Source organism: Schistocerca gregaria, chromosome 8 (genome assembly GCF_023897955.1).
Source record: "Schistocerca gregaria isolate iqSchGreg1 chromosome 8, iqSchGreg1.2, whole genome shotgun sequence".
NCBI lineage: Eukaryota > Metazoa > Arthropoda > Insecta > Orthoptera > Acrididae > Schistocerca > Schistocerca gregaria.
Window position 1 is genome coordinate 508,657,743 of NC_064927.1, and position 222,223 is coordinate 508,879,965.

At 43.5% G+C, this 222,223-nt stretch overlaps 1 protein-coding gene across 1 annotated transcript; it reads right to left on the reverse strand.

The window, feature by feature from the left end:
* Window positions 1–51,090: 51,090 nt before the first annotated feature.
* LOC126283978 (glucose dehydrogenase [FAD, quinone]-like) lies at window positions 51,091–175,480 on the reverse strand. The gene is made up of 7 exons (XM_049982439.1): window positions 175,400–175,480; window positions 104,221–104,524; window positions 90,907–91,179; window positions 80,367–80,780; window positions 66,137–66,406; window positions 56,478–56,785; window positions 51,091–53,099 (listed from the first exon to the last, which is right to left on the reverse strand). Exons 2-7 carry the CDS (start codon window positions 104,509–104,511, stop codon window positions 52,760–52,762), a joined length of 1,896 nt encoding a protein of 631 aa, XP_049838396.1. The 5' UTR covers window positions 104,512–104,524; window positions 175,400–175,480; the 3' UTR covers window positions 51,091–52,759.
* Between the last annotated feature and the right edge of the window lie 46,743 nt (window positions 175,481–222,223).

The window sequence follows — 222,223 nt, forward strand, 5'->3', positions numbered from 1 at the left end:
AATGACTTCTATGGACACTAGAAATCTACTTTGTAGGAATCAGCATGGGTTTCGGAAAAGACGGCCTTGTGAAACCCAGCTCACGCTATTCGTCCACGAGACTCAGAGGGCCATAAACACGGATTCACAGATAGATGCCGTGTTTCTTGACTTCCGCAAGGCGTTCGATACAGTTCCCCACAGTCGTTTAATGAACAAAGTAAGAGCATACGGACTATCAGACCAATTGTGTGATTGGATTGAGGAGTTCCTAGATAACAGAACGCAGAATGTCATTCTCAATGGAGAGAAGTTTTCCGAAGTAAGAGTGATTTCAGGTGTGCCGCAGGGGAGTGTCGTAGGATCGTTGCTATTCACGATATACATAAATGACCTGGTGGATGGCATCGGAAGTTCACTGAGGCTTTTTGCAGATGATGCTATGGTGTATCGAGAGGTTGTAACGACGGAAAATTGTACTGAAATGTAGGAGGATCTGCAGCGAATTGACGCATGGTGCAGGGAATGGCAATTGAATCTCAATGTAGACAAGTGTAATGTGCTGCGAATACACAGAAAGATAGAGCCCTTATCATTTAGCTACAAAATAGCAGGTCAGCAACTGGAAGCAGTTAATTCCATAAATTATCTGGGACTACGCATTAGGAGTGATTTAAAATGGAATGATCATATAAAGTTGATCGTTGGTAAAGCAGATGTCAGACTGAGATTCATTGGAGAATCCTAAGGAAATGCAATCCGAAAACAAAGGAAGTAGGTTACAGTACGCTTGTTCGCCCACTGCTTGAATACTCCTCACCAGTGTCGGATCCGTACCAGATAGGGCTGATAGAGAAGATCCAACTCAGAGCAGCGCGCTTCGTTACAGGATCATTTAGTAATCGCGAAAGCGTTACGGAGATGATAGATAAACTCCAGTGGAAGACTCTGCAGGAGAGACGCTCAGTAGCTCGGTACGGGCTTTTGTTAAAGTTTCGAGAACATACCTTCACCGAAGAGTCAAGCAGTATATTCCTCCCTCCTACGTATATCTCGCGAAGAGACCATGAGGATAAAATCAGAGAGATTAGAGCCCACACAGAAGCATACGGACAATCCTTCTTTCCACGAACAATACGAGACTGAAATAGAAGGTAGAACCGATAGAGGTACTCAGGGTACCCTCCGCCACACACCGTCAGGTGGCTTGCGGAGTATGGATGTAGATGTAGATGTAGTCATTTTTCGATAACAGCGATATTTTAATGATGACGTATTTGTTTTGTGGAACCGATGCAGGATGATGTTTACATCAACATTGTTGTGGACGACGACGGTGACGGGGAAGATGATAAGGGATGTGGCAGTGCTGGCGGCGGTTTTCGTGGTGGCCATAGTGATTGAATACTAGGTAGTGGCGATGGGGAGTGACAGCGGCGCTGTGGGGGTTGTAAGTCTTGTCACAGTGACGGGTGACTCCTTATGGTGATAACAATAACAATAATAATAATAATAAAACTGTAAAATCTTCGAGTCTGCCTGTATTCTGACTGAACACACTAATCTGCAAAGCTGCAAAACAAATTTTCATATGACTTCCACAGGTAGTTGGCCGTAGCTTTGTGCAACGTATAGGCTCCATTTCACCAATATCAGATCACAGAAAAAATATGGTAATTTAAACGTGTATCCATTATAATGTTATAAAAGCGAAAGTAGCTCTGTCTGTGTTTTCACAACTAATCCGGTGAACCGATTTCGTTGAAATTTGATAGGAGATATCTTGAACATTGAGAAAGAACATAAGCTACTTTAGAAAGTAAAAAATAATCGCCCCGTAAGAGGGTCGAGTAGGGAATGCCACATCTTTTTTTATACCACTGAACATAAAATTAGTTAAAAGTTAAGTCTGTTGTATAATGTACAGATATTTCATTCATACGGTGCGTAGATGAGCACTCCTGCCCAGACCTCTCTGTACGGCTGCCGGCGCCCCTCGCATCCCAGTCTCCGCCGTTCACGGTCATTCCAGACTCCTTCATTAAGGCCTCTCGCCGCCATTGCTTCGTTGACGTCGTCTTTCCAGCATCTCGCAGGTCTACCGCGCTTTTTTCTCCGATGTGCAGTCAATAAGAATAATAATAACAAGAATAACAATGATACTGTCAGCGGCTAACAGTAAGCCAGTGTTACTTCACTAGCGCTGATGGATATTTTGATGATTCCCTATTTGTAAGTAAAGATTCTTAGGTCATCCAGTAAAAAGCAGGAAAAAACAGTACGTAATATATGATACAGGAAATGTAGTGGTGGCCGTAGACTTTAAATATACAACTGTCTATGGAGCAAGCGAATATGTGAGGGAAAGGGGCGGGGGGGGGGGGGGGGGGGAGCCTGAAGTGGGGTATGGTGATCGTAACTCAGTTATATTTCATAGAAAAGGAAGTGCCGTACTGCTCGCAGATTTATCATGTACAGTTTGTTACCAGTGGTCATCAAGGCCATCTCCAAACTCTGCTTTATCTTAAGATCACTAAACAAAAATGTATACTTTTTTGTATTATTGTTTACAATGTGATAATATCTCTCAAACTTTAAACTATTTTAACGCTTTCGCGTCGATCTCAGAGTTGGTGGGACGAGAGAACAGGAGAGAAAAAAATCAGTGACCAAGTATAAGGACATCGTCGTTACCCCAACTCCTTTTTCGTATTCCGCAACATAACGTGTCTATTTTGTAACGAGACATTGGTAGAAGTTGTAGATATGGTCACTCTGCAGGACTTAGTAGTTAAGTGTCGTTATCGTCTCGAAATATGCCACATTCATAAGGGAAAACTAGAGTCTAGTAGCATGAACCCATTCCGCAAAGACATCGCAATCCTAGTAATTAGATGTACGATTCTACCTGGACGGCAGAGGTGAAACTCTTTGGCACCGGAACCTCCTCCCCACTGTACCGCGGCAGCCGCTGGTCTGCCCCGTGGGCCTAATGGACTATGTTGGCGCCAAACGCACGTACGAGTACGTCCGACTACAGAGTGCGTAGGAGCTGCGGTTTCTCAGGCTTGCAGTCTTTGCGTAGGGCCCAACCACTACAGGAGAATTGTTTCCACCGGTGAACGTGCGAGCAGAGGTACGGCAGAGAACGTGATGTTGCAGTCACCGACACGGCTTGCCAGTAGCTCATTGTGTTCCACTACTGACACACCCAGCTAACACACACTTGAGCACAATGGTAGCTCATAATGGTCCCACAATTGCAGACAATTACGTGTTTGACCAGCAACCCGCATCTCAGCGGCTAGTCGCCGATCGAGCAAATTGAAATCCCATCACATTCCGGCATTCACTATCTACTGAGCAGCCTCGCTTCTCATTGCGCCATACAGCAACGTCATAAATAGTGACCAAAGATCAATTTTAGGAAGTGTCAATGCATAGGGGCAATAGGATACATGACGGATTCCACTGCGTTAAAAGTGAAAAGTAGTTACGAAACAGCTTCATTACATCTGTGGGTTTCAGCTCAGGATAGTTAACGTATTTTGGATTTTCCTGTGAGGTGGCAGTCATTAAAAGAAAAAAAAAATAAACCGCCTATTCGCTCGCAGATACCTCTACAAAGTTTTCTCCGGGAGATTGTAAATTTGATTTTTTTGATACGACATGTGTATCAAGAGTGTGAGGAATGTGAACTACTGATGGCTCTAACAACAACCGAATACTCGGCTTGAAATGGACATTCGCGGTGTAATTATTCTACAAGTATAAAAGTATTCTGCAAGTAAAAAATTAAAAAAAAGGTCATATGTTGATAAAATAGGCTAGGAAGTGCGTGAATAAATTATATAATCGGAAAAAGGACAATAACAGAGTGGGATGGCTAAAGTGTGAGTCTGACATGCCGTTGATCGGAACTTGGGTTTTTCAGTGCCGATTCAAAAGAGAACAGGTGGGACTAGCCGAGAAACTGTTTACGAAGAAGTGAGAAACACAAACGAGGACATGAGAGCGAGGATGAGATAGGGTGGAATACAAGTTTGAAGGAAATCATTGAGTAGGTGCGGATACCAAGCCAACGTTGGCCAAAAATGATGTCAGAAGAAGTGAAGGAAAAATCACACGCTCGTCTTCCCAGCACGGTTCCTTCCACAGTCGCAATACAAAAAATGTCTGTGATAAAATTTCAGCCTGAAGATATTTTTTGAAAAACTAGATATTTTTGGTACCGTATTGCTGAAGATGAAGGATTCTATTCGAACGGGAGGCTATTTGTTCTTATTTCTTAATTCTGCCTGCATAGTAGTTTTCATTATACCACGTTTAAGCATTCCGTCTTTTCTCTTACAAAGCAATACACTCCTCCTAACTTTCAGTCCACTGTCAACACTTGTTCATCATTTTTCAATTACAGGTCTTCTTTTAAATTTAAACACCATTTTACACAACAACAACAAAAAATACGGCTACGCCCGAGGTCAAACCGTCCGCCTCGATCATCCTCACGAAGCACACCAACCACTGGACTGGGCGCACAGCAGCGCAGTGCAGTATTGATTGAAGATTGTTGTGACATATAAACACACTGCAGAAGAAATTAGAGGCCTCAGGCGATGCCACGCTAACACCGTTCAACGCCGCATCTGATCTTGATAATGGTTTCAGTTTGGCGAGGAAGGGAGTCCACGAGTTCCTTTAGGCGTGCCATGGCCAGCTGAAGCTACTCATCGATGATTAGATCCTCTACAGCTACCAGTTTGCGAGAACGTTAATTGCTATTGAAACGCTGGTTAAATCCGCAGGACAGAACAGGTAGTTGGAATTATGGAAAGGGGTCCAAAAATGAGCAACTGTCAGTTACACTCGAACACATATAACTTTATTTAGTTGCCCAAACATTACAGCGCAAATTTCCGAGCTTAACAATCGACTGAATATGTAACACAATCTTATGGCTTGAAAGCACAAGCTCTTTAATTTTTAAAATGGCTGAAGGCCCGTGATTTAAAACACAACTGCAATAAATTTTCAAAAGCCAGAAGGCCTAAAGCTTTATCCTTAAATAATTTTAAAAAAAGAGGCTGAAAACCCACGTAATGTAAGAATTAACAATAAGGAATTTTACCTTTAAAACGGCTGAAGGCCCATGATTCGAAACACAACTACAATAAATTTTCACAAGACAGACAGCCGAAGGCTTTATCCTTAAATATATATTTTTTTTAATGAGGCTGAAGGCCCAAGCAATGCAAGACTTGACAAGTAATGAACTTTCAATTTTAAAACGGCTGAAGGTCCATTATTTAAAACACAACTAAAAGCATACAAATTCAAACCATCGGCTATGGTCCATTAAAATACACAATCAAACACCAATAAGAAAAGGTGTACAACCAGAGGCCCTCAGAAGTTTCCGGGGGTCGGTCTGCACCTGAAATATTAACGTTCGCTTAGGGGAGACAGGTAGTGGGCCCAGATATATCCGATCCGCCGGCAACCCAACCGAGAGACAGTCAACGGACCCACCGACAAGACGACTAGTCTACCACCCGACCAGTGCACAGGGAACTCCAAAGACCAAACGTAGAAGGCGTAGCCGCCCACAAACAAGCATACATAAGCTGTCAAAACTAGACACACGTGTTGGACAGCGACAACACGGCGAGGTAAGGACGTCAGCGGCCAGGGCAGGTAACCGGGACGCGAACGGCGACAATGCTGAAAACTCCGCTGGTGCTCTTGGCCGTCAAATAACCAAAATACATTTAAACTCCACCGGATGGCGGCCAAAATTTCGCCAATTCGAACACTCGCTGTTGCTCATTGGAATGCCCCCAACAGCCAACGATGAAAAGCAACGGCACAATGTGAACAGCCTGGCTTCGGTAATCACCACTCAACACTGATGTCCTGGGTGGGCGAGCCACGAACATTCCGAACAGCTGCCGCACACTCCGGCACTGCGTACAGACCGCCAGCGGGCCCGTCCCACTGCGGTGCGCGGACGTCACCTGGCTAACGGACACATCGGCCGGCAGGGCGACCGTCCGACGACCAGCCGAGGTGGTCCACACTCAAGCGGTACGTACCTCAACCGTCGGCTGTCCGGACCTCACTGCAGCCGCGCCCCGACTGAACTTGTTCCGCGTCCTAAGTCAAACACTGCCAGGTGCGAACTGCACTGCTAGCGCCTCCCAACTCACTGGAGATCCGAACTGACTCCGAACACACGACAACCGGGAAGTAATAGCAGTCAGAAAAGATAGTATTCCAGGGCTTATATCGATAAGCGCCGCTGCTGCCGCCCACGGGCAGGCAAGGCGGCAACTCAGTGACACCAGTAGTTGAAATTAACATAACGGGCTGGCAGTACAGTAGAAACAGGACGTCAAACGAGAAATGGCACGCACACGAGCCACGCACGCCTCAGCTATGTTTCACCCTCTACTTAAGGTAGTCACAGACATTTTCTGTTATTAAGAAACGGTGGTTTAACGGACCACTCGAAGTGTGACAGGGTGCCCGAATTTTCGTCAGACCAGAAAAGTTTCTGTGCAGCCCTGTTGACAAGGTATCGCATCTTCGAAGACGTGAAGTCCACAGCATACTCGCCATGAAGAAGTAGCAGAAAAGGCAACACTTGATCACCGAGATAGTTGAAATAACCGTTGTGGCTCATGCTATAGTAATCTGAATCAGTGGGTCCAAAACGTCACATAACCACCTCCAGCCAAAAATGAGCCCTCTGTCAACTGCGTGTTAAACGTCTCAACGGGCCGTCGGTGCACTCGAAGCGCAGCATCATTTGAAAACAATATCGTCACGCTTACGACTACACTAATTGCGGGTCCGGTGCGTGTCTTTCGTCGTCTGGACGCACGTTTGGATATCCCTGAGGTAGGGCCGGAGGGAGAGGTAGTGAGAGACCTTGGAGGCTGCCTTCGAGCCGCAATTCGCGTCCGGCGTCTAGCACGAAATACCAGAGCACGCGCGCTGCCCCCACTCTCTCTTCGGCTGTGGCTGACATTTGATAGGTGTCGCTAACTGCCAGCCGCGCTGGGAGGCGGTAGAGGAGTTTCCGAAGACTGACTGACGCGCGGCCACGTGAACTTTACCGTGAGACGTTTGGCGGACCTTGGAATGCTCTAAGTACAAGGCGCTACTGCTGCAGCAAATCTGCCCCAAGGTTCTCCGTACTCCAGTCGCCGCAAATACGATTTCTTAGCGGCCGAACTGTCGGCGAATGGCAAACGCTTACTGGGAGTAAACCGATGAATGTGCGACCAGAGTAGACACAGTCATTGACTGAAGACGGGGTTGTATTTCTGCAACCTTTGTTGCTGCCTTCCACTCTCCCTCCCTCCTTCTTTCTCTCTCTCTCTGCGCTACAGTCCGGAGCCGAGCGACCGCAACGATCACAGGTTCGAATCCTGCCTCGGGCATGGATATTCCCTCCCTCTCGCCCCCTCCCTCCCTCTCTCCCCCTCTCCCTCCCCCTCCCACTCTCTCCCTCCCTCTCCCCCCTCTCCCCCCTCTCTCTCTCTCTCCCTCCCCTCCCACCTTCCGCTTATTTTAAGACACGTTTGGTACAGGCTTCCACAGTAGCTTCTTCACCCGAGGGAAGCACTTGTACCCAACGCCCTCAATTATTTGGTGGATATATTCCAATCTCTGGGGTGTACATTGTAAGATAAAAGAGAAACACACCACGAAGGAAGTACCCGATTGGGACGGAAATTGGTAGATTACAACTGCAGAAAAGTTGAATGATACAGCTTCACAAATTGAGGAAGGTAGTTGTGCGTTGGTCCACCTCTGACGTTTATGCAAGCAGTTGATTGGCAGAGTTGATGCATGTCCTCCTGAAGGATATCGTCCAAAATGCTGTGCAGTTGGCGGGTTACTGGTCTGAAGGCCATCCCCATAGTGCTTCTCAGTTGGGGCGAAATGCACCGACGTTACGGCCGAGGTCGGGTTCAGCAACCACGAGAACACCAGTATGTGGCCGGGCTTATCTTGCTGAAACGTAAGCTCGGGGTGGCAACAAAACGGGCCGTAGAATATCGTCGACGTACCGCTGCGCTGTTAGTGTGCAATGCGTCACAACCGAAGGAGTCCTACTGTGAAGTGAAGCGCCACCTCAAACCATCACTCGTGCTTGTTGGGCTCTCAGGCAGGCGACAGTCAGTTTGGCATCCCACAGCTGTCCAGGACGTCTCCAGATACGTTTTCACTCGTCATCGGAACTCAGTTGCGGGGCTCATCACTAAAGACAATTCTAGTGCAGTGTCAGAGGCAGTGGAAGTCATTCCTGTAGTTAAGATAGGACAGATCGTCTTTTCCACAAGGTCTCGCCTTCCACGAAAAGTATGTATGTATGTGGCCTCGTTACGCCTAAAGGATAGTAGCTTCTGTATTATTTGCAATTAGTGACAACAGATATGCCCTCCACATCTCATTCTACACATATCAAAGAATAAGCAAAAATTATGTAACTGATATCAACAGTGTGGCAGTAAATAAGTCTTCATCTCCAATTATAATACAAAGTGTGGATTCAGTAAATAAGTATCACGCACAATGTGGTCGCTGTGGTCTAAAAAATTATATTTTCTAATTAGTACGAATGGGCGCTGGTGACCACGCTGTTTAGCGCCCGTAAACCTCAAACACATTAAATGTAAATAACCTGTACATCTACGTCTACATCCATACTCCGCAAGCCACCTGACGGTGTGTGGCGGAGGGTACCTTGAGTACCTCTATCGGTTCTCCCTTCTATTCCAGTCTCGTATTGTACGTGGAAAGAAGGAATGTCGGTATGCTTCTGTGTGGGCTCTAATCTCTCTGATTTTATCCTCATGGTCTCTTCGCGAGATATACGTAGGAGGGAGGAATATACTGCTTGACTCTTCGGTGAAGGTATGTTCTCGAAACTTTAACAAAAGCCCGTACCGAGCTACTGAGCGTCTCTCCTGCAGAGTCTTCCACTGGAGTTTATCTATCATCTCCGTAACGCTTTCGCGATTACTAAATGATCCTGTAACGAAGCGCGCTGCTCTGAGTTGGATTTTCTCTATCTCTTCTATCAACCCTATCTGGTGAGGAGTATTCAAGCAGTGGGCGAACAAGCGTACTGTAACCTACTTCCTTTGTTTTCGGATTGCATTTCCTTAGGATTCTTCCAATGAATCTCAGTCTGGCATCTGCTTTACCGACGGTCAACTTTATATGATCATTCCATTTTAAATCACTCCTAATGCGTACTCCCAGATAATTTATGGAATTAACTGCTTCCAGTTGCTGACCTGCTATTTTGTAGCTAAATGATAAGGGATCTATCTTTCTACGTATTCGCAGCACATTACACTTGTCTACATTGAGATTCAATTGCCATTCCCTGCACCATGCGTCAATTCGCTGCAGATCCTCCTGCATTTCAGTACAATTTTCCATTGTTGCAACCTCTCGATACACCATAGCATCATCTGCAAAAAGCCTCAGTGAACTTCCGATATCATCCACCAGGTCATTTATGTATATTGTGAATAGCAACGGTCCTACGACACTCCCCTGCGGCACACCTGAAATCACTCTTACTTCGGAAGACTTCTCTCCATTGAGAATGACATGCTGCGTTCTGTTATCTAGGAACTCCTCAATCCAATCACACAATTGGTCTGATAGTCCGTATGCTCTTACTTTGTTCATTAAACGACTGTGGGGAACTGTATCGAACGCCTTGCGGAAGTCAAGAAACACGGCATCTACCTGTGAACCCGTGCCTAAGGCCCTCTGAGTCTCGTGGACGAATAGCGCGAGCTGGGTTTCACACGACCGTCTTTTTCGAAACCCATGCTGATTCCTACAGAGTAGATTTCTAGTCTCCAGAAAAGACATTATACTCTAACATAATACGTGTTACAAAATTCTACAACTGATCGACGTTAGTGATATAGGTCTATAGTTCTGCACATCTGTTCGACGTCCCTTCTTGAAAACTGGGATGACCTGTGCCCTTTTCCAATCCTTTGGAACGCTTCGCCCTTCTAGAGACTTATAGTGCCGATAATGTTAGTGTCAATTATGGCAAAAATAAATCCGTGATAAAATTGTTGAGTAAGAAAAATAACAAATTATTTAAAGAAAACTGCACAAATCACATAACCCATAATGGCACTAAATATGCTTCTGATGTCTGAGATGTAGACGTAGAAATGATTGTTGTTAAGATTTATGGACACTTTTCAGTGTCAGCAAAACTCAGAGAAGAATTAAGATTTTTTTTTCTTTTTTTTTTTTTTTGTACCGATTGGTGTGAAATTTTAAGGGACGTGCCTACTAGGTGGTTGTCCCTCAACCAGCTGTTAATCTGTTAATAGGCTAATAAATGAGTGGGAGCCAATAATAAGATATTTTCAAAGCACAAATGAAAAACTTACAGCTTTGAAATTGTATTTTAGTGATGAGGATCCGAGCAAAATGTTAATTCTCGAAGCGTATCTTCAATTTTTTTCTTACATTGGAAATATTATTTTGGAAACTTCAAAATATCTAGGTATCTCAGCCCTGTAGTGTCATTGAAGCTTTGTTGAAGAAAATTTTGCAAAGAAAAGATGACTCATTTTTTGGAAGCAATACACATAAGATTTTAAATAGATTAGATCCTGTCAATCAGAAGAGAATTCAAAATAATTTTGTTGAATTTTATGAAACCTTTCATACTTACATTGTAAAAATAGTAAACATTTCTGACAATGCTACAATTCAGTCCTTGCTCCCACTGTCCCTAAAGAATTCGATTACTTTTAATGATTTTCAGAATATGCTTACTCATATTCAGGTCGACATAAATGAGAATAACCTGTACAATGAATTTTGTTCTTTGAAAAATATGACAAATACAAAAATTTGCGCCGACGGTAGCACAGTTGAAAAGTGGGTATCCATGACGATTGAGGCAGAAGCCAAAGGAATTAGAGCTAAGGACATAAATAAGATTCTTGGCTTTGTTCTCAGTATACCGGCATCTAATGCTCACACAAAGAAGTTTTTATTTGATGCTCTGGTGATAGGAACCGTTGCAATCTAGACTTATTGAAAGCTGAGCTACAAATAAGTGTTAATTTTTGTTACACATGCAATAAATTTGTCCGATTTGTAAAGAACGATCGGAAGCTTCAGACTGCTGCCAAAAGTGTAAAGTAATATAGTTTTAAGTAAAAAATTCTACAGATCTTCAGCTTATACACTATGTGATCAAAAATATCCGGACGCCTGTGTGAAAAAGATTTACAAGTTCGTGGCGCCCTCCACCAGTAATGCTGGACTTCAATATGGTGTTGGCCCACCCGTAGCCTTGATGACTGCCTCCACTGTCGCAGGCATACGTTTAATCAGGTGCTAGAAGGTTTCTTGGGGAATGGCAGCCCATTCTTCACGGAGTGCAGCCCTGAGGACAGAGTTATCGATGTCGGTCGGTGAGGCCTGGTACGAAGTCGGCGTTTCAAAACATCCCAAAGGTATTTTATAGGATTCAGGTCAGGCTCTGTGCAGGCCAGTCCATTCCACGTCCAAAAAGACAACTGTATACATCAGCGCAGTGACTGCGGTGCCATGTTGACCTAGCAACTTTAAACAACAGATGTGTATTCGACCAGTTAGTTGTGACCAGGCTTTGTAAAATAATGGCAGTGCGGCCATAGTTTGGCAATTTTGTTGGAACACAAATCGCAGTGGAGCAACAACTGTAAATCAGTTGTTCGAGACATTCTCCAGAATTTCTTAAAAGACATCATAGTCGACGTACATGTAATCATGTCAGATAGTTTTATATTCTGACAGAATGTAACTTCGCAGTGCTACTTGAAAATGGCCATAAGGCCCAAATTGCAATAGTAACAATAAATATTTTATACATTCAACGGCGACTATGATGTCTTTTAAGAAACTTTATATGACTTTTGTGATGTCCGGAATTTAAAAAAATGGAGGGTGGTAATTTTTTGTTTTTGTTTTGTTGTAATGTTGAAAGGAAAGAAAGAAAAAAGGGTGAATAAAGGTGAAGGGAAGTGGTTCTATTTTTACTGGAATGAACTTATTGATGGACATCACAAAAATTTATTTTACCTATATTTTTTTTTTACTCATCGAAGAAGACAACACAACACATATAAAAGAAATCATCACACTAATATTATCCACAGAATGATCGTTTCACAAGACACTTTCTAGCTCGACTGACTCTTAAGACTGAACAAGACTCGACTGACTCTACTCTCTTTCTGGACCACAGCCTCTTCACGTCCCTCTGGACCAGAGATTACAACTGTGATTAGCACGCCGATTATTTAATTAATCGTACAGCCGCTGGGCGCGCGCTTGGCGCGTCATTTAAATGGGGTTAAACGCACACCGCGAGAGGCGTGGGCTAGCGGTGTCTTACAGGTATCGCCACACTGTGAATCCCAACCATGAGAAGTTAATTCCCCAGAATGTCGTGAAGAAGAGAAAAGTGTGTGCAAGGTTTGCCCCGCGCATCTTGACCCTACAACATAAAAAATTAGGCATGCCTGCCGCGACTTAATTGAATGCAAAACGTGGGCAACAATTCGGACCTACCACGAAGTGCAGAATGGGTCTCTGATGGCTCGTTAAGACCGAAGAAGTTGCGAATGTGACGGGCAAGCTGAACTTCATCTGAAAGAACGACATTTTGACATTTTTCCTATGGTTTACTCAACAGTATGTGGGTTCTCCTCACGGGAGAAGACTATGTAGGACACCTGAACCACTAAAACCACTATCTCAACTTTCCTCTAGTTTTTATTGATGCAGTCTCGAAACTTTTTGGACTTATGGGGTACAACGCAGGCTCAGTCGTAGCTAAAGCAGTCGCCAGACATAGTTTCACTGGTAGGGTAGTGGGAAAACTAGTTCCACAAAGGTGACTGTTCACGTAACACTCGTCTGTCCAATCTAGAATAGTATGTTGGACTCATACCAAATCATACTGACGCTAACACGGATACACAAATAATGGAAGATCTGTCTCATCTACGGGGGCAGAGCGTCAAGGAGATGCTGAGAGAGCTCAAGAAGATTCTGAAAAAGCTGAATTGGCAGACGCCGGATTGCAGACGGTAACTATCGGCGAAAGCCTAGTCACAAAGTTTCACGAAACAGTATGAAGTGGGAAACTAGGAATACACTGGAAACCAACCCCCACGTATCGCCCCCGTAGAAACTCGGATGGAGTCGAATAATTCTTACTGCACTCCATCGTGTGTGAAACGGAAAGAAGCCATAAAGCTTGGAAAGTTGGAAGTACACTCTGTCATGCGCTTCGCTGTGGTTTGCAGAGTATAAATGTAGTGGGTGATTTTGTAATGGTGTTACAACCTTTCAGGGTTGATGGAGAAGTGTAAATATATCAGTCTGACGTAAGGGACACTGGTCCGGAAACGACCGACACAGCAGTTACAAGCGAAAGTCATTTTGACACCTGTGGCAGTAGAACACAAGTACCAATACTGTTGTTCCTAATGCTAATACTGCAGGCAGGCAACTCTTAGAAATGGTGGTATGGACCTAAACAAGAAAAAAAGTCTAATAAACATGGGCTCTAGAATGCATACTTCAAGGGCTGTGAGCATTTGGCCAGTAGAAGATACGTGGTTCACAGAAGAAGACGTGCTCATAGCTCTTACGGCATACATTTTAGAGCCCATGTTTACCAGAAATTTTTTTCTTGTTTTACTCGTTATCTCTGAAAGTAGCTTACTCTAGAATCTTAGCAACTACAGTACCACTACATGTATCCGACAGGGGCCAGCACCGCTCGAAATTCTCAAGAAGGACGCACAACAATGTGCTTTGAAGGGTGACTTCCGTTGTCGGTAAACACACGCATGCGAAACGAATGCTATCATTGCGCCGTTTATCATTAACATTTCGAAAATCTCTGATTCTTTGGCTCGATCCTTCTGATAAGTGCAAATATTTGGCGTGTATAACGTAGGATCTCCATAAAATGGACGAGGAAAGGACTATGTGGAAACACTGGCAATGAAAAGCGACAGGAAGGCAGCACATGTGTTAAGACGTCGCTGAGTAACTTCGATATTACTCCATATCCGAGCTATTGGGAAGGATAAAGTTTAGAATGCACATTAAGGCAAAGGAAATGACGAACCACGAAGGACTTATGCCGAAAGAACGGAAATCGATAGGTGTGGTGTATGTGTACAGACGAACAAATGATCACAGTTTCTGAAAAATTGTACGATTTATTCAAGAGAAAGAGCAAATTGAGCAAGTCAGTAAAGCGTTTATCCTCTTCTGATCCTTATGCGAGCACTTACTCGGCTTGGCATTGATTTATAGGGTTGTTGGCTGACACCCTGAGGGATATCGTGCCAAATTCTCTCCAGCTGGTGTTTCAGATCGTCAAAATCTCGAGCTTGATGGAGGCCCCTTGCCCATGATGCTCAAAACTTTCTCAATTGGAATTCACAATCGAAATGACCTCCACTGCCTCTGACACTGGAACTTTGAAGCTTGTTTACTTTGCCTGTTATCCAGCATGGTGTTATATTTTGGGGCAATTGTGTGCTCTCCCCAGGAATGTTCTGAGACCAGAAACGAGCGGGCGGACTGATCTGCGGTGTCAGCTGACGAACTTCGTGGAGGCCGCTATTCAGGGGCCTCCGACTTCCTCCGTACATACGGGGCGAACTTTAATAAAAGCCGATAACTGCCGGGACTCTTCCGTCAATGGAGATGGCGGTAAGAAGGTCCTGTGAGCGTATGTCCGAACGTGCATCATTGAGAAGGTAGATGGCGCTGACGAATGAAAGTTCTCTGACCACGTGCCGTGTGTTCCTTGGGTGTTGCAGGCTGTGTGACTGACGCGGCGTTCTGTAAGCAGCAGAATGTCGGGAACAAGCCGAGACCGCGTTTCTTGTATGGCCAAGCAGTGTCACGGCTACAACGAAACAAGTACTGTCACAGACACACACCACACACACAGCCTTTCAAGCCCTTTTTGGACGTTTCTCTGATCATCGGTCCTTCAGACCGACGAACATGCAGAGAGGCGGCGGGCTGTGCGTACACCAGACTTGGAGGACAGCTTTCTACAGGATAGTGAGACGAACCCTGATACAAGGACCAGGCAAGTGGTCCGCCAACTTGGTGCAAGCCAAAGTACGATTATGTGTAACCTGTATGACAATAACAACCATCCATATGACCTGCAACGAATGCAAGGATTATCAGCAACGTATTTCCCTCTAAAGGAAGAATTTTCTCGATGGTTTTTGCACCACACCATCACAATTACGGGATTTTTGTCGTCAGTAATACACGACGCGAAGCGTGCACTGCATCCCATGGAGGCCGCTTTGAACATCTGTTGTGACGTGGGCGCGATGCAGCTCTGTCGGCTACTGTGTTCTGGGACGACTTGTTGTCGCTGCACGCAGGCCGTCCGTTGCCGGACACACGTTCGTAGGACCTTCTTTTTCATCCATTCCCAGTCAGGGGTCCGTCCGTGTAGTTTGTCGGTTTTATTAACGGTCATCCTGTTTAGTCCGTCGTAGGATTTGTTGTTGACAATGTTGACTACATCAGAAAGAACTGCAGCATTCATTCTGTGAACACTTGACCGAAAATCGATATAAACTTGGATAATATTTCCACAGTCATAGTATAGAAAATGGTCAGTATTCGGCAGCTTTGATTATCAACAGGCTTCCAGCAAATTGAGAAAATTAACCTAAGTAATCGTAAGTAATGAAAACCAAATTAAAAGATTCCCTTGTGGCTTAGTCCTTCTATTCTGTACAGGCGCTCCTCGCAGCAGTTGACAACTTTTGTCTGTAACGTCTTCTTTATTCTCATACTGACTCCTTTGTTTTCTTCTATTCATTGTTTATAAATTTTCTGAGCAGCATTATGTAAACTGTAGTAACTCGTTCCATACCAAAGTAGCTTTGTCTCGATAAAAAAAAGGTCAGTACTTGATGTTCGTTACGTGTATTTCACAAAGGGCACGATATGAAATCAAACAATACGACTTGCCTTAATAAACCTATATGTAACTAACCACAATTTACTAGGAACCTGTATAGTTACTATGTTGGCTAATTATTAAGCTTTGGAATGACCAGTATTGGCAAACAAAAATTGGTATAATTATGTAGAGTAGTCAATTAGTATTGCCCCCGTGATATTGATTGATACTTTCACTGTAGAAACACAATAACAGACAAATAATATTCGTAACAGTACTATCCTGCTGCATGAAAGTTTAAAAGTCATGGGATAGCGAGCGACATGCACATACACAGACGGCGGTAGTACCGCGCCATAAAACGGCAGTGTTTTCGCGCAGCTGTCATTTGTACTCTAGTGATTCGTGTGAGAACGTTGCAGGCGTGGTTATGGCCGCGCGGCGGGAATTAACAGACTTCGAACGCGGAATGCTAGTAGGAGATAGACGCATGGTACATTTCATTTCGGTAATCGATAGGAAGTTCAATATTCCGATATCCACATTGCCAAGACTGCGCCGAGAGTGCCAGACTTCAAGCATTGTCTGTCTCCCACCACGGCCAACTCTGTGGCCGAAGCCCTTCACTAAACGACCGAGAGCAGTGGCGTTTACGTATAGCTGTCAGTGCTAGCAGACAAGCAACACTGCATCACATGGCCGCATAAAATGTGATACATACTAATAACGTAGCCGTTAGGACAATGTGGAGAAATTTGTCGTTAATTGGCTATGGGACAAATTTGTCGTTAATTGGCTATGGACATCGCCTCTAGCGCCTCTCTTGGGCTCTTGACCATAGAGATTGGACTGTAGATGACTGCAAACCCGTGGCCTGTTTAGATGAGTGCCGAATTCAGTTGGTAATAGCTGATGGTAAGTTTCGAGTGTGGCGCGGGCTACACGAAGCCGTGGACCCAAACTGTCAACAAGGCACTGTGCAAGCTGACGGTGTTTCCATAATGGTGTGGCCTGTGTTTACTTGGAATGGACTGGTCGCCTGGTCCAACTGAACCGATGACTGACTGCAGATGGTTGTGTTCGGCTACTCTGAGCACCATATACAGCCAGTCGTGGACCTCATTTTCCCGAACAACAATGGAGTTCTTATGGATGACAATTACCCATGTGCGCAGCTCGTGGTCGTGCGGTAGCGTTCTCGCTTTCTACGCCCGGGTTCCCGGGTTCGATTCACGGCGGGGTCACGGATTATCTCTGCCTCGTGATGACTGGGTGTTGTGTGCTATCCTTAGCTAGGTTTAAGTAGTTCTAAGTTCTAGGGGACTGATGACCATAGATGTTAAGTCCCATAGTGCTCAGAGCCAGAGCCAATGCCCCATGTAGCTGAGCCACATTTTTTCCCGGAAGGTCTGAAGAAGATCATGGAGAATTCCAGCCACCCAGATCGCAAAGTGGAGAGGTCAATTCGGGCACAAAATCCCATGGCTCAGTACTTCCGCACGGAACTTCCGAAGGCCTCTTGAGTCAACCGCACGTCCAGTTGCCGCACTCCGCCGGTCAGCAGGAGGTCGAGCGCGATGTGAGGAGGTGTGCCGTCACTTTTGTCACCTCAGTGTGATATACGAGGCTCGTTCGGAAAGTGAGGTCCGTTTTGTTAAAAACGATCACTTCTCTTCAAAAAGCTGTTTTCATTTAATTCCTTACATGTTTCTCTGTTTTTCTACATATTTCTTTAAATTTTTGACATAACGTTCTTCACGTTTTTGTATCCTTGAGTCCTAGACATTAGCTGCTTGTGAGGATAGTCAGTCTTTATCTGGGATCCCAGTGTTTGCTCAATTTTCGAAATTGTGACTTTTCAGAGACACTTTTGTGCAAAGTTGTTCTACCCATACTGCTAAAATTGCAATTATGAATCAGCGATCTTTACGAATCTTTTCGTCCACTGCTTTGACCGAATCTTCTGACAGCGCTGATAGTTGGCCTGATGGCGTTTTATCTGGACATCTTGCCGTCCGTCCTGGAAAGCTCTCACCCTCACACGAACTTTTCTGTCACTCGTCGCGTTGGGGCAATCCACTTCACTTACCTGTCGTCGGATTTCCGCTGCTGCAAAGTTCTTCGCTGTCGAAAACGGAATCACTGACCCGTGTTCCACAGTCGGCGGGCTGTTCAGTTGTTTTAAACGTTTCGAACCGACAGTGTTAATGACGCACTGCGACTATGCGAATGCAAAACGGCATCGTTTGACGATGGTGGGAGTCGGTGCGCATGCGCGTTTCAGTATTTGTGCAACGTGCTATTAGCTACGGCAATTCCGGCGTTACGTTCCGAATAAACCCCGCAAAAAAGAATACACTGGTTCTAGTTGCTAGCTGGTTTTGTTGCATTAACATATCGTTGCTTCAACTCAGTTTGATATCACGGAGTTTACAACTGAAACAATTAGCTTGTGTTGCAGATTAAAAAGTACCATCACAGATGTGCGTTTTGTTTGTTAATTAGCACATTATTTACTTTAAGGAACGTTTGCTAACTCCATTGTTCAGGTTTAACAAGATCAGTATAGTTAGCTATGCATTTTTACATATTTTGTGATGGTAAAAGGATTTTCTGTGAAAACGATAGATCATATGGAATCTGCACATGAAAGTCCACATAGAAACTGTCGGCAATTTATTATTGCAGTAAAAGCCGGTACGGTATATGAGCGGGAGGTGGAGGGTTCGGTATTACAGATTTTAAAATGACAGCGAATTTATGGCACACAATAATTGACATCCTTAATCATCACATAGCACATTCGAAATGATAACACACATCACGGGTTTTCTTCAGTAAGGCTTCTAAAATATCAAGCAACCTTGTAGAGCCGGTGTCTTCTCCTAGTGCCTTGGGCACTGTAACACAGGAACGCTGTTGTCCTTCGCGCGTTGGAGGTGTTTCCTGCGATGTTTTATTCATGAACTGACGCTGCTTGGGTTCTACTGTAGCTACGCTACATTCTACATAGTTGGCAAACAGTAAACTTTCTTTCTACAGAGTTCACACGCGTCGCTTTTCGCTACTTCTTCTCGTAAGCATTATTACGGATAAGTCTCTGCTAGTTGATACGGACGTAAAGACCTGTAAATGTGATGTCTCCGTCATACATTTGCAGCTCATTGTTGTAGAAATCTATGTTAACTTTTTTCCTTTTGAAGTATTTTAATGTCGTCAAAATTTTGTGGGAGCTCATACTATTATACGAGTTATAGTTTATTTAATACATTACTCTATTCAGTATTTTATTACTTTTTAAAATACATTTCTACGTTTGTAATCATTTATTCGTAGGGGCGTTTAAAATTAACTTATTATTAAATTACAGTAGAAAAACTCTTGTTACATTTTTGCTTGTAGCACGTACAGTTTGTTTGTATAAAGTTATACGACTCGTAATATGTCTAACCTGTAAGTTGGTCGAGACTGTCGAAACGAGGTTTTCGGCGCAAACGGACGATTCTACAGCCAATACTCGAATCTATTTCTCCATTGATAGACGGAGACCTTATTCCCCTTGGTGGAACGCGGCACCGGATTTTTTTTTTTGTGGAAATTTTGTACTGCCACGTGGCACATCTTGATGTTTGTAATAAAAATCATACTAATGTGGGATCAATGTCTGCTGGTTCGTAGTAGTTTCAGCTGCTCTAGCTCGTAAACATAAACCAACCGGATTTTAACTGAACTGCCTCTTGTTCAAATGTGTGTGAAATCTTATGGGACTTGACTGATAAGGTCATCAGTCCCTAAGCTTACACACTACTTAAGCTAAATTGTGCTAAGAACAAACACACACACCCATGTCCGAGGGATGACTCGAACCTCCGCTGGGACCAGCCGCACAGTCCATGACTGCAGCGCCAAGACCGCTCGGCTAATCTCGCGCGGCTGAATTGTCTCTGGGGGCTTCTTCCTTCTGTTTCCCAATATCTCTCGAGATTTCATCCACACACACACACACACACACACACACACACACACACACACTACACAGTGTGGAGCAAAATTCGCGCACTCGGGCTTCGCAGCGCGACTCCTCACATGTCAGCGATAAAAAAAAAAAAAAAAAGTCTCTCTCGAAATTTCGTCCGGCGAGTACATCCAGCAGAAAAAGGACGTTAAAGAGTAGGAACCTGGCAACACTGCAACCACATGTATGGCAGCTACCTCTGCCTGCTCAAATCATTCGCGCTGTGCAGTTGGTGCAGCGGTGCAGTGGCTGGAGTTTTGGGTTAGCGTGCAGGAGATCGTTGGTTCGATCATGTGTTAAGGCATATTTTTTTTTGTAAATGTAGTCCAGGTGGTACGGTATGTGGCATATTAATGATCAATAGCGATTGCAGCGGGTTCTCTAGGAAACTTCTGCACTTACATACTACAGTCGTTGAAATGGAAGATTGGTCAGCCTTGAAAGAAGCCCTTCCCATGTCGTGGGCTTGAATTTATATGTTTATACTTGTACGTCGTTCAGAGTGCTGAGGGCTTTGTTGTTGGGGACGGCGGGAGGAGAGGAGGGGCGGCGTGATGACGAAGTGGGCAGTCGCTGTTTCGATTCCTCCGTCACGAGTAGGGAGTGTAAATGTTCAGAATGAAAATACGTTTATGTGTCATGCGTGTTAAAATTACATGGGTTTTTGTACAGAAGTTGTGAGTGTGATTACTTGTGTTAAAATTTATTCAGGGACTCCATTTTTTTGTCAGTAACACGTCATTAACGCTGTAAGTGTCAAGTGGAGAAGTACGTGACTCATCGGCGGTAGTCTAACGCTAGATCGTATATTTTAGAGCGACTTGGGAAAGGCATTTGGTCTCGGAAACGTACTTGCCCAAGGTAACTGGTATGGCAGTAAACTATATTATTGCTGTGGAAATTTACGTTCCGGCTTCTGTGCTCCTACCGTTAGCAGTGACTCTGAAACTTTCTCTCTAGTTGCCGGAATCCGTTAGTGAGAAGGAATTCACAAGTGTTGTGCAGACAGCAAGCAGGATACTAGTCGGTTTGATGCAGGAACAGTCAAAGTGAGGCTAAAAATAATTTATGTTTAGAAATGAAGGAGATTGATCGGGTTCCGCAAATAAATAACTATAGTCTCTTAGCGAAATTACATCCACCGCACAGTCGTGGGATCATACACAATCATGTACATAGGTTAACAAAGATTTAGTATCGGCGAAACTTGAGGTACGGCGATGATATGTCCAGCAGAGGAGTGCTTTGAGTATATTGTGAAATAACACAGTGATAAATATGCAAGATATAGCCCGATACTAATCATAGGCCGCATTGGGTCCTACGTAGAATGAGAGTATGGGATGTTATGACCTTGCATGAGAATATAGGACGCAGAACGGCTGTCCGTACCCTGAATGTAGCTGTTCAGCAATGTGTACTGCATACATGCAGACTGAAGCGAGGAATGAAAATTTGTACCGAGGCTGGGATTCGAAACCGGGTCTCGTGCCCACCAGGCAGATGCGGCGACCACTACGCCACCCTGGTACAGCGGCTCTGCACCACCACAGCACGCCTGGCTCCTCAGTTCAGCTTCCCATTCCCCCAAAACATGAGCAACGTTGCACAGGCTCTCCAAGTGTACTGGAATAGTAACTTAGCGAGGAACTAAACAGGGGATTCTGCACGAAACCCAGGCATACGTGCTTTCATCAAATGAAACTGTGTGGTTCCAAAGACCTTTTCAAGTCCAAGACATCTATAACGTATGTATGCAGACTATAGCGACAAATGATAATTTGTACCAAAACTGGGCACGGAGGGGTTTCAAGGGTAGTCCGTGCTGTTGCGCAAAGCCACTATGCCGGGGTGGCGTAGTGGGTAGGAGATCCGGGTTCGAATCCTGGCTTTGGTACAAATTTTCATTTGTCGCTACAGTCTGCATGTACACATCGTAGTTGTTGTAAGCGTACTGTGATGTCGCTGGCTTCGTTGAGGAGTATTCTTGCGAGCGGCTGCATTTTTGCAGAGTCGAGCACGGGAGGCGGAGCTGTTGTGTTGTGTTGTGTTGTGGGAAAGGCATTATTATGGAAGTTCAAGTGTGGCCGTAAGCATTATTGTTGTGAAGTAATGAGATATGGAAGTGGATTCAGTGAAAAGTGCGTAAGAAGTAACTAAGTATGAGCAGTGCCACCAATGACGTATTTGAGAGTCCGCCCGTTCTGTGTCGTACCGTACATCATCAGTCATCTGCGTCGTGTTCGGCCTTCCAGAACGAAACTAATGTCAATGAGTGAAACAGTGTACCACAAAGGAGAGCAGTCAAGTGCCCGTGTCTAGCAGCGAGCGTGAGCGCGTGCGTTCGGTCCTCACGTCTCCGCACCGTCAACAATCAGCCGAATCGCGACGGTTACGCGCACGCTCGCGCAAGTGGGAGCTGAGAACTGAAAATCAACCTCTGTGAGCTGTAGTGCTGTATCCTTACCGGTGTGTGTACGTGACGAGCGTAAGAGCTTTCGTCCAACCATTCCGTTCCCGCACCACCTGCGTCGTGTCGGTTAGGCGTAATCTCGTCAAAGTGACAGTTGTGGGCAGGTAAACATCAGCATCGCTTGTGTATCTGTCGCCGAAGGTACGGCCAGAGTAAGACAGTGAAATACGTGTGACGGCGTGGAGTACAATAGTGACAGACTTTAAAATCGCCAAGAATACTGTACTGTAACAAGGGAATGACAGTTATGACCTCTCATCAGATCAGCAACAATGTTAATTGCCATCAACACTTACGACGTACAGTGTAAACAGTACAACCACCGATTTCCTTATCGTCTCAGAATGTATTTGTTCATACAAGACGAAGAACAGTGTTGTGTTTAGTGCTGAGTGGCTCCCCTAAACCCGCTTTCATATTTGTATACGTAACGTGAGGCAAGCCAGCAGCAGTGTGGACCAGAAATAATGCGACCGCCGCGGGAGTACCAGGTACGTGGCGTAGGCACGGCACAAGGTCGAAGCGAGGACAGTTCGAGGGTCCGCCACCAGCTGTACCCCCGGGCGTGTTACAGTGTTTGAGACTTGAAAAGGTTTTTGAACCATCCAGTATCTGTTGATTAAAGCAGTTTGAGGCATTCCTTTTAGGCACGATATTGTATTTCGTTTGATGCTAAGCTGCTTTTCCAATATGGTTAAAGAGCCTCTGAAATGCTGTTCTATTTTAGGGGGAATACCAAATAGGGTGAGGCGTGAAGGGGATTTGTATTTGGGAAGGAGACGTGCTGGCATAGTCCGTGTAGTTGTCCAGGGCCAATGTGCCACGGTGGCGTAGTGGTAAGTGCGTCTGCCTAGTGAGCAGGAGACGTGGGTTCGAATCCCGGCCTTGCTACAAGTTTTCATTCGTCGCTCCAGTCTGCGTACATACATCACAGATGTTTCAGACTTGCAAGGGTTCTGGAACCATGTCGTTTCATCTGACATTCAGTAAGAGATGCTTTCAAATTGTAAGGCCTCTGACCTTTTTTTCTGTCGGTAGGGGAAGCAGAGAGAAACATACGGTTTGACTTAAAATATGTGTGTACTCTTGTTTGTACGAGTACGCAGATGGCAGCACTGTCAGCACCCTACGGCTCACAGAACGTTAACGTCTGCGGTGACTCTGAGCAGGATTGTGATATCGGAATTAGCGACATGTTTATTACAATCGTTTTCTGCACTCCTGTGCTGTGACACACACTGGAATGAATCACTACTCGAGTGAAACGTGTGGTGTTATCATGATGTGCGTTTGTGGGTGCGACAGCTCAAAAATGGCCGAAAGTCACGTGCAACTGCAACGAACCACAACAGTCTCGGCTCCTCACCAGCCCTCATGACAATATTATCAGGCAAGTGGAGACAGTTGTCTCAACGGATCATCACACAGCATTGCGGTGCTAGGTGCGAGCTGATAACATGTTTCAAAAGAGAAGACGCTGCCAGCATTGCACGGAAAACGGCGGGAAACTGCTGCCGGTGTCCCCTTTCACGAAGCCAATGCATCTGCGAGTCTGTCGAACGCGATGCACGAGTTTCTTCGTGACAACAACTCTGAAGCTTCTCACTCAAGTGACCTAGCTCCTAGCGATTTTTGGCTACTTCCAACAATGAAAGACACATTCCATTGTGACACGTTACCTCGTCCTTCTGATATCGGGTGACTTCTCAGTTGCCACAACAGACTCCTAAAGAAGCGTCCGCAGCGGCAATAAAACTGTCATCCTCCGAGGAGGATGCGGATAGGAGGGGCGTGTGGTCAGCACACCGCTCTCCCGGTCGTTATGATGGTTTTCTTTGACCGGAGCCAGAACAGTTCGGCCGAGTCGCTCCTCATTTGCCATCACGAGGCTGAGTGCACCCCCAAAATGGCAACAGCGCATGGCGGCTGGATGGTCACCCATCCAAGTGCCGGCCACGCCCAACAGCGCTTAACATCGGTGATCTGACGGGAACCGGTGTGTCTACTGTGGCAAGGACGTTGCCTGTAAATTAATAGCGTTTTTATTTATTTAGTGCCGACCGGTTTCAGCCCATCGCAGGGGGCCTACATTTTTGACAAGCAGGAGGAGGAGGAGATTAGTGTTTAACGTCCCGTCGACAACGAGGTCATTAGAGACGGAGCGCAAGCTCGGGTGAGGGAAGGATGGGCAAGGAAATCGGCCGTGCCCTTTCAAAGGAACCATCCCGGCATTTGCCTGAAGCGATTTAGGGAAATCACGGAAAACCTAAATCAGGATGGCCGGAGACGGGATTGAACCGTCGTCGTCCCGAATGCGAGTCCAGTGTGCTAACCACTGCGCCACGTCGCTCGGTTTTTGACAAGCAGTTTTTTGACAGTTTGCAGTTAGCTTCCACAGTCCGTTTTCGGTTGGCCTGAGGAAATTAAACGATATCTGTGTGCTTGTTCGGAAGCTATGGGAATAAATGAGACGATATATGAATTTGCATCTTGTATTCTGTTTGCATTAAAACAATGAGCTTACCTCATATTTCGTCAAATCCTCTTATGCAGACACGGATCAGTGAGAAGAATAGCTGAACTGCTCAGTGAATGTTTCTTATGCAGGGTTGTCTATCATTAACACTTACGTATCACGCATTTTAACACAGACACTGCCAGAAGTAAATTTTATGTTCTTCAGAAGTCAGCCAAATGAAAAAAAGAACCTGGGAGTAAAGAGCTAGTTAAACACCGACATGCAGTACAGAAGTTGACCAGTCGTCATGTGATGCGGGAGATGCGTGGCAGGAAAAAATGTTGTCTATGTTGAAGGGATCAGAAACGGAGCGAGTAAAGAGCTGATGTTGTGAGTTACATACTTTACGAATGAGGGCGCTGCCGCTGCACGAGTTAGTTCCACCGGGCTTCGTTCGCTTCCGCTGTTGTTCCGCGAGACCGGCGAGTCTGGGCATCGGTGCCCGACCGGTTCTCTCTCACTGAAGCATGCAGGAGTTTGAGGGTATTCGTGACTTGGTGTGGAAGATGAGTACACGTTCTCGATACTACAAAGCAGCACTGACAAGGCGAAATGGTCGACCGTCCGAGTCAGATGGCCATTGACGAAGCTGTATTTTGTGAGACTGTGAAGGGTGCACGAGGAAAATTAATTGATTCGAAGTACACAATTGCAAATATGTTCCGTTAGAGGAGGAGTGATACCTGGAATATATTTCACGTTATAGTCCACGACTCAGACGAAATACATAGAAATTTAGTTCAGGGCGAACAAAATGACCGTATTCTTGTTCATTCCACCTACGCAATGAGAAAAACTAAAACTGGGTACAGAGAAACATCACTGTTCTTGCGACAAAAAGCGGGCTATTTCTATATTGGTTTGAACATAGGCTAACAGCGAGTTGTGTAGAGTATCATTTATTTGTGTAATTTATTTTAGTAATTAATCATAATTTAGAGACAGTATTTGTCGTGTTCTGTGATACTGTCGTTAAAGACTCGGTCATGCCTTGAAAGTATGTATTTTCAACGTAATTGTTGGACATTCTCTGAATAGTTACTAAATATTGAAATAAATGTACAGCCGTCTTGAAAGAAGTTTTATCTTTATAAATGTATGTATAAACAGAACAATATTCACTGCTAAGCCATCAGTCGTTATATTGTTATATGTCTTGCTTATGTCATTTAGGCAGGTCGGACATTTTGTGATATTTCAACTTGCACATCAGAATGCCTATAAAGCCGAAATCGTGATTGTGTGGAATAAATGGATAGTAATTCAGAGTTAAACGACGGAAATTTCTTTCAAAACAGTTGCCTGTGTAGCGGGAATAGCGCGAGTCCGCGATTGTACTAGGGAACTCGTGTACTCGCTCTCATGTCTGAGCGAGTCCACTCCACTTGTACCCGAAAGAAGACTTCGGTGACCAGCGGGCACCGGCTGGCGCTCACGAGTCGAGTATGTGGCCACACGGACACGGCGAGCTCGGAGATGGCGTCACAGGGCTCGCTGGCCAGTTGAAAGTGAGTTGCGTAGCTTATTTCCGATGCTTCATTCACTTCTGAATCCATGTCCTTCCAGTTTGAAATGATGCTATCTTTATATACAAATAATTTTTCACCAACTAACACACGTCTCCCTATGCAGTTGACTATGGATAATCGAGCAGGCGTGGACAAAGCAGTTCTCGCGAAAGCCAAAATCACTGATAGAAGAGATTACTGTAACAGATGACCTCGTTTAGGCACATCTGAATGTACAGTTGGCGTGTCTCACAACTTCTTCGACAGCCGACATTTTTCGATTTTCCTCTATTGGGCTACGTCCTGTACTTGCTTACGCTAATGAATCATCGTGGGTCGAAATATCGTAAACTGTTCGCAAAATGGGTAACAGTGTTTCACAAATTGTAAGTAGGCTGTCTAGGTTTTTATATTGGTAACGCCACGTAGCTATCTGTATGAAAAATCACTGGCTGTGCTGTGTGCAGTCTGTGGCTAGTTTGCATTGTTGTCTGCCATTGTAGTGTTAAACAGATGGATGTTAACAGCGCGTAGCGTTGCGCAGTTGGAGGTGAGCCGCCAGCAGTGGTGGATGTGGGGAGAGAGATGGCGGAGTTTTGAAATTTGTAAGATGGGATGCCATGAACAGCTATATACATTCTGACTTTTGAAAACTATTGAGGTAAATACATTGTTTGTTCTCTATCACAATATTTCTTTTGCTAACTGTGCCTATCAGTAGTTAGTGCCTTCAGTAGTTTGAATCTTTTATTTAGCTGGCAGTAGTGGCGCTCGCTGTATAGCAGTAGTTCGAGTAACGAAGATTTTTGTGAGGTAAGTGATTTGTGAAAGGTATAGGGCCATTCTTTTGTAGGGATTATTGAAAGTCAGATTGCGTTGCGCTAAAAAATATTGTGTGTCAGGTTAAGTACAGTGTTGCACAATTTTTCTAAGGGGACGTTTCATATATCGACCCTTAGCTTAGGATACCTCACTTGAATCTTCTGATTTTTTCTTGTACTTTGTGTAATTAGTGTAGATTTTGTTTATTGCTAGCGCGTAATTGCAGAGAGAATCTCCTTTGTAGTTGCACATTGTTGTACAGTAAAATAGGTGTGGTACACATGTAAATTTGCACCAAGTATTTCGCAGCTGCGCTTGCAATTAACTAGATATTATTTTCAGTGCTATGTTAATGTGTTCTCTTATTTTTGCTCTGCAAATTGTGTTTTTCTGTGTTGTCGGGTGAAATATTGTGACAATAATGGCGTGTGAAAACATAATACTAGGCTCCAAAGTAAACTGAGAAATGACAGTGAAGACGAAAGGATTGTGTTAGCGCCACCATGTAATGAATCAACTAATATTCAAACTAGCAATTTGGTAATTGTGCATAGGGAAATGGAGCAGGCTGCAAATAATGGCGTATGCAGTGAAACAATTAGTGAACAGGGAAGCATTATCGATCGATCGGTCGACAACAGCTCGCCTCAGGATTCCGAAATGACAGGACACAATCTTGCAAATACTGTACATTCAGGTTTTGCGTCCTCACCGTTTTCTCAAATAAATCAAGACACATTTTCTGCTTTTCAAAATGCGAATATTGCCGGTTCAAATGCACAGCCGAATAGCACTGAGGAATATGTTTCAGACACCAGTGCGCTGTTATTACAGTTAATGCAACAAATGGGACAAAGGCTACAAAAGTTAGACACAACACTTGAACAAATCAGAAAAAATGGAACAAAATCAGAGACAAACACAGCAAAGGCTTCAAAAGTTAGACACGATGGAACAAAATCAGAGACAAACACAGCAAAAGCTTCAAACGTTAGACACAATGGAACAAAATCTTCGGAAGTTAGACACCATGCTTGAACAAACACGTGAAGATTTAACTACTGAGTTACATAACATTGAATGAAAATGTCAAAAAGTCTGTAATGAAGTAAAAACACAAATTTGTGAGCATTTCCAACTTATTTTGTCGCGGCATGAAAATACATTACAGAATCACGAATTAGCCATAAAGAAGCTGCAAACTATTGTTCATGAAAATCATGAGACCTTGCAAGCTAAAATTGACTCAGTTGCTTCTACCGATTCGGTTACGCAACTTGCAAAAACTCAGGAAAACTTAAAGGACACAGTAGATTCGATTTCAACACAAATGGACACTCTGAAACTTGGTTCAGAAAAACACACTGAGGAAATGTGTTCACTATCGGAAAAAGTAGCCGAAATTTCGGATCAGTTCACTAACTTATCTACAAAGGTAGATGATGATCTGAATGACCCAAGACCTATAGCCTTCACTGACACTGAAGAGTATGAACAAATTAGAAAATGCAAACAAAATCAAAATCAAATCAATACACAGTACAAAAGAGAAATCCGGGAAGTACAAGATCAGTTGGCACAAGTAATACAAAACTTACATATTTCAGAGGACACTCCGTCTCCAACACGGGAAGAGGGACTTAGAAATACGGAAAAGCCACAAAATATTAACACAGGGCATTTCGGAAATTATGAAAGAAATTGGAAAGGTGCACCGAATTTTGAGATGGAACCGCCGACACGCCGTAACAATGACCGATATGCTACACGATGATTTTGACTATAAGCTGTTCATTACTACACGTAAATTCAAAACATTTAAGAATTCTGGCAACGACATTCATCCACAAGCGTGGCTCCATCAATTTTCTCATCGTTTACCTCCCAACTGGTCATTAGAACACATATTAGAATTTATGTGTGGCTACTTAGAGAATGAACCAGCTGGAAGAATGCGATCGGTCATTCACGATTGTCACAGTGAAGAAGAATTTTATCATGCCTTCCTCTCAGCATATTGGTCTCAATTTACACAAGACCGAGTAAAACATAGCATCATAATGATGAAACATTTTGAACAGTCTGAATTTTCCAGTCTTGTGAAATATTTTGAAGACATGTTGCACAAAAATCAGTACCTGTCAAACCTATACAACCCCTCAGAACTCATCCGCATTTGCTTAATCAAACTTCCTGAACATTTACGACATATTATTTTGGCAGGATGTTGCAAAGACAACATTGAAGCTTTTCAGGGACTGTTACAAGAATTGGAAATTGACACTGACAATCGCGGAACGCGAAAACAGGAACACAACAAGTACAGGTCACATCCGTCGCAATTCCGCGATGAAAGAAATAATAACTGGACACGACAAGGCTATTCTCACAACACAAATCGTGACCAAAACAGACACCACCCGTATGATAACGGTTGGCACATTAGTAAGAGTTACAGAGAAAGAGCGCATTTCCGTAGTAATGAATATAACAGATACAATCATAGAAACAGACAATATGGCAACCAGAACTGATATCATCAAGGGAGACAGAATAACTTTAGACGCAACGGTCCAAAGCGCTCTAACGATTCAGGGAGAAATTCACCACCACGTGACCGACAAGAAAGGAACTATGGAATCTACCGACATGACGACAGACGATATGATCGTAACGACAGACCTGAATTGCATCAGAACTGGCGGGATTCAAACAGGGCGGGGCCCTCTCGTCAAGGTGAATTTGTAGAAGTTAGGTCTCCTAATCCCAATAACGACGCGCGCCAACAAAGAGACAGACAATGACTCGCACCGCAGGCAGTCACGTGCACCGGCTGGTGCAGCGAAAAATAACATAGACTCTAACCCTGAGAAAAATTTTAGCATTCTTCACCGAGGTATACCACATGATAATTGCTTTGAGCGCATTTCCGTAGTAATGAATATAACAGATACAATCATAGAAACAGACAATATGGCAACTATATGCATACTAGGAAGAGTAAAGGTTTACACCATATTTCACATGTAAAACCGTTTATTGAAAGATAATCTGCTTTTTAACTTTGTCTTTGCCATATAACTTTTCACTTTACGTTTCTAGTATGCTTTGTCAGACTTAGAATCTGTTAACATGCAACAATGTTTGAAGTTAAATATCCAGTCAAGAACCAAGAGAACTTATTTAAACAGAAATTACGAATCCATTGTTATTGTGAACAGACGGCACAGTGTTAAAGTGTGTGTACATTCTTGCTGGTTAGTTGCACGAATACGTAACGACTATAAGGCTCACATACTTACAACATTTACCAGCACTGCTAATGAGGTTTTAATGCAGCATTTTGGTTTACTTGAAAATACATTCTGGATTTAAAGTACTTTCTGTGAGATACTAGATGACACAGTCGTTAGTTTATGTGACAGCTACACGATTTTATCACGACGCTACTAATGAGTGACAATTTACAATGTTGCTTTTGCGGCTTATCTGTTTTATATCTGCTCAGTTTTTCTGAATTCTTCTGGAAAGTAAAACATGTTTTAGTAGTAACTTTTGTGGTATAGCTACAAGGAGACAGCCTTTTCCGTAGCACAACAATACGTTACAGCACAGTATTTTCTTCATCACGGCAATAAGCTTAATAACTGAGATATCTATACGCAAAGCATTTCACTTTTGTTCCTCATGAGGTAAGTACGTTGACTTCTGCAGAACTTAGCTTTCGGAGGACAATAACTACGACACTTCCACTGAGATTATCTTGCAACAAGACGCACAGTTTAGCGCTACAGTACACGAATTTGAGTGATTAATTTTGTAAAGTTTTTCCGTGATACATTTCATTCAGTGCTGTAATCTGTAACAACTGAGGGTATAATTACATTAATCCTCAGGGGGGTACACGCTCACTGTGTGTATCATGTGTATGGCAAGCAGAAGGAGCCCTAGCTAATATGGTATTTCCTTATACAACTTTACACATCGGTACCATATTTCTCTAACATAGAATTACACAGCTATCCGATCATTTAACTGAGAGAGACAAATATTTATTTTACTACATCAGTGACAGATGTTTACGTAATTACACGGTTGGATAACTTCACACTTATGAATTTGTATTTTGTCTGTACTTTGTGAAATGTTCATATTTTTTTGGAACCGTTGTGATAATATGACAGCTTAGAATGATGTATTTGGTATGAGATCATGATTTTTAAAGTATGTTCGAGGTAGCTGACACTATTGAAATGAACAGAGAATTTTTTTTAGGTTTTGAAATTATTGGAGGAAGGTATGACGATTTTGAGATTTGGCTAAGGTTTTATGATGTTATGATGACGATGTGTATTACGCTGTTGCGGTATGTGTATGATCAATAGGCTGATGCTATATGAGGAATTTGATTATGCTACGTATTTACTATGATGAAGTATTGAAGAAGTGTCTACGAATATGTATATGTGTAATAAAGCAAGGAATAATGAGTAGTGGTTAGGGACTCGGGTTTGTGAAAAAGGTTGTTGGAAACCAAGAATCGTACTTTAAGAGTTATGAAATGTATGTAAATGCGTGAATGTATTGCAATGCCGACGAAAATTTTTTGGACACTGATATATCAACAGGATTTTGTTTCTACAGATTTGTAACGTAAATTCTTGACCTGTGAAATTCTTTATATGAGACTGCCACTGTTGCGGAAACTATTGTCGTAAATATTTCAGTAAGAAAGTTAAGTGACCACCTGCACGTAATGCGTCGTGGGAACCCAGCACCGCGACAGCCACCTGGAAACAAGCCATTAGTGTGTGCCTTTCAGAGTCACACGAGAAAGAAAAGAGGCCATTATCCTCGCTATTGACATTCCTTTGTAGAAAGCATCGCAAATACGACACGCTGAAACTTGAGAACATATGATTATACTGTGGAGCTCTTAATTGATGATATTTACTAAAATGCCTAATGAAATGATGAGAAATATTTTACATCTATTGTCTTTCTAGTTGAGAGAATTTTTTGCCTAGTGAATGACGTTTCATATATATATATATATATATATATATATATATATATATATATATATATATGCTCATTTTGTTTAATATATAGTTTCTTGCTGCACTGCAGCATTGGTTAAAATAAAATTAAATACATGTACTAATATAACTATTTTCTGTCTACAGACCCAGTAAAGAATAATTTTCTGATATACTTTCGTAAAAGAGAAGGAACACAAATAGACATTCCCCCTCACAGGGACTGTATAATTAATTTTTTTAACGACTTGGTAACTTTCTTGTAGAGTAAGTTTTTGTGATACATCACTCTAGTGTTAAGATGTGATATAGGTATTAAACATGGCCATTTTTTCTGTAATATTTTTTCTGCTTGAGCTTTGTCATGTTTAGATATAAGTTGTTGCATTTGCTGCTGCTTGCTTTGACAATTTGTATTTTTTTGTCATTGCTGTTTGTGTTAATTGTTTTGTACCGCTGCATTGCCTCGTCCCTTAGTATATATCTGAGCTCAGTAGATTTACATTACCTTAAGAGGGGGTAGACTATATAAGAAACTAACTATGGAGAATATTGAAAGAATGCATTGAGAAGTTATATGCAAATTATTTGGCCCAAAATGAGTATTGTAGACAGAAAAATAATTATTTTGAAAGAAATATGAATAGAATATAGAAAGCAGGTATAGATAGGACTTTTCGGGAATAATTATGAATGAACGCAGATCTCCAAGAAGTAAAGAATGTTTTGTTTGCAAAATAGTGCTGTAAAACAAACCCTGTCCTTTCTTTTCGTATTTTTCCGCTATGTGTTTGTTTATCCTTGTGTATTTGTGTTCTTACTGTCTTTATGTGTTTATCTGATAAGACTTATGTTGTAGAATTTTTCTAATACTCAGCCACATTCACTATGATGAGGAATACTGTTATCCTCAAATATAATTTGCATTTATAATATGTTATTTACTTTGTAAAGATGTTTAGACATTATTTATCTGTTCTGCTTTGTTGCTCATATGTAAAGGTGATGTTTCAAAAGTTATTCTGATCTTTATGTTTGTACTTATGTCATAATTTTTGTAACACTGATGTGCATGTTTATTTCTATTCTTTTGTAAAGCCTATTTTACTTCAAATATTATATGTATTATTATGTTTTAATGATGTATTTTGTACCTTTGTTATTGTATTCTAATGTTATAAAATTGTTATTGACACCAGTTCATCAAATTAAGTAACTTGTAAGTTGCATTTCACTGCACACGTTTCTGTTGGTCATAGTATATGGGCAATATGTGAGAAGTAGGGACTGTTAGTGTTAACATGTGTGTTGACAATTCAGCAAGGGACTAGTTAACAGCATTGCTGGTTCTAAGGACAATTCCAAAAACTTTGTGCATGCACAAGTGATGGTTGATGGACTTGCTATATTCTCTGCAAGACTCTTCGATGGTGGTTGTGCAGCTGCACAGTCGCAACAGATGGCTACTGGCCATCTCTACAAGGACTGAAGTGGGTCTGCACCTTCGATGGCCCACCAATACCATTATTTCTACAAGGACAGCAGTGGGTCTGCACCTCTGGTGGCCCACCAATACCATACTCTCTACCAGGACTACAGTGGGTTTGCTCTGTGATGACCTACCTACCAATAGTCTTCAACTTCGACTGACTCTGCTGTGGGTTTGCTCTGTTGTAGCCCATTAACTGTCTGCATGTCAAGTGTCAGCAGTGTTTTTCCGTTGGAAGGACAACACTACTTCTTCAAGACTGCTTAGAAATGGCATCCCGTCTTACAAATTTCAATACTCCGCCATCTCTCTCCCCACATCCACCACTGCTGGCGGCTCACCTCCAACTGCGCAATGCTACGTGCTGTTAACATCCATCTGCCCAACACTACAGTGGCAGACAACATTGCAAACTAGTCACAGACTGCACACTGCACAGCCAGTGATTTTTCATACAGAGAGCTACGTGGCTGTACCAATATAAAAACCTAGACAACCTACTTACAAAATGAACAGAAACATCAAGTAGGTTTAATTTCGTCACATTTCATATTTTTCACACAAGAATACTTTTTTGTGTCACAAGTGACAGTAGACACTGCATGAAAGAATCAGGTAGAATCATGAAGTAATGAAGACGTTACATGCTTCCGAATTTCCCAACAACTGACTAAGTAGTACATATTCTTTGCACCACAGACTCCAATTCTGCACTCTTTTCTGCCAATGGGAGACTTTGTCAAATCTGCTACATACTCTGTAATCCTCTGCACCGGTGTGCCATAAAACATAAAACAAGTAAAACTTGATTCCGACATGTGAGTGAAACTGTATTAAGGTTCTAAGACGGTTCTTTGTCACACGTAGCTCTGACAGCTGTCGTAATCATAAACAACGGGCTATTCTTCTTCTCTCTGCGTAACTGTCGCTTTGGTCTGGGAGACCATACGCGTTGTCTACATTCCTCCACTATTCATTTCTGTTCCTGGCTTTTGTGTTCCACTCTCCTTTCTTCGGGACCATCGCCTCCGTATCCCTGTTGACATCATCCCTCCATCTTGTTCATGGCCTTCCTCAGCCCCTTCTATCTTCCGTGAATCCTGAGAATTTTCTTTCCTCTTCCATCCCAATTAGATGTCAAGCCCAAACCAATCTTCTTTTCTTCGTCCTTCTGACATTATCAGTTTGGGAGTATAGGTACGACAGTTCCTGGTTTTTTAATCGTCTTCATTCCTGTGACAGGGTATCCCTCTTGGGGTCAAATATTTTCCTTGATATCTTTCTCTCGAAGACTGTCAGTTCCTGTTCATCTGTTTTCTTAGATGTAATAGGTTCAGGGCGACTTAGAACTATCGGTAGAACTATACTCTGGTGCAGTCTGATTTTAAAATTTCTCGATACTGATGTAGTACACAGCATGTCCTGCAAGCCAAAATATGATCTGTTTGCCGCTGCGATCCTTGCCTTAATCCCAATTTCCACTCTATTCTCCTCGCTAAAAATGCTTCCCGAGTATTTTAGTACTCTTTTAAAACTTAATTCATCAGCTGTCAGTGGGGCTTTAACACTGGCTGCCTTGCTTACGCCGACGCACTCAGTTTTCTCCTCGTTAGTTCGCCACCCTTATTTAGGTGCAATATCTCTGAAAGAACTGTCTTGACCTGCAAGTCCTCTTTGCTACTAGAAAAACATCCTCCGCATATCCAAGCCGATTTATTCTGATATTATCCAGTTTTATTCCAGCTTCGTTTAACTTTTTGGTATTCTCTGCCTAGCTTTTGTAAAATTAAATTAAAAACTATTGAAGATAATGTTTCTCCCCGTCTAAAATCAGTTACTACTTCAAAACGCTTTGACATTCCTGTAGTGACCTTTACTCTTAAATAGGTTTCCTCTAAATACATCTGTAATAGCTTTATTAACCTTTGCGGAAACCGAAACTTTTTCAAGTCATTGATGATTGTGCCCTTATGTAGGCTGCCGTACGCTTGTTTGAAATCTGTGTAAACCATGTAATATCAACGATATGTCCCCAATCTTTTTTGGTTACCTATCTCAGCGCAAAATGGTGGTCTGTAGTTGATCTCTTCTTCCTGAAACCACATCGACAGTCTAATTCCTTTTGGAATTGGGATCATTCTATTCAGTAGACATTGTGACAGTATTTTGTAACCTACATTAAGGACTGCTGTCCCTCTATAATTATCACATACAAGGGGTCGTTCTTTTTTAGTGGAGGGCAGATTATGGCCATTTCCAATAGACAGCCTGCCACTCATATTGCTAAACATTCTTTGACAGTCTGGAGGCTATTCTTGCAGAGAAGATAACAACAAGCAACCACTTTTTATAATACTTTCTATATTAGAAGTAGCGCCGTTACCGGTTTCTTCGTTATCACAAGGCTTGTTCACGTTAAGATTCATTTTTATTGTGGTTTACATTCGGTTTTAGTTTTTATTTTCTCATATGGTGAAAATTACTTGGCATGGTGGTGTCATACAACCAAAACATGGTGTTAGGATGTATCTGTTTAACTGTAACTCATAGAGAGTTTCTCATATTTAGTTTTGATTGAAGAGCACCACCACCCCAAGAATTTTCACCATATGGGGGAATAAAAAGTGACAGCTAATGTAAACGTCAACAAAACCGTATCTTAACGTGAACAAGCCGTAACGACACTACTTATGTATATAAACAAGACCATAAGAAGTGGCTTATTTTCTCTCAAAAAATCAACCTGTAATTTGTACACATCCAAGATCTCAAAGTGTCTGTTTGGACAAACTATCATTTTTAATAGCATTCTTTAATCGGTTTGTAATTATTTCGACCAATACCGGTCTTCTATTTTACTTGTTATCTCTTCTGCAATTTGATCTTCGTCATCGCCGAAGCCTTATTGTTTTAAGTTACTAATTATTTTTCGAATTTCTTCTTCATTGGGCACCTCTGTTGTCTACAGTTGCTGATAGTTCACTTGCAAAAGACTCAATGGGGTCATCACAGTTTAGTGATTCTGCGAAGTACTCTACCAATCGCCTTTCTACTTCATTGTCATTGGTGAGAATTTTCCCCCGTGTCTCTTTAATAAATGTTTCTTTTTTCTTACAGTTCTGTGTTACTTTCTTTACTTTTTGGTGGATCTTTCTTGTCCTATTCTGGATACAGTACTCTTCGGCTCCTTCTATTAGCTCCTTGTATTATTTTCGTTTCCCCTGCCGTAGTATAGTTGCTGTTTCCTTCCTTATTCTGATATTCTTGTCTTTTAACTCCTGAACCCTTGTTTTTTAACTACTTCTTCCTAGCCAACCTTCTCTCTTCAATTTTTTGCTAGAACACTTGACTGAGCCACACTTAAACTGACCTCTTTCATTTGCCTAGAATATCGGATGATACCCAATTTATTGTTCCCTTAATTTAAAACCAATCTTGGTTGATAACATAGGCTCCTACCTATTCCTCACACTTACCTAGGTTTTCAGCTAGTGTTGAGTCATATTTTCTTTTAACTTCTGTCTCTTTTAACCTGTTGATACCATTAAATGTAGCCTTCTTAGCAATTCGACAAACCTTCTTAAATTTAATGTCAGTCTTATGTATCATCAGGAACTTACCAGTAACACAATCTGATCCTCTACAGATCCACGTATCTTTGATGCTGTCTGCATACTGCTTCTGGATACATACGTGGTCTACCTGAATTATGGTTTGCCCTTGTGGTGCTATTCATGCCCCTCTATACATGTTGTTATATTGAAACCACATACTCGTGGTGAAAATATCATCAACAATTGCGAAGTTGATCATATGGATGGCACTGTCGACCACCTATTGGTAGTTGGGGATACACTACACATGGCCTGCACCTAAATAGGAAGGGGAAAGGTAAGTTAGATTCTCTATTAACAGATACAGTAAGGGTACCACAGTCACACAAGGGACAAGGCTGACAAGTTTTTTAGGTTAAAACCCAAGTACAGACAGACAACATTCAAGAAAAATAGAATAGAAGAAGCTTCATGTACAGTAAATAGGGATAAAGGTAGGGGTCATATCAATTGACTTCATCAGAATATCAGGGGATTAAAAAATAAAGTAGATGAGCTGTTAATGTGTTTAGATTATCTCAAAAATAGGAATGAGATTGATATACTTTGTCTGAACACCATGTAACTGTGGGGATTGAAAGTGTCAACATAAATATGTATAATTTAGCATCTTACATTCCACATTTAGAAAGGATAAAGGAGGAGTTCCCATTTACACAAAACAAGAGAGTAAAAACAAAACTGTAGAAGTAAGAAAATTTAGTGTCGATCAGCTCTTTGTAGTTTGTGCATGTGAGCTACAGTTATATAAAGTAGTGTTAATATTAGTAACAGTGTACAGGTCCCCATTAGGATACTAGGAGCTGTTTTTCAAAAGGTTTGACTCCCTATTATGCTCTCTGTCGGACAAAAAGAAGAAGTTATTAATCTGTGGTGATTTCAGTATAAACTTTCGAAGCAATTCTGAAAGGAAAAGCAAACTAGAATTGTTATTAATGACATAACTCAGAACCAGTGATCAACTTCCCTACATGAATAGCTCAAGGCAGTAGCTTTCTAATAGATAATGTATTTGTACAGCAAGATGTTGTAAAACTAACACATGGTTTCCCTGTGATAAATGGAAAATCAAACAAAGATACAAAATTGGTTAACTTATAAACCTAGCAGGGTGTACAGTTGAGGAACCATGAAGTAAAAGTGTAAGGTTGCTCAACTCACTATGTATAGAGCACTTCAGAGAAAGTTTAAGAGATGTTAATATGGGAGATGTGTATAGTGAGCCAAATACTAATGACAAATGAAACATATTCGCTGATAAATTTATATCCCTTTCTGAACATTGTAGCCCAAAAAATGAGTGAATGTACCACCAAACAGTTTTCAGAGTAACCTTGGATTACTACAGTTATTAAAGTGTCTTCAGAAAGAAAATGAAATTTGTATGAGACAGTCAAGAATTAGTAAAGTCTCAAAAGTAATTTAACACTACAAAAATTATTGTAACATATTGAGAAAAGTGGTCAGAAAATCAAGAAATATATATGTTAGAGATAAAATTAACAAATTGTGCAATAAAATCAAATAGGTATGAAATGTTGTTAGAAGGGAGACAAGAAAAGTAACCATTGGGGTAGGTAATATTGCTATTAAAGAGAATAAGGTCGCCTTAACCAACAGTACATAAGCAGCCAATGTATTTAACTATCATTTCTTAAGTGTAGGTGTAAAATTTCATGAGAATAGTTCAAAAGAAAAAGCCAACCAGTACATGGAAGAGTCAGTTTTGAGAAATCTTCTTTTCATCTAACAATGTCTTGTGAAATGAGGAAAATCATTCAATCTTTGAAAAATAAATGTGCTGTTGGAGTAAAGATAAAGGTATTTTCCCAGACATGTTAAAATATTCCATTGTCAAGACTCTACAAAAAGGGGACACCACAGGTGTCAATAATTACTGGCCAGTATCCTTGCTTACAACATTTTCAAAACCCTTTGAGAAAATAATGCACTCAAGAGTGGTTAGCCATCTCAACAATTATGGGCTACTTATTAAATCGCAGTTTGGGTTTGAAAAATGCTATCCCACTGAGACAGCAATACAAAATTTAACTGCCCACATAATAGAGTCTTTAAATACTATTATGTCATCAATAGGAAGTTTCTGTGACTTACCCAAAGAATTTGATTGTGCAAACGATGACATTATGTTACTCTTTTTTATAAATGGAACAGCAGATGAATGGTTTAAGTCATATCTACAGAACAGCAAGAAATCATTCTTTATATAGTTTAAGTGACCACAGTGATTTAACACAATTTGTCACTTCATTTAACACTAGGTGTCCCACAAGGTTCAATCATAGGCGCCCTTCTGTTTGTGATATATGTGAATGACATCCCTTCTTACCTGAAGTAAGAAGCTAAACTGACACTGTTTGCTGATGATACAAGCATAATTATTAATCCAGTAAAGAAACTCCAACAAAAATGATACAAATAATGTCTTTGGAAAAGTTGTTAAATGGTTTTCTGCAAATGGGCTTGGTCTGAACTTCGAAAAAAACACAGTACATCTAATTTTCTGCTGCAAGGAGTACAGTTCCTTCAATAAATGTAACACATGAACAAGAGTCAGTAGCCAGGGTAGAACATTCTAAGATTGGGCGTACCTATAGATGAGAATCTTATTTGGAAAATACATATTTTGGATCTCCTAAAATGACTAGGTTCAGCAAATTTTGCAATCAAAATAATTTCCTATTTTGGGGATATAGAACGTAGTAAGATAACATACATTGCATACTTTCACTCTCTGATTTCATATGGAATAATATTTTGGGATAACTCAACACTTAGACAAAAAGTATTCACTGCGCAAAAGGAAGTGGTTAGAATAGTGTGTATGGCTCATAGTCACACATCTTATAAGCATCTGTTTAAAAGGTTAGGAATTCTTACAACCACCTCACAGTACATTTACTCAGTAATGAAGTTTGTTCTCAACAACATGGGTTTAAAATAACCTTGAAGTTTGTGATTATAATTCCAGAAGAAAGAAAGACTTACACTATCCTTTACTTAACCTATCTTTGCCTCAGAAAGGGGTGAAATATGCTGCTGTAAAGCTTTTCGATAAATTACCAGGTGAAATAAAATGTCTGACAGACAGGAGTAATAATTTCAAAAATAAGTTGAAATCATATGTCCTGGACAACTCCTTCTACACATTAGATGAATTCTTGAATAGGAATAAATAAATATGTCGGTATAATATATACATTTGTGCTATTTAAGGAAATGGGGCTGATGATAAAAGTTTTAAGCTTTTTTTACAGAAAAAACTTGATTCATGTGTGCCCTTGACACATTCCACATCATAACAGTTACTGTGGAATTGATCAGTGGAATACGTAACTAACAAACTTGATGCAGATTTGCATGACCGATCACCAGTTTATGGATTTGTTGATCCAGTGTGGCGCTAAAATCACTCACTACTCTGTTACGATTATGGTGTGACAGCGGAGGAGTTTTACTCTGTGTTGGACTATATTTGTTTAATTCATTGCCAAATCATAAAGTGAGATGCTCTGCCCACCCCAGTGTGGTCCATGTGTGTGAGTCTTTGGCAAACCGAACAATGACCTTGCAGTGAGGTGGCTTTGGAATGACGGCAGTTTTACTAGGACGATGCAGCAAGGCTTGATCAACAATCAGAACACTTTCTATAAAAATTAGTTTCAAAAATTGGTTAGCAGGTAAAAATAAAACCTTTACTTCCCAATAAAACAAAATTCTTGCATTCGTTGGTGTCCTCTTGGAAGAGCAATGTTTTTTTCTTAATTTTATGGTCATAAATTTCAATATTGAGTTCTGAAGGGTGTCCTGTAATGCAAATGCAACAGTGAACCCGCGCTAGTTTCATAAAATTATCAGTTCACACCCCTATGACAAGAATCACTTTCTCACTCCACTACAGTGTTATTAGCAGGTTAACACCATAATAATCTGTATTCATCACGCAGTGTAGCAGATGAATCACTATGACTGAAAATTTTCGTTACTGGAAGTAAGTCTGTATGATTTATTCCTTTATTAATAAAGAGTCATCATGTATATCATTGCCAGCGAATTTTTAAAATCCCCAGTACTTTCCTTAAAAGACACACGTTACTTACAAATATGCTTTTTGCTATAGCAGAAGCTGTTACTTACATCGCCAGGTATGAACTAACATCAAGAATGGCAATCAACAAGCATTCAGTGGCTCCAAATCAAAATGTATTACTGAAATACCAATGCCGTTGATACTCCATTAATGAAGTTAATATTGAAATTACTCTGAGGAATTCACTCGCTGTCCACTGGCCAAGTAGAACTAAACAGGCAAGCGTAAGTAAAGTAACATTGCTACTTATTTTCTAATGTTTTAGGTTAAAATAAAAGCTCTTTTACGTACTTTTAATGTGAAAGGTCTCTGTGTAACGTACGATCATCAGCATGTTTATAAATCATCAAGATACACAGATGTTTCGTGTGAAGCTGAAATAATGCAAACGCGTGATCGTTCACAAAGATTGATTAGAGAACATAATAGTGATTATGTGCAGCGCAACCAATACTAACAGCAGTACGTAGGCCATCTCAGAAGCCTGAATAAGTAAAGTTTATCATCTTGTGACCTCTCTCGCTGTATTTCAGGTATCCATAACACAATCCAGTAGTGCAACGACACATTATGTTTTTTTTTTTTTCATTTTCGCAAGTGGAAAATGCATACACCAAGTGAGATGTGCAGAAAGATAAATGGTAATTGTTGCTTAAGCAGATTTTCCTGAAGAAGTATGAGACTGGCTTGAAACTACATGTTGTCCATATGGTGTTCAATCCGAAGACTGATGTAGTGCACTTTAGTTTATCTTGTGCAAGGCCCTTCATATCTACACAGATAATGCAACCTATGTTCATTTGAACATGGTTATTGTATTCAAACCCTGATATGCCTGTTCAGTCTTTATACCCCCTCCCCCCACCACCACTTCCCTCTATTAAGAAGTAGACGATTTCCTGATTCATGAGTATGTGTCATGCCAATCGATCAGTTACTTTAGTCAAGTTACGCCATAATTTCTTTTTCCCCAGTTACCTCCTCATTAATTACTCTGTCTCCCCATCTAATTTTCAGTTTCTCTGTAGCACCATATTTCAAAAGTTTTTATTCGCTTCTTGTCTGGACTGTTTATCGTCAACGTTTCACTTCTCCACGAAGTTTCCCTCCTGACAAATATCTTCAGAAAATTCCCTAAAAGTTAAATTTATATTTGATGTTAACAAATTTCTCGTTTTCAGAAATTCCTTTTTTCTTCCTACTGCGAGTCTGGATTTTATATCCTATTTACTTTGGCTATCGTCAGTTATTTTGCTGCCAAATAAAAGAACTCATATACTACTTTCACTGTCTCATTTATTAATCTAATTCCGTCAGCATCGTCTGATTTAATTCACCTACATTTCATGAACCTCGTTGTACTTTTGTTATTTTTCATCTTATAACCTCTTTTCAACACCATATCGGTTCCGTTGAACCTGGTGTTGCAAGTCGTTTGACATCTGTGACAAAATTACAATGTCATCGAAAGCTGCAAAGTAATTTTTTTCTCCCTAAAATGTAATTCCTTTTCCAAATTTCACCATGGTTTCCTTCTTAGCTTAATCTCTGACGATAACTTTGGGGAGAGGCTAAACCGCAGGTCTCAAGTATTGCTCCGCCTTCCCGCCCTTCGACGTCTATAAGAGCAGTCTAGTTTCTGTACAAGTTTTAGATCAATTTTTTACTTTCTTTTTTTATCCCTGCTACCTTCAAAATCCCCCCATGAACCATGGACCTTGCCGTTGGTGGGGAGGCTTGCGTGCCTCAACGATACAGATAACCGTAACATACTTGCAACCACAACGGAGGGGTATCTGTGGAGAGGCCAGACAAACGTATGGTTCCTGAAGAGGGGCAGCAGCCTTTTCAGTAGTTGTAGGGGCAACAGTCTGGATGATTGACTGATCTGGCCTTGTAACAATAACCAAAATGGCCTTGCTGTTCTGGTACTGCGAACGGCTGAAAGCAAGGGGAAACTACAGCCGTAATTTTTCCCGAGGGCATGTAGCTTTACTGTACGATTAAATGATGATGGCGTCCTATTGGGTAAAATATTCCGGAGGTAAAATAGTCCCCCATTCGGATCTCTGGGCGGGGACTACTCAGGAGGATCTCGTTATCAGGAGAAAGAAAACTGGCGTTCTGTGGATCGGAGCGTGGAATGTCAGATCCCTTAATCGGGCAGGTAGGTTAGAAAATTTAAAAATGGAAGTGGATAGGTTAAAGTTAGATATAGTGGAAATTAGTGAAGTTCGGTGGCAGGAGTAACAAGACTTTTGGTCGTGTGAATACAAGGTTATAAATACAAAATCAAATAGGGGTAATGCAGGTGTAGGTTTAATAATGAATAAAAAATAGGAGTGCGGGTAAGCTACTACAAACAGCATAGTGAACGCATTATTGTGGCCAAGATAGACACAAAGCCCACGCGTACTACAGTAGTATAAGTTTATATGCCAACTAGCTCTGAAGATGATGAAGAAATCGATGAAATGTATGATGAGATAAAAGAAATTATTCAGGTAGTGAAGGGAGACGAAAATTTAATAGTCATGGGTGACTGGAATTCGTCAGTAGGAAAAGGGAGAGAAGGAAACATAGTAGGTAAATATGGATTGGGGCTAAGAAATGAAAGAGGAAGGCGCCTGGTAGAATTTTGCGCAGAGAATAACTTAATCATAGCTAACACTTGGTTCAAGAATCATGAAAGAAGGTTGTATACATGGAAGAACCCTGGAGATACTAAAAGGTTTCAGATAGATTATATAATGGTAAGAAAGAGATTTAGGAACCAGGTTTTAAATTGTAAGACATTTCCAGGGGCAGATGTGGACTCTGACCACAATCTATTGGTTATGAACTGTAGATTGAAACTGAAGAAACTGCAAAAAGGTGGGAATTTAAGGAGATGGGACTTGGATAAAAACTGAAAGAATCTGAGGTTGTACAGAGTTTCAGGGAGAGCATAAGGGAACAATTGACAGGAATGGGGGAACGAAATACAGTAGAAGAAGAATGGGTAGCATTGAGGGATGAAATAGTGAAGGCAGCAGAGGATCAAGTAGGTAAAAAGACAAGGGCTAGTAGAAATCCTTGGGTAACAGAAGAGATATTGAATTTAATTGATGAAAGGAGACAATATAAAAATGCAGCAAATGAAGCAGGCAAAAAGGAATACAAACATCTCAAAAATGAGATCGACAGGAAGTGCAAAACTGCTTAGCAGGGATGGCTAGAGGACAAATGTAAGGATGTAGAGGCTTATCACACTAGGGTTAAGATAGATACTGCCTACAGGAAAATTAAAGAGACCTTTCGAGAAAGGAGAACCACTTGCATGAATATCAAGAGCTTTGATGGAAACCCAGTTCTAAGCAAAGAAGGGGAAGAAGAAAGGTGGAAGGAGTATGTAGAGGGTCTATAGAAGGGCGACGTACTTGAGGACAATATTATGGAAATGGAAGAGAATGTAGATGAAGATGAAATGGGAGATCCGATACTGCGTGAATAGTTTGACACAGAAAGACCTGAGTCGAAACAAGGCCCCTGAAGTAGACAACATTCCATTGGAACTAATGACATCCTTGGGAGAGCCAATCCTGACAAAACTCTACCATCTGGTGAGCAAGATGTATGAGACAGGCGAAATTCCCTCAGACTTCAAGAAGAATATAATAATTCCAATCCCAACGAAAGCAGGTGTTGACAGATGTGAAAATTACCGAACTATCGGTTTAATGAGTCACAGCTGCAAAATACTAACGCGAATTATTTACAGACGAATGGAAAAACTGATTGAAGCCGACCTCGGGTAAGATCAGTTTGGATTCCGTAGATATGCTGGAACACGTGAGGCAATACTGACCTTACGACTTATCTTAGAAGAAAGATTAAGGAAAGGCAAACCTACGTTTCTAGCACTTGTAGACTTAGAGAAAACTTTCGACAATGTTGATTGGAATCCTCTCTTTCAAATTCTGAAGGTGGTAGGGGTAAAATACAGGGAGCAAAAGGCTATTTACAATTTGTACAGAAACCAGATGGCAGTTATAAGAGTCTAGGGACACGAAAGGGAAGCAGTTGTTGGGAAGGGAGTGAGACAGGGTTGTAGCCTCTCCCCGGTGTTATTCAGTCTGTATATTGAGCAAGCAATAAAGGAAACAAAAGAAAAGTTCGGAGTAGGTATTAAAATCCATGGAGAAGAAATAAAAACTTTGAAGTCCGCAGAAGACATTGTAATTCTGTCAGAGACATCAAAGGACGTGGAAGAGCAGTTGAACGGAATGGATAGTGTCTTGAAAGGAGGATATAAGATGAACGTCAACAAAAGCAAAACGAGGATAATGGAATGTAGTCGAATTAAGTCGGGTGATGCTGAGGGAATTAAATTAGGAAATGAGACACTTAAAATAGTAAAGGAGTTTTGCTATTCGGGGAGCAAAATAACTGACGATGGTCGAAGTAGAGAGGATATAAAATGTAGACTGGCAATGGCAAGGAAAGCGTTTCCGAAGAAGAAAAATTTGTTAACATCGAGTATAGATTTAAGTGTCAGGAAGTCGTTTCTGAAAGTATTTGTATGGAGTGTAGCCATGTATGGAAGTGAAACATGGACGATAAATAGTTTAGACAAGAACAGAATAGAAGCTTTCGAAATGTGGTGCTACAGAAGAATGCTGCAGATTAGATGGGTGGGTCTCATAATTAATGAGGAGGTATTGAATAGAATTGGGGAGAAGAGGAGCTTGTGGCACAACTAGACTAGAAGAAGGGATCGGTTGGTAGGACATGTTCTGAGACATCGAGGGATCACCAATTTGGTATTGGAGGGCAGCGTGGAGGGTAAAAATCGTAGAGGCAGGCCAAGAGATGAATACACTAAGCAGATTCAGAAGGATGTAGGCTGCAGTAGGTACTGGGAGATGAAGAAGCTTGCACAGGATAGAGTAGCATGGAGAGCTGCATCAAACCAGTCTCGGGACTGAAGACCACAACTACAACAACCTTCAAAATTTCAAATAGTGTAGTCCAGTCACCGTTGTCAAAAGCTTTCTCTAAATCTGCAAATGCTATAAAGATGGGTTTGCATTTCTTCGAGCTGTCTTCCAAGGTAAGCAGCAGAGCGAGTATCGCCTCCGGTGTCCTTACACTTCTCTGGAAACCAGAATGATCTTCCCTGATGTCAGCTTCTACCAGTTTTTCCATTCTTCCGTAAATAATTTGTGGCAGTAGTTGGCAACCATGACTTATTAAATATTCAAACTTGTCAGCACCTGTCTTCTTTGGAACCGAATTGTCTTCCTGATGTTTTGGCCATGTACCCAGTCCGACATACACCGTGGAATAATTTAGTTATGGATGGCTCTCGTAACTATCTCAGTAATTCTCTACTCGAAAGGATATGTTTCAGCTTAAGAGCCTTTCAGAATCCTCTCACATTCTTACAGCAGTGTCACGTGCCTCTTTCTTTATATAGACTCTCCATACTTACCTTCCATCGTTCAGCCTTCCCTTCTTTGCTTAGTTTGGACTTGATATCTGTTTACATGATGTTTATACATATGTTTCTCTTTCCTCTAAAAGATGTTCGCATATGTTTTTCTCTTTTCTGTAAAATTCTTATTATTTTCCTATACGATGTCTCTATGTTTCCCATAGTCGTGCATGCTTTTACAGCTTTGCATTTCTCGTCTAGTCATTCCTGCTTTGTCAGTTTACAGTTGCTGTCAATTTTATTTTTTAGGCGCTTGTATTTTCGTATGCCAGCTTAATTTGCTGCGTTTAATTCATCCTCGGCGCTATCCAAGTATTTCTACGGGGCCTTGCCTTTTTGCTAGTGATCCTCAGCTGCCTTCGCTATTTGTCATCTCGAGCCTATCCACTCATCTCGTATAGTGTTCTCATGCTTGTTTCTGTTAATCAGTACCTGTCAACAACGTCTGGATCCCGCAGTTTATTTAGATCCGATGTACCTTTCTGCAGTTTCTTCCGCTTCAATCTGCAGTTCATGAGCAGTAAATTGTGGTCAGAGTACGTCTCCATGTGGAAACGTTTTGCAGCTTAAAATCTAGTTTTCAGATCTCCGTCGTGGCAGAGTGTAATCTCTTTAAAACTTTCTTGTTTCTCCAGGTCTTTTCCATACATAGAACTTATTTCATGATGTAACCAAATATTAGCGATGGGCGAATTGAGCTCAGTGGAGAATCTAGCCGCTAACTAGCCCTTTCATTCCTCTATTTTCTCCAACTACTTTTCTTTCTCATCCTTTTCCTCTTCTCGAACTTCAGTCCTCTATCACAATTAAATTTTCTTATTTCTTAACTATCTGAAAAATTTGCTTTAACTTAACATACATTCTTTCATCCTGTTCATCAACTGCGTAGCTAGTCGGCATACAAACCAATCTATCGGATGTTGGCTTTACCATTAGTTTGTCTGTTATAATGCAGTCACGATGCTATTGGTAATGTATTACCCCATTCCTACCATTATTCAATATTACGCCTACACCTGCATACCATTAATTGATTTGGAATTTATAATGCTGTAATGACCTGACTAGAAGTCCTGTTCTTTCTGCTACTGCACTTCACTAATTTCAACTGTACCTAAAGTCAGACCATCCATTTCCCTTTTTCAACTGTCTTACCTACCTACCAGATTAAATGATTTTAAGCGCATGATAATTAAAACATGAAACTGACTGTTTTGATTTTATTCACATTTACCTCACAGGAAAGGTTCACGTTATGCCGAAATATTTCTCAGTGCTAAAGCAGTTGTGACGTATAAAACTACCACAGATGTATAAGATAAAAGAATATTGTGATTAGTGTTAAATTTTATGTTTTTCATAAAAAATAAACATAATTACAGAGTCCGTATAAACTGCACTACCCACCAAGATGAGACCAGCTGTCGACTACCAGGTGAACTAGGAAACAAATGAGAGTTGACGTGGTCAGTCAGTTAAGAGTCTTCTCCTTGCGACCATTACTTTATTCTATATTCTATACGTTCCTGAGCATTAAATTTACAGATTACATTCTTACTTAGTGATCAACAGATCAAGCAAAACGTAAAAGCAACAGTTGTTAACAAGAATTAAAAACAGAATCGTCACTGAAGTAGAGTGTGTTTGTGTGACATGTAGGAACAATTGCGGTGCCTCCTACTGCGAGGTATATCAACAACCTTCATTAAATTCCATTGCTCTTGTTGTTTATATCAGTACTAGTGCCCGAATCAGCTAAGTTAGGAAGTACAGCTACAGGATCCTCGGATTCTCGCGTTAACGGTTGGGCTGGTAACTCAGACGAAATCTGTGAATGGCTGCTTGTGATCATGCCTGAAGAGAATTGACGCAATTAAATATGCAATCGGCATGGTGTTGCAAAATAATACTGAAACAGCATGGAAAAAATACAACAGTTCCGAAATGTCTCTTTTCGATTAGTATGGGCTTTTGCAGTGCAATTAGAGCATTCAGAAATTCATATGCGTTATTTAATAAAGGAATATTAACTTCATCAAAATACGTGACGCTAAGCAGGTAGAACGTAACTGGAAGGAGTGTGAAACTGCGCGTAATTATTCCAAGGAAACAGGTACGATACAGGAAGTAAATTTTGTAAAACGTTGTCATAAAAGCGATGTGTACGAGAACGTATATGATTTTCCAAGGGCGTTATTGTTTAACTTTTTACACAGCTCATTGTCAAAATATTGTGTGCTGGGTGCTTCACAGCTTGTATGTCTTTGATAAAGGATATCTTACTGTACACCATATGGTGCAATTCAGTGGCATTTACTTCCAAGACTTATACTTGGAGATAGACCCCATCATCAGTGGCATCTGATGCAACAGGTAAACAAACAAAGTGATGCATATCCATGGCGATAACACGACAACACTGTAGCTGCTTTAGCGTATAAGGAGCGTTCTTTTTGATCGACAATGGTGTGGATAAATTGGTTTATCCTCTGAATGATATGCCACTGTGGTGGGCTGTATTGCAGAATACCGGCCTGGCAAAGACATAGAATCGAAGTGCAGCTCGCTGTGTGCAACAACATATTTTTAACCACAACTTACTCTTACACAAGAACAATTTGAATTCTATTTCATCTTCGTCCGCTTCCTGTCAGCGCCAGCAGAATTTAGGTGGGGAGGTTCCTGTGGCAGTTGCATGCTAAACATGGGGATAAATTAAATATACACACAGCGCCATCCTTATACTATCGTGTGGGAAACTGGCAACTGAAATCTCATGAACATCGTCAACAGTTGTGTCTTGGGGTTCTAATACATATCCTCCACAAAGCTCTTCATTTGAGTACTGTTTAGAAATCACCACTGACGCATGTGACTCGAATATCTGAGGATTATCTTGGCAGGATCTAAAAATTTTTCTCCCGGAATGTGGAATATATGCAGATAGGACACAAAACTGTAGCTAAGTTCACGGACAGAGTACTGCGTACTGCATAAATGTACACACAAATGAAATTACCTTCTGAGGAAGCTGGTATCATGAGTAAAATACTGCCATAATTTTTACGTCATAAATTGTGTGTACAAACAGGAAATAAAGAATATTGTATGTTACCACTTTCGCACAGCTCTTTCGTTGCATTCTTTTGATTTTGTGCAAAAGAGCATTTGGTGCGAGGACACGGTTGACCAGAGGTTCACGTTCGTATCATCTCTTCATTGTTTCTGTAGGACTGACACAAAGATAGCAAAATAAGTTAAGAGAACAGATGGTTGTAAAATTCAGGTGGAAGTAACATTTCCTTGTAGTCAGCTCGTTAGTTTCGTGGTGAAACCTTCATCTATTGTTAGCTGTGTCGCTTACCACAGATAAAGATTTCGTTATGGTTCCTGTATTCACTATGATTGTGTCTGTCGTAGGCTAACGGATGTAGTACTGCAAGCTGTGTGAGGGAAGAAACCTGTGGGATGAATTAACCTTGTTATTACGTATTTCGTAATTTCCGAGCCTTTTTTAAGCCTATGTCCGGCGAAAGAATTTCACAAATTGGTAAATGGTTGTACGATTTTATAAGCCTAGGTAAAGTGTAACACACAGCACACAAGGGCAAAGAGAACGTGCCGTATGAGAAAATATTTCATTTCTGTAACAGCACGGGAAGAAAATGAGTGGTTAGTCGTACGATGAAGTGTAGAAAATTTTCAGCGACGACAGAAATTATTTCCTTTTACCTGCGGAAAAGTTAACTGGAAGTCTAAAAATGTATTTCTGTAATTTGGATATATTGACTCAGAAGTTGAAAGCTGATACACATTTTATAGATTCAGCTACTGAGAAACACAGTTACTTCTATTGTAAAGTGAAGAAACCGCGACATTAGTTCCCGTGTAGAAAGAGAAATATGTGTTGCGAGCGTGTAATGCACATACGATACGGTATTGGTGACACTTAAAAGGCAAGTTAGCACAGCATTCGTTCCACCCCGTGGAACGGCTAGGTTCTGGAAGCGCAGTTAGATGACAGAAAATCTGTGGGCACATCAAACATACGTTTGTTCATATTTTTTAAGAATTATTCAGGACAATTATGAGAAACAAAATTATTAAAAATAATTATATTACACAGGTCGGATACAATTTTTATCCACAGCCATGCTGTGGTCGTTTCAAGGGTGTTTGCTGGGTACAGTGATATAAGGAATAGCTCATTACCTAGTTACTGGATTTTGCGAGGGTCTCCGCAAAGACGTCTGAAATACATTCCATGGAAGGATTCTACATTTACTAGAGAGATTTTTTCCGATTTTTGCTTAAATAATTTGCTTTTTATTTCACACGGATTGAAGAAGTTAGGAACTACGGTGATATAAAGTGTGGGCGACAGTGGCTTCGTTTGTTGTTATATTTCACCACCACGAAAGTCGTCACGTGTGACGGCGATGATCTTTCTTCTTTCTTGGTGTCATGGGAAGGTGACAGGGCACGAAACGTCATTTGACACCGAGACGAACGTGATTTCTAGTAATGTCACCGCATTTTCGTAGGATGCTAGGCTCTCCGCGACTCACTGTTCAAAGTGTCGTTAACACAGAAGTTGGAATTCTGGACAGCTAATTTAAAGAATCATTTGCTTATAGGAAAAACAGGTACTGCAGGAAAGGCCAACAAAAGGCTACATGTCTCCATGTAAGTTGTTGCATTACTCACCTTATTAGTTTTTGCATTTCTGATTCTGTATTCCAGTATATAGTATCGCGGTAATGAGCAGTTAGAATGTCGGATAATATGAAAGTTGCCATTTGGAAAGAAATTGCCCAAGCTGCAAAGTACCACGTATAAAAAAGATATGTGCTACTTTCAGGCATATTAAAAAGTACCGTCCATAGCGAGTGGAATGATATGTGCGAAATCATTGACTTTTTTTACAAAAACAGTGCTTCAAAAACCAGGTTAGACAAAAAGACGCCTATGTGAATGTAATGATCGTATCTAGTGTGGCAAAAATTGTAAAGCAGAAGAGTGAAACGTGAATATGGGAGGAAATCAATGTTAATCGAATTTATTCGGTCTGTAGAGCACCACGTGTTCCAAAAACATTTTGGAAGCAGTCCTTCGAGACTTTAAGATGGAGGAGAGAGGATCAACAAACATAGTATTTCAAAAACTTGAACGGGAAGTAGATATATTCATCTGGTGATAATGAAAGATTGAACCACAGAAAATTCTTTCCCTTGGCAGACCGACACTGCATAGACAGAGCGAAGTGGGAAACTACGTACCCAGGTTGATTGTATCAGCAGACAGGAAGGAATAGGTGCTAGACAAACGGAGGCAGATGCATCTTGTTCGGGCGGATAGAAGATTATGGGGTCTGTGGACATTGGATGACGTAAGTAATGCTTACGATAAAGATCCTTGTCAGTGGTTCCAAAGACATCAAATGTCAGGCACAACTACGCCACAATCGTTGGTAACACAACTTTGTAGAGCACTGTTCCTTATATCAGACCCCTCGGCAAACATCCTTGAAAAAACGGCGGAATGTTTATCTGTAGACTTTATATGCGTCCTGTACGAGTGAATATCACAAGGAGTTCGGACGGGATAACGTTCATTCGCTGTGCCAGAGGCAGCCGCCACCTGGAATTATCTCGCCTCGCCTCGCCTCGCCCCTGAGACGAAGGGCGGGGTGTGGGCCTAGGACAGCCAGTCCTGCTTGATCATGTCGGCGGCCTTCTCGGCGATCATGATGACGGGCGCGTTCGTGTTGCCGCGGACGATGGTCGGCATGATGGAGGCGTCGACGACGCGCAGCCGGTGCACGCCGTAGACGCGCAGGCGCGGGTCCACGACGGCGTTGCGGTCCCAATGCGGGCCCATGGCGCACGTGCCCACCGGGTGGAAGATGGTGGCCGTGTAGTGGCGGATCACGCACCGCCAGTACTGGTCGGAGCCGAAGGCGCGGTCCGCGCACGCGGGCATCGGGTTGCCCAGCACGTACGCCCCGATGTGCTGCATCGCCTTCGTCTCGGCCATCCTGCCACACAGAGACACCAGCTGGTTATGCGTCTGCCGAGTCCTACACACACGACAACTAAAAAACCTCTCACTGACAACGGACGTGCAGCATTACACTATGTTATTTTGCAACAGAAGTGCCTTCTAACCCTCTCTCTTACCCCACCTCGAATCACTATTTCTTACGAAGTACACGTAAATGCACCAGGTGAAACATAGTCCCTCCCCCCAGGGGAGAGTACACTAACATGGCGCAACGTCGCCCCTAGCGTGGGTAATGGCTGGCCTCAGTTCTGCGAGGAAGATAGTCCACAAGTTACTTCAGAGGGGATGTCGACTGCAACGTTTCACTCGCTTTTCCAAATACTCCCAGACATTTTCAGTAGGTTTAAGCTCGAGCGAGTTTGCAGGCCGGTCGAGGGTGAGAGGGTGCTTCCCCAGCACCCGCCATGCATCCTCTGCCGTCTTACCAAATTCTCGCCCCTCCCCACCCACATCGAACACCTGAGCACCTCCTATACTATCTGCAATCTAGTTCCCAATAACTACGTTGTCGGCCCTCTAATCACCAACTGTGGTAAGCTGCCGCGTCCTTACAAATACATATCACCGTTCCTGCACCCACACAGACACTCCGTACCCTGTCCCGAAGAAACTTCTACCAACCCCCTCTCCCAGACTATGAGATCCGCGCTCATATTTATCCCTCCTACCAACTTTAACTCTTTGCGTCTGTTCCACTTCTTATCAATACTCATATTTTTCCTCTCCATGCATCCCCATGCCTTTCCTCTTATTACTACTACCTTACCCACACACCAAACTCCTCGTTACCCTCTGTCTTTTCCACCTTCTGTATTCCCACTACCTGCCCCAACCGCTAATTTCATCTCGATACTTACCCTGCCTAACTGATTCCTATCTTTTCTACCCACACTCCTCAGCTCTATGGAACATATTCTTGCCTCCCGAAATATTCCCACCCAGAGAAGATTTTAAGTGAAAGCGCAGTGATTTATTTTTTTTTTCTCAGAAGAACTTTGGCGTTTTGCTACGTGTTTAGTGGAAAAGAGGTAGAGGACTGGATGACTTGTCAAGAATCTCTTCACTCAGCGTGAATGTGTCACAGATATGCTTAGAAAACTGGAATCGCACACGCTACAAGATGGGCGTCGTCCATCGTGGAGAGAATTACAAAATTTCAAGAGTGCACATTCGAAACTAGTCAACATATATACACTCATGAGCCAAAACAATATGAGCACCTGTTTGACAGCTTTCTGTTCGTCTTTGGAACGAAATACATAACTGATTATGTGTATCAGTGAACCGAGAGTTTGTTGGTAGGTTTGTGGAGGATTTGGCATTAGATATCTACGCACACGTCATATGGTTCGCGTAAATAATGGACCGCTGATTTGCATAGGCCGTGATGGCGCCCGATAGCGACTAGTTGCGTTCCATAAGATTTTCATCAGGCGAATTTGGTCGCCGAGACATCTACGTGAGTTTACTATAATGCACCTCAAACCAGTGTAGCACAGTTCTGGTTCCCCGACAAGGACAGTTAAACTCCTGAAACATGGCAGATATCAAGCAGGAGGTGATGCAGGTGGTTCGCAGCTGTCGACGTGTCTTAGAGTGCTACCAGAGGCCCGTGGAATGCCTCCCTTCGCAAGATACTGCTCTCACCAGCCTGCGTCCAAGCGTCGGGCCGCCGTTCACGCCGATGACGCCGTTCATGGAGACGACCATCGACCTACTGAGTCGACGGAAAAGCCGACACGTTTCCACTGATCGACGGTCGAATCCCAATGGTCCCGTGCTCACTGCAGGCATAATTGACAATGTCGGTGGATCAATGTATGGGTGGTCTGCTGCTAAACTCCATGTTCAACAATGTACGATGAACGATGTGCTCCGAAACACTTGTGCGTGCTCCAACATGTGCATTTTCGGCACAGCTGCGGCAGATTGCCATCTGTCCTACGTTACAGAGCAGACAGCCCTGCGAATGCCACGTTGTGTAAGCAGTCGAGGGCTTCCAACCATTCGGTAGTTTCAGTGACCTACCTGTTTCTGTGGATGCCCACGACAGTAGCACGTGAACATTCGAAGAGCTTTGCCGTTTTCGAGATACTCGTTCATAGGCTCTGCGCAATAATAATCTGCGCTTTGTCAAAGTCGCTTTTCTAAATGGATTTCGGCATTTGCAACCGATATCTTCGCTACTTTGATCCCCTGTCCGTGTCCGCTCCGCCTACTCACTTTTGTTACCGCGTCACGTGGCCGCAACGACACCAGGCGGCATCCAACGTAGCTTTTAGCAATGGTCACAGTGTTTTGGTTTACCGGTGTACTGTGTGTGACAAAAAGTATCCGGATACCCTTATATAGTGCGGTATTGGCCATTAAGTGACATGAGAGGAGGACACACCATTATAAGAGGAGTTTGGGAGTGCGTATTGTGTTGTCAGTAGGGAAGCAGCGACAGCAGACAGTTCGTCAGAAGAGCTCAGTGACCTCAAACGAGGACTAGTCATTTCATGTCACCTGAGTAACAGATCCATCAGGGAAGTTGCAACCTTTCTAAAGCTGCGAAAGTCGACTGTCGGCGATGTGATTATAAAGTGGAAACACGAAGTAACAACCGTAATTAAATCAAAACCAAGCAGATCTCATGTCCTGACATACAGGGACCACTGCGCATTGGGAAGGTTGGTTCACTAATAGGTGTCGAGATACTACTGAGTAGATAGTGTTCTGCTTCCTACAACATACGTACATCACTTTCGGTACCCATGACACCGTTTGCAGGTTTATGAAACTCTAGAAGTTTTTAAATTTATGAAAAATGAGCTGTTATATTTTAAACTTCATGTTTTGAAAAAACTCAAATTTCATGGTTAATTAGCCTAGTTTTTACTATAGTTTCTAATAGATTTGGAAAATTCTAGAGTTTCATACACTTGAAAGTATAGTTTTTAAGCTGTGCAAAATTCATCGAAGCACCTCTCTTACTTATGAATGAAAGTGTATCTGTAGCAACAAATGCAGCAAATAGTAACTGAAATGATGATGAAATTTCACATGTAAAAAAAATTATTTTGTTACGTTTTTGTACTTCCACTGCTATGAGCGTGAATCATGAATCCTTCCTGGTCATGCTGACAAAGTTTTATGACTTTATTTGTAAAAGTATAGACGGGGGAAATTAAAATGTCCTGTGGTGCCTTTCATGCTCCAAGTCGCCTCGTTAAGGAATCATCTGTATGTTCGCACTGGGTGACTATGTTTTTCGTCATGTGAGTTTGCTGGAATTACGACAGGAGCCGTACGCGGCGAACGTCTCTCGCAGGAGACGCGGTGCGCGAGGCGCGGCGCGGCGGCGACTCACCGCGACCCCAGCTGCATGCCGGCCACCAGGATGTCGAGGTCGGGCGACTCGCTGAAGTAGCCGGAGTGGATCTCCGGCGCGCCCCACACCGGGTCCGACTGGTTGAGCAGCACGGCGCCCCGGGAGCGCGGCGCCAGCAGGATGGGCCGCACGGTGATGCCGTCGTAGTAGGCGAGCGGCTCCACGTTCGTCTCGACCGCCTCGGCCGGGTCGCGCAGCAGGTCCGCCACGTTAGCCGCGTCGAACGAGTACTGCAGGTCGGCGCGATCGTGTTCCTCCTCGAACTGCGACTGCGCGAACACCCCCACCTGCGGCGCACCGGCCAATAGCGTACTCGCGCCTTTACCTCTCCTACATGCGACGTCATTTCTTCACATGTCCTTTCAAAACTGTCGATTTCCACGTACTAACAGAAAAAACGTAAAATCTTCGATCCCCTGTCGTGGCACAAGTCGCTAACGAAGAGGCATCAGTGGACGAACATAATCTGGGTCATCAGTATTAGGGCCACTGTTATTTTTTCGTCCAAATAAACTACATATTCCTTTTGTCTCCCGCTGTAACGACCATCACCTGTATCTAAGTAGCAGCTCAGAATATATACAGTATATAAATTCTGTTAATGAAAATCTCCATACTATTTATATTGCCTCATCCACTGCTACCATCCACGTGCTTCAGACGAGATGTGCCAGACGCGTTATAATTACCCGACAATCGGCGAAGGTAACGTTAATTGGCAGACCCCTTCATTTCTACACAGGACCACTACACTGAGGTAACACAAGTCTTGCGACACCTCCCGATATCTTCTCGGATCTCCTTTTGGCCGGCGTAGTTCAGTAACTCGGCGTGGCATGGAGTCAGCAAGTCGTTAGAAGTCCGCTGCGGAATTGACGAAGTGTTGTGGGTGCGGGATTTTTTTGCACGAACCGACAGCTCGATTATGTCCCGTATATGTTCAATGGGATATATAACCGGTGATCCGAGTGGCCAGATCATTTGGCTGCACTGTCCAGAATGTTCTTCAAACCAATTGCAAACAACTGTGGTACTGTGAAACGGAGTATAGTCATCCGTAAAGATCCCACCGTTGTTTGCTTGCAAGAAATCCGTGAATGGCTGCAAGTGGTCTGCATGTAGCCGAACATAACTACTTTCAGCTCATGATAGGTTCAGTTTGGCAGGCGGAGCCAGTCCATTCCACGTAAGCACAGCCGACGTCCTTACGGATCCACCACCAGCTTGCGCAGTGCCACAGTGCCACTTGCGTCCGTGGCTCTGTGGAGCCTGCACCACGCTCGAACCCTACCACCAGCTCTCCCCACCGAAATCGACTCTCATCCGACCAGGTCACGGTTTCCAGTAGTCTATGGTCCAACCGTTATGCTCTCAAACTCATTTCTGCTGTTATTTCACAAAGTGTTGCTTGGCTGTTAGCACTGACAACGCTACACAAATGCCGCTATTCTCGGTTGTTAAGCGAAGGACTTCGGCCACTGCGTTGTCCGCAGCGAGAGCTAATGCCTGAAATTTAGTATTCTCGGCATATTCTTGACACTATGGCTCACGAAATGTGTAAGTAGGCTGTTTAAATTTTTTATATTGGTAACGCCACGTAGCGATCTGTATGAAAATCACTGGCTGTGCTGTGTGCAGTCAGTGGCTGGTTGGCATTGTTGTAATACTCGCCATTGGGCAGATGGATGTGAACAGCGCGTAGCGTTGCGCAGTTGGAGGTGAGCTGCCAGCAGTGGTGGATGCGGGGAGAGAGTTGGCGGAGTTTTGAAATTTGTAAGCCTGGATGCCATGAACTGCTATATGTATTATGGCTTTTGATGACTATTAAGATCTAGTAAAAAAAAATATGATCTACTTCCAAGAAAACGAGGGAACATAAATAGACATTTCCCTTCACAGGAACTGCATTAATAATTTTTTTTACAATTTGGTAACTTGTCTGCTAGAGTAAGTTCTCGTGATGCATCACCCTAGTGTTAAGATGTGACATAGGTATTAAACATGGCCATTTTTACTGAATATTTTTTCTGCTTGAGTTTTGTCACTTTTAGATATAAGTTATTGCATTTGCTGCGGCGGTTTGCTAGGCATAGTGCTACTAAATTTCACTTTGTGTTACTCTGTTCAGCTAGTTTTACTACTGATTTATTTTTCTTGTTGCTGCACATTGGCACATATTAGTTGTAATGTTGCATTTTTGTCATTGCTGTTTGTGTTAATTTGTTATGTGCTGCTGCATTGCCTAGTCCCTTAGTTTATGCATCTGAGCTCAGTAGATTTAAGTTAGCTTAAGAGGGGGTAGACTATATAAGAGAATGAGTTGCGATGAATTAGAAGAGATGCATTGAGAAGTTGTACGAAAAAAGTACAGAAAGCAGGTATAGATAGGACTTTTTGGAAATAATGAAGAGCGAAGGGAGATCTCTGAGAAGGAAAGAAAGTTTTGTTTGCAAAATACTGGAGAAAACAAAACCTGTCCTTTCTTTGTGGTATCCCACTATGTGTTTGTGTACCCTTGGGTATTTGTGTTCTTCCTGTCTTTATGTGTTTATCTGATGAGAGTTACATTGTAAAATTTTTCTGATAATATGTTATTTACTTTGTAAAGATGTTTAGTCAGTATTTATTCTGTTTTGTTTTAATGCTCGTGTATGAAGTTGATGTTTCAAAAGTTATTCTGATCTTTTATATATTTACTTATGTCATAATTCCTGTAACACTGATGTATATCTTTATTTCTATTGTTTTGTAAGGCCTGTATTACTACAAATGTTATCTGTATTATTATGTTTTTAATGATGTATTTTGTAACTTTGTTATTGTATTCTTATGTTATAAAATTGTAATTGACACCAGTTCATCAAATTAAGTTACTTGTAAGTTACATTTCACTGCACACGTTTCTGTTGGTCATAATATATGCACAGTCTGTGAGAAGTTGTGACTGTTGGTGCTTGCACGTGTGTTGATAATTCACCAAGGGACTGGATAACAGCATTGCTAGTTCTAAGGACATTTCAAAAAGTTTTGTGATTACACAAGTGGTGGTTTATGGACTTGCTATATTCTCTGCAAGACTCTTCGATGGTGGTTGTGCACCTGCACAGTCGCAACAGATGGCTGCTGGCCGTCTCTACATTGACTACAGTGGGTCTGCACCTTCGATGGCCCACCAATACCATTATTTCTACAAGGACTGCAGTGGGTCTGCACCTCTGGTGGCCCACCAATACCATACTCTCTACCCCAGGACTACAGTGGGTCTGCTCTGTGATGACCTACCTACCAATATTCTTCAAAACTTCGACTGACTCTGCTTTGGGTTTGCTCTGTTGTGGCCCATTACCTGTCTGCATGTCAAGAGTCAGCACTGTCTTTCCGTTGAAAGGACAACACTACTTCTTCAAGACTGCATGGAAATCCACTACTTCTTTTACTGCTCAGACTTTGAGAAAAAAAAAAACACTGTAATTTTACTGTGATGAATGATCAGTACTACCACGTAGCGCTCTGTATGAAAATCACTGGCTGTGCTGTGTGGAGTCAGTGGCTGGTTGGCATTGTTGTAATACTCGCCATTGTAGTGTTGGGCAGCTGGATGTTAACAGCGCGTAGCGTTGCGCAGTTGGAGGTGAGCCGCCAGCAGTGCTGGATGTGGGGAGAGAGATGGCGGAGTTTTGAAATTTGTAAGACTGGATGCCATGAACTGCTATATACATTATGACTTTTGAACACTATTGAGGTAAATACATTGTTTGTCCTTTATTAAAATCTTTCATTTGCTAACTGTGCCTATCAGTAGTTAGTGCCTTCAGTAGTTTGAATCTTTTATTTAGCTGGCAGTAGTGGCGCTCGCTGTATTGCAGTAGTTCGAGTAACGAAGATTTTTGTAAGGTAAGTGATTTGTGAAAAGTATAGGGCTATTCTTTTGTAAGAATTATTGAAAGTCAGATTGCGTTGCGCTAAAAAATATTGCATGTCAGCTTAAGCACAATCTTGCACACTTTTTCTAAGGGGACGTTTCAAAAATAGAATTCCTAACGATTTCCGAAACGGAATGTCTCATGTGTCTAGCTCCAACTACCATTCCGCGTTCAAACTCTGTTAATTGCAGTCGTGTGGCCATTATTAGGTCGGAAACCTTTTCACACGAATCACGTGACTAGAAATGACAGTTCCGCTAATACAGTGCCCTTTTACACCTTTCGTAAACTATACTACCGCCATCTGTATATGTACTTTCGCGACCTCAGTGTAGTTTTGATAACGGCCACCAGTTTCACTTTGGTCTGAGAGATGGGGTTCAGTACTCACCTCTTCGACACCACTGATAAGATCCACGTGGCAGTTTCATTATGCCCGTATACTGCAAACACCAACATTCGGCCACTAGACCGGAAACTATAAACTGCACTCTCATCATTTGAAGCCTTGTATCGTTCTCCGTCTGTGAGTAAAGGAAAGTACTGAAACCTGTGTGTGCCAAAACATTTGTACCAATTCAAACAGAATGGATTCCAGCGACTTAAAGAGATTTATTGCCCTCCTAGAAAACCTCGAAAAGTCCGTTTATTTCAGCAGTATCTCATCCGGCTGTGTATTATCGCCGCATAATCGAGTAAAATCCTAACGTTAAATAATAACCCCAGTCCGGATGCCACAGAATTTTTCTCGGACAAAGTAGCGCTGTGGTTCAGGCACTGGACACGAATTTAGGAGGAACCAGCCAATCACTTATATGTAGATTTGCCGTGGTTTCTTTAAATGAGGTTGGAAAAGGTGGCTTACTCAGTAGTACTTACTCAGGGTACTTCAGGTTCCGTACCGCTAGTAATTGATGCCCCGCCCCCCCCCCCCCCCCTTTATTCGCGAAGGGTGCGTAGGAAGAATCTTCCTTGCTTCTTACCTCCTTAGTGGCTCCTTTCTAAAATTTCAACTGACGGTACAGCTTCACGACCGCGAAAGAGAACATACGAGTCATCATAACTTTTCGCAGTTGAGATATATGGTCTCCTGATGCGTACAGACCAGGGGTTCTGTCTTCATGAGCTGGAAAACCAGCGAAAACCATCTTGAGTTCCTAGCAACTCCCAAAAAGGGTTTATCCTGACAAATTCGGAGCGTTAGGCGCTTTCTCTGCCATTGTCTCTTCCTGTAGTCGCTCAGTGCTGCGGTCACGCGGCTGTTAATGCAGACAGTGGGAAATCTGAGCTTTCACTTCGAGCACAGTCGCTAACAGATGGCGCTAGAGTAACCGCACTAGATATTTCTACTACCTCCATCCCGTACTACAGAGAAGGAAACTGTCTGTTAGTATGTGTCACAAATAATGCTGGTAAATTCATCTTCCTCGTGAATTAGTAATTAGTCGTGAGTACAGTAGAGCCCATGCCTTAGTGCAGAGAAGAGACTAGATGCACGTTACTACTACTACAGACTCCGTCACGTAAACGACACCTGTTTGTTACTCGCAACGCACGCTGTCTTTAATAAGACATGGCAGTCATGACAGCAGGTCGATGATTCAGTGACTTCATGTCCGCGAGATAAAATCCATCCGAGGGGAAACCTACACTAAAAGTTTTACCGGTTTTTGATGAAAAACGAGTTGTGATTCCTAGGTGGAGTGGAGGTTCTGAGGATTGATACTAACTGGTTCTCTGACTGTTGCAATTTAGTAGAGAAAGAAAGAGGATGAGAACTGTCTGGTGGCTGGCACCTTGTTTGCGAGCTGAAAACAGATCGTTACTTTCCCTGTAATGTGATGTATTATGTCCTACACGGAAAGAAAGAAACTGTTGGAAGAATTTGACGAACTTAGAATTCGCCCTGCTTTCTCGAAGTACAACATTACCGAACTATTTTTCTTCCTGGTTCCGACTATCTAATTTAACTCTCTGACTGAAGTCTCTGTCCCCGTAATCCTCAAGGTCGGGGGCTACTTGGTGACGTTTACTAGTTCCACAAAAAGAATGCACAGGGGAAGCAACTTCATTTTTTTTTATATTTCTCCCGTGGAGGTTCATATTTTTATTATGTGGACTTGTCCTCTCGAAACTCTCAGTTCCAGATTTTATTTTGCATATTCATATTTTGCTTGCTCGTAGTTCTTAAGGTAGGCATAGGTAGCCTATGTTTTCTGGGCATTTTTTGCTTCGAAACATCATTTATGTCACATCACTGAATACTGAGCATCCTCCTGCGACACCCTATATAACGTTTAACACATTGAAGAGCAACGTTCAAGTTGTCATCAAAATAAATACAAAATTACTGTAGCAGCATATTAAGAGTTGACATGCTCTTCTTACAAGAGGGTATACAAAACATTGTGTGTTCTCCAGTCTTTCAAGCAAAGCAGTGCGGTGATACATGTCGGCAAACAGCTCGCCATGACGAGACGACTTTCTGACAGGTGGCTTGTAGCGTTGTATCTGTCCCGGCAACCAAAGAATGATGTGGTTGACATTCTTCACTTCAGTCGCATGTTGGAGATACGACCAGACCAGTTCCGTGAATAATGCTACCTGTAACAGAGTTTCAGAGTTCGTGAGTCTTCTGGAGCATCGATGTTTCTCGTGCCAAAAGATAGTAATCAGCAGCGGATTCTGTTTCAAATAACCTTTGCTTTTGGATTTGGAGATCTCTTGTTACTCTGTGTTCCATTTGTCTCTAACTATTAATTTGTCTGTAGCTGGTAATTTACGTCTGCCTTCTCTCTCTCCATCATAATACCGGATAGTGATGTCATATGTCTTAGTAGTTGTAGCGCTGATTTCGAGTCAGAGAAGATAACGAACTTATTGCAGCATACGTATGGTCCGTAGTGTAGCTTTCACAATCGTCAGCTTCTTAGGTAACTTGAATTTCCTTAAAGTATGACAGCTACTATCCCAAGAAGCACAACCTCACCCGTCTTCATTCTTCGAAGCGTTGTGTAGATGAACCTTGAGTTGTTTAATGAGGTGCTCTGTCAAAACGCAGTTACCTGAACGACCACAGCCCAATTGTAGTTGCAATACACAGGTGTCTCTTTCATAAGTTGAGTTGCTCATCGTGCGCACTCTGGCTTTTCAGCTGAACTGTCTCACAAGCTTCTCTGAATATCAACTGTTGCAAAATCTTGATGGGTAAATTTAGAGAGCAGTGTTGCGTAGCTTCATTTACTGAGCCTGATTTCATTACTCTTAGAGCCCCAGTGGTTTCTGCCTGAGACCACCATTTTATTAAATTTATTTAAAGTATTGCAAGAGAGAGTGTAGTGCATTGAAGCAGTCTGTTACAGCGTTCAAAACAACAGTCGTCGGGGAGATTGTGCTTTGTGGTTATAAGTGACTCTGTCATGCGATTAAAAAAAGAAACAAGTGCGATGTTGAGGAGATCGTTGACAGTGGAAGTAAGTTATCGTAACGGAAATTTGATGTTTTAGTACTCCTTTTATGAGTATCACGAAAATGAAACTGCTGGGACAGTATGTAGTTGTGATACAATTTTTTTTTAGTTTTAGACCCCTTTTTGCTTGTAATTTTTTTAGGCGCTTTGAGTTCGTGGAAGTTTTGACATGTGGGAATTGGTTTAGGAAAAATCCGAGTTTGCTTTCAAATTTATGAAATGAAATGAGGGTGGTTGAGAAATGCACGACCCAGTAGTTCCAAATTGAAAAATATCCTTGAAAAAACTGATTGTTTACCTTTTGCCAGTTCCATCTCACACTCGTTGCTTACTGTTATAAAAAGATCAATTTTGTGAAAAAATTTACATTTATATTCCGAGGTGCAACCACCGCCTTAAAACAAATAATAGTTTACTTTTGCCAATTTCTTCTTATATTTATTGCTTATATTGATAATGAAGGCTAATAAAATGAAAAATTAGAAACTGTGTTCTTTTTTTATGTTTATGGAACTCAAATGATTAAGATAAATGCTCGAATGACGCCAACCGACAGCGTACTATGTAGTACGATTAGATTCCGTAGTTGTTTAAGGTGTCTTCTCTCGTAAGTTGTCTATGTTATATGACGCGTGTCCGTGGTCTTGTGCGGTCTAATTGGAAATGGCGTTATCGTCAGAAGTGGCCGATAGTGCTCTGAATAAATTCTGTTTTCAGCAAAAATGCTTTCTTAGAACAAATAATGTCGTGGTTGAAATAATTTCCAATGGCTTTGTAACAAAGCGCGATAAAAAAATTGAGCATTTCTTTTACACTTTCGTACTGGCTGTTTGTGCCTGCTCATCTCGTAGCAGCGCATCTCTGCATCAGTTCAATGTTTACATTTATTCATATTTAAAGAGAGCTTCATTATGCAAGTGTAAATACTAACCGAAATATTTCACGTTTCCATACGATGAAGCATGGACGATTCTTCCCTGAAGACAACAGCTTCTTTAGATAACAGTCGGGCAGTGCTGGTGACAGTCTGTGACAATTTGTTGATGTTGAGAACATGTGCGGTGCTATTACTTTTGCTTGGCACACACTCCATGTTACTTTCGTTCCTGTAGAACGTTTGCCATCCGGTATATCGCACTGGGCACTGCTATTAAAAAACTCATCAGGACCATGTATTTTATGTTAGAGATCCTATATTGTCGCATCTTAGTCATTTATTAGTCGACAATGTGGCATAATGCAAAACTCGTTTCGGTAATTACCGACGTGTTCGCAAGCATCTACTGTCTGGAAGGTACGTGTGTGAATGTTAGGCACTATGAGTTTTCATCCGGTGCATATCTTATTGTACCCCCATACATCAAGTAATACCTTATGCACCTAATTACAAGAATAGATAAAAACAGGAATCTACTTACAAAAGTTAAAACATGGCGAGGAACATAGATGGCCCAACCATAGTTAAAAGCGTAATCTCCGTAGAACTGATAGACTATTAATAAAAAATTTTGGTGAGAGCATGGACATATATGAACAAGAAGGAAACAGTGTTAAGTGGTTCGACCCCTATATATCAAATGCATACCAGGCTCATGAGTACCTAAACATGACAACAGATAAAAACACAAGAGTACTTTCAAATATTAAAAGATAGTGCACAACATGGGTGAGAATACTCGAGACCCGAACTTGGTAGTTGAAAGCACGCTCTCGATAGGGTGCATAGTCAGTGCGGTTGGAGCTTTTATATTCCTCGCCATGTCCTTGGTCATGTTTTACCGCTCACCTGTTCTTATAATTAGATGATTATGGCTCTTATGTTACTTGAGGTGCAGGGGTACAGTTGCTATTATTGTTTACTTCTTACTGTTTACCTACATTCCTAATGCGGAGGCGGTAAGCCAAGAGACTAGAGCACCTTATAAACGATTAGTTCAAAGACAGATGCTTGCGTCGTTTCAGATATCAAATGTACTACGACGGCTGCGGGTCCCCTGACGGCAGAGTCGTTTGTAAAAGCGAGATGTGTTTCACACGGTTTATTTTTCCTAGATCCTTGCGTCCAGCTTTTGGGAAAAGCTTGTTTTCATGCGGGAGCTAGATAGCTTTCGGGCGACTCCCTAGGATCTTGGGGAACTTAAGCGGCAGGGACGACGTGGCGCGCTGAACTGTTCTCTACGGGAGAGGCTCTCGACTAACGTTGGCTGCGTAGCTCCGGCCAGCGCTGCAGCGCGGGCCGGCCGTACCTGGAGGGGCCCCGTGGAGGCGAGCGGGCCGTCGCCGTGCAGCCGGTGCCTGCGGATGTCGGCGACGCGCTGCTTGTTGCCCGACGCCGAGGTGTTGGTGCGGGGCACCACGAGCACCAGCCCGTCCGTCGTCACGTGGTCCTGCAGGTTGCGGCCCACCGGCAGGTCGGACAGCACGGGGATGCCGAGCGCGGACAGCTGCTGCTTGGGGCCCACGCCAGACAGCATCAGGATCTTCGGCGAGTTGATGGCGCCAGCCGACAGGATCACCTGCGGGGAGTGAGCCACTGGTTCGCGGGTGCTCCAGCTACAGCGCTGCCAGTGCCGGGCAGCTGCCCTTTGCCTACAGCTTCTCCCAGCTACAGTGCAGAGTGGGGAGCGCTTTCGTTAGTATTCAGACCTTACCTCCGTATTCTAAGGTATCATCGGTGGCCCTCATAATATGAACAACAGCGAACGGAAGATCCTCCGTCATGCTTTAACTGGCAAACCATCAGGTCATCTGCCACCATTGAGAACAAAACGTGATTATGGAAATCAAAGGCACAGTCTGACAGTCCTCATTTCGATGAAGGATGCCAGGACATGTCTTAAGACACAAGATAACTACTTCCATTGTACTAGAGGACAATGCAGAATGAAAAAATTGTAGGATAACACAGGCGTCGCTCTGTGTCCAACAAATAATTCAGCTGAAGTGATTGGCAGAACACAGGAAATCGTGGCATTTCGTGTAAAACTAGTCAGAAGATCCAGTAGAGGCAGAGAGGAAGAGGGGGCAGATGACAAATTATTCTACCCACCCCAATGGGTTCCTTCGACAGAGACATTAAGTATTAGAAATATGCTATATGTTCAAGACAGACATAAACTCTCTGCAGCCAGGAAGATTGCTATTTAAGAACCACAAGATAAGAGGTTTGGATAATTCACACAGCAGGCAATATACGGAAAATCATGTTTCATAGAAAATATAATTATGGATTTAAAAATTACGGCCTGTAATAGCCTCTAGACTGCAGACTCTTCTACTCTATACACCATAGCAGTACATGATGTAAAATATGGTGGTGTAATAGTTAATGCATTATAAATAAGTACTGAAGTCCCCGGCGAGGGCAGCTACGAGAGTGCTATACAGATTATCGCTTGTCAGGTGGTAACGGACGGTCTTTTATGTTCTGGAAGATGCTCGGAGTAGCTGATAGGCGTTCTGTTCAAACCAACAATGAGACGAAAGGGGTTCAAGGCTTAAGAAACCGAGTAATGCAGAGTATCCTATGTACATTATTAGGAACAAGATTTATGAAGTGTACTCATGCTCATCAAATTTCTTTGTGTATCATTAAAGTTACGTATACCTCAGCACCATTTGTGTATTCCTTGTCTTTCTCTGTTGCTTGTATTCTTTATAGTCAATCAGTATGTGACTGTGACGAAGTCTGCCAGAGACCGAACAGGATCGTAAGTGGACCTTTGTTTTATAGCTAATTGTATTTCAGCTATTTTAACAACTTAAGTTGCATAATATTTTAATACAGCACTGTTAGTAACGATATTGAACGTCAATATCAAAAGAGAGCTCAGAGTAGAAACCACACTCCTTTTCTGAATAGAGAGGAGGGGGAGGGGGGGGGGGAGAGCAATAACGATAGCAGAACCTTTTCAAAACTGATGTAAAGGTTATCACAGCCTCAATAGTTGTCTAATTAGGGAACTAAAAGTGCTGGCTAGCGGTGCACCGAGAAAAAAGGCATAAACGTCTGACTTTACGATTGATAGTCAGAATCGACGCAAGTGCTAATTAGAGGATTTAAAAATAAAAGAAATCAAAGACTTTATAAAACATCAAAAGACTTGTGATAATATGTATAAAAAATCATGCATTACAGAGAAAAGTTCTTAAATTATGCGGGGAAATCTTGTACAGAACGGAAGGAATGTACCACAAGAAAACATTTCAAATTAGATCTGAAGATTTACAGCCTATCACTCTACTTTTTCAGAAAGCCTACTGCAAAGGAAACGAGCTGAATAGTGCACCCCTTTGTGTAGAAAGCTTTTAAGGAAGTATTCTACAAGTGAATATCGCCTCTCCGTGTATTGTTCACTGAATCATGTTGCAGTTTTTTCAGAATGGGTCAGTAGCGTTAAAAACAAATCCCGAGGCACCTGAACAACATCGCATATCTGTCGGACCGTATCTCTGTCGACTGCAAGACGAAAACAGTTTGCATCATCTGTCACGTTTTGTGCTAGATCACTGATACACTTATCAAGAAGAGCAACGGACGAAGAACAGAAACCTGTGGCACGCCCCATTTTACGTGTTCTCGCCAGATTCAACTTCGGTGTCACATCCGCCTAATCACGCAATAGTTCCGAGTTCAGCCTTTACGCAGCAAAATCATTCTGATGGTAATGTGGGATAGTGTTAAAGATGACCACAGGGCCATCATAACAGTTTTATCGTCGATAACCCCAGTTGATACTGAATGGAAGAATGATTATGAACTGTTTCGAGAAATGACGATCCATAAGGAAGCTAAAGAATCCTCTGCAACAGCGAATTAGTACAGAAATGTAGTCGGGTTTGTTCGATACATTGGACCTCCTTCCAGACAGTGTGGCATCAGAAGATGTACATTTCAAAGAGCATACGGCATTTCGCCATGTCATAACAGAAGCTGAAAATTTGATTGTTCCGGACGAAAAGGATTAACACGATAACGAATCGGAAGAAAAAAGAAAGCAGTGGATTCCATCTATGACTCCAGAAGAGGCAAAAGCATCTCCGAAAAAGTTGCACGTCTTTAGAATTGATTTTGATGGTGGTGATTTTTCGGCATAGGTGACAAGAGAAAAATAGCTTGCACAAGTACGTTGAATGTCAATGAAGCGTAAATCGAACGTCTACAGTAGCCGCAATGAAAAATTTGTGCAAGATCAAGAATGGAACCCTGGTTTCGTGCAGACCGCAGAGAGGTGCCTTAACCGCTGCGCTATCTGAACATGCGACCGGTCCGACTGACACTGTCTTTGATATGTTCATTTATGATTTTTCCAGCTGTGCTGCCAGAGGTTCGACCACGGGGTATGTGGTAACAGCCCCACTGGGGAACGTGACTTGCCTTCCACCGACACTGTTACACTCCGTTCCGCTTCATAAAACTGCAAGCAGCCTGTTATTGTAACCTTGTTAACGATACAGACGCAGCTATCAAATACGTTTCTTAAACTAAAACTACGCGGTTTATAATTCCAGAATAGTAGTTCCGCGTGTAGTCTGCTATTTTATATATTCTCCTGAAGTTAGTACATAGTCAGCTATTTATTCATTACTAAGAATCATTTACATATTGGTAAAGCCACTACACTAAACGCCTAACTCCACAAATAAATGATATTCGTCATATGTCCCGATGTAGTCAGAGCGGCAATACACAATTTAATCTAGTATCTCTTATATCGGAGCAGTGCTTTATTTTTGCGAAAAGTTTGAAATTGTTGATAGTGCGTATTCAACCCACTACACACACACACACACACACACACACACACACACACACACACACACACACATCTTTATGTATAGATGTCACCAAATATTGTGAAGTGTCATTACTGAACAAAGGTAATGAAATTCAGTCCAGTGGTTAGCACACTGGACTCGCATTCAATCCCGCATCCGGTCATCCTGATTTAGGTTTTCGGTCATTTCCCTAAATCGCTCCAGGCAAATGCCGGGATGTTTCCTTTGAAAGGGCACGGCCGATTTCCTTCCCCGTCCTTCCCCAATCCAATGAGACCGATGACGTCGCAGTTTGGTCTCTTCCCCCAAACAACCTCCCCCCCCCTCAACCCCCTCCCCCCCCTGAAATTCAGTCCGTTTAACTGACCGTAAGTAACATGATAATTTTACTTAGTTTTTTTGCAGTACTCTGAAGCTTAAACACGTTTTAATTCCTGATGCACTAATGATGACTTCGTTTTTATTCTATTTACGGGAATAAGTATAATATAAAACCTGTTATCTCCCTTTTTTTTTACAGGTGAGTGCCTTCCGTGTCTTCTTTCCAACCAGTCATCTCGCTGAAGTGGCTGACTCGAGGTAGGTTGTTCTCCCTTCCAAATTTCACCACACTTGAATTTCGTGGGTCCGACTATCATCGTACTTGGTGCCTCCCTATCTCACAGGGCTGAAATATTCGGCTTTCCTCTACGAAAGTTAGGACAGTGCAGTGCAGCTCTGGCAATGTTTGTTGATGTGAAAAATCCTGCGGTGCACCGTTGTTCAGAGTCCACGTGAAACTCTAGGTCTCCTGCAACTGGCTGATTTAGTCAGTTCAAAGGCCGGAGGAGGACAACAGCACACTACCTACCGTAGGATTACGTATTAAACAAAAGTGTATCCAGAGTCAGTGAAGTGAAATCTTCAAAACATCGAGCACCTGTGTGTGAAAGAACGTTAGGAATGAAGCTGCAAAATAAAAATTCTTACGTCTCAATATGCTTGAAATATAGTGAAGCGCTTGCAGCCTAAATAAGACTTTTATTGCAGTCGTAAAAGACGGTTTATAACATACATTGCTTGAAAAGAATACTTGAAGCTGGGACGTGGCAGTGTAAACATTGACAGAAGGAAGAGATCATTTTATCAGTGGGAAATAATGACCTTTTCGTGGAAGAGAAACAGTTGTCCCTGTAGGAGGTGTAATGGCGAGAAGGGAGTTATATACGGTGCCAGTGGCGTCAGTCAGTGCGTGAAAAAGTTGGGCGAAACGAAGAGGTGGCCAGCAAATTGTCGTAGCAGCAGTGTTGCAGTAAAAAAACAAAATTTAAGCGGAGGCAAAGATTTTTTAGAAGTTATGAACAGAAGAGAAGAAATAAGACGCATAAAATAGTAGTAAAGAACTGAAGATCTAGCAGAAGATCGACGCAGAGCAACCGATTGTGAAGGCGAAGAATCAAGACATCGAATGTACAAGAAGGGACCAACAGCCGTCACAAAACGCGAATATACGCTGCACTAACAGACACAGTGTACCTAATGTAACATACAAAATAGGAGGTGGCCTGTGAACTACAGCAGTGGTAAGAACTCTCTTATAAAAGTGATAGCTACCGATCACTCATGTGTCAATGTGAACTATTTTTTAAAAGCGTTTACTGTGAGGAGCAAAGGACATGATAAAATAGACAGTAAAATATTGATAAATAGACGTCTCTTTAATATATCGTTACCTGGGCTTCCCTTGTTGTGATTAAAACTATGTTCTGGTATCGGCCTGGACCGTAGCATTCCAGTTTTCGCTTGTGCAGAGTTTTAAGAGGTGTTATCAGCAAGACGGTACGCCAAAGGAAGAGCTGTTGCCATTTAACATTTTACAGACTTTTATTTATTATTATTATTATTATTATTATTATTATTATTATTTTGTACTTTCGAGCCGATTTATCGTCATCTTAGCAGCTTCCTGTGGACTACAGAACATGTGACGCTCTGCAGCTCCAGTGATTGTCAACTGCTGCAGAAAATATACCTTCCATACTTCTACTACACAGGGAGACTGCTGCAGAAAATACACCTTCCATACTTCTACTACACAGGGAGTTTATACACTATGTGATCAAAAGTATCCGGACACATGGCTGAAAATGACTTACAAGTTCGTGGCGCCCTTCACCAGCAATATTGGAACTCAGTATGGTGTTGGCCCACCCTTAGCTTTGATCACAGCTTCCACTCTCGCAGGCATAAGTTTAATCAGGTTTTGGAAGGTTTTTTAGGAAATGGCAACCCATTCTTCAAGGAGTGCTGCACTGAAGAGAGGTATCGATGTCGGTCGGTGAGGCCTGCCACGAATTCGGCGTTCCAAAACATCCAAAAGGTGTTCTGTAGGATTCAGGTCAGGACACCATGCAGGCCAGTTCATTACAGGGATGTTATTGTCATGTAACCACTCCGACATAGGCTGTGCATTATGAACAGGTGCTCGATCTTGTTGAAGGATGCAATTTCCACACCCGAATGGCTCTTCAACAGTGGGAAGCAAGAAGGTGCTTAAAACATGTCCGTGCTGTGATAGTGCTACGCAAAACAACAAGAGGTGTAAGCCCCCTCCATGAAAAACATGACCACACCATAACACCACCGCCTCCGAGTTTTACTGTTGGCAGTACACCCGTTCAGTCGTACAATGTTTACGCGCCTTACACCAAGCGAGGCGTCGCTGGCATTTGCCGGCCTGACGTGTGGCCTATGAGCAGCCGCTCGACCATGAAATCCAAGTTTCCTCAGCTCCCGCCTAACTGTCGTAGTAGTTGCAGTGCATCCTGATGCAATTTGGAATTCCTGTGTGATGGTCTGGATAGATGTCTTACACATTACGACCCTCGGCAGTCTCTGTCAGTCACCACACGAGGTCGGACTGTATGTCCGCAGCGTTCTCGCTTCCCGCACCCGGTTTCCCGGGTCTGATTTCCGGCGGGATCAGAGATTTTCTCTGCCTCGTGATGACTGGGTGTTGTGTGATCTAAGTTCTAGGGGACTGATGACCATAGAAGTTAAGTCCCACAGCGTTCAGAGCCATTTGAACCATCGGACTGTACACTTTTGTGGCGTATGTGTCCCTTCACGTTTCCATTTCACTATCGCACCGGAGTGGACTTACGGATGTTTAGGAGTGTGGAAATCTCGCGTACATACGGATGACACCCAATCACCTGACCACGTTCGAAGTCTGTGAGTTCCACGGAGTGCCCCATTCTGTTCTCTGACGATGTCCATTGAGAACTGAGGTCGCTGACACGGAGTACGTGGCCGTAGGTGGCAGCACAATGCACCTAATGTGAAAAACGTAAATTTTTTGGGAATGTCCGGATACCTTTAATCGCATAGTTTAAATTAGTTACATAAGAGTAACCCTTAATTGTGAAGATGTTAATAGCTTACATAAATGTTTGATACAGCACTGAATGTAGTATATATTTCTGTGTAACCTTAGCTCCCGACGTTTCCGCTAAGTGGGACGCGCGTGTCAGTTGTTTTAACACCCATCATGGAGTCGTATAACGGCGCAGAGCGTGCGCAGAGTCGTTTACAGTTTCATGAATCCGAATTCGCTGGTAGCGTTCAGAGACAATTCAGGGCTAAATATCGCAAGCCACCACCTCAGAGACACCGCAGGACGCTGGGTCAGGGTCGGGCAGCAGTCTGTGACTGTAACTGGCGTATCGTACCTGGACATGCTTGTGGACATAGGCTAATGCCTCAGTTACAATAGGGCATAGGCTGAGATTTTCTCTTCCAGCAAGATAGCGCCACCGTCTTGTCACAATGAAGTTGTCGCCTATCTCGGTAGAAATGCGCCAACTTGGGCGAATGAATATGAAGAACAGACCTATAATATTCGGTTACAGTATTACTAGTGTACTGCTTGGCACTTCAAGTCGTTTAAATATCTGGGTGTAACGTCGCAAAGCGATATGAAGTGGAAGAAGCATTTGGGAACTGTGGCGGGGAAGGCGAATGTTCGACTTCAGTTTATTTGGAGAATTTTAGGAAAGGAGACCGCATACAGGACGCTGGTCCGACCTATTCTTGAGTACTGCTTGAGTGTTTGGGATCCGTACCAGGTCGGATTGAAGGAAGACATCGAATCATTTCAGAGACGGACTGCTAGATTTGTTACTGGTAGTCTGAACAACACTTAAGTGTTACCGAGAGGCTTCAGGAACTCAAACGGGGACTGCTGAAGGGAAGACGACATTCTTTTCGAGAAACACTGTTGAAATTTAGAGAACATACATTTGAATCTGACTGACGATCAATTCTACTGCCGCAAAAATACATTGCACGTAACGGTCAACAAAATAAGATTCGAGAAATTAGGCTCATACAGAGGCATTTAGACAGTTTTTTCCCTTCACTCCATTTTCGAGTGGGACAGGAATGGAAATGATTAGCGGTGATACAGACTACGCTCAGCCACGCACCATGCGGTAGCTTACGGAATATCTCTGTAGATGTAGATATAGATGTAGAATATCCTTACCACCAAGATCACCCGATTTATCCGCAATAAACTTCTATGCATCGTATTACATTAAAGGCAGTGTCTTTGTTCCTCCGCTTCCGGAAAACGTCGACGAACTGCGACGACGGATAACACAAGCCGTTGCCTCCATACATAAAGACTTTCTCCATACGATTCGACAGGAAACTGATTGCAGATGGGATATTTGTCGTGTTCTGAAAGGTAACCACCTTGAACACTTCTAAATAAAACTTGAAGACAACTGCGTACAGTGGTGTATCAGACATTTCTGTAAGTTATTTACGTTTATTATAATTAAAGGTTACTTTTACATAACTAATTTATAATTATGCTGTGTTTCTGTGGTGGCAGCCATTATTTTGGTCGCATCAATGATTACGTCAGAATCAAACATTATGTAGCTGACTGCATGTAAGCATAAATGATAGTGAAGAACCTTGAAAGCAAATCAGTTATTTCAAAACAATAACACGAAATCTAAATATGAGGATTGGAGCTTTAATAGTGGCAATTATTCATTTACAACTTGTGCAATACATGTACATGTTTCAAAAGTTTAGTGTCCTTTAGGATATAAATACGATGGTTGGAACTTAAATAGTGGAAACTACTTATTCACAACCGATACAAAAGAGTTACATGTTTGCACCTGTTGCTGTCCTTCAAAGTAGTCACCAGCGTTGTGTAGAACCAGTTGCCAGCGATGTGAAAGGGGTAGTATACCGTTAGCAGAGCTTGTTCTGTTGATGGTGCGAATGGAGCGGTCTACTGCCTGTCGAATCTCTGGAACAGTTCTGAAGCGAATGCCACGAAGTGGTTCTCCAAACCAAAAACGAACAGTTGTGGCCCGGTGGCAGGAATAGCTGCAAATAGTCTCCAAGTAGGCGACCATAACCATTTGCCGTCAACGATCAGTTCGGTTGGACCAGAGGACCAGTCTGTAGTGTATAAACACAGCCCACACAATTAGGGAGCCACCACCACCTTGGATAGTATTTTGTGAACTTTCCGGACAGTTAGAGAGAATGATTTGGCCACCCAGACCGCTCGACCTGAGTACCATTCAGCATTGACGGGACACAATCCAGAGATCAGTTCGTGCACAAAATCCTGCATCGGCAACACTTTCGCAATTATGGATGGCTACAGAGGCACATGTCGGTATTTCTGCAGGAGACCCCCAACGACTGGTTGAGTCCATGCCACGTCCAGTTTCTGCACTATGCAGGGCAACAAGAGGTCCGACATGATATGGGGCGGTATCTAGTGATTTTTGTTACCTCAGCGTAGAACGCTCCACTCGAACTATCAACGTAATTGGCGCTGTTAAGGGCGTCCTACGACTTCCACATCACTGACAACGGGCTATACACAACGGTGCCGACTATTCTGAAGGACAGCAAAATTTTGAAACATGTATCTACAATGGTTGGAACTTAAATAGTGGCAACTATAACTAATATCATATGTCTCGCAGACTACATGCATAACCCTGGAATCCTACTGCTGACGCACGCCTGATTATCTTGGGATAGCTTTCACGCCAATTAGACACACAAAATGGTATCTCTTCCTCTGCTTCTGCTTCCCCAAAATAATTGAGTTGTAGACAAATAATTTGGCCTAACCTACAGGTGGCTAGCATAATTTCTATTCATGCTTATGACAGGAGACTTAATTCCACAAAGAGATATGGTCAGACTTACATAAAACAGACGTCAGCATAGAACCGCAATTACTTTATATACCTATTTAGATAAAGTTCTTTCTTCGTTTCGACAGATAGTCAGCGCTACTTCTCTACTCTAGAACTAAGATGTATAAATTCTTGTGATTTACTGAAATTTGTTCAGCAATCTGTACGTAAAACGATAATGTGAAAGAAACTTCCGACATGAAACGTCTGTCTAAAGATTGTGGCTGCAGTTCATGGAATCATGTTATTTAAGTTCAGTTTTACTAATTTATGTAGGCGTGAAATGTTACAAAACAAATTTAAATTACGAAGCTACTGAAGACAGACAGCGTATGATACCGTACCTTTTGACTGGGATATACCCGACACATAACGCAGAGAACATCACTCTGAGATGAAGCAGCTGACACTACAGAGGGAATACGTGGCAAACCACATCAAAGCATTCCTCAGGAAAGACTGATTGCACTACTCAGACTATACGATTCGAACTTTAACAGCGTCAACAAACGCCTGCGACGTGGGAACCAAGTTGAGAAGCTGATATCTGGAGGGTGTGGTGGGCGTTACACCACTTCGCAGCCCTCCAGACCGAACAAATCAGTCACATCTTGCACGCGCCCGACCACTGTCCTGCAAGACGGCTGGCATCGCTTTGTAGGACAACGCCCGAGCGCATATATCAAAATATGTGACTGATTTGTTCGGTTGATGGGGCCGGGAAATGCTGTATAACCTACAACACTCTCCGGTCACGAGCCCCTTCAGTCGATTCCTAAATTGAAGGAACCATCTCATGGCGTTCGTACCAGAACTGTGGTGTGAGATTCGTCAGGCCATACACTGAGGCGACAAACGTCATGGGATACCAGAACGCACACACGCAGATTGCGGTAGTATCGCCTACACACGGTATATAAGGGCAGTGCATTGGCGGAGCTGTCATTTGAGCTCAGGTAATTCATGTGGAAAGTTTTCCGACGTGTTAATGACCGCATGATTGGGATTAACAGACTTGGAACGTGTATTGATACTAGGGGGACATTCTATTCAGTAACTGTGAGGGAATTCAACATTCCGAGAACCACAGCGTCAACAGTGTGCCCAGAATACGACGTTTCAGGCATTATCTCCTACCACGGACTACATACTGGCCGACGGCCATGACTTAAAGATCGAGAGCACCGGCGTCTGCGTAGAGTTGTCAGTGCTAAGAGACAAGTAACACTGCGTGAAATACCTGCTGAAATCTATGTGGGACGTACGACGAACGTTTCCATTAGGGCAGTGTGGTGAAATTTGGCATTAATGGGCTATGGCAGCAGATAACATCACCTGTAGCACCTGTCCTAGGCTCGTGAGCATGAATAGAAATTAGGCTAGCCACGTGTAGGTTAGGCCAAACTGTTTGTCCAGAACTGAATTATTTTGGGGAAGCAGTAGCAGAGGAAGAGATACCATTTTGTGCGTCTAATTGGCGTGAAAGCTATCCCAAGATAATCAGGCGTCCGTCAGCAGTGGGATTCCAGTGTTATGCATGTAGTCTGCGAGACATATGAAATTAGTTATAACTCTTTCAACTTCCACTGAGAAGCGCAAGACATAATGCTTCTGGTGTACCATTTCACAGTTGTTTGATTATGGCTATATAATTCCTCATCACAAGAAACTGGTGCAGAAAGGATCAAGTGGGCTAGAGAAGGTGTATTAACAAGAAACGAGCTAAGAAAAGAATCAGACCTTGGACTAATTCAAGAGATATCCACTAGATAGAATCCAGCCTTCTGCATAATCGAAAGAGTTCTGGCTTTGATGTCAGGAATACTCTCTCTCCCTCCCTCCCCTCCTCTCCCTCATATGTGTGTGTGTGTGTCGAGGATGGTTGCTTAGGAAAAGACAAAAAATAGCTGGCGGCTTTCGAGTTGAGACACTTCCTAGTGACTTCATTGTCGACAAGAATTAATTTCAAACCCCGATCCTTATTTAAATCATTTTTCAGTACAGCTCGTTATGGTGAACAGTCATTGGTAACTACTGAGCTAACAGTTCAGAGAAGAGGAGACCAAAAGCTTTTGATATGTGACGCTATTGAAGAATGATGAAGATAAAGTGAGTGGTTCAAATGGCTCTGAGCACTATGGGACTTAAAGTCTGGGGTCATCACTCCCCTAGAACTCAGAACTACCTAAACCTAACTAACCTAAGGACATCACACACATCCATGCCCGAGGCAGGATTCGAATCTGCGACTGTAGCGGTCGCGCAGTGCCGGACTGAAGCGCCTAGAACCTATCGGCCACCACGGCCGGCTGTTAAACAGGGAAAGTTTAATTATAATCATTCAGTACTTAACAATTGAAAGGATCCTGTAGCCACCTTTCATTAGGCCGGTAGCCCACTTTCACTAGCATTTCTCTTTATTTTCCTTGTTTATCTTTTCTCATAACTCTCATAGTGGTGTGATTGAATGAATGTGGTTGTGTGTCACGCTGCTAGACGGTGGTCTCGTAGTTCTAGGCGCGCAGTTCGGCACCGTGCGACTGCTACGGTCGCAGGTTCGAATCCTGCCTCGGGCATGGATGTGTGTGTGTGATGTCCTTAGATTAGTTAGGTTTAAGTAGTTCTAAGTTCTAGGGGACTGATGACCACAGCAGTTGAGTCCCATAGTGCTCAGAGCCATTTGAACCTCTTTATTTATTTATTTATTTATTTATTTATTTATTTATTTTTTGCCTAGACTGTGGCGATGTCTGCTGCAGAAAGTCTGCGATAGTGATACAGATTCAGCAGCAATTGTACAGAATAGCTAACTCTCGTAGTGGCAAGTAGGCAAAGAGGATTGCGCTGCTTGTGAGAAATGCACCTGCGTTAGGTTGGTGGCGGAAATGGCATCTTTGGATTTTCCGGGCCACGCGGAGCGTGGAGGAGGCTGGAGATGAAAAAGGGGGGCAGTCTGCCTCCGGTACGGGAAGCGTCCACAGTTGTGCTCCAGTCGAAGAAGGGTGAGTTAGACTGCCCGCGTGGCGCGTTGTTACTTGGCGAGGGGAGAGTTGTTAGCTTTTGGTCTCTCGCTTTTCAACTCTGAAAGATTGCTTTGCCTTTTCGCAGCAAGGAATGCAAAACTTTGGCAAAATTTGCTTTTAGTAAATTTCTATAGCAGACTTGGATCCACTGGATGAGCGCCACACAAAGGTGTCGATAAGAAGTGAGCACTCGCTTCTGTATGAATGTCTGTCTGCCTTCAGCTGTGCCTGTATAAGCTTTCATTTTTCTATATATTAATAGGTTTGCCTTCTCGTAAATTTTCCTTGCTTTATGTATCTTTCGTCCGTGGGGAGCCGACCATGTGGTTGAACATTAAAGTTTTGTTGGGCTACCGTCATCACTAACTGTCCGGTCTCATGCTTGTTTTAAAGAATGTTAACTGTCCATGATTGTGTGATGTGATATTGTTGCAACTCGGCCACGATACCTAGAAATTGCGTCTCCACAAACCACGTGGGCACGCGGGTGTATTGCGAAACGTGTACCGTTTCACGAGTTATTGCGATCAGTTATCAGGCAACAGCAGTTGTATGGATGATTCACACCAGTGATATTAGGTGTAGATTATAACGGTGTATGTATCGATCCTTTTCTTTAATGCTTTAGGAATTAACGTTATCAGGAACTGTGTACATGCCTCACATCCATATCTTAGGAATAAATGATTTTATACATAATTTTCTCTTGCATTCCGGGGTTACGCTTTGCACCTAATCCACTGACCTCGTAGATTTCCTGTTAGCACATCCCACGCGTTTCTTTTGGCATAGGTCCAGTGATTAGTTTCCCCTTTTATTTTAAAACAAATGGTTTAGATTAAGTCTTATTTTCAGGTGTGTTGCTGGGAGCTGATCTTCGCACAGTGTTCATGCATGTGCTATTTTATTTTAAATGGTTGATTATCGTGGACAGTGCACGGGAAATACTATTAATTACATCGCATCCCCTATGAGCGATATCACGACACACGTATTTTTATGAGTTTTTGGTCTGTGATCAAATTAATTTATTTTCCGACTCGGCCAAACCTTCGATTAGTTGTATGGTTAGATTCGGTGGCGACCCTAATCTTCTTACGTTAATTTCACAATCAATAAGCGTTTCCGTTCCTAATCTTAACGTAATAACCCGTAGTAACAGGTTAGTTACACAATATGAAATAATAATTGCGGAGGGAGGCCAAGGCTTCACTATAATAAACATGTTTGAAGTGGGGCTAGGATGCATTGTTTATACGGAGATAAGGATGCTCGTACTGGATGGACCAGCGTTGAGAGCTGCGTCAAACCAGTCCTGAAACTGAAGACCGAAATAACAACGGCAGCCATCTGAACTATAATGAGCATTCGATTCTTGCTCCTGGAATGGAAGCCCTGAGGGCCACGGGTTTGTCGACAGTGTAATACGTTACGGCTGACCGCCGACTGACCTCCTTGTCGGCGAGTACGGTGGAGAGCGCGTGCGCGCCCTGCAGCAGGAACTGGACGCCGAGCGCCCGCTTGGTGGCGGGGTGGAGCAGCAGGCGGGTGACGTGCGCCTGCGTCACCACGGTGAGGTTGGGGCGGCGCGCGCGCACCGGCCGCACGTAGGCGGCGTTGGCGCTGAGGCGGCGGCCGCGCCGCGCCGTGGCCTGCAGCAGCGCCACGCCCAGCTGGCGCGCGCCGTTCACGTCCGTCACGGCGAAGCCCAGCTGGCGCCACGCCTCCACCAGCGGCGCCACGTTCCCGTCCTGGTGCGGGAACCACTGCACCGTCTGGTAGCCGCCGCGCCCGTGGAAGCCCGGGCTCTTCTGCACGATCTCCGCGTCCTCGTTGTCCTCGGACTTCTTGAAGTACGGCAGCACCTGCCAGTCGAGACAATCACCGATCACTGTCAGCAGCGCCCTTTTTCGTATCTGCAGACAGGTCAGTGGGTTGAGAGCTGTCAAACAACGTGGGAACGTGCAAGCAAGTCATCCTCAAAGGGGTAATATAGGCATGTGACTGAGTTCGGACGAGAGAGGAAGATTGGGTTCGTCATACCGTGGCGTTACAGCTCGTACGCGCATGCTGCCACGAGAGTGATGCGCGTGTGGGATCAACTTATAGAACGGTCGTACTAAGCCACACACGGTTACAGAGCCCCACAATGTGACCACAGCGTGGGATGAACTCACCTGCGCTTTCTTGGGACCAGGAACAACGTGATGCTGAACTCTACAAAGGAGCAGCTCACAGCTCTTCCGCGATTCTATGCGTGGCTTACACGTCGCCCGAGCTATTGCAGCACGTCCCTCCTTCCAGGGCTGCATTTTCTTCCCCACCGCCCTCGCTCCCTGTACTCGCTCCTTCCCTTCTGCCACCTGCTTGCCCTCTCTCGGTGTAACTGCTTACGTCGGCTCGGCTACCCTCCTGGTTTCTGGTATTCCTTCCCATTTTTGTTCCTCTTCCTTTTCTTTCTCACCTTTCCTATGCGACGTTTTCGTCCCCTTTTGGTATTTGAGATCCCCTTTTAAACTTTCTCTCTCTACTGTGAACCAACTTAGCGTTTCTGGCGCCGATCTTACCGCCGCCTCCACCATTTCTTGACGCCATTGTCTTTTGACTCTAGATAGCCAGCATTGTAGCCAGTCCGTGTGGTGACGGCGTTATGTACCCTCTCGGCTGACCCTGGCTCTCCCGCAAACACAGGGATCACACTTTTGGTATCCGGGCTGATACCTCCCTGCATACTCTTAGGAGTGGTTGCTTGTCATTACCGAGCCTCAGAATCCCCACCAACAGCCACTATGCCAGACTGTTCTCGCTGTGGCAGGATGGTGCCCATGAGCAGAACCCCTGATCAAAGTGAGTAGTATCAGGGCGGACGCTTTCCACCTGAAACCCATTAAATTTCGGAATACTGGCTGCCTCTTAAGTTGATAATGGATCTTTTAATGCTGCTTCTATTAACCCGGTGGCCGTTCCTTCCCTGACTACACCGTAGGAGGAGAGCTTGCAGTGAAACCCTTTCCCCGCTGCCTGGTCTGCACTAGGACTGACGTGAATACTTTCATCATCACCAGAAACTATTGAAAGCAAGTTTGATGAAGTGGACTCTCCGAGTAAGATATGCTCAGTACCGCTGTTGATAAGAACTTTTTCTGCCATCCAATCTGCTGCATTTGAAGACTGTGACCGTCTCGGCGACGTCCTGGTGTCCACTACACCCCACAAGTCTTTGAATGGTTCAGGAAGCCATGTTTCATAGAGACTTCTTCCTCAGACTGGTCAGAAACTCCAGGCCATTCATTTTGTTTGGCGTGTACATGAAGTGCGTAAGCAGAATTGCATTGATACAAGCGCCTGTATTCCGGCAATTGACGGGTACATCCTCTCAGAGAAGGTAAGGGTTATTTATTATCTGTGTAAAATGAAGATGTACATCCCAGCACCCACGAAGTGTTTTTGGTGTTTGAGTTTCAGACTGATGTATTCCTGCTGTACAACGCACCCTGTGTGCAGTGAATATGGACACCCACTCCATGTGGGGAGCCCTTGTGTTCTGTCATCCGTGTTTGTCAATTGTCACGACCACCATTCTCCACACTCACCAGAGTGTCCGGTTTATAAAAAGTAAAGGAAGATACAGGAGTATACGTTCCTTGATTGTTTGTCCTACAGTGAGGTTCATCAGAATTATGACCACCTTCACCCTGTGTTTGTGACATCTAGCTTTGCCTCTTTTACGTCCTTTCCCCTTCCTCCTCCCTCCTCCTTGCTCCAGCCCCGCCGCCTCTCCTCTCCCCCTCCCCAGTGAATCCCATCACCTTCCACTCCAGCTGTTCCTCCCCCTATTCCTCTATGTCTGCTGGTGATGGGGCCCCATCCCAGGACCCTCCCCCTGGTACCTCCCTGACCAGAGGCCTCCTGCCACTAGTGGCTGTGGGAACCACAGTCTATGTGACCCACGATTTGAATTGATGAAGTCATCCGTGACACCCGATATAATTATTTGCACCACGGGCATTTGCCGTACCCAGTTTGATGGGCTCCTTTCGCCACTGTTTGGTCTCATGGTGGAGCACAGCCATTGTCAACACCATCTGTGTTCGCAGTCGGCCTTTGCAATGCCTTAAGTGGCACCCGTCCTACACCAGTCTCATTACTTTTAAACCTCTTCATGCCAAGGCCCATTACATAATTAAACAGAGTAAGCAAGTGTTTTAGGAATGCTTGGCCTCCTCTCTAGGTTCTTTTGTCCTTCATTGCAGATATGGGTTACACTCCTTACCCTCCAAGTTTGCCAATGGCAGTCTTCCATCACGAACCTTCGCCTTCCAGGTGGTCTTTATATGGGTCCATTCCTTCTCGCAGAATACCTTGCGACTCATTTTGCGATACCATGGTATCAGCTTCCTATACAGCTCCCTTCCTCCTTAAGAAACAGCAGTCTGACACTTCTCACTTATGTTTTATCACTTGTCAGGCAGAAACTTACAATGAGCCTTTCTCTGAATGGGGACTTCTTCTGGCTGAGCTTCTTCTGGCTGAACTTCTAGTCCTCTCCTCTTCCCACAATTAAGGCCCCATTTCGCCAGTTCCGAGTCCGCCAGTCACTCCGAATTTGGGTTGGCAACATTGCAGCTCTCGGCAGACCCAGTAGAATTGACTCCACAGGGCTTGGTATTAAATGTTGCTATTAATGGACTCATGTGCTCCATCGGACCATCACTCACCTGTGCTCTGTATGTTGATGACTTCTGAACCTCGACTAGTTCCCTCTGTGGAGCAACAGCTCCATGTTTCCATCCATGTGGTTACTCTCACACGATTTTCAGTTCCCTATAAATCAAGTTTGGTGCGTTTCTGTCGTCAAAATATTGTCCATCCTGATCTGGAGCTTTGCCCTGGTCTTACAGTTCCATTTCTTTTTGACAACAGGCTTACTTGGTTGGCCCATATCCGCCTTCTGAAGATTGGCAATCTCCATAAACCCAATGTTCTTAGATTTCTTGCCCACATCTGTTACAAAGATCATTCAACTCTTTTCTGCATTTATTGGACCATAGTTCTATCTCATCTGGACTATGGTTGTCAATAAATTTATGGGTCAGCTGCCCCTTCCACACTGCTCCTCTTGGATCCTGTCTGTCATCATGGTATCTTTGGCTACTGGTTCCTGTAACGCGACTACTGTCAATAGTCTCCTGTTTGACACTGGGACCTCTGTCCCACTTTCAGTTCAGTGGTTCCAGCTCCTGGTTTCCCTGCCATCGCCATCTGCTCTTTATTCTGTTCTTTTTGTGCCTTTGGGACGTCAACCACCTACTGCCCCATTGAGGTGGGTTTACTGGTTGGGCCCAACCTCGCTTCCCTCTGCCATTATTTCATCTTCCCTGTTTGTCCTGTTCTCCTGAACACTCCTCCCATCTTGGTTAGTTGCTTGGCCCCAGATTTAGATGGATCTCTTCTGGGCTCAGAAAGCCTTCATTGCTCCAGTGGTGTTCCATTGGTTGTACTGCCCACTCTTGCAGGAATTTCCGTATGCTATTGTTTTTTATATTAATAGTTCTGAATCTGCCAATCACATGGGATATGCTTTAACATCTTCTGGTGGCACAGAACACCATATCTTGCCTGCCATATGTGGGGTGTTTACTGCGGAATTGATAGCCACCTATTGGGCCCTCTGCCTTACTAAACAGTCCTCCCTCACTGGAGTTTTGTTATGTAAGGATTTCATGAGTGACTTTCATGCTATCGCTCAGTGTTTTTCCCACCACCATTTTGTCTCTGCCATTCACGACCTTCTAACCAGTTTTGACCATCCTGCTTGTCCAAATGATTTCATTTGGTTTCCCAGCCACGTGGGTATCCTGTACAAGGAGCTTGTCGATCATCTGGGCGAGCAAGGAGGGGGAGAGGACAACCACCTACCATGATTCCTCTGGGGCGGATTTCCGTCTTCCTTTTTGCTCAGTTTGTTCACTCATGGACTGTAAGGGGACTCCCACCATTCGATGCTCTTTCCACCACCTCTACTGCGGGAATCTACTACCCTCTGCCATCTTCATGTTGGCCTCACGAGGCTGGCCCATGGTTCTTTACTCCAGAATGACCTCCCCCTCCCCCTTTGTAGTCACAGGGTCCCCTCACTGTGATCCATATTCTGTTGGACTACCCCCACCTTTTGGCACTTCACACTAATTACACTCTCCCATCTTCCTTCCCTGGGTATAAGTGGATGAACCTTGCATGGTTACACCCCTTCTCAGATTCCTTCGAAAAGTGTTTTTTTCCAGATTTAAGTGCCCAGATTTCCTTCTGGAATTGGAGTCTTTCGATTATCGTTAGCGTTGGTTAGGCAGACCTTTGATCTTGCCTCCAAATAGCCAGACTAACCTTCCTTTTCCCTGTGTTTTGTCTGATCTTTGGTCCCATTTCGTTTATCCTTTTGTAGAGTCTGGTTATCATGGTATCATGGTGGGGATCAGATAGGTACGCGTCCCTTGCTCTCACCCTCCTCCCCCCCCCCTCGTATTCTTTACTCTTCCTGCCGCACCGACACTCCTTTTTCCTCTCTGTTTGCCCATTTTCCTTTCTCATCGACTGCACTGTGCTGTTTGCGTTGCTCTTCCCTCAGCTTCTGTCACCTTTGATTGTGGGACCTCGCTCTTTGTCCGCCCCCACCCCCCCGCCCCCGTCAACCAGCCAACCAAGCAACCATTTACCAAGGACCAGGTTTCCATTTCAGAGATGCGTAATTTCGAGCAGACTGCCTGCGTTTTGGTTTTGCTTTCTTTTAACTGATCGTGAAGTTGTTAATTTAATTTTTAGTGGGTTATCGTTAGCATTATACGCTTCTGTAAAATCTAAGCCCAGACATCTGTTGATACACAAGTGGTGAAAAAACTTTTTTGATTTATTAATGTATGTGACAATGGGAAAAATGTGTGGTGTTTACAGTCAGTGTAAATAAAGAAATACGTGCGGCAGCGACAGCTATGTGATTGAAGCGAATGATGATTATTTTTATTTCCACAAAATTCGTCTATTCTGGGTTGCAGCCAAATTAATGGTAGTTAGCCTTTACAAAATTACTTAGTAAGTATTTGAAGTGAACCGAAATATCTAACAGATTTTCGTTATACATCAAGAATGAAAATAAATTATTAAAATGTCCATTCTGTTAATGATGACCTCAGCGTTGTTCATTACTCTCAAGTGTATGGGAAAGTAAGAGGTGGACTTTTGCTGAGGTACATTATCGTGTTTCATTACCAAGAGGTGGGTGGCTTCAAGTGACTCGTAGTTTTCACGATGCACTTGTGACGCTGCACACCTAGGTGGCAGATGTTGCTTACATAAAGGCTGTGGCCGGACTGAGCTGGACCTGACATCTGACAGCGGTGGCTCTGACTGCTTGCGCTCACAACCAAAATCCTGAGCAACTTTCTAGCAGACAGTGCAGTGCACCGCACCAGTTGTAGCAACAGAGTCCTCCGGGCAGGAATATGTCTGCTCTCCAGTGTTCTCTGGCATTCTGAAAAACTCGTCCTGAGTATGCCCTCACGTTTGATGAACCAGCTCAAATTCGTCACCCTGTCAGTCAAATTATATTCAATCAACTTCGGATGCTCGAAGTAACTTTCATTTTCCCACACTAAAGCCACACACACGAGACAACAAATGTTCTGCCAAAAAGCATTTCAGAACAATTCTTAGTCTGCCGTTACCTCTCCCTCAATCTGGAAACTCCGTATCCTATTGCAACATAAATCTTCTGCTCCTTAGTTAGAGTCCAGTCTAGGGATTGCGATGTTAATAGATGCTAGATGCTGATTTTGATTTCTTCTTCTACGTCTGGTCATCGATGGCTGCTAATAATCGACTAAAAATATCGATTTAAATCATGAATTTCTAGAATAGCTTTTAAAGCAACATACAAATACATCTGACATCATTTTTATTAATCTATAAATGCAACAACAATTATTACAAATGCCACAACACTTCATTTAAAGCGGATAAAAGCCATTTTAATGATATACACTTCTGATGACGTCAGCGTGGTGTCGATCTGTAGTATTATAAAAACTGAATAAATTCTCAACTGCCAAGATAGCAAAAATCATTTATTCACATAGATGACCGATTTTGGCAATTCTCTGTTGCCATCTTCGGATCCGCAAAAGATGCAGGAGAAAACAGTAGGATACAGCTACTAACATAGCACCGCATCATGTCAAAAATTTACATAAATGAAATAGCAACTTACCTATGCTTACATCATTACATAATCTCCTCCATCTGCACAGTAAGTGGTGCTATACAATGGATGTCCATGTTGGTATCTCAAGCTACTCTAGAAGCAGGCGTGCCAATTTTAAAATAACAGCTATGTACACACACATTATTGCGTCGATTACAAGTGCTCACATCGGTAGAACAAATCGATACTATCATTTCACATCATATTATGGTATGGATCTACTATTATATATGACAACATTATTATTGTAATGTATAGCCAAGTCAATATTCTATATATTAAAAAAAACTGTTTGTATACCATTGTGCAACATTCATAAAACGTAATTTGTACTTAAACCTTTTTATATCATTTTAGAACATTTGTAAAGGCATTTTATAGACATTTTTCATAATTCCTTGCCAAATTTTCCTTTATACAAAATCATAAGCAATACTCAAAAAAATCAGCTAATCTATAGATAGCGGTAACATACACAGGTTGATTTTAGTACATCCAGCAATAGCTCGATGTAGGCAGACACAGGTATGATATTTCATCAAGAATACATTCAAGTTACGTGTACCAACAATGGAAATATTTCGCATTTGTGCTTTTGTTGTCAATTGCGATGTTTACTTGAGCGCATCCAAGACAACACGTTACTCGGTGTCTTGGTGTAATCTCGTCGTCTAACGCCGAAGTGCAATGTTATCACCCGATACTAGGTGGACCTCTTCCAATGTTTAATATGACCAAGGTACAATTATTACACGATGTGGGGTCGTAGCCGCTCTAAACTGAGCGCATGATCTAGCATTACCAGCTCACTCTTACGTAGGTCTGCGCTAGAACTAATATGTTCGCGTGATATTCATCTTAGATGACTAACGTCAATGTGCCATCATGTAACAGAATGTGACCAGTGTCTGAAGCATCATAATTTTAAAAATACTTCATATCACAAATCTTTAATGATTTTTCATACAGAATTACATTATATCCCAATCTAAATGTAAAACATTTCTTCTGAAGATATTTGTAATAATTTTTATAATAATTATTAATATCAAATTACATAAACTGAATCTACAACTGGTTTAAAAATTCATATATATATCTTATAACGCCATATGTGAGCTAGTTTTATTACGTTAGTAATTACTCGAAATCAAAGATGCAATTAGAACTTATGACACTTTCCATTTGAAAAACATACACTGTACCCATTTACCAGTGGAGCTACAATTAATGTCTTCCATTTTTGTTAGCAAATATGCTGTTTGAACTAGCTTGTATACGACAGTATGCCGTTCGACGTGTAGGTGAGAGCTCGTTACCCGATGTCTACTTATAATTTCGTTATCCAATGTCCAAGTGATATCGCTTTATTGTTTGAGATGATCAGCACACAATTAGAAGTCCCTTTAGATTACGAATACTTGTAAAATAATCGGTGATCTAATGTTGCTAATGATTCATAGATATCTGTATGTCATCATATTCATTAGATGTTCTCCCTGGATGCCAATGTACCATCGTGTATATCTAATAATACAATGTCGATTAATTTTGTTCCATTCTGTACTACTTGGAATCAAAGTCAAAAATTACACAAAGAAGAGAACATGGGGAAATAAATAAATAATAATATATTTGTTAAAAGATATGCCGTTTATACGAGATTATTTACTACCGTACGTTACTCGTCGTCTAGGTGAGATGTCATTTCCCAACGCCTACGTGTAGTCTCATCACCCGATGTCTAGGTGAATTCCCTTCCATTGTTTGACGTGACATGTGCTATTCTGTCACGTGCAGTTGCAATAGTTCTTATTAAACCCATGATCTATCTATTTAACGTTCCACCAAGACCTCGAGTAATGTGTTGTCATGGATGAACTCTAGTAAACAACGCAATTGACAATTAAAGAAAAAATGCGAAATATCTCCATTGTTGATACACATATCTTCAATGTATACTTGATGAAACATCAGTGTGTGTCTGCAGACATAGAGCTATTGCTGGATCTACTAAAATTAACCTGTAGATGGTACCACTATCTGTACATTAGCTGATTTTTTGAGTGGTTATAGACTGTCATATTGATTATGATTTTGTATAAAGGATAATTTGGTAAAGAATTATGAAGAATGTTACGTTTTATGAATGTTGCACACTGGTTTACAGACAGTTTTTTTGAAAATATGGAATACTGCCTTGGCTATATGCTATGATAATAACATTCTGTGTGAGATGATAGTATCGATTTGTTGTACCACTGCGCCATGTGATGTAGTTACACATCACAAAGAACGTTCACGCTGGGATCTGCCAGTTGGGAAGTGGTGACGAATGTGAGCACTTGTAATCGGCGCAATAATGTGTGTGTACATAGCTGTTGTTTTAAAACTGACCTGGCTACTTTCAGAGTAGCTCGCGATGCCAACACGGACATCCATTTCACAGCGGAAGCAGAACTTGGTCCGTCTCTAAGGCAGCGCCATCTCGTAGTGCGGAGACGGACGAGCGCTGCGCAGGCGCTCTTGTGCTTAGCGGAGCGCGCTCTAGTGGGAAAGTTGTGTACGCGCCGACTACGCGGAACTATGTACACACCACCACCCTATTACATTGGCTTTTCACAGCTGCACAGACTGTCCTGGCATGCCTCCCTCCTCAGTCCAAATTCCCATTCACAGATCAGCCCATCCGGTATTCCCCTAAACTTGAACAGCATTGCATATGCTCCCCAGGTGTGTCGGAATAGCACTTCAGAATCGAACGAAACGGGGGACAGAATCGAACGAAACGGGGGATCCTGCCTGAAACCCAGGCATAGGTGCTTTAATCCGATAAAGCTATATGTCTCCAGAGAGATTTGATGCTGAAATGTGTACCAACACAGTAGAAGAGCCTCCGCAATTCTGTTCGTTTTCAGGGAAATATCAAGTGAGTTCAGAGGTGAATGAGAATTTGGACTGAGGAGAGAGAAGTGCTAGCGTAGCCCGAGCATCTGTACAGAGCCGCTCCACTGTCCCAAGGTAGCACAGGGGTCAGTGCGTCTGCCTAGTAAGCACGAGGTTCGGGTTCGAATTCTGGCCACGGTACAAATTTTCATTTGTGGCTTCAGTCGGTGTGTATGTGTTACGAGACTCAAGGCCTAGGTTGAAGGCAAGAGCGTGGTTGTGAGTTGGTGAAGCTGTTTCCGAAAACTATTCGTTTCAATAGCGAAAAAGTTTTTGACAGTGGTGGCCAAAAAATGGTCAAACCTGTGTGAAATCTTATGGGACTTAACTGGTAAGGTCATCAGTCCCTACGTTTACACACTACTTAACCTAAGTTATCCTAAGGACAAACACACACACCCATGCCCTAGGGGGGACTCGAACCTCCGCCAGGATCAGCCGCACAGTCCATGACTGCAGCAAAGTAGTGGCAAGCAGCCTGTAGGTTTTTGGCCAGCATACAAAGAGGTATTCTGCCTTAAACGTCGATGTTAAAGGGTTTCACGGTCGATATTGAAACATCGATGTGCAAAGTCCCAGTATCGATATTTTATAAATATTGAGGATCATCGGTCATCCTTATCCTAAGCTCACCGACTGTGCGTGCAGACGAACAAGTGGGGATCGTTCCTCCAATTGCAATAGCACTTGGAAAGCCGCACCTGCAGCATTCTTTACCAACTGGGTGCTCTCTTTCTAGTGTACGAGCTGCGCAGAGAGTGACGTCACGCGGCAGGGCAGCCGGTACTCACGCTCTGGTAGCCCCAGCCGTCGTTGCCCTTCTGCTCCCACTCGTCGTAGTCCCTGGGGTGACCGCGCGCGTAGATCATGTAGTTGATGGCGGAGGAGCCGCCCATCACCTTGCCGCGCGCCCAGCCGCAGGAGCGCCCGCGGCGAGCTTTGCACGCGCGCCCGTCCGGCTGCGTGCGGTAGCGCCAGTCCAGGTTGCTGTTCTGCAGCAGCGGCGCCATCGCCGGCACCTCCGCCACCTCCGGCTCCTCCACGCCCGCCTCCAGCAGCAGCACCTGCCGCCGGACACACGGCTGTAGCCACCGTACCGCTCTGTTCGTACATTACCGTTTGTGAAAGGCTGTAACGACAACAAGGTGTTAAATTTCCTGGCATGTCTCGTACACCGAGGCTCAATACCCTCCTCTGTTGTGTGTCCGGATAAGTCGCTGTTGCTAAAAACTTCATCGACAGCCGTGTGAAGTCGAAAAGGTGAAGCAAAAGCTGTTATCATCTCGTGAGTAATTTCGAGCAGATTTATCGCTATCGACAGGGGATCTCAAGTTGATTCCGTATTTATAGATTTCCGGAAAGCTTTTGACACCGTTCCTCACAAGCGTCTTATAATCGAGCTGCGGGCCTATGGGGTACCGTCTCAGTTGTGCGACTGCATTCGTGATTTCCTGTCAGGAAGGCTGCAGTTCGTAGTAACAGACTGCAAATCATCGAGTAAAACTGAAGTGATATCAGGTGTTCCCCAGGGAAGCATTCTGGGACCTCTGCTGTTCCTGATCTATATAAATGACCTGGGTGACAATCTGAGCTGTTCTCTTAGGTTGTTCGCAGATCATGCTGTAATTTACCGTCTAGTAAGGTAATCAGAAGACCAGTATCAGTTGCAAAGCGATTTAGAAAAGACTGCTGTATGATGTGGCAGGTGGCAGTTGACGCTAAATAACGAAACGTGTGAGGTGATCCACACGAGTTCCAAAAGAAATCCGCTGGAATTCGATTACTCGATAAATAGTACAATTCTCGAGGCTGTCAATTCAACTAAGTACCTGGGTGTTAAAATTACGAACAACTTCAGTTGGAAAGGCCACATAGATAATATTGTGGGGAAGGCGAACCAAGTTGCCTTTCATTGGCAGGACACTTAGAAGATGCAACAAGTCCACTAAAGAGACAGCTTACACTACACTCGTTCGTCCTCTGTTAGAGTATTGCTGCGCGGTGTGGGATCCTTTCCAGGTGGGATTGACGGAGGACATCGAAAAGGTGCAAAAAAGGGAAGCTCGTTTTGCATTATCATGTAATAGGGGAGAGAATGTGGCAGATATGATACGCGAGTTGGGATGGAAGTCATTACAGCAAAGACGTTTTTCGTCGCGGCGAGACCTTTTTATGAAATTTCAGTCACCAACTTTCTCTTCCGAATGCGAAAATATTTTGTTGAGCCCAACCTACATAGGTAGGAATGATCATCAAAATGAAATAAGAGAAATCAGACCTCGAACAGAAAGGTTTAGGTGTTCGTTTTTCCCGCGCGCTGTTCGGGAGTGGAATAGTAGAGAGATAGTATGATTGTGGTTCGATGAACCCTCTGCGAAGCACTTAAATGCGAATTGCAGAGTAATCATGAAGATGTAGATGTAGATGTAGATGTAGATGTAGATGTAGATGTAGATGTATCATGAAGTAATATCTCGACAGGTAAAGGGCTTGCTATCACGGCAGTAATGAATGTGTGAAACAGGTGCTCGAAATATCGTCTCACAATTCGACGAACATGTACCGTACCTTACGCTGTAACAACGAAACAGGTTGACGGACATATTCGTCGAACTTGACAGCTTGCTCCACGTTGCTGATTCTACGTCGCAGCTCTGCAAGAAGAAGTGGACTTGTCTGCCGCGCCGGTTGAGGCCAACTACTGCGAACAATCCTGTTGGAGGAACATCGACAACTGAGCATTACACCAGAGGGCGAAAATACCGCTTCAGTTGTAAGGTTCTTCTACTAACACACGATCGGTTTCGGGCTCTTAAAAGCCCATCTTTAGGTGTCGAACGCCCCGGTGGACGTGTGCTGAGCGCTACCTGTGGTAGCACATAGCTGATCGATATAGAATCATTAATTCGTAAATTAAAATTCGTAAAAAATAATAAACGTTTATAGAACCACCTGGAAGCATATGTGCAGTAGAATGCACGGCAGCTAACACTTTTGGACAGTGCTGGAGTTCCTAGTAAAAGGACCAATCAAAACTTTGGTGCTTTAATGCGTTTCTGCAGCGTATATGCAACGTAGCGCGACTCCGATGCGGGTATATAAGCACCCGCACCTTGTTGTTGATGTTGTTGTGGTCTTCAGCCCAGAGACTGATTTGATGCAGCTCTCTATGCTACTCTATCCTTTGCAAGCTTCTTCATCTCTGAGTAGCTACTGCAACCACATCCCTCTGAAACAGCTTACTGTATTTATCTCTTGGTCTCCCTCTACGATTTTTATTTTTATCGTCCACGCTTCTCTCCAGTGGCGATCCCTTGATACCTCAGAACGTGTCCTGCCAACCAATCCCTTTCTTCACTCAGGTTCAGCCACAAATTCCTCTTCTCCCCAATTCTGTTTAGTAACCTCCTTATTAGTTACGTGATGTACCCATTCAGTCTTCAGCACTCTTCTGTATCACCACATTTCGAAAGCTTCTATTCGCCTCTCGTCTAAACTATTTGTCGTCCAAGTTCCACATCGATACAAGGCTACACTCCGTACAAATACTTTTATAAAAGACTTCCTGACACTTAAATCTATACTCGATGTTAACAAATTTCACTTCTTCAGAAACACTTTTCTTGCCACTGCCAGTCTACATTTTATATCCTCTCTACTTCGACCATCATCAGTTATTTTGCTCCCCAGATAGCAAACCTGGTCTACTACTTTAAGTGTCTCATTTTCTAATCTAAATCGCTCAGCGTCATCCTAATTAATTCGACTACATTCCGTTATCCTCGTTTTGCTTTAACATCTGGGATAGGCTACAACCCCGTCTCATTCCCTTCCGAACCACTGCTTCCCTTTTGGCTCCCTCGACTCATGTGACTGCAGTCTGGTTCAAATGGCTCTGAGCACTGTGGGACTTAACATCTGAGGTCACCAGCCCCCAAGAACTTAGAACTACTTAAACCTAACTAACCTAAGGACATCACACATACATTCCCGAGGCAGGATTCGAACCTGCGACCGTAGCGGTCGCCTGGTTCGAGACTGAAGCGCCTAGAACCACTCGACCACACCGGCCGGCTACTGCAGTCTGGTTCCTATACAAATTGTGTACAGCCTTTCGCTCACTGTATTTTTCCTCTGCCACCTTCAGAATCTGAAAGAGAGGGTTCCAGTCAACATTGTCAATAGCTTTCTCTAAGTCTACAAATGCTAGAAACGTAGGTTTGCCTTTCCTTGCTTTATCCTCTAAGATACGTCGTGGCGTCAGTATTGCCTCGCGTATAACATTTCTACGGAATCCAAACTGATTTTCCCCGAGGAGAGCTTCTACCAGTTTTTCCTTTCGTCTGTAAAAAGTTTTTCAGTTTTTTGCAGCCGTGGCTTATTAAACTGACAGTTCGGTAATTGTCACATCTGTCGACACCTGCTTTCTTTGAGATTGGAATTATTATATTCTTCTTGAAGTCTGGGTACATCTTGCTGTCTCGTACATCTTGCTGACCAGATGGTAGGGATTTGTCAAGGTAGCTCTTCGAAGGCTATCAGTACTTCTAATGGAATGTTGTCTAATCCCGGGGCCTTTTTTGACTTAGTTATAGGCAAGGGAGTAGTGTGCTGCTTCGTGATAACGCACGTCCCCATAACGCAAATCTTGTAACGCAGAAATCACACCAACTCGACTGGGAGACATTCGAGCGCTCGTTCCACGGTCGTGGTCTCTCTCCGTGAGATTATCACACCTTCGGTCCCGCAAATACCGCCTTGAAAGGTCGACGATTCTTGTCGGACGCAGACGTGCAGCAACCAGTTAACCAGCTTCTTCACGCTACGGCCGTCGAACAGAATTATTTGGTCGCCCCTTGCTCACAGGCTCTGCAGGTCACGCAAGCTGTCGCCACTGGAAGGCCAATTTACGTGGAGTACGGATGTATTAATTATTGCTTTTTACAAAGCAAGCACTGTTCTGTTACAGAACTTTTATAGCTTCTAATGGAATCCAGGCACATTTTGTGAGTGTTCGGAACAGGTTCTGATTAACAGCTGGATTTAGATGTGCGCATTTATAAACAAGTTACATGGCGGTCAGGCTGTAAGGTTTGTCTGTAAATGAGAATTATTTTGAGTGTGACATTATCTGCAACGATGGTAGCTCGCAATCTTTAATCGTTACGCAACTACTTTAAGATAGGTTACTGATTCTGGCACTTAGTTCCACTTTTTTCTTTTGTGTTGCTTAGTTGTCGCACACATTCTGTTATACAAGAACGATCAGAATTCCGACATGGCAGTTACAGTTATTGTTTTTCGCTTTAAAGGTCGATGTGCATAAGGTGTTACCACTTTTGTTACCTTCTGGCTAATTCTTAATCCGTATCCGTTAGTAAATATTGCGCTCACGATTTCGTTTAAGCAGGGTTTTGGCCCTGCCGCTGTGGGAACGCAGTGGCCTGAGTTCAACTTCAACGTCAGTCCTTCAGAATTAAGTGTCAGGCGTGACTGCGTTCACCTGATAAAAGGAATTTTATATTGTAGAGGTCCTTGTAGTCAGGGCAGCGAAAGCCTAGATACCTCATTTGGAAGATAAAACCGATTCAGTTTTAAGTACTTTACGGGCCATTTATCTGAATCATGACCTGTACAAAGTAACAGACAGAAACTCATATAAGGCAAGAAACCGTAACTAAATGAAAGGATGTACAGGACCATCATACTCATGAAATGCGCTCACAGCGTTCATAATCAACTATTGTTCGCTAAGTAGCGAATATCAGTTACAACAACGTAGAACTCTTCCGTGATACCTAGAAAGGACAAAAGCTAAAAATAAGAACTTCCTAATAAAAAAATACCTTGTAGGTAAAGTACTACTAAAATCCACACCCCGTGAGTACCCGTATCAGGTGAGCTAACAGGTCGTCGTATACCGAAAAAGTGGTCAGAAACTGACCGTATCTGATTATTTATGACATTATGTAAGATGAAGCCGTCCCTGTCTCTTATTTATCTAAGAAGGACTGAAAATCATGCTGGTAAGAACTCCAGTTGTTCAGTCTTAAATTGTGGTTCATTTCCCAAAAAATGTAATAAAAATATTTTTTACGCTTAGCACGAATAGTGTTCAGTTTCTAACTACTTTTTCGGTATATGTGGGTCCGTTAGCTCACCAGATACTGTTACTCTTCTGATCAGAGCCTGACTTGATTTTGTACGTTCATCCCGTGTATCTTTTCGTGTAGTTACGGTTTCTTGCCTTGCATGACTTTTTGTCTATTACTTTGTACAGATTGCACCTCATGATGCAGCTAAAATGCTGCGAAAGAGGTCGGGCTTATTAATAAAGCACTTACAGCTGAAGCGGTTTTATCTTTTATGTCTTAAATACGAGAGAGCTGAACGTCTCGCTAGTAAAAACTATCTTCTTTATAATACGGGTAACATCATTTCAATGGGTAACTTCTTCCACTGTGTCTACCTTTTCGTTATGCCCTAAAAAGCGTAGCTGCAGCATGTGTCATCGGGGTCAGAGCAGCGAGGCTACCCCTGGGGCGCAGCAGTTGTGGTAAGTGATAAGCAGTTGATGCATCGCTCTTGCCGAGCCTGCAGTACATGGTAGTTCAGTTGGTACACTACTTTCACTCCCGCGTAATTAGCGAGGCACGTAGGCGTACAAGTTACTCGACCTTGACACTAACAAAAATCAAATCTGTTCCTGTCACGTTTGGTAACATTTAGTAAACATTTCCGATCGAATAACAGTGGTAACGTCGACCTGAGAACCACTACATTTCACTCTGTGATCCGAGTGTCGGGCGTTTAGGAGAACAGTGTTGGCAATCAGTGGAGTGGCAGCAACAGAGGCGCCGTCACTGCAGACTCTTTTGCACGGCTCCTCACCAACAAAAACGGATTCAAGGTGTGTTGTACGATCAGAGTGAATGAATGAGACCTTTCAGTTCCACTTCGCGCTTCAGTCGGGACACTTAATGGTGAAAGCATCAGTTCTAAGTACTGCGGTTCGCGTTTATAAAGGAGCTTAGAGACTCGCCTCCACAAGCGAAAATAGAAATCTTTCAAATGGTTCAAATGGCTCTGAGCACTATGGGACGTAGCATCTATGGTCATCAGTCCCCTAGAACTTAGAACTACTTAAACCTAACTATCCTACGGACAGCACACAACACCCAGCCATCACGAGGCAGAGAAAATCCCTGACCCCGCCGGGAATCGAACCCGGGAACCCGGGCGTGGGAAGCAAGAACGCTACCGCACGACCACGAGATGCGGGCGAAGTCTTTCAGATCCAAAACTGTCGACATCAGCTCTTGACGAATTATCGCACTTTAGTCAACAGACTTTCAAAGAACAACAAACATGCTTTTTTCCTGCCATCATTTGTGATTTTAGTCTAGTGTTATTACATTACCTTCTTGTTGTCGTACCGTAGCTAAGGCGCAACTTAACGAACAATACAAAAAGTTAAACATGAAGATATTCTAATGAACCAAATTAACTTCACGTTGTTCCTTCTCAACACGAAAATTATTTGCGGCATCGGGACGATGCATTTCGTCTTTTTCGTTCGAATTATGTACAGGGAACATTTCGGGCCAATCCACTATTCCAGAAAATGCATTTCCGACTCGGACAAGGAATACTTATACAAATATGCTCGTATGTGTGTGCGCGCTAATTCCTTCAAAAATAGAGATCAAAGTAGCATTAATCCACCGTCACGTAAAAAAGGGAGGCAAACAAAATTGTCAACAGTTACAAGGGAGTGACACTTTCGCAATGCAGTAAAAAATATTATCAAAAATTCTCCGGAATAGGGTTGGAGAAATTTTAGACAAACGACTGGGAGAATATTACAGTCGTTTTCGAAAGGGAAGATCCTACACAGGACAGATTTTTAACTTAATAATTCGGTACAGAATGTTAACCTGCCAAATCAGATTTCGAGGAAGCGTTTGATTCGGTAGAATGAGAAACAACAGATAAAATCAGTAGAGAATTGTATGTTGAGCAAAATTAGAAAGTAATTTGTGAAACTCTTAAGAAGTACGATACCTAAATTTAAATTTATGGGAGAAGTATCTCAGCTATTTTAGATAAGAACTAATGTTAGACAAAGAGACCGCTTATCTCCTTTACTATAATAAAAATAGAATTATGGTAAACTAGACAGATTTTGTAGACGATATCACAATACTTTCAAAAAATCTGACAGAAGTAGTTACACAAATAAATATTCTGGGAAAAACAGCAATTCGAACTGGTCTCAAATTTACAATTGAAAAAATTATGACATAAAAAGATGAACCAAAATACACAGAAATTCAAGTAGGTAAACAGCTAGTAAATTTAAATATCTTGGACAAATTTATATATGTAGCAGGATGGACTAGAAGAATTTGCCATGTACGGAAGTTAATAAAATAGAAAGAGCATATGGTTTGGCAAAATATATTTACAACTACAAATGCATATCTAGAAAAACAAAACTAAAACAGTACACAACAGTGGTAAGACTGTGGTGTCTGTATGCATCTGAATGCTTAACGAAGAACTATAATCTGAGAAAAATAGAGGTATCTGAAAGACGGATGCTTGGTAAATTAAAGATGACCAGACAAAGAGAAGTAATGAGGAGACCTGCAAGAAAGCAGGGAAAACATTAGAAGCAATGTCAAATTGAAGAGTGATGTTATTTGGACATCTCTACCGAAAGAATGAGAACAGGTGAACGAACAAACATTCTGTACTCCTGGCAAAAGAAATCGACTTAACATGAATTACAAAAACAAGAAAAGAATTAGAAAATAGCATCAAGAAATAACAGAAAGAAACCTTTTTGAGAATAGAATACTAAATTTAGAAGGTTTTGGAAGTAGCAAAAAGTCAGGCATCCTGAATTCAATGAAGAAAGGAAGCAAATACGAGTGCAATGTTGAGGGTTGCATACCCTGGAGATGAAGCTGCTGCTTTTATGTGCGCGCTGTATTACTTCCCTCTGACGACTGTTAGTAGCGGCTCCTCATTCACTCCTAACCGAGCAATCACTGTACTGGTAGCCGTCATGCACCGCTGTCGTTAATGCAGTGGCAATGTCGCGAGTCCTCCATTATACTGTGCTTGAGAACTGTTGTAGAATTATTTTCTCGTTTCTACGCTGGTGGAGCTCACTCGTACCTGACAAGAATCAGGCGACGAATTTTTCGGTTGTACTTGTGTAGCGGCGGAGAGTCTCAAGCCCAGTGTGAGAGTGGCCGGAGACGGCGAGTGAGCCACTGGAGAGTTTAAAGCGAGTGTACGTAGCGCGGCGGTGATAGTCGATACCTGGCGCAAGACATGCCGAAGGCGGCAATGCAGTTGATATCAACACGCTTAAAAACATTCGTGCACGAGACGAATAATGCGGAAAATTTACATCTGTATCGATTCTCATGTTATTAAGTTTCTAAAAACATAATGCCGTTATTTAGGAAGTATTCTAACGATTTACGTCATATCAAGAAACTAACTGTATGTATTTTTAGTAAATACCTGTACAGCAACAAAGAGACGAGTGGGAGCAGAGAATCGGAGGTACAGTACATCGGCTGTTTGGTAGACACGCGCTACAATTTTGATGAGCACGCTTTCTCCGCGCTTTTTGGGAGCCAGCCAGCCGTATGAGGTGTTTCCGCTCGAGTTGCCGAGTCGGTCAGCAGAAAGGCGGCCCGTTAGTTCTTAGCGAAAGCGTGCACCAGCGTGGCTTCACCCGACTGACGCGCCTCTGTGTGTGGCAGACCGGTCTCACGATATCTCCTGTCTGTCGCCTGGATCTCGCCGTCAAGCAAAGTGTTTGATGAGCTGCCACGTCAAGTCTAACACCGATCCCCAGGCTCCTCGTGCACACAAAAACTCCTCTTCTGTACTTAAACAATCTCATGACCTGTCCCAAGAATTGGTATCTCAGAGTGAGTTCCTAAAAAACACAGCCAATTATCTCCAACCTCTATTCAGCATACCCAACTGCCCATTCAAGTTGTACTAATACTCTAAAATTTGAAATATTTCCTCGCGAAATTAGAAGGAGAAAGGTGAAAGATATTGGTCAGTTTATTAAATCTAAATTATAAATATATATAAAAAATTTAAATAAGAAATATATCCTAAAATTAAAAAAGAAAACATTACGCAAATGCAGAGTTCGGTTTTATGGGGACGTAAGAAGACTGGATGATTCCAAATGAACGAAACGCTTCTTACAGATCTTTGTCAGAAAACCGAAATCGAGGATACCGTGATGTACCAACATCAAAACAGACCTAGAGGCAGTGGTTATGCAACCGGGAAGACGCGCAAAACTGATAGTGAGATCTCCTCGAAACAGCTGTAGTGATGCTTTGGACGTGTCGAGGTGAGAAACGAGCATCTGGTGCCAAGCTAGGCATAAGCGTTGATGAGAAAGTTGTTGCTTAGACGAGAAAAAGCCCCAAAAAATAACTACCGCATTCTTTGTAAACACATCGTGGTCGTTAGAAGGCACACATACTAAAACAAAAGTATAAGAAAGGGCGTTGTGTTTAGTAGCTGACGAGCGGTAACCTGAGAACGCGTGAGGCTAAAGGGCCGGTCAACTTTCCGATGGGCCGGTTAAAAGGTATGCTCCTTAAAGGGGGGGGGGGGGGGGGGGGGGGGGGACTTTGCGTAAACACACTGAAAACGTCAATTTCCAGTTTATTTTTTGTTTGTTAGTAGAACTCATGGACAACAAGTTTCCAAAGTTTCAATGATGAAATAGCATCCGAAGTGCCTGAAAAATAATTAAATGTGTGACGCGATCCACCCTGCCACCCCACCGCAGTTTTTGAAGCAACACTTCAATACTAGCTCGGGGAACAACGATTCTGTTGATTACTTTGAAACAAACTTGCACGGGATAATGGCTGTCATTTATAGATCATCTGTGACTATGTGCTGTATTTTAGATCTAATAGAAAACCAGATACATATTTTCTTATGCCACAGTTATCAGAATTGCAAAATGTAATGCAGTAATTGTATTTCATGATGGGAATGTAGGGAGGGTGGAGATAGGCTGTAAGATATGCGTACAGCGCCTCTCTGCAGCTGAAAAGTCAGTTGAAGATCTAGTAAAGGAAAGGAGGCACAAAACAAGAAACTAGAAGAAAAGCCTTGAAGGGAAAGAGGACCTGAGTAAAAATTGGTGCCTTCCTAAGAGATAAGACAAAATGTTAGGTTGAACTTTAAATTGCATTTCATGAAAATTATGGTTTTTTTTAATTTATGTACATTTTTCTCAGAATCTGCAAAGGTTATAATTATAAAATTTTGTACACACATTTCTGTATACCCTATAACTGTTGCATCAAAAGTAAATTCTGAAATTCTGCGTGTAAGATGAGATTTGGGGCAAAGTGCTTGGAAATTTGCATCACTTTTATATTATACTAGTAGAGTTTGAATTAAAAATTATTAAATTTCTCGTACTCGATATATTCAAAGAACCTCATAAGAGAAGCATACTATATGGAAAGAGATTAACCAGATAAAATTTGTATTAATCTCTTGATCACTTCCTGAGAAAAAGGTACATATATTATTTCCTGAAAACAAATTTTTTAAATTCCAGTAAAAGGTTTATTATGTACAGGATGAACATTAATAAAACCGACAGACTGAAGGGAACGATTTCTGAGTGGAAATGGAGGAAATAATATGCTATGAAAATGCATAGGGAAATGCATCGTTGCCACGACAGTTCACGTTCCGTGTACTCCTTGTATGTTGCAGGCTGAGTGACTGACGCAGCGTGGTGTACGCAGGAGAATAGTCCGCTTTTCATGCGTGCCAGGAACAAGGTCACATTGTGTTTGTGTTCAGCCAGGCAGATGGAAACGGTCGAGAGGCAGCATGGCTATACAAAAATAAGCGCCCTTACGGACATCCACCACATCACACAAAATTTCAAACCCTTTTTGGCCGTTTATGTGATGATGGGTCCTTTCGGACAGGCAAACGTACAGGAAGGTGGTGGACTGTGCGTACATCAGACTTTGAGGGCTAGGTTCAGTAGGATATTGAGACGAATCCTTGTACATCTCGTCTAAGCAACAAGTTTCTCATCAACGCTTATGCCTAGCTTGGCACCAGATGCTCGTTTCTCACCTCGACACGTCCAAAGCATCACAACAGCTGTTTCGAGGAGATCTCACTATCAGTTTTGCGCGTCTTCCCGGTTGCATAACCACTGCCTCTAGGTCTGTTTTGATGTTGGTACATCACGGTATCCTCGATTTCGGTTTTCTGACAAAGATCTGTAAGAAGCGTTTCGTTCATTTGGAATCATCCAGTCTTCTTACGTCCCCATAAAACCGAACTCTGCATTTGCGTAATGTTTTCTTTTTTAATTTTAGGATATATTTCTTATTTAAAGTTTTTATATATATTTATAATTTAGATTTAATAAACTGACCAATATCTTTCACCTTTCTCCTTCTAATTTCGCGAGGAAATATTTCAAATTTTAGAGTATTAGTACAACTTGAATGGGCAGTTGGGTATGCTGAATAGAGGTTGGAGATAACTGGCTGTGTTTTTTAGGAACTCACTCTGAGATACCAATTCTTGGGACAGGTCATGAGATTGTTTAAGTACAGAAGAGGAGTTTTTGTGTGCACGAGGAGCCTGGGGATCGGTGCTAGACTTGACGTGGCGGCTCATCAAACACTTTGCTTGACGGCAAAGTCCAGGCGACAGACAGGAGATATCGTGAGACCGGTCTGCCACACACAGAGGCGCGTCAGTCGGGTGAAGCCACGCTGGTGCACGCTTTCGCTAAGAACTAACGGGCCGCCTTTCTGCCGATCGACTCGACAACTCGAGCGGACTCTGACAACACCCCTTAGACCGCGACAAGGCGCTGCTGATAATCGCTGCGCTCACTGTAGGCGGTAGGGATAGTAGTGGATACAGCTAATCGTACTTTGGCTTGCACCATGTTGGCGGACCACTTGCCTGGAGTTTGTATATGCACTCACTCCCTGAGTCAAGACATGGGGACGTCTGCAAGAGAACAACCATCTGCACGAACAGTTCTATGACGTCTGCAGCAGCATGGACTATCAGCTCGGAGATTATGGCTGCGGTTACCCTTGACACTGAATCACAGACAGGATCGCCTGCGATGGTGTACTCGACGACGAACCTGGGTGGACGAATTGCAAAACGTCATTTTTTCGCATGAATCCAGGTTCTGTTTACAGCATCATGTTGGTCGCATCCCTGTTTGGCAACGTCGCGGTAAACGCACATTGGAAGCGTGTATTCGTCAACGCCATACTGGCGTATCACCCGGCGTGGTGGTATGGGGTGCCATTGGTTACAAGTCTCAGTTACCTCTTGTTCGTATTGACAGCACTTTGAACAGTGGACGTTACATTTCAGATGTGTTACGCCCCTTGACTCTACCCTTCATTGGATACCTGCGAAACCCTACATTTCAGCAGGATAATGCACAACCGCGTGTTGCAGGTGCCTTTCTTGGTAGAGAAAATATTCGCCTGCTGCCCTGGCCAGCACATTCTCCGGATCTCTCAACAACTGAAAACGTCTGGTTAATGGTGGCCGAGCAACCAGCTCGTCACAGTACGCCAGTCACTACTCTTGATGATCTGTGGTATCGTGTTGATGCTGCACGGGCAGCTGTACCTGTACACGCCATCCAAGCTCTGTTTGACTCAATGCCCAGGGGTATCAAGGCCGTTATTACGGCCATAGGTGGTTGTTCATGGAACTGATTTCTCAGGATCTATGCACCCAAATTGCGTGAAAATGTAATCACATGTCAGTTCTAGTGTAATATATTTGTCGACTGAATACCCGTTTATCATCTGCATTTATTGTTGGTGTAGCAATTTTAATGACCGGTAGTGTAGATTTGGCGCATCTTGTAAATAGTGTGTGTTTTTCATTATTGCCTCTGCCCCCCCCCCCCTCCTTAACTACTGGTGAGAGCTGTTATGATGGCACATTTACATTGACCACTGAGACGCCCCCACGCCGTGCACTTGTGGGGTGGGCAGCGGTGCCGGTGGACTCACCCGCCAGTCCTTGACCTCGCTCAGCCTGTTGGCGAGCACGCAGCCGGCCGACCCGGCGCCCACCACGATGAAGTCGAAGCGCTCCTCGGGCTGCTTGCCGCCCCCGCCGCCCCCGGCGAACTGCGTGAAGTAGGGCGGCGCCTGCGGCTGGCCGTGCTGCGCCGGGTCGTCGGGGCTCCGGCCCAGCATGTAGGCGACGGCGGCCAGGAACATGTAGGCGGGCGGCAGGCACGTGGAGACGGTCGCGTGCGGCCGGCACAGCGCCGACAGATCCGGCGGCACCCACGACATGCTCTGCCTCTGCCTGCAACGCCAACAGCCGCGTGTAGCGGGCGAGCCGTGCTCCGCGGCGGTGTCTCTGTGCCAGGACACGGCAGGCGCTCCACACACAGGGCCGCTGCAGAGAGCGTCTCTGTCATGTCCGAAGAAGCCGAGCGGATAACGGTACGATGCAAAAGACAGTCCCAGGAATACGACAAGGTTTAATGCTCTACACGTCACAGTGTTTCCAAATATTCCAAATACTAAGTACTCTATTACTCAAGAGTAATTTACACTGCCTGACAAAAAAGTGAAGCACCCACAACTGCAGCACCTCGTCCCCGACATCCTCACTACCGACAGAGGGGCGGAGGTGGCGTCCGAGCGGGCCAGGCGCACGCTCTTCCGGCCAGTCCGCACCTCGTAGCCTTTCTCTAAATCGTGGGCTCCCACACACGATTCGCGGTCGGGATGAAGATTATGTTCGCTCGGGAATGAGTAGTCATAATTATTTCATCTCATACTCATCGAAGCAAACGTCACCGAAGTGGTGTCAAATAGAAAAGTTTGCTCCAAGTGGCGGAACAATCCTAGACAGGGTCTTCCAACCAGTAATGCTTCATTCGGGACATATACACTCCTGGAAATTGAAATAAGAACACTGTGAATTCATTGTCCCAGGAAGGGGAAACTTTATTGACACATTCCTGGGGTCAGATACATCACATGATCACACTGACAGAACCACAGACACATAAACACAGGCAACAGAGCATGCACAATGTCGGCACTAGTACAGTGTATATCCACCTTTCGCAGCAATGCAGGCTGCTATTCTCCCATGGAGACGATCGTAGAGATGCTGGATGTTGTCCTGTGGAACGGCTTGCCATGCCATTTCCTCCTGGCGCCTCAGTTGGACCAGCGTTCGTGCTGGACGTGCAGACCGCGTGAGACGACGCTTCATCCAGTCCCAAACATGCTCAATGGGGGACAGATCCGGAGAACTTACTGGCCAGGATAGTTGACTTACACCTTCTAGAGCACGTTGGGTGGCACGGGATACATGCGGACGTGCATTGTTCTGTTGGAACAGCAAGTTCCCTTGCCGGTCTAGGAATGGTACAACGATGGGTTCGATGACGGTTTGGATGTAATGTGCACTATTCAGTGTCCCCTCGACGATCACCAGAGGTGTACGGCCAGTGTAGGAGATCGCTCCCCACACCATGATGCCGGGTGTTGGCCCTGTGTGCATCGGTCGTATGCAGTCCTGATTGTGGCGCTCACCTGCACGGCGCCAAACACGCATACGACCATCATTGGCACCAAGGCAGAAGCGACTCTCATCGCTGAAGACGACACGTCTCCATTCGTCCCTCCATTCACGCCTGTCGCGACACCACTGGAGGCGGGCTGCACGATGTTGGGGCGTGAGCGGAAGACGGCCTAACGGTGTGCGGGACCGTAGCCCAGCTTCATGGAGACGGTTGCGAATGGTCCTCGCCGATACCCCAGGAGCAACAGTGTCCCTAATTTGCTGGGAAGTGGCGGTGCGGTCCCCTACGGCACTGCGTAGGATCCTACGGTCTTGGCGTGCATCCGTGCGTCGCTGCGGTCCGGTCCCAGGTCGACGGGCACGTGCACCTTCCGCCGACCACTGGCGACAACATCGATGTACTGTGGAGACCTCACGCCCCACGTGTTGAGCAATTCGGCGGTACGTCCACCCGGCCTCCCGCATGCCCACTATACGCCCTCGCTCAAAGTCCGTCAACTGCACATACGGTTCACGTCCACGCTGTCGCGGCATGCTACCAGTGTTAAAGACTGCGATGGAGCTCCGTATGCCACGGCTAACTGGCTGACACTGACGGTGGCGGTGCAGAAATGCTGCGCAGCTAGCGCCATTCGACGGCCAACACCGCGGTTCCTGGTGTGTCCGCTGTGCCGTGCGTGTGATCATTGCTTGTACAGCCCTCTCGCAGTGTCCGGAGCAAGTATGGTGGGTCTGACACACCGGTGTCAATGTGTTCTTTTTTCCATTTCCAGGAGTGTAGTTATTGAACTGTATATGAAAGAAAGGTAAATTAGTTACAAACTGTGGCGTGCACATGCTTTATTAAACACGTAAACGTCACTACAGATATGCGGATTCAGGCTATGACGTGTTCTATATGCCTGCCATCATCATCATCATCATCATCATCTAAGACTGATTATGCCTTTCAGAGTTCAGTCTGGAGCATAGCCCCCCTTATAATATTCCTCCATGGTCCCCTGTTGTGCTAACATTGGTACCTCTTCTGATCTTAAACCTATTACTTCAAAATCATTCTTAACCGAATCCAGGTACCTTCTCCTTGGTCTGCCCCGACTCCTCCTACCCTCTACTGCTGAACCCATGAGTGTCTTGGGTAACCTTGCTTCTCCCATGCGTGTAACTCGACCCCACCATCTAAGCCTGTTCATCCTGACTGCTACATCTATATAGTTCATTCCATTTTTTCTTTGATTATTGTGGACACCCTCCTGCCATTGTTCCCATCTACTAGTACCTGCAATCATCCTAGCTACTTTCATATCCGTAACCTCAACCTTGTTGATGAGGTAACCTGAATCCCCCCTGCTTTCGCTCCCATGCAACAAAGTTGGTCGAAAGATTGAACGATGCACGGATAACTTAATCTTGGTACTGACTTCCTTCTTGCAGATCATAGCTGAGCGCTCACTGCATTAGCTTTGCTACACCTCGCTTCCAGTTCCTTCACTATGTTGCCATCCTGTGAGAATATGCATCCTAAGTACTTGAAACCGTCCACCTGTTCTAACTTTGTTCCTCCTATTTGGCACTCAATGCGTTTAAATTTCTTTCCCACTGGCATTACTTTCGTTTTAGAGATGCTAATCTTCATACCAAAGTCCTTACATTTCTGATCTAGCTCTGAAATATTACTTTCAATCGAACCTGCCATCACAACTAAGTCATCCACATATGCACGACTGCTTATTTTGTGTTCACATATCTTAATCTCACCCAGCCAGTTTATTGTTTTCAACATATGATCCATAAATAATATGAACAACAGTGGAGACAGGTTGCAGCCTTGTCTTACCCCTGAAACTACTCTGAACAATGATCTCAATTTACCGTCAACTCTAACTGCTGCCTGACTATCCATGTAAAGACCTTTAATTGCTAGCAAAAGTTTGCCTCCTATTCCATAATCTCGTAGAACAGACAATAACTTCCTCCTAGGAACCCGGTCATATGCCTTTTCTAGATCTATAAAGCATAGATACAGTTCCCTGTTCCACTCATAACACTTCTCGGTTATTTGGCATAAACTAAAGATCTGGTCCTGACAACCTCTAAGAGGCCTAAACCCATACTGATTTTCATCCAATTGGTCCTCGACTAATACTAGCTTTTTCCTTTCAACAATACCTGAGAAGATTTTACCCACAACGCTGATTAAAGAGATACCTCTGTAGTTGTTACAATCTTTTCTGTTTCCATGTTTACAGATTGGTGTGATTACTGCTTTTGTCCAGTCTGGTGGAACCTGTCCCGACTCCCAGGCCATTTCAATTACCTTGTGTAGCCATTTAAGACCTGACATTCCACTGTATTTGATGAGTTCCGACTTAATTTCATCCACCCCAGCTGCTTTATTGCACTGCAATCTATTGACCATTTTCTCCACTTCCTCAAATGTGATCCTATTTCCATCATCATTCCTACCCCATTCTACATCGAAATCTGAAACATTGCTAGTCGTATTTTTACCTGCATTGAGCAACTCTTCAAAATATTTCCTCCATCTGCCGAAGGAATCCACAGGATTCACCAGCAGTTTTCCTGACCTGTCCAAAATACTTGTCATTTCCTTCTTACCTCCCTTTCGAACACTGCTAATTACACTCCAGAATGGTTTTCCAGCAGCTTGACCGTAGTCTCCAACCTGTTTCCAAAGTCTTCCCAAGATTTCTTCTTGGATGCTGCGATTATTGGCTTTGTTTCTTTCTTTAACGTAACTTTCTCTGTCTACCTGAGTTCTAGTATGTAGCCATTTTTGATACGCCTTCTTTTTCCTTTTACAGGCTGCCTTGACTGTGTCATTCCACCAAGCTGTTTGCTTCATCCTACTTTTAGACACTACTATTCCCAGACATTCTTTAGCCACTTAAAGTACTGTGTCGCTGCACTTTGTCCATTCCTTTACCAATGACTGTAATTGACTACATTCAACTAACTGGCTAACTGGTACGTTTCTGAGATTGCTGTTATGTACTTGTGCCTGATTTCCTTATCCTGAAGTTTCTCCACTCTTATCCTCCTACACATGGACCTGACCTCCTGCACTTTCGGCCTCACAATCCCAATTTCACTGCAGATTAAATAATGATCAGTGTCATCAAAGAATTCCCTGAATACACGTGTGTCCTCACAGCCTTCCTGAATTCCTGATCTGTTATTATATAGTCAATGACAGATCTGGTTCCCCTGCCTTTCTAAGTATACCGATGAATGTTCTTATGTTTAAAAAAGGAGTTTGTGATTACTAAGCCCATACTGGCACAGAAATCCAAGAGTTGTTTCCCGTTCCTGTTGGCCTCCATATCCTCTCCAAATTTACCCGTAACCTTTTCATACCCTTCTGTTCGATTTCCAATCCTGGCATTAAAATCACCCATGAGCAGAACACTGTCCATGTCCTTTACTCTAACAACTACATCACTGAGTGCCTCATGAAAACTATCCATCTTATCTTGATCTGTCCCTTCACAATGCGAATACACTGACACAATCCTAATTTTCTTGCTAGACACTGTCAAATCTATCCACATCAGTCGTTCGTTTACATACCTTACTGCAACTACGCTGGGTTCCATTTCTTTCCTGATGTAAAGCCCTACACCCCATTGTGCTATTCCTGCTTTGACTCCTGACAGGTAGACCTTGTATTCTCCCACTTCCTCTTCTTTCTCACCCCTTACCCGAATGTCAGTAACAGCTAAAACGTCCAGCCCCATCTTACTTGCAGCCTCTGCCAGCTCTACCTTCTTCCCATGGTAGCCCCCATTGATATTAATAGCTCCCCATCTCATTAACATTTGTTTGCCAAGTCGTATCTTAGGAGTCCCTGGTTTGTCAGTTAAGGTGGGACTCCGTCACCTCCAAAGGTCCGAGGCATTTTGCTCTGATTGTTGCCAGCATCATATTTAAAATATCGGTGAAGCAGGTTGCTAGCCTTACTTGCCCGGGTCCCATTGAGGCTATGATGTGCCGCGAAATTCTGCCTGACCCCCTGAAGCGTAGGAACGTCGATGGTATCGATGACCTACCGAATGGGTGTCTTCGGCTCAGCAATGATATTTGGGTTATTGTTATACACCTTGTCTTTAATATAGCCCCACAAAAAGGAGTCGCATTTGTTCAGATCCGGTGAATATGGCACCCAACCGAAGCCTGGGGTACCCCAGAGCCAGAATGTGGCAACCAAAGTGCTCCTCCAGGACATCAAACACTCTCCTGCCTCGATGGGGTCGAGCTCGGTCTTGCTTGAATCACATCTCGTCGAAATCAGAGTCACTTTCGATAACGGGGATGAACTCATCTACCAGAATCTTCACGTACCTTTCGATAGTCACCGTGGCATCAAGGAATATCGCATCGATTATTCCGTGACCTGACATTGCGCATCACACAGTCACCCGTTGAGGGTGCGGAGATTTCGCGATGGTGAAATGCGGATTCTCAGTCTTTCAAATGTAACAACTTTGCTTATTGACGAACTAATCCAGATGAAAGTGGTCTCCGTCGCTAAACCAAACCATACATCCCCAGCGGCCAACCATGAAGTTCGTCCGTTCTAATACAAACCGTTCAGATATTATGATGATTTTATTTCACGTAGTTCAATAACTATCACCCCGTATCTGGGAATCTTGCTGGCCGTAGGAGTACCTAAACACCGCACGGACAGTTCACAGAAAGCCGGTCTACGTGTGGGCAAGCGTTGTCGTGTTGAAAAATGGCATGGCATCACGAGGCTGTCGCATGAGAGCTGACACACAAGGCTGCACGAGGTCTGTGATGTACCGGATGTCTGTGATGTACCGGTGTGTTGTCACAGATCCTTCAGTACTAGCAGGCGTGACGTGAAGGCATATCCGAGAGCTCATCACGCCATGACGTCACGCCTGAGGCGCTGAGCCTTTCCAAAACATTCGAAGAACGGGACCTCTCTCCAGGTCGCCGCCGTAATCGCCCACTGTGGTCATCTGGGGCAGTGCAGAGCCGCGATTAATCGCACAACAAAATTCGACGCCACTCGTCAGCTGTTCGTCCCTCGCGGTCACGCCAGCACTCCATACTAAGCCGTTCCTGTTGTGAGGTTAACGGCAGACCAGACACGGCGCGATAATTCCATTGTCCACCTGCGGCTAGTCTCCAACCAGTGCTTCAGCATGACACACAGTATTATAGGGATTCCACTACTTGTTCTCTGATGGCTGATGCAGATGTGAAGGCGTGACGATGTGCTTGGTGCATTATACGGCGATATTCACCTTGACGACGAGAATTCCAGCCCTCGTATTCGCCTGCATCCGGATGTCCCACAAATCTGGATATTCCACCATTCTGCCACCGGCCAAGTGCAGATCCACAAAGAGCCCCGTTTTAACCTCTGTCAGATGCTGATAACGTCGTCTCACAGGAGTACGCGGTACCTTCGTTTCGTTCAAAGTGATCACTGAACATCCGTCACCTTTCACGCCGCCTATATACTCTACCAGATCTTGTAACAACACTAGATGCGAAGAACACTAATGACTATTGTTGGCCTTCTACCTGTTACAGAGAATAGCAACTGTAATCGTTTACATACCGAGCGCTGGTGCATACGTGTACGAAGTAACATTGACATCCGATGATATATTTTGGGTGCTACAACTTTTTTTGTCGGGCAGTATATATAGGATGTAAGGGCGTGATCCTTTTTACTTCGGAAAATAGGGCGAAACACAATAGGTACTGTACTTGCTACCAAATAATTCAGCCGATGAGGCAGACAATCCGAGTTGGCCGATCAGACGTACAGATGCGCTCAGGAAAAATTCTGCGAGAATGTTAAGGGGTGTCATAGTAAGGCCGTTCGACGTGAGTGATGACCATGTGCCAAACTTCATTGTCCACAGAAGCAGAGCCCCCCGCCACACTGAGACGCTGCTCTTCTCCAGGATGCGAGATGGACATTATGCAGCAGTCGATACCACCGACAGATCAGTTGCAGGCTGCACTCCAGTGTCACTATGATCACCGCTGTCCTGTTTGCCTCAGTGTGACAATTAAGACCCATTAAAAGGACCCTGAGATAACCAGTAACAAAGTGGGCATATTGTTCTTTTACTTTAAATCATAAATGGGAAGATGTTATTTCTAAATAAATTTCGTAAAGAGAAACTTCAGTCAATATAACTGTGGTCTAAAACATGATATCTTTTAGCAGAGCAACTCTACATTTCTGCGCCTGGCATACTTAATAATTTATGTGATACGGATTGAAAATCTAAATCCTTTTGTATTTTTTTATTAATGTAATGTAATTGACACAAATTAGATCTGCAAACTGAACAGCGTAAAAATCAATCACCACTTAAGTAAACTTACTGTAAGTTAGGTCCCTAAGAGCAAAATTACTCACCACATACGTTCACCTGATCATGACCCGTTGTTTCGTTGTCTGTATAACTCATTATAAAGTTGTGTTGGTTATCAAATGAAGGCATCATTTTACAGCCGACGCTGTAATACTATTAGGACCGCTTGTTAGTAGCGCGAATTCACATCTGAAAGTTGAGTGCAAGGTGGATTACTCCTGAGTACAGTTACAGATGTATTAACTCAGGGCTCCGTCATCTTTCCCGCGTGCATGTGGGGTAGCTATACTTCATCTTTCAACAGCCATGTTCACGGGGTGTGTCCAGGTGCCTGTTTATACACTCAAAAGCTGAAAGCACTTGATACAAAAGTGTACTGTGGAGAAAAATGCGCATGCGTCACTGATAAGGCAGTCAGCACACCAGTTGTAGATAAATCGTATGCAGGTAAGAATAAAATGTAGCATGCGCCGAATCAATTGATCCTTATTGCTTACAAATTATATTGTTAATTATTGAAATGGGTAGCAGGTCTTGGAATGCCATTTACTCCGCAGTATATCGTCGAGCCAAGTCATTTTAGCATTTCAGCGCAAAATAGGCATGCATGGATTCTCGTCTTGAAGACGGCTGTACGGTTGAAGATCGGAATATCGGAAGACTGCTGTCCAAGGCGCACGCCGGAAAGATTTTTGGAACATTCTGTCTGCCGCGAAAACGTCAAGAATCGTATCTCCGGTTAATTTTCTGCGAAAAATAAGGTAGGATAAAGACCTTCGGCAGATCACAGCACCATTCAGAACACCTGCATACTGTGTTGTTCTCCAACCGCCGAGACAGACCAACAACTTAGCAACGCGTTCGTAACATTACTGATAGTGAAGGTGACAATAGTACCAGAGCCAGTTACTCGTATATTGATGTTTGATATGCGTTGACTGATGTCAAAGAGCAACTGGTACGTGGCATAATGGACAGCAGATCCTAATAGCCTTGATGATAGAACATTGTCATCATTTAACAAATTGTTGATAGTACACAGAATTTTGGTCAGTCGATGTTTATGACAACCGAAACCGGTCGCCACCAGTAGAAAGAAAATAAATCGCGATTTAGACTTACTCTTTATACTTGTTGTTGTTGTTGTGGTCTTCAGTCCTGAGACTGGTTTGATGCAGCTCTCCATGCTACTCTATCCTGTGCAAGCTTCTTCATCTCCCAGAACCCACTGCAACCAACGTCCTTCTGAATCTGTTTAGTGTAGTCACCTCTTGGTCTCCCTCTACGATTTTTACCCTCTACGCTGCCCTCCAATACTAAATTGGTGATCCCTTGATGCCTCAGAACATGATCTGCCAACCAATCCCTTCTTCTGGTCACGTTGTGCCACAAACTTCTCTTCTCCCCAATCCTATTCAATACTTCCTCATTAGTTATGTGATCTACCCATCTAATCTTCAGCATTCTTCTGTAGCACCACATTTGAAAAGCTTCTATTCTCTTCTTGTCCAAACTATTTATCGTCCATGTTTCACTTCCAAACATGGCTACTCTCCATACAAATACTTTCAGAAAAGTCTTCCTGACACTTAAATCTATACTCGATGTTAACAAATTTCTCTTCCTCAGAAACACTTTCCTTGCCACTGCCACTCTACACTTGATATCCTCTCTACTTCGACCATCATAAGTTATTTTGCTCCCCAAATAGCAAAACTCCTTTACTACTTTAAGTGTCTCATTTCCTAATCTAATTCGCTGAGCATCACCCGACTTAATTCCACTACATTCCATTATCCTCGTTTTGCTTTTGTTGATGTTCATCTTATATCCTCCTTTCAAGACGCTATCCATTCCGTTCAACTCCTCCTCCAATGCCTTTGCTGTCTCTGACAGAATTACGATGTCATCGGCGAACCCCAAAGTTTTTATTTCTTCTCCATGGATTTTAATACCTACACCACATTTTTCTTTTGTTTCCTTTACTGCTTGCTCAATATACAGATTGAGTAACATCGGGGAGAGACTACAACCCTGTTTCACTCCCTTCCCAACCACTGCTTCCCTTTCATGTCCCTCGATACTTATAACTGCCATCTGGTTTCTGTACAAATTGTAAATAGCCTTTCGCTCCCTATATTTTACCCCTGCCGCCTTCATAATTTGAAAGAGAGTATTCCAGTCAACATTGTCAAAAGTTTTCTCTAAGTCTACAAATGCTAGAAACGTAGGTTTGTCCTTCCTTAATCTAGCTTCTAAGATAAGTCGTGGGGTCAGTATTGCCTCAAGTGTTCCAATATTTCTACGGAATCCAAACTGATCTTCCCCGAGGTCGGCTTCTACTAGTTTTTCCATTCGTCTGTAAAGAATTCGCGTTAGTATTTTGCAGCTGTGACTCATTAAACCGATAGTTCGGTAATTTTCACATCTGTCAACACCTGCTTTCTTTGGGATTGGAATTATTATATTCTTCTTGAAGTCTGAGGCTATTTCGCCTGTCTCATACATCTTGCTCACCAGATGGTAGAGTTTTGTCAGGACTGGGGCTCCAAAGGCCGTCAATAGTTCCAATGGAATGTTGTCTACTCCAGGGGCCTTGTTTCGACTCAGGTCTTTCAGTGCTCTGTCAAACTCTTCACGCAGTATCGTATCTCCCATTTCGTCTTCATCTACATTCTCTTCCATTTCCATAATATTGTCCTCAAGTACATCGCACTTGTACAGACCCTCTATATACCCCTTCCACCTTTCTGCTTTCCCTTCCTTGCTTAGAACTGGGTTTCCATCTGAACTCTTGATGTTCATACAAGTGGTTCTCTTATCTCCAAAGGTCTCTTTAATTTTCCTGTAGGTAGTATCTATCTTACCCCTAGTGAAATAAGCCTCTACATCCTTACATTTGTCCTCTAGCCATCCCTGCTTAGCCATTTTGCACTTCCTGTCGATCTCATTTTTGAGACGTCTGCATTCCTTTTTGCCTGCTTCATTTACTGCATTTTTATATTTTCTCCTTTCAACAATTAAATTCAATATTTCTTCTGTTACCCAAGTTATTTCTACTAGCCCTCGTCTTTTTACCTACTTGATCCTGTGCTGCCTTCACTACTTCATCCCTCAAAGATACCCATTCTTCTTCTACTGTATTTCTTTCTCCCATTCGTGTCAATTGCTCCCTTATGCTCCCCTGAAACGCTGTACAACCTCCGGTTCTTTTAGTTTATCCATGTCCCATCGCCTTAAATTCCCACCTTTTTGCAGTTTCTTCTGTTTTATCCTACAGGTCATAACCAATAGATTGTGGTCAGAGTCCACATCTGGGCCTGGAAATGTCTTACAATTTAAAACCTGGTTCCTAAATCTCTGTCTTACCATTATATAATCTATCTGATACCTTTTAGTATCTCCAGGCTTCTTCCATGTATACAGCCTTCTTTTATGATTCTTGAACCAAGTGTTACCTATGATTAAGTTGTGCTCTGTGCAAAATTCTACCAGGCGCCTTCCTCTTTCATTTCTTTGCCCCAGTCCATATTCACCTACTACGTTTCCTTCTCTTCCTTTTCCTATTATCGAATTCCAGTCACCTATGACTATTACATTTTCATCTCCCTTCACTATCTGAATAATAACTTTTATTTGATCATACATTTCTTCAATTTCTTCGTCATCTGCAGAGCTAGTTGGCATATAATTTTGTACTATTGTAGTAGGTGTGGGCTTCGTATCTATCTTGGCCAAAATAATGCGTTCACTATGCTGTTTGTAGTAGCTTACCTGCATTCCTATTTTCCTATTCATTATTAAACCTACTCCTGTATTACCCCTATTTGATTTTGTGTTTATAACCCTGTAGTCACCTGACGAGAAGTCTTGTTCCTCCTGCCACCGAACTTCACTAATTCCCACTATATATAACTTTAACCTAACCATTTGCCTTTTTAAATTTTCTAACCTACCTGCCCGATTAAGGGATCTGACATTCCACGCTCCGATCCGTAGAACGCCAGTTTTCTTTCTCCTGATAACGACATCCTCTTGAGTAGTCCCCGCCCGCAGATCCGAATGGGGGACTATTTTACCTCCGGAATATTTTACTCAAGAGGGCGCCATCATCATTTAATCATACAGTAAAGCTGCATGCCCTCGGGAAAAATTACGGCCGTAGTTTCCCCTTGCTTTCAGCCGGTCGCAGTACCAGCACAGCAAGGCCGTTTTGGTTATTGTTACAAGGCCAGATCAGTTGCCCCTGCAACTACTGAAAAGGCTGCTGCCCCTCTTCAGGAACCACACGTTTGTCTGGCCTCTCAACAGGTACGGTACGGCTATCTGTATCGCTGAGGCACGCAAGCCTCCCCACCAACGGCAAGGTCCATGGTTCATGGGGGGTTACTTATGTAAGTAAAAATCGCCGAAGTCGTAACACGTTGGCAATCTATGGTGATTATGAACTATGATACGCCTTCCTAACTAAGAGATGGTTGATTTAAATTTAATATTGCTAAAATATATGTAGTAAAAATACGTATGCAGGCCGCAGATAAATTTACCTCCTAATTCGTGCCTCCCCTAGTTAACCACAAGCTTGTTCTATCAGTTTTTTGTTTTTTAATATTCTGTTTCGAGGGCTTACATAGAGCCATAATTTTTCCTAGAAACCTTTTCTGTAAAGCTCCGAATTTCTGTTCTGCTGCTTTCAACGGGATTAAGTGTTTCATGCATTTTTACCTACATAGAGGGTCACTGGTCGAATAGCGGACTCACACAATGTAATCCTAGCGACCCGTTTCTCAGCTTATGTTCTGTTGAGTGTGGCTTGCTTGGGGTCGTGCCTTTGTCTATATGTCAGCTGATGAGTTTACTGATGAGGGTTCGTAGTTATTTAAAGCTGTCTTTTCTTTTGAATGTGAGATATTGTCCACTAAAAATGTCTTTTGTTGCCCGTCTTTCTGTTACAGTTTACCTGTCATTAGTTTGTAGTTCTGCCTGAGAAAAACTTATTTCATAAATTGAATTAAATTTACGCAAATACAGTGAATGCATTCACTGGGAACGAAATGTAATTACACCATTGAAAATAATTAAGATACAATCAAACTGCAATGTCGTGATTATGCCATTACAAATGGAGATTTGTGCTTGCCCTGGGCTAGTAGATTCAGGATTTCTGAAAACATCTCAGTAGCATCATTTTTTGCTATCGCATTTAACTGATTTCAACTTCATCAGTAACATTCATGTTGTTTTAGCGGATGCAATTCAACTGAAGTATATCACCTGACGTGGACCATATCCTACATATCTGAATGGAATTGGTAGGAAGGCAAGACCACTTGCGGTTGTGACGAAATCGGCACACCCAATTATTTCCAAATTGGAGTGTCCTAGAACTGAAGTAAAAGACATCTCAGATATTCTAAGCTGCTGTCTCGTAAAGCACAAGGCGTGACTAGGTGCAATCAACAGGTATGCCTGGGGAACGAGAACGTATCCCAATTGCTCTACGGTCGCTCGGTCCATTAACGGAAAAGTGAAGCGATCGGGACGCAGGGAGAACCCTAACAGCCAGTGGTTCTTAGTTTAATAGAAGTTTTAACCATATTTCTTGAGATATTTGTCTACTTTGCGAAGCACAGAGGCGCTTGGCAGACAGAAGCACGGCACTCGCGGCCGCTCAACACGTGCCCCGCTCTCTGTCAGTACAGAAACGGGTGTGCCAGGGAGCCGGCAGACACGGCGTGCGTCCAGTGGGCCAACTTCTCCTGGAGACAGCGGGCCTCTGTCAGTGGCGTCTCGCAGCAAAACCACGGCGTTTGTCAAAATGCAGCGCGCAGTAACAAGAGTTTAATATATAGAGGCTGAGTTTGTTAGACGGGGACATTCTAGAGGAAACGATCGTGAGAGCATAAAAAGCAAAAAAAAGTGATATGCACATATGGCCCGAAGTGCGTTCATAGGGAGGTACAGCCACTTGAATGTGGAGACTGAAGGCCTCTGGCAGTGAGTGCGGTGTGAGGTGTGGGCAGGTTGCCCGCTAGCGCGAGGTAAGGCGGGCGGCCGTGCGGAGCACGCTCCACGACAGCTGTCCCTTCCTGTCCGCGTCACTTTATGACACCTACCCGTGCTCTACGGAGATTCCCCTTGGCATGGGGCCACCCAACTAACGGCACTGGTTCCCCTTCCCCGGGATTATTGGCGACTCCTGCGTGAGACCCCGGCGACGCATACACGCACTTCCTGCCTGTTACCCTGTCTGCCCGTCTGGCACATGTGTCTTTGATGTTACGGGGGGTAATGCAGGTAAAAATGATGCTGCTCCTGCTAACTCCCCTCTCGAGTTTGAAGCTGAAACTCTACTACAGGCACAACAGTCCCACTTGCCTAATGTGTTGTCATGCGAGCTTTCAGTCACTGCAAACTACACTGCCAACGATCTCTATCCTCATCTTCAAATTGGTGCATTTGCGGCTGTAATTACACTTATTGCTCTCTGTCCTTTCAGGGGTCGTTTCCTGAAGTTTGTCGCTATCTAGAAAAAAGAAGACGAAGCTGCATTGAGACAATACTGTCACTTACATCGAGCGGTAATGTGGGTGTCAGTCATATACAATGGTAGTCTTTTTCCCACTGCAGTTATGTGTGGTGCACCATAACTGCTTACTGTTTCTTGATAATGAAACTAACATTAGCAAATTTGCTTCAACAGAATTAGCAAATGTAAACGGCAAGTGATAATATTATTTAAAACGTCAGAGGTTGTCAACCACAACCTGCAACAAATGATGATGCTCAAGTACGTGTTTTAGCTGCTGTCGCGGCTAATCCGCACATCAGTAGCAGACAAACTGCCGAGAATCGGGAATCTCAAAAACGTCGGTGTTGAGAATGCTACATCAACATCGATTGCACCCGTACCATATTTCTATGCACAAGGAATTTCATGGCGACGACTTTGAACGTCGTTTACAGTTCTGCCACTGGGCACAAGATAAATTAACGGACGATGACAGATTTTTTTTCCCGCGTTCTGTTTAGCGACGAAGCGTCATTCAGCAAAAGCTGTAACGTAAACCGGCATAATATGCACTATTGGGCAACGGAAAATCCACGATGGCTGCGACCAGTGGAACATTAGTGACCTTGGCGGGTTAATGTATGGTGCGGCATTATGGTAGGAAGGATAATTGGCTCCCAGTTTATCGATGGCAATCGAAATGGTGCAGTGTATGCTGATTTCCTGCATAATGTTCTACCGATGTTACTACAAGATGTTTCACTGCATGACAGAATGGCGATGTTCTCCTAACATGTTTGATGTCCGGCACTTAGCTCGCGTGCGGTTGAAGCGGTATTGTATAGCATATTTCATGACAGGTGGATTGGTCGTCGAAGCACCATACCATGGCTCGCACGTTCACCGGATCTGGCGTCCCCGGATTTTTTTCTGTGCGGAAAGTTGAAGGATATTTGCTATCGTGATCCACCGACAAAGCCTGACAACATGCGTCAGCACATTGTGAACGCATGTGCGAATATGACGGAAGGCGAACTATTCGCTGTTGAGGGGAATGTCGTTACACGTATTGCCAAATGGATTGAGATTGACGGACATCATTTTGAGCATTTAATGCATTAATGTGGTATTTACAGGTAATCACGCTGTAACAGCATGCGTTCTCAGAAATGATAAGTTCACAAAGGTGCATGAATCACATTGGAACAACCGAAATAAAATGTTCAAACGTACCTACGTTCTGTATTTTAATTTAAAAAACTTACCAGTTACTAACTGTTCGTCTAAAATTGTGAGCCATATGTTTGTGACTGTTACAGCGCCATCTGTCACAAAGCGAAAATAGTGGTCCAAATAAAACGTTCGTATTTCTTTACTTACTACACGAATATGTAATAAAGAATGGGGTTCCTGTTTAAAGAAACACAGTTGATATCCGTTTGAGCTATGGCAGCGCCATCTGGTTTCCCTCTTCAAGCTAGACAAGTTTGGTTCTTTGTAGCTCTTTCGTTTGACGCTTATGCCTGAGATATTTGGCCCGGTCACTATCAGTGGACCAGCCTGTATGTTTTCGTTGCCTCGGCACGTGCGCGCAACACCACCGGTGGCAATCAGTCCCCCGGTGTACAGTGGATATAGTGTTCTCACTCATCCTCATATTTCTTAGTACCAAGTAATATGCTTACAATGGATTAGTTTTTCATTTTTATTTACCTGTCAAGTTCCTTAGGACCAAATCTCCAAGGTCATGGAACGTGTCAGTACATGAAATTACAACATAAAAGTAACAACAAATAAAAACGAAATCTTTATTAACCTGAAAAAAATCAAGCCGTAAGTTTAAGTGAACGCAATCAACAGTACAACAAGAATCAGTTTAATTTTTCGAGGAACTCCTCGACAGAATAGAAGGAGTGAGCCATGACCAAACTCTTCAGTTTCGATTTGAAAGCGCGTGGATCACTGTTAAGATTTTTGGATTTTAGTGGTAGCTGAGTGACAATGTATGCAGCAGTGTAGTGCACACCTTTCTGCACAAGAGTTAAGGAAGTCCGATCCAAATACAGGTTTGATTTCTGCCGAGTATTAACTGAGTGAAAGCTGCTTATTCTTGGGAATAAGCTAATATTGTTAACAAGAAGTGACAGGATTATGTCAAAATACCGAGACTCGTGAACAGGGGTAGACAAGAAGTTCGTGAACTTACACTACTTACTGCCCGAACCGCCCGTTTCTGAGCCAAAAATATCCTTCTAGAATTTTAAGAGTTACCCCAAAATACACTCCTGGAAATGGAAAAAAGAACATATTGACACCGGTGTTTCAGACCCACCATAATTGCTCCGGACACTGCGAGAGGGCTGTACAAGCAATGATCACACGCACGGCACAGCGGACACACCAGGAACCGCGGTGTTGGCCGTCGAATGGCGCTAGCTGCGCAGCATTTGTGCACCGCCGCCGTCAGTGTCAGCCAATTTGCCGTGGCATACGGAGCTCCATCGCAGTCTTTAACACTGGTAGAATGCCGCGACAGCGTGTACGTGAACCGTATGTGCAGTTGACGGACTTTGAGCGAGGGCGTATAGTGGGCATGCGGGAGGCCGGGTGGACGTACTGCCGAATTGCTCAACACGTGGGGCGCGAGGTCTCCACAGTACATCGATGTTGTCGCCAGTGGTCGGCGGAAGGTGCACGTGCCCGTCAACCTGGGACCGGACCGCAGCGACGCACGGATGCACGCCAAGACCGTCGGATCTTACGCAGTGGCGTAGGGGACCGCACCGCCACTTCCCAGCAAATTAGGGACACTGTTGCTCCTGGGGTATCGGCGAGCACCATTCGCAACCGTCTCCATGAAGCTGGGCTACGGTCCCGCGCATCGTTAGGCCGTCTTCCGCTCACGCCCCAACATCGTGCAGCCCGCCTCCAGAGGTGTCGCGACAGGCGTGAATGGAGGGACGAATGGAGACGTGTCGTCTTCAGCGATGAGAGTCGCTTCTGCCTTGGTGCCAATGATGGTCGTATGAGAGTTTGGCGCCGTGCAGGTGAGCGCCACAATCAGGACTGCATACTACCGAGGCACACAGGGCCAACACCCGGCATCATGGTGTGGGGAGCGATCTCCTACACTGGCTGTACACCTCTGGTGATCGTCGAGGGGACACTGAATAGTGCACGGTACATCCAAACCGTCATCGAATCCATCGTTCTACCATTCCTAGACCGGCAAGGGAACTTGCTGTTCCAACAGGACAATGCACGTCCGCATGTATCCCGTGCCACCCAACGTGCTCTAGAAGGTTTAAGTCAACTACCCTGGCCAGCGAGATCTCCGGATCTGTCCCCCATTGAGCATGTTTGGGACTGGATGAAGCGTCGTCTCACGCGGTCTGCACGTCCAGCACGAACGCTGGTCCAACTGAGGCGCCAGGTGGAAATGGCATGGCAAGCCGTTCCACAGGACAACATCCAGCATCTCTACAATCGTCTCCATGGGCGAATAGCAGCCAGCATTGCTGCGAAAGGTGGATATACACTGTAGTAGTGCCGACATTGTGCATGCTCTGTTGCCTGTGTCTATGTGCCTGTGGTTCTGTCAGTGTGATCATGTGATGTATCTGACCCCAGGAATGTGTCAATAAAGTTTCCCCTTCCTGGGACAATGAATTCACGGTGTTCTTATTTCAATTTCCAGGAGTGTATAATACCATACGACATAAGAGAATGAAAATAATCAAAGTAGACCAGTATTCGTCTGGAACGATCACTCGCTTCAGATAGCGTTCGAATAGTAAAAATAGCAGCAGTAAGTATTTGAATAAGATCCTGAACGTGGGCTTTCCACGACAGTTTACTATCTATCTCAACACCTAGGAATTTGAGTTGTTCAGTTTCAGTATTCATATGACCATTCTGTGAAATTAAAACGTCAGATTTTGTTGAATTGTTTTTTAGAAACTGTAAAAACTGAGTCTTACTGTGATTTAGCGTTAGTTTATTTTCTACAAGCCATGAACTTAGGTCATGAACTGCTCTATTTGAAACCGAGCCAATGTTGCACAAAACATGCTTTACTACCAACCTAGTGTCATCAGCAAACAGAAATGTTTTAGAGTTGCCTGTATTACTAGAGGGCATATCAGTTATATAAATGAGGAACAGGAGCGGCCCCAACACTGATCCCTGGGGCACCCCCCACTTGACAGTACCCCACTCAGACCCCACATTACAGCCGTTATCAACATTGTGAATAATTACCTTCTGTTGCCTGTTGCTAAAGTAAGAGGTGAACCAACTGTTGGCTACTCCCCGTATTCCGTAATGGTCCGACTACTGGAACAATATTTTGTGATTAACACGATCAAATGCCTTAGTTAAATAAACAGCCTAGCACTCGATACCATTTGTTTAGCCTACCAAGTACGTCACAGAGAAAAGAGCATATAGCATTTTCAGTTGTTAAACGACTTCTAAAGCCGAACAGTACATTTATAGCAAATCGGGTGATATAAAATGATCAATTATCCTTACATACACATCCTTTTCAATAACTTTAACAAACACTGATGGCATATAAATAGGTCTAAAATTATCTACATTATCCCTTTCTCCGTTTTTATGAAGCGGTTTTACTACTGAGTAGTTTCATTGTTCAGGAAACTGACAATTGCTAAAGGAAAAATTACAAACATGGCTAAATACTGGGCTAACATGTACAGCACTGTACTTTAATATACTGCTAGGCACTCCATCATAGCCCGGCTGATCCCGGCGGACTTTCGAGTCCTCCCTCGGGCATAGGTGTTTGTGTTTGTCCTTGGGATAATTTAGGTTAAATAGTGTGTAAGCTTAGAGACTGATGACCTTAGCAGTTAAGTCCCATAAGATTTACACACATTTGAACATTTTTCCATCATAGCCATGAGAGTCCTTACTCTTCAGTGATTTAATTATTGACTCAGTCTCCTCCTTATCTGTATCACAGAGGAGTATTTCAGACATCATTGCCCGAAGAAACTAAATTTTTATTTAATTCACCAGCAATGCTCAGAAAATGATTGTTAAATACTGTTCATATATCTGATTTATCAGTAACAGAAATATTTTTGCTACGAACTGACTTTATATTGTCGATTTTGTGCTGCTGACCAGACACTTCTTTCACAACTAACCATTTTAATTTTATCCTGCGTATTAGCGATTCTATTTGCATACCACATACTTTTTGCCTTCCTAATAACGTTTTAAGCACCTTGCAATACTGTTTGTAATGGGCTACTGTAGCTTGATTGTGACTACTTCTAACGTTTTGATATAATTCCCGCTGTGTTCTGCATGATATCCTTATCCCACTAGTCAGCCACCCAGGCTGCCTATTGCTGCTAGTGCCCCGTTTATTGTGTTCTAATGGAAAGCAGCTGCCAAAGAGAGTGAGAAATGTGCTAAGGACAGCATTATGTTTACCATCTATGTTATTGGCAGTGCAAACATTCTGCCACTCCTCTTCCTTGACAAGGTTTAAAAAAACATTCTATTCCTGTTGGATTAACATTTGGTCGAGTACAAAAGCCTTCTAGTGTTACCATTTTTGCATCATGGTCTGAAAGGCCATTCGCCCTTTTGCTCACAGAATGCCCATGTAGTTATGAAGAATGAATAAAAATATTGTCTGTGGCTGTGCTACTGTTCCCTTGCACCCTAGTTGGGAAAAAATAGTCTGCAACAGATCATAGGAATTTAGGAGACCCGCCAATATCCTTTTTCTTGCACCATTATATGCCAAATTTATATTGAAAGCACCACATTTAACTAATTTCTGGTACTAACTGCAAAGTGAATCAAGTATCTACTCTAGCGTGAGCAGAAATGCTCTGAAGTCAGAGTTAGGGGACCTATAAGCAACAACAATTAGAATTTTAGTTTCACTAAATTCAACTGCCTCTGCACAAGATTCAAATATCTGTTCAGTGCAGTGCCGTGATACGGCTATGGACTCAAATGGAATATTGTTTTTTATGTACATAGCCACCCACCACCCCGCGAGGAACTCTGATCTGTATATGACCACGAAATGGCGAGCATACTTCAGTTATACCAAATTTGGAACTAGAACTAATTTTTAATATATTTTTCACCTAAAGAATCATTCGTAAGGAATGTTTCATGCAAAATTTTAAACGAGGTACGATATTTACTCACTAAAAACTAGCACCAGGATCTCACATCGTGGTACGTTTAACACTCAAATGCTATCCTCATATCTGTGAGATATACACTGACCCACCCACCCCTCCAACCCATTTTTTGTAAACCGAAGGGGAGCCAAACAGCAGTGTAGTGGCTGCCATTGTTGAGGGCAGTTGAGCGCTCTCAGCAGCCTTTAAGTCTCTCAGATACGATGACAGCCATTTTGTAAGTATTTTTGATCAATCTTAACTGTATTATTGTCGTTTCATTCCGATTATTTTAGTAGCATTCGAACGTACTGTTATTTTTCTCCCTTTGGAAATGAAGACCGTCGTTAAAAGCCTGCGTATCTCGGCAGAAAATTCGTAAATATTTTTGTTCAATTTGTAATTTTCTTCTTAATTCTATTTATGTGCTCTTATTCTACTTATTACAGTAAAACATATGGACTATCAGTTTTTTTCCATTACAGAATCAGAATGTCATTACGTAAACATTTTTTGTCTTGAGTCATCCACATGAAGTAGCAAGAGTCCACCAAATATTGTTTGATGGTATGGATGGGGCAGCAGTGCGTCCTAGAGCTTATTCGTACGATTTAAAAGTGGAAGACTGTGACATATGTGCATCAGAGGACACTGGAGAGCGGGAGGAAGACAGCACAGCTGTGAGCTCTGCTGAAAAAGAATAAGAAGAAAAGCGGAATGTCGGTGACATCGGAAGCATGGGAAGATGGTAATAGAAACATGTACTTGAAAAAAATTCCTTACAGTCAACAGATGAAAACCCCTTTTCGCAATCCACTCAAGCGGCGTCCAGGTGTTGTTGGAAAGGCCCGAAATATTGATGAAATTATTGATACTTACAAGTGTCTAATTGACAATGAGACGGTAGATGTGTTTGTTGGGTATTCAGATCAGTACATTGACAGCATACGTCCACATCATTCATAGCCTAAGTATTCACGCCATACTGATAGGCCTTTTATACATGGAATGGCAATATAAATCTGGAAAACTCAGTCTTGAAAGTTTTTGAGAGATAAAGATGGATGTGGTATAGAAATCGGCCGTTTGACGATGTCCCTCATTAGATTTCGATTATTACTGAAAACTGTGAGATTTGATGATAGGGAAAGTAGACTAAAAAGGAGAACAGTAGATCTTTTATCGACTATTCCAGGCTTCCTTCAGATGTTTATAAACAACTGCAGGACGGGAGGCGATGTCACAACTGACGAAAGGTGCGAAGGACTTTATGGGGAGATGCCCATTCACTCACTATATTTCATCTAAAACATCAAAATATGGGACCAAAACATTTGGAACTTTATGTTCTAATATATATTACACCAGTAATCTGGAAATTTATCTTCGTAAACAACGAGAGGGACCATTCCAATATAGTGACAAATGCACAGACAGGTTACAAAGATTGGTCGCTCCCGTAACTGTCACTAGACGTAATGTGACGGCTGATAATTGGTTTAGTGATGTTACATTACTTCACAGACTTCAGAAAAACATCGCTTGGACCACATGGGAACGCTAAAGAAGAACAAATGGCGGATACGTAAACGGATGAAAGAGGTCAAAAATACATAAAACTTTTCCAGTCTTTTTACTTTCGGTAAAGAAGGAATGCTGGTTTCATACGTCCCTCAAAATGAAACTAAAAAGATAAATGTCCTTCTCATCTAAAGTTTACATAATGAAGATTCAACTGATAAAAATCTGGTGGCGAGAAAAAGTTTGAAATGGTAACTTAATGCAATGAGCGTAAGGTGGGAGAAGATGAGGTTGACAAAATGTGCTCCGCTTATAAAGTCGCGAGGGATACTGGAAAGTGACCGATGGTTGTTTCCTTTTCAGTCCTAAATATTGCTGGAATCAATACTCAAGTTGTTCATGTGGGAAACCATCCAAACTTCAGCTATTTCTTCGAAGTATCGGAAGACGACAATTTGATAATCACTGGATAAGGCGATCACTTATGCCTCGTTTTCCTTCGGGCAGTTTCAGTTTGTATTATACTTTATTATTACAGTATACTTATTGAAGTGTAAATACACCTACTAAAATTTTTTACAAGATTTTACTAACTGTTTTGTAAGTTTGTGGGTATTAAGAGAACAAAAGGATGTGCACCTGTATTTATTTACCACTTTCCCCTAAAATGCTAACGTAAAAAGCGAATATATATTGTAATTTACAATGTCATGTATCAGACAGATACAATGACAGCAACGACGTAAGTTGTTTGAGGATAGCATTCGAGTGTTCAGCCCACATCTTCTTAATGTTTTCTCCGTAGATCCCTAGTTCTGTGTCTAAAAATGTTCAGTACAGCATTCGCAACTTCCTCTTTTGTTTCACACGACCATATAGACGCGTGTAATACGTGGAGAAATATTACGGTGGTGTAGACGCGCGAAATACCGGTACACTCCCATAGGATGCGCTGGATGGAGTACTGAAAGGGTTGCGGCATGCGTTTTCGTGTTCTAGATGGCTCGCTAAGCCGGAAACGAAAATGATATTCGCTTCGCTCGGCTGACGCAATCTCGTTGCGTCGAAAGTGCTTCATGGGAGTTGGAGAGATTGAGGGGTTGGAATGGCAATTTCGCGGCGATTGCCCGAAACTCGCGTGGAACGCATGCGGCACGTCAGGGCGCGCTGTGCGTGCGGAAACACGGGAGCAGGCGGCGGCCGAACAGACGGTGCTTCGCGAAACTCGGCGCCCGCTGCCTGCTAGCGGCGCCGTTACACGTTCATCTGATGCTCGCCGTTGTCACGCTGACAAATGGAAGAATGCAGCGAATTCAACAGTGGATAAATAGGGCAAATGTTTTGTTATTTCATATTTCTTTGAAACTATCCGTAACTTTTCTTATGGACAAGACTTTCTCGGGCTGTGCTTTAAAGTTTTACAAGTTCCTTAGTGTTGCCTACACCTAGCCACCTGTAGCTATAATATGTCAGACTTTTTCACGGATAGGAAGAGCGTAGTATATTTAGACTGTAGATTTGAAATCTACTGAAGAATCATTGTAATTGTAAAAAAAGGTCAAGCAGTACTACGATCAAAGTGCAGGCAGTCGTGATAAGATAAGTATAATTTCTTGCCGTCGTGGAACATTGAGTTGTAAATCGCATTTTCCTAGCGTGTTTGCTGCATTCTGCTCTTTAAGCGCACCTGAAATTGTGGAATGAGGATAGCTGAGAGCAAAGTATCATCACAGTCGTCACAGAAGAAAGAAAATCTAAACCATGGTACTTTAGTGATAGATTCGTAGAAAGAAATCGAGATAATCTTTGCGATACACGATGTTATACTCATATGTGCCGCCGCTACCGCCCAGAGAAAACATAACTTTAAATCTTTTTAGGCTAGCTTATAACGAGGAGAGATTCCACAACCACCAAACGAAAGAAATATGAGCTTGAATGGTTGGTTTTTATAGGCAGTATGTATACAATTTCTTTCATACGACTGAAGGCCTAGCTGCTGAGTAATGAACAGGCGAACTAACCGTTCTCATAGTTTCTTAGCCCCGACTACTGACCGCATGAGCAGAAGTTTTACGAATCGCATTAGGGTTCCGTAAGTGTGCATCAGCTGATGTCTCAGCACGATGTGGAAGCTATTGTGCTGCAGCACCACTTTCTGACGAACATGTCAGTTCACAATTTGTACAAAAGCACTGGTACTACATTTACTGTGTGCGCTGGCGAGAAGGTAGTCAACATGTTTCGAATCACTCAGTTGCTGGTTGGCATGCCGCCCACCGTTCACTGGACAAGGCCTAGGCAACTTCCATATAAGGAAGCCTAGAAAAGCTGTCCACAAGTGGAAAGAGACGGGTGCAGCGTAATCTGAATATGCTATGCGCCTAGATCATCAAAACGATCCCCCATCTATGACCGTGTTACATGGGCGTTAAATGTGCAAAGAGCTGAGAACTGCGAATACCCAAGTCGCACCGGGAAGAGGCATAGTGAAAAAATCGAAAAGGGCCACAAGAACTAATGAACAAGTAAGAGAAAAGTCGGTAGTCTTTAAATTTAATTCTATTTTGATTTGATGTACGTCCCATTATATTGCGTTAGTAGCATTTGTACAATATCTTATGTTTACTACAGAAATTGGTATGTAGCACTTGGTAGCTGATAATTATATGTGTAATTTACAATTTCTTAATAAATCGTTGGTTAATTCACATTTTGTGATAAAATGGTAATGATGGTCTTAGTGGGAAATTCACGGTTTAAATTTAGTCTCTTGCACAAAATGACTATGTGATTGGCGTAGAACTCACACGAAAAGAATGTATGGTTTAAACTATCTACTGTTACGAAATTGAAGTCGAGGTGAGCTGAGTATATAGCCAAGCGAAGATGGCATAAGAACGTTTTCTGCACAAAAAAGAGCTGATGAGAACCAGATGGAAGATTGTTGCGTTAAATCGTGAAATGTGCAGGACAAACTTGATTAAAGGAAACGCGTACAGGAAATGCGGAAAAGTATCGTCCGCTAAGTCACAACTCAGACGAAAGTGTATGTTGAGTGATGGTAACGGACGGTTATTGAGGAGGTTTGTGACGAAAAATAATGGTTCGACAACTTCTAAAATCACTGCGCAACAGTGTGTTACACTTGTGAACCCTTTCAGCAGCGAAACAACACAAAGGGACGACCATAGGCAGGGAACAGCGCGGCGAGCTGCAACTCCAAAACCACTCATCTGCTTCGCAAAAGCCTGTAACAGGAAGACGTGGCGCCGAAGCCATCAAACCTGGACCACGGGGCAACAGAAGAATGTCATTTGGTCGGATGGGTCTTGTTTCACATTGTTTCCAAGTTCTGGCCGAGTTTACGTCCCAAGGCTGAAAAATGGCGAAAATTCGGTGATTCGCAGTATTCCATGAGTGCAAAAATGTTCAAATGTGTGTGAAATCTTATGGGACTTCACTGCTAAGGTCATCAGTCCCTAACCTTACACACTACTTAACCTAAATTACCTTAAGGACAAACACACTCACACCGATTCCCGTGGGAGGACTCGAACCTCCACCGGGACCAGCCGCACACTCCATGACTGCAGCGCCTAAGACCGCTCGGCTAGTCCCGCGCGGCATTCCATGAGTCCCATTTGCACTCTGCAGGACCGCAGTATTGGCAAGGGCTGTGTGACCATTTTGGCTGATCAGATGCTCCCCAGTCGTGATGCTGTGACCCAAGACGACATGGCCCCTGTTCGCACAGCTCGCACGCCCAGGAACTATTTTTGTGAGCGCAATGGTCAGTTGTCGCATCTCCCGTGGCAACCACAGTATCCAGACCTCAATGTTATTGAGTCTACTTTGGAGAGAAAGGTGCATGGTCGCTGTCCACCTCCACCATCGTTACCAGAATTTTCCACTATTTTTCAGAAAGAATGATATAAGATTCTCGTGAAAGCCGTGCAGGACCTGTATTTATCCATTCCGAGACGAATGGAAGCTGTCTTCATGGCCAAGGCGTTCTTCTACACCGTATTAGGCGTGATAATGAGTTGCGGTTTTGGTGTTTCCATATTTTTCCACCTCCTGTGGAATATGCAGTCATCTATTTACTTATACCCATATATTGAATTAGTATTGTATTGGGGATTGGCGGTGTTGAAATGCCCGTGCAGATATCGTTATTCACGTTTTTCGTGGTTGATGACTTCTGCAAACATCAGTACACATCACGAGCGATTCCTTCGACTTTCCTTCTTCAGGAGAGCGACATGCGGCTGTGTGATTAGGGCAATGAGCTCGCATTCTGATCCACAAGTAGTCCGTGGTTTCCCTATATGTTTAGGCAACAGTCGGATAGTTCCTTGGAAAAAGACACTCAGGTTTCCTTCCCTAGTCTTGCTCTCTGTAAGCGTACGCTCCTTCTGTAATGACCTCGACATAGTGGAATGCTGAAATCTGCCATACTCCTTCCTTTCAAATGTTACATCGATGTAGCAGGCACAAGCTCCTAACTTCCTAATTTCTTTTACTCATAATCCAGGTTGTCGGATTGGATGCTACCAACTATTTTGTTTATAAATAGAAATGAACAAATAGCTGTAATAAATCGGAAGAAATGTTTCGATCGAAATGTTCAAAATTAAAGAAAAGTCTTGATTAAAAAATAAAATATTTGTCTTGTATTTGACATATATTTATACGTCTCACGCTTCCTTAGAATCACAGATTCGTGGAATAGCTCTTAATTCCACACAGTGTTCAGAAGTTGCCGCGATGCACCGTACAGATCGCAGCTACATCTAAAACATCCTTAAAGTTGTAACGTAATATTTATCTGTGACAACCGTTTCTGAATCGCTTTAATCGTATTCTCCGTACACAGCTCACGCTTAGCTTTAATCTGTACGGAAAAGAGCAAACTTTATTGTGTGTGAGTGTGTACAACTCTTTGTAGTAGCATGCAACAATCAACCGACCTGACTCAAAGCATTGCAGTACACTGGAGAGAGGCAGGGAGTTCAAAACGCTCGAAGACGCAGCTCGAAGGAAACACGCCCCTCGACGCAGGACGGTGACTACTATTCACGCACGTGGCTTCTCTCCATGATCCTGTTACGTGGCATACACGTGCGTCCCGCCGTGCTAAGGTTTCTGCGCCTTCGTTTCCGTAATCGCATCATCTGCGGCTACCCATGACTCTCCGAATCCTCACACGGTATGTTTGTCTCACTTTCTCAGGCTCTTATACTCAGCAGCACGACTGATTAGCTGCCAGTGGATTTACCCCGTCAAACAACGTAATTTAAGACAATAGAACGGATGAACGCTGTACATAAGGTTCGAAAGTAGGCCATGAAATCCTCTATAAAGGAACTAAAATATTACAAAATGAACAAATCAGAGTGCAAAATTGCACAAATTAATAACAGAGTCAGGAAACAACTGATGATTCTTTGGTATTTAGGGCAGCTGAAGATAAAGGACTCAGAGGGAAAAGAAATATACAGAAGAGTAAAAATGGCCTAAAAAGTTTTAGGTAAACCAAACAGTGTTTTCAAAGCTAAGCATTCGAAACCTTCTGGAAAACAAATACCTTCATTCAACAATTTGTACCAGTGGTGCACAGTTTGTGCAGTGCATAGAGATTTGTGTTAGAGTATTTTAAGTGGAGAGTTAGATTCGGGATCTAAGTGTAACATTTTTTATTTTACACACCATGATATGGTATTTGTCGTGTTATTACTTGTACAGCAATTACACTAGGTATTACTGCAAAACACGTGCAATAATTTAGTACTAACGCACAAACGAGAGTACGATGAAAAAGATGTGTCACTGGTAGTACATTTAAAACATTAGAATTGGTCGCACTTACTCAAAGTGATAACACCTTGATACTGATAAGTAGTGTACTTATTTCTGTCAAATGACAAGTAATTTATTTGTAAATGTTTATTAATTCTTTTCATGAATATTTTTTACATTTACGTTCAATAACCTTTATCTTCAACGTTAAAATAACTTTTATTGAGGAGTATGTATAGTATAAGAAACGATGCGTGCTACAGCATTACTGGACTATAAAAATTAGGATGTAAAAAAAGAAAGTTACACGTGAATCCGGAATCGACGTCACGAATTTGAATGTTCTACCGTACAACTATACGCACCGTTGTAAATGTGCAGAATAGTCGGGCATGTGATTCCGGTTACCTTTCCTTGTCGTTCATTTTCTACCAGAAACATTAAAGGGACAAAATTTTGTTACAGACTTGTTTGTGATGTCACTGTACAAGAAACAGCGCTGTACGTACAAACGCGCGAGTATTGATTCACCGCGTGTACAGTGGTGTGCGAAACGTAAGGACGATGCTAACTGTAGCGTGATTTTCGTCACTACCAAGTAACATACCTCGATGAAATTTGCACTGCAACTAGAAAGAATTGCTACAGTATAGTGCAGTAAGGGCCTGAAAGAAATATATAGTGAGACTAACAGAAATGAAAGTTTTATTCAAAGACAGTAATTACACCGAACTCACGGCGATTCATGATGACCCCCGCTGGACATCATAAAAGGTGCGACACGGTTCTCAGTGGGTTGCGTACTCACCTCGGCCGGCGGTGCGCGCTCTGCAACGTGTCCGCACGTTGCCCACAAGGCTGGTATCGAGCTCTCGTGTTGGGGCCCTGCCCCGCTCCTCCCCAGCGCGAATGACAACTGCTGGATGGTCGTTGGTGTCTGTGGACGTGCTCTGTTACGTCCTCCTGACGCACCCCACAGGTCATCGCTGGAGTTTAAGTTGGCTTAAAGGTAGGACCAGTCCATTCAACGAATATCATCTCGTTCCTAGAGCCCGTCCATCTGCTCTGTTCGATGTGGTCGCGAATTGTCATCATAAAAATAGACTCGGGGCCTGAATACCAATCAAGAGCACCTGCCTAGATGAGAAACACAGCAGCTCAAATCAATAAAGGCAAGGCTTCTGGTCCAGATTGAATACCAGTCAGGTTACTCTCAGAGTATGCTGATACAACAGTTCCACATTTATTAATTATATACAACCGCTCGCTCAAAAGAAACGTAGTCAGCACGGATTCAGAAAATATCGTTCTTGCGAAACACAACTAGATCTTTATACTCGTGAAGTAATGAGTGCTATCGACAGGGGATGTTAATACGTTTAGATTTCCAGAAGGCTTTCGACACTGTTCCTCACAAGCGTATTCTAACCAAACTGCGTGCCTATGAAATATCGCCTCAGTTGTACGACTGGATTCGTGATTTCCTGTCAGAAGGGTCACAGTTCATAGTAATAGACGGAAAGTCATCGAATAAAAGAGAAGTGATATCCGGCGTTCCCCAAGGAAGTGTTACAAGCCCTGTATTGTTCCTGATCTATATTAACAATATAGGAGACAATCTTAGAAGCCGTCTTAGATTGTCTGCAGATGGTGCTGCCATTTACCGTCTTGTAAAGTCATCAGAAGACCAAAAAGGAAACGCAAAATGATTTAGATAAGATATCTGTGTGGTGCGAAAAGTGGCAATTGACCCTGAATAAAGAAAAGAGTGAAGTTATTCACACGAGTACTAAAATCCACTACATTCCGATTACGCGATAAGTCACACAAATCTGAAGGCTGTAAATTTGTAAATCGAACTAAATACTTAGGGATTACAATTACAAATAACCTAAATTGGAAGGATCACATAGATAATGTGAGTAGCGAAAACCAAAGACTGCGCTTCATTGGCAGAACACTTCGAAGGTACAAGCAGGTCTACTAAAGAGACTGCTTACACCACGCTTGTCCGGCCTATTCTGGAGTGTTGCTGTACGGTGTGGGATCCGCATCAGGTGGGACTGACGGATGACTTGAAAAACGTAGAAAGAAGGGCTGCTCATTTTGTATTATCGCGAAACAGGGGAGATAGTGCTACAGACATGACGCGTGAATTGGATTGGCAATCATTAAAATTAAGGCGTTTTTCGTTGCGACTGGATCTTCTCGTGAAATTTCAATCCCCAATTTTCTCCTCCGACTGCGAAAACATTCTGTTGACACTCACCTACATAGGGAGAAACGATCCTCACGATAAACTAAGAGAAATCAGGTCTCGCACAGAAAAACTTAAGTGCTCGTTCTTCCCGCGCGCTGTTTGAGAGTGGAACGGTAGAGAGATAGCTTGACGGTGGTTCATTGAACCCTGTGCCAGGCACTTTACTGTGAATAGCAATCATGTAGGTGAATACACCCCAGAAAATGCGTACATGAGGGTGGAGTACAGTGTCACAATAACAGGGAGCGATGAGCGTACTTTTTTCGAAGATTTGACTCAGTTCGCCGATGCAGAATTGTGCCTCCCCACACCACGACGCATGGACCAGCAAAAGGATCATGTTCGAGAATGCTGGACGTAACCTCATGTGGCGACAGGTGGAAGCGCCTAATGCACCCAGGAAGATTGTCGAACATTTTGGTGGTCCAGGTCATGGTGTGGGGTGGCGTATAACGCTACAGAGGAGTACTAACGATTCATCCAGTGCTCAACGTTCTCGTGACACTCGCTCCTTCCTCAGGTGCGACTTCCAAGGCTGCGTACGGCTGGGACTTAATTTTTATGGATGAGAATGTGTGAACGCTTCGAACAGCGCAGTGGACATAAACCCCATCCAGCACGTGAGAGATAAGTTGGGGAGACGTACTCCAGCACGTCCTCATTCACCAACGATCATCCAGCACCTAAACCGCGCTGCTGGAAGAATGGAACGCCCTGCCACAAAAATCACTTACCAACCCTGAGACCAGCATGGGAGCATGCAGAGCATACACTGCCGTCCGTGGTGATCCCACACTCTCTTCAGAACCGTGTCTCGCCTTTTGTAATGTCCGGAGGGCACACATGATTCGTAGCGACTTCAGTTTAATTTTGTTTTCCAAAAAAAATTGTTATTTCCCTACGAAACTTTCAGTCTGCAGTAGAATGTGCGCTATGTGAAACCTCCTGCCAGGTTAAAACTGTGCTGGACCGGGACTCGAACGAAGGACCTCTGCCTTTCGTAGTCAAGTGCTCTACCATCTGATCTACCCGAGCACCACGGGAACGGCTCGTGGTTCGTGCTCGAGTAGCTGAGTTGGTAGAGCAGTTGACTACGAAGGGCAGAGTTCTTGGGTTGGAATCCCGGTCCAGCACACAGAATCTGCCAGAAAGTTTCAAAAGTCTAATATTTGTTCGTCTCATTGCATACTCCTTTGTTAACTTGTGTACTATACTACAGCAATTCTTTCTTTGTATGGTCCAAGTTTCATCGAGCTATATTACTTGGCAGTGACACATTATGGCAGAGTCATTTGCGTCGTTAAGTTTTGCACACCACTGCATAGCACCAGTGCTGGCATACAGCGGAAACAATGCAAGATCTGAGGCGCATTCAGCAAAAAGTAGGAAGTTGCTTGTTCAGGTTTGCTAAGACAGACAGGAAAACACACAAATGAATCAGGAAATAGACTGGGATAGTAAACGTAATTGGCTGACGCTGTGGCCGAGCGGTTCTAGGCGCTTCAGTCCGGAACTACGCTGCTGCTACGGTCGCAGGTTCGAATCCTGCCTCGGGCATGGATGTATGTGATGTACTGAGGTTAGTAAGGTTTAAGTAGTTCTAAGTCTAGGGGACTGATGACCTCAGATGTTAAGACCCATAGTGCTTAGAGCCAAATGAAGTAAACGTAATTATGATGGTCGTGAAAATCTACATCTACATCCAAACTCTGCAAGCCACCTGACGGTTTGTGGCGGAGGGTACCTTGAGTACCTCTATCGGTTCTACCTTCCATTCCATACTCGTGTTGTTCGTGGAAAGAAGGATTGTCGGTTTGCCTCTTTGTGGGTTCTAATCTCTCTGATTTTATCCTCATGGTCTCTCCGCGAGATATACGTAGGAGGGAGCAATATACTGCTTGACTCCTCGGTGAACGTATGTTCTCTAAACTGCAACAAAAGCCCCTACCGAGCTACTGAGCGTCTCTCCTGCAGAGTCTTCCACTGGAGTTTATCTATCATCTCCGTAACGCTTTCGCGATTACTAAATGATCCTGTAACGAAGCGCACTGCTCTCTGTTGGATCTTCTCTATCTCTTCTATCAACCCTGTCTGGTACGGATCCCACACTGCTGAGCAGTATTCAAGCAGTGGGCGAACAAGCGTACTGTAATCTACTTCCTTTGTTTGTTGTTTAGATCGGCGGGACACACAGCCAGGCGAATGGGTGGTATGGGTGTCTCGTTTTCATTCAAAGAGGCATGTGAATATTACTGTTTCATGTACTTATTACCAAAAGAATTAATAGAGTAAGTTTTTGAGTCGTTGACAGTTTCTTAAAGCTTTTTACAGATTACTTGCGGCAGCACACCCAAGGAAATGTCAATGGAGCCGTGCCAAACGTCGACTTCATTCAGTGAGGGATACTTTCTACAATACGACGTGCCACCGTACTTAGAAAATTTCTTTGTTAAATAGCGCATATTTCGTATATTTAGAAGTAAAACGTTACATTTATTTACGTTCCTCTGAAGGTCTTCCTGCGTTTCGCTGCTAATTATTGTAGCCAGCAGTGTACTCCGTGTCGATTTTATTAAGGTAAACCAGTAGCATCATCATCATCATCATCATTTAAGACTGATTATGCCTTTCAGAGTTCAGTCTGGAGCATAGCCCCCCTTATAAAATTCCTCCATGGTCCCCTATTGTGCTAACATTGGTGCCTCTTCTGATGTTAAACCTGTTACTTCAAAATCATTCTTAACCGAATCCAGGTACCTTCTCCTTGGTCTGCCCCGACTCCTCCTACCCTCTACTGCTGAACCCATGAGTCTCTTGGGTAACCTTGCTTCTCCCATGCGTGTAACTTGACCCCACCATCTAAGCCTGTTCATTCTGACTGCTACATCTATATAGTTCATTCCATTTTTTCTTTGATTACCTCATTGTGGACACCCTCCTGCCATTGTTCCCATCTACTAGTACCTGCAATCATCCTAGCTACTTTCATATCCGTAACCTCAACCTTGTTGATGAGGTAACCTGAATCCACCGAGCTTTCGCTCCCATGCAACAAAGTTGGTCGAAAGATTGAACGGTGCACGGATAACTTAATCTTGATACTGACTTCCTTCTTGCAGATCGTAGCTGAGCGCTCACTGCATTAGCTTTGCTACACCTCGCTTCCAGTTCTTTCACTGTGTTGCCATCCTGTGAGAATATGCATCCTAAGTAATTGAAACCGTCCACCTGTTCTAACTTTGTTCCTCCTATTTGGCACTCAATGCGTTTAAATTTCTTTCCCACTGACATTACTTTCGTTTTGGAGATGCTACTCTTCATACCAAACTCCTTACATTTCTGATCTAGCTCTGAAATATTACTTTCAATCGAACCTGCCATCACAACTAAGTCATCCGCATATGCAAGACTGCTTATTTTGTGTTCACATATCTTGATCTCACTCAGCCAGTCTATTGTTTTCAACTAATGATCCATAAATAATATGAACAACAGTGGAGGCAGGTTGCAGCCTTGTCTTACCCCTGAAACTACTCTGAACCATGATCTCAATTTACCGTCAACTCAAACTGCTGCCTGACTATCCATGTAAAGACCTTTAATTGCTTGCCAAAGTTTGCCTCCTATTCCATAATCTCGTAGAACAGACAATAACTTCCTCCTAGGAACCCGGTCATATGCCTTTTCTAGATGTATAAAGCATAGATACAGTTCCCTGTTCCACTCATAACACTTCTCCATTATTTGCCATAAACTAAAGGTCTGGTCCTGACAATCTCTAAGAGGCCTAAACCCACACCGATTTTCATCCAATTGGTCCTCAACTAATACTCGCACTTTCCTTTCAACGATACCTGAGAAGATTTTACCCACAACGCTGATTAAGCCATTTAAGACCTGAAGTTCCACTGTATTTGATGAGTTCCGACTTAATTTCATCCACCCCAGCTGCTTTATTGCACTGCAATCTATTGACCATTTTCTCCACTTCCTCAAATGTGATCCTATTTCCATCATCATTCCTACCCCATTCTACATCGAAATCTGAAACATTGCTGATCGTATTTTCACCTGCATTGAGCAACTCTTCAAAACATTTCCTCCATCTGCCCAAGGCATCCACAGCATTCACTAGCAGTTTTCCTGACCTGTCCAAAATACTTGTCATTTCCTTCTTACCTCCCTTTCGAACACTGCTAATTACACTCCAGAATGGTTTTCCAGCAGCTTGACCGTAGTCTCCAACCTGTTTCCAAAGTCTTCCCAAGATTTCTTCTTGGATGCTGCGATTATTGGCTTTGTTTCTTTCTTTAACGTAACTTTCTCTGTCTACCTGAGTTCTAGTATGTAGCCATTTTTGATACGCCTTCTTTTTTCTTTTACACCAAACTGTTTGCTTCATCCTAGTTTTACACACTACTGTTCCCAGACATTCTTTAGCCACTTGTTGTAGTACTGTGTCGCTGCACTTTGTCCATTCCTTTACCAATGACTGTAATTGACTACATTCAACTAACTGGCTAACCTTTCTGAGATTGCTTTTATGTACTTGTGCCTGATTTCCTTATCCTGAAGTTTCTCCACTCTTATCCTCCTACATATGGACCTGACCTCCTGCACTTTCGGCCTCACAATCCCAATTTCACTGCAGATTAAATAATAATGAGTGTCATCAAAGAATTCCCTGAATACACGTGTGTCCTCACAGCCTTCCTGAATTCCTGATCTGTTATTATATAGTCAATGACAGATCTGGTTCCCCTGCCTTCCCACGTATACCGGTGAATGTTCTTATGTTTAAAAAAAAGGAGTTTGTGATTACTAAGCCCATACTGGCACAGAAATCCAAGAGTTGTTTCCCGTTCCTGTTGACCTCCATATCCTCTCCAAATTTACCCGTAACCTTTTCATACCCTTCTGTTCGATTTCCAATCCTGGCATTAAAATCACCCATGAGCAGAACACTGTCCTTGTCCTTTACTCTAACAACTACATCACTGAGTGCCTCATAAGAACTATCCATCTTATCTTGATCTGTCCCTTCATAATGCAAATACACTGACACAATCCTAATTTTCTTGCTAGACACTGTCAGATCTATCCACATCAGTCGTTCGTTTACATACCTTACTGCAACTACGCTGGGTTCCATTTCTTTCCTGATGTAAAGCCCTACACCCCATTGTGCTATTCCTGCTTTGACTCCTGACAGGTAGACCTTGTATTCTCCCACTTCCTCTTCTTTCTCACCCCTTATCCGAATGTCAGTAACAGCTAAAACGTCCAGCCCCATCTTACCTGCAGCCTCTGCCAGCTCTACCTTCTTCCCATGGTAGCCCCCATTGATATTAATAGCTCCCCATCTCATTACCATTTGTTTGCCAAGTCGTATCTTACGAGTCCCTGGTTTGTCAGTTAAGGTGGGACTCCGTCACCTCCAAAGGTCCGAGGCATTTTGCTCTGATTGTTGCCAGCATCATATTTAAAGTACCATGGAAGCAGGTTGACAGCCTTACTCGCCCCGAGTCCCATTGAGTTTTACCCCGGTGGATTTGGTAGTCTTTGCCGTATGAGCACAAAGGTGACCACGGCTCAGAATATGTCCGAGATGCCTAGCCTTATTCCAAAGTAACTGGTATCCCGACTGTCGGAACCACTCACTTGGCCACTCATACGTTGCCCGTGGTTCATGAACTAGGACATGACTACAGGAACCCACACGATGAACCACCAGTGGCAGTGAAGTGGTATCATGTCACCGACCAGCGGGCGTCCCCTGAAGTGAGTGGCAGGGCTGAGGGCAGCGCGTCGCCGGCCGCGCCAGCGCGGATGCGCCCACATGTCGCCACAGACGCGCTGCACCGACGCCATTCGCGCCCTTCCGTCCCTTATCCGCTGTCTGTCACTTTTTTGTTCTGGTCAAGGTGCAAACGATTTATCTCCGACGACTCAAGCAAATGTAAGGGCTTTTCCTCTACTAAACGTTATATTCCGATGAACATTTTTCCATACATTAATTTTCTGCAAATATTACTGAATTTTACACCAATTCTCTTCTAATGTATTTACACATAGTGTGAGCGGCAGCTTTAGTAGAACACTTTCGTGGGACACAGCCAGTTGGATATCCTCGATCTAATCACATGTCTCGTGCGATATTTTCTGTTCTTCACTTAGTTAACCATTGTGAACTGCATTAACACCTGAATGTCGGAAAGGACTAAAAGGCTCAATTAATATCGTCCAAAAGAGCGAATGCTAAATTTCACAGTACATAGATTTCTGTGGCGCTTTATGTGTGATTCTACATACGTATTTGATTAGTCTGTGTGTGTTTACTTAACGGGTTCGCAGATAATTTCAATGAGGAAAGCGAATATTAAAATATAGGAAGCAGGTGGTGTTAACTTCACCTATAAATCAAACTGCTGTTGCCACGATCTTTAAGCATGATGTCAAGACTGACACCGAAGAATGGTTATCTCTACACACACCTTCTATAATGTTTCGTCGGTTGTATTTAGCATAGTACTGGATAGAATCGGTTTGTGTGTTCTTAAACCAGTGTACGATCTTTTTTGATTAAATTTATTCCCAAAGAAATCGTCATGATTCCACCCCCAGAATTTGTACCTGCATCACTATCGTCTTAATCATTATTATACATTATATCCACTGTCGCCGTCACTCCCATAATCATCAATTTTGTAACAGAAAATTATGTACATCTTGCTTCTCTGATTTGTTATCTGTTTCTCCTATACACACACACACACATACACACACACACAGAGGGGGAGAGAGGGGGGAGAGAGAGATGGGGGAGGGAGGGAGATTGGGGGGGGGGGGGTACAGAAGTGGGGAGCGGCGAGCAGGCCACGTGTTTAAATATCGATTGGGCAACGCAGGGGGCAACAGCCCCCTTCCGTTGACGCAGTGGTCTGTGCAAAGTGTGGTTCTTTTTTGGTCCAGGCTTTGTCAGGCGAGGCCAGACGGAATCTTTGTTCTCCATATTGAAGGGCATAGAATATTCGTGTACCTCGTTTCTTTCGTTTACCTAAATAATTATGTTTACATTTAACACGTGCAATAGTTTTAGCACCCAAGAAGGAGATACAAGAACGTAGCCGGTGCCAGAAAATACTGTGTCTTTGGCCGAAATGAATACTAACAGATAATGTTCACTTTAAACCGTCTTAAAAGCTCTGCCGTCGTAAGAAATGTCTGTTTAAAGGAACGTGATTCAAAAACATTTGAATTGTTTCAAACAAAACTTCGTTTGTAATAGTAACTGTAGAAAAAAACAGCTAGCAACTAATATAAATAACAACAAATGTAACATAAACATGAACAGACGGGTGAAGATGAACCTGCCGGTTCGAAGCCGTTAACAGCGATGTTTATGTAAACAGAAACCATAACTGATACTACCTGGTAGCTGTTTTCTTCTTTGCAAGAACCCAGTTGTAAATACTTCCGTATTGGCACCGAGAACCAGTAAATTTCTTGGTACGGCGCGCACAACTTCCTTATTTTTTAATTTATTTCTCTTATACATTTTTGCTTTGAGCAGTATAATTATGTGGTATTAAAATATCTTCTAAATTGTTTGGCTACAGATCAGTATGAACAGAGCCACATTGTTCCTTCACTCTCCCAACAAAACTGAGATTTTGCCATTCCACTCTTCATATGGTCCCAGATTTTAACTGTAGGTCACAAGATAGCTTGTAGCTTCCTGTACTTCGTTACAATTTCATAGCGTCGCGACTTCTCTGTATCCAAGAAAACTACTCGCCAACAGCTTCATGGACCTTCCGATGATACCCACTTTGTCATTCGTGTTTCACAATCCTTTGAATTTTAGCACACTGGACTCGCATTCAGGAGGACGACGGTTCAAACCCGCGTCCGATCATCCTGACTTAGGTTTTCCGTGATTTCCCTAAATCACATGAGGCAGATGCCGGAATGGTTCCTTCGAAAGGGCATGCCCGATTTTCTTACCTATCCTTCCCTAAGCCGAGCTTGTGCTCCGTCTCCAATGACCTTGTTGTCGACAGGACGTTAAAAACTAATCTCCTCTTCCTCCATGCTTTGAATTTTGCTCCATGGTACTTTTTCGTCTGCATATATTTCTGTGTTAAGAATTACATTCTGTGTTATTTTTTGCTGGAGTCGCATCAATACAGTCACAAAGTTGCTCTGATATTCCTTAGGTTCGTATTTCGTTCAGCCAGTTGCAGCACTGTACCGAACTCCTTCCGAAAGTCAACGAAACTGCGAAAGACATGGACACTGCGTTTCGTCACGTTGATTTCGCTGCGTTTCGGGTACTAAGAGTGATACTTTTTTTTTGTAGCTTTCTTAAAAGTCGTGTTTCTCATGGTTCATATCTTCATCAGTATGTGCGCCCAAAAAGCTGAACCATTGTAATCTAATCTATAACTGCTCTTTATTTATGTTAACTGGTATTTCATTTTTGTTGTTGATCTAAATATACTTGGTATTAAGAAAGATCATATGCTGATGTTATCATAACAAAGTCCCAAAAATACTGATGTCTGTTGTGCTGTAGTGTTTCTAACATTAACTGAATTTCACTTTCCTGTATGAAGTACCAATTTTAAAACAACTTGAGACGCTTTTCTTGCGCCACGTGCGTTGTGTTAGGCGGCTTCAGACCGATAAACAAAGGATGTGGTTCAGCATTTGTACAGAGCTTCCCTACGCTTGTGTCAGTTATTCTCATGTCGTGTTCCTGCGATATGTCCACGTATCTCTTTAGCGTTTAACAGTTGCCGTAATGGTCAGCATGTGGCTGCACTACCTCTTGTCAAGCGAATAAAAAAAATAAAAAGCTGGTAAGTGGCCGCAACGTTCCAGTTGAATTCATCAATAATAGTTATCCCACTAAGCTGTTTTCTCTACGTAGTTTCATTATTCAATTCAATTAATCAGATTTTTAATGTTTTCTTTTTCTTTAGAAGTTTCACAACTAACAATTGATGCTTCAAGTGAAAGAGGAGGGTGAAGAAGAAAAATCAAAGATACTAATGTGACATATGAGACTCGCTGTATAAAGCTGCCAGTTTGCAAGGAGCACACGAAATGCACCTTCGCTTTCCCGCGTGTTCCGCATGGAGTGCGCCCGTAACTGCGAGCCTTGAAGCTATGCAACCAGCAGCACGACTGTGACGTGTGTGTTGCCGCGCTCACAGGTGCTTATTTCTTACTACTGCCGTCCGAGATAAAAATGATAGCCCATCGGTCATGCAATAAATTTATATGTAGCTCTCTGTATCAGCTTCGTCGCTGAATAATTGTGGATCTTACTCTTACTATGCGTAGCTGAAACACTGTTTGAAATTCTGTAGGGAAGTAGGGGAACTCAACTTGAAGGAAGTGTAGAGGATTTAGACAGAGAGAAATAGAAGTCATGTATTTTGTTGATCAGCACAGCTCATGCATGCTAAATCTTGCAGCTGTCGCGATAACATTTCAATTAATGTACTGATTTCATATCTAGACCATAATCTATTTCTTGGAATTATTTTTTTGTCGCAGGATACTCGTCATTTCTGCGATCCGTGTGATGCAGAGCCTAACGAACAATTCTAAATTAGTTACAAACTGTGTATAAAGTATTGAATAAAATCATTTCTTGCTAACACGTCACGTAACAAAATGTTCCGCTGTTACTTAATAACCTTCCTCTCGTTAGCTCGGTTCGACGGACACGAACGTCTGTGCATCCAGTCATTGGCTTCAGTGTTACGCTACACGCGAACGAGAGAACACAGTCGAATAGACCGAAACCGTGTTGTAATACCTGATGTCTTAAGACGGTAATATGCTAGCAGAAACTTCGATATACCGCCCACCTGCAATCTAGTCGGTCGTTAACTCTTTCGTTTGGCGTTTCAAACGACCGCTAGGCTCCATAAATTATTTGATTATAGATTCAATAATGCCGGCCACCATTTCCGACGGACCTAGTTACTGCACTTCAGTCCTAAAGCTACAAAGTTATCCGTATACAAAAGAGAAATTGTTAGCTTATATTCTGCAACCGAAGCGCAACAGTGCAGTAGGTTGGATATACAGAAATTAATCGTCTATTTTCAGGTGCTTCCCTTATTATCATACACTCGTGTACGACGTGGAAATACGCAAATTGTGCTTTATAACTGAGTCGTTGAAGAATATAGTAGTTTTCTCTTAGCTCAAATACTTTTAACCGTCTGGAGACGCCAGGCGCTGTTGGCTGTTTTCCCTTTGCTTTTGCGGCAAAGAAGAGGAAGGGTGTGGCGTGAAGTTACTTTCTACCAGACTTTGCGGCTGTGACCTGAAGTAAATTCCCAAACTCTCTTCAGTGTGTGACGAAGCATGGGCATGTGACGCAGTTGTGGTGACGGCCGTCGGATGGGGACGTAAAGCTCAGCTGCCCCCTTATTCGAGAAGAGTGTCGGCACCAGGTTTTACCTCCTCCCTTCGCTCTTCATCCAACGCAGATATGACGACGCGCTACATACAAACATTAGACTCACTAAACTTATCAGATAAAAACACAAAACTCTCAGATTTCACCAAGGAACGGTACCACTGTGTGCGAAGGACAGAAAAACATTTCTGAAACTTGCCATCCTGTGGCCCAGTTAACAATGCCATACGGCTTTACTTTTTTACGGCTGTACTTCTGCCAATGAAAACTGCAAAACAAGAGAGGATAGCAAATAATGAACCTGTACCTACTGTGATTTTATAGAGTAGTAGGCGAAATACATGATTAAAGTTGTCGATGACTTCGGGTATAGAAGGTGCGAAATTTAGCACAAAGAGCGGCCATATCTGGCAAAAATAATGGGTCTATACCTAACACAACTGGGTATCGAATCAAACTGACCTAGGATGCAATGTGTGTGAGAGGTTCATCAGTCTTAGTGGCTGACTAGTGGTGGCGAGCCACTGCCTCTCGGCAACCGGAGATCGGATGTTTTCAGAGACTGAGACATTTGGAGGACATTCAGGGTAGGGCGGCAGTCAATCACTCTGTGTAGCGTAGTAGGCTGGGGCTGCACGGGCAGCATGCAGTCTCGCGTTATCTTGTTGGAAAACAACGTCATGGAGACTGTTGAGATAAGGTAAAACCACCAGCCTTAACGTGTTAGAAATGAATCGTCAGTCTTCAAAATCGACGACTATACGAATCACAGATGGTCGTGTTGTGTTTGAACAGCACTTTCACCATCACCAGGTGCTGGATCTGTATGCCGAGTGTTCCGGCGTAACCACAAGTGCCGGGACGAAGAGGAACAACGCAACACCAGAGTAGGCGCTGAGGAAACGTCAGCCTGTAGCCCGCTGCCAAGGGCCGCGCCGCGACAGGAGCGACCTCTGCAAGAAGTGAATGTAAGCGCCGGTCCTGCCAGCCCCTGCCGGACATTAGCGGCGAGTATTCGCGAAGTATTAGCACGGCCAAGCAGAGTGCCACGGTAGCTGTAATTATTGATCCACAAACTGTGTGTCAGACTTGCAGGAACATTGCCTACAGGCAAGGTGTCTTGAGTTATATTACTTGTCGCCCATCGCTTGTGACAATATTTTGTACATTCAAGTTAAGTATTGTCAGTCCGCTTTATTGAAATAAAACTAATAATTTTATTTCCTTGAATTGTTGTATAACATTCCGAGAATGCAGCATCCTTTAGGCACCATAGACGAGACGAGTGGGCGAGAGCCTACATCGATAACGAATGCAGTCAGGCAATGTCTTTTGCCCTCAGAGCGTGCACTCACGATGACGCACACAGAACCGGAACTCGTGTGAAAAATCGCGTGTTGCCTCTCCTGTATATGGTGCTGTCGCCGGGTGCATCGCTGTCGACGCCTCTCGCTCTGCTGCCGCGTCAAGGAAAGCCGCGACACTCACCGCCGTGCTGACAGCCAGTGGCGATGTCGCTGCCCTGGCCGCGTGGACAGCCCGTTACCTGACTCGAGACATGTGACGTTGCATACAATGCCGCACGGCCCTTGGAACAGCGTGTCTGGCCTCTCGGGATCTGGTCGTCTGGGGATGTTGAGATCCAGCACAGCGTTGAATATGGTCCTCCTAAAGCCATCGATTCGATATTCGCGTGACACACGTAGGATACCGATAATCGCGAGCATCAGTATTGCGGATCGATAAATCGCAGTCTCGTAGGTCACGTCGGATTCCGGCACAAGCTGGTAGTCGCTTCTCATTTCTACACGAGATATAACACGATCTTTTCCCAAAAAAGAAACATTGGAATTATGATTGTTACTATGAAACCTGATGTGTAATCTTTCCTTGTACGAGGAGCGTTCAGTGCGTAATGCTACAATTTTTTTTTCTTTGAACCAATTACGGTGGAAAAAAATTGCGTTATTTGTTGTGGGACATCGTGGAATATTTCAGCTTCAGCCCCTAGAGTTTCCTGATGTTCCGATAGCTGGCGTTCCAAACAGAGAGTTGTCATTGAGAACCAGAGCATGGCAGATATTCATAGACGCTTGCAGAATGTCTACGGGTGCCTGACAGCGCAAAAAAGCACGATGTATCATTGGGCGAAGCGTCTGTCACAATCGCAACAGAGGGCTCGCGAGCCTGTCCGACGTCCCGCGTGCCGGCCGGCCGCACACAGCTGTGACTCCTGCAATGTCGGAACGCGCGTACACTCTCATCTGAGGTGATCGACAGATCACGATCGAACACCTCACTGCACAACTGGACGTCTCTGTCGATAGCCCACCATTTGGAGTACTCAAAGGCGTCTGCCTGCTGGGTTCCTCGCCAACTAACAGAAGACCTTAAAGGTCAACCAAGGACCACCTGTGTCGAATTGCTTGCTTGTTACGAGGTGGTTTTTGACGAATTCTGTCACAGGGGACGAAACATGGTTTCATCACTTCGAACTGGAAACAAAGCAGCAAATAATGGAGTGGGACAGTACACCTCTCCTCCGAATAAAAGGTTCGAGGCCGCACCCTCAGCTCCTAAAGTCATGCTGACGGTCCTCTGGGACTCTGAAGGGGTTGTTGTACCTGACGTCCTCCCACGTGGTGAAACTATCAACTCTGAAGTACTCTGAACAAACGACTTGGGCTTTTCTTCGTCCCAAAATTCAAACCAACTTCTGGTTCTCTGTGACAAAGGAAAGTCTCAGACAGGTGTGCGCACCCGAGAGGAGCTCACAAAACTTCACTGGGTTGTTCTTCCTCGTCTACCCTGCAGGCCAGATCTCGCACCTTCCGACTTCCATGTGTGTCGCCCATTCAAGGACGCACCCCGCGGGAAGCTGTACTTGGTTAATGGGGAGGTTACCGATGCAACAAGGGGTCTGCTCTAACGTTGAGCAGCAGGGTGGTAACATGCGGGTACACAGGTCCTTCCAGTAAGGTGTCGTCACACTGAACGGAGATTCTGTTGAAAAGTAGGACTTTGCAGCCAACGATTGGGGAATAACATGGTGTATTTGAATCCTGAAATAAACCTATCTTCTTTCAGAAAAAATGTGTTGCATTAGTAATTGAACACCCCTCGTATACGGAATGTAAGTACCAGTTTTGCCGAAATGCTAGCCATTTGCATATCTTAGCGTGTAGTAGACTCCGTGCCCGTTTGCACGGTACCTCTGTGCCGTTTCAGTTTCAGTTGCTAGTAGTGTACTGCTCTCACCGGCAAGTCGCCAGCTGCCACGCTTGGCTGTCACCAGCGAGACGGTGCAGTGCTCGTGGTCAGCGGGGCAGCAGTCCAAATGCCCGTCCGCCTACCTGGCTCCATGTTTTCCGTGGTCTCCTCAACTCTCTTGTGGGAAGCGCTCGGATGGTTCTTTTATTTCTCATCCTTACCAAGAGTCCGCAGCTCGTGGTCTAGCGGCATGCGTTGCTGCCTCTGGAACACGGGGCCCCGGGTTCGATTCCCGGCCGTGTCGGGGATTTTCTCTGCCCGAGGACTGGATGTTTGTGTTTTCCTCACCATTTCATCATCATCATCATCATTTGTGACAGTGACTAGATTGGATTGTGAAAAAAATTGACTGTGTCAAAATTGGGACTTTGTACGTTGCTGATGGCCGCGCAGTTGAGCACCCCTCAAACCAAACATGAGCACCATCATCCTTACCCAGAGAGAGCTTGGCACGCACCTCTAATGATCTCGTAGTCTAAAGAATGCAATTTTTTCTTATCTACCCACTTTATTCCATACTTATTGCTAGTACATATATGGTATCTAGCATCTACCTAAATGACGAGGCGTGATTGCTATCCTGTAAAAAGGGAAAATGCTAGTCTCAAGTATCTTGTGAGAAATCTTTGGTGAGATGCCACTTCATGAAACATACATATTTTGGATTACACGTTCTTCCTTGTAAGTTAACGTCGTTTGTACAAAACATTTTAATTCCGGCCTCTCACCAGCTACAAATTAAATGGTCTTCCCTAGTCTGAGGCATTGAACTGTCGGATGAAAGTGTAGCAGAACGACGTCACTGGAAAACAGGTGCCGTATTTTGGCGACCATGCACTATGAAACAAGAACGCTCATTCAGAAGGCTGACAAAATCTAAGAGTGAAGTTGGGCAATAGTAGTCCTCTGGCTAGGCTCCTTCAGGAGCTGGCTAAATAAGAGGAACAGATCAGACGAAGGCATCGCCTCTCGGTGGTGCTGTGGCCTGTTCCTTCGCCTGGGGTGGAGCTGCTGCTGTTGGAACGGTACTCGCCAACAGACACTCACACCCACCCACCAGATCAGGTCCTCACCCTCAGACGTGCCTTGTCTGCCGACATCCAGCTATGAGCAGCAACCTAGCTGGCATGCCGTCTGCTCATCTCAGAGTCTACAGGCTTGTGTGGGACTGCGAGTCCCACACGGACTTGGCCGCAGTTACTCGCTGTTCGTGCCGAGTCTGATGTCGCGAACTTGGAGCCTCTAGGCCAAAGGACCTCCCGGAGGTAGGGGTTCGGAGGCGTGCAGCCGCTCTTCCGCCATCGCAAGAGCGAGCGGGCTCGCGGCTGCCCGCTGCCGCGCCTCTGGCCAGACTCCGCTCCGCGGGCCGGCGCCATCTGGCGCGCCTCGCTGCGCCCCGTGGCTGCCACTGGGGCAACGACCTGCCGCCTGTGACGTCAGCCGCGCGCTGCCCACGGCGTCCCCGTGCGCTGCTTCCGACCTGTGAGTGCTGGCCGCTTAGAGCGACGGCCCGACGCTGTTGCACTCTGAATAATAAGTGTTTGCGTTGACGAAACTGTTTCCCCGACGTCCCGCAGTCTATCTAACTCGCACAGACTCACCTCACCCCTGCTCACCCTCACACTGGGTGTCAGAGCATCGATCATCTGGCTTCGATCTACCCAACTCCTCTACTCACCCCAAGTGCCAACTACCCCAGACATTGCCCCAGTCTAATTCTCTACAACACGGAAACTTATGTCTTAATACCTTTCACAAATTCTAGAATTAGGAGAAAAGGATGTGCAATCGATATTTTGCGTAAAATTTATTTTGTAATGTATTATCGAATTAACTTTAAATCGTTTGTTCAGTTTTCACAAATCCTCACTTGACATTCCGTACTAAATTAACTGACACAGGCACCAGTTGCGTGGTTCCATACCAGTGTTTTATAACGCCGTGTTTAATGTAGGCAGTGTCCATTTTATTTATATACAATTAAAGTAAACCCACACAACTGATGCCGTCTTCTTTTTTACAATAAACTTACTGAATTTGCAGAATGAGACTTTCACTCTGCAGCGGAGTGTGCGCTGATACGAAACTTCCTGGCATATTAAAACTGTGTGCCGGACCGAGACTCGAACTCGGGACTTTTACCTTTCGCGGGCAAGTGCTCTACCAACTTTTTTTTTGTTACCGGTGTATCCACTTTAAAAAAAAAAAAACCGCCATGAATTGTGTTGTTGAACAAAACGAAAATAATTTTTATTCAATAATGTAACTAATTTGTTAAAGATAATGTAGGTTTGGGAAACTTTCTGAATAATTGGTGGAATAACAAAAGAAAATGAAACAGAAGAGAAAAAAGTGCGAGAGGAGGAATGGAACCCGAGACTTTTTTTTTTTTAAATTGAAATCGGGACCTTTGCCTTTCACGGGCAAGTGCTCTACCGCCTTTATTTTTTTTTCACTTTTTTTTATGGCAGACACACTATCCACTTTTTTTTTCAATAACAAACATAAATTGTTTCTAGCATTTTTTAAATATAGAAGACGATGACTTCATAAAATAAAATTTTTCTGGGAAACGTAAATAAGTGGACTTTCCACTTTTTTTTACATAAGAGTGAAAAAAAATCCTGCTTCTGTCAGGACAAAACAACAACGGTCTACGTTCCTCTTTCAGGCGCGTACCTCGCTAATCCCGTCACACCTCGCGTTGGTGTCGGGTACGTCTTCACGTGTGTTTGTGGATCCTCTCCACTGTCCTGGTCCTTTCTTGTTCTAATACTTATAGACAATAATTACATTCTCCTACCCGGGACACCCCAACTGGGTGGGGGATCAAGCAAGGCACTCCCTAAAAAATTTGCGTAATATGTTCGATATCTCGGATGTCTCATAAGCTGTGAGTGATGTTCCTGTAATAAGGCCCAGAAGTCAAGCACATTCTTACTGCCGTTTCGGAAAAGATAACGCACAGTCAAACCTCGAATCCAAGTCAGTGCGTTTGTCTTTGTTCGGGGATAATATGTCCTATCTGGGAGAAGTAGTGTGCGTGGTTCTACTGTTTGCGGCCCCACCCGAAGGAGGAAGGCGATCATTTTTTTGACCAAACACCATACGTCCGCCTGAGGACCGCATATCAGGCGATGCTCCTCTGTGTCTATAACACTGCACTGCGGACACAGTGGCTCGTCCGCCATAAGAATTGTATGCAGCCTGGAACGAGTCACGTATTTCCCATTTACCAACTGATACCACAGCGCGCGTTCCCGTATCAAGGTGTGGATGGTGCACTGTACGCCATACCACTGACCACGTAACTGTTGGTTGGCGGCGCTCTACGGCATTATTCGGCCGTCGTCGAGTCGAGATGTGATATATATCACGTGCCGTTGCCGTCCTGGTAGTCGGTAGTTCCATATGTACATAACTGTCTTCCACAGAAAAGGTTCGCATATGGGCAAGCGATGGCGAGATGTGAGCCACCGCTACCGGAGCCGAACGAGAAGGTGGAGCGAGTTCGTCTATCAAGGTGCCCGTCAGACTTGTCTGGTGTCGTGTCCACATCTTTATCATTGTGGTTACATAAATAGCCACTGCTCGGTCGCGTACGTGGACTAGTCCAAGACCTCCACGACTACGAGGAAGGGTGAGGGTTTCGTATCCTACCTTAAAAAGCAGACCCGTGCTCACAAAATATCCTAGTGCCGCCAGGATTCAGCGGGCCAGCACCACCGGCATAGGAAGAACTTGTGCCAGGTGGGGGATGCGAGAGGCTAGGTAAGTGTTGGCAAAGGTGACCCGTTGTATCATATCCAGTGCCCTTAACCTGTGACTTCGGACACTCGCACGAATTGTTTGCAGAAGATGTCTGTAACAGTGCCGCCGTGCATCGAACGTCTGCAGTGAAGATAATTCCTAGGCATTTCATCTTGTTGATCGGCTGTAATGGTGCTACACTTCCTGTCGGGAGTCCTCTCCCGATGTTCATCGCTCCCGACATTGCCATGTTCAGGCGACTTCCCGTAGGCATACAATACAAATTAATCCAATGCAAGGAGGCTCTCGCCTCGTCTCCTGACCGTGCTAAAAACACTAGGTCATCTGCGTATGTTCGGCATATAAACTTGCTGTGCCTTATCGTCATTCCTTGGAGTCGATTCCGGAGCCCGCAGAGCAGGGACTCGACAGCGATGGCATACAATATCGTTGACAGCGGGCACCCTTGTCTGACCGATCGTGAGATGGTGATGGGCCCCACCAAGCGTCCGTTGATGAGCACTTTGGATGCGGCTCCGTGGAGTAGTCTCATAACGACGATGACAAAACTTTCCGGAAACTTCATTTTTGTCATAACGTCCATGAGATAAGCATGACTCAGCCTGTCAAATGCGCGATCGAAGTCTATCGATACCAATACACCCCGGAGACGACATGTTGATGCCAGTGCGATAACATCGCGGTAGTCACTGAGTGCCGTTTTGTATATTGCTGTCTCCTCCTAGCTGGGTTTGGTCGAGTGAAATCACTTGGCGTATTACGCGTTTAAAACGTGCTCCAAGTATCCTGGCGTAGATCTTGTAGTCGCAATTAAGAAGGGTCAGTGGCCGGTAGGCCTGTATCCCTGTGCCGCCAGATGGTTTGTGGATGGGGATGATCATTCCTTCCACGAAGGAGGGTGGAAGAGGCACGTTGGGAGACATCAATTCGCAGTACATGGCAGTCCATCGTGGAATCATGAGATCTTTAAATGTACGATAGAACTCTAACGGAAACCCGTCGGGCCCCGGCGATTTGTGCGACGCTCCCTTATCAATCGCTTCCATTACGTCGTCAACTGTGATTTCACCTGTTAACTCCAGGTTGGGCGGCTCGTCGAGACACGCGGAGAGCGTTCGTCGGACCTCCTGAAAGGCTGGCTGATCGTGTTCCGCTTCTTCATAGAGATGACCGTAGTGTTCCACGAAAGCGTTGGCAATATCTTTTTGCGTTGTCATGCGGCGACCATCTGGCAGTATGACCGTCTGTATTAAGGTTCTGCGGCTACGTTGTTTTTCTCTGATAACGTGATACATCGACGGTGGTTCTCCACGGACTCGTTCAAAGGCCCTTGCACGGATTGCAACTCCCTCCAGACGGCGGCGCGTTATGGAAATTATTTGGGCCTGTGCTCGTTTTATACCGGCTCGTCGCTCCTGTGAAGGTGCTTGTACAGAAAGTTCGCGGAGCATCGTGAAATAAAATTCCGTCGTGTGTCGCCTCCACATCATCTGCTCTCTTCGGTATGCAATTAACGCTCGGCGCAATGCAGGCTTAACGCATTCCAGCCACCACTGCAACGTCGTCGGATATGTCGGGAGGCGTCGTTCACACACGTGCCAAGCATCTTCGACTATGCGTCTGCACTCAGGTTCCCTGAGGTGTGCTGTATTCAGTTTCCAAACACTGCGACTCCTCCAAACTTGTTGACGACTCAGGGAGACCGTGCAAATATATGCTATGTGATCTGAAAAGGCGACAGGCCACAATTCCACATCGAGGATCGCAGGTTCGAGACGACGTGTTACGTAAATGCGATCGAGCCGACTTGCAGAGTGACTCGTCACGTAGGTGTATCCGCGTCTGTCGCCATGTATCTTCTCCCATGTATCAATGAGATTCATGTCCTGTATGAGTTGTCGCAGCTCCAGGCATGAAGTGTAACGTGGGTGTTGATCGTTTGGTGCGAGCACGCAGTTGAAATCGCCTCCAAATAAGACATGTTCATACCGACCTAAGAATAGTGTTGCAATCCCCTCTGCGTACAATCGGGATCGGTCGCGCCGTCTGTCGGACCCCGACGGTGCGTAAATGTTAACGACCCGTACTCCCAGCACTGTGAGAGCCAGTCCTCGCGCTGATGGCAGGTACACCACGTCCTCGGCTACTATGCCGCTACGTAGAAGTATCGCTGTTCCGCTGCCGCCGTCGGTAGTAGGTGTAATGTACGTATCGTACTCATAGAGGTCGGGGTAGCTCTCAACACATACTTCCTGCAGCAGAACGATGTCGACGTCTGACGCATGCAACATATCTCGTAATAACTGCAATTTTACAGGCGCTCTGATCGTATTAATATTAATAGAGGCTGTTCGATATGCCTGCCGCTGTTCCTCAGTGCGTCAAGCGCACATGAACGCTTATGTTAATTTGTGTGCTGCTTCCCGGTGACCTGCTGTCTGTGCGTCAATCTGCATCTTCTGCGCGGTTAACATCCGGTGGACGCAGCACTCGCCATTGCGGGTGCGTCGTCAGTGTGTGGGTCAGCATCGGATTCGTCGGCCCAGTTACTGTGCTGGAGGTCCAGCTCCCGTCGCGTCTCTCCGGCCGGGCTGACCGAAGGCGATGGCGTTGCTGCGGTGGGTGGAGGGTCTCCTTCCGTCGGCTATCCGTCCGGTGTGTCTGTATTCAACCCCTGTCTAGCGTGATTCGCGTCGTACTGCTGTGTGGGGGGTAGAACCTCCCGTTGCGCATCCGGATGCACTGTATCGACGTTACACCCAAGTTCGTCTGACATGGACTGCAGTAAGCAGGTATCCGACGGCGCTAGCCGTCGTTTCTTGTGGCGCTCCGGCGACCGTTGTTTGCGCGTGTGCGCCTCCGTATCCGAGTGCGGAATTGACTCCCGGTGCTCAGGGACGAAAGCAGCTGTCGGCACAACCGCAGGATCAATTTCCATATCTCCTACCGATCCTTTCCGCTCGGTTAAGGGCGTCGTCGACGCCGGAGCGGCAGAAGTGTGCGTCGTTTCGTCACTGGAGGCGGTCTCTGCTGCAGTCTGTTGCCGTAAATTGTCAGGATTCTGTACCTGGTCATTCTTCGGGATGGGATCTGTTCGAAATGCGTCCGCATACGTTAGTGGCAGCGGCGTCAACGTGGACGTAGGTACGGGTTCGCCATTTGGAACTTGCACTATCCTCCGCTGCATACATTCGGAATGCACGTGGCCCTCTCTGCCGCATCCTGAGCATGTTTTGGGTTGTCCATCGTAGATGACTATAGCTCTGCATCCGCCGATGAACAAGTACGAGGGTACATGTTGTTTCAGTTCTATTCTGATTTGACGCACCACTGAGAACGGGGTAAGTCGTGAAGTTGGACCATTTTTCCTGAACGTGGCTGAGCACTCTTCCAAACGGGCGTAAGGCGTCAATGACCAAGTCAGACGGAACCTCGAAGGGAAGTTCGAAAATGCGTATGTTTCGTAAGCCCAGTCCTGCATGATCAATAGTTACTTCTCCAACATGCCCATCAGAGTGACGAAATTTGAGTCCATGTTTAGTATCTCGGATGATTCTGTCACATACTGCATCGTTAATCAGCTTGACGTAAACGACATTGCTCACTATGGAGAGGTGGATTCCGATAAGTTCGTTGTAGTCAAGTTTAACTTCGTCTCGTAGGAACCTTTCTATTTCGTAGGCTTTCGGTCTCGTATATACATTCGAAAAACTAATCTTGAGAGTCGACTTTCGGTATGCATGTGCCATTCTGTATCGAGTCCTCTAAACGCGCGAGTACGCCGAAGAGGTAAACAACTGCGCGAGCGCCAACTACTCCGGCAGGGACGTAAACAGACGTCCGTGCCGTAGCACCGCCGAAGGCAGTCTTTTAGTGTTGTCGATACAACCACTACCATACACAGCTTTCATTCTAATGTATATCAGTTGGTGGTGGTGGTTAGTGTTTAACGTCCCGTCGACAACGAGGTCATTAGAGACGGAGCCACGCTCGCGTTAGGGAAGGATTGGGAAGGAAATCGGCTGTGCCCTTTCAAAGGAACCATCCCGGCATTTGCCTGTAACGATTTAGGGAAATCACGAAAAACCTAAATCAGGATGGCCGGCGACGGGATTGAACCGTCGTCCTCCCGAATGCGAGTCCAGTGTGTTAACCACTGCGCCACCTCGCTCGGTGCGCTGATAAGAAACTTCCTGGCATATTAAAACTGTGTGCCGGACCGAGATTCGAACTCGGGACTTTTACCTTTCGCGGGCAAGTGCTCTACCAACTGAGCTAACCAAGCCTGACTCACGCCCCGTCCTCACAGCTTTACTTCTGCCAGTATCTCGTCTCCTACCTTGAAAACTTCACAGGAGCTCTTCTGCGAACCTTGCAGAACTACTGAATTTGATCCATACGTGATCTTACACACCCCATTGCTATGGGGCGTGGAAATAAGTCCAAAATGCAAGTTTTATTTAAGAGCATGGCCATAGAATCGCTTAGTTACGAGATCTACATCAACGATTGAACCTTTTAGTCCGCTCCGTCTTCTTGAACATTCATCAAGCCACCGCTTCATAGGTCTTCCTAGAGATCTTTTGCACCTTGGTTTATATTGTTTTATGGCTTCAGTGATGCTTGCTTCTGACATACTGTTTATATGTTCTTTCCATCTTAATTGATACTATTTTGTTATGTCAGTCATGTTTTGCATATTCACTTCATCTCCGATGATGTCATTTCTCTTTTTGTCTAACAAAGCATATCCAGCCACATCTCTCAGAAAATTCATTTCACATGCTTCTATTCTCCTTTCATCTCTCTTCTTAAGAGTCCAGTTTTCGCATCCATAGAGCAGTGCTGGTACAGCCATAACCTTATAGAACTACTCTGTGGACTTCATTTCCCAATGTTCTGCTCAGAGTTCCACAGAAATAGTTAAATAAGTCTAGTTCATTTCGTATTTCATTTTTTTGTCCTGTTTCTAATACTGCACCCTAAATATTTAAATGTATTAACTTGCTGTATGATCTGCTTGTCATTTTCAATCTTAACTCGCATGGGCAGATTTTATCTTTTGGATGGAGACGTTCAGATTGTATTTTCTAGCTATTTTACTTAAATTAAAGACAGCTTATTGCAACTAATTTTCATTATGACTAATCATTATTTAGTTAAGAAATATTGTATTAACGAAGAATGTGCCCCTATAAGGTATAAGATCACCAAATACTACAGTAGTAACCATCGCTGGCAAGCTGTTCACTAGTGGAGTGTGCGTACTTAGCAACAAAACGTTCTTAAATCAAATCTGAAACGCAACTGTATTATCCAGAGAGTATTGAATGTGCAATCACAGGTTGGTGGACCCACATGTACTCATATAACTGATCCCGTTCTGATTTAATAGTCCAAACAGATTTGTGAAAATACCGAAGTCGTTTGCAAGATGTTAACTAACACCAGTTATTTTAATTCTTATAAATGGGTTATGTATTCTGGAACTATTGACTCCGTAAGTAGATTTTTCTCATAAGCCTCTTCATTACACGTAGTCTGTACAATTTCCAGTTCAGCTGCTAGCTGCAAAAGCAGGACGGTATCTGCTTCTTTTATATGAACATATTGAATATGAAATGACGAAAACCGCAAGAGCTGCGTCACATTGATGTATTAGTTACGACTAGTTTCTTGACATCGTAATCACATATCTTCACGTAACAAACAGTTGACTTTCAGCACATGATATCCTCAACACTCCATAAGGGGAAGTAATGTAAGTTCCGTATCTTTCAGCACGAAACAGGCTTCACAAAGCACGCGACCGTCATGAATAAAATAATGGGAGGAAGACGCAGCCGGCACACAACAGGGACGTCTCCTCAGGCAGGGGTCAGCTACAGTGGTGTCACGTAGTCACACTTCTTTCATAGCTTACTTTCTTCATGGCGGTTGCGTACTTTGTGACATCAGTTCAGTGTTGAAAGATAGGGGACTTCCATTATTTCCCTTATGTAGTTTTACATGGATTATGCATTGAAAGATCAACAGTTTGTTACCTGATGGTGTGACTGTAATTTCGCGAAACTGGTCCTGATTAATAAGTCATTCTGAGGCAGGTGTTCCAGTTTCCATCAACTCAAATGCCATCACAACTGTGGCTGCCCCACATACCAAGTGATTTGAAATATATTGAAGTTTTGAATATTGACGTTTTGTCAGAGGTGCTGAACTGGATATAAATAGAGCATTCTCAACTTCCATTTATTTTAAAACTATGTTAATGTCCATATTCTTTTTTTAGCAGTTTTTTTCTGCAAGGAGATTATAAACCATTACTTTTCTTATTTCTGCAATTTCTTCTCTACAAAAAGAACAAAATTTACATTTTGTGACAGTTATAAGTGAAAATCATTAATGTTCATTGGAAACAACAAATAACCCAAGAACCTGTAATTTATCATGCTTGACTAGCTCCCTTACGAGTTTAATAGGACTAGGTCACCTCTGACACCGGCCTCGTACTTTCATATCTGCATATTGTTTGTACAGCGTTTCTCACACGAAAGAAGTGGTAGTGGATTTTCTTGTTGAAAGTAAAGGTCTTTGCAGTCAGTCTTGTAGATAATATCTTTGACAAGAAGCCTTTCGCAAGAAATCGAGTATAACTGGTCTACCAGCAAGGTCCTGTATCATGTGCCTGCGAAAGTTCATCGCACATTAGCACTCCATATATTTCACACCTCCTGTTATTGTTTTTTGTGGATCATCTCTCTGCTCTATTTCACAGGTCATTAAGAAACATTCTCAGTGGCTTTCAACTGTTTCTTTTTTAATATGAAGCAAGAAGATTAACTGACAGCTGAAAATAGGTTTTTGAAGAGAACAGAGAACAGTAGAATAATCAAGAGATACAGGAAATGTAATGAGTCCAGCGGTTAGTTGCACTGCCTATTGATGCGAAATTCCCAGTTTCAGTTCCCAATGACTGTTCGGTGCGCCGACCAGAAATTCAGTCTATTCAGCCTCTTGTGGAACGACCAGGAAGCTGCTTATATAAATAAGCTAACTGATTGCGAAAGTCTTGGGCAGTAGCGTGAGCCACAAGACATTTGCATATGTGGCGTAGTTTTCCAAGACATTTGCGTGTGTGGCATAGTTTTGCCAACAAAGCTTTATGGCTACAATCACTAGTTGTCAGAATGGACCACGGGGAACGAAAGGGGAGGGGGCGGAGATATCCTAGGGCAGCATCTTGTAACTCAAGCGTATTCTACTCCAACATTGATCCTAACACACAAAGAAGCAACTGCATATATAGAGCCGGAAACTGAAAGACGAGTGACGAAGGTCACTGATCGACATCTTTACTGAGAAGAGTCCAGGAGAGGACGGCGCTACCATGGCTAATACTGACATACTACACCAGCCATGTGACTTCTGAGCGTCTTGTTGCTGGAACACACTGCTGTCCTGAGCTGACGACACCACGGTCTGGTTTCTTAGAGTTCTAAGCAACCACCTCGGCAATGCTGCTTTATAGAACAGAATGGTCACACGTGGAAGATTTGGAAGGACACACTGTGGCCACAACCATAGCCACGTACTCTGACCAGGCAATCAAGAGGGACAGCAGAAAAACATTGAAATGTGAGCTGATAAATAAACTTTGTCTGTTTAGGTGAGTGAGCTACCCTTAATGGTTTTCCATAATAGAATGGCATACGAATGCTCTTTTGCTTTTTCTGAGTATTTTGGAGGAACAGGCTCCACAGTATCTGGAAATTCGCTTCTCTTTCTGTGTTGCACTTGATGCGAATGGTTTCTTTAAATAAATTCACAGTCGGTTACCTCCATTATCCTCGTCCAGTATCGAGCTTGTGATCCAATGATTATAACATCGATAAGCCGTGAAGCCCTAAATTCCCTTCTCTCCTTTCAGTCTTTCGGCTTGATTTTGTGAGTCTGCAATCAACAGCTACCTCTGTCTAGGGCGTACCTGCTCATAGCAAAACAGATACGAGTATGTTTATTGTTGAGTCACCAATATCGAGATTGGGCCATGAATAGACCAATAAAAAATAAACAGTGTTTGGATAATTATTGTCGTGGAGATAGTCATACAGGCACAGGAATATCATGGAAAGAGACCAACATAGTGCTGATAGGTGCAGGTGCGGGTGAACAACCATTTTGGATGAACAGAGTTCTGCTCTTCTCTTGGCGTCCTAAGGAATGCTGTTAACGGTCAGAGGTAGAAATATGATGTCCTGCAGTCACTAGTGTAACTTTTCACAGGTGATGTTGTTCAAGAAGTATTATTATGGGTTATAATCCCCATCCATACTGGAATGCTTTTTCACAGGTGCAGTGTCGCCCACATTGTCTGTTTAGCGACGGCTCTAAGCTGAACCCCACAGATTGTGCTTGGGAGGCATTGTGGGTAGCAACTGTTGCCTGATAGCTGCCAGCAAAGACTCAACCAAACCAGCTGCACATTTTTTTTTTCGGGAATGAGCTCATTTACTAAGAGCTCATATACCACGAGAGTTTGGATCACGTCATAGAGATCAAAGTAATCATATGGACACGGGGGAAAGGCACCATTATAATAGCGATGGTGGGATCTTGCAGTGAGTGACCATCGTATTGGGGCAGTATGCAATATGTCACATCTACGTTGGTGTCAGTGGAAGGCTTAGGGTTGTGATAATGCTACCCTGAAGCGCATCTTCTCAGAGTTTCACTTTGTTCAGACTAATCACGAGTAATGAGGGCCACTCTCATTTGGCTGTCTCAGAAGTGGAGATATCTGCCGCATGCACTGTCTAGTAAGGGCTCTGAATTTGAATCCTAATACGGTTTGTCTCGGATACAATGTGGAGATAAAGTACAGTCTGTCAGCTGCCATCAAGAACTCTTCCAGAAATTCTGCATATCTCTTTGTCGGAAACGGAATCAATTGCCAACACGACTCTTGGACTCTCTCCCGGAGACCCAGATAATCAAACAATTACTGGAACTTTGTGGGGAGACATGTGTACGATACGGTGTGTTCTTTAAGTGAAGAACCATTACACCGGGTGTTCGCAGGAGTACTTTGAACGGCCAGTGATAAAATGCAGAGAAAACGCAGCCACAGGTGTAACTTTCAAGGGTGTAGTTCGACCAGAATTTCGCTTCATGGTTTATAATGCGAATCCATATTTGACTACTCCGGTGAATGATTTTCTCACAGAGGAGGACATCAACCACGTCGGCGGTCTGTCGTGGTGCCCAAATGTGAATCCTGTGGAGCATGATTGGGATTATTTGTCGATATCAAATGCAGTACGTCAGTCACCACGAAAGAGTCTTGCAGGCACAGTGCTTAGCTATTTATGAGGAATGGGAAGAGTAGCCTACGCAGCTCCTGTCAAACGTTAGGAGAGCTAGGAAGTCATGCAGTCACATAAACTTCGTGAAGAGGGAGCGACGCTTTGGTGGTGTGTCCTCCATTTTAGAGACCATCATGTTGAATGGGTCTAGCTTCCTAGTGTTAGGAAGAATACTTTCAATGACCAGAAGAACAGGCAAGACATACTGTGATCACTAGGCAAACTTTTAGAAAATGTTAGCCGATATTGTCTGTCCTTGCTGAAATACTCTGAAGGGCAGTTTTCTATCAGGTAAGGATGTCTGCTACATAGGCTGTCTAGCAAAGTCCCTCATTCTAAACCGTTACATACGTCCAGTACGTAACGTGGTCGCCAAACATTTGGAGGCTGAAAATTCTATGATGATCCTCTACGGCGCTGTGTAACCCTCCGTACGCCCCTCCCGGTTGACTTGCAGTCGCCAGCGGCCTGCGTGCGGCGGCCTCCGCCGTGGTTTCCCCCGGGTGGTTTTTCGCCGCCCGCCGCCCACGGTCCGCTGGACGCGCCTCTGGAACGCTTTCGGCAGCGGCCGGAAGGTGCAAAAAGCGGCACGCCCCGCTCTCCATCCGGCAGGCGAGCAGTCATCCGCGGAACCCCAGGTCGCCTACACGGGGCTTTGGCTGCCTCTGGTGCCTCCGCTCAAGTCGGACGAACGCGATCTCAGCAGATTAACCGGGCTGATAAGTCCGTTGGCCTACCCTGAGTCCGCTTCAGCTCAGCGCCCTTTGAAATCTCACGTACAGTCGAGCAGAAAGATTTTGTCACCCGTGTTATCTACTGTTTCTAGGTTCATTGAACGCCGTTGACGAACATTGAGGCCTCCGGGCCATTACATTACTACATGCATTAAAATGTTGCTGTCTCAGTACTCTAGGTTCACATCTGGCAAAGAGTGAAGTGTGATGTCCTTACCTTTGTCGGCGAAATCAACTAGACTAAAGCTCTCGGTTTTCCAGTCGTGTGAACTCGTCGAGGGGGCGCGACTATTGCACGAGTGTCACTGGGTGAAATGTCGCACCAGAAGATGGTGAAACCGACCATCTTCAGAATGTCGCGCTTTTCGACAAACTTACCTGGTTCGAAGCCCGTGGATTCCACACGAAAGCCAGAAGTTTTCCTAAGATATGTAGGTATGGACCGTGTTAACGTATCACGAAATGAACCTCTCCAGGGCTGGTGTGAGCGCGCTTTACTTACCTTCTTCAGACTGCGAATCGACCACACAGGTGCTTCTTGGAGGAACTACTGTATTCCTAAGCCGCTTAAAGCAAATATGGGCGTTTTTGCGGAGGACGCGACCCAGTTCCTTCCCCATTCAGAGAATTTGCTCTGTTGTAATGATCTTATCAACAGTATGTTAAACAATCAACCTACTTCCTCCATTTTACTGCTGAACGTCTAATCCGAAACACAGTCCAACTTAATTTTTTCATGAAGATAAAGCACTCCGTATCGTTCATTTATGAATAACTTTTCTGCCAGCAGTCCCGACTTTCCAGTCTTCAAGTCCGTTTTTTTTCTGTACACTATGTCATTTTTGCTTGATGTTTTTGATGTGTAAGATTCTACTTTGGTTTGGTTGACTTTACTGCACAATATTATAAAAAACCGCAAATTTTTAGTTGATTATCGATCTTTATATGTAGTTTATGGCGAAATTTGGAAGACCTTGTGCTTACTGTGTTTTTATGGTCAATCTGTGCAAAGTCTCAGACACGTTGAACATCACACAATTTTCTGTGCACAGAATACATCAAGAATTAAGTACATAAACAAACAGTGACTAAATAAATGGAATAAAACGTATTTGTTAGAAGAACTGGAGATATATTAACATTACAGGAAACGTGAAATAAATTATTAAGCGAAAAACTTGAAAATGAGTCAGTGAATTTCTTCGGATGCTGCGACAGTATACTTTAAAAATAGCAACACGTAGGAATGATCACCATTGTGAGCAAAGTATGATTGTTAACATGAATACCCTGTATACAAGAACACTTATAACATAACCTCTGTCGACCACATATGAAAACATCTTTGTAACTGTTTGTTTATCTACATTATTCTCGATGTACACTGTGAACAGAAAATAGTGTGAGACATTTAACATGTCTGAGACTCAGCACAAATGGATCATAAGGAAACTGTAGGTAAAAGTTCTTCCAGATTTCGTCATGAACTACATATAAAGCTCCATAACCAACAAAAAATTGCGCGTTTTTATACATCGCAGTAAAGTCAACAGAACAAAGCACAACCTCACACATAAAAAAACATTACGAAAAACTGGCATAGTACACAGAGAAAAACTCAATGAAAATAGGAATCATTACTCGAAATGCGCCGTGTAAAGAATAAATAAAAGAAAATCGTGACTGCTATATAAAAGTTATTTATAAACAGACGTCTGGGTTTGTAATATGACGATTAATGACTCAGCCTTTTCCCCAGAAATAGTCCGTTATACACTATATGTGACGCACAGCTAAGCCCTAATCTTCTTCTTTCAAGTTAAATAACTTACTTAGACCTGCTAATCATGCACTAATAAACAGCGACCGTCTCACAGTGTCCCTTCTCCATTCGCTCTGTGTTTAGATTCATTTTTACATCGTTCATGCTAGTTCTATTAGTTCCGCAGATGCAACGTTGTTATTGGCACAGAAGAACTTCCTCTTCTCAATAGAATGAAGAAACACCTAATGAATTGTGTGAACCTTATTTTAGAGCTTGCGTAGTAGCATCTATGTCAAAGCCTATGAAATAACTTACTGATCCTACATTAATTTTACAGTTTTCTTATTTCTTTTATGTTTACGCAACACATACACCACTTGGAAAGCGATTTCAGTGACTGGAACAAATGGTCGTTACACGGAGTGTACCATCCGTTTGGTGTACAACGTTGGCGATCTCAGTTCCTGTAACGTGCTTCTCGTTCTCTTTGCAACTGCAGCTAACACATTTATTTCACACGCCTCTGTAAGATACGTGGCACAGAGCACTTACTAAACGTCCCTCTCTTCGTAACTGTACACTTGTCTCAACAGGACGAAAAGAACGCAGTGAGTGTGGCACTGGAGTGCTCTGCTGGTTCAAATGGGCGTCTTTTTGTCGCTTTAGCCTTGTTGTTGGAAAACGCCCTTCTCTACTGGCGTACCGAAGATTCGTGGTCAGTAGCTTTTCTTCCACTAGACCGCGAAGCGATCTTGGATATAAGATCTTCTCTATTTGCGGTTAGCGTTGCAGCATTGAACGGCCGAATGATCAGTTCCACATTCCTAGTTCGAGTGAATCCCTCCCCCCCTTTTTTTTTTGCGCCTTCAATTCAGGCATGTGTCCAAGGAAGTAATGAACCAGTTCACGTTCTGCGACTGTTAGCTATGTGGAACTGGGTATTTTGCAGACGAGCGCAAGGAGATCGTATTTTCTTACATGAAGGACTACTATAACCTGTGGAGGAGTTCAGTGAGCTTGATATCAGTATAAACAGTGTAATTCGCAGCATCACGAAATATGCCAGAAATCTTGTAGCGGTAATACTAAATCTTTCTAAAAAGCCTAAGCTCCACGGTACTGTCACAATTCATGCTTATAATTATACGTAATTATCGTATGTGGAACGAAGCTTATTGTCAAATTCTTATCTCAAAGCAGCAAATCTTTCCACTCTCGTATTTGTGACAGCGAACCCGTATTACCATATCATGGTGGAATAAGTGTTGACTGTAATGGCTAAAAAATAGTTCAAATGGCTCTGAGCACTATGGGACTTAACATCTGTGGTCATCAGTCCCCTAGAACTTAGAACTTCTTAAACCTAACTAACCTAAGGACATCACACAACACCCAGCCATCACGAGGCAGAGAAAGTCCCTGACCCCGCCGGGAATCGAACCCGGGAACCCGGGCGTGGGAAGCGAGAACGCTACCGCAAGACCGCGAGATGCGGGCGACTGTAATGGCAAATGCAGTATCCCATTATAGTCTTGTTAACAACGAAATTTTCCGGCACGGACACAATAAGTGGGTAGACGGTCAAGTTCGATGAAGCTATTGAAGACAGTGTTCAGCATTTAGCAACTCTTGGACATCGAAGACATAAGGTAGACCACATAGAGGAACCAATAAGTCGGAAATGAATACTGCAACTGACTCGTAGCTACTTCGAAAAAAAAAAAACACAGTTTTGCGTGAGGCTCATGACTGCTTGTAGAACTACCACTCGTCGCAGGAACTTGAAAATGTGCAATTTAATGTGTTATGCAGCCGATAGAATGTACAGAAAAATGTTTTGCAACAGGCGTCTTATTAACTAGATTAAATTTATCTCTGGATATGGAAACTTAAGATATAGGCAGAGAACAGACGAACCTACAAATGCACCCCTGCTACAAACAACAAGTAACCTTCCCTCGCAACCCTCACGGGAAACCCTGACTGTGTTGTTTTATTAGTGGAGCGATGTTTTCTACGTTTGCAAATAAGACAGGAACGTACACGATTCTGTAGTTTTACTGCATGAACAGTGAAAATGTAACAAGCGGTAATTTTTTTCTGTTTTACTATTTTGCGTGTGTGTGCGGGTGGGGGGGGGGGGGGAGGGAGGTTGTGCGAGGAAAAGTTTCAAGAAAGTTTGAAACTGTGTGTAAATTTCGTTGGAAGTAACTAAGTTCACTCACTCTCGAGTACTGAATAAATACACTACCGTTTGTGTAAATTGCAACACCAAGAAGGAAACGCATGAATTCAATTCAATTCAATTAATACCACAGGTTAGGTACATGAGGAGTAACAAATGATTAAGTTTTCAAATCTGTACACGTGTCCTTTGAGCCCCACTGTTCAGTACGTCGTGCGGCCGCCATGCGTTGCAATGAGAGCTGCTATACGCCGCGGCGTTGAATCAGTAAGGTCCTGGATACGTTTCTTAGGGATTTCCCTTCACGCAGTTTGTATCCGAGCCAAAAACCCGTGACACCAGTCACTGGAGCACCGTAACGCACCAGGCACCGACCAACCACATCCCAGACATGTTCGATGGGCGCATGTCTGGCGAACGTGCAGGCCAGGGAAGCAATGGTACCCATCGCTCTTCGAGGAAGGCCTGTACGTTCCTCGCAATATATGGCCGGGAATTGTCCTGTTGAAATGTGGCCTGTGGAGATACCTGAAGCAGGGGGAGTACTCCAGGCTCCACAACCTCCGTTAGGTGTACCTGTTGCTGTTCAAAGTGCCCTCAATGCGTACGAGGCGAGATCGGTTGTTGTAACCAATGGCGCCCCAAACCGTCACATGCAGCCCTCTGGGTTGCGCTCACCACGGTACCGCCGGACACGTATGCGGCCATCACTGTAGGACACGTTGAAGCGGGACTCATCCGAAAAGATTATATGCTGCCACTCGGCACCCCAGTGACGGTGTTCACGTGAACATTGCAGTTGGAGGAGCTTGTGGTTTCTGGACAACGATAGCCGACGTAATGGCATGCGTGCAACCCGTCCAACCTGCAATAGGCGGCGACGAACTGCAGACGCAGACAAGTTCACAGCGGTTGCATTTCTCCATCGACGAGCCAACACTATCGATGAGGCCTTACGGTCCGTAATGGCCATGCGGACAAGATGACGGTCATGCCGTGTTGCGATCATCTTCCGTTGTCTAGTTCCCGCTCGTCGCTGCGTACGACCTTCTTCTATCCACTGCTTCCACACACGCATCACTGTCGCAGCAGCATGCCCCGTGCGAGTCGCGGTACGACAACGCTGTTTCCCGGAGACAGATCATTCTGCCCCGTCGGAACTCGCTCACACGCCGATATGGCTCCCTGTGACGTCGTCGAGGCACACTGCATTGTTTCCACGCTGTGTGACAGCTCTGCACCGACTACGCTAGGCGCAACACCGACCCTGTGACGAGAGGGCTCTGTTCGGCCCACGTGTACCCCATCTCGCTGCAGGACGTATCACGTATTGCTTGCACGCCCGTCGCCACTTCCACCAAGTATGGCGCTATTCGGGCAGTTCCTTCTCGGTGCTGCACTTTCCACAAACGACGGTGCGTTACGTGGCTGATTTTGGCGCCGTCAATTACATACACACATTTTCTAATTTTAATGCTTGACTTGCGGTGTTAGTTCTTCAATGTAAGATTGTACCTCTTAATGGCTAGTTTAAAATTTTTAAATTCGTTCAATAATTTTTGAACACTGAAAATCAAATTTTTGTTGCTCCTGGAAACCGCTGGACAGGCAACCGAAAATGGGATCGGATAACCGTTTCAACCGTTTAATAACATAGATGCATGCAAGCATTGGGTCCAAGTAATTCTGAAGTCAGACTTAAGTTCTATCGACAGATTAACCAGTGCAGTAGCACAGTGGCTAATTTCCTACAGTTAGCATAAGGCATGGATGAGATCTTTTTCAACAACGGTGATAATTTCCAGTGCCGCAACAGCTATAACTCTAGAATGAAAATCTGTATATCAACTTCGCTTCAAATAAACAACAATGATGCGCAATCAATTTGTGGTCTGGAACTGTACTACGAGGCCTCTCCTCTTTCTCTTTCCTTGACTTCAATGAGAATGTTTCAAAGTCTAGTGCTAGCTGTTGAAAGACTACTTTGAATATGAAATGGGCTCTTACTTGAATCAGGTATCGAGAACCTCTTCCAAACAATGACAGCTGCATGCTCCTCTCGTAAATAAGAGCAGGCTGTGAGCCGCTTTTTGATTGGCATGAGTAACATCGCTGTCGCAGTGGACATGCTGAGAGGCGGGACGGAGTGCGTTTGGAGACGGGATCGGTGGATGGAAAGACTGATGGATGGGTGGATAGGAAACAAAGAGAAGAGGGAGAAGTTCGTCAGTGATTAGAGGTTTGCGATTGTGATTGAGACCGTAAGTAGCATTAAGAAAACCCCAAGAATGCCACACGAAGAACATAGGTAGCTGAATAACAGCTTGTAGCGACTTTATATGTAGTGCAGGTGCATATGTATTTTTTTTTAAGGATCGCGGAACTTTCATCATATCTTACAGGTTTTAATGGTGCTGTGACCTTACTTGTGTTCTGTACGCCTGCGACCCAACCCAACGCGTACATTTAGCCGCAAGTAGTATTACACTGCTGTAGAGAATGGCGAAAGTTAACGTAAGCTTATTATAATCCTAACTGAAATGAGATTGCTTAATCAATCAACTTTGACTAGTTGAAAATTGCTAGGCACGAATTCAGACTATCATATCATAGATAACGTTTCCTTTATGGGCGCATTCAGAAAATAAGCAGTCCATTGCGAGTAGCAACATAAAAATTCTGTTTGTTTACATTTTAGGCAGTCTTTCGTGACACAGGCACCTTAACAGCACGAAATACTTAGCAGCACAGAATTGAACAAGAAATTTGAAGGAGAGGTAGGTTACAATACCGACCGCAAATAAATAAAATGTGCAATCCTGTCCATACACTGCAATAACTAGTTGTAACATAAGCGAATATTCACATTTTATTTTAGTTGTTTACTGAAAATCAGTGTCCTTAATAAATACTGTCACTCATTTGTTAAAGAATTGCTTTGTTTGTGGGAACCTAGTTTCTCATTTCACTAAACAGTTTATTGGAGTGAATGTGAGGAATATTTTTAACAATCAGTAGATCTGTATCTCATTTCTAGTTATGAAAGCTTTTTGTGGGTTATCGTTGTTCAGTCCGTAATTTCACGATGATCCGCACTGCTTTGTGAATCGTATTATTCAGTTGTTGCTTGTTACGTTTTAGCATTTTTCTGTCATTACGGGTATCATAAATGAAGCACGAAGGAGAACTATTTATAATAAAAACAGTATTTTTCAGCACATAGATCAAGAGCTCATATCAGCCTTTATTCCAATTGCTCCATCCTCATTTCATACAGATAGCTGGCGAACTCTGATATTGTCAGAGGTAAACATTAAGGCTATTTACAATTTGTACAGAAACCAGATGGCAGTTATAAGAGTCAAGGGACATGAAAGGGAAGCAGTGGTTGGGAAGGGAGTGAGACAGGGTTGTAGCATCTCCCCGATGTTATTTAATCTGTATATTGAGCAAGCAGTAAAGGAAACAAAAGAAAAATTCGGAGTAGGTATTACAATCCACGGAGAAGAAATAAAAACTTTAAGGTCCGCCGATGACATTGTAATTCTGTCAGAGACAGCAAAGGACTTGGAAGGGCAGTTGAACGGAATGGACAGTGTCTTGAAGGTAGGATATAAGATGAACATCAACAAAAGCAAAACGAGAATAATGGAATGTAGTCGAATTAAGTCGGGCGATGCTGAGGGAATTAGATTAGGAAATGAGACACTTAAAGTAGTAAATGAGTTTTGCTATTTGGGGAGCAAAGTAACTGATGATGGTCGAAGTAGAGAGGATATAAAATGTAGACTGGCAATGGCAAGGAAAGCGTTTCTGAAGAAGAGAAATTTGTTAACATCGAGTATAGATTTAAATGTCAGGAAGACGTTTCTGAAAGTATTTGTATGGAGTGTAGCCATGTATGGAAGTGAAACATGGTCGATAAATAGTTTGGACAAGAAGAGAATAGAAGCTTTCGAAATGTGGTGCTACAGAAGAATGCTGAAGATTAGATGTACCAGATCGCGTAACTAATGAGGAAGTATTGAATAGGATTGGAGTTTGTGGCACAGCTTGACTAGAAGAAGGGATCGGTTGGTAGGACATGTTCTGAGGCATCAAGGGATCACCAATTTAGTACTGGAGGGCAGGGTGGAGGGTAAAAATCGTAGAGGGAGACCAAGAGATGAATACACTAAGCAGATTCAGAAGGATGTAGGCTGCAGTACGTATTGGGAGATGAAGAAGCTTACACAGGATAGAGTAGCATGGAGAGCTGCATCAAACCAGTTTCAGGACTGAAGACCACAATAACAACAAACACTAAGAGACACACTGAATTGCTATACGATGGTCTATCGTAGAAAAAAAAGTGTTTATTGTGGTGGACAACATAGAAGCGAAATATTTCCCAGAAACCAGGAGAAAGAACAACGGGTGAAGGCTAAAATAATTTTCATTACGATCGAGCATTAAAGAAATAAGATTTTCAGATAAAAAAAAAAGTCAAGCAGTCCGCAGCTCGTGGTCGCGCGGGAGCGTTCTCGCCTCCCGAGCACGGGGTCCCGGTTTCCATTCCCGGCGGGATCGGGGATTTTCGCCTGCCCCGAGACGACTGGGTGCTGTTGCGTCGCCTTCGTCGTCATCATCACTGATCGCCACTACGGTCGGAGGAAGGCCGCGGCAGCCCGCCTCCACCAGGACTTCGCCCAAAGCGGCGGCGCGGGTCTCCCGCACCGCGCCCCTACGCTCTGTCATGAAGCACGGGACTTCATTTCCATTTCTACGAGCACCGTTGCAAGTATTCCTGCCGCCTATTTACGTGTCTTTCTATAATTTCCTTTCACAGACGTCCAGAGGAAACGTATCGCCAAATATTATTTCTGGTATCCAGGGGGATCGCAGTATTTCAGCAAACTGACTTGTTAACTTTCTTATAGGTTCTGAGCTAATTTCCAAATGCGTTTCATATTCTTCGATCCAACGTAGCTGTTCACAGGCTGTTGTAGTCATCTCTATAGGCAAACAAGCCTCCGACACTTGTCATGCCCTCCTTGCTGCCGCCTGTTACTCGTCATTCAAATATTTTTGGTAAGTGTATTTAGTAACTAATCTCTTTCACTGGCTAACTGCTATTTTCCAGAAGCTTTCCGATGAACTGAAGCCTGTCATTCGCTCTGCTGTTCACTGTTCCCTCTGAAATCTTCCCATTTCATATCACGAAACATTGTTAAGCCCTGATATTAGTAGGAATCGACTGACTCCACAAGTGGCTCATTAATTCTTTAGCCAAAGATCACAACGTTTTTACGCTCATTAAGCCTTAGTTGCCAGCTGAATCGATTACAAATCTAAATTATTCCTAAGACACTTGCTCATAACGAGCACAAACTCTTTTGAGTCGGGATAGAGAGGCGGTACTGGGAGGCGAGGCGTGCCGCACGCTTCAGTGTGTGGAGCGTCTGTGCTCGAGACCCCATCCATCCTCCAGCGCTAATCTAGCAAAATATCGCTGTTAAGTATGGTTGAAAATTGTTAATTTTTAACACTGACAAGTTTGTCACACTCTGCGGCTTGTTTCTTCTGTCTCTTGCAAGCACTTCCAGATCCATGTGTAAGAGAAGAAAATGATGTTCTAAACCAAACAATCATAACAGTCACGTAAACAAGAAAATGACAGCGAATAAGCTACAATACCTAACGAGTAGTACGAGCTCGTGGTAATGAGACCGTGAGCTGTCATTCTAAAATGCCATATCACAAACATATTTGCTCGCGCTTTCACTAACAATACCAGGCAATGAGAGCATCCAAAAGTAAATGCGTAAAGAAGTTTCTTTTTTCAAACGGACGTTAAAAATACAAAGGGATTTATACCCCATTAGTTACAAAATAGAAGCAGGACCATTCAGAAAATTAACATGTACAAATAAGAAGGTATATATAAGAAACAACTTTTAAAAAAATAATCATAAGAGCAGTGTCAACAGGCTGGAAAGTGAATGAACATTGTTCTTCATGTGAAGGATGTATTTTAATTAGGATTAGGACACATTTGGACTGCTGTCGACTAGCTTGTGATGGCTGCCGTTTAATAAACAGTATGATATATACTTCGAAGACTAGCCTTAGAGGAGGAAGTCAATGCCTCGTAATTTTTTTTTTTTTTTGCTAATTTCTCACCCTAAGGTCACACAAATAGTTTTATAACCTGTTTCGAACTCTTAGTGAACAACAGATGATCCTGCGGTCGGGTTCAATGGGCCCGCTGGAGACATACGAGATACGCGAATGTTCAGCGGAGAATAGTTCGCCACCTACGGATCACACCTTTAGCGGGAATCATCTGACGATCACTAGCTAAAACGTAGAAACCGATTATAATATGGTTTTTGTGACCTAGGAGTGAGAAATTAATAAAAAAATTCTTAACATAAAATATAGTTGCAAATCACGAATTGTCCATTTTTGACAAATATGTCCCATTTCATTGTAGCTGATGTGCCTACTACCTGTCGAAAAACAGATTGTTGCATTGGTACCGAACAAAAATGACAGATTTTTTTCATATTGGGTGCCACAAATTTATTAAACGACTGTTCCGTTTCCCATCTAGGCTGTATTACGATCAAAGTCATTTATTTCGCACGATCAGCTGATTTCGGCGACACACATTCTTAGAGTGCTCTCTCATAATATGTAAGCCTCTTGTTTACATAATTAACTGCTGCCGTAATAGCCTCGAATGAGAGCAACGGCCCGTAATTGTCAACGATTTACAGAACACTGCTGCCGTAATGGGATACGTGTTTACATATGTATTCTGTAAATCGTTGGCTTCTAAACAGACATGTTTACGTGCGTATGCTATAATATAAATGATATACTGATGATAACAGATCCGTGGAGCGCCCTCGAAAATTAGAACATCAGTCTTGGAACTTGAAAACGAGCCATTACATCTTCGATGTAAAATAAATTGTTGGCTAATTAACAAAGACTGTCATCACGGAAGGAATACTTTTCTTTGTAAGTCTACCTTATACAGACATGTTGACCACTGTGACTAAAGGGCCATTTGGTGATCGGTGCCATTTTGGGAAACCTCTCAGATGACCAAAGGACAAAACTTTGCACCGATCCGACAAATCTTTCACAAAAGAGCGGGCTGTTAAAAGTTAAAACTTTCACGACGACATAGAACATCAGTCATAAGAATGGAACATGGTCAATGACGTTACCCAGTGCATCTCTAGAGGATCAAAGTTTTAACCTCTCCTTACTGTCGGGCTCACCCTCAGAAGTGGCAGATCTGAATCATCTGCTGCTCGACGTGTAGCACTTCGCCAGTCGGCACGCAGAACTTCGTAGGGCAGTGTCAAACTGTGGAATTCCTCTCCCCATATGTGCGACTAACGTTTCCCGGCAGCCAGAAACCTATGTCCACATTACATGACACGTCTTAGAGGCGGATCTTCATCTCAAAATGCAAGATAGGGAGGCAGCGAGCCACAGCAGCTGTAAGACTTGATTTATTCCACAGGTGCACACCAAGGTATGTTACCAGAAGAAGAAACAGTATGTTGTCAGTTTATAATTGGTTATCTGTGTACAGTGTTCAGTCTCTTGACTGTTGAGTTATTTTATTCCAATGACGAACACCGTAAATCTTACTCCAGTGAAACGTGATTGCTGATTATTAACAAGCACTTCACAAGAAAAAGAAAGTTTGTATGTTTCCGTTATTTGTAGTGATAATATGTAATTAACAAATAGTAAGACTTATCGTAAATCCGCTGTTAACACAATAAATTATGTGTAATTGTCGTATATTAAATAACAATTCTCAAGGTAGTAGCGGTAAAAAACGGGGAGTGAAAGGCAATTTACAATCTGTACAAAAACTATACGACAGTTATGAAAGTCGCTTCAAAAGGGAGTGAGACAGGATTGTAGCCTATCCGCGGTGTTATTCAATTTGTATATTGAGCAAGCACTAAATAAAATCGAAGAAGAGTTTAGAATAGGAATTAAAGTTCAGGGATAAGAAATAAAAACTTTGAGGTTTGTCGATGGCATTATAATTGTGACAGAGACAGCAAAGGACTTGGAAGAGCAGTTGAACAGAATTGACAGTGTCTTCAAAGAAGGATATAAGATTAACATCAACACAAGCAAAATATATATAAAGGAGTGTAGTCGAACTGAATCAGGTGATGCTGAGGGAATTAGATTAGGAAACGAAACACTTAAAGTAGTAGGTGAATTTTGGTATTTGTGAATCAAAATAAATTACGATCGCAAAAGTAGAGAGGGTACGAAGCATAGAATCCCTATGGCAAGAAAACAGTTTCTGAAGAAGAGAAATTTGTTAGCATCGTATATAGATTTAAGTGTTAGGAAGTCTTTTCTGAAGATATATGTGTGGAGTGTAGCCACGTATGGAAGACAAACGTGGATGATGAAGGCATTAGGCAAGAAGAGAATAGAAGATTTACAAATGTGGTGTTACAAAAGACTGCCGAAGATTAGATGGGTAGATCAAGTGACTAATGAACTTGTACGCAGCAGAACTGGGGAGATAAGGAATTTGTGGCACAACCTGAAAGAAGGGATCAGTTGCTACGACAGATTCTGAGACATCAAGAAATAACTAATTTATTACTGGAGGAAAGTGTAGGGAGTGAAAATTGTAGAGGGAAACGAAGAAATGAATAGGGTAAGCAGATTCAGGACGTAGTTTGCAACGGTTATTAGGAAATGAAGGAGCTTGCACAGGGTAGACTAGCAGTTTCGGACCGAGAGCCACTACAGCAACAAATAATAATGTAATCTGCTAAATAGCAGGACAGTCAGAGGTCAAACAAATACAATAAGACAAAAAATAAAACAATAAAAAAAGGCAAGAATGCTTTTGAATCGTTGGCGAGTATGGAACTTTTTTCTCGCTCGACAGTAATTATATATTGAAATGGCTGGCATGTTATGAGTAAGCACTCGAAGATTGCGCATCGCGGAAATCAGATGATAGAGCGAAGTAAACGATTCTGATCGTAGTATAACCGAGGTCTAAAATGCAATTCCCTGGTAACAACAGATGGAAATTAAAACATTTTATCTTAAAATCAGAACTTCAGTCACAAGTCTTATCTGCCTTAGTAATCTTATATCCGTAACACTGTATCACTGGACAATTAAATATAGAGCGAGGTGCAGAAAACATAATACCAGTAACACTTAAGTGATGACCGTCCCTCCTACGAAGATTGTCGGAAGGGGGAAAGAAAAACACCGAATGTTTACCCACCACTACTGCTCTCGTACCAGCTGCAAGTAAGTTGATTAGGTAGCAGGAGATGACGGCTCTTGTTGGGACCTAAGTATCGGAGTGCCCGTGGATGGAACCGAGGCCATCACGGCGGATGGTCGCAGGTGTGAACACGACCGCAGTCTGGCGCCGCCTCCATTACCTGTGTCTGTGTCTTCTGCGGTCCGGACGGCCGCTGGAGCTGCAGAGGCGGCGGCGGTGGCGCTGGCGCTGGCGGTGTCCACGGCAGACTGAACGCGCCGCTGGCTCCTGCCGCGGGGCCTCTGGCCGCCCCCTACCAGCGAGGGCGCCCGTGTCACCAGTCACCTGCTTAGGTAGAGAGGGGGGAGTCAGGGAAATACGGCGTGAGCGTAAATTGTTGCCTCGATCAGGAAAATTTAGGAAGTAGATACAGCTGTCCAATTTGTTGCAAACGGTGGCATAACTCAAGTTTTTACGTGTACACTTCTACTTTGTACCTCAGTCAAAAGAATTTCAACCTTGGATGGTGTCCTAAAACTGCTCGCTGAGGGTTATTTGTTCGCCAGTTCTTGGATGAAATCTTTGCGGATCGGTAGAGACGATGCAATGTCATGTCCGCAACGTTCACCAGACATAACGCTCTCGACTTTCTTTGTGGGTTTACGTTAAGGATAAAGTGTTCACTTCACCAGTTGCCCATGTGCGGAATCTTACGGCACGAATACGAGATATTGTAGAGGCGGTGACGGAGGGAGATGTTAACAAATACGTGCAAGGAAATTCAATATCGCCTAGGCGTTCTATGAGCAACAAACAGAACGCATGTGGAATTGTATCTACAAAAAAAAGTAGAGTTAAGCTAGCATTTGTAACAAACCGCATACTTGTATCTGCCATAGGATGGGTGTCCAACAACTAATGCAACACATTTTTTTTTCTGGAAGCAGATTGGCTTTATTCAGGATTCAAATATACCACATCATTCCCCACTCTTTCGGCTGCAAAACCCCGTTTTCCGACATAATCTCCATTCAGTGCAAAGGCCTTGTACCACCTTCCTGGGAGGACATGTATCTCCGCGTTGTACCGCTCTACTAATCGATGTGGGAACCAACATTTTGCTGGAACATAATCTCCCCATCGTACACGTATTGTTTCGCACGAAGTGCATCTTTCATTGGTCCAACCAGATGGAAGTAGGAAGGTGCGAGACTCTGACTGTAGTTTGAATCAGTCCAGTGAAGTTTTGTCAGCTCCTCTCGTAGGCGCAGACTTGTTCGATGCGTTGCGGTGTCATGGAGAACGATGAGATTGTTTGCATTTTTGTGGCGACGAACACGCCGAAGTCATTTTTCCACTATCCTGAGAGTAGCACAGTATGATTCCAAGTTGATCGTCGAAACCGTGAGAGAGGACATAAAACGGAATAGCGCCGAAACATCGTCGCCACGACTTTACCGGCTGATGGGGTGCCCTGCAAATTTTTCTTCGGGTGAAGTGGTGTTGCACCACTCCATGGATTGCCGTTTTCTTTCCTGTTCGAAATGATGACCCCGTCTTGCATCACCTGTGATGATGTTCGACAAAAAAGCCACGGTCAGCTTCGTAACGCTCAAGCAATTCTGCACTGATGGTCGGTCCTTCGTGGCTCTTTACGGTCTTCCGTTAGGCGATGTGGAATCCCGTGGGCGCACTCCTTTGAGTGGCCCAACATTTGAACGGGTGCATCGGCGCTACCAGCAGAGACTTGAACGGGTGCATCGGCACTACCAGCAGAGACTTGAACGGGTGCATCGGCACTACCAGCAGAGACTTGAACGGGTGGATCGGCACTACCAGCAGAGACTTGAATGGGTGCATCGGCACTACCAGCAGAGACTTGAACGGCTGCATCGGCACTACCAGCAGAGACTTGAACGGGTGCATCGGCACTACCAGCAGAGACTTGAACGGGTGCATCGGCACTACCAGCAGAGACTTGAACGGGTGCATCGGCACTACCAGCAGAGACTCGAACGTCTGCATCGGCACTACCAGCAGAGACGTCTAGTTGTCTGTGATTCTTCGATCACGTCGACTGAGCGAGCCCCCGCTGTCCGACGTTGCAGGAGTCACAGGCTGTGTGAGGCCGGCAGGCACGCGGCAGATCGCGCAGGTTTCGCGTTCTTGTTGCGATGATGACAGACTCTTTTTCCGAAAGCCCCACCGTACTTTTGTTCACTGCCAGGTCTCATCAGACATTCTGCCAGAGCCCCTGAATATCTGCAGTGCTCTGGTTTTCCGCCAAAAGGAACTCAATAACAGCTGTCTGCTTGGAACGCACCTTTGTTACAGATGCCATTTTGAAGGCTAGGTTTTGCGCTGCGACCAGTCCGAATTTCATGAAATAGTAGGGGCTGAACCAAGAATATTCCACGATGTCCCACAACAAATTCCGCTTTTTTTTCAGCCGAAATTGGCCGAGAAAAACTGTCGCATTACTCATTTAACGGCCCTTGTAGTTCCTTAGAAATAACTTTTTGTATTCGGGGAAAGATTTTACGCTCAACCTGTACTACCCGCACCGGAGCCGCTGGTTCTCTGTCCACACCTGGAGGTCGTTTGTCCGCTTCTGAGAACGTTAAGGCGCAGTAACCCGGAACTCTGGCGGCACGCTTGTACTTAGTCTTAGTCTTCGTCTGCTGAAGCCGAACCTTGTAAGAACGTAGATGCCGTACGTGACCATGTTTTAGTACAGTAGAGCCCGCTATTGCACGGCCTTTTGAACACAATGAACAGTGCAGTGGGCACGCAATGTGGCTTGAGAGAAGAACTTTCGAAAGTAATAAGGAATAGCTGAAATGAGATTAAAGATAAAATTAACATAATAACGACGGACGAAGCAGGGAGGGTGTGAAAAGCAGACTAGTACAGGCAGAGAGGACGTTCACGCCGAAAATAAGTCTACTGGTAACAAACGTTGTCCTTAATTTGAGGAAGAAAATTGTGAGGAAGTACGTTTGGAGCACAGCATTGTATTGGTAATGAATCGCGGGCTGCAAGGAAACTGGAAAAGAAGAGAATCGAAGCGTTTTTGAGGTGCGGTGCTGTAGAAAGACACTGAAAATTAGGTTGACTGATAATATAACAAATGAGGAGGCTCTTAGCAGAATCGACGCGAAAAGGACGTTTGGAAACGTTGGCAAGAAGAACGGATAAAACGATAGAACATATGTGAAGGCATCTGGAAATACATTACTACAGGAAGCTGTAGAGGGTGAAAACTGTATGTGAAAACAGAAATTGCAATTTATAATACAAATAATGGAAGACATTTTGCGCAGGTGTTCCTCTGAGATGAAGAGCTTGGCGCAGCAGAGGAATTCGTTGCAAGCCCCATCACACCAGCCACAAGACTGATGACTCAGTAAAAGTCGCTCATATTCTGGAACCTTCCATGAGTTACAGTTTTCTATCGTAATTTACAGTTTTCTGTCATAACTAGTGAGGTGGGTTTAGTGATTTTTTTTTCCGCAGAACATTTCAGCAACTTTGAAATGAACATAAACAGTCGCTGCAGCAAGAAACCTTTATGTTTGTGCGTAGCGGTTTCGGTCTGTTACTGCCATCTTGAGACCATATACCATGATGGTAAGCGGTGGCGGAGAACCGAGCATGTGGTACCAACTCCACGAACTGCATACGCAATTCGTGTAACATATATGTGGCTCTCTTTTCCCTATTTCACGATAATGCAAAACGAGCTGCCCTTCCTTGATATTTTTCTGTGTCGTCCGTAAATCCTATGTGATGCGGATCCCACAGCGCACAGCACTACTCCAGAAGAGCGTGGACAAGTGTAATGTAAGCAGTATCTTTAGTAGACCTGTTGCATTGCTCCAGTGTTCTACCAATAAATCGCAGTCTTTGGTCGGCTTTCCCCACAACATTATCTACAGGTATGTGGTCGTTCGAATTTAAGTTATTCTAATTGTAATCCCAATGACTACCACTATTCAAGATCTGTACAAGAAACGGCGGGCTGTAGGGTCGGTTCGGAAGGTGCAGGGTAACGGCTTACCGGCAGCGAGGACATCTGAAACTACTGGCAGAATTCGCATGGAGGTCCCCACAAGTCGGCAAGGAGCTACCGCAGCAGGCTAGAGTATCTCGCACATCGTGTTGTCCTGTTCTAAAAGATATGATATTAAAGGTGTGGTGTGACAGTTGAAATTTGAGGATCAGTTACTGTAACTGGCTGTTAACATGAATTGCTAACGGTTATTTGGACCCCTCGCTTTACTTCATGTCAAACGAGACGTGCTTTCATTTTTCAGGTTATGTAAACTCCCAGAATTGCAGATACGGTCACAGGACAACCCGCATATTGTGCGTGAAGAACCTCTCCACTCAGAGAAGATAAGTGTTCGGTGTGCGTTGTCTGGCATGCGCATTTTTGGCCCCATATTTTTAAATTACACCATAAACAGTGCGAGATATCTTGATATCTTTGACTCTTCCTATGCACACTCAACAGATGCAGGGAAGCTGTGTGCAGTATTCCACAAGATGGAGCAACCGCCCACACATTCTACCAAAGTATGACCCACATCAGTAACGTGTTCGCTGAAGACAGACTTACCTGTTGAGGCCTCTGGCCTCCAACATCCCCGGACCTAAAATCGTGTAACTTTTATTTATCGTGGACACCAAAAAGGAAAGTTTATGCTGACCGATCTCGCACAATAGACGATCTTAAACGGAACATTACTAGAGAAATTAACATCACACCTGCAGAATGACGGCGTGTTGCTGGCAACGTCATCGCACGAAGTCAGCAATGCGTGGATGACTGTGCGCGCCACCTGGTGACTACATTTTTTTTAATGTTAGTATTATCTATTTATTGCTACTCGAACTTCGGGCGTGAGGTGTACCAGTCATACGTGGGACACTATTCATTATTAAATTACAACGGCGACATCGCTTCCATGTAGCTATGGATAAAATTAACTCATGAATACTGTTCAATCAAGTTACCTGAAATTAAATGATGGAAATAATTGGGATGAACTTATTAAAAATAAAGTGATGCCACCAGTTTCAAATCGTGGCGTAGTAGACATTTTCCTTTCTCACAACATATTCATTCTATTACTCATTCAGCATTTCTGAACGGTTCTTTACTTACACCATTTCATTTCAGTGTGTGTCAATTGTTTTTATCTCTATTGACTCCATTCATTTAATTCCAGAAAATGTAGTTCAATCAACCTACATTCTACACTGAAAGAGAGAAACTTATTTGTTCTATAAACAGCCAAAGTGAGATGTATTCCCGAAGTTTCGTGCTAATGCTTATGGAACGACCAACATCAGACGGCTTACTGTCCCCAGTTCAATTACTCAAATCTCGTTGACCACACCACTTCGTTTGACTTCCCAACGTTGTTAAAATGGGTAATTTTTAGCACATTTATCTTGTAGAACACCAGTTTTTCTTAGTACTTTAAAAAGAAACGTTTATTTTTGTGGTTAGATATTTCGATAAGTTATAGACCAACCTCAGACGCTGTACCATAGTGGTAGGCGGTGGGAGAGAACGGAGCAGTCATTAAAAATTCGTTTTTCGCTGTGACAAGATCTTCTTATGAAATTTAAATCACCAGCTCTCTCTTCAGAGTGCTAAAATATTTTGTTAGCGGCCATCTAGATAGGGGGGGAATAATCATCATAACAAGATAAGAGAAATCAGAGTTTGCGTAGAAAGATTTAACTGTCCGCTTTTCCCGCGCGCCGTTGGAGAGTGGAACGGTAAATAAATAGATTGATGGTATTTCGATTAACCCTCTGCCACACACTTAACTATCAATGTAGATGTAGATACGTCTCTCTTACATTTCTTCGGAATTAACCATTTAATGTTAACAGGACAGGAGAAACACTCGTTTCCATCAAAGCAAAATATTCTGTTCCACTCGATCGGACAGCCGTCTCCGTCAAATCCTTCTCAGTAACAGGGAAATTGATGGGTGCCTTTCTTTCATGTCGAAATCGTTCTGTATTTTTTGAAGCGGAATTGGGGAAGGAACAATTTTTTCGTCTCAGAGTTGATGAAAATTTGTTTTAGCACGTTTACCATGCAAAGCGGTAAGCTAGAGCAGTTACCTTGAGTAAGGGAAAAAAACAAAAATCTCATTCCGCTGATTTACCCGTGTGGGTCAGATTGAGAGAGCATCCAAAATACAGTGTGTGTCAAAAAGAATCGTCCGGTTTTTAAACAATCGCGAGTACTGTGTCATTTCAGATATGTACGTGGACAGCGTACTGCTGGAAAGACAAAACTCTCGAGTTCTACATGGTTACCGCTAGGTAGCAGCAGTCCTAGTAAAAATGAAGTCGGGACAACAGAAAGCGTTTTGTGTTCTGCGTTTTGCGCAGTGCGGTCAGTAACAACTGTTCAGCTTCACTTTCGTAACAGGTGTGGTGTGGATCTTGCTACAGCACGGAGCACTACACGGTGGCACGAACAACTCCGAGAAGCAGGGTGTTTGTGTGAAGGCAAATCGCCGGGCCGTGCCCTAGTGTCTCCCAGGCGTCGAATGCGTCCGACATAGTTTCACAAGAGGTCCGCAGAAATCCGTTGTCCGTGCGACTCGACAGCTCAGCATGCTGCCGATGTCCGTCTGGCGTGCGTTGCATCCACATTTGCTCATGAAACCGCAGAAAATGCAGCGACTGCAGGCTCTTCGTGAAGGCGACGTAACTTCGTCCCCGGGAAGATGGAGGATGACAGTTTCCTTCCACGCTTAGTGTTTGGTGACGAGCCGACATTCCATGTGAGAATTTGGGATACGGAACAACCACACGCAGTTGTGCAACATGAGAGGGATTTGCCAAAATGTAATGTTGTTTGCGCAGTTTCACGGGAAAAGGTCTATGGTTGGTTATTTGCTTGGGTTAAGTGGAGTGGGGGGAGGGGGGGGGAACCTGCTAGGCCATCGGTCCAGGTGCATGGTCCATTTTTCTCTGTCGAGAACACTGTTACAGGAAGCATACGTCTCGACAAGCTATAGGACTTTCTTTACCCACAGATGTCGTCTGAGTCGAACGACTTCGTTTACCAACAGGATGGAGCATCGCCACACTGGCATCTGGAAGAGCGGGAATTTTTCACTCAAAGGATTACTGAACGATGGGTCGGTCACACTGGACCGGATGATTCGTCCTTACATTGCTAGCCTCTAAGGTCACCGGACCTGACTGTATGTTATTATTTCTGGTGGGGATTTATAAAAGACTCTGTATATGTGCTTCCGCTTCAAGAACAGTGAATGAACTCAGGCATCGCATAACAGTAGCTGTGGAAGCTGTAACTCAAGACACGCTCGCTCAAGAATAGTTTGACATATGCCCTGCATCTCAAGGGGAGCATATTGAACACCTATGAAAAGGTATAAAAATACTTTTTGTGTTTCCTGTTCATCAAAAAACAAAATTCATAGTATATGTTTATTAGTTCAATAAATATAGACGTGCCAAATCGGATGATTCCTTTTGATGCCTCCTGTACAGTACTCACTCTTTGACAGAAAGGCCTGACGTTTTACGTCCCGTGTCTCAGTACAAATCGCGTTCGAGATTAGCGTCCCGTCGACGATGTGAGCATTGGACCGCACAATTGTTGTGATGGCAGCTTTTGACAATGTATGACGCCACGTATCACTCCCGCAATTAAACAGATATTTTGTGTACCCTTTCGCCACCGTAAAATCGTCTTCACCATTTGTACAAAGAAAATGTTTATTTTGTATAAACTAGTTCACAGGCCCCATACACAAGGTATAATAAACGTACATCAGCTGATGCGCCGTGGCGCCGCTACACGCTTTCTAATGCCACTTGGTGCCAAAAATGTCTTCTCGGTCTACAATCTGCAGAATTCTGTCTGTAGCCTGCGAATGTTTGTTTCACACACAACCAGGAACTCTATACGTACGTGCAGCAGTCGGTGTAACACAGTTTGTGCCAATTCAACTCATTCACCGTGGAGTACAAGAGCTATCTATTACTATGTTTTATAAAATATTTTTGCATCTGCTTATCTCCCGGCCCGCGCCATAGTATACGTCACAATAAGACGTTTTTACGAATTATTCCAGGCAAACTTCTAATAGTTTAATTAATATTCTTGCTTTCTAAAAACTTGTTTTCCCTATAGCTCCATTTCAAATAAACGTCTAGTTGGAATAAATGCCCATATCGCATCAGTGAGTAAATTGTCGACTGTTCGATGCTAGACTTGTATGTCACCTAATTACTATTTGTGTAGAATTTTTTCCGCAAAGTGCTTTTAACAGCTAGACTGACAGTATTTCACAGAAAAAAACTATACATAAATAGTAGTTACGTGCCTTATAATCTTCACCAAAGAAGACGAAGTAAATTTTCCAGAATTCCAATCAAGAACAACTGCCAAGATGAGAAACAGAAGTAGATATCCTCGGTGTTGAAAAGCAGCTTAAATCACTTAATAAGGGCAAGGCCTCTCGTCCAGATTGTATACTAGTCAAGTTCCTTTCAGAGTATGCTGATACAATATCTCCATATTTAGCAATTATATACAACCGCTCCCTCACAGAAAAATCCGTACCTAAAGACTGGAAAACTGCTCAAGTCACACCAATACCCAGGCCCATATCACTAACGTCGATTTGCAGTAGGGTTTGGAACATGAACTGTGTTCGAACATTATGGAGTACCTCGAGGAAAACGATTCATCAGCACTGATTCAGAATATGTCGTTTTCGTGAAACACAACTAACTCTTTATACTCATGTAGTAATGAGTGGTATCGACAGGGGATGTCAAATTGATTCCATATTTTTAGAATTCCAGAAGGTTTTCGACACTATTCCTCACAAGCTTATGCTAACCAAACTGAGTGCCTATTGAATATCGCCTCAGTTGTGAGACTTGATTCTTGACTTTTTGTCAGAAAGGTCACAGTTCGTAGTAATAGACGGAACGTCGGCGAGTAAAACAGAAGCTGGCGGCTGTTTGGTCTCTTCCCCCAAATCAAGTCAACCCAAACCAACTTCTGTTTTACTCGCCGATTTTCCGTCTATTACTACGAACTGTGACCAAACAGCGAGGTCATCGGTCTTATTGGATTAGGGAAGGATGGGGAAGGAAGTCGGCCGTGCCCTGTCAAAGGAACCATCCTGGAATTTGCCTGAAGCGATTTAAGGAAATCGCGGAAAATCTAAATCAGGATGGGCGGAAGTGGGAGTGAACCGTCGTAGTGCCGAATGCGAGTCCAGTGTGCGAAGCACTGCGCCACCTCGCTCGGTAAAACAGAAGTAATATCCGCCGTTCCCCAGGAAAGTGTTACAGGTCTTCTATTGTTCCTGATGTATATTTACGACATAGGAGACAATTTGGGAGGCTGTCTTAGATTTTTTGCAGATGATGCTGTCATTCATCGTCTTGTAAAGTCATCAGACGACCAAAACGAATTGCAAAATGATTCTGATAAGATATCTGTATAGTACAATAAGTGGCAATTGACTCTGAATAAAGAAAAGTGTGAAGTTATTCTCATGAGTACTAAAAGAAATCCGCTAAACTTCGAACAAACGATAAGTCACACAAATCTGAAGGCTGTAAATTCAACTAAATACTTAGGCATTACAATTACAAATAAGCTAAACTGCAACGATCACGTAGATAATGTTGTGAGTGGAGCAAACCAAAGACTGCGATTCATTGACAGAACGCTTAGAAGGTGCAACAGGTCTACCAAAGAGACTGCTTACACCACGCTTGTCCGCCCTATTCTGGAGCATTGCTGTGCGATGTGGGATCTGCATCAGGTGAGACTGTCGGATGACATCGAAAAAGCTCAAAGAAGGACAGCTCGTTCTGTATTATCGCGAAGTAGGGGAGGTAGTGCCACAGACATGATACGTGAATGTAATTTCAATCACCAGTTTTCTCCTCCGATTGCGAAAACTTTCTGTTGGCACCCACTAAATGGGGAGAAATGATGATCACGATAAAATTAGACAAATCAGGGCTCGCACAGAGAAATTTAAGTAATCACGTACGTGTAGATGTAGATGTGGATGTAGCCACAAACAGAGAGTCGACAGTTCACTCATTGATGCAGTATGGGCGTCTATTCCAATCATACCTGTACTTGAGAATGGCGCAATAGTCAAAACAAGCTAGTAGTAAGGAAGAAGCACTGCTAATTAAACTATGTGCTGTTTGGCTATGATCGTTCATTATAAAAATTTTGTATCCGAGTTTTTGTAGGTATCTGATGATGGATAAATTTCGAAACGGGTCCTAAGAGCAATATTGTCATTTCTTGCCGTGTGTTTGACCTTTACCATTGTGACCCAGCCAGCCTGGATGCTGAACTTCTGTTTATGCGATCATTAGAGACGGAGCACAAACTCGACTTGCGAAGAAGTCGTGGTTGGCAAAATCTCTTCCATGAGATCCATACCGTATGAGGCCTCTGCGCGGGACGTGGAATTGTCTTAGACTGCAGGCTCCGGATGCTTTGGCTTCGTCACACTACGGACATCTCATTTAGCTCAGCCTTGGCTTCCTGAAATCACTTCAGGCGCATGGAGGCTCTGTTCCTGTAATATGACCACTAACAATATCCTTTTCTAGCGCTGTCCAACTGCACTACTTTTTCTGTACTAATGACATCGATATCGAGAAACCCTTCAACTATTTGTTTCTTGCACATGCAGTCATGCAAAGCGGTGCTCGTCAAAGCCATTTACCAGCAGATAACTAGTAGTGGAGCATAGAAAAATTCTGGAAGATGTTGATTGCTCTCTGAGGCAGTTCGCTGACGACACGGGTATCGAGACGGATACCGCGTTGTTCCTATATCTACCTCTACATGACTACTCTGCAATTCACTATTAACTGCCTGGCAGGGGGTTCTTGGAACCACCCTCGGACTATTTCTCTCTAACAGCACGTGGGAAAAATGAACACTTAAATCTTTCTGCAAGACCTCTGATTTCTCTTATTTCATTATGATGATCATTTCGCCCTATATAGGTGGAAGGCAACAAAATATTTTCACATTCCGAGGAAAACTTTGGTGACTGAAACTTCGTGAGATGATTTCGCCACAACGGCAAACGCCATTGTTTTAACGATTGCTATTCCAACTCACGAATCATATCCGCGACTATTATCTCACTTCCAGAATGAGATTTTCACTCCGCAGTGGAGTGTGCGCTGATATGAAACTTCCTGGAAAATTAAAACTGTATGGCAGACCGAAACTCGAACTCGGGACCTTTGGCTTTCGCGGGCAAGTGCTCTTCCAACTTTTTTTTTTAAGTCTCATTTTGTTCGTTTTCATTCGTTGTATCTGCTCTGGGCGGACGTCGGAAGACACCAGTTTTAGTGCGTTGTTGATCTATTAACTCAGTTTTTTTTATTTATTTCAGAGGGCAGCTAGCCCGCTGACCGAACACGCTGAGCTACCGCGCTGGCTCTAACCTCATTCTGTTCGCTTTTGTCCGTTGCGTCTGCTCGGGGCGGACGTCGTAAGACATCCGTTTAAATTCTTTAATGATCAATTAACTCAGTTTTTGTTTGTTTGTTTGTTACAGAGGGCACGTAACCTTCTGACCGAACACGCTAAACTACCGTGCCGGCTGAAATGAAACTTCCTGGCAAATTAAAACTGTATGCCAGACCGAACTCGAACTCGGGACCTTTGCCTTTCGCGGGCAAGTGCTCTACCAACTGAATTACCCAAGCACGACTCACGCCCCGTCCTCACAGCTTTACTTCTGCCAGTACCCCGTCCCCTACCTTCCAAACTTTACAGAACCTCTCCTGCGTGAGCGGGGCATGAGTCGTACTTGGGTATCTCAGTTGGTAGAGCACTTGCCCGCGAAAGGCAAAGGTCCCGGTTTAGAGTCTCGGTCCGACACACAGTTTTAATCTGCCAGGTAGTTTCACTGTCTCAGCTATTTCGCGATAGTACAAAACGAGCTGCCAGTCTTCGAAGTTTTTCTATGTCCTCCGGTAATCCTGTCTGGCAAGGATCCAATACTGCGCAGCACTACTCCAAAAGACGACGGACAAGCGTAGTGTACGCAGTCTCTTTAGAAGATCTGTTGCATTTTGTAAGTTTTCTGCCAATACAATGTAGTCTTTGGTTTGCTTTCCGCACAACATTGTCTATGTGATCGTTCCGACTTGAGCTGTTTGTAATTGTAATACCTAATTATTTGGTCGAAATGAAATCCTATAAATTTATGTGATTTATGATACGTTAATGTGGATGACCTCACACTTTTCCTCACTGAGAGACAATTGCCACTTCTTACACCATTCAGATTTCGTGTATAAATTCTGCAATTGGTTTTGATCTCTTAATGACTTTACTAGACTGAAAATGACAGCATCATCTGCAAACGATCTGAGAAGGCTGCTTTGATTACTTCCTTGAATGCTTTTGTGGATTAGGAATAACTGAGGGCCTGTAACACTTCCTTTTGGAACGCTGGATGTCAGTTGTGCTTGGCTCGATGATTTTCCGTCTATTACTACGTACTGTGACCTTTCATAGAGGAAATCCCGGATCCAGTCGCACTGAAGTGATAATACTTGCAACACGACTGGAGGTGATCACCGCTTGGTCCAATGTCTTACATATGACCATCGATATAAAAAAAGAGTTAGGGCAGTTTTGATACCATTTGCTGGCCTTATAGCCTTGCCTGGCTGAACTGACGGGGAAGATCCAAGAAAGAGCTGTGCGCTACATCACGAGTTTAATGAGCATGACACCAAATGGATGAACGAACTTCAGTGGAAGACAGATCATAGAGTCCGTTTCTCACAATTTCGAAAGCCTTCATTCCAGTACAAGAAAGAAACCTCCCTGTAACCTACATCGCTCGTAATATCCAGGAGTGATAACAACGCAGGAATTAGCACGTATCCAGAGGGATACCGGCTGTCTTCTTTCCCACGCGCACTATGCAATTCGAAAGACTAAAGAAAGGAAGATTAGAGTTTAATGTCCGACGATAATGAGATGATTAGGCTCGAGGCAAAAGCTCAGCTTACGAAACTAAACTACACACCACCAATTCTTTGAATAATCTAAGCCCCATGTACAAAGCGTCTTCAAACGTCTGGTTACACTGAGTTGACATAAGTCATGCGCTACCTGTTAATATCGTGTCGTGCACAAACTGACCTCTTGATTACGTTGAAACGTCCCCTTAGAAAAATTATTGAATTACTGTGCTGGTAAACCGCTTACGTTATTTGATTTTCAAACAGCTGAGCAGAACTGAACGTACTCAGACATTTCGCTCTTTACTTATTCTGTTAACCATAACTGACACAGAATATTTTTAGTGCAACGCAATCTGACTTTCAAAAATCCCTACAAAAGAATGGCCCTGACTAACAATAACCTATACCTTTCATGAATTACTTACCTCACATAAATCTTCGTTACTCGAACTACTGCAATACAGCGAGCGCCACTACTGCCAGCTAAATAAAAGATTCAAACTACGGAAGGCACTAACTACTGATAGGCATAGTTAGCAAAAGAAAGATTTCAATAGAGAACAAACAATGTAATTACCTTAATAATGTTCCAAAGTATACATCACATTTAAATACTACTTTTCTACATAGTTGCCATTTAAATTAAGGCACTTATCGTAGCGATGGACGAGCTTGGAAATTCCTTCGCCGTAAAATTCGTCCGCCTGCGCCTTCAACCACTTGGTTACCTCTGCTTGAAGCTGTGCGTCGTCATCAAAACGCTGCATAGCCAATCACTTCTTCATTGCTGGGAATAAGTGGAAGTCGCTCGGTGCCAGGTCGGGACTGTACGGCGGATGAGGAAACAACTCCCACTTAAAAGATTCGAGAACTTCACGAGTGGCATTTGCCGTGTGGGCCCGGGCGTTGTCGTGAATCAGCAAGATCTTTGAGCCCAACTTTCCCGTGCGGTTGTTTTGTATTGCTCTTCTGAGGTTCCGCAGAGTTTGGCAATACCTTGGAGAGTTTATTGTAGTGCCTCCTTCCAGGAAATCCACAAAAATCACACCTTTTCTGTCCCAAAAGACAGTCGCCACGTGGTTGAAGGCGCAGGCGGCCGAATTTTACGACGAAGGAATTTCCAAGCTCGTCCATCGCTACGATAAGTGCCTTAATTTAAATGGCAACTATGTAGAAAAGTAGTATTTAAATGTGGCTTTCATCTGTATATAATAAAAAAATTCCAATACTATATTTATTTTTAATTCCAAAACGTAATGTACTTTGTGGATAGCCCTCGTATATATATCAGTTCATGATATCCAATATTACAAATTTACTCTTTCTGATGGACACACGTGCAGATCGGCCGCTCTCAAAATTCTGCCATCTCTCTCCCCACATCCACCACTGCTGGCGGCTCACCTGCAACTGCCCAACATTACAATAGCAAATTCCAACAGTGCAAACCAGCCACAGACTGCACACAGCACAGTCAGTGATTTTCATATAGAGCACTACATGGCGTTACCGACATAAAAACCTAAACAGCCTACTTACAACGTCTCATAATAGCTCGAGGGGTGGTCAAATGACTCGTTGCAACTGTCCGGAATATTCTTCAAACAATATGCGAACAACTGGGGCCCGGTGAAGTGGCGCATTGTCAGCCGTATAAATTCCGTCGTTGTGAGGGAACGCGAATTACATGAACGGGTGCAGACGGTCTCCAAGTACTCGAACATAACCGTTCCCAGTTAACGATCGGTTCAGTTGGAGTGGAGGTTCTAGGCGCTTCAGTCCGGAACCACGCGGCTGATACGGTCGCAGGTTCGAATCCTGCCTCGGGCATGGGTGTGTGTGATGTCCTTAGGTTAGTTAGGTTTACGTAGTTCTAAGTCTAGAGGACTGATGACCTCAGATGTTAAGTCCCATGGTGGTTAGAGCCATTTGAACCATCTGACTAGAGGATCCAGACCATTCCATGTCAACACAGCCCACATCGTAATGGAGCCATCAGGAGCTCGCACAGTGCCTCGCGTAGCTTCGTAGGGTCTGCGTTACACTCGAACCCTACCGTCAGCTCTCACTAACTGAAATCGGGCCTCAACTGACCAGGTCACGGTTTTCCAGCCGCCTAGTGTTCAACCGATACGGTCACGAGTCCAGGAGAGACGTTGCACACATTATCGTGCTGTCAGCAACGGCATTCGCGTCGGTCGTTTGCTACCTTAACGTCAAATGCCACCGCATAATCCTAAATGATACATTCGTCGTACGATTCACGTTGATTTCTGCGGCTATTTCACGCAGTGTCGCTTGTCTGCTAGCACTGACAGTTCTTTGCAACGCCGCTGCTCTCGGTCGTTGAATGAAGCCCCTCGGCCACTGCATTTCCTGTTGTGAGAGGTAATGTCTGAAATTTTATTATTCTCGGCCCATTCTTGACGCTGCGGATCTTGGAATGTTGAATTCCCGTACGATTTCAGAAATGGACTGCCCCATGTGTCTAGCTCCGACTACTATTAAACTTTCAAGAGTCTGTTAATACTAGTCGTGATGGCATAATCATGTCGGGAACCTTTTGACATGAGTCACCTGAGTACAAATAACAGTTCCGACAATGCACTCCCCCTTTATACCTAGTGTACACAATATTGTGACCATCTGTGTTTGTGCATGTGGCTATTCCATGACTTTTGTCACCTCTCTGTACTTTACAAATGAGTTAACTTCTTAAATAGTTGAAGTTAAACATGTAAATAGAACAGGTCTGAAATTATTTGTGAAGTGTGTTAGCAGTCGCTAAGTGCTTTCATTATCAAAGGGTAGACGAGTATAGTTTGCGTAATTTATGCTCAGTTTTTATCACACACTGGCTTTTCGCCCGTCTCAATTTATATGACATGTCTCCTGAACTATGAAGCGCTCAATGATGTAATTTTCAAGATACATACTGTAGTATCTGTGGATAGTGCATGCAAAATGAGCCGCGAGTAGAGTGGATAGGAACGAACTGTTACAATTGAACCTCTCCTGATGCTAAAGTTCTAATGCGTGAATAGCGGAAATTTAGTAAACGATGAAATCACTGTTTTTCTTTCATTTTTTCGTGGGGAGTGTAATCCCGAAAAAAGGTTCCTCAAGGTTTTAAATTATGTGTGAAGTTTGTTGGAATCGCTAGCTGCCCCCATTCTCAGATACTGGATGAATACTGTCTGTGTAGCTCCACACCACGAGGTGCGTTGCTCCAAGACGTACACATACTTTCTGCCTGTTGTATTGTACTCGCCTTACTGTATCAGGTCTTGCGTATAGGAATACATCTCTCAATGAGTAGATTGTGACAGCATTTTAAATTTTTAAATTCGGCCAATAATTACATTTGATTTTTGTTGTAATTTCAGTCCGATAAATAAGCAACATGCGACTAGAGCCGCGAATGTGCACCAGGTTATTCGTTTTGTAATGGAGTTCGGGAAAGAAATCTAACGTGTCCTAAAACAATTTAGAGAAACCACCGAAAACCTAAATCTGGATTTCCGAACGTCATCCTCCTGAATGCAAGACGAGTGTGGTAACCACTGCACCATCTCGCCCAGTTATAAAAAGGCGGCTGCGAAGTGAGTCTGGAGCACAATGCACTCTCCGCCACGCACTCTTCCGTGACTTGCAGAGGGTGGGCCTATGAGGCCAGTGTATAAGCATATCTGATCTAGCGCGTTAGTTCCACGTACCCATTCTCACTTACACGGTGCACAAAAAGTTAACTGCCTTGCGGCGCTGATTTCCAATACAATTACCGACAGAGCACGTTCAGAAAGTATGAGGACACACTGGCCGTCTTTGAATCGTGTATAAAATAACGCAGAATGTGACAAGAAAGGAGCAGTTGCGGTCTAGGTGTTTTAAATTCGTTGTACAGATCAGCTTTCTCGGGGAGGTCCTTGCATTAAAGTCCAGCCGTTTTTCGTGAAGTTAGCCCGCTGTTTGGAAACAGATGAAGCTGGATTCCTTTCCAAAAGCTGTTAAACGACGTGGCGCGGTGCCGTTTTTGTATGGTCAGCGATAGACACAATTTCATTATCTATCCACGGCGCCAAAGTTGCTACTGCCATTTTGCCCTCAAAAAAAAAAAAAAACAAAAAAAAACAAAAAAAAAAAAAACTAATCTCGCATTTGTGGAGTATGATGCGAGGAAATATTTCATTACTGAAAACGTCCATAAAACTGTGTTCCCATTTGTTCCTTATTTTGTCAACTGGTGTCAATGTTGCTCGTCTGACAGATGAAAGATACTGCCACAGTGTTGCTTACTACACATATACTTAAATAAGAAAACGATACACCGCTATGGAATTATTAGAATGGCATGGAAATCGTGTATGTGTATGTACAGGCAAACAAATGATTACATTTCCAGAAAAACTGGATAATTCATTCAACAGAAACGAATTGACAAATTGAACAAGTCAGTAACACGTTGGTGCACCCCTGGCTCTCATGCAAGCAGTATTTCGGTGTATCGTTGATTGATAGAATTGTTCGGTGTTCTCTTGAGAGATGTCGTGCCTAATTCTTTCAAATCGTTAAAACTCTCTAGATAGTTGGAGGACCCTGCAGATAATGTTTCAAAAGTTCTCAATTTTGGAGGAATCTGGCGACCTTGCTGGCCAAGATAAAATTTGGCAAGCACGAACAAACGCAGTGGAAATTCTGTGCGTGTGTTGGCCAGCATTATCTTGCTGAAATGCAAGGGTGACGCGGATGAAAAGCAAAGGAACGCTGCTGTGAAGTGAACTACCGCCCCAGACCGTGGTTGCTGGCTGTCGGGCGGCGTGGCTGGCCACAGCCAGGTCGGCCTACCACCCCCCCGCTGCACGGCGCGAATCGCGACGCGTCTCCGGTGGTTGTCGAGCCTCGTGTCGAAGCGGGGCTCATCGCTGAAGACAGCGTCCTACTCCAGATGACGAGATTCCAGGCCTACGACGTCCCTGGAGGTTCTCCGGACGGTGATGGGACACCAGCCAGACTGACGCCCGCCTTTGGTTAGACTACCAGGAGCAAGTACCAATGCGCCTGTAGTATATGATTACACACGGACGATTAGGATTACAAACAGCTCTATACAAGCAAATAAAGTGTCAATATCTTATCCAATACCGCAAGGCATCAGCATGCTGATGAACAAGTAGTTCTAGAGGTGACCGTATGCAGTGGAGATGGCTGCTCGCCGTGCGGAGTGACCGAGCCGTTCTAGGCGCTTCAGTCTGAAACCGCGCTGCTGCTACGGTCGCAGGTTCAAATCCTGCCTCGGGGATGGATGTGTGTGATGTCCTTAGGTTAGTTATGTTTAAGTAGTTCTAAGTTCTAAGGGACTGATGACCTCATATGTTAACTCCCATAGTGCTCAGAGCCATTTGAACCATTTGGTGGCTGCTCGCCTATACAGACATGCGTATCTCTTTAGTTAGAAGAAAAATGGAACATGTAATGGATACTGACTAGCAGCAAGTGCACCCAGAGCCATCTGCCACGAAATGCAGAAGATAGGTCGCTATTCACCGCAATACTAACACGAGTTGGGGCCGCCCCTGTCTCCATCCCCGCCACCACCGCTCGCCCGCCTCTTCGAGCTCAGAGCCATGGTATGCTCTCGTCCTAGACAGGGACAACCTGTCAGGCAGAAGTGGATGGCAGGGAAGCAGCTACGTGACGTTCTTCAAAGGGGACTGGCTTGTCATCAGAGTTCACGTTGCTGGGCATTGCGTTTCTGCAGTTAGGCATATGAAGTTTCACGATGAAGGGGCGGTATCTTATCTCAAATACATCACCGACGTAGAGGTTGTCTGTAGTTGAAAGTCGCGTGCTGTATGCGATGGAGCCCTCACCCACCAACCGCATTGCCCACCAACAAGGTAGAAATCCAGATCCCAATTATCATTTGAAACGTCATTGCCTGCGCCCAACAAAGGCCCAAGCAAGCCGCATGTTTGCAGTGTCTCCAAATCGTGTGGACAGTTACCCTCTCGTCGCTGCTTACGATACTCCACGCCCCCCACACACAGTTCATTGTCCCGGCAGCATCCCCTGTAAATGCTGAAATTCGACGTCATAACAAACCCATTCGCTGGAGACCAATCGTTTTGCCGCGACGAAATGACTGATTTGCTGATATTGAGCTCTCTGACATGGACATGGTGTATTGCAACTGGCTTGTCTCTCCACTTCCTTTCCCGGTTTCTCGTTGCGTGAGACTGGTGCTACGCTGACTGCAGCCACCACACAGAGAGGCGCTGCCAGCTGCCGCCGCTCAGCGGTTAGATGCGGGCTTTCACGAATTCCTCTCCAGTCCAACCTCCGTCCTCAATTATTTGCTGGATTTATTCCAATCTCTCTTTTCCTCTACAGTTTTTGACCACTACAGCTAGCTCGAGTGCCGTGAAAGGCTTTCCCTGATGTATCATCATGACCCGTCTCCTTATCAGTGTTTTCCACATGTTGACTGATTGATTTTAACAGGTGAGCTAAAACAGCTTAGGTCTGACCCGCTACTGCTCGCACCGAAACTAAGTTTATTGTGCGGTATTGCTCCCTGTATATCTAGTAAAGTCAACCAGTGCCCTTAAATAGTGCAAGGAGTCCCTCTACCAGTTTTTTGTTAGACACAATCTCTTCAGTTCTAGTGGTCCCAAAGATTCTGTTTCCTTTACTCTCTGATGCCATGTATTCGAAGATGAGGTGTGATACAGTTTCTTCAGCCTCATCACAGACCCTACATTTAGGGTCCTCTTCCGTTATACCCAATGTGTGTAGGTGTTTTTTGAAATTTCCATGGCTAGTCATCAGTCTAGTCATGAGTTTGATCTTTTTCCTGTTCAAGCCCAGGATTACAGAGCTTCTTCTGAAACATGGTTTGGGCATCATTACCTTACCATATTTTTGTTTATGCACCTTGGTCCAATATCCTACATGCTATTTCCTAAGCCAGTTCCATATTTCTAATTTGATCATAGCCTTGGTGATTGTCAGGACAGGTTCCAGTGCAATAAATGGAGTTGTTGCCCCCATCCTAGCCAATCTATCGGCTTGTTCATTGCCACAGATCCCTGAGTGGCCAGGGATCCACAATAGGTTCATCCTATGGCTTCCCCCTAGCTGCACCAGAACCCTGTGGCAATCTGCAACAATTTTAGATCTTGTTGTAGGAGCTGCTAATGATTTCAGTGCTGCCTGGCTATCCGAATAGATGTAGATGCTACGGTCATTGTAGCACCTACGCATATTCTCCTCCACACATGGCCTGATTGCAGTAATTTCAGCTTTGAATAAATAGGCCAATTTCCCTAGAGAGACGATGCTCTCCAGTCTTGGCTGAACCCTGTACAACCTTGCCCCAACGCCTTGGTCTGTTTTAGACCCATCGGTGAACCAAACGATGTCCCCCATACAGTGTCGAACTGTTTTCTCCCACTGCTCCCTACGTCCAATTATGTTGTAAGGCTTGTCGAAGCAGTTGGGAGTTATAGTCGGCAGGCATTACCCCAGCCATACCTAAATTTACCTCACTCACTATGTTAGTGTGTGATTCTGGATACCCGAATGAGACCCAGTTTTGGCCAGTTTTAAGTCTGTGTGCCCCAGCTGCTGCCTCCACCTTAACCCAAAGGTGAAGTGGAGGCATATCCAGCATGGCTTCCATTCCAGCGGTTGGTGTGCTGCTAATTCCCCCTGTTATGGCTAAGCAGTCCAATCTCTTCACCTTAGCAAGCTCCTTAGCAGCAACCCGTTGTTCTACCTCCTTCCACCACACTACGACCCCATAGGAAATCCTAGGTCTAACCATTGTGTTGTATATCCAGTGCATAACTCTGGGCTCAGGCCCCAGTTTTTGCCACAAGCCCTCCTAATCCTTACTAAAGTACTGTTTACCTTGGAACAGATGATCTTAATATGAGGGGTCAAAGTTAGCTTCTCATCCAAGTTTACGCCCAGATATTTCACTATTCCCTTCATAGGTAGACTTTCATCGAAGAGCTTTAGATTCCAACTTGCATGCTGAATATGTCTCTTTGAAAATGGCACCACAACAGTCTTCTTAGGATTAACTCTCAGATCCTGTTTAATGCACCATTTCTGCACAATGTCCAACCCTCCTCGTGCTATATTCCTGACTGTGTATTTGCCAAGTAGTACTAAGACAAGGTCATCTGCGGATCATTGGCAGAAGCATTGTCTGGAATTTAGTTCCTCAATGAGTTCATTCACCACTAGATTCCACAACAGAGGAGACAAAACTGCTCTTTGTGGGAGGGCAGCCTCTAGTGGTCTTACTTACCATCTTTTCATTCATCATGGTAGCCTCTACCTTCCTTCCACGAAGCATGGCACTGGTAAACCTACTTATAGTGGTCCCCAGGTCATGCACCTCTGCTGCCCTTACCATGGAATCGAAGGTCATGTTACTGAAGGCCCCCTCGATATCTAGGAAGACGCAGAGGGCTATTTCTTGGAAGTGAAGTGCTTTTTCCACCTTCCCAACGAGTTGGCAGAGAGCTATCTCACATGCTTTATCTGGTTGGTATGCATGTTGGCTCAGTTGTAGAGGGACTGTTCTTAGCCTCCTCTCCCCAACATATACATTAACCAGTTTTTCAAATGTTTTGAGAATGAAGGAGGCCTTGGTATGATCAATTCTCCCTGGCTTTGGGATGAAGGCAACCTTCACTGCCCTCCAAGCATTGAGAATGATCCCTTCTGCTAGGCTAACCCTGAATAGCCTGCATAGGACTCATAAACTTTCCTCCTGCCTGTTGCAGGAGAGCTGGAAAAATTCCATCCGGGCCAGGTGACTTGAACGGTTCGAATGTTCCAACCGCCCACTCGATTTTGTTGAAGTTCACAAATTCCTTGGCCGACTCCCAGTACTCTCTTCGAGTACCTGAGAACCGTTGTCTCTCTGGGGTAACATACTGGTCTGTGTTGTCCGGCAGAGCATATTAAGGAAAATGAGTTTTAAGGAGCAATTCCAGTGTCTCATGTGCTGCTTTGTATATTCCCTATCCTCCTTCCTCAATGTACCTCCTGGATTGATTGGTACTCTAGTGAGAATCTTGTTAAGTCCGGCTTGTGCAGCCATGCGTTCCTATCCTCACAGAATGCCTTCCAGGATGCCTCCTTTGCTTGTCGTATTGCAAGATTGTAATTGACAAGTGCCTCACGATATTTAGCCCATTGTCCTTTACGTCTCACAATATTAAACAGTCTCCATACCTGTTTTCTTTGCGTTTCCATTTTGTTATTCCACCAAGGGACACTCCTATTTGTGCACTTCCTGGTGATTGTGCAGTTGTCTGATATGAGGTCACTATGGCAGAGGTAACAGCCTCAACTGCTACTGGCTTCCTTATTGAGGTTTTAATTTCCGATAAGTCTAAGTCAAGGTCCCTCCTACATGTCTCTCATGGTCCGATGAGGATGGCTCCAACACCACATGCCATTCTTTGACATAGCTACCCATCGTCATGGAACCAAATGTTATGTCAATTAGTTCTTCCCTTCTGCTATTCCTGAATGGAGGTTCATTGTCCCTATTCAGGACCTCTAAGTTGTTAGCTAAGAGAAATTCAAGAAGGTACTCACCTCTGCTGTTGGTGTCCTTGCTGCCCCACACTAGGTTGTGGGCATCGACGTAACATCCTACCAGCAGCTGATCACCTTACCGATGGCAAGTCTCTACCAGTCTCCTCACCTCCAAGGGAGGGGGAGAGCTGTCTTCGTGAGGAATGTATGCTAAGGCCAAAATAATTTCCTTCATGATACCTTCCTCACATTGCTGCATTTTGATGGTCACTAAGTCCCAAGAGCAGAAATCCATCATTGGCATGAAAGAAATCCATTTCTAACATAGATGCATGTTCTGGAGTTTCTTAGATTCCTAGCACAGATCAGTTTACCTCCAGTGCCTCCAAGGCCCAACAGACCCCCTTTGTATAAATAGAGTTCTTGTATCAGGGCCACGTCCACTTCCTGTCTCCCCAGGCAGCGGCTCATGGCAGCAGAGGCCCCTTTACTGAGCTGCAGATTGATGTGCAGCACCTCCAGGCTCCGTCTTTGAGAACCCTGACGGTGACCTGCGAGGACCCTAAAAACAGTTTCAGGCCCTGCTCCCACATCGCCTTCAGGGACTTCTCACCAACCTCCACCACCAGGGTTCGTCCTTCCGTAGCAACCTTCTGGTTAATCACTCTCTAGTCTTCTGTCGGGACTTTTGGGTTCTGGGACCCTATTTTCGCGAACAGAGTCTTGGGCGAGATTTCCTTAAGGATCTTAGGTACCCATAATGATATCTTTGCGGTCTTAAGAAGATCCGCTGCTGTCTTGACCAGCAGCTTCGCGTCTGCCCACGTGGATAACATGGACACCTTGTCCTTCAGCCATTCTACTATGTGCGCCCCCTCACAGACAAAAATGAGTGCACCACGATCTAGATAGACCCTCCTGAAGCTGCGGCCTGGACCAGCGCACCGCTCCCCTCCCCCCGCCCCTAATCTTTTCAAAGAGGGTCATCTGTACAAGTTCCTCCAGCTGCAAGGTGACGACCATCAGTGGAGGATAACCTTCCTGGATAACTACCATCCTGAAAACCGAGACTGCAATCCTATAGGTCTGTTTCCGTATTTATTGCCTCAGTTTTTTCTGGACTCGCTTATCCAGGGAGGAGGGAGTCTTTGATTCTTCCCTTATCTGCTTACTACCTGTCTTTGACGTTATGGGATCTGCATGTCCCCTTCAACTTGAGACAGTTTTTCCCTGGGGGTCTTAGGTTCTAGTCCCCTTACTTCCCTGCACTTGTTTTTAGGAAGCCATTCTTTTCCTTCCTTTTTCCATTGTTCCTTGAATAGCTGCCTCCTCTGGGTCTCAGACAAGCCTTTGATCTTAATCTGGTCTAGCTTCTCGGTTACAGTTCCCATTTCTGGATCAGGTCTAGACTCTGATTCAGTAGTGGATATGCCTTCCATCGATGTTTGGGTATCTGAGGTCTCAATTTGCCCGTTTCTTTTTCTTTATTTTCTATAGTCGTGTCCATATTGGTCCTACCAGGTTTGGGGATCTAGAAGGTCCACACCACGAATTCCCCGCGCAGTGTAAGGCTAATTACTCAGGGAGGTCGCCCGGTATCCCTGAGGCTCTTTTTGCGACACATCTTCCCATGTGCCACACACCCCTCAGCACGGATCGCATCACACCTTGGGTTGGATCAGGGAATAGGGTAGGACTAGAAGAGGATAGGGAAGATGGGACGTTGTGGGACACTCTTTGTCTGATCCATCGGCTGACGCCTTTCCAGCAGTAGGTCCTCACCTTCCGCATAGCCCTCAGCATCTCGCAGATATGCAAGCGTCTCCACCCGCACGGACAGTGCTTCGTCAAGGTGGTGTCCGCCGTAGAGGTTTCCACATATTCCTTTCCTCTCCGATTCTGCGCAGAACCTCCTCATTCCTTTCCTTATCAGTCCACCCAATTTTCAGCATTCGTCTGTAGCACCATATCTCAAATGCTTCGCTTCTCTTCTGTTCCGGTTCTCCCAAAGTCCATGCTTCACTGCCATACAATTCTGTGCTCCAAACGTACATTCTCAGACATTTCTTCCTCAAGTTTAGGTCTTTGAAACTAGTAGACTTCCCTTGGCCAGGAATGCCCTTTACCGGTTCTAGTCTGCTTTTGGTGTCCTCCTTTCTCTGTCCGTCATTGGTTATTTTGCTGCCAAGGTAGCATAATTCCTTAACTTCATCTACTTCGTGACCATCAATCCTTATGTTAAGTTTCTCGCTGTTCTCATTTCTGCTACTACTCATTACTTTCGTCTTTCTTCGATTTACTCTCAATCCATGTTCTATACTCACTAGATTGTTCATACACGAGATCATGTAATTCTTGTTCACCTTCACTCAGGATAGCAATGTCATCAACGAATCGTATCATTGATATCCTTTCACTTTGAATTTTAATCCCACTCCTGAACCTTTCTTTCATTTCCGTCATTGCTTCTTCGATTTATAGATTGAAGAGTAGGGTCGAAAGACTACACCCCTGATTTAAACCCTTTTTAAACCAAGCGCTTCGATCTTGGTCGTCCACTCTTATTATCCCCTCTTGGCTCTTGTACATATTGTACATTACCCGTCTCTCCCTATACATTACCCAGGTTTGTCTCAGAATTTAGGACATCTTCCACCATGTTACATGATCGAACGCTTATTTCCAGATCGGCAAATCCTATGAACGTGCAAATGGCTCTGAGCACTATGGGACTTAACATCTGAGGTCATCAGTCCCCTAGAACTTAGAACTACGTAAACCTAACTGACGTAAGGACATCACACACATGCATGCCCGAGGCAGGATTCGAACCTGCGACCGTAGCGGTCGCGTGGTTCCAGACTGAAGCGCCAAGAACCGCTCGGCCACAACGGCCGGCTCCTATGAACGTGCCTTGATTTTTCTTTAGTCTTCCTTTCATTATCAACCGCAACATCAGAATTGGCTGTCTGGTGCCTTTACCTTTCCTAAAGCTAAACTGATCGTCATCTAACACATCCCCAGTTTTCTTTTCCATTCTTCTGTATATTATTCTTGTAAGCAGCTTCGATGCATGAGCTGTTCAGCTGATTGTGTGGTAATTCTCGCCCTTGTCAGCTCTTGCCGTCTTCGGAATTGTGTGGATGATATTTTTCAGGAAGTCAGATGGTACGTCACCAGACTCACATATTCTACACACCAACGTATTTAGTTGCCACTTCCCCAATGATTTTAGAAATTTTGATGGAATGCTATTTATCCCTTCTGCCTTACTTGATCTTAAATCCTCCAAAGCACTCTTAAATTCTGACTGTATACTTGATGCCGGAGTGGCCGAGAGGTTCTAGGCGCTTCAGTCTGAAACCGCGCTACCGCTACGGTCATAGGTTCGAATCCTGCCTCGGGTGTGGATGTGTGTGATGTCCTTAGGTTGGTTAGGTTTAAGTAGTTCTAAGTTCTAGGGGACTGATGACCTCAGCTGTTAAGTCCCATAGTGCTCAGAGCCATTTTAACCATTTTTGAACTAGATCCCCTATCTCTTCTAAATCGACTCCTGTTTCTTCTCCTGTCACATTAGGCAAATCTTCCCCTTGATAGAGGCCTTCAATGTACCCTTTCCATCTATCCGCTCTCTCCTCTGCATTAACAGAGGGTTTCCCTTTGCACTTTTAATGTTACCACCGTTGCTTTTAATTTCGCAGAAGGTTGTTTTGACTTTCCTATGTGCAGAGTCTCTCATTCTGAAAATCATTTCTTTTTCGATTTCTTCCTATGTTTCACGCAGCCATTTCGTCTTTGCTTCCCTGCACTTCCAATTTGTTTCATTCGTCAGCGACTTGTGTTTCTGTATATCTGATTTTCCCTAAAGCGAGCGAGGTGGCGCAGTGGTTAGCACACTGGACTCGCATTCGGGAGGACGAAGATTCAATCCCGCGTCCGGCCACCCTGGTTTAGGTTTTCCATGATTTCCCTAAATCGCTCCAGGCAAATGCCGGGATAGTTGCTTTGAAAGGGCACTGCCGACTTCCTTCCCCATCCGTCCCTAATCCGTTGAGATCGATGACCTCGCTGTCTGTTCTCTTCCCTCAGACAACCCAACCCATCTCCAGTTTCTGACATATCTGCCGAAGCGCCAATATTGACTACCTTTGTCCTTGCACTAGTTACACCCTAAAAATTTTTGTACATCCTTCTTTCATCGATCAACTGAAGTATTTCTTCTGTTACCCATGGTTTCTTCGCAGTTACCTTCTCTGTATCGACGTTTTTCTTTCCAACTTCTGTGATTGCCCTTATTTGAGATGTCCATTCCTCTTCAGCTGCACTGCCTACTGAGCTATTCGTTATTGCTGTGTCTATAGCTTAGAGAACATCAATCGTATCTAGTCATTCCTTAATATTTTCGTATCCCACTTCTTTGCGTGTTGATTCTTCTTGACTAATTTCTTAAACTTCAGCCTGCTATTCATCACTACTACATTGTGATCAGAGTCTATATCTTCTCCTAGCTACGCCTTACAATCGAGTATCTGATTTTGGAAACTCTGCCTGACCATAATGTAATCTAACTGAAATCTTCCCGTATCACCCGGCCTTTTCCAAGTATACTCCACTTCTTGTGAGTCTTGAACAGAGTGTTTGGTAATACTAGCTGAAATTTATTACAGAACTCAAGTCGTCTTTCTCCTCTCTCAACCTTTGTTCCAAACTCATATTCTCCTGTAACCTTTTCTTCTACTCCTTCCCCTACAACTGCGTTCCAGTCTTCCATGACTGTTAGATTTTAATCTCCCTTTACGTTCTATATTACCCTTTCAATATCCTCATATACTTTCTCAGCTCTTTATCTTCAGCTTGCAACGTCGGCATGTATATGTGAATTATTGTTGTCGGTATTCGTTTGCGGTCGATTCTGATAAGAGCAATCCTATCGCTGGACTCTTCACAGTAACTCACTCTCTGCCCTACCTTCCTATTCGTAACGAATCCCGCTCCCGTGATACAATTTCTGCTGTTGTTGATATTGCCCTCTACTCATCTGACCTGAAATGTTTGTCTACTTTCCATTTCACTACACTGACGCCTACTATACCTAGCTTGAGCCTTTGCATTAACCTTTTCAGAGTTTCTAGCTTCCCTACTACGTCCAAACTTCTGACCTTCCATTCTCTGATTCGTATAACGTTATCCTTTGATTGGTTATTCAGTCGTTTTCTCACGCTCACCTCCTCCTTGGCAGTCCCCTCCAGGAGATACGAATGGGCTCCATTGCCCTCTGCATCCTTATGCCTTTAATCATTGCTGATTCTTCCGCGTTGTTTACCACTTATTTTTTCTGTTGTAGAAACATTCTAATGATTTATTTATTTGGTCCATTCTTTCTAAGCTTTTCAGTTTTCACAAACGGTCCGGTCGGGGCTATGATGCCCCACCCACATGTACAGACGAGCATTTACTCTGCAAGCCACTGTGATACGCGTAGCAGAGGGTGGTTCACACCAGTGTTAACGATTTTATGTGCTATTCCATTCATACATTGATCAAAATGTTTTTGTGACTCTGTATGAAAACATAAATTGCCTGATCTAACCCTAATCAAACTTGTGCGAGATATACAAGGGCGACAGCATATTGTCACACTTTATTCCTTGAACACAGGGTCTAGAATATTATACGACAGGGTTTCGCAAGAATTTTGTCACCTTCCAAAGATTCACATGAATGAATAACTAAATTCGATCTACGCCGGCCGAGACACCAAACGTGGAGGTAGAATTCTTTAACTGATCGTAATACTGTCTTGCACACGATTTCCTTTGTAGATTAACTGCAATTTGTCACTGTTTTTGCAAAAAATTTAACTTGCTCATTCGCTCTCCTATAGATTTTACGTGTGACCCATCAGTTTCATACAGCTACCTAATTGTTGTTGTTGTGGTCTTCAGTCCTGAGACTGGTTGATGCAGCTCTCAATGCCACTCTATCCTGTGCAAGCTTCTTCATCTCACAGTACTTACTGCAACCTACATACTTCTGTTCTGCTTAGTGTATTCATCTCTTGGTCTCCCTCTACGATTTTTACCCTCCACGATGCCCTCCAGTGCTAAATTTGTGATGCGTTGATGCCTCAAAGCATGTCCTACCAACCGGTCCCATCTTTTTGTCAAGTTGTGCCACAAACTCCTCTCCAATTCTACTCAATACCTCCTCATTAGTTATGTGATCTACCCATCTAATCTTCGGCATTCTTCTGTAGCACCACATTTCGAAAGCTTCTATTCTCTTCTTGTCCAAACTATTCATCGTCTATGTTTAACTTCCATTCATGGCTACGCTCCATACAAATACTTTCAGAACGACTTCCTGACACTTATATCTATACTCGATGTTAACAAATTTCTCTTCTTCAGAAACGCTTTCCTTGCCATTGACAGTCTACATTTTATATCCTCTCTACTTCGATCATCATCACTTATTTTACTCCCTAAATAGCAAAACTCCTTTACTACTTTAAGAGTCTCATTTCCTAATCTAATTCCCTCAGCATCACCCGATGTAATTCGACTACATTCCATGAACCTCGTCTTGCTTTTGTTGATGTTCATCTTATATCCTCCTTCCAAGACACTGTCCATTCCGTTCAACTGCTCTTCCAAGTCCTTTGCTGTCTCTGACAGAATTACAGTGTTATCGGCGGACCTCAAAATTTTTACTTCTTCTCCATGAATTTTAATACCTACTCCGAATTTTTCTTTTGTTTCCTTTACTGCTTGCTCAGTATACAGATTGAATAACATCTGGGAGAGGCTACAACCCTCTCTCACTCCTTTCCCAACCACTGCTTCCCTTTCATGCCCCTCGACTCTTATAACTGCCATCTGGTTTCTGTACAAATTGTAAATAGCCTATTGCTCCCTGTGTTTTACCCCTGCCACCTTCAGAATTTGAAAGAATTCCAGTTAACATCGTCAAAAGCTTTCTCTAAGTCTACAAATGCTAGAAACGTAGGTTTGCCTTTTCTTAATCTTCCTTCTAAGATAAGTCGTAGGGTCAGTATTGCCTCACGTGTTCCAATATTTCTACGGAATCCAAACTGATTTTCCCCGAGGTCCGCTTCTACCAGTTTTTCCATTCGTCTTGAAATAATTCGTGTTAGTATTTTGCAGCTGTGACTTATTAAACTGATGGTTCGGTAATTTTCACATCTGTCAACACCTGCTTTCTTTGGGATTGGAATTATTATATTCTTCTTGAAGTCTGAGGGTATTTCGCCTGTCTCATACATCTTGCTCACCAGATGGTAGAGTTTTGTCAGGACTGGCTCTCCTAAGGCCGTCAGTAGTTCCAATGGAATGTTGTCTACTCCCGGGGCCTTGTTTCGACTCAGGTCTTTCAGTGCTCTGTCATGCTCTTCACGTAGTATCTTATCTCGCATTTCATCTTCATGTACATCCTCTTCCATTTCCATAATATTGTCCTCAAGTACATCGCCCTTGTACAGACCCTCTATATACTCCTTCCACCTTTCTGCTTTTCCTTCTTTGCTTAGAACTGTGTTTCCATCTGAGCTCTTGATATACATACAAGTGATTCTCTTTTCTCCAAAGGTCTTTTTAATTTTCCTGTAGGCAGTATCTATCTTACCCCTAGTGAGATAAGCCTCTACATCCTTACATTTGTCCTCTAGCCATCCCTCCTTATCCATTTTGCACTTCCTGTCGATCTCATTTTGAGACGTTTGTATTCCTTTTTGCCTGCTTCATTTACTGCAATTTTATATTTTCTCCTTTCATCAGTTAAATTCAATATTTCTTCTGTTACCCAAGGATTTCTAGCAGCCCTCGTCTTTTTACCTACTTTATCCTCTGCTGCCTTCACTACTTCATCCCTCAGAGCTACCCATTCTTCTTCTACTGTATTTCTTTCCCCCATTCCTCTCAGTTGTTCCCTTATGCTCTCCCTGAAACTCTGTACAACCTCTGGTTTAGTCAGTTTATCCAGGTCCCATCTCCTTAAATTCGCACCTTTTTGTAGTTTCTTCAGTTTTAATCTACAGTTCATAACCAATAGATTGTGGTCAGAGTCCACATCTGCCCCTGGAAATCTAGTACCATCCCTAAATAAATACACCGGTTGGTTGAAATTAAACTGACGTTGTTCCGAGTTGTGCAGTGCGACAATATACATCATAGTACGTTGGAACTTCGTACGCATGTTCGTTAATCGGTGCGCTCGTTGGGTATTGCCTCTGGATCACCGTGTCTGATAAACCGTTTATGTGTATTAGGAACTTCAGCCGAAATAATATGCTTCTTTGGGACATATCGGATGTATTATCGTTTTTGTTCAGCATTCACCATGCGGTATCACGTATTGTATTAAAGAAGTCTAAAGTAGGAGACTGCATATATGTGAAAATATTACTTTGCGCCCACATTATACTTCACTTTTAGCAGATAATTTTTGACGTTGTTTTAAAAAAGGAATAAATATTGCACTATCGACAGGCAATGTACGTGTGCGAAATATTTATTCGTTGCTGCATTACTACAATTTCGCTTTCCCTACGAGCAGCACGTCATACAGTATGAGTAGCGTATGTATAAAAACCAGCACTGCGGTTCTGCGATGGAGACTCCAGGGCGCGTAATGTTTTGTATGTTACCACCCCAACTCGTCTCCAGCGCGGCACGATTGATGGTGCATCGTTTTCTTGAACTCCAGGCGCCGCAACAATGCTCCGGCACCTGTTGTGGTTTCCGAGCTAAAAACCAAACACCGTGGCGCTGAGCAGGAAACTGGCGTGCCACCGCCACCGCTCCACCACATACCTAATGGGGCGTCACTCAGTGGCAGCCATAGAGGTCAGCACAGCCGCCCTCCCCTCCCCCCCCAACCCCACCCCGATACACGCACACCCATGCAAAAACCGTCTCCAGAGTGTTAACACCGGGCTATGAAATCTCAGCTAATACTGTTTCCTTCTACAGCATGTGATCAAAAATATCCGGACACCTGGCTAAAAATGACTTCCAAGTTCGTGGCGCCCTCCATCGGTAATGCTGGAGTTCAAAATGGTGTTGGCCCACCCTTCGCCTTGATGAAAGATTCCACTCTCGCAGGCAAACGTTCAATCAGGTGCTGGAAGCTTTCTTGGGGAATGGCAGCCCATTCTTCACGGAGTGCTGCACAGAGGAGAGGTGTCGATGTCGGTCGGTGAGGCCTGGCACGGAGTCGGCGAACCAAAACATCCCACAGGTGTTCTATAGGACTGAGGTCTGGACTCTGTGCAGGCCAGTCCATTACAGGGACGTTATTGTCGTGTAAACAGTCTGCCACAGGCCGTTCATTACGAATGGGTTCTCGATCGTGTTGAAAGATGCAAACGCCATCCCCGACTTGCTGTACAACAGTGGGAAGCAAGAAGTTGCTAAAACATCACTGTAGGCCTGTGCTGTGGTAGTGCTAAAGCATGCAAGCCCCCTCCATGAAAAACACGACCGCACCATAGCACCATCGCCACCGAATTTTACGGTTGGCACTACACACGCTGGCAGATGACGTTCACCGGGCATTCGCGATACCCACACCCTTCCATCGGATCGCCACATTACGTACCATGATTCGTCACTACACACAACGTTTTCCCACTGTTCAGTCGTCCAATCTTCACGCTCCTTACACCAAGCGAGGCGTCGTTTGGTATTTACCGGCGTGATGTGTGGCTTATGAGCAGTCGCAAGACCATGAAATCCAAGTTTTCTCACCTGCTGTCTAACTGTCATAGTATTTGCAGTGGATCCTGATGCAGTTTGGAATTCCTGCGTGATGGTCTGGATAGACGTCTGCCTATTACACGTTACGGCCCTCTTGAACTGTCGGCGGTCTCTGTCGGTCAACAGACTAGGTCGGCCTGTACGTGTCCCTTCACGTTTCCACTTCACTACCATATCGGAAACAGTGGACCTAGGGATGCTTAGGATTGTGGAAATCTCGCCTACAGACGTGTGACACAAGAGACACCCAGTCCCCTGATCCCGCTCGAAGTGCACGCGTTCCGCGGAGCGCCCCGTTCTGCTCTCTCACCATGTCTAATGACTACTGAGGTCTCTGATATGGAGTAATTGGCAGCAGGTGGCAGAAAAATGCACCTAATCTGAAACCCGTATGTTTTTGGGGGTGTCCGGAAACTTTTGATCACATAGTTTGTACCGAGACTCGAAACCCAGATCGTCCGTGGGACCGTCAGAGGCGATGTGGATATTATGGATTGAATGGCCTGTTGGCGCCCTTAGAAGGAACTGTTTTCTGTTCCAGGAGTTGGAATATTAAATGAAGTAACGACTGGTTCGGATCTGTTCCGATTGTAATGAATTACGAATGTTACCTGTGAACCACTAACATGTGATACACTGACATTACAATACACAATTCTGCCCTTTCTCATACAAATCTGTTACTTCTGTACTGGTTACACATGTTGGGAGGAAGCGACCTGTCAATGGTGAATAGGAAAATCTTCTGCAGCCAAGATCCCGTGGTATTTTTATTTTATTTCACAATGATGTGTTTCAGCAGAGTCTTGCTCCCATCACCGGATCTGTAATGTACCGATAGTAAAGCCATTATAAAGAGAATTTATCACTATGTGCAGACTCGTATAACAGTCAGAAGAATAGCATAAACTTTATATTACATACCTTCGTAAAATTCTTATTAACATGAACAGTTTTTCCTGTGATGTGCTTGGGCCACAAACGCACTTTTCATGTTTCATCTCCACTCCTGAGCGCATAGTTGGTGGAATGGATAATTTGTATGTTGGGGTTTGGTAAAAGGCAAAATTGTCCTCGCGAAAACCTTTTTAGCAAATTTTGACAACCTGTGTTCAAAGAAGAGTGTGCGTCCTACCGTCATACGCCTCGAATTTGGATCGCGAGAATAAGTTGCCATGAATTAAGGAGCAAACAGTCATTTATTTCTCTTGCTCAGTTAGTTAATGTTATAGGGCAGAAAACTGCCTGTACCATACTGGTCAGTGGCTCGTAGAGTAGGTATCTACATGAGGAACACCTTCATGTGGTTAATCCGTTCCGCCCCCTTTCGAGTTCATAGTTTTAATCACCTATCGTGTTCCCAGGACGTTTCTCCAGCACCAGTTATGTCTGCGGTCGTATTCGTCATATTTCCCAACTACGGAGGAAGGCTCAGTTAATATTAAAGGTAAACATACGAGAACGTATACAGCAACGTACTTGGACTCGCATCGCTTGCATTTGCCGTCTTTACAGTTAAATTTATTGGGCATAAGGTCCGCCTGTTTTCCAAACCACTGCTTTTTCTTGAGGCCCAAACATGTTGCAGCACCTGCGAACTTGCTTCAAATCTGTGAAATATGAAAATAGTTTAAATGATAACTAATCTACGAAAATTAGGCCCAAAGATAGTTTTTGTTTGCTTTTGTTAGTACCTTAATTTTATATTACATGGTTTCAGGACCATTTGTACGTTACCCTCTACTGGTAGCTTGTTGTCATCTGCTACCAAAAGATGTTGATGTGAAATTTGTTGCAGAGTTAACAGATCACTTAACGTTTAAATTTAATTTTGTTGTGTCAAGGTATTTTGAGCGTATATGTGCTAGTACTTAGGTTTCGTTGTGGCAGATCCTGTTTCTTCATATTCACTCATAAGCAAACAAAACTAAACAGAGGAGCTTAACACAGGAAAACAAATAGCAGTTGAAAATGGTTGTGATAGCCATAGTAGCTAAACCAGTAAATATGTATGTGGAAAAGGAATTAACGGGCCATATACATACAAGACCTTACACAACACAGAAATTCACAATAAGCAATCAATGACCACATTCAAGACACAAAAGAGCAACGAGATACTCACAAAACTACTCGCCTACAATAACAAAATAGTTCACAGAAAAGACAACATATTAAAGGAACAATACACTGGAAGCACCCACAGAGAAATTCAACAGATCGGGCATATATGAACTCACATGCAATATTTCTCGGTCAGTATACTTTGTACAGACATGCAGGAACTCCGAAACAACATATTCAGAACACCTCAGAGCTCTAAAAGGCTCTCACAGAACATTTGATGACCACCTAATAGCCCCCAACCACCATTCAACTGCAATAGAAAGAGATTTAAAAATACTAAAATCCAGTTAGAGCGTGTACCGTAAACTAACAATAGAAAAAAAATTTCCACATACATAAGACAACAGCAGAAGGTATACAGCATATAAATAAAATAAATACACTACACTCTGAAAATGCACACTATTTAACACATTAAAAGAACATTACAGAAAGGACAACGCAAGAAGTAAATAATCTTACACATACGCCGAGAGAGAGAGGGAGAGAGAAAGTAAACAAATGAGATTCAAATTCGGCGCCCAACTCTCTTGAGAAAAAATGAACGGCGATTGGTTGGGAGACATAATAACAACGATTACACTGTATTCTGATGAAATGAAAAGCATTCGTTACGACCAATATTCTGCAAAATTTGTGTAATATTTTTGTGTGGTTCTCAATAACTCATGGAAACACAAAAGGATAAGAATCTTCCAGAGCAGAATGTAAATAATAGGGAATATATGCGCGAAATATCTTGACACAACAAAATTACATTTAAACATAAACTGATGCGTCTACTCGCCGATAGAATTCATATTAACATCGTTTGGTTGCAGATGACACGCTATCAGTACGGGATAATGTACAAATGGTGGTGCAAAACCATATAATGTAAAATTAATATAAAACAAATAAAAACTGTCTTTGGGTCTAATTTTCTTAGATTAGTTATCACTTAAAATGTGTTCACATTTCACGGATTTGAATGAAGAAACCCAGCGATGAGGCACAGAGGGGCTGAAACATATTGGGTCACAAAAAAACAGTGTTTTGCGTAACAGGCGGACCTTATATCCAGTAATTATGCAGAGAGATAAATATTAAACGCAATGTGCTTAGTAAAATGAGTGTTTTTATTTAGTATGCTCTCCGACGTCTCTGCTTACAGGTGCTCTTGTATTACAGAGCTGAGATGGATACTTTATTGTATTTTATTTGGTTTCACGCAGAACCATTTTCACCACATACAATTGCTTCACATACGATACAAACAAGACATTAGTCTCACTTCATTACAAAATATGAAACGTAACTGAACGACATAATTAGTCAACAAGGTATTTTAACGTACAATCCAGTTTATATAATGAAACATAAGAAAAGATCCTCAAAAATTGTAGTTCCTTTTACAAAGACGGATGAAATTGCACATACAACTGGCAACGCTCCTGTATTCAAGGAATTATGAGTTACTCTAAGTGAAGAATATTCCTTAATTTTTAAAATATTGTAGAGTGTAATTGTTCTTTTTTAAATCTATTTTTCGCCGGCCTCGGTGGTCTAGCCGTTCTAGGCGCGCAGTACGGAACCGCGCGACCGCTACGGTCGCAGGTTCAAATCCTGCCTCGGGGATGGATGTGTGTGATGTCCTTAGGTTAGTTAGGTTTAAGTAGTTCTAAGTTCTAGGGGACTGATGACCACAGAAGTTAAGTCCCATAGTGCTCAGAGCCACTTGAACCAAATCTATTTTTCCCATTCTATTAGTATGTGTACAGTGTCCTTGTCAATGAAGCAAGAATTTCAGCTTGGAGAGGGAATTAGTTTTAACAAACCATTCGTGTGACATACTCGTAGTCTATTAGCAGTAACAACTTCTCGTAAGCATCGCACTGGAAAACCAAGGGCAGCGTAGAATGTGTTGCTGAGTCGCACAGTACCATGAACGACGTAACGTTACACTCCTTGTCCACTAACTTTGTCCATTCTGCACTTCCTTGATTGGCGAGCCTACTACGAAAATCGCAGTATGGTAGAAGTACATCGGTGGGAAGTAGTTAGTGCACTGCTTTTGCCAGTTGGTCTGCACGTTCGTTGCTGTTGATGCCAACATGTCCCGCTATCCACTGTAGATGAGGGATACTTGCTTCGCGTGGACAGGATTTGTTACACCAAGAACGAAGCTGAGCCTCGCTCCGCGGTGCCATATACCCTCGTGTCAGTTCATGCGATTCGCCGCTGTAAATTACGCACCGACCGCCGGAAGCGCAGGTTCTGGTTCCATTTATTTGGCGTTAAGCAGTCGGTCGTGGGCGCCTGGCGCACCGCAGTAGCTCTAGCGCACTGGGGAGTTGTCCGCGAGCAGGCCATTCCGTGACAACGGCGCGTCGCCAGCTTTGACGCAAAGGGAAAAAGAAAAAAAAGGACGAAGGTGCAACAGGTTCCTCTGTTTCGATTTGATTTACTGCGCGACAACATGACTCAGCTAATACGTCGCTGTTCACACCTGTAATCCAGCCTGTTTTTCTCTCTCTGGACCAGTTCCTGTAACGTAATGTCAAATTACACCTCTGTTACAAATGGGTCCTTGCGTGTTCACATTCTAGGTGAACAGGGCCAATTTACAGCTAATCATAGTACGTTACTCTAAGTAGTGCATACAATTTGAAAGTAAACCCTTACCTCTAAAATCTGTTAAAATTTCAGTAGAACATAGTGCAAGAGTAAGCAGCAGAAAATCATCATCCGCTATATCCAGAGGCGGGTTTGTTTGTGTAGTAGGTGGCACGGGTCGCACAATTTCAGTAGCACCTAAAACTCGTTAATCAGTTCTTCGGACGGAAATAAACCGTTAGAGGTTTTGTACTGAAAGTAATAATACGAGAACGTATATCACCGTACTTAGTACATATCATTGCCTGAACTACTGCCGTCTACACAAATTACCGTTCAACATGGTCATCATGGTTGTTTGTACCCAACTGCGCCATCGTTGAACTCAGGCGTCTAAACCAGTTTGGAAAAATTCACAGTTTTTGCTTCTGGACTCATGATTTTAAAACAGTACTAGCGTCTTCCATGAACTCGAAGTGATGAGGTGACAAAAAATAATTTCGAAGTCTTGGTTAATCCGGTGGACTTTATCTGACTCTCGCAACTGTTTAGCCACTAATCAGTAAACCCCACCCAAGATTCCTTGAACAATCGATCTCTCATGTATATATATATGAATCAGTGTGTTAAATATTCAACGTTAAGCATCCTAAACCTATATGGTTGAAGACGCAAAACCCTAGTAATGTTGGATTTATTGGTTTCGCGTTGTGCTAACCCACACAGTATCTTGCAGCCATTTTAGAACTACCGAACAGGCCAAAGGAACAGGCACTGCGGTGACTACAGCCATTATGAAATACGCGAATGGCGACTGCCACCAGCTGCAGAAAGGAATGACGACAATGAAAATTTGGACCGGGTCGGGACTCGACCCCGGGTCTCCCGCTTCCCGCGAGTGGTCGCCGTACCACTAGGCTATCCGTGCACGCATCACGGCAGGACCCAAACTACCGTGTGTCGTCAACCATATGTCTGCAACCAGCAGTGGGACATTCATTATACATATTCCCCTTCAAGGCAGGCAGGAATTCCAATTAAAATGTTGGCTGGCCGCTCGCGATAAGCATGTTATCTGGGTTCGATTGCCAGTATGGCGCCATTTCTCACTGGCGTCATTACAGCTGATGGCTGCGAATACAATTCGCGCATTTATGTTTAGTCGAAAAGAACGAATGGCACTCCAACGACCTAGAAGGTACTTCAAACTGCAATAATTCGTTTACCTTTACTTTCACTTCTAAAACAAGAAATAAGTAAGTAGTCGATAGATTTATGAAGGAGTGAATTATCGTAATTCCATCCTTCAGATGGCACAAATAGTTACAATTTTCTCGTTAATTGTTAAAATCAGGCAATGGTTTCAAAAATTAATGACGTTCTGTATTGCATAATTACTTAAATAACACTGCAATTAACGTAACTTTTGTGAAATTCTCGATATTCATGTGTTTTGCTTTCTACAATTAGCCAGGTAAAAGCGTAACAAACAAAGTTTTAAACGTTCTGTTTACAGTTCTTTTCATATACTTTTGAATTATATATTTTTTCAATGATTTCCCCTGTGTTGCTATACTGCATCATTTGATTCATTATTCATGCAAGACTTAAAATAACGTATCAGTTTGGTAGGGAACATTTCGATTTCAGAAGATTCCTCAAAAATACATCTAAAATATTTTTATACTGTTATAAGAAATGGCATACACTTTCATTCCTCGTGTTATCTTTTCACAGGAAATAGGCGGTGATATTTTACGGATGTTACTGAATCCAGAACAGACACTGAAACAATGATAATGTACGAAGGAGACTGTCCCGAGAAACATTATCAAGAAAGCTGTTGCAGGGAGTGAGATATTGTGCCACTATAAATTTCTTTCCATTCGTGACTATTACTGTTCTGATAATAACAGCATGTATTCAACAACGCTGATCATGATGCTTCTCATGGATTGTTGTGCGTGTTAAAGCAACCGTTAGCTAAACGTAGTTTCAGTTGGAACGAACATGTATCTTACGTAAACGCTATCGAAACTTGTACATAACTTTTCACAGTCGTATCAATAAATGTGTTTCTTACCTGTGTATTATATTTTACTGTCGTACAAAGATGAAATGTGCCACCTATTTCTTTAAAATTGTAGCTTTCTCTTCGTTTTCTAATCTAGTACAGAGGAAAAGTTAAAATATGTGGTTGCACAGCAGCTTAATTTAGCTTTCTCCCGACACCAAAGGCTTGATTGTTTAAACATTGGGGTAGAATACCTTTACTACATAACTTTGTATTGTCGTTTGCGTCAAAAACATTTAGTTTTCAATACAACCGTCGAAACAGTTCTTTATACTTCGTTAGTGAGAAAATCGTTGGCAGTATTGATGATGGCTACGCTAGAAGAAGTTACGAAGTTCGTGTCGTGGACAGAAAAAGAGAGAACGAAAGAAAGTAATTATTATTCAAGGAGTTGTTAACGTACATATACACAAATGAATAGTCTTAAACAGAACAGTATTATTCACATTTGCTTGGTAACGATATCACTCTTTACCGTTGCTATAATTTAAAACATAGCCTGGTTGTGGTTTCGACGTAATATGACATACTTACGTAGTTGTACAGCCTAAACTAACCAATAATTGTTTAAATCGACACAAACATACTCTGGACGAATAAAATGTCGCCTTTCCATAAAGCAATGTCTTGGCCAAGAAAAGTGTGTTCGGAAAGTTTTTGCTTCTTTAGATATGATTACTCGTCGACGAAATATTAGATATTTGTACATATTTTCAGTGTAGTGAAATACTGCATAGAAATTCGTCATTATAATAAAAAAAACTTTTACTGACAATACTGTTACTATAAAAAATAATGTTTATTCCATAAGCAGTCTGCAGGCAGAATACGCCCTTCAGCTGCTCGAGATGTTGCTTTGAACAAAAGAGTGTCAGGCACGGTGTGTATTATCTGTGTTCTGAGGGTACGGACCATTTTGTTTTTCAGAGGTTGTATTTGACGTGGTAATCATTCTGGTCCACGATTTCTTAGCACGATTGAGAAATGAGTGTGCGTGAAGTTGTTGCCTGTATGTATGAGTTTTGAAAATGTGCGTTTAGACGCAGCAGCGACTGTAGAAATGGAAGAAGCATTAGTGTATGATTCCAACGCTACTTTGTAGTAAGGTACGAAAATAAGCTGAATAAATGTAATTTAACAGAGATAGCAGTGCTACAATTTCTAAAAGTGTATATATCCTACCGAAGATTGCAGTTTGAACGCGAAATTGAATATATGTTAGTATCAAATGACGGGAATAGTCACTTTCGCATAATATGTGTGCTTAAAGCGAAAAACAAAACGACGAAACAAAAATTGAAAAACTTGTGATAAATTTGCAGTGTAGAAAATGTTAATTTACGGTACCAGAAAATGACATTCCCATGAAAACGTAATAAGAAGTTTAATTGTACTACGGTTTTTGTTATTAGTATAGGGCCCGCTGCGTTCACTTCGAGTTGCTGACTGTGTGTCATCCTGAATAAGTGTACCAGCAGTAAATAGGTTCATGTCGTTACAGGACTAAATAGAAAGATATAAAATTTAAATTATTTTACTCGTCTGTAAAAGTGATTCTCTCTTTCTCTCTCAAAGTCTTGGTTGCTGTTACAGACTGATGTGTATGGTAGTCCAAGATCTAGGTTTCGCCGTAGGAAACATTTATTTAATACTCGTCATTACGACAACATAGACATACTGGTTTATGATTTAGCCGACAGAATCTGTTATTTAGAACATTAGCACCATATTAATCACACATATGTCTACTTGTAAATGATTAAAATAGCAAGATAATTAAGAAAAGTTGATTGGGCGAGTATTCTTGAGCATTGATGTACATATGTCGTACGACAACTATAGTAAGAGGAACAACTTAAATCTTACCACCGTTTTGTGTGTGTGTGTGTGTGTGTGTGTGTGTGTGTGTGTGTGTGTGTGTGTGTGTGCGCGCACGAGTGATTGTAATCTCAGAGCGATTATACTGTCGTTAGATGAAAACTCGCATTACGTTTGGTCTGGGAAAAAGACGGCTCTAAGCACTATGGGACTTAACATCTGAGGTCATCAGTCCCCTAGACTTAGAACTACTTAAACCTAACTAACGTAAGGACGTTACACATATCCATGCCCGAGGCAGAATTCAAACCTGCGACAGTAGCGGTCGCGCGGTTCCGCACTGAAGCGCCTAGAACCGCTCGGCCACAGCAGCCGGCCTTGGTCTGAGACTTAAGATATAGGGACTTAATATATATATTCCTCTGTTAGTATGTTAGCTCTGTAACGAGGTGATACACTCCCAGTATTATACAGTATCTACGAAATTTTAAGAAAAAGAATGTCAACTTTATTTAGAATTTTGGTCTTCTGAGGCTTCATTGCATTCATATAAAAAAAGAAAGCATTGAAGTGATTCCATATGGTATTCATTGCAACCCGAATAGGAATACAATATCAGCCTTTGGTAGTATATTTATGATTTATCTTATTGCGATGACAAATGTCAGCAGATAATTCATATCTACGTTTTAATATTCCACAATATTACAGTAACTGTGATCGATCATTTACAACCGTGTGTTGGAATTCAGCGACCTTCCTGTCTACATAAAATATGGCTTCCTTTGCTAACAGGTGTGGGCCATAAAGGAGGAATTATTTGAGCCAAGATTAGCAGTAGGGCCCAGCAGCCTCAAGATGATACAGCTGGGAAGAGTACCCCTTCGTCAATATCTAGGAGCGTTCTGGGAACGCCTGCGAGAATCAGTCACAACGTTACGTTCGGACAGATAACTCGGCAGGCAAGGCTTTTATAATGAAGTACCGTTTGTTTTTTCTCCTTCATCTTTGTCGGATAGTAAAATATAACATGCAGATAAGAATCACGTTTATTGATACGACTGTAAAAAGTTGTTATATACAAGTTCAGATAGCGTTTACGTAAGATACATGTTCATTCCAACTGAAACTACGTTTAGCTAAAGTTTGGTTTAATATGCATAACAATCCATGAGAAGCATCGTGACTAGCGTTGTTGAATCGACGCTGTCATTACCAGAGCAGTAATAGTCACGACTGAGAAGAAATTTACAGTGGGACAATATCTGACTCACTGCAACAGCTTTCTTGATAATGTTTCTCGGGATAGTCTCCTTCGTACATTATCATTGTTTCAGTGTCTGTTCTGGATTCAGTAACAGCCGTAAAATATCAACGCCTATTTCCTGTGAAAACATAACATAATGAATGAAAGTGTATGCCATTTCTTATAACAGCATAAAAACTATTTTTGAGGAATCTTCTGGAAACGAAATGTTCCCTACCGAGCTGATACGTTGTTTTAAGTCTTGAATGAATAATGAATCAAATGATGCAGTGTAGCAACACAGGGGAAATCATTGAAAAAATATATAATTCAAAAGTATAGGGAAAGAACTGTAAACAGAATGATTAAAAGTTTGTTTGTTACACTTTTACCTGGCTGATTGTCAAAAGCAAAGCTATCACATGAGTATCGAGAATTTCGCAGAAGTTACGTTGATTTCAGTGTTAATTATGTAATTATGCAATACAGAACGTCGTTCATTTTTGAAATCATTGCTTGATTTTAGCAATTAACGAGAGAACTGTAACCATTCGTTCCACTTTTCACAGCGTCCTTCCATCCGTAATGGACTGTGATGTTGCGTTAGAAGCTCAGCACGTCAGAGGTAAGTCTAAGTTGCCGGCCCCGGACAGAATTCGTAAATTCCGGGCATTTCGGTCCAGTCGGATTATTTTCGCGGATACATGGCGGGGCGGAACGGCAACACGTTTGCAATCATGGATTGTCGGCGGCTTCTCATTATTCTCAATAAAGAAGCAGGGAAGATATGTGTATAGGAGAGAATCTAAGTGTCCTTCCCGCTGGTTTTTTTTTTTTCTAAGCAAAACGAAGGGCACTACGTATACCCCAGTCCACATTTAATCAATTGCTATTCCTTAAGACGGCATAACAGTTACAGAACTTACAATTTTACAGAGCGCGTGGATTTGTATCACGAAGAATTTTAAAATGGTTCCAGGCAGGCGTACACTATTGCATCTGATGAGCAGTTCATCAACTTTTATCTCTTGCACTCTATTACAATACGATCTTACAGATGCTCAAACACTCTCTAGGCATTCCTATTTTGGTCTGGCACATATTGTTCACAGACATAAATAAAATTAGCTTTAATCTCTAAAGTTTCCCCTTGGTTATAAAAGATATAGCTTCTGATACATTCCCATTTAACAACTATCTGTGGAGAATTAAAAGTTTTTTAAAAATTAAGATGCTCAGTTGGGAGAGTGAAAAATGTGGAGGAATTTCATTCTGTTCTTTGCGTGATTAATCCCAGTCTCCGCCTATATAGAAAACACTAGGTTTCCTTTTACTGTTTCTCAACAATTAAACATATATGTTTCTTTTTAACTCAATGCCGTGTCAGCACTAGGTGGTAGAACAATATACTTAAGCGCGGGATCGTATGTGCGACCACTACCCTGGTTTAGAATTTCGCTGGTGTCTGTTAAACACCTCCGTTTCCATCCAGACCTGATCTGATCGAATAGCAGTCCAATATTTATTATTAACAAGACCGTGAACCTAATGGGGCTGGTAATCGGAATTGTCTGCTACGGAAGTTGTTACTTTCCAGTTAACACGCGATCTAGTGTTAATACTGAATGACTGGTAATGAGAAACACCAACACAGTTTTACTAATTACGAACTTCGTCATACATATCTAATTACGGCTGATCTCAGCACAGGCTTTCTTCATTTGCCATTATCGTCACACGCTAATCCATCACTGCATCCAACACTGCAATCCAAGGTTAGGCCGGCGTGGGAGACGCGAAACCAAATATCGGCACTGGTAACGTCACTGATCACCTTCATAGTGATACTTCATCACTTTGCCGGTGTTAATCTATTATTTAGGGGTCTAACCACCCTTGTCAGTTAAAGACCCTATTTCAACAATGGCCTCCACACACACATCACTCCCGCCAACCACTCTGGCGCAACTCGACACTCGCTCTCGCAACACGTCACAATCGATTATTCGCCCTATCGACCTCTGCCGAGTGCAAAGTTATAGTAAGGGCCTACGGACCCCTTACATGGCCCTAATGATTTTAGGCGAATATCAGGACGATTTTGTGTTAAACCAATGACCGATTTCCTTCGCCTTTCTTCTGCAAGGAAATTATGTTCCGATGTTTCGATATTGTCTACAAAACGATAAATCGGACCTTCAGTAGTGAAGATGTGCTATTACGGACTAAAACAAAGGTTGTGGGACGACCTGGCAGGGTCTCTGCTGAGGCATCGCACCAGTTTTGTGCCGGAATGATATAATGATGTCTAGTAACCCTTTCATTGGAGCAGCGAGTCCTCGGCATTAGGATTGACGACATCGTCGCCTCGTTCGGTTCCCGATTCGTTTCCATCACGCTCTCGCTTTCGGAGAACACAGGGAAAGTGAAAGTTTATTAAGCCATGCTGTAAGCCACTAAGCCACGGTGAGACCGGCGTGACCAGACAAAGGCAGCAGCGCTGGTCGCCCGTGACAAATAAAAAGGACGGCCTCGTAATTGGGCGAGCGCGCATCAGCCTAGCAAAGTGGCCAGGCGGAGTACGCTGAAGGCGGGCAGCCGCCGAAAACACCGAAACTGGCGCAGCTGTCGCCGAGGCGGAGAAAGCTGGGCTTCTTTTTACGAGCAGTCGGCGGGCGCGCCGACGTCTGGGCTCGTGGTCGTTCGTGGTCGCCCCCAGCGCGTGCGCGACTGCCAAGGGCGCACCAAGAGGCCGAGCCAGCGAAATCGCAGTCCCCTACGTGACTGCGGTGTTCCAACAACTGCAAGAACAATAACCCAAAAGATTTAAAACAAAATCTCCAGAATTCCTAGATTCTCAGCACAAACGTCATGGAACCTATGTACGATGCTGTGACTGACTCTCTCCAGATCCGTCCCATGTCGGTCACATCTTGACCTGTGGAACTTTGCACTCCATGTGTCACCATACTATAGTTATTTTCCATGTTTCCATTTCGATTCATATGCTGTGTGGGGAAGAAAATAGCGTGCCTGTGTGTAAGCTCTATCGCCTCTATTTTGTTTCCCGGGAATTTAATGGTTCTATGAAGCAGAAAATAAATTTCATGGTTCTCCTTGGAATCTGCGCTCTCTAAATTATAGCAAGAAGGGTTTTGCGTTATGAATGACGAACTTTTTGTAGAGTTTATACTAGTATTTGTTTAGAATCTCTGGGCGTTCTCGAACAGAGTGAATGAAACAGTAACGACGCATCCATCGCTTTCCTGAATTTTCGATAGTCCAAACTGGCGTGCTTCCCATGTTCCTAACAATACTTATGAATAGGCTTGACCAAAATTAAGTGAGCGATCTCCTTCGTGGACGATTTACATTTCTTTGTAGGTCTTCCAGTCAACTTAAGTCTGCTTCTGGCTATCCTAATAGTAGATTTACCGTAAATGACTGCTCATAATCCGTAGCTATGTGACAGTGATGATTGATTTCGATGATTGATCCCCAGTGATGTTCATCAACAAGATGAAAGTTCTTCCTAGTTCTTCTATGTGTACATTACATTTAGCATTTAGTTATGTTAAGGATCAACTGCCAGTCTTTGTCCTAAAGGAAATCGTCTAGATGAACACTTTGGCGGAGTTATCCTCACATTAACAACGCAGAACATTTTTTGTGAATAAAGCCGTCTTATATATATATATATATATATATATATATATATATATATATATATATATATAATTTCTAACGTCGTTTATTTAGTGAACTACACAGCTTTATTCACGAAACATCCACGACGTAAGCAGATTCATTAGGGAATTTTATTTCTTTTTTTACTACCGGGACGTGTAACTTTCAACACACATGCCACCAATACGTAAGACATAGGAGACGTCGAAATTATGTGATACCTACGTTAATAGGATCAGATGAGAATTTTTATAACCAAACAATATGATATATCACTTTGCGTGATTACAAAAATTGCTCTGGTTGATGACAGGTGCACGTAAATCTTTGTTTTTTTTTTTTTTTAAATGTAAGAACTTTCTTCGCAGTTGCAAAAACTGAAAAAAACGTCTAAAATACCTTTTTTTTGCCTATAAACATGCGGAGATTCGCTACATCATGGACTGCCTCAAAGTTTCACTCATCCTCGGATTGTATCAAATGCTTTTTCAGGTTCCCACGACACTCTGGTGAATGTAGATTGTGTGCACCAGTTCTCTTAGGTAACCCCATACACAATAATCCAAAGGGCTGCGGTATGGGAAACGTGCAGATTACGAAATTGGTCTTCAGGTAACTATCCATATGTCATGAGAGATATCATTCGGTGTATCTCCAACACTGCGACTGAAGTCTGCTTGAACGCTATCATGTATAAACCACATGCTTCCTCTTGCTTTAAGAGTTGCTTCCTGTAGCAAGTCGGGAAGAGTTCTTTCAATAAAGTGCTTCTAGACGGCCCCTCTAACTTATGTCGGATTCTGTGGCTCAGTGAGAGCCATACTTCAGATACCTAAGTCTGGGGTTCAAACAATATTCGGTCCTAGGATTTTTATCTGTAACTTCTCACTTCTTTCACTTCTGACTATATTTGGAAGCCGAGTTGCACCGTTTTCGAACTCCACTTTAATCTTTAGGTCCTCCTACAACTGGCTGGTGAAGCCAGTTGAGAAGTTGGAGGAGTGCAATGGTATAGCACTTCCAACAGGACCATGCCTAGTAAAGTACCGTGCAGTTGAAGCC

Coding starts and splice junctions, on each gene's coding strand:
- LOC126283978 (XM_049982439.1), bottom strand. CDS start 104,511: ATGTCGTGGGTGCCGCCGGATCTGTCGGCGCTGTGCCGGCCGCACGCG. Junction 80,781..90,906: donor ACGGCTGGGGCTACCAGAGC/GTGAGTACCGGC, acceptor CTCGACTGGCAG/GTGCTGCCGTACTTCAAGAA. Junction 56,786..66,136: donor CCTCCACGGGGCCCCTCCAG/GTACGGCCGGCC, acceptor GGTGCGCCGCAG/GTGGGGGTGTTCGCGCAGTC.